Genomic DNA, 216,054 nt, shown 5'->3' on the forward strand with positions numbered 1-216,054 from the left:
TATCTTTCATGTGGGATAAATGTTTGGAAGAAGTCCAGAAATATGTGAGAGTAAAGGGAAAGCAGAATGACGGTCCCTTTGCTTTGGTCTCTGACTTTGAAGTGGCCTATAATCCGCCATTACCGGCCATAAAAATGACTTAATGTTGGATACAAATATTTGATGCAGTCTCATTATCAGCTTAAACTTAGGCGTGAATCGGCAAGAAAACTGTTTTGAAGAACTAATAAATTAGTGTAGCAGGTTGCTCAGATGTAAAACTGTCAAAGAGGAACTGGGCCTCTCTGACTCAGGGTCCCACTCAGATTTTATCAAGATGAGGGAAGATTGCTTCACTGTTTGTCTCCACAAAGAAGTTGTGTTGGTTTTCTTTGTGATTTCAGTATATGGGCTCTTAATGTTTGGGCTTTTAAACCGAATACTGTAGCAGAGGAAAACAGCACATTTCAAATTCTGTCTTCTTTAATGGAAAAGGGTTAAAATTCTGACACTGGAGTTTTACACCTGGTATAAAGTGATGTCCACTTAACATTTAATAAGTATGGTCTCCACGACACAACTTGTAATGTTGACATGACAAATTCGTTGGCTCGTTTGAGGACTGCATGTTGTTTCAGACCTCTTAGTCACAGGCCTATTAAAGACTAATGGCTTCAGAAAAAAATTCAGGGTTTATATTGACAGCAACTGGGCTTAATTCAAATGTTCCTCTCAGTAGTTCAGTCTCTGTGTTTCATTATCATGTTATCATTCATCATGATTTCCCTAACAATAGCCCATTCATGCAACAGTTTCTTCCTTCTCCTCTGTTATTTGTGAGACAGCTTTAAAGACAGATTTTAACTCCGTAGTAAAATATGTATTTTTATTGCCAAACTGACACGGAAAATCATAGATCAGGAAACATTCTCCTGTATTCTTTTCATATTTAATCTGAGTGTACACACTTCCTGAGAAGGAAGAGAGAAGAAAACAGCTGGTATGAAAAGTTAAAGCCCAGTTCTTCATGACACCTATTTAAAAAACAAAACAAAAACAAAAAAAAAAACAAACAGTCAAGTCATATTATCCAGACACCTCTGCACCTGTGGAATTCTGAAATAACAGGAGTGAGCCATGACCCATCTGTACAAATAATCAAGGTCCACCGCAGGTGTCTGCAGTTTTATATAACAGGAGGACAGCTTGCCATCATAAGCACAATTATTCCACGTTTCCAACCAAAAAAAGAAAAGAAAAATAGAACGGTGACGTTATAGACCCATTCAGATGATCAGCTTGTGCTTGTGCTAACCACATAACTTATCTAGTGCGTCATATTATGGGATGGACTAGACAGACAAGATTGCAAGACCTGCTGTTACATTTACCCGAGACGACAAACATGAAGATGACAACAGTGTCTCAACTCCAAAACTACACTGACAAAAACACTGTGCCATCCATTTTTAAGGATAACCATAAAAAAAATAAACATTAAGACTTATCTGAAATAAGGTGAACGTTACTAAGGTGTCTGTGAAGCCAACACAAACAATGCAAAGAAACACAAAGCAAAGCTGCAGTTTGCCTAATACATGGAGAGATTGTTCTGGAAGTCATAAAAAAAATGGAAGCACACATTGTAAACACACTTATAGAGTAAACGTGGGTGAACACACATTTTAACAACTTATAAGTACACTTGAAATACAAATAAATAAAGAAAAATTTCAACTCCGTATCAACATACATACAGTATACTGCTCCTTATTTCAGAAAACACAAAACCTGGGTCACCCACACACATACAGTAGATTCAAAACATGACAGCAAACCCCAGTTCTACACTACTGAACCCAATAACATCTCCAATTGTACAAATCACTTGTTTATGCATCATCCCTCTCACAGTCACTCACATATCAATATCGAGGATGCTGGATAGTTTCAATCTGGGACATGAACAACACTTTTATACAGGTTACTCTCAGTTTCCTGAACAGACTAGGCCTCATACAAAAACTACATCTAGGCACAGATCTTCAAAGTGCATAAGAGCAAATCCTATTCAAAGTTACATTATTTGAATTTTCAAATGCTGGCAACAAAAAGGTGTGCATGGTCACGTAAACAATACAGAAAATTTACTGAATGCCTTAACTTCGGCAAACTTAATTACATATTTATATATAAGGAAAGATCCTGCTTGAAATTAATCAAACACACTGAAGTCAAACTCACCGTTTCTCTTCTGGCTGCAAAAATAGCTTAGATAAATCATTTAATCACCTACTGAGGAAAAAAAAGGCCTTTTAATGATTTTTCTCCATCATAAATAAGCTTCTAATTTTAATTCAACCAACAATATGTAGATACCGTCAAAAAGACACTTAATGCATATTTGAAAGTGTGTTCATGCATGAGGCCCACTGTTCTTAATTCTCTGATACAATAAATTCACATCGACATAACAGAAATAAATACAGCACTGAATATAAAATGAAACATTCTCTTTGGAAAGAAAGGCTCAAAACTGATCATATCAGGGAAAAGGTGAACCAGTTGGTGGGTGAAAAGACAGTCTTCCTCTGGCAGAGTTCTGTGTTCTTGAGAAGTTGAGGAAATGAGCAGAGCTCCTCCTAAATTGTGACCTGCACCACCCTGTGAAGGAGCAGCCATTCTGAAGGATCCCCTGAAAAACTAAATGGCACCCCACCACCACCCGACTGGAACTCCTGGAGGAAACCCTGCTGCAGAGTCAGGGGACAGGTGCTGTGTTCTCCCACCATGTCAGCTCAAGGCTGGAAATGTTTCGCCTCACTCCAGCTTTGACATCTCGTACTTCGTCGTCATGATTTCCTGGTAAATAATAAGCAGATATAAACCATACATTTTATATTTTTGCTCAGGCCACCAAGTTTTAATTTTCACTTTCAGACAGAAATGTCACTATTTAGACTGTAGAGGATGCAATGTAACGTTGCTCAGCCTTGCCCCGCTAGATAAGTCTGGTTAAACTTTTCATTCTCGCACATTAAACATTGGATCCTTCATTCCACAAAGAGATGGACAATGTTACTCCCCTCCTCATATCTAGACTTTCTCTAGTTAAAGAAGTAACATGTTGTGTGTGAATCATGTTTTGTAGATTTACAAAATGATGTAACTCGTACCTCATCTGAGTCGAGCAGGACTGGAAGAGCTCTGCAGAGACAAACAGGACCAGAGACAGGCTCTGTTAGAATCACACATGCCTTGTGAAAACACCATGCTGGATTAATAAATACAACTGTGATAAGATGCTTACACATCAGTGAGAGAGCTAGGAATGTTATCCTCCACCCACTTCAAGTCTTCATCCTGGACAAGTAGAAATAAAGGGGATGGAAAAAAGTAAATACTGCCATCTGCTGAAATACAGGAAACTTTCACAATTACATTTCTCAAACTTGGACAGCTCCTCTTATCATATATGCTTAACATTTAATACACCACATCAAATTAAACATATTAATACAGAACGATTACATACCCGGAGTGCAGTTGTGTTACTTACTGGGTTTGTTTCTGCTGGCTTCACTGTGCCATTTGTCTCATTTTTAGTTGATCTCAACTTAATGCCATCAGCTGTGAAATAAAAAAATGAAGGAAAAACAGAGGGAAGATAAGAGTGAGACATATATAATAAGACACTGGGTAAAAGTAACATGTCTTCGATGTTAACATACCAAGGTTTGAAGAGGCGATGAACTCCTCGATCTCCTCATCGTCAGAGTCATCAATGAGAGGTGTGAAAGCATACCTGTGAATGAAGTTATTCGTAATAAATCAGTTTCCAAATGTCTGATTCAGTTCCTGTGGTTGAACTTATCAGTTCCAATGTCAATTCTTGCCTTTGGTTGTTTGCAGACGGTCTCCATAAAAACATTATGACGAGCAGAATGATGGAGAACAAGAACCTCCAGAAAGCATCTTCCACCCACAGCTCAATCCAATCCTTTACACAAAAACAGGTCCTATTATCAATAAAACAGAAACCTAAAAACCATATTATCTTTCATGATGAACATGCCAACCCATACTCACAGACTGACAATCCGCTAGCCGAAATTTCTTTGCTGTCCAACCCATGAAGATGATGGAAGCTGAGAGAAGAAAGGGCAGAGTTTGTACCATGACTTTCTTCAGGCTTTATATGGATGAAAACAAAAATAACTAGAAATCCTGACCTCTGTCACAGGGTGTAGTAAATTCTATTATAATCGCACCACTTACCAATCACAGCAAATATTAGTGTGTTTGTAAAGTGCCTGTAGAGAGACAACTTGACAGGGTTTTTCCTCAGCTTCAGAGTCTTGATAGTTTGTGCCAGGCTGACAAAGATGTTAGTGGCAGTCAAGGTAAACATGTGGCAGACATTACACAGAAACCATACGACCTTATAGCCTCCACAGGTGAATATATACCTTAGATTACATCCATGCGTTATATAATTTCTCTATAACCATACATCTTTAAAATAAATCTAACTTATGAGGGGCATCTGCCTGTTTATACAAACAACTTTTTCCTCCAGAAACTGACTCACATATAAATAAAACAAACATAAAATGGTAACTTCACTTACCCACAGTAGCAAAGCATCAGAATGAGTGTGACAACTTATGAGTTGGATTTTGAATTATTGTGGTTGAAATAGCCAATCCTGCAAAATGCGGCCCTCTGGTGACTCAGTTCTGCAACAGTCTTTATCTTTACAGTGGGCCACAACCAGACATTAACAGCATCCAGTCTACAATACCTAGGTGTACAAAACATATGTATACGCTTTATCTTACACGTGCTACATTTTGTTTCATTTTGTTGGCCAAGTCATAGTAACAATTTCCCAATCGTTTCAGAAAATGTACTGTATTAAAATCTTAAAATCATAATAGAGTATTTCATCCGTCCACCCTCTTGGCACCCATATTTATATCATCTTTAAACAGGACCACCTGTAAAAGGTGGTGGTTTGGGATGCAAATCAGTAGCTGCTGCCCATTCAGACCAAGACAGTTCATTAATGGTAACATAAGAATATACTGGAAATAAATGGTGAGTATGGAGAATTTCAAAAGCAGTTAAACCACCAACCAAAGAACATGAGTGGTTACAATTTTCGGTAGAAGATGTATGAATAATGCAAAACTGTTTCTTCAGAGATGCAGTACATCATTCTGCAAATTTGTACTTGGAGTGATCTTATCTAGGACAGGAAAAAAAAAAAAAACACAGCTGCTGATCAAACTATCTTGGTCTAATTTGGACTCATGTAAAGGAGGGGAGGAGCAGAGGGGAACCACACAGGGAAAAAGTGTAGGTGCACAAAAGGATATCCACCAGCATAGAGAGGAGTCAAGCAGAGCCAGGGGAATGTTGGCCAGCAGGGCCAAGTCAGAGTCTTTCGCCTAGAAGGGAGGATACAGCGAAGACGACACCAGAGGACACAAGGAAAAAGGTGAAAGATGAGGGAAAAAAATCACAAAGAGGATGGGAGATTTAAAAAAAAAAAAAAAAAGGAAGCACAGAAAGTAAAATAAAGAAACATTCGCCACAGTGCAAAGAGGAAAATGACCAATCATCCAACTGAAAAGACAAGAACACTTGAGATTACTTGAGCTCGATTAATTAACCAATATGTCCACCTCCTACACACTGGAAGGATATGAACCAGATGGCACAGGAGTCACACACAGCCAGAGCAATTGCTGTAATGAGAGCGGGGCCATTGTCTCGACCCTTGATTTTTGGCCCCCCAGCAAATAAAGACAATACACACATTGTGAAGTTAGTTTTAATTCAAAACACAACCTGACAACAAACCACAGAGATGTTATACTGCTCATCCTAATTCTTTTTTCAATCAGACAGCGCTGACACAATGAGTCAACTCACTGATCATCAATAACTTAATTAAGCTCAGTTCTGATCATCAAATAGTTGTTTGTAATTTGCCAACTAGCACAAGCTGGTTACAGCTTCTCTGATCTGAGGATGTGTTTGCTTTCCTTTGACTCAAACTATTGTAATATCTTTGGGTTTTCGGCTGTTGGTTAGATTAAATAAGCATTTTGAATTTTAACTTCTGAATCAGAATTTGTTATGGCTGATGTTTTGCACTGACTACTCACCCCAGTAATCCTCAGGACGCCTTCAATGCTAGCAAAGCCAAAGTAGAGGATACCGAGCCCCACAACTCTGTGCATCACTGTCCCCAGTCGAGGCCTAAAAGGATAGAGGAAAAAAAAAAATGTTTCCTCATTTTCAATACACAAACTGTATCTGTGTATCTTTGTGCACAGATGTATGCTGACATACTTTACAATGCCGTAGCCAAGACTGACGATGATTACAAGCAATCGAGCCAAAGTCCTCTTGAGGGCAGAGACCAGCTCGGCAAAGATCAACAAGCCTGAAGCTAAAGGCGACAGTAACAGTGGAAAAAAACATAAATGAATTTAAAAGTCAAACATCCTCTTATCTCACACAAAAATGGTAAAAATATTTTCATGACGATCTATAGATGCTCACAAGCAGAGCCGACAGCATTAGTGTTTTCATATTCGGCGCAGAAGACGGCCTTCTCCACCATCCCGAGGAATATGACCCCTGCAATCCAGAACTGGATCCGCAGCAGATCCTTCCAGTAGCAGGCTGCCCACACAAACCACAGCAGGGCGTACAGGATGTACATTATGCACATCACCATGTAGAACTACAAACACACAGTGAGGGGATTAGTCTCAAAGCACATGTGGGAGCAGTTGGTCTTCATTAGCTAAATTCCACAAAAATGTATAGTTCATCAAAAAACATCCTCAAAGTACTGTCTATTCATTCAGCTTCTGGGAGATGAGCTAAGGTTTGGCTCTGTCAGCTGTCGCTCACTTCAATATAGTGACACTCAAATGCTGTATGTATTACTGTGTTTTAGATGCACTGTCTCTTTAAAGCAGTGGAAACATCTTTTGACCCTGTATTGTTGAGTGTATTGTAAATAACCAATTCATTCATAACATGTACAAACCCTAAACAGAAAAACACAATCCTCTTTTAGAGCCAGGGGAGAATCACAGACATCTTATATCAATGCATATGTATTTTACAAATGGCTAACTAATGTTTTTGACATATATCATAAAAATTATCCACTTACAATCATGAGGGGCCATTCAGTGATAGAAATGAAGCCATGGCTGCCTTTCATCACCACACTAACTGGAAAAACAAAATCCAGACATTAAACAAATGAAGTATGACAGTGTTTGTTTGTGGTTGTGACAAGTTTTGAAATCTGACTCTTCACTGCAAAACAGTTTTGCATTTATGAGCCAGGTTCTGATTAGGGAATTTGTTTCTGCATTTTCAGTCAATCCATGCTTTCAACTGCATTTCCATGGGAAGTAAAATAATACAGGGTGATAATGTTCTTCTATGCCAGTTACACAGTATTTTAGTTGCTTACGATGTGGTTTCCTCTTTGAAAAAAATCTCACCTGTTAAATTCCAGTTGGCATCCGGTTTATTGGACACAATCTTAACAACCAGCAGGTAAGGCCCGTCCTTCCATGTGGTGGCTATGATGTGGTCTTTGATATTTACGCTGCCGTTCTTCACAGAGCTGCTGCTGTCATACTCCTCAGTAAGCCACCTGGTGTCATTTTCATCCTGCAGTGTTACAAAAATAACACAGTGTTAATACTACGTGTGAGGAAACAACACACTAAACAAAACACATTTCATTATGCCATAAAATCAAAGAGCATTTATGTTTTCTTACTGGCAATCTGCCCTCCACGGGTGGAAGGACTGGACGTGGATCTGCCTTGGCTTTCTGAAAAAATTAGGCTGTTACTGGATGCTATAATGAAGAAAATAAATAATAAGTAATAGATAATAAATGCATGTTGTAACAAACCTACTTTGAGCATTGGAAAAGAGTGCATTCCATTGATGCATGTCCTGGGACTGTGTTTGTGTTCGATGTACTCTCCTTGTCCGAGGGGATTTGGATCCAGGCTCTCCCCACGACTCAGAGGTGTTCTCTCATACATTTCCTACAGACAATGACAGTCATAAGTCAGCATTCAGAAACAATCAAGTCTAGACAGACAGAGCGTCCGACAGTGAGCATAAGTTTAAGCTTCAGCACTTACTTCAATGTTGTTGAATTCATTGTGACAGGGGTAGTATTTTAAATACCAGTGAATAGTGAAGGCCAACTCCTCAGGACAGCCAAAAGACAAAACTACAAGATGAAGATGCAAGTGATGATAAATACAAGGGGCAAGAGGAACAAAAAAATTATGTGAGGTCATAAGACAATTTTCTGTCTCTCACCTTTCAATTCAATGTCAGTGTCTTTATACATGGATTTCTTTAACAGCAGTGGTCTTGAGGTCTGTGAAATAGAAAACCAAGTTTGTGAGCTAGAGCGCAACCGATGGTGATTTTTTTTTTCTTATCAAACAAGATTTAATTAGGTCGGTGAATTGATTAGTCATTTAGGCAGGATGGGTGGTCAATGGTTAGCACTATTTTGGGTACAAACCGAACAAACCCAGACTGGGCTCTCTGTGTTTGTGGAGAGGGAAAAAAGACACGTAGCTCAGGTGAAGTGGAAACTTTAATACTGTGTTTGTCACTATGTATGAGTTTAGTGACAGACTAATGCTCTGTCCGGGTTGCACCCTGACGATCTGCACACCTAATACTGCAGCTAAATGGAAACTGAAACTTCTCATCATTTAAATTATTGAGCAAGGCTTTCTACTTCTCCTTGGACAAAGTCTGTGAACTGTGCCTTAGTACTGATAAACTAAGAGGAAGGTCACTACTGTACCGCAGTGTATAATCTGACTGTAGATCAACTTTGAGATTAAAAAATGGTCATGGGTTAGACATTAGGCATATATTAGGGTTTCTCTCGGGATGTCAGCTTAACAGTAAAAAACCCTTTTGGACAGCTGTTCCACGTAAACTGATGCCAGGTAGTTAGCCGACTGCTAACCTTATCCCCCTTTCTTCTTGAGGCTAACTGCTAATTAGCTAGCTTAGCAACATATTCTCCTGTTTCTGTTTGGCAGAGTTTATCAAAGTCTATGAAGGACATTAAGTCGCAGTCGAGAGTGGTTTACATACCATTACTGTAGTTTACACTGCCACCACTCTCACAGCTGCTAGCGAGATAGCATAACAAGGCTAATGTAGCTAACGTTAGCCACCCGGTGCTGTAGTTAACCAGTGAGATACTCACATTCACAACTGTGATTATCCAGAGTCCTGTCTCTGGGGCTGCAACGACCGCATTTACGGTACTGAGTAAAACTACAAATAGGATTCCCCATGGATAAAAAACTCCTCTGGCCGGACAGCTCCACGTCCTCATCCTGCCTGCAGCAGCCATGTTCGCTGTGGGATGTGACACTTCCCTGCAGGAGGCGCCGTGAACGCACCAGCTGGAGGAGGAGCGTCGGTCAGACTGTACCTGTGTGACCTGCTGAGCCGGCGGAGTGAGTTAAACTGCCCTCTGCTGAGCTGACAGGCCTGACAGATCTCCAGATGTGTTATCAGTGGACACAGATCTCCAGATGTGTTATCAGTGGACACACTGACTTGTTCAACAGTATACACTGAAGCGTGGTTTTACCTTGCAGACAGAATAGTGAACAGTGAAGCAGGCGATGCAGATATGTTCGTGCTTTTTATCGGCTGAACTTTAAGCCTGCTAAAGTGACTCCCTTCCCGCTACTTTAATTGACCGTTCATGAAAAATAAATGTTTTATTTTTTTAATAGTTTTGAGTTGCAGGCAATCACCTGGATATTTCTATTTTATGCAGATATGCAGATAATACTTGTGCTGCATTTGACTCCACAACATACTTTGCTGGGCTGTGTTTTTCAGAATTTATGCAACAACGCTGAAATAAGCTTTTTTAAGTTTGAGTAGCTTAAATGTCTGATTCTAGGCTATATTTATAGACCTATACTTGAATTATTTTTTTTTTAAATGCAGTTCTTTTGATAAACACTTGAGGAAATGTGAAGAAATACTGGTAAAAATGTATCCCAGTTTGTCAAGTCTCACGATTCAATAAAGCATTTATTTTTACAGTATATAACAGGATCACTTTATAAATGTTCTGTACATTTCTATATTTACAATGCGACACAGAATTCAATACAGTAAACACATTCACAGTTCAGTGTATCTTAAGCTTATGGGAACATGTGCATGAACATGTTTGATGCTGACACACACAGACAACACTCCTAACACTGACGTCTTGGCTGTCCATGTAAAGCATAAACTGCTTATATAACAAAACAGGAAACGTCAAGGTGCTCCCAGTGCAACGAGGCAAAATGTTTAGTACTGATGAATCAAGGTGACAGTTTAATTACGGTTTTAACCGGTTGGGTACCAATTGTTACAACAGGAAAGAAGTGTCACTTGAGCTGTGATCCATGCCTGTCACATCAGTAACCGTGCCTCCGTTTGCTTGACTGAAAGCATCCCTCGACAAAAGAGGAGTGTCCGCTGCAGGAGATCTCAGGGAAGGATCAGAGGAGATCACCACCACATAACGATCATCGCTCTCATCATCCTCATCCTCCAGGCTGCCGTGAATGTCTGCTGTGACTACTGAATTTTCTGCTGCCCGTTGGCTGCAGGAAGGAGAGGAGCTGAACACAGGAGGTTCTGCAGGAAGTGTTTCCCCATCTGGGTCCTCTTCAGGAAAGCTGGTGTTAATATAGATGATATCGTCCCTGCTGAAAGACTCTGGAAGCTTTTCCGTGAGCTTTTCCAACATTTCTCGGAGTTGGGGGAAGAAGGGTCGGTCCAGTGGATCGGCTCTCCAGCAGCTGTACATGATCTCATACCTAAATAAAGGAAATAAAGGAAATAACTAATTTATAAAATAAATCACAAGAGCCTTGTTTGGGACACAGCTAACACAACTGAAAGCATTCATTTCAATTAAATCTCAACTTTTGTAAGTTGTATATTAGGTTTTTCCTTTCACTGCAGATGGCAGTGGTGAGCAAAGCCATCCAGTTTTAAAAGGTGAAGTTTTTTGTTGGACTAGATGAAAGCCACAAGAAGCAGAACTGAAAAACAGAATGAACTATAAATCATAAGTTCAATATTCATATCTTCCAGCTCCTCAACTATATCATGTACATTGCTGTAACACAAAGGAAAAAAGAGAGCACTGCAGACCAGGGGGTTGTATAGGGGAACTTCAGCTCCAATACATGCAAACGACTTTTGCAATTTAACCACAAATATTTTTAAAAATGTTCATGAAAAGCTTGCATTATATTTTTTAAACTGTTAATATATTAAGTTCCATTTTTTTTCTTTCAAAATCACTTCCGTTCCTGCGTTTAGACAAACGTGGCTCCGCTCTGCTTTTATAGTCCATCTTGACTCTGTTACCTGCCAAAAAAATTCAACCCAAATTCAAGGTTTGTGTCCAGAAGAAACAACACTCACAGCTCATCCAAACAGTCTGTGGGTTGCTTCAGTCTGTGTCCTTCGACAAGGTAGTCGTAAATTTCATGGTTTGGGATGCCGGGGTAGGGCGTCATGCCTCGTGTAGCAATCTCCCACATGGTAATGCCAAATGCCCACTACAAGACACAGAACACGAACTTCAGATGTTATTTCATCATGTTAATAACTTACAGTGCATGTAGTGAACTGCCTGTTTCATTGTTATCTAGAAATGCAATTACTGTCTTAAATAAAAACCTTACCCTTTAAATATGCTGACCTGAAATAATAATAATAATAATAATAATAATAATAACAACAACAACGAGCACTTTTTAAAACAGCAACGTACTAAAACCGGTGAGAATTGGGAATTTTCTCAGCCTCTCTTTCAGATTTCATTTCCAGTTTTCATTTTTATGTTACAGAACTGAGAATAATCATATCAGCTGCATGAAGCCTTCTGTTTTGTAAACAACACAACAGATGGCTTCAGTGTTTTTTTCACCTGACACAAAACTGGATTTGAATCTACAATGTGCTCCATTTAGAGTCACTGATAAATGATGCGTGCAAGACTTTGAAAACAAAATCTTTATCACACCCTTCGAAGAAAAGTTGAGTGATTAGTGCTGAGTAAATCCTGACTGACTCCTCTGTGTAAATCTCGGAAAAAAAGGTCTTGAAATTCATTAAAGTACAACAGAAAGTAACAAGTGAAATGGAGAGTGAAGATGAGGAGTCAAGTTCTTCTTTCAGTTACTGCACATTGTTTCACAGTGACTATTGTTTCTGGAAGCGATGAAGTCCGCTTCACATATTTGCTAATCATGGCCAAAGACAGTAAAGAACAGACAGGAGCAAATAAAAGTGTTTACCACATCACTTTTCACGGTGAAAACTCTGTCTGCCAGACTCTCCACTGCAATCCATTTCACAGGCATTTTGGCTATTCTGCCCTGCCTGTAATAATCTCCGCTGTAGATCTTCTTAGATAACCCAAAGTCTGCTACACACACTGTCATGTCATCGCGCAGCCTGGAAGACAAACAAGGCACTGACTTTGTATAAAACAGGAAAATAAGATCACATAAATTGTCCCAGATAAGCTTTTGCCCTTCATCTAAAAGTGTAAATAAAAGTGTAATAACATTTTTTTGGGATTTGCAACCTACATGCAGTTGCGAGCCGCCAGGTCACGATGAAGAAAGTTGCGCCCACTGAGATACTCCATGCCCAACGCAATATCAACCATGAATTTGAGGAGTGTCTGGGTGGGCAAGAACTGTGTCAAAAACAAACAATTATAAGTTAATATTATTTGGTCTGATAACAATAATTATACATTATATAACATATGTATTTCAGTGTTTGGCTGAAATCTTGCCATTGGACTCTCTCCGAGGCGTGAGCGCAGCAGGAAGCTATGCAGATCTCCATATTTCATGAAGGGCAGAATGACCATGGGCTTGGGGAAATGTCCTGAGCCCACTTCCAAGCATACACCTAAAGAGGACATGACAGTAAACACAAATAAAGTAAGAATGTGCAAATGAAAATGGACGAGGATATAGAACAGATTCTACAGTAATAATGCATTACTCCTACCGAGCAGTCTGATGACATTAGGGTGGTTGAAATCTTTCATGCAGGCTGCCTCATTCAGGAACTCCTCAATCTCCCTTTGAGAGAAGCTCTCCACTGTTTGAAGAAAGAGAAGAAAGTTAAATATTTGCAAGTCTACTTGTCTTATAGTTTAGAGATGATCAAAGGATGTATTTCAGCTCACATTTCATTGTCTTCACAGCAACTTTTTCTGATGTTCCATCCGGTTGTCTTAAATGTCCCTCCACCACGGAGCCAAATTCCCCTGATGAATTAAACCAAATCATAAATACTTCATATTCTGCGCAGTATGTGTTATTATCTGTATCAGTCTACATATGATAATACTTGAATCTGTTCCCTCACCCTCTCCAAGGATCTTCCCTATCGAGAGCAAGTTCCTCATGACCATCACGTCTTGAAGTTTGGCCTGGAGTTCATCACTAACACCAAGGTTCCCAACTGCAGACAGGACCCACTCAAGTTATTGTGCATGATAAAAATGTGCCTTAAGACAAATGTCAACATGCATATCATTTACCCCACAGTAACATTCAAGAACGTACGGGTGACTCCTATGGCTGATCGATTGTAGGATCTCTGGGGTTTGTACTCCACGACAGGCTGCTGCTTTTCTCCACTTCTACACACCCGCCTGCAGACAAAAAAACCCCAAAAAAAACAACAATGAGCAGTGAACTAATCCTTTCACTGAAGTCTTAATAGCTCTGTAATCACACACACACACAGGCTGACATTCAAACTGAAGAGGTGGTCATAATGAGGCAGCCCTCTGAGTTGTTTCTTTCCTGGAGGGGATCAGATACTGTTTTTCTATCTGAGCAGCTGCCTGTGACACATTCCTGTCCGTATCCTGATTGGCAAGACTGAGTCACAGACTTCATAATAATGAATTCCAGTGAATTAACATGTGGTCGTTGTCGGTCTCTCCAGCTGCACAGTTATTACTGGTGACAACCGTGATTAAGAGGAAGCAAACGCAGTTTATTATCACTCTCCAAAGGAGTACTCAACACCACCAGGTGTCAATCCCAAATGAACAACAACATCAAGTCTCTTGTGCTTTTAAATCAGAGTAAAGACTGAATGAAAGATGAACCATGCAGAAAACTGGGTCACAAGTGTAGTAGCAACTTCAAAGATAAGACAATAAAACTGGTAATTAAAGTTAAACTTTTCCACATTCTAATGTCTACATGTGACCAGTTCTACGTCATATATTTTGTCGAGTTGTGTACTTTCATCATCCCAAATCTTTCAATCAATTTTCAAACCTATAGAAATCCGTCATCTTAATCAAGGTAATGTTTCGTTTCATTTGGTTGCCTGTCAATAACGTCATAAACCCTTTCCACTTGTGTCAGCATCGTGGCTCTCAGGCTGTGGTCAAATCTGACTTTTAACCTGTTTTAAGTCATACTTCCATGAGACATTTAACATCCTAACCAGGAGAATGGGGATGAAGACAACAACTCCCATGATCCCACGCTACTTCACGATGTCACCAAAATCTTTTGTTATGGTTTAGATTGTGAGACCCCTTGTAGCAGAAACGTACACATTGTGCATTTAAAATCAATACTGTATTTGCACAGAAGGAGAAAGATTGAAGTCAGCATACCCTAACCAAGAATCAGAAGTCCTGTTGTGTACACAGATACCCGCCCAGAGGACAATCAGCAGAAGACAGAAGCCACACACCACGCCCAGCACAACATTGACAGAGTCTGGAGCCCTGGTGTCAGGGCTGGATGATGGGGGCACGGTTGATTCTGTAACAAAGAGAAGAAATGATAAGCATGATTTAAATTTGGGAAAGCAATATTCAGGTAATTGAATATCCGAAATCCAACAATGAAGATTACATATCTGAACTATATTACAACAGAAAATATTTCATTGTAGTAATGTTTAGTAATTGCATTAAAGGGGCTGTATGTAGTTTTCTCTACTGAACATGGTAGCTGGGGCTAGCTACTTAGCATTAGCTAACTTCCATAGAAGAAAAGATGTGATAGAGTCAAGAGTTAACATTAGCGTTGCTTTCGACCCCTGGACACAGCTCTTGGCGAGTAAAGGAATGAAGTTTGATGCTGAACTCACGTTTCTTTGAGACTGGTAAGTAAACAGCTGTTGGTCCTAACTCTGGCTATGTAGCAATAGCAAAACTTACTAACAGCTCATTTAATATATTTTGTGTTAGCATGCTAACATTTGCAAATTAGCACCAGATACAAAGCGCACTGCCATCCTTACCGCATGCTGCTAGCAGTGTGGCTAAATTACTGTATAAAGTTTAATAGGCACTGTATCTGCTCATGGGACAGTCCAATAAACTATAGTAGAATAAGTCGGTTGAACTACGCTGGCGTGTTTATAAAGTTGACAGCTCCAAGATGAGGAGATGAAAAGATAAATCAACAGAGCAGCTTACTGTCCTCCGGCACAAACAGCCAGACTCGTGGGCTGACCATGCCGCTCCCTGCCTGCGTGCATGCAGCCACCTCCACACTGTAGGTTGTGTTGAATTCCTGCACAGGTACAATGGCATCGGTGGTATAACTGTGGGTCTGAAAATAACACACAACAACACAGATCATTTAAATGTGGATTGCGTCCAGTGTCAGACTTGATTTCTTTTAAAAACACATTTTACACTTAATGCATTTTAACACACAAGAAATGAAATTCAAAAGTTCCTTAAAGCTATTTTCATGTCGTCACTTACAGTATAAAACCTTTTTGGAAAATCCCAGTGACCTGTATTCTGGGTATTGCTGTATATAATGAAAAAGGGAAGGAGACTAAGTTTCTGGACAAGCTCATGTGCTGCAATGGGAGGGAGCATGTGACAGACAAAGTCATGTATTTCACAACACCACTCAGTAGCATCTGGGGTTCCTCTGCTTCCCAAATTTGCTGACAGTCTGACGGGGAATGCTGAACCCATGATTAACAGTCTGGCACGTTTGTGGCACCAAACAAAAGGCAACATGTGGTTGTATGTTCTTACAACAACAGATGCTCGACAAATTTGGGAATGAACCTCAAATTCAAAAGCAGATGATGGCACCATGACTTCTACCAGGAAACACACAAAATTATGACTAATAGTACTGATTTATTCCTCTATTTAATTTATTCCCCTAATGTATCTTATTTAGTTTATTACCATTTACTTTACCACTGACTTTTTCACTTAATGGATTTTTTTTTTTAGGAGGAGGCGAGTCTGAGGAATTGCCTTTGTGCACATTGTGTGTCATTAGCACTGTTACAAAGTCTTTTCTATGTAATGACATCACAGTCTGACTGGACGACACATATGGATTTTTGGGAATATTGTATGCATAACGTTGTATTCATATCCCATTCAGTCTGTGATGATTCATGGCCATGTGCCGAATGAAGACAAACACTGAATAACAGTTTTAAGACCATCAACTTCCTTTGACACACACAGGAAGGACAGAAAACACTCTATTGTACTAGAGAGCACTAATGAACTACAACTACGCACAAACAGCATCATGGAGTAATGCACCGGACGTTGATATAAACAGTATGGGCTGTTATTAAAACTGTGCTATTCTTTACAAAGTGTGTCTAAGAAAAGTACTTCTCGTTAATGGCTTTCCCTGCCCTCTTGATTCTTGAGCGCAGTGGAAAAACTGCTGTTCGCAGATAAAAGGGAAGCTGACCTTCTGCCTCAGTAGGCAGGACAAAGGGAGGGTCACATATTCCCAACATACGAGACTCATTCCTTTCATATTTGTCATGCATTAGTAATTGTTATTAGAGATTTTTTTTTTTTTAAATCTGCGCTCTCAAAAAAAGATACCTGTATATGAGAAATTGCGTATTTTACTTAATATACTGTATAACATACTGCATATGAGGGCAGATATACTAGATGGTTTTTGGTACTTAAAACCACAAATATATCAAAACTTCAAATAAAACACTAGGGAAGTGTAAAATATGGGACCTCTAAATTACTGACAACTCACCTTTTTCTCTTGAGCTCCATATCTGACAATAACATCATAACCACGCAGGATGCCATTTATCTTATCATCTGGTGGTGGCTTCCACCTGATCACCAGCGACGACCCGTTCAGCTGTACGGTGACGTTTCGGGGATAAACTGACGGCACTGAGAAAGTGACAAGAAATGATGGATTGAGATATCAAAATACTTCATAAAAATGCTGACCTATAAATACAAAAATGGAAAAGAGAAACTAAAACTGTCCCTCCGTTGAATTCTTTGAATACAGTTTGGAATGTGGTCACTTCCTGGCACAGTATATCAAGTTTTTTTTCCCTGTGAAGGCTTTAGGAAGGAAATTGAAAGCAGTTCCACCCAGTAAGAACTTTGTGTTTTCTCAGTGAGACCACTCCTATTTCCTATGTGACCCCTCAGGAAAACAACAGAGGTTTAGTGGACACAACTTTCTTCTGAAGGGGACTTGCCACAAGCAGAGATGGTAGTTGCGCAACTTCCGTAAATTCCAGTAATTACAAGCTGTGACTGTAGAGAGGTTTACATTAAGCACGTTTTGCACAGGAAAGTCGTCCTTCCTGAGACCTAAACAGGATTCTGCAATGATAAGAAGGGAACTTCTTAAAGGTAAATGCACAAAATGGTTTTTAAACCTCCTGAAATTAAATCGCCACAACCTGTATTTGCTGGGATGGGTTTTTATTAGCTTCTGGATTACTTTCCCCTGATTCAGCCATTTCACTCCATCTGCTGGTGCATCACCAACTGCCGACAAAATTGATCCATGATTCCTTCATTTCTCACACACCTCCCTCTGTGGTGTTGCTCTGGATCCACAAGGTGACAGGAGAGGCTCCCACCTCATTGCTGCAGGAAACACTCATGTTGTATGATGTCATGGCCTGCAGCCCGGGGACTTCATACTGGAAAGGCGGCACTGTTACATTGATGAACCTGGTGGTCATCACCTCCCCCTTCCGCCGACTCACCTCTTTCACCTTAGAGGCAACAGAGACCATGTGAGGATCAATCTAAGGACATTAAACAACAGCGCTGTGTGTGCAGATGTGCGGCTTACCCTGATGTGGCATTTGGTGATAGGAGAGAAGCCGTCGTGACCAGGGTTCCAGCTCAGCATCAACTTATTGGACCAACTTTCCAATACAGTAACATTAGACACAGGACTGGGAAGCACTGCAAAACAGCATAAAAACCCTTGTTAACTCCATAATATGCAGCTTAGCTTGCAGAGCATGGAAACCTGCTGGAATGTCTAACGTCCCCACAGGGACGCAGCTTTACCTTTAATGTTGATATTCGCTTCTCTGGAGGTGGCGACACCCTTCAAGTTGTAAGCTTCACAGCTGAACTGAGTGTACTTGTCCACACCTACAAATGACACATAGACGAGCACAATGTAGCACTGCAGTGTTGTATGAATTCAAAACAACCAATTCTCAAGGTCGTGAAAGCGCTAAATATTTCAGCAAATCAACCTCAACTGTTCATCAGGTGTTATTTTACTTTCATGCTGGGAAGAGAGAGAAAAAAAAAAAAGCAACTCAGCAAGACACATTCCCACCGTAAGGTTGGACATTTTGTACAGACTAACTGATTTCTCTCTGTGTCAGAGGTGAATCTGGGGGAAAAGTGCTATGTCAGCCTCAATGGAGAAGCAAGATTGACGTTAATACAAAAACAAATATAGGGATGATTCACTTCTTTATTACTACCTCTAAAGTTTACACAGCAGCGCCTCATGCACTAAGCTCAAATTGAGCCTCTCCACTGTGATGTACTGTGGTAACAAACCTTTTGCTTGGTCTCTTTCCCTGAACACACAGTTCCTGTCTTTCAGCAGCCACAGATCTGCTCAGTTAGAATAGGACTGGGACAGCTGCTAAATAATGTCCCTTTTGTGCTCTGTTTTCCAGTGTCTCTATCTCAGAAACCTTTCCACAAAGCCAATCACAGAGCAGCCAGTAAGAGATGACTGGAACCAACTTTGGATGTTTTGTTTACATTCTGCAGAATATCACGACCTCATGAGTTTGCCTTCCTCTGCTCCAGAGTACCAGGGTAAAGAGCGTTTCACTTTTCACTCAAATACTAACCACTGTCAGTTTGTTTGCCCAGAGATGAATCCTCACTTAAAAATAGGTCTGATTGAATCACTTGTGTAAGTCACGCTCACATCTAAAAGAAACATTTAAAATACATTTTTGGATCACATGGATCAATATGGCTCATTAAACCTGATGTTTAGGTTGTGGGAGAAAGGTGCAAACACATCTGCACATTTCCTGCCAAGCTGTGGAAACGTAATTACAACATGCCTCATTTGAAACTGCATGGCAAACAAAGGACTGGGGCATGGTGGGAACTGACCAGATTTGACTGATGCCCCAAATGAAACTGGTCACTCTTACATCATTTGCCCAAAAGAGCAAAGCAACAAGAGGAAAAAGTTAGTAAATGTCACAAACATCACTGGGAGCTTCACCTTAAAGTGAAACTCCTAAAATCTGTCTTTTTTTGAAAACTCAGCCCGTGTCGGATGGGGACATTGCTACATATAGTTTTTTGTTTCCTTTTTGTGGCTATGGTCATGTTAAAATGATGCCAGGCGCTATGGATTCCTGTGGTGACAAGTTTTTATGGTGGATAAAGTATGACAATGTCCACAAAACTTCTCCAACTGCCGTCCATACATACGATCAATAAGTTCAACCCGTATTCCTGTGATAACAGAGCTTCACGGAGGATGACAGAGCAACGTGTTTTGGCATGTACTCAGCAGTATTTTGTTAAAACAAATGTTTCCAAAATACTGTGTTAAATATGACAACAGAGAAGTGGTTTCATAAACTGATCCTCCACCCAACACCTCCAGTAAAGTATCAACCTAAGGTCAGAGACAGAATGTTTCCAGTGTGAGTCTCACGGCTCACATTCTTTTGAGGTTATATCATTTTTCAAAAAGGGAAGTGAACAAAAGTCAAGCACTACTATTTCTTCTTTCGCTGTGTTTGGCAAGTAAATTAAAAACAAAACGCAACAACAACAATGGAGGAAAAAAAAAAAAAACAGATGGGTTGGCCTCTCAGATGGAAACACGAGAAATGATGGAGGGATTCAGTAAATGCAGTGCAGATCCAGCAGCCTGTAATTATCAGGTTTGGGAGCCCTCCAGCTTACTGAGCTGCCTGAGATGTCTGTGTTATTTTTCCATTTTTATATGTCGCCAGAAAATAAAGCCACAAACTTCTGCTACAACTAAACCTACGACTTTTCACTTTGCACAGTTACTTTTGTATTTTTTTTTTTAGGGGTGACGTGCCAAACTTTTGTTCACATTAAACCTGATCTTCTGCTGCTGTCCTGAGACACAGTAAATAATGAGGTGCAGATAAGAGGGTTTTCCATAACCCAAATTAAATTCACCCATGTGAACTTCTGCATCTCTTTAATAAACAATCATGCATTGCCCAAAGCAATGTGAAGGATAAATACATGCCAGTGACGTTCCTAAAATAAAACCAACAATCATTTACCACTGCACTCTAATAATATCATGGTCCAGCCTTTGGTGAAAAAGGGGCCCTATACTCTTGGTATGCATGAGGTGAGTATGCAGCAGAGTGGGTTTACACTGTTTTATTGTGCCAATATTTGGTCCTGCACAGAGGCCTGTTAGCCTGCAGCCTGCCAGCCTCTGTGTCCAGCCCCTCCCCACCGGGTAGTGGGCCGTTCTGTGAATGCGGTCTTTGTCTCTGGGGTCAACCCCCGAACAGAGTCCCTGTGCAGCCCTCCATCCCCAGGCCAGGCCCCGGCCCTTGCACATGCTGGACCAAAGCACAGCTCTGAACCTTTAACCCCCTCAGCTTCAGGCCCTATCACCACTCACTGACTGCAGCAGGAGAGCTCAGCCTGCGGCGAGCTGGAGATGAAGGGTTAGAGCTTTCAGAGCAGAGAAGTTATGCTTCTAATAACAAATGTTTGCTTTCAAGAAGAGGGCAGTTCAGGCCATAAAGAGAGAGTCCACTTTAAAAGAAAATCATTTTGGCAGCAATTGTAGTTTCTTCTAGTTTCTTAAAAGCTAATGATACAGCTAACATGGAAATAAACTCAAACCTGAACTGATCCTCTTACAACTAACCTTTACTTTTACATACACTATTCACGAAAACTAATCACGGTTAGTTTGATGAGAACTTTAATGTAGAGCTATTAGTCAATCAACAGATGGATAACTGATTAATTGATAAATGTCTAAAATTCATTGGTTCCAGCTTTGAATATGTGAATATCTGTTAGTTTTCCTACCTGTCTGTGTTATTAAACTAAATATCTTCAGGTTTTGAGCGGCAAAAGCCAAAGATATTTGAGAGCCAACAAAGGCTAAAACAAAGGCTTTGGGAAATTGTGACAGGCATTTTTTAAATTATTGTCTGATATTTTATGGAACAAGCAACATAAATTATTGTTATTTGCAGCCCTATTTTAAATTTCGATAAGTGGCTTATTTGCTGTATTTAAGCTAACCAGCTGCTAGATATTTGCTGTACAGAAATGAGAGCGGTATCGATCTCCTCATCTGACTGTCGGAAAGAAAGTGAATTAAATGTGTTTCCCGCAATGTCAACCATATTACGTTGTCTTCAGTATACAGCAAGCAGAGCAGTGTTACAAAAACCACTGTCCATGCATGAATGACCGCTGTTAACCATTCAGCAGAGGAGCAGGAGGCCCCAGCAACACTGAGCGTGGTGGTAAATCTCATTGCAGTAAGGGAGGCACAGATGCTGAGGCAGCAGAGACGGGGCAGAATAGGAACCATGGACAAAGTGATGCAAGCTGAGTAAGACCACCTGCGTGCAAGAACAAAACGTCCCTTAATCTTTGATGACGAATGTTTCCTCATTTAATCAGTGAGGAAGTCAACTAAAGTGAAAGCAGGTAATTGGTTAATCCGCTACAGCACTCAGTTGTTTCCAGAACACTTCTTTTACAAGCCAGAAGTTCTTCTAGTAAAGAAGTTTCTCCTTACTCAAAAAAAAAAAAAACAACAACCCACAAATACAGAGTCTCCACAGATGGTTCCTCAGCTCCTCTAACACATTTCAGAAATGATAAAGGAACTAAGTGTAAAACTTATATGACCGTGACAAACCATGAAGCACATCATCTGCTTCTTCCTGTCTGATTCAGGGTTTCATTCAGACTTATACACAGTCACATTCTGACCATTTGTTGAACGATGTGTAAGGAGAACAATGAGAAATTACACTTCTCCTTAGAGGCTTTCACCAACTCAAGAGGAACAGGCAACAAGAGAGAAGGAATATAGCAAGTTATTAGGGAAATGAGTGTGAGATACATAACCTCTGTGTGTGTGTGTGTGTGTGTTTGTGTCTCACCTGACACTGTGTAGTTGCTGGGAGAGAATTGATAATCACTAATATGTAATCCATCACGGAGCCAGCGGATTTGAACAGGGTCCGGAGGTCCCACTGCCTCACATAACAGCATGAAAGGCGTGTCTCTTGTCACGTTCCTGTCCTCAGGTTGGTGGATAAATGTTGGTAGACCTACGGACAGATGAAAGAAGTGTGAAAGTATCAGGAAAAAAATAGGCAGACGAAGCAGCTCCCAGTGCTTGTATCATGATAAAACTCACCATCCACCTCGACAGTGATTGGCTGAGACTCTACTGTCGTGGTGCTGATGCTCAGTCTGCAGCGATACTCCCCAGCATCTGCTCTCTGCACATAGCTTATGCTGTAATACAGAACACGAGGACACATTCAGTGGATTCAGCCTGTCGGATTCACACCCTCTCACATCATATCGCCGTCATGTTTTACACACCTGACCGTGGAGAGGAGAGTGGTGACCCCGTCTGTGACGGTCTGGAGCTCGTTGATCAACACCTGAACGTTCGCTGCCACGTCCTGGCCGTTCTTCACCCAGACGATGGTGGGCTCCTCCCTGGCATCGGGGATGTCGATTGAGCAGTTGAACTTAGCCTCATGGCCCTCTGATAGGTGGATGGAGCCAATGGTGGGCTTGAAGTGCAGCTTTCTGAGCTGATCTGGAGTCAGATAAACCCTCTGAACACGGCCCGGTACCACAAGAGGCTCTGAGGCTGTTTATAAAGGGAGATGTTAGGATATGTTATACTGACACCAGCACACTGAGTGAAAAACAGGGGTTCTGCTTTATAAAGAATAACTAGATAATATAAAATATAATAAATACATGAGAATCAAAGACTTTATATCCAAAGTGACTAAACATGTGTTCACATCTAAACATTCACAAAACCATGTTTTCAAGGATCATGAGTATGTGTAAGATTCAGAGCTAAAACTAATCACTATTTTCATTTATCAGTTAATCAATCATTGTATTGAAAAAGGCCATCAAATTTAATCTATTTTCGTTATTATTTGCAGTGTAGTGATACAAATCAGAGAAAAGAAGCAAATCCTCACATTTAAGAATCTGGATCCAGGTCATTTCTGTTTATGTTTTTTTTAAAGAAATTCTGTATTATGCTTAAAAAAAACTTTAACGACTAATTCATTATGGAAACAGTTGGGGATTCTTTTTCTGTGATGGACTAATCAATAAATTAACTGAATGTTTCAGCACTTAGGCTATCAGTTTTAATGATTAAAAAAAAGAACATTTAGACTTAACTTTGTAAACTAAAATATGTTCCTAAAGAGGTCCGAGGTCTAAAGAGGTCCGTAAATGGTGCAAAATAAAAAAAAAACAAAGGCTGTCTTTCCACTGATGTTTTAAACTGCGGTTCAGTAGCCCATTTGTGACCTGTTTTTTTTTTACTGTCACTAGACTACTGCTGTCACGAATGCCACATTTTATTACTATCGTTAAAAAGAAGTTAGGCCTACTGTCGGATACACATTTAGAGCTATGAGACAAATTCAGGACTTATCTTGGAGGATATGTTCAGCTCTCTCTTTTAAGCTATGAAGAAACCCTTTGAGCTTTCCAGCCCACGTAAACATATCAGGCTATTTAAATAGGCTCCAGAGTCCAGTTGGTCCCTGCTGTGCTTTATCGAGTTGAGCCTTGGATTCCACATGAAGTTAGAAAAAAAAAAAAAAAAAAAAAAAACCCCCCCCCCAAAAAAAAAATAAACAACTCACCGCTGCCCGGACTCCCCACAAGAAGAATGGCTATGGTCGATGAGGAGAGAAAAAGTCCAAACCAGCCTGAAGTTGCCTTCTGTGCCATGGCCGGTGAGAGCGCTCCTCTGTGCCGCTCCGCGTCCCGCTCCAGCCTGAGAAACGTCCACGTCTGTGGTTCTGAACGGACTGAGCCTCGGCTCCGATGGCAGCCTACATCAGCCGCCGCAGTGGCCTCGACACAGCTTGAGTAAATGATTGTTGACCCTCGATCACGTTGAGCTGGAGAGAGAGAGAAAAAAAAAAAAAAAGTTTTACCTTTCCCGACGTCACAGGAGGGATCCCATGAAGGCGGGGCCGAAGTACAGCAAACAACCGAGTGGAGCCGTGAAACAACGGACCCGTGGACCCGCAGAAACTCAGCAACACTTTAGTTTAAGTATTTTTATTTTCTGACATTTTCCTATTTCTTTTCTTTTTTGTCTTTTTTTTCTTTTTGACACAGAAAAACATGGCCTTGCAGATATGATCTTATAATAATCATTGTGCACAAAAAGCATACCAACACATGCACCAGCACAGCAGGTGGTCTCTAGTATTTTCTATAACAAACCCCTTTAGAAGAAAACAACAAGCATGGAGGCGCAGTTACAGCGCCTGTGCAACTCCTCCACCACCTGGTCAGTTCTGGTTACTGAGCTTTCCAGATGTACCATGCCCACACACGCGTCAATGAAAACACATTTAACCAACCTCAGAATAAAACAAACATTTCATTAGACATAAATCAGAAACTAGGATTGAGATTGGATTTTGGTTTCCACTGTAATAACCACCTGGAAACAATCTCACCACAAGGTCCAGGTCCAGGCTGTTCTGATTACACTCAGTTACCATAGAATTGCAGATGCTCAAACTTACAACCTTTTGGAGCATTAAGGTCTTTCAAGGTCCATTTAGTAGCCGTTCTGGAGCTTTCTTCTGTAGATTTGTGTTTATTGATGTCTACATTGCCACGGGTGTTTCATATCACAACATGCATTTTGACATGTGATCAGCAGAAAAACTAAACCTGGGACTATAAGGCTGCATGCCATTCAGTTCACCAGTTTCAGGGCGCACTGGGGACATTTAACTGAACAGAGACATCATCAGTGTTATTATTTAGACTTTATTTTTTAGACCTGTGCTTTCCCTGTTAGACCTATTGAGTGAGTTGAACTTATGGCGGACTTGATAGGAAAATGCACCAGCTCCATGGCAGAGCTACCAGAAAGTTTACTAAATTTGCTAATACATTTTCTAATAAAAAAAAAAAAAAAAACACACAACGAAATCCAGCCTGAATCGTTTTTCTTCAGTTTTTTCTTGTCACTGTCCCGTTATCAGTCTCAAACAGTTGTACTTTAATGTACATTTCTTATATATTTCAGGAGAGCTCTCCCTCCTCTGTCATGTGATGGGCGTGCTGTGGTAGGGGGGACAGCCTCACTCCCATCTGGGATCCTTTATTGTTGGATCTCAGGTTGTTTTTGAGTGTATTTTCTGAGCAGTAGGTCTTCATGCCATGAACACTGGCCTTGCTTTTACAGCAGCCCATGGCACTCAGGAGCTGACGTGCGTCCTTTCTGAAAGCCTTGGTGAAGATAGCGTAAAGGAAAGGATTGGCACAGGAATTGATGGGGAAGAAGAGGACCAGCAGAATCTTGGAGTTCGTGACGGTGATGAGAGGAACTTTGAAGGCAGCAGAGATGGCAAAGAAGGAGATAGGTGCCATGCAGAGAAAGTCCGTGAAGATGAGCACAGCCATGCGCTTTGCGATCTTGGTGTCAGCACTTCTTCTAGGGAATTCAGAGTTCTTCACAGCCAAGTAGATCAGCACATAACAAACACACACAACAACGAAGGCACCCACGTTGAAGAGCAGGATAATTAAGATGAAGGCCTGAGCCAGTGGAGTCTCTATGTCCATGGGTAAGCACATGCTGACTTTGGTGTAACTGCTCACACCAACCAGGGGCAGCATCCCCATCCCCACACAGATGAACCAACCAACTGCCATTACACTCGCTGCTTGTGTAAGAACCAGACGGCGTTCTACATGCAGAGCATTGGTGATGGTGTGCCAGCGCTCCATTGTGATGGTGGAAAGTGTGTAGACTGACAGCTCCCCGCCAAACACAGACAGGAAGCCTGCGGCGCTACAGCCCGGCCCTGTCTGCCATTCAATAGCGTGTTGGCTGTAGTAACCACGTGTGCGCAGGTCTACAGTCGCTATCATGAGAAGGTAGATCCCAATGCAGAGGTCTGCAAAGGCCAGGTGGCACATGAGGAAGCGAGGCACTATCAGCTTGTTCCGGCTGGTAAAGAAGACCAGGAGCACAGTCAGGTTACCTGTGATAGCTAGTATGTTAATAAACCAAATGGCCACTCTGAGAAAACTGAACCCTGCGATGTCCTCGCAAGGATTGAAAGCATCCGCCTCAGGTGTGCAAAGCAAAGTTGGTCGGGTTGGACAGAAGTCCAGTTCTGGATAGTGGAAATGTACTTCTCCGAAACCTTCATCCTTGACAAAGAAGTCAACATCTGAGAAAAATGGCACCTTCATAGCCAGAGCTGTATCTGCTGAACCTCCGATCACGCGCTGAGCCCTGTTTTCAAAGGAGAAGACAAAAAAGAGGAAATTGTTCTTGTTAGTTCATCTCAAGCTGAAGGATTCAGAAAAAAGAGTGGAGAAGATGAGCAACACAGACCTCTGTCAAGTAAAGGTCAGGTTGCTTTTCATGCAGAAACATCTTTTTTGTGTCTCTTGTTTTGAAGCAGAGTTAAGACAGGAAAACATGACCACAACAATGTTTTTACCTTGCTGATGGATCACTCTCATCACAATAGGTAGAGCCATTAGTCCAAGCAGGATTAATTGGAAAGTCCCTGGAGAAGTGGAAAGAAATAATGCAAAGACTCACTGCAAAAATATGTCAGACACAAATACATTTTGTTGAATACTAGTACTTACATCATATATTTTTTATATCTGGCTTATATTCTAGTCCAGTATTGTTTGTTTTAAGGAATAAGCAAGTTTGTAAATTCTCCCTCTGCTTTTGGTGTACTTTTAAGTGTTCAACAAAAACTGAAACTGTGGGGCTTACTGAGATAATCCATGAGCAAATCTATCCTTGATTAACCTGTAAAATGCACAGTGTAAGTCACCTGTGTGTGTCCCAGGTCAGCAGCGCACAACAGTGGCTGTTGTAGGTGAGATGGGCCTCTCGCAGGCTCCACAGTCCCTGCAGTGGAGGCAGACTCTTCAAGGCGTACGCTGACTGAGCTAACAACACCTGAACTGACTCCAGCCCCTGTGGCGGTAACTTTGTGAGAGCTGTTGCAGATACGTCCCTGTGAAGTAGACAGAGTGAATGCTTGAGAATATAACTGCACGGGGGTGTAAATGCCTCTTTGTAAACATTGTGCTGCTTGTGCACTTCCTTAGAGCATAAAGTCTGTCAGCATCACCCTATCCACCCATCTAGCTTGATGACAAACATCCTTTTCCCTCTCCTAATTAAGTGGATCCCAAGAGGTTTCTGAATATCACTTACAAGACTCCAGGGCCAGTGGCTCCTTTGAAAGCGTCTCTGTGGATCGTTCTGAGGTTTCGGTTATTCTTTAACAGCCTAAAAATAACAGGATTGGGAACAAACTTTAATGTTGCAAGAAACTCAACTGAAATCATTTAATTACAAAAAAAATAAATGTGGGAAAGTACAGCTTATCTATCTTTGTCCCATTGAAGGCATGGTCATGTATTTCTCTGATGCCGTTGTTGAACAGGTTCCTGCAATCAGTCACAAGATTGTTATAATTAAAGGTGAGGAATGACCATCTCATTGACCAATATTTATTTCTAACTAACTGACAGTCTAAAACACTTTTCTTGCACCACTTACATTGTAACATATTCATTTGTCAGTCCAATGAAAGCGTTTGGAGGTATTTCCTGTAGATACAGGTTGTCACAGATATCCCTGCAATAGCATAACAATTCATAGCAATGCAATGCAAATGTGATCATGATGTACCATTTGTTTTTTATCTGTTATGAGTCTTGAAGGCTTTAGCAACAGCTGTACTCACAAGATAAACTCTGATTCAAGGGAATTGATAGATGTGATGTCAGGGAAAACTTTTATCCCAGTATTTGAGATGCTCCTGTTAGGCAAAGAGAAACACATGTCATTTTGTGATCTGTTTTTTGTTACTTTTAATGTAACTTGTCTGCTTCAGCAGTGTTTAATGCAGTGAGAAAGTTATTATTTGGGGTGATTGTGAGAAAAATGTAAGTTAGTGTGTGTCCAATATTGGATTTCCATTGAGATTTGGTCATTGCCCAAGTAAATGGGATTTGAAAACAAACTAATATTAAACTAAAAATATATATAAATTCAGATGGTATCTTTTCAGGTCTCTCACAGGTAATGTAGTTTGGGAAGGTTGTTAAATGTCCTTCTGCCAATGTGCATCAGATTCCTTGTGTTCTGGATTGAGCTGCAAAGCAAGGTCAAACATCAGTCAATACAGTGCTGCACTACATTATCATTATGATGTTAGTTATTTCATATAAGCACAGAATAGACTTACATTTCCGAGAGGTTGAGAAGGTTATTAAATGCTAATGTCTCAATGGTTTCCAGGGTTACACTCTGAGCAATCTCACTGAGTGTACAACAGAATCAAAGAAATCAAGTTCATACAAAGAACATTCACATTTAAACTGTAACACTGAAGGTGAAAGACAGATTGAGGACAGGGTCTTCAAACAACATGACTTATTTTTAAGTGGAAATGCACTGAAACCTAATCTTTGACTCTATTATGTGATATACACAGGGGGAATTGTCAATGCATCCATTTTTTTATATTTGCTCCAAAGCCATGATGTAGCACTGTAAGCAGTGAAACTGTCATGATAATCCAGGGTGAGTTGACTAATTCTGTAAATAATAAGGTAGGAAAAACAACATGAAAACTGGAAAAACGTTGAAATCACTAACTTCCATTGCAGTTATATGACAATGTCAGATTAAGTTAAGATTAAGTCAGAACTGAAAGAAGGCTGATACATACATCCTCTGGACTCCTCTCAAACCCTCAAAGGAATGGCTTGAAATAGTGCTCAAAGACAAATGATGGAGAAACCTAAAAAAGAAGAAATGAATTTACTTAAAATTCTGTTCATTTGAGAAATCACAATGGTCCTGGAGTGTGTGTGTGTGTGTGTGTGTGTGTGTGTGTGTGTAGTAGTTTCATACATGCACGAGGCTGTTAGCCTTGGGTGTTCATGGACACTTATCAGGAGAGACTCAAGGTTCTGTGATTTACCAGAGGAGAGGTCAAGATTCCCCACCTTCAAGGCGTGTGACAGTCCTGTGAACCCTATGGTCTGAGTGGATGCACTGTGTACTTGACTGTATGAGAGCAACTTGACATTTTCTTCACAGGTAATTAAACTGCACACATGCAGTGCCCTCAGGAGAGTGTGGTGTGCTGTGTTACTTTTGCTTAATGAAGAAATGAAAATAGGAAATATAAACATTACTCAGAAGCTGATGACTTCCAGTCTGTGCTATGAGTCTCTCCATCATTTTTTTTTTTATGTTAAAAGTATATCCTAATGAATTTAAATGGTGTAACTAAATCAGAACAGACAAATACTGTAATTTCTCAACACTGGTTCTAATTTATGGAAGGGCTTCGTAATTGTTTTTATGTCTAGAGACTCCAAAAAGATATGAACCTGACAAGATTTTTTGTTGACCTTTTGGTGCTTTAAAGGTGGCAGACCATAAATTAAGTTCTCATTACAGCGCCAACACAGTGCTGATATCTCAAGCAGACTTGACAAACCTTTTTATTTTCATTCTAAACTTGGAGGAAGCACATGAACACTGTTCCAACAATTTTATCAAGTACAATCAGTGCTTGTTAAAGCAGGCTGTTGTATGGAAGAGTGTTTTCACCCCAAAATCATTTGTGCTGTCGGTGCGCCAAAGCGAATGCATCCAGACACAGTCTCCTAATATGATCGAATCAAATATGACAAAAAAGTGATTTTTATTTATTCCAGCAGTTTTGTAATTTTGCATTTAAACGCATTTCAATGTGTAACCAAGTGAGTGCGTTTGAGATGGATCCTCGCTCCATGCGTAAATACGCACGGAGCAGTCTTGGTGACGGCTTTAACAGAGGTGTTAGCTGCATTAAGAAACAGACTGAAACGAATGCTATCTGTTATCTATAAGTATCACGCATTAACAAACACAGGTCGACTGATCAGTTGTCTGTCAAGACTGACCACTCATCAATTAACAGCTTCACTCATTGTAAATGTATCTTATCATATCATACACGCACCACCTCTCAGCCTTTTGCTGGACTGGTAAAACCATGACAGCGCTGTGAACTTACAGCCTTTTATCTCTGTGGCCCGTCATCAGAGCAGACCCCTCTGTCACATTGTTGCATCTGATGGTGTTGGAGAAACAGCGGCAGATCCTCGGGCACACAAAACCCGAAGCGTACTTGCATCCGAGGAGGAATAAAACAGACAGGAACACTGGCGGCGACGTCCTCATTGTTGTTTCTGTCAGGAAAACGTCCGACCTCACAGGAGCCGGGGAGTCCGCTGAATGCTGCGCATATAAATATTTTTGGCTCTTCCTAAACTCTCTTTTGTGGTAGCTGCAGCAGATCGTTGACGCGCAGAGGGGAACCTCAGCCACCTGATGCTCAGCTTCCTATTAAGGGGGTCGTAAGGAGTCGGGTGAGGTTTATGTCATATTCACTATGATGGGTTTGATCAGTTGAACACCCTCATTCCCACTTGAATGTGACATCTTGACTATGGTTAAATGTTCATATAGGCTACCTGACGTTGACTGACCATAAGGTGAAGGAAACTGTGGCAAAAGTGTGAAATAATGCCCCTCACTCCCCTTATCTGAGGAACAGTCACACACTTATAAAGTGGGGGACCATATAGACACTTAATGTAGATAGTCCTGTTAAAATGATTTAACTAGTGAGACACTGTTTTTGTTAGAGATGTCCATTCTCCTCTATTGGCTGATGGGGATGTAAAGGTTTAATAAAGGCAACTTCCTAGGGCATAATACTTGCGAGTTGCACTGTGCTGATGTCTTGCTTTCATTTCAGTATTGTGACTATGGGCCTTAATATGTTCCTTGATAACTTAAATATTTATAAGAAGGACGCATAAAAGCAACCTTAACATGGTGAACAACTCCAGCAAAGTGACAGATAAAATGATTGCAGTACCCATGATGTACCATGTACAACTGTATACACTGTTGTGTCTGTGTTCTGCCTCCTCTTTACTGTGAATGCAATTGTTCACTTTGATATTTATAGCTCAGTTCTGATAGTTTATGTCTAGATATACAAAGCAAAGTTTCAAGGGAGGATGTACAATACCTTTTGTGATTTTCAGATTTATCAGCATCCTCTCATTCTGGCAAGAACTTAGTTGTGATCGGGTGTGTTTTCGGTGCCACCCTTTCCTTTTGATTGTGTTTGCTCACTCTTGTGTCAGTAAAAGATGTGTATTTAAGGCTAATTGAAGTGAAAGTTTCTGCTGGCATAAACATAAAAAGCCAAGTCAATGACTATGTCCCTCAGGAGGACAGTGTGACCCAAAGTCAAAAAACTCCCATAGCTGTATCTTGGTTGGCGCCAGTTATATTGTTGATAAGGACAAGGCAACAATTTTATAGCCTTGACACACAGAATTTTTACCACATGTGATGCTGGAAGACTAAGGCTGTAACTATGAAATCATGACACTTAGATTTACAGGATGGATGAAAGCCCAAGGTAAAACAAGGCATGCATGAACTTTTATGGCAAAAAAAAAAAAAAAAATCATTAAAATAATTGTATACGACACCCAGTATCTTTTGCATTGGCTGGCTAAAGGTAAAGTTGTGTACGGAATCAGTCAAAACACAAGACTGCACAAGATAAGCAAGAGAAACTACCAAGCATGGTCATGTCAGGAGGTGCTCTACTGTACTGAGTGCCAAATGTTTCTTGCAATGTCGTCTTATCTCCATGGGGTGGCGACAAAGCGACAGAAAAGCAGGAGGCATAAACCAGCTTTAAAAATGCGAGCTGAACTATGTGAAACAGGCTTATAGGCTAAAACAAGCAAAAATAAATAAATTGGTTTTTGTTGTTGTTGTTGTTGTTTTTTAATTGAATTAAATAATGTAAGGCACCAAAAGTTAATTACGCCTAATGTCGTTAAATTATGAATTCAGTACAAGGTTGCACATTTTCCGTTTTTTCTTAGTTTCGTAATGCACGTATTTCCGACGGCACTGAAAGGCAGCAACAATTGCGAGGAAGTGGGGCTGGTGAAGTTGTCTTCATACGCTGATCTGAGGTCAGTGTTTGACACAGCTCCCCAGCAGCAGTGGGTGCCGACAAACCGATTCTGGGTCAGTACTGACAGGAAGTGTCGTTCAGGAAGTCAAAGTCGCTACTGAGACGATCAAAACTTGCAGACATAGTTAAATAGTAAACGGACAGTCAGAAATAAATATATATATAAATTGGACTACTCTGTTTTCTAAGCAGTTTGCCAGCTAGCCTCTAGCGATGGACAAGCTTCGTCGTGTGCTAAGCGGTCAGGAGGAAAATGAAGAGCTGGGTCTCACGGCACAGGTAGCTACTGTATGACAGTATACGCTGCTAATGCTAGCGTCGTGTCAATTGATGAAATGTAATGAAAAATAAAAATGTGTTGTTTGAGACTTTGCATCAGTGTTCAAACACCTGCTGCTAATGTTAATGCGGTTTTGTTTTCTCAGCGTACGTTAGTAGCTGGAATTGAAATGCTATCGGACGACAGTTTGACAGTTGGCTAACGTTAGCCAGAAAACAGTGCCGCTAGCATGTTTTGTTTTCTTTCCGCCTCGTTTAAAGCTGCCTATCATATTCTTCTGTCGGCATCTAACAAACTGTATTTGTTTGTTTATGTATACTTTTTACACGCGTTCATGGTGAAAAGGAAATGAGGTAAGGTGCTGATTTTACGTGATGCTATTTTTTTTTTACTTGTTAGAAAGTTAACGTTTCACTCAGGAACAGCAGAGTTTCCAGTGCTTGAACCTCTGCATTTCTTTTTAAATCATACTGTTTCCAATAAAAACGTTTTTCCTATAAAACCTTGATCTCATTGGTTCATTTGCCTTAGTTTAATGTGCTGAGTAATGTTGTGCGCCTGTGTTTAGACCTGTGCTGTGTGTGTTTGTGTTTTAAGATAATACTGTAGCTGGGTGTTATCTGCTAGGCTCCAGCCAACATAGTTAAACCATGAGGAGGAAGCCTGTGGGTCTTTGTGCAGGTCATTAGGGTTGTCTTGTGACATCCTGCTATTGTTCTCACCAGGTCCTTGATGCCACCACTCTCAGCTACAGCACCAGGGTGAAATGGTTCGTCATATGCTTTGCCGGAGGCATCCTGTGTTCAATACTTGTGAGTGTCTCGGCCTTTAACATTAAAAAGGCAGCTTTTATGTTCTTCCTGACTTTATGCTGACATTTGGAATACAGAGAATGCAGAGTGTATATAACACTGTAGACAAAGTCCAAGTTAGTTTTTCTTGCGTGCTGTTTGGTTTGTGGGCACTATAAAAACGCTCAAGTCGTTAACATGATTCAGCACCATTGCCATCAAAACACATCATTGATCTCTTTCGCTTGCAGATTAAAGTGATTGGCACATGTCACTTGTACTCAATTAGCACATAGAGGTTGCTTTATGTCACCAAAGGTTTCAGTTTGGGAAGTCTTGTCACAGATGGCACTTACTGATAACACTTTGAAGCCACCGCATAGTGATAATTTAAACTGACAAAGACCCAACACAACCTCTCTGTAGAGGCCTGGTGGTGAAATTCACAGTCAGGAAATTTCTGCACATTGATCAACTAAACAACATCTCTTAATGTGTCTTCCATTCATGTATTTTCAAACACGTTCCTTTCTCTCTGGATGCCCTCTCTCCTAACCACTTTCTATCACTATGCTGACTGCAGTAATTCTACACACATTCACAAAACCATGCATAGAGGGGTTCGATCGCCGCTAGTCAAATAAAATTGGAGCAAGAACTGTGGAGCATAAGAATCTACAGTGTCCATAAATTTACAGTAAACCTTAAAAGGATGGGTGTATAATAAAGCAAACTTTTTAAAAATATTTTGCGGCATTTCAAGCCCTGTTACAGTTAGAAAAGAGATGACAGGCAGTGAGGGGGAGAGAGATGCAACAAAGGTCTGTTGTACTCAAACCACATTTCTGGTGAAGAAATAAGCAACACTCACACAACAAATTATAATGCCTAAGTTAACTGATATTTGCTTTATCTCCATAACTATGCTCCTTAGATCCCATTCCCCACATGGTGAATACCGCTCTACCTCTTTGAAAGTGATCCAAACAAAGAAGATGTTTGTGGGTTTCAGTAAAGTTAAGGCAGTGATTCTTTCACAAAGCCTTTCAAAGCCTTGTGGTATTTTAGTATTAGGTAAACCCATTATGTCATTACGTTTCAGTAAAACCATAGAACAGCCCACATAATCCTCTGGTTTTTATTTATTTATTTATTTTGACAACAAAAAAATAACAAGATGTAAGCCTTCAGTCTTATTAAAATCCACAATTCATTTAGCTACTTGGTAAGAGTACTTTCTTTTGTCTTCCCCAAGGAAAGCATAGTGACATTATTCTGTGTTGCTGACAGCCTGTGTTTTTTAACAGGGCTCAGCACTGTTGTTCCTTCCAAATGGACTCAAGCTTTTCGCTGTCTTCTACACACTAGGAAATATCGCAGCTCTTGCCAGGTAAGTCCAGCCAAGGTTTGGCTGCTCTGAGTATTAATTTGATATAATATTTTCCTTCCAGTATTATACAACAAATAATGAGCAGCAGACTAATACACTCTGATATATCTCTTGATAACTGCCACACCCTGCAAGAGTCATCCTTGGCAAAGCAACGTATTTCTCTGCAGTTTGCTTTTAGGCTCTGTATAAAGAAGACACACCAAGTAGTCATACATGTAATTATACTCATCTTCCTGTGTGCCGTCAGCACTTGTTGTCCAATGTTTGGAGCACAGTGCCTGAGGAACCATGAGATTTATTGATAGACATAGATTGACAATCTAATATTGATGATAAGCAGTAGCGACTGCTGGCTCAGATCACGACTGAAGGATTATAACTGAAACGATAATCTCCATGCTTTAATCTGATTGCATTAGTATTAATTAGTATTATTAAGCCTGTATAGAAAATGCACTTGCTCTACACTAGACTGTTACCTGTGTAGTGAGAATGCATCAGCCTGCAGCTGCGCCTTTGTTTTAGAGGGAGACTGTTAATAACTGCATGAATAAGAGAAATTAGTTAGGCAGGCTTACCCTTGAATAGAGATTGCATAATTCTGATTTAACACAGCAGGCACTCCTCTTGCAAAAGATTATTATTGCACCTATGAGATTAATCCTGCTTAATTATATGTTTCTTGCACATCAGTAGATAATGATTAGGGATAAAGCGACAATGGTCAGTGGGAAAAGGATAGCTGTCTGTCTCCTAAATGTTTGTTCTGCCATCTGGCTCTGTGAGTAGAGAAGACTTTAGTGTTTGCTTGCTCTGTGGGAGTATACAAGTAAATGACAGCACCTCTTTATAGAAGCACAGGTACAGGTACAGCAGTACAGGTATGAACTTACCCAAGACGCATTGAGGACGCATGTGAGATCCGATCATTCACACCACATTTGGAGGTGGCCACATTCTTTTAGCAGCGTGAGCACAAATGCATCCTGAGACACATTGAAGGACAGCCTGCTCTGCAGACATCGTCTGCCACAGTCTAATTAGTCCCACCACAGATTCATATGCATTTTTGTTTATTTGTATATAAAGTAGGGAAGTTAGATCCAATCACAAGCAGTCACTCGAGATGCATGTGGAGACGCATTTTAAAGTCAGATGGGAACATGCCGACATGCTTAGAGCTGACCACTTGTGATTGGATCACTAATGCCAGGTCTGAACAGGGCCATATAGACACTTCTTTGTCCATTTTAATGTAATGGTTCAGTAAGATTAGAATTTTATCCTCACTAGATATCAGCGGCCTCTAGGACTCTGTGACATCATGGATGATTTAATCTAGATAATCCAAGGTCTAAACCCAATAATAATGTCTTTGACTTGTTTGACAGACAGTGAACCATTGATGAGGGGTTTGTTTTCAGACAGGACAGTCTCTATTTTCAGGTATCATATGTCCAGGAGGTTTAGATGCATCAATAAACTGGGTCACCTTCTGCTCTCATAGCCCAGGTTACTGATCCAAAGCAAGAGAGTGTCATATTTTAAAGATCTTAAACCACTTTTCACTCGTATGTGACTTTGAGAACACAGAGACAACAACAATAGGAATGTTGTAATAAAAAAACATTCTAAAATTAATAGTATTATATATAATTGTTTTTTGTTTGTTTGTTTGTTTTTAATGTCAGTATTGACTAGCAATGTTGAAGTGACTCTTCCAAAGTCACTTCAGTTTGATGCACTTTATTCTGTTAAAGGATTTCTTTCCTTGTTTTTATTTCCCCTTTTAACATCGCTGTCATCCATCCTCAGGTGTTGCTTTGTCTTTTGTATTCAGAGCCGCTCACTTTTTTTCAGTACTTAGTGAAAACACCTTTAGCAGTGATTACAGCCTCAATTCTTCTTGGGTATGATGCCAGAAGTTTTGTACACCTGGATTTGGGGTTTTTTGCCATTCTTTTCTGCAGATCCTCTCAAGCTCTGTCAGGTGGCATGGGGACTGTTGGTGGACAGCCACTTTCAGGTCTCTCCAGATATTGGTTTGATTTGATTCAAGTCAGGACTGTGGCTGGGCCACTCAAGGATTCACAGACTTGTCCCTAAGCCACTCTGGATGTCTTGGCTGTATGCTCAAGGTCATTGTCCTGTTGAAAGGTGAACCTTTGGCCCAGTCCAGGCCTGACTGCTCTGAACCAGGTTTTCATTGAGGATATCTCTGTACTTTGCTCCATTCAGCTTTCCCTCAACCATGGCCATTCTTCCTGCCCCTGCTGCTGACAAACACCCCTACAGCATGATGCTAATACCACCATGCTTCACCATTGGTATTGGGCAGGTGATGAGCAGTACCTGGTTTCCACCGGGCATGATGCTTAGAATTAAGGTCAAACAGTTCATTCTTGGTTTCATCAGATCAGAGAAACTTCTCACAGTCTGAGACTCTTTTAGCTGCTTTTTCTGCAAACTCAAAGCAGCTTTCACTGAGGAGAGGCTTCTATCTGGCCACTCTGCTATAAAGCCCAGATTGGTGTAGTGTTGCAGTGATGGTTGTTCCTCCCATCTCCACACAGGATCTGCGGAGCTCAGCCAGATGGGCCATCAGATTCTTCGTCACCTCTCTCACCAAGGCCCTTCTTCCACAATTGTTCAGTTTGGCCGAGCGGGTCAGTTGTAGGAAGAGTCCTGGTTGGTCCAAACCTCTTCCTTTAAGAATTATGGAGGTGTGCCTCGACACAATCCTGTCTCTGAGCTCTGCAGGCAGTTCTTCTGTTTTCATGGCTTGGTTTGTGCTTTGATATACATTGTCAGCTGTGAGACCTTATATAGACAGGTGTGTCTTTCCATATCATATCCAATCACATCAGTTAACCACAGGGGGATTCCAATCAAAGTGTAGAAACATCTCAAGGATGATCAAGAGAAATGGTAGACACCTGAGATAAATTTCAAGTGTCATAGCAAAGGGTCTGAATACTTATGTCAGTGTGACAAAACTTCTGAAGTTATGTTTTGCTTTGTCATGATGGGATATTGTGCAGAAAAAGCTAAAGGGTCTGAATACTTTCTGAATGCTATCGACAGATGACTGATTTCCTTCTCTAGTCAGCAGTAGCAGTGTGTGCATGGATATCATTATCGTGAGCGGTTGAAAAAAAGCATACATCCCTCTCAGCAGACCAGTAGAAAGAGCCTGCGTCAACACTGACTACTCTCGTGTCTCATCTAACAGATGTGACGCTCCACAGACTCCCTCTACCCACACAGCTCTGCTGAGCCCAGAGCTCCGTGCCTCGTCAGCAGGGAAAGCCTTTGTCTCGTTACATTTACTCACGTCACACATGCATCATGTAGGAGGTTTTAAATGTGTCATCGTGTGTTGGGCATGAAATATTTAACCCCCTAATGATTGCCACATGTGGTGTCAATTTGATTGTGGTCGCCAGACAGTTTGGTCTCTCAGAAGAGATTTGTTTGTGTGCATGTAAACATATATGCAGACTTCTGAAATTCTTATTCTGAAATCCACTTAGACGATGAAGTTAAGTTTGAGTGTTCAATTTCTGATGTTAAAATGGAGTAGACACGCGTTTTTTCACCCCAAACATTGAGTAAATAAAGGGGTTAGTGTACTATGTATGTTTTAGCCGACCATGGTGATGATATTTGTTCTGTCAAACCTCTGTAATTAGCACAGGCAAATTAGTGTGCTGTACAGACAAAGAAGAGAGTGGCACTCAGGAAAACTGAAAATTAATCAACACATATTCACAGTCTTGGCTGCACTGTTTAATGGGCAATCTCTGAAAAGCACAATAAAATTATACAACACTGAAGAAAGGTTAGCACCAGACATAAGGACAGATGATAAAATGATAATATTAATAATCTGCTGGATTTCTGTGAAGTGTCTAGGTCATGGTTTTCCAAGAAAAGTCACTTGTAAGTTGCTTTGGATAAAAGCATCTGCCAAATGAGTGAATGTAAATGTAATGTAAATGTAAGAAAAGCTGAATCGAGGGCAACTGGATTTGGTTATAGATACTTCAGGACGTTTCACCTCTCATCCAAGAGGCTTCTGTAGTTCCTGGATGAACATTTTCAACAACAGGACACTATACTTTTTACTGATGTTTAAAAAAATGTCACTTGCCTTTTTCTTTCTTTTTCTTCTAAAGCACCTGCTTCCTAATGGGACCATTAAAACAGCTGAAGCGCATGTTTGAACCAACAAGACTGATAGCCACCATTGTTATGCTGGTAAAAACTTTATATTTTACTGTTACTTTGAACTCTTATCATGGACATATCTTCCAGTTTATTTTTGGAAAGCATCTGAGGTCTTTATCTTATTACTGTGTTAGAAACTGTTTTCTTGATAAATCCTCCCTAACACCAGGCAAGATTTTATTTATAGTGTATCTGCTTTCACCTACCCATGAAAGGTCTTTCAGACTTTGGATTAGAAGGCCACGTTCAATTAAACATCCTGATGCTCTTCACCACGCAGTCTTAAACGGTTGAGAAGATAAAGTGACTGATCTTGACAACATATTTCAGCTTGTCACAGTTGTTTTTTTGTCAACGGATATAGTGATTTTATTTGCGTTAGAACTGTGCAATTCCTGTAAAATCACATAGCGGACATTATTCTGCAAGCATACAAAAAGATACTGTAATTGTTACTTTCTTCTCCCACCAGCTCTGCCTTATCTTAACACTTTGTGCAGTGTTTTGGGTAAGTAGATAATACATAGTTTCCAAGCCTGTTATATTTTAGTGCAGAGTTTCAACCTGTTGGAATAATCATTGTTTTATTTTACAGTGGCATAGAAAGGGACTGGCTATCATCTTCTGTATTCTGCAGTTTTTGGCAATGACATGGTAAGTGTGATTTCAGAGTCTGAGCCATCTCTCCTCTGTGCTACAGTTAACACATTAGTTTACTCATCACTCACACCTACGCAGATGAAGCCATCTTTCTGTGATAGAGAACTTTGCTCCAGCTGCTTCAGCTTGCATTAAATGTCCGTGAGTTGAGATAATCACTACGCTGAAGCTTTAAGCTGACTTACTGCTGGTGGCACGTGCACTAAATGTACACAATCATTGGCACACTGCACATTCAACCACACTATACCTGAATTTTTCCATTGTCCAAGTTTTTTTAACTCGGCCTATAAAGAGTAAATATCATACAATATAAGTCATGTAATGATAATAAGAAGCACATATAATGTAAGTTGAAAGGTTTGATTTAATGGATTTGCCCTAGTTTGCCTGAGCACTCAGTGATATCTGCTTGACATACAGGTTGAGTCAGTGGTGTTGTAATAAGACTGGTAGGTAGGTCATGCCAGGTGTTGTAGGAGGTCAGTATGTTTTTGGCCTGTAGGGGAAGAGGTAGAGCCAGAATCAGTGTGGACCTAGTTGTTTGGACTCATATCACCCCGGCAGGTAGCGATAGACTGGTATTTCCACACAAGACAAAGTCAGTGCCAGCTCTCTCTGGGGTCATTACTACTACTACTAAAATCTCATGTATGGTCCAATCAGAATATATACATATATACATAAATAAATATATATATATATATATATATATATATATATATATATATATATATATATATATATATATATATATATATAAATACCTGAACACTTATTATTATATTATTATTTTGATTATACTACTTACAAGGTTTTATTGCAGTATACAAAGGGTTTTTTGCCATTTTATCTGCTTTACAAAATCTGTTTCCTGTTTCTGTTTTTTACACAATCTGGTTTGAAAAAACACACACACATAGTCCTGCCATGACAATTGCGATCACTAGGGCTGGACCTTTTAGTTTTTTGATGAAGTGCTTGATTTACAGCAAACTGAAGTCAAGAATTTTCATTATTGATAAATTGACAAAAGTTATTTAATGCCAAACATTGTCTGTTTTCAGCTTCTCAAACTCTTTTTCGGTTTTATAACATTGCAAGTAGAATATCTTTAGGTTATGGCCTAGACTTCACCTTTGACTCTGGGAAATCATGATTGCCATTATAGTAAAAATGTGAGTAATTGTTAGGTGCAGTCCTACTTTTATTCTAGTTTTAAATTCAGCTTCAGTCTTCATTTTGGTGTTCCGCATCCTGCGGATAAATCAGACCAGCTGAGAAATGAGAACATCTAGTACTAAGGTCATTGGGGTTAAGTTACAGCATAGCAGTGAATAATACGAGGTGTCAGTGCTGTGTGTTGGCATGTCAGCACTTGAATGTTCATCAATTTGAGCATATTTGCACAGGGGCAGCAAGAGTTTCAGTGTGTGAATGTGCATGGAAACACAAACACCAGGAGTGGACAGTTTTAGTGCATCACTGAGCAAGACTGTGTCAGCCTCACGACTACACTGCTTTTGCACCTACATTTAGTAGATTCCACTTCCGCTCTGCCTGTGTTCTCAGAGGCATTGCCATGGCAACCACAAGTCACACATCCCAGACTCATTCATAACAGACTGGGGGGCATAGTGCACTCCCACACAGGCACTCAGAGGTCTGTGTGAAGGTGGCTCTATCATAAGACGTAGCCACCGACCCACACACGCAGGTGGGCAAAGTCCAGTCCTCAGGCTGAATTCTGTGAGGTGACCATATGACACTGAAGCTTTACTGGCTGACACCGACTCAGAAAAGAGCATGGCTGACAGATGGAAGTAATAATGAAAAAGTGCTGATTGCTTTCACTAAACTTACTCATTCAGTTCACTGATTTAGTTTGGATTTCAGACCATTCACTTGAAAAATGTTGACAGTCCTTAAAACAATTGTTATAACTCAGATGGGACAAATGAAGGTTTCCTGCTAACTGGTGGTCAAATAAGATGGCAGCCATGCTCAGGCTTGAGCTATGGTTAATAATCCAACTGCTGTACCAGATTCCTCACATATTTTACATATATTAGGTGTCTGATCAGGTTTTTTTTTTTTAGCTTAGGGGCACTTTGTGTTTTTTTTTTGGTTTTTTTTGGTTTAATCTTAAATCTCCTGGATGTTATGTTATCATTGCAAACTCATGGTGTGCTGATGAGATTATTAAAACGCACTGAAACAATAACTGGACTAAAGATCCTTGGATTTCTAATGTTACCAAATATGTCATGTTGAATTACAGTAAAATTAAGGTAGTACATAATGGCATCTTGGCAGTAAATATTTCACTAAAGTGGTTATACAGAATGAAAAATATATGTCAACTTCTGTGGCAAATCTAAAGGAGATGAGCATGAAATAAATACTAATGGCAGTGTATTTAAAAATATATTTCTTCAGGTTGTATTTGACACACTCAGCCTCATAATACAGTGTATTTATACTTTCTTTGATGTAATTAGTGTCTTGTCTTTAACATAAACATTGTCTCCACATCCTGATGTTTTACGTTTTTCTCTTTCAGGTATAGCATCTCTTACATTCCATTTGCCAGGTAAGACGAGATGATTATATGATTTATTTTTTGTCTGTATTAACCTTAAGGTGATGCATATGTCCTTTAATGTTCGGTTCAGTTGTATGTGTTGCTTGCTGAATTAACTATCTATATAAGTTTAGGCCTTTCACTTGAGCCACCTATGAGAACTTACTGTCAAAGGAGACCTTAAATACATTTTCATCTGCCATTTATATCTCAGTAATGCCCTGCACTGCCACACACAACAAACTGGAGGGAACCCTATGAGCGACAGTCAGTGAAAACATGTTTTTATTTACCTCTAAATACTGTTTGCCTCGACCATATGGCTGTAATCCCCCACTACGACGAGTGCAGACTCTCGGTGTCAAACAAATGGCAGCTTGTTGTTTCACACTGTGCTGCAGCCCTGTGACATTATTTACTTTATCCATAATATCTAAATGAAATCATTTCTTGTGGAATAATGCTCTTTCAGCCAGATTTACCAAAGGTATTTCTCCCCCCTTGTAGCTTTTACATTACTTGTTGATGAGCTTATGTTAAGCTCTATAGGATAGAAACACAGTACAAAATTTTAATTAGATCTAGACCAAAATCGGCTGCAAAAACAATAGAAGGATAAAAATATCAGTCATTCTAACTGGTTACCTGTTTTGTTTTTATTGTAGATCAAATACAATATTGAGCCCAATAGTCTTGAAATCTTACATCTGTTTGTTTTGTAATTTCAATAGATTATACCACAGTGCAAAAATTAAAAATGAAAGAAAATACTCCCATATACTCAGGTATTTACCTCTCAAATTGTCCCATATGGTGTACCCCCTCAGTGCCACGAGTCAGGAGGTGTGATGTTGTTTTGTCAGTCCAGCTGTAAGCAGGGTTATGTCTCATTTTGGCGAGAGGTCCAGAGCCCCCACATGCATCCCCCTCACTAAGTGCCTTGTGTATTTGGGCGACCCTATAATCCATTCTGACAGCTGAGAGACGTACTATAGCTTCCCTTCCCCCAACCCAAATGCTAACAACAACACAAAGCTGAGACAAAGACCTTTTTTTCTCGTGCCACCCTCCTGAAAACCAAATTCCAATGGAGAAATGCAAATTTGACTGCTAGTTTTGTGGCTGATGGCTGAAGTCCTAGTGATCACTTGTATATTTGTTTGTCCTTTGTTATAATTCTTCGATTTTTTTGTCAACATATCCTCCTCCCTCCTTAAGCTTCTTACAATAATCCATTTTCATTTAATTTAGATTTCATCATTTAGCGCTCTTTGTTTGCCATGTTGTTACAGATCAGCTGCATCTTTTTTAATCTCAGGCCTCTCTCACTCTGGGTGACACATAAAAAAGATTAGTCTTTGTCTTTCCCATTCCTGTCTGTGGTTGAAGAAACTGTGATACCTGGCTAGCCACAACACCACATGGCCAGTAGACTTGATCCTTTAATGTATTTTACCTTGTTGCCTATTTATAACCTCTCATGCCTGCAGACCGAGGTACTAAAACCTGCTGCATGTGCACTTCCCACAGTGCTTTGAGGCTACTGTTGCACTGATATTTAATCAGAAGTGAAGGAAAGTCGCTGAGACTGATCATTTATTCATGCAGTTTTAAATAGCATTAACCCTCCAGTGAATAAACAAAACAACCTGCATGCTGTATGGGAGGATAATATGAGCACTCTGGTTTTGAATGATTTTCATTTATACACTGGAGGGACTAACCAAAGCGTTTGAAGGCGCAAGTCTCCTGTCTGTCCACTGACCTCAGCTCCTCCTCCCTCTCATGCTGCTTATGATCCCCCCTTCTCCTTTTAACCTTGACGGGTTTCACACCTCCTCCACTGAAATTTGACTGTGGCTGCAGGCGAAGTCTGCATAGCAACACACTGATGGCAAGAGCAAACGGTGTGAAGGGAAACAGAGTAGGCAAGGGTCTGCGGTTACCATGGTGATCGCTCGCATTGCATCATCCTTCAACACAGACTACCTGGAGAGCGGGAGCCCCCATCACTCTGAACATGTGGTGCTTCCCCGCCAAAACACACTCACTTATTCATGACGAGCCCCACCCTAATCATCGTAACAAAGGGCGCAAGTTGCTTTTTTTGTCACTTTTAATTCTACACGCATGACAGAATTTTGACTCCACTGGATTTATTTATTCCTGAACAATTCACACTCAAGCAACACTCCATCACTCCTTTTTTCCTCTATTTTCTTTAGTCTATTGTTTTTTAATGCTAATTGTAATTTGTCTGGACATTTTCTCCCCATTTTTGTCTCACAGGGATGCTGTGATGAAATGCTTCACAACCTGTCTGAATTAGGACTCTGGAGTCCACAATTTCATGTGAAGACTGGTCCTAATATGCAAACTGCAAAAACAGTGGCTCTGTAAAATATGAATCTATGTTGTTTATACACTATATCTCCAAATTTTTACTGTGCCTTTTTCCTACTGTGAATTTTTGCTTTTTAGGTCTAGCTGAAGGTCTGTAACAATAATCAAATTGTAACACTCAGCAGTCTTTTGCTTTTGATGAAAAAGAAATGAGTGCCTTTAATGCTTAATATATTTAAGATATTCCTATATTTTCCAAGGATTTTATACAGTTTAAATGCAGGGAAAGTGTCTTAACATTGTGTATACAATACACACATATATATATATATATATAAAGAGATCTGTTGACACATACATACATATTTACAGCTTTAACAGTGTGAAATTCTATTTTCTTCTGGATTTTTATGTGGTCATTTGATTTCTTACACACAAACATTATTAAAACACATTGTCTGTCTGTTTTCAATCTGTGTATGAGGCACTGATGTATAAAGAGGTTCTCAGATGCTATTCCATGTTTATATATGATCATTTTCCCTGAGGCAGTTGAGGCACTGCTTCACTGATGATGCACTGGGATATATGATATCCACTTTTGAGGTTTTTCCAGCTATACTAAAGAGATTAAAAACAAAGAAAGCAGCTCCGGTGTAGTCTCTTAGTCTTCAATGTGCATTTGAACACCCCCTACCCACCCTGTCAGCTCAACAAATGACATTAAAATTGCTTCTGTTTTTTAAAATTTGATTCCCTGCCAGATGTAGAAATGACCCAGTTAATTACGCTTTTCTGAGCATTGTGATTTTGATGTGACCTAATAACCCAGTATAGCTTGCATTAGTTTCCCTATATTGCTTTGGCATCATGGCGTAGCCTCTGAGGATGTGGTTGTCATGACAACCCCCTCCAGGAAGATTCATAACCTCTGCCTACCCCCATCTGTGGTGCAGATGTGTACGTTCTCCTGATGAGAAGGTGTGTTTCATTTTATGGAGCACCTTGGTCTGGCACTCAGTCAGGAATATATGAACAGATGTTGGTGTATACTAGAAAAAAATGAAAACAGTTTGATACATTAGTCTCATACCAAAACCAAAACTCTTATTCCATCATATCACCCCATGTATGAGCTGCAGAATTTTCCCAGAAACATGCCTCAAGGTTTTCTCAGTACTTGATGTGACCAAATAACTGCATTTTACTTCCTGTTGCTCAGCCCCCACATAGTTTCTTTAGACGCTTGTATAATGTTGTGGTGGATTAACACGGGCAAAATCTCCCTTTAGTACTGCTTGTTCAACTAACTTGGTGGAGACCCTGTAAATCCCTCTCAAAGTAATCTTAGGGATAAAATAATTACGTCGAATGAAGGGACTGTGGTTGTGTTTGTGATCTGTTTTCTTACCCGCCATTTTTGGATTACGCCAAAGTTTAAGGATGAAGGGGAAGCACCCTGACCTCTGCAATCTGTTAGTGTCCCAACTGTTTCCTCTTCATTACATCTAATCCATTCTTATGTCAGAGAGAAGACGGCTCCCACGACACAACGGCCACTGATATTAAACAAGTCTGAGTCCCCTGTCCAGATTCATGATCCGGCTCATCTTGTACAGATGAATGAATAACTTGGCCTGTGTGGTTATGGGTAATTTCCATGCCATTTATTAACACAACCAAGTTGTATAGATGGCCTAAAGTAGAAAGGAGTGATTTTAAATAATCCCTACAGGAATATAATTCTGGTCAAAGGAAGTGTTTTGCTGGTTTTGCAGTGTAATGTCCCATTACCTTTTCTTCTTGTTCCAGAGGATTAGTACACTGTAGTATAGTAAATTAAATCTGAAGGTATGAAATTACACTTATTTCAGATTCATGATATGATAATCATAAGAGCAAACTAAATATCCATTGCATGACTCCATGGCAAAATGTTTAACAAATTGTGAAATATGAGCATCTTCAGGCAATATCAAATAAACAGTCTAAAAACTATACATTTGGAAGGAAGTATTGATTTCTTCTTATACCCTACACTGAGGGAAACAAAATCATGTGGAATCAATTATGAAACTGTCCGGGTGAAAGCACAGGCAACAGCAGAAAGGAAGGGAAATCAATATTGTAGGCTATGTATATTCCTCCAGATGTCTTTCATAGGCTGTGTGGCTGAAAGAACAACAATGAAACATCTATACGCATCAGTTTATAGACATTTGAGACTGTATTGACTGACTGAAAGGAAAAAAAGCAAACTGCATGTCATTGTGCCAGTGACATGTTTTGTTGGTTCAAGGACAGACAGAGTTATCTTTAAGCCCCACGGACCAACCGGTGTCTTAATGACCATAGCACAGGAACCCATGTCTGCTTCACTTCCAGTTAATTTGTACGTTTAAAGTTACAGTTCATTTTACAAAAATAAGCCAAAACTGAGTCACTCATAAGTTAATCAGATCAGTCACTGTACCACAATTATTTCAAGACAATTATGGGGTTTCAAAATGATCTTAAACAGATGTTGGAGTATGAATGTGTGACAGAGTCTAGTGCCTGGAAAACAGCAGAGCGGCGCTGTGAGAAAATATGAGGTGGATGTGGCTCATCGCTTGAGGAAGTTATTGGAAATTATGACATGACATCACCAGCTTTTTCATGGCTTTGTTCGGTGCGTCTCCTGACCACGCCTTCCTGCCACCGCCACCATAAAGCAGCCAGGCCGCGTGTGTGTGTGCACCAGTTGAACTCCGGTCGGCGTGGACAACAGGTGCACTACAGCCCCCCTCCACCTGGCTGTTGGATAATGCCCACAGAGCGCGTCTCGTCGCTTTGCGCAGGGCTTCCTCATCCGCACTTTGGACATTTGCACGCTTTTATATCCTGATCGCTTCCAGATACAAAAAAAAAAAATGCCTTTTCCGCCCATCAGCCTCCACCAGCGGATCTCCTCTCCCGGCAGGGAACTATTCGGGAAAAAGAAAGCCAACGGAGTGCCTACTCAGACTGAGCTCACCAGCAAATCCGGCGGAGAGAAAGCGGGGTCCGACAAGGAGAAGCAGTCCACTTCTTGGACCTCGGCGAATTTAAGGAATTTGGGGCGAAGGGCCCAGCAAGAGAAGAGCAAAAGCCAAGCTCAGAAGCCGGGGGCCGCTCAGGAGACTCAGGGAAAGTGCTCCTGGCTGACCGTGCCTAAACCTCAGGACTCATCGGAAGGAGTCAGGCGCTCCAGCTCCATGGACTCTACCAGACAGCTCCATGGCAAAGACGAAGGAAAGAAGGAGATTCAGTTTACCCTCAGCCTCACCCCTGAGGCCATTCTCGTCATCCAAAAGCGTAACCTAGAAAAACAGATGATGGCAAAGCAGCAGAAGTGTTGCGCCTCCGCGGACTTTCGCCACAGGCGAGTTTTTCCATCTAAAAAGACGCACGGAGGGTCCAAGGGCTGCGCTCCCGTCGCCAAGGCGGAGAGCGCCGAGCAGGACATCACCGCCATCGTTAAAATATCTCTGTTGAATGATCAGTACAAGTACGATGATGTGGAGTATGAAGAAGAGGATGGGGACGTGGATGAGACTGTTGTAAGGAAATGTAAAGAGTGGCTGAAAGGGGTCGAAAACGCCGCTGCTTTGGGGAAAGTCGACAAACTTTCTGCGCTCCCGCACCTTAAAAGCTGCTGACACCTGACATCCGATGTCTCATGTTTAAACTTCCAGCGAGGAGGCGACGGACCCGCACCCCTGTAGGCCTGCTGCAGTGGCATCCTAAACTTGAGTCTTGTAAACTGAACCTTTGTAAATGAGGGGAGAACACACTTGTCAATGTGTCTTAAAAAAAAAAAAAATTCCTAAAATACATGTCACTACCTTAAAAAAGAAGAAGAAAACAGAAATAGATGCGTAAATGGTATTGGAACAAGAGTAAATCTGACGTTCCCTTCTTAACAAAAATCTGATTTTAAAGCTTAGCTAATTGCAGCCTGACTCACCCAACAGTGCTTGTTATGGTACACAGGGACATTGCTTTGCGAGTTTAATGCCTATTCGATGTTTTGTTGAAGTTTGGATTTAATACCTTAATATTCTCGTCCTTTGCACATGGTTTTTGTTTTCAGCGGGGCGCCTGTGGATTGGCAGAGAGCTTTGCCTAAAGGGACGCGAAACCGTTCCTTTGTGCTGGAGAACAATAAGCTGTCAACAACAGGGCTTTATATGCGCCTGCTGCTGAAACCAAACTGGACTGTTTATTTTTTCCTCTAATGAGAGGGTTATATCCTTTGTAGGGATTTATCAGTGTTGTACAGTATTTAATATTTACTAAATATTTGTACTGTCAAACGTTTTCTCAGCTGATGATTTTATGCCATTTGAAGTAAAACGTTTTTTTTTTAATTACACAAGTGTCCCTGACCCTTTTAAATCTGCTGATTCGTGTTGTGGCTCTATAACACTGTTATATGATGCTGATTCACAGTCATTTACATTTCTTTCACACTTCTGGCCAGTTCCCAGACAGCATTTTTAAAGGCTCTTTGTTGCCACTGTTGCTACCTGAGGCCATTTGGGCATTAGTGTCCTAAGCTTCTTAGATTTCCTGTTAAGCAGGGTTGATCAGTGTACTGTAGGCCCCAGGTGCATGATCCCTACAGGAAATTACCCCCAGTCTCCTTTTCTTTTGTCACATCAAACAACACAATGCATGCAGCAGAGAGATACATGGTGTTGGTACAAAAATCTGGCTCATATTTTCACTCAAAGTGCCAGGAAGATGCTCCCCGCTATGAACTAAGAGTTTAATCCTGACATTTCCGTACTCATGTGGTTCTCACCGCGCTACAAAGCACTATATTTTTATTCTATAGGTAGCCATGAACTTCTTGCGCAACCCAGCGAAAGAGCAGGTCCAGTTGGGGGTTTAGACTCAAACCAGTAAAAAACCAGGCTACACCAAACCAAACACAGAGAAACTGAGCCATAAAGACACTTGTGGCTTGTTTGTTGCTTCACCTCAGCTGCCTTCATTTTATTGCACTGAACATTAAACCACTCAAAGGAAACTTTGCAATCACATGCAAACCTTGGACACAAATTAAATCTTCATGCAGAGTCACAAACATAGTTCAATGAGTGTATCGTGTGGAGTTTCCCTGCAATAAGCTTTAAACTCTTTTGTATTGTTCTCTGTAACTTGGTAACCAGAGTTTTACTCAGAGAGTGGTTCACTTTAAAAGCTCAATTACAGCTCGGACAGTAGAGTGCATTTGAAAAGCTCACACACCAATGACTGGTAAGCTGTTTTTTGAAAAATTACCTCTATTTGTATCCTCAGGTGACATTTTCCTTTCATATTATTTTGGAATTTGATGCGAAATCATTGTCACATCAGCAGTGTGGATTCGTACATAATTTTCTTTCAGACAAGCCTGATTTCTCTGAGGGCCTTAATAGTGGATTTGCTATGAGATCTGAGCACAAAGACCTTCATCAGTCAAGCACTCTATTATATGTTGGTGTCAGAAAGGTATTTTAAATAACCCACTTACCAGCACATGAGGGTTTTACATTTTCTTCTCCTGTTAAATGACGTTTCATTCAGGAACAGATTAGCACTGGACTAATAAATCTGTTGTCAAATGTGTCCTAGTACAACTCTGTAGGACAGTGCAGATCATTACCGGTTTTCTTGTCGTGTGAGTAAACAAACAAGGTGCTATACACAGCATCTCGTCCTGAATAGATGTTCCCATTCAGTGCCACAAAGTGGTTTTATTGTTGTATGTGGCAGACTGAGATCATGGCTGGGCCAGTACAGTTTGTACCAAGACCCGTTCGGTTCTCCATGGCTCCTGTGATGATATTATCTGCTGGCTCGGTGACTGAAAGTTGTGTAATCCTCGTCTATTGTGTCATTTCAATCGTGGCCTTGTTTATGTGCCTCCCTGTGGTATTCACTGCTGTCTGATTTAGGCCTGATGCCGAGCTATTCATGACTGTCCTGGGGGTGAGAACTGCATTATTATGTCTGCAGGAGCTCAAATACTAGTGTTCAATAGGAAAAGTAAAATTTAAAGAAGCAGAAGCTGGCAACAGTTGAGACGGTCGGCTTGGTTACAAAGTGGAAACACTTTCTCCAAAGCGCCCCTCAAGGTCTTTTTCATTTGGACTTAATAGATCCAACCCAGGCTGCAGGTCTCAGCTCTGTGTTTTCATCCTCTGCTTCAAACTGCTTCTGTTTACACCTACAGCATCTTTTCTGTCTGAGTCTCTAATCAGTCATTCCCATCTAATCTTCTCTTTTTGGATCAGGACTAAAAAGGGAATGACTGCAGGCTTCCGTCCACCTCACTGCAGTGTCATGATCACTGTCTGGAGGAGTGACGCGGCAGAGCAGGACAGCTGCATTATCCTCCACTGATTTGTAGTGGCAGGGAGCGCAGACGGATGCTGCCTTCAGCCCGTCACTTGCACTTTGCACACAGCAGCGAGAGCAAGGAGCTGCAGGTCCCTTTGCTCTGCCGCGACAGGATTACTGTGGCAACGGAACTGATAAATCCTTCGTCTCCAGCAGCTTTTGTGAGCAAAGACAAAGCAGACACTCCCTGAACCGTCTCGGCCCATAAACTTCAGTAATGCGGTCATTCAGTGGCGGCCTGTTATGAATGAGACATTTCCCAGGGACAGGGCGACCTCACAGAGAAGACTTAGATCAGAGAGTACAGTCCTCCCATAAAAGCTCAAGCAGGTTTTATTCTTCATTTGAGGGTTATAAAAGGAAGCATGGAGCTCCATGTTTTTCTACAAAGTCAATCTGCTTTGGCATGCATGCTGTTACTCCCATTAGCCTTGCATTTATTTTTTTTTTGTAACATGCTCCACATTTTGCATTCCTTTTCATCTTTTATTTCCTCTTTATACTCTCAGTAGTCTTTGCTGGGACAAGCCAACAAGATGTACAGTAGTAGTGCAATCTGTCCCTAATAAAAGTTTCCCCTGCAACATCTGTTGAGCATCATTCTTCATCATCATTAGATACACTAATTAAAGATTTAAGACACTGTTGCCCAATATAGACTTAGGGCAGAGCATAGCTTTACAAATTTGTTTTCAGGAAGATGAAAACAGAAAGGCGAGGGATTTGTAGGAGAGGAGGTGGGCATGTTCCTCCTGCATATCCCTTCTTTCTTTTGGCTGGGCATTGCAAGAACACAATGTCAGGCTGTTGTGTGGGAGGATGCTCTTGGCAGACGAGAGGGATTACCAAAAAATGCATTCTTTTTATAATCTTCAGGCAAGCTGACTGATTCACTCCCACAGCATCTAAGTATTTTTTTTTCTTTACTGGTGTTAGGCAGGGGATAAAGTCAAAGTGGAGCCCTGGAGGAGGAAAGCGATGCAAGACAGCGGCTCAGACCTAGACCGAGAGGCCGAGGCCCGGCGTCAGGCTCTGCTGGAGCAGGTTGACAAATATTGTACTCATGCTGTAAGGTTTTTATTCTGCAGCCAGTCGTCACAGAGAAGGCACAATAATCCAGTGAGAACAACGTCCTTTGATCAATGCCACACAGAAATCAATGATTTCATCATGTCTTTATCCGCAGTCACTCCTGACACATTGTTGTCTGTTTTCACACTCAGGTGATGCTTCCTCTAAGCTCACCTCCCCTCAGTCAGCATCCTTCATCTTCTTTGTTTATCCTCCAGCGCCATCTAGAGACCTACAGGAACATGCACCGTCTCAGAGACTCCCTCCACCGTCGCTATGCTGCTCTGCTCAGGGACAAGGTCCACTCACAGAGGTCCCTGCTGCAGCAGAGAGACGAGGCAGCCAGGGCAAAGTCCGACACTGAAGCTGAGCAGGTGAATCATTCAATCTTGGATCATGTCTTCTGCATCTTTTGTGGAGGTTGTAACCTGCCAGACATTCACATCTAATGGTTTCAAATGAGCAATAAACTATTTTCCTTGTAGTAATATTAGTTTTTCCAGTTTATTGTTTCTATTAGTTGCCAGCAGAGAGCTATCACACCATCACTATCAAAACCTGCTTTAGGACCACGTGTCATTTGAGATTATACCCGGCCCAGGATTCTGTGTCTAAAGTAGTTTTTGGTAATTTCATTAATATTCACTTTAATACTCACTATTCATACGTAACGGTTTTGGGTGCAGTATGGCTGAATGAAAATATTTGTGTGTGTGTGTGTGTGTGTGTGTGTGTGAAAAACAATGTTTCTTAGACAGCATAAAGCTTTGGAATTCATATCGCGTTTGTTTTCATTAAAATGAAGTCTGTTTTATTGTGTTACTCATCTGATAAGTTTATCAGCTCTGTTCAAATTGCCTCGCATTTGTGGTTTGATCAAGTACACAACCCTGTGTATCAAAGGTTTTCTGTTTTGACCACAACACCTTCACATTCATTTTCATGAAGTCACATGCATATCATCAACACGATCCCAGAACTGAATCCTGTGAGCCTTTATATTCTGCACAGTGTGGGCAGTATAGACAAACACTGTTGATGAACTTAGTGCTTCCAGTCACTCATCTGGACAGCTGCCTTGGATCATGTGACTGACAGAACCTGATCTGGTAGGACAGAGGTTTAATGTATTACATTCAGGCTTAATTGATCATCCCCAGCAACCCCTGAGGTTTTTTTAATCATCATGAATTTTGGTGTTTCACCAATTCACTTTGGGCTTGATCTGAATTTTAAAATCCAAAACTTTAATAAAGTTTTTTAAAATCTGTGAACAAAATACTTAAAGTATCAACAAAAGGTATTTAGTAATCGCGACAGTTAAGAATTAGGTATTCAGTTGCTTATAAGATTCAAAACCTTATGGCCTATCTCTGCTTCCATACATTTCTCCTCTTGCTGTGATTGACTTTGATTTTGACTGTCTTGTCTCTGTTGTGACTGGGTGTGAAAAGAGCAATAAGCTTCAGAGAGTGCCTGCATAGAGGGGGTCTAACAAGAGAGAGATCCTGTCTTATCTTCCCCTCCTGTAAAAGCAGAGCTTCTTCAGGAGGATGTAATTGCCCTCTCTAATGACTTGCACTTGGGGTGGGGGTGTGGGGGTAAAAAGAGCGCAATAAAGGATTTTAGAGGCCCTCTAGTAGGAATCCTTTGCTTCAAATTGCTGAGCAAATGAAACTACCCGTTGTTTCCTCAGCTCAGATCGAGAGCTTCTGTCACAGACGCGGAGGTGAGGCAGGACCAAAGCAGGCAAAGGCAAGAACACCTGCTGGGGCCTAATTGGTCCTTGCTGCAGTTGAATGGCTTCCTGTGGCTGTGTGTTTACTTCTCATTTGTTGTGTGTGCTCTGTTTCCCAGCCCCTGAAACAAGGGAGCCTCACTTTAAATCTCTATTCCCACATTTCCCGTCTCTGACTGTCTGTCTGCCTCCTTCTCTTTGTCTCTGTATTCAGAAACAAAAGAAGCTGGCTTCCTCCAAGCTGCTGCACAATGACTCATACCTGAAGTCCCTCCCCAAAACCAGTTATTACCTGGTAGGTCCCAACACACACAAAAAAAATGTGACACCTGACTTTTGATTTATGTTCTGTTATGTTTCATCTTCTATCACTGCATCTCTTCTCTGAGATCTTTGACCTCCAGAAGCAGTTAGCAGCGCGTGGACATATTAAAACCCACCATGACTTGGAGGACTTTCATAGGTGCATCAAGTATGGCGGTCACCCATCACAGCTACAGAGAAGTCTGCAGGAGATCAGGAAAAAGAGTTAAGTCTCAGATCCCTACACAGTACCTTTAGTTTTCTTCTTGGATGGACAGTATATGGAAAAACACTGCATGTGACTGTGTACGTATGTTGATATATTGTTAACAGTGCTGGAGAGCAGGTCTCAAGCTGAATTTCAGGACAAGACTCCAGAAGATCATCCCTGCACTGCTGAGGATGCAGGACACGAGGATGACGTTTGGCATTCCAGGTTGTGTATTAGTATTGACCACCATCAACATGCATCACTTTATCCTCCTGTAAAACATATTTCAGTGGATAGTTTCATGAAGTTGGTCTGTGGAATAATGTTAGCCAAAACTTCCATCAAACATATTTCAAATAATCATCATCGCTGCTCCTTTGATCATACAAAACCTGTAAGTTCATGGTTTAGATGTTCTTCTGGTGCCAACATGTTTTTCAAAGCTGAAAGCTCATATCTGAGAACCTACAGTCCATTTAGGTTTTTATGTCTTCAAAGATGGAGCCAGTATTGGTGGTGAGCTGGCAGTGAGATGGTGCTCAGCTGCAGAGGCCTCTGGTCTAACGCCGTGAGTCCTCTGAGTCTTTGTTTGCGCTGCCCTCAAGAACAAACACAGACTCCGCTGCAGGCTTGTTTAGCATGGACCCTCCTGCAGGAGAGAGCTGATTACTCACGTAGAAGTGAGATGACCAAACACAATCTGACCCTTCTGTTGTGGAGACTCACCTCCTCGGACGGCCGCTCTGACTCTTGCAAACATCATCCAGGGGTAAAATGTTGTAATTATGTCCACTACAAAAAGAGATATAGCAATTGGGCCGGTGGTGTCACTTCATGCCGGCACTGAGAGCAGATGTTGAAATGTTTGGAGAGTTTCTTCTCTTTTAAAGCTTTATGGGCTTCCAGGCAAACAGTGCTCCATTTACCAAAGGTGACAGAGATAATCTGAGAGCCGGTTAGACTTTGAGTTGTCATTAGTTATGTGAGTATTCTCCATGTTACAAAAAAAACAGTATAACTACATACAGTATTTTTCAGTGTTAGGGAAGTTTTATTAAAGATTTAGTTTCAGACAATTAAGCTGATGATTTAACTGCCATTGTCTTTTAGTTTATGCACCTGAACCACCACTCATTTCTTACTTCAACCAACACTTCTAGCTCAAGTTTTCATCTAAAAATCAACCAACATTTCGACTTCTCACAGCGATTGATCTTCAGTTTTCAGCTCCTTTACAGCACCTTCACATCGACTAACATTTTAGCTTCACTCAGTGCGAACGTTTAAACTGAAAAACGTCTTCGAGCACTTTCATTCAAACTGCAGTTTCAACTTCCAACTGTTTAAATGTCTTAAATGCTAAATTTCTGCAGCAAGTGCTAAAAAACTTTCTTTTCCAAATTTAACCTTTTCTAGTTGAAGACCTTGTGATACCTTGAAAGCACTGAGAACATTGATTTAAGTATGTTTTACTCATTTTTCCAAGTTGTGTTGGATGTTTTTATGTCCTCACACACAAAGTAAGACAATAAATAAATACAAATTACACAAATTATTATGTTCTTGCTTTTAATGACATTGAATGAAGACATTCATTTTCAAGGAATGTTTTTCAGATCTACTTTAAATGTGCGCATCTGTTCATATCACCCTCACTGTCCTTTGTGTTTACATGTTGTGAATGTGTAACAGAACAGTGTTATACTGTTGTTAATTAGGGCTGAACTCTGTTTAGTAGGAGCATGTATGTTGTTAGTACCAGGCTGCCACCGTGAAGCAGCACGTTGGCTTGGGGACGTTAGGAGCTTGGTAAGAAGACGAGTGAAGAGCCTGCGCTGACAAGTCTTCCATCAGTGTGAAATCTCACCGCTCCACAGACAAACATGGCGAGACAGGAGCCCCCACCCCCTCCCGCACACCCAGCCTGCCTGTGCCATGGGCACATTCCCCGCATCCATGAGAAATACCCAAAATAAAAGCAATTAGAACTGAAGCCAAAATAGGGAGTCGGCAAAGTCCTTGGTTATTTTTTTTTTAAGTAATGAGCCAATTTATCCAATCTGTCCCACTTTGTGGCTATTTATATGTTTATTATTAGCTGCTCTGATTTATTGGACAGTTGAGGCAGTAATTTCCTCTCTTTGTGGCCATCTGGTCATGGTCTCTTCAACACGTTGAATTTCACAAGTGTGCTGTACAGATCTGCAAAATTAGATTGACCAGAACATACCATGTCTATTACTATAAATTGTGCACTGGAAAATGTACATAAGACAGGGCTGGTCCAGCTGCCTCTTATTTTCCAGCATCCCGGCGACAGGCAGCATTTTAATCAGTTATTGGTGTTTATTATATTCAAGTTTCTACAGTTATCATGTCAGCACTAAATCTGTGCATATATGAGTGCACAGGTCCACATCCTCCTCCCTCCACCTGCGTCCTGTGCAGCTCGTGGGGTTTGTATAGATCTGTTACCTGCTGCACTGTCCTGTGAGTAAACGCTGCCTTGCTCAGGAGTCCTCCCCGGAGCCAGTTTGCACCCAGCAGACAAAGTGTGTTGTCACCCGAGTGCGCAGTGTTATCGGGTGTGAGCAGCACCGCACTATGGCTACTCTTGAGAAGTAGCACACCATTAGGAATATATTAACAACTCGACATTTTGTGCGCAGGTCACACATCACAGCAGCAAGCAGGCTGATAAAGATGTTTTTACACAATTGTAAAGGGGTGACGCAGCTTTTTTTCCCCATCATTATCTATTGGGTGAGGTTATGATTTCCTGCAGATGGCCTTTTGTTCTTCCAGCTTTAACACTGACTCATTTCAAATCTATGTGTGTAGGTTATTAGAGCTTGCGCCTGGTTCAGGGGAGAGTTCGGAGGAGCTGATCCTCAGAGGCAGCCAGGAAAAGGATGCAATTGAGCAAATGTTTCCCAAGGTTAGTATCAAAGCCACAGGGGCAGTAATCCCACTTAACAAGGGCAGTGAGAGACAAACGCACCTGGAGCAGTGATCGCCCAACAGACATAAACCCACCCTGATAGGATGCACTCAGCAGTGAGATGTATTACTGTGGGATGCTAATCTGTTTTCTTTGTGTCAAGCTTAGCCCTCCTTTCAGCTCTTCAGCTTTCTCCTATCATGTGTAAGTAACATAGTACACTCCACAACCACGATATTAAAGGTAAAATCAACATTTTGGGAAATATACTAATTTACTTTCTTGCTGTGAGCTAGATGAGAAGATTGGTGCCACCATCTCTGTGACACGAACTATGAAGCTTCCAGCACCTGGTTAGGTTAGCTTAGCTTATCTTAGGATAAAGACTGGAATATTAAGAGGTGACAGAGGCACACTGAGCAATACTCCCACTCTTGACAGCGATAGCAGAGATCAGGGGAGAGGCTGGTAAAGAGAAAAAGAGAAAAGCAAGAAGGTTGGAGATGAGGTTATGCTCAGATGCTGAGATGAGCATATACGGACAAGCACGCAGGACTCATTTTTCTCTCACCTCTGTGTCAAACTGGGCCCGAGCAAACAGAGGATGAGCCTGGATGGGGGGAGAGCAGGGGAAAGCAAACAGTGGTCAGACAAGACTGGTCAAAGCATTACTCACCGCAACTTTGTGTTGACATCTCAGATCCACCGCTGCCGGAGTGGCCTGTCACCCCTATTGACGTCCTCAGGGTGTCAATCCGAGGTTCAGGCTGTGAGTGTTTGTGAGGTGCATATAGTACAGACATATATAGGCATGGGATACTTTCATAATGTATGCCCTTAGCTGTTTATCTGATAACATTAGGTATTTTTGTTCTTCATAGGTTATAATTTGGATAGCGTTTGATTATGTGAGTGCCTCCTCACATCATCACTGAGTAAATTTAAAGTAGAAAGTGTTGTAAAGATCAAGATTATCAGTTCTTGTATTTATTAGGCCACATTTTGTGTCCATAATGTTAATATGGAGGGATACAATTCAGTTACTCTGCAATGTCCAGTTGATCCTTATAAAACTGCATCAGGCAGGTGTTAGCTCTACAATTTTTATTACAATACATCGTCATGTTTTCAGTTATTTAATACAAATGTGATAAGATAATGAAAACGAATCATGATACCAGTGTTTCTGCATCTTTTAGCCCATTTGTTACAAATTAAATCTAGTTTATATGGGTGCCAACTGTTATCCACAGTGATTTAGATATTTCTTGTTTTTCACAGTTTGAAGGTTGCCACATTGCTTCCATGTATTTCATTGTGAAATCAGCTAGTTTAGACTTTGAATATGTTTTTCTTAGATTTTTTTTAAGTGTTAGATAATGTTAAATAGACTGTTTAAGTTTTTCAAATGAGTCTACACTTATAAACTATGTTATAATGCAACAGTGTCAAACAACTACACATACAAACACAGAGGGCGTTGACAGAAACATCATAACTTCAGCAAAATTGTTTCTCTTAAAGTTGATTTTCAAAAATCCCATTATAAAAATGATTAGTAGGAAAGTAAAATTATTTGTAATAAATGCTGTTATGTTCCTTTAACTTATAAAAAGAAGCAAAGTGAATACATACTTAAAAGTGTTAATTTGACTCGCACCTGCATTTTATTGTTTGAGGGTAGGAGGAATGGGCTCAGAGCTCTATAGTACCATATAGAGCAGCAACATTAAGTTGCAGTGCTGCAGTCTCACATCAGGAAGTGGCCAAGTGTGACAGTTAGCGCTGGGTTGGGTGTTAGAGGAGGAGAGAAAGGCGCCAAATGGGACACTAGGACTGTGGGAAATAACACTGGCTATGACACGTCTGACTTTTACACCACGGTTACCCCAGCTCATACACAAGGCCGGGGATGTCTCTTTTTAAATTACGAAATGATTAATGGACAAGGAAATGATAAATGAACGTAATATGTGCCACCCATAGATGAAAGCCCCCACGTTTGCAACACTACAGCCTAACATTATGAGGAACTTCCAAAGCAAGATGCCTGATTTGGTAGGTCAGCCGTCAATGTTGCCTTTTTTTAGTTACCGTTTGTGGTAGCCCAGCAGGAGAGACAGCTCATATTTACTGTTTTCTCACACCAGATTATACCTGAGATTCCCGAGAAGAGCAGGAAAGCAGAGATTTACTTGAGACGCCTCAGACAAATGCATGAGCTTTGCTTAAGCAACATGGCTTTCTCCCAAAGGTCGGTAATTCAGCAGACAGAAACATTAGAAAAAGAAGAAAATGATGCACTGTCACTGAAAATTTAGTCTTTTTCTATGAGTTCAAATTTGGTAATATTCTGGCCCAGGAAGGAGACAGGAGATCAGAAGCGTATTCAAGAAGTCTTTTAACTTCTCTTTAAACTGAGAGGGGTTTGTTTTTCTCTGCTTGCTGTGAACTCTGGTCCAGACTGTTGGACAGAGAGACAGACTCGCTGTGCTGGCAGGAGGAACGAGGCGTCCAAGATTTGGTTAGTAACACAAACCAGCCACAACACAACACAACACAACATAACACCACAGAGCTCTATGGAAGCTAACACGTAGCTGTCACACACTATCTACCTTTAACGTTTGTCTTTTTTTTTTTCTTCTTCTTTTCTTTTTGGAAGCTTTAATGGCAACAGGTCACAGTGAATAGAGTTACAAGCAAACAGTGGTTATTTGTGAACATGACACTGTTACACGTCTGGATGTAAATCCGTTCACGTTATTCCATTCTTGCTCTTCCATAGGTGCTTCCAGGCCTTAACCTTAAACAAGGGAAGACAAACCAAACCAACCAGCCACCTCTCCGTTCTCTGAAACAGCCAAGTGTCCAGAATGACCGACCTTCATGTCCCCAACAGCTGAGCAGAATGACTTCAGCCAGGTGCACAAATATGCATAACCTTATTTTTTTTTTCATTTGTTTGATGGAGACAGAAGACAGATTGCCACTTGGCATGCTTCATGACTGGGTGTTTTCTTGGCAGCCACCGACGTTTTGAGACTCTGGTTTTGGACACAGCAGTGTGCTGCCGTAAAACACTGGATCCCTTATCCATTGAAGATGTGTGTCAACAAAAGCACATACAGGTAAAATGATTTCTCAGGATGAAGTCATTGTTGTTCAGATTGAATTGTCTTTTAAAATATTATTTTCTGTTCTCACTTTAGATAATTGACCGAGGGTTTAAACTATGGAGAACTTATACAGACCACTGAAGATACGACCTCCTCTTTATAGGGAATTTGTGTAGTGCTTTGTCCATCTCACATTGGTTAACTTTTATACTGTATACAGCAGTACATAACAACAATACTGTATTATAGTTAAATCCTGATTTCATGATTTCTGTATGACAGCTTTTTCATTTTTTTCCAACAACATTTAAACTATAATAAAAATTGATGATGATTTATAGCAGCAGTTTGTTCAATTTAGTGCCACTTAAATAGCTGTTTGTTTGTAATAAAAAGTATCAAATCATGAGGTTGAGTTTTCTTTCATGAAAAGAACAAAACCAACGATGTTATAAAAAGTGTTAGTGATTTCTTTAGACAGCTGGACACCAGTTTTGCAAACTTCACAATCGGGAGTAAATAGGTTATTTGTTGGTGACTATATTAAGCTGCGGATTAACATGTTAGTGAGTATTTACAGCAGCAGCAGCTCAGTGCAGGTGGATCATAATAAACAGTGCCCATGTTCATCTTAAGGAAGGCACATGTCACCTTGTGCCACCGTGTGGCTGACAGATGTGTTTTTATTAATTCAACAATGGAGCTGGATCGAAAAAAAGCGACGTGCAAGTTAAAGCTAAACTGGAAACAAACCTAAGCCTTGAGGCGCTGAGGACCAGCCACGGCCCGCCAGTCTACAGCGGTTTCATTTCTGCAGGTGTGGCTTTGATCTAAGTGTCAATATTTACAGGTTGATGTAATAAAGAAGGCTAAACTTCTTTATTCAAAACGCTGTCACCCTGTGGACCTCAATGATATGGCCGCTCCCAGCCAATCGGTGACAAGCCCGCAAAGATCAAAGAGGAGATGAACCAACCACCTCTGCTGCAGACACCCGTCCTGACATGGAGCGTCTCTTCAGGCTATATATTTGGTTCATGAAGTCCAGCGTCCTGGGATAAACGTTGCCTTTGTAGAGACAAGAAGAAGAAAGAGATTCTGGGACAGATTTATTTTTTTCAGTAAGCCCTGTGATTACAACTACTTAGCCCTGGAGCTGTTGGACAGGATGGCCGCAGGCGCTGGCGAGTGCCCCGGGAAGGCCAGTCAGTACCGGGTGGACCACCTCCTCAGTGCGGTGGAGAGCGAGCTGCAGGCCGGCAGCGAGAAGGGCGACCCTACGGAGAGGGAACTGAAGGTCTCCCTGGATGAGAGCGAGCTCTGGCAAAGGTTTAAGGATCTTACGAATGAAATGATAGTTACAAAGAATGGCAGGTGAGCTCAACTGTGCACAGGGCATTTAATATCTACATAGAAAAATTAAACACCGCACTTTTAAAGATAATAAATGCACTTTTTTTTTTTAACTTTTCTTTGAATCAAGGCGCATGTTTCCCGTGCTGAAAGTGAACGTGTCTGGATTGGACCCGAACGCCATGTATTCGTTTTTGCTAGACTTTGTATCTGCGGACAACCACAGGTGGAAATATGTGAACGGGGAGTGGGTCCCCGGAGGAAAGCCTGAGCCTCAAACTCCCAGCTGTGTGTACATCCATCCGGACTCTCCAAACTTCGGAGCGCACTGGATGAAAGCTCCAGTCTCCTTTAGTAAAGTCAAACTCACCAATAAACTCAACGGGGGAGGTCAGGTAAGGAGACGACAGGGTGTTCTATGTTGCACTTTTCTTTGTGTCTTTCCACGTATTTTTCCTGTTTTTCCCCACAAATCCACGCTTTATTGAAATTTAATTTGGAAATAAAGTTATAACCTTGACATATGAAATTAACATCTTTGTGCCGATGTGTTGTTTTTCAGATAATGTTAAATTCTTTACACAAGTACGAGCCACGCATCCATATAGTACGCGTAGGAGGCCCGAGGAGGATGATCACCAGCCACTCTTTCCCAGAGACACAGTTCATTGCAGTGACTGCATACCAAAACGAAGAGGTTGGCAATAAAACAATTCTAAGTAACACACTGATTACAAATTAATACTACAAAAAGTGTATATAACAATAATGTGTCTTGTATGTGCGTAAAGTGTATGCGTAATTTACGCACGGTATTTACGCACGCTTTGGTTTATCTTCTATGATTTACTGATACCAAAACACGATTCCTTATTATTTATTGTTGTTTATGTTTGGGTTTTAGATAACTTCTCTTAAAATAAAGTACAATCCTTTTGCCAAGGCCTTCCTAGATGCAAAGGAGAGGTAAGTGTCTTCATGAAGGGAAAAAGTTCAGTCCAATAATTTGTCTGGTAGAAATTAATGGATTTTTATTCTTGCAGAAGTGATAACAAAGATATCAGAGAAGATGCCAGTGAAAACCAACAGTCAGCCTACTCTCAATGTAATTATACACCAGTATTTATTTCTAATTTGTCCAGTTATATCTCAGACAAATATGGTTATATAGTGTCCAAACGGTCCCGTCATGTCTGTTCTCCTCTGTGGAGCCAGTAGGTGGCTGGTTTATTCCTGGCACAAGCTCCCTCTGCCCTCCTGCCAGTCCTCACAACCAGTTTGGGAGCCCCATCACCCTCTCTTCATCCCATGGCTGTGAACGGTACTCCACCCTGAGGAACCACCGCGCTGCCCCGTACACCAGCCCATACACCCATCGGTCCAACTCTCCCAGTGAGTGCCCTTCTCCACCTTTTACCTTCATACATCCAGGAATTACACCACTTCCTCCCCGGCTATTAACAAGAAACTCAAACAAATGTTGTTGAGTGAGGAATGTTTTGCATTCCTCTGGCTTTTGTGTGAGAGGTGCCACAGAGCTATAAATGGCTGGGTTTCAGACGGGGGAATGTATGGGCAGAAGATTCACACCTTTAACTGTCATACTGATATCAGAGGGACAAGTCCTGAATCATACTAAGCAACTAAACAACAGGTTTAGTAAGAAAACAACAGTTTTAGTGATAAAGGATTTGATTTCCTACAAAGTGTATCTGAAACCACCAGTGACCTGTGCACCTCCTAAACCCCAGCGCTTCTGTTTGTAGCGGGTTACTCTGATAACTCCTCAGCCTGTCTATCGATGCTGTCAAGCCACGATAACTGGTCCAGTCTACAGATGCCAACACACTCCAGCATGATGCCCATGGCCCACAATTCCACCTCTGGAACCAACTCCAGGTTTGTGTAGTTTCTCTTTGTTTATTTACATTGCATCTGCTCAGAAACAAAAAGAAAATAATGGAGAAAGAGAAAAGAACTAAATGACATTAATCTGACATGCAAGTAGTACCTCATTCTCAACAAATATTTCTGTTCTCAACTCGTTTTTGCAAACATTCTCTTAACATTCTCTATCTATAATGTATGATAATTCATAAATATATCTGACTGGGCTTAAAACACTTAAAAAACATTTATGGATACAATTTGATCTTTTCCCTGAGTAGCAACTCTAAAACATCCTAAGATGAGATGAATAAGACGTTTTTTTTTCTGTCCATCTCTCTGTACAGTCAGTACACTAACCTGTGGTCTGTGAGCAACTCGCCCCTGACTCCTGTGCCTCAGAATGGAGGGATAAACAACAGCCTGAGCTCCCAGTTCCTTCGAGGGTCCAACAGCCACTACCCAGGCCTGTCTCACTCTGTCACAGCGCCCTCCTCTGGCTCTCCCATGTATGAGAGCAGCACAGCCACAGAGGTGCATGATACATCTCACTATGACACCTCCCCACAGGGGCGACTACCCTCAGCCTGGACCCCTGTTACACCGCCGTCCCTCTGATGGAAGTGTCTCTGCAAGCTGAGGGACGGCCATGAAATGTTGTCTGCAGGATGTTTCATCTGATGTGACTTAAAGGAAGAATCAACCCCAAATTAAATAGGTTTTATTTGTTTACAAATCGAATTTCACAGACAAGCTCAGTTGTTGTTTTCAGGGAGGTTGAATTAATATTTACAATTCAAGAATTTTTCACTTTTTCAACCCTTGTATTTATGTAATGTTTCTATGAATTACATTTTCTATATGTTTTTTTTAAACTAAAAAAAAAACCCAACAAAATTAATGTTTATTTTTATTTTTGGTTGAATGTCCCTTCAGTTCATCAGATGCTTTTGTTCAGCATAACAGGAAACAGTATATTTTAATGTTTGTGACCATAAACCATTTTTAACCTGCTTATATTAAGCATAAGTCAATGATATTCACAGCAGAAAGCAGAGAACATACAGCTGCAAATTGTTAATAGTGTAAATGAGAAAGCAAACAAGGTTTTACATGTAAATAGATAAAAGAAGCTTTTTGCTCCACAGTGACGCTGTTTGAGCTGTTATGTTCCAGATGAAATGAAAAGGAGGAGTGAATGTCAATATTCTGCTATGCAGATGATACACAACTTTCCGTGTCATTAAAAAATTATGTCCAGGTCTCTCAGGTGGCTGTTTTTGAGGCCTTTAACATGACAATAAAAACTTGAATTTGCTTCACTTTCTGTTGCACATCACTTACTACACTTACATAAAACGCGTTGTTTTATCACGTAGAAGCAGTGCCACCTTGGGAATTCCTCAGTGGGCATGTTTGAAAATATCTACACAGGTGGTTCATAAAGTCAGGGCCAGGGACCACCAGGGTTGCTTCAAATTAAGGGAGGTCCCCGACAACATAAGGGGCAGTTTCATTTGAGTGTCCTCACAGTGTTGGGAGAAAAAATGGGTCAGTGGTCTAATTGGTCTTGATAGAATTTTCATCACTTCCACAGAAATCAGTGCATGTTAAATCCACCAGTTTTGTTGAATATTCAACCTACAACACCAAAAATTTAAAAGGTCTCATCTTAAATATCATCTAAGACTCATCCCAAAATCCCAATTCTGTCGTTTCTGTGCTTATTTGTTAGATTTGGCTCTTTGTTGTGCACTTTCAGTCAGAGGTTTGTGATAAAACAAACTGTACCGCTGATGCTTTTCTCCCCAGCAGCTGCTGAAACTATAACTTTAAAATGCATCTTATATTTTTTCACTGGAAATATGCAGTAAAAGTGTCAGCTACCTCAGTTCATCCTTCTGCTCCCCTTTTTGAGAGTAGAGCAGCAGGGAGGGAGTGTTTTGCTCACATGGGTGAGGAATTGCATCCGTGTACATCTGAAGGAGGGGGGTGGACTGCTGGGACTGTATGGACTGTGTGTGGATGTCAGGGTGAGAAACCCCAGAGATCAACACTAAACTTTAACCCTTTCACCCTGTTTCTATTCACATCTCCCTGACATGAGAGCAGTGTGCTCCTACAGGCTAGACTTTCATATAAAGTTAGTCAAACATTACTTGAAGGCTTTGGTCAAGGATAAATAAGATTTATGGTGTTTTCAAAACAAATGAATACTGATTGAAATTATTGAACTGCACTCTGTTCAATCCCCTTTAAGTATGCACAGTGCTTTTTAGCACCATCCCATCACAGTGCAAGCCAAGACAAGCAGTTTGTCAGTTAGGTGTCAAAAATGTATTAAGTCATGTCAGTGCAGGCATGACAAAAATAACCTTAGTATGTTATCTGTGTTCAACCTACTGTATTGAACTGAAACCTCTGACACATATTTAAAAGTTTTTCTGACTAAAAAGTGATCCATCATTTTTACATCATTTATAATCTAGAAATTTTAACTTGTAATAATTTAAAATCAACACCAAATCTTTTTTTTTTGTCTTCCTTCTACCACATATGTATTTGTATAGTAATTAAGTATAAGCAAGATAATTTCTGATTTAATCATATTTAAAACAAAACTGCCAAAACAAACTGGATATCAAGACATATCTGTGGCTTCAGAGGTTAGATGTCTCCAAAGGGTTTTATCTCAGTAGAAAAGAATCAGACTGTTTTGACCTTGTTTAACCACTTTATTTAACTTTTCACATATCAGTATGTGAGTGTGTGCATATATGAAAGCTCGTATTACTGCAGCCATGGACACTTATTCTTTGTTGTTTACAGGAATGTTTCATGAAACGTTCCTGTAAACAACAATAAGTGTATGTAAGTGCATATGCTGCCAAGTGTGGTTTCTTGCCAGGAGCTTTTCTTTTCCACCACCATGTGTGCTTTTGTTGGCAATGGGTGTTGCAGCCATGTTATCTTACAGGCAGGGACTACGGACTACCAGAACAATGTCATTTGTTTTGTTTGTGTTTTTGAACTCTCTTACATGCTTTAACTTTCACTGTCTTGGAGTTCTCTGGTGTATTCATAGTATATTGTCCTTCATGATTCCTGATGGATGACACAAATTATTTAGGAAAGCCTGCAGGGTGCCTGGTTAGTTTTGTAAGCTTCAATGTCAAGTCTTTAAGCTGGAATGTCAAGTCTTCTCTGAAACACAGAAAGGTACTCACACATCTTAATCATCTCTCTAATATTGCATTCCTCCATGAGATTAATCTCCGTAGTTCTGATCAATTAAGATTTTGAGGTTGATGGGTGGGACAAGCATAACATCTTGTTCCTGATATTGATTACACATCACCTCATTTTAGGTGTAAACTGTGTATTCTGTCTGAATTTTTCAGTAGCTCCTCTAAAACAGTGTCCGAATCAAAATTGGCACAAACAATCCAACTTCTTCTTCAGGCATGTGGCGTAACTGCTGTTCCTACATTTAGGGGCTATTTATTTATTTCCCCAATCCATAAAACTTTCTCATGATTTAATTATTCCTTTATTGACAAAAATTCTCCCAATGGTAGCTGCTTGTGAATATCTGTCTACAGTCATCTCTGACCACGGTCCTTTGACTATGGGGCTATGCATTCCGGGCGCAGTCCCCAGTCATCACCCATGGAGACTTAACCTCTCAGATGAGGCTTTTATCATTTTCATGAAATCTGTATTATAAAATGTTCTCACCCATAATCAGACCACGGGAATGTCATCCACAATGATATGGGAATTGTTGAAGGCATTCTTGAGGGGGCAATTTATCTCAATGCGTGAATGTGAAAGAAAACTGAATGCCGTAAGCAGCTGACAGATGATATTTTGAAATTAGATATAAGGTACAGTCATTCAGCCTTGGATGACATGCTCAAACAGCGTCTGACACTTCAAATGAAGTTTGATCTGCTCTCGCCACGCCGGGCAGAAAATCTTATTTTGAAGTTTAGACATGGCTACTATGAATATAGCAAGAAGCCTGGGAAAGTTTTAGTACACCAGCTACGTCAGAGGATAGATTATCAGTACATACCTGAAATTATTGATGAACAATGTCTAAAGAACCCCAACCATTTCAAAATAAATTCTTTCTTTCATCACTACTATTTCTGACTCTGCACTTCAGACCCACAAGAAAAATAAATCTGCCTTAGACAAGTTTTTTCACAATCTTGACATTCCCTGAGTACACCTGGAGCTGGCTGCTGAGCTAAAGGGTGATATTTCAGTTGAGGAAATCATGGCGGTGATTAGAATTACACAGGGTGGTAAATCTCCAGGGCCTAATGGCAACCCGAATTTTATAAGACATTCTTCCCTAAATAGCCTTTATAGTCCATCTCCATTCGACACACCAGAGATTTTACTATCACTTGATGCTGAGATTGGGTGGAGAGAAATTATCTTTTTTAAATTCTCCAAAAATTTGGTTTTGGCCCAAAGTTTCTATCCTGGACTAAAATTCTTCATTTCTCCCTAATGGCCAGTACGCACACCAACAATAATCTCTCCGCTTACTTAAATCTGCAAAGAGGTACTAGGCAAGGCTGTCCGATGTCTTGAGCTGCTAGCACAAGCAGCATCAGGACACTAATATTTGAGGTCAGGAGTGTAAAGTCACTTAACGCAGATGATTTGCTGTTATATGTTTCCAATCTTCTCTGAAGTCTCTCTAGACTTCTAGATATATTTACAAAATTTGAGAAAATATCTGGCTATTAAATGAAAAAGGTGAGTTAATGCCAAGCAACATAGCTGCAAAAAATCTCCTTTAATTTGACCCCTTTTAAAATCCACACAAAATGTCATATATCTGGCAATCTGGATTAAACATAAAGACTTCTAAAAGGTTAACTTCTTGCCCCTGATTAGAACCTTCTGTATCTGGCTTAAGAGTGAGATCCTTTTATTACAGGACCTCTTTGTAGATAATAATTTTGCATCTTTTGAGGCACTAGTGAACAGATTTGGTATCCCTGGGTCCCATTTTAAGAAACATTTTCTTATCTTAGTATCTACAGCTGCGTTAGGAAAGAATTAAAACAGATTATAGGTGGGATATATGACCTTAATCTATACAATTTTAGATCATCTGAAAAATAAGTGGGAAGAGGAATTCCTGATGCAATTTGCCAGAGAATTATCTGTAGGATCAACTCATCATCCATTTGTCAACTGTATGCTGTTGTACAGTTTAAGATAGGGGGGTACACCATCTTTACTGTTCAAACATCAGATTGTCAGGAATTAGACCAGACATACTTCAATATGTTACAGACCCAGACCCTTGCAAGCCTATTACACATGCTCTGGACATGTCCAAGACTACACCAGTTCTGTCAGTCAATTTTGAATGCTTTATCTAAAATACTAAAAGAACCATTGGATCCATTCCCTCCTATTGCATCTTATGGTGTTGCACCACAGGCTGTGCATCTAAACAATCATAAGTGCATCATGCTGGCCCTCCGCACTTTGTTGGCCAGGTGGCACATACTGTTCGAATGGGAGGAACCAAACTAGAGAAGATTAGATACTCTTTCCTAGGGTTTGCTCTGAAATTTTATGTGATTTGGCAGCCATTCTTGATAGGTAGGGAAAAAAATGGTGGGGGGCGGGGGGTTAATATATACACCCAAATATAACCATATGTTTAACAGACTTAAACGCGGCCTGTAGCCAGCTTGAGACAAATTGCTGCAATGAAGACTCAAGTTAGGGCAACCCATCAGGGCAGTTTCCCATCTTTGCATGAACTGAAACTCATTTCTTTCCGCCCTCATAAAACATGTGAATATTCTTCAGTATGAGCTCCATCCATCAAGCTTATGTTTCACAAGCATCTTTCACTGAGTCAGTAACTGCATCTTCTGTACTGTATGTCCAGTGTACCACAGAGCTATTTATAGTAAACAGGATGAAATGCACACAATAAAATAATTACTTATACTTTTTACTTATTGCAACAGTAAACTGCTGTGTTGTCTCATTTGCCACAGGAAGGACATTACGCCAGAGATATTCATGTATCAACCAATAGTGTTGCTGATGGTGGACCTTATGTGACCTCAAGGGACTCAGCATGATTGGGGGCAGTAAGTTTGCAGGTAAGTGAATGAACGATCCACGTTATTTATGGCTAATCCAGCTCCTTTGCTAATAGAACATCATGATATGACGTAGCCTATGTCTGACCTCTATGTGAGTTCCATTTATTAATGATGAAGCCCACAAGGATGGTAAGATATAGTTATTTCATAATAACTCTGATGTCTTCTCATCTAGCATCGTCATCACATAAAATTTTTAGTCTGTTCAGGACTTTGGTTTATGAGCAAATATCTGCAGAACTAATGACATTCCCATTAAGTTCAGCTACACTCACAGAGTAAGCAAAATTGGATTTTTTTTTCCCCCTCTGTGAAATTGTGACATTTGTCTCATCTTTTTTACTCTTTCAGTTTGTGTTTGCATGTTCATCAATCTGCATATACAGCAAGTTAAACTTTCTATTGCACAAAATAGTGCTACTTAAAGAGAAAACTCTACAGCATTAATATGTGTAGACTAGAGCATATGGTGTTTGAATATCCAGACAGTGTGACACAAAGTGCAGAGCAGCTGTGCTGAGAAAGTGTAAAGAAAGACATTATGGCTGAAGTGACGCGGGGTTGGTCAACAGCACAAGAGCCCATTCAGCCCAGAAGATCAAGGTCAGTGTATAAGGACATCATGACACCCTCCCCCTTATACAACCAGCAACCACACATATCTAATCCACTAAATCAAATACACAACTGACTGATTCACTCATGTTTCTGAGCATCTCACTGTCAACCCAACCCAGTGGATGAAAAGGTCTCTGTCTGTACAGTTCATTTGAGTATTACTGTGTGTGTGTGTGTGTGTGTGTGTCAAATAGCTGTTCGTCTGTGTGCAGAGATATTAAAAGTGAGTGATAAAATGCATCCGTTTCAAATAAGTCAACACAAAAAGGACAACTTTCTTTATTTTTGTGCAGATTTATGTCCATAAACACTTGTATTCGTGTTTTAATGAGTAAACAGGATTTAGGATATAGGATATAGGTTCTTTATAGGTTTATGTCAATTGCTTTATAATTTATTTAAAAAAATTTAAGGAAAAGGCATCATCATAATGTGGAATGATATACAGTCATTCAGTACTTGTTATGCACTAAGAGCCAATTATATGCCTCATGTCCTTTTATTCTTATAAGAAATAATATTTAAAGCAAGAAAAGAGGATGGGGCATCTATCAAAAAAAAAAAAAATCTAAAAAACCATGAAGGCAGGGTATTTCTCTAAGCCTAATAATCCCATTATGATCCCAATAAAAAAAAAAAAACGCTCTGTCAAAGCAGGGAGCATTGACGCAAGCAAGTCTTGACGTCAGTAGCTGCAGTGAATGAGGGATGGGAGGGGAAGGAGGGGAGAGAGAGAGAGAGAGAGAGAGAGAGAGAGAGAGAGAGAGAGAGAGACGTGTTTGCCTTCAGAAAATACCACGAAATACCAGCGTCACTGGCTTGAATGCAACTGTAGCTCTTTGCAAAGAAAGCCGCCGCGGATGTGCGCATGGGTGCACAAAAAAAAAAAAAAAATTTCATAACTATTCGCCCCGACATCCAAGTGACACGTTTTGAAGAAACCGTATAGGTGCTACATTGGAAATCTAATCCAGATGTAGTAAATGGAATATGATCCCCTGACCCGGGAGAGTTCATAAATAAATCAGCATATGAGAGAATGAAGAGAGGAGGAGGAGGAGGAGGAGAAGGGGGGGGGGGGGGGGGGGGGGGGTAGATGGGTGGTCGGTTGGGGGGAGCCTTTGCTCAACTGGTGTCAGGCACCCATCTGTGACTCTCTTGAAAGGAAAATGAACGTGTGAAAGTAGAAGTCACTCACAATCTGAGGAAGGTCTGTGCACTTTTATTCAGCCGGATATCTCTTAAAACTCCCCGAGCACACGCAGCCCTTTTGTTGCTGGAGTGAAAGAGGAGTGCTGATTTTTTTTTCCCCTCTTGCATTCAGAGCTGAGTCGTCCGGAGGGGAAAACTACCATCAAGCAATTTGTAAAAGCCAGACCGGTGGCGTCATTGCCTACTCTATAGTACGCGCAACAGCACGACTCTCCCGCTGCATTTATTCACAGCTTATTCTCAAATTGCTCTGTGGCCCCCGCACACTGGAGTGAAAGCAAACCTGTCCGTCCAAGACTGGTCCTCATAACACAATGCGCGTTTGTTCGATTTATGTCACCCTGGCACTTGGATCTGGAGGTTTTGCGCAAGAAGTGTCACAGACAAACAGAGTTTTTTCTACTCGTCGCTGGACTGATGGTGTTGTAAAAGAGAAGGTATTGTGCCGCGCACTCCCCTTACATCACATCTGTAGTATACTGTCTCCAGTTTCGAGCTGGGGAGAAATCCTCTCTTCCTTCACAGATGTTGCCGGAGAGCATTTTCTACCCGCAACTTAGTGTGCAGCTCAAATGTTGCCACACATGCTTTGGCTTACCAACAGCACGTCCAGATAATCTCCATTTACACTGGCCTATACTCTTCAAGATACCCAAGAGTTCCCGTTGTGTCGACTGTGCGTCATCCATGCCTGATTAGACTTGTAGTCTGACGTCGCCGAGCGCCATTCAAGCAAAACACCTCGCACAGCGTTGAAAATCTAAATTGAATGTCTTTTCTTCAAAAAACCATCCGGAGTGACGAAGACCACAGTTTTCATAAAGACGTGGATCAACAAGTTGCCTCCAGACCAGTGCGTAATTTCCATCTGAGCGGGGTTCAAGCATAATCCGCGACACACGTGATCGACAAATCACTTTAGCTGGAAATATTTTCTCATTTGTCAAAGGAAATAAGCCCCGGACTGTCCGCGGAGACACATCTTGTGCGATTACGGCGGGAATCAGGAGCTGCCCGGCTCCAGCTCCATGCCTCGCTGCGTCTCCAGATGCTCTGCTGGCCACCACATGGTAACTTTGCGCACACAGCACGCTGGAAAGATGACATATAGAGAAAGGATCTGAATGAATGGGACTGAGATTTATTCGCATTTCTCTTCTCGCCTCCCCCAGACTGTTGTATGTGTTGTATATCCTGCTGGTTGAAGGTGTCTCACGTTATCAGCAGATATCGATTCAGCGGTGGGTAGATCCATCACTCGAATAGGGAGCAGCAAATGTCGAAGAAACGCAAAAGTCCTGACGACCAGGGCTTTGAGGAATCTCCGCCTGCAGGATGCAGCGACCAAGGTAGGACTCATGGTCAGAGAAGACAGTCTGAAAGTTGAGTGCAGGTGTGTAACATCCTCATGTACTGTTTGAGGAAGTGCTTCATCTTCTGATATTTCTACAGAGCTTTTCTGAGTAGGAACCACAGTTTTGTTGCAAAGTCAGAGGCACCAAGACTTTGCCATAGTCTCGGGATGCACAGCCACTACAGCTGCTGTATTAACTCTTTGAATCCATACAGTATTAAATCTGTTCAGGGACAAGACTATGTTGCCATGCAATGAACTCTTCTTTAAAATAAGTATTTTATCCCTAGAAACCGATCTTGTGTGCTGCTGCGGATTACTTTTTATAATCTCTCATCAGTCCTCAGTGGAGTCACATTTGTGTGACTCCACTGCAGAGCAGACTTTCATTTTCAGCCACAGGAGGAAGTGTTGTGTAGTTCAATGCAAAGTGTGGCACCAGTAAAATAATCTGGGTGAACTCAGCTTTGTTGATAGTAGATCTGTCGTTATGTAACTGTAATGTAGCCTACATATACTGCGTAAGTTTGAGCTTAGTTGTCACTGTGTGGTCAATTTGTTGTTGCACTGTGTGAGTTCAGAGGAACAGTCACGGCCAGATCCACCATAAGGGTGTTCTTGGCGTGAACCCAGGGGCCCAGCATACTAAGAGGCCAGTTCGTGTGCATAGAGAAAATAAAAGTAAACTGTTATGAAATGCTGTGGGTACAAATGGCAACCCAGCAGCACAGAGCAACCACTCCATATACATTCCCTTAGGTAAATTCAACAAAATTTAAAAAAGCATAATTTCTTGAACTAAAAGACGAGCCATGATTGGCTCCCGGGACAGACTTTTGGGGGGGCACAATTGTAATAAACAATTGAAGAACAAATTTGAATATTCTGATATGAAACTACATTAGTAAATATCTACTATTTGCAACTCCAAATAGCCTACAGTCATGGAAAGATTGTGAGACAATGGATACAGACATTTAAAAGGTCTCCCACCCACTGAAAGAGACACAGAACTGTTTTGTGTTCTGCGTCTCTTTGTGGTCGCTTGATTGACTTTCCAACTGTTAACAGTCACTTCACAGAGACGTTCAGTCCAGTGTACGTGGGCCTGTACTGCGTGGGCCTGCTCAGTAATCCGTCCATGATCTGATACACCTCTGGCCTCCCCTCTGGCCCCGCGCCTGTTTGGGTCTTAGTGATTGATTAGAAGAGGTTTATGTTATACTGCTGCTTACTTACTTACTTACAGCTCTCTGCATCAGACACAAAACGAGACCACTATACACACTAACTGTAACAAACTGTGTTGTTACAGGTCATAACCCTTTGACACTGAACACCCTGAGGCATGTGGAATCATTAATCGGATGTTCACAGTGACTTAGTATAAAATATAAATGTGTTGCATGATCATTAGATGGTAAACAACGGCCACAAAAATTAGTCCTGCTCTTAGGAATGTTGCACTTTACTTTCCTCAAAGTGCCTGTGATCTCATGTGACTCACATCAGCCGGACACCACTCACTCTGATGCATAGGCTACCCTGACTTTGCATATTGATGATTTACGTGGCCAAACTGACCACAGCTGGGTTCGGTTTCTGCTGCGTCCCTGCTTGTTAGATGTCGTAGTTGAAAACACTGGTTCAGCTCATCCTTTCGTTTGAAATTCAAGCATTCCTCCTTTTCAAGAGGCAGCTTTTGAAATACCTCGATCAGCAGTGCTGCTGCTATTAAGCTGGCAAACACATGACAGCAGTTGTAAGTTCAAGGCCAAGAACAACATCACCTTCAAGCAGAGAGTCGTGCCTGCTTGCATGAATGGTGCTGCAGCAATGGAAACAGCTCAAGTGAAGGACTGGACATGTGTGGTGTTTCCTTTGCATCACATTATTCAAGTTTAAAATTCAGCATCACATATGAGCATTAGGCTGCATCAGTCATGTTTAGATTTGGAAAAACTCATTCAGAATTAAACTATACAACACATCCCTTCATCTCTGTTCGTCTATTACTTTTTATCAGTTCACCCAAATGTATCTTCTCACTTACCACTAGTTATATATATATATATATATATAGAGAGAGAGAGAGAGACATTTATGCTTCTTTTATTTTTATTTGATGTTTACATTTTATCAGTAACATGTCAGTAACAGTTTTCATTAGGGCTATTTCTGTTGTAAAAGTAGTTCCTACCAAACTACAGCCCTCTCTAGTTTAGCTGTGATTATCCTGAAAACATTTAACCTAGAAGGAGATATTTATATTATATTGTACACTGTGAGCACCACAAACAAAATTTCATCTTCCCACATTGTATTAGGGTGGAGGCAGAAATCTCACAAACAGACATGTCATAAGCTGAACAAATAAAATCGCATCAATCTGTATGGTTACCACCGGTTACAAGTTTTTTGTGACTGGGGTGAACTGATCTTTGAAGACCTCAATATAAACTTGTAGCTGCAGTGCAGGACTTACAGTAAACATTATGGCTTCCTCAGGCCTGCAGACTTGTTTGTTTGCACTGAAAATGTGACCTGTTTGCATCACAGTCTTTGGCTCCAAGTCTTTTTGGGCCCACGCCCAAATGAGAGTTTCCCTTGGCTAACACGGAAGGAGAGCCGGGCGCTTCCTTCTCCGGCTGTGCCTGGCATCTGTGTCTACTTAGGGGGTACACACCCACTGAACGCCTCCCACTCAAGACTTTGCCATCCTGCGCACTTTGGTGCAGGCTCGGTACACTCTAGTACACAAATACAGGTATGCTGTTGACGCAAAAGCAGATTTTAAACCAAATTTATTATTAACCAAATTTGTGAAGGAACCACACAAATCACTATATTTTAACTTCTTACAAAATCCTCTTTTTGTAAAAATTGGGCAGTACTGTTCAAATCTTATCTATGTTAAAGTACCCCAACCTACCCATCTGGTAGTTCTGGCTCTCAGCTGCATTCAGTCAGCTAATTAGTTTAAACTGAACTAAACATTTAAAATGAAGTTAAACAGTTTTGTTGTACAATCATTTGTCTAAACTAAGTGGCTGTGGTTAAAAAAAAAAAACAGACAAATACAATAAAATCATGATGCATTTGTGTGTTATGAACAGAATCTGAAAATTAGCACCAGTCTCTATGGTGCTGCCGTTGTCGCCGCTCCATTCACTGTCACCTCTGATTGTTCAAGCTCGTATTTTCTCATGGAGATCGTTTTTGTTCGCTCAGATATCCACGGTGAGGCCAGGAGAGGAGGTGTAGAAACAGGGGCATTGAGATTCATATCAGGACCACAAAGCGGTTTTTGTCTTGCCTCTTGGTGTGCAGCCTGAACCTGTCGATTACAGTGCCACTCCTGGGGCCCCCATCCGCCCAGCCACCCACCAACCACCACTGCAGCTGGTCAACAGCCTTCAGCTGTGTAAATGACCAGCTCTAGATACCAGTGGAAAGGTATCCGTGAAGCTTGACGTCCGGACGTGCTGCTAATCTGGAGCATTTTTCTTCCCATTGTTCCTGGTGAAGTGGCTGTTTTTTTAAGCTTCACCTTTTTGACTGTTTGTCTGTGCTTAACAGTCAGTGCAGAGAGACAAGAAACACAGGGAGGGAAAGGGTTTGATGTCACAACGGTCCACCAATCAGGGGTTTGCAGTTCAGTGGTATGCACCCAACTATAAGGCTACCTGTCCTAGCAATGTGAGAAAAGGGAGCTGTAACAACCATTAAGAGACTAATATACTGCAAATATGAAGAGATAAGGAGATTTCCAGTAGTAGTTATTCTAAAATAAAACCACCCTATAAGTAAGAATCAAAAGATGTATTAGGTAACTTATATATTTATTCTTAACTGAACTGCCTGGCTAATTTAATGCAGTATAAGTGGTTGGTGGCACAACCAGCACTGACCTTTGACATTCCAAGCAACTTTAGTGTTCATCTGGACTCATGTCACTGGCAGACCTGTATTCCCTCTCCTTTTTTGCTCCATTTTGGTCTCCACCATCCCCTGAGGGAAATATCTGTCTGTCTCTTGAGCTTCTAAATGCTCCACAGTGTTCAACAGCTAGTCTCTAAGTGTGCCTGCCTGTTGTTTTTTTGTTTTTTGTTTTTGTCTGCTGCAGATAAAACAACAAGTAAGTAATTTGAACCATTGTTAATATAAACATATAGATTAGTTCAGCTTCAAAGTTTTTTTTATGCATATTATCTATACTATAGAATAGTTCAACAGAGAACATAATAGGTTTATATAGCTTTCACTAAAAACAGACAAAAAGTGGAGTCCATTCCTCTTTTTAAATTAAGTTCATATGGTGGAGGCAGTTTGACTGTGTGAACTTGGTTTTCCAGCATCAGGGCCTTTAGAGCTAATGGTTGCCATATATCCCCTCTGCTATAACAATGACGGAGCTCCCACCTCATTAACAATACGTCAAGAAGAACATTACAAAATGGCCTCCACTCACAGGAACAAAAAGGCCCTGTTCCTGTGAGACAGGAGATCAGTGCAGCCAAGGCCAGTTAGAGTTTCTCGTTCATAGTGAGTTCAGACCGCTGAGAGCATAGTTCCACATCTTGTGGACGGGTTTGTCCTCATGGATTAAACCGAGGAGCAGCTCAGCGTCATACACTGGCATGGCTTTCCAGCGGTGCACCATGTGTGTCTCTTTAGCTTGGCTTTGTGCCCACGATGCTGAAACACTGAGGCTCGCAGGGCCATATGCCATTCTCATGACGCCACAGAGCCCTTGGTGTGTAAACCGCATGCAACCTCACACACATTCAAACACTCACATCATCCTCACACATGCTCTCATCCACGTCCCGCTCGCAGACAATGTTGCAGAGCAGCTCACAGCTTCAGTCTTTGAGGCCTGAGCTGCAGACTCTTTGGAACAAGCTGGACTTGTACAAGAATACCACTTAGTGGTCTTCCTGTGTATTGCAGGTCACAATAGTGCACACAAAGATTTGTGTAAGATAATAAAAATCCAAAATGTCGTCCTGTTGTCAAATTTGCCACATTTTTACAGTTTTACCAACTGTTGACCTTTGCCCTCTATTTAATTTGACAGCAGTAGTCAGATCTTCCACCAGTGTCTTCAGACAGACAGACAGAGACAGACAGAGACAGACACACAGACACTAGGTGGGGCTAAAGTATAAAGATGAAATGCAGGGGGCGGCATCAGGGAAATTTACCATAGTGCAGACAACCAGTGACTCTGAATGACCATATTTCTTTCTTTTCTTTTTTTTAATCACTTTATTATTTGTAGATTTGGTGATACCTGCTGAAAAGTTCCACAAAATTATAGATTTATATAATCCTTTAATGTCAATAGAGATTTCATCATCAGTTTTTTTCTGTCAATTAACAGAAGGCAGAAAAAAAGAAAAATAATTCAATTTCTTTGTTTAAGTGAAATCGTTGTTGTTACATTACACAGAGGTCATTGATTTTCAATTTCAGTTTGACTGCAGTGCTGAACAAGGTTCAGTCTTAACTGTACAATTGTGAATAGTACAATTAGATTATACAATACCATAAACCAGAAAAAAAAAATTTACAGCTGCTGAATTATCAGGCATGAATATTGTGTTACAGTTTGTGAGTGTGAGTAAGGGACGAGGTTAGACTGTGTCTGGTGTGTGTGTGTGTGTGTGTGTTCAGTTCATGAATGGATTGCGTCCATGTATTATCAGTAAACAGGCAGACCTGACATCTTGCTTGGCCGTCTTGGCCTGCTCTGATGTCTGCTGTGCAGAGAGATTGACAGGCCTGTACGTCAGCACCCATATTTCTCACCTATGATTCATACTGAATTTGTTTGGCTTCTGATGAGGGCTTCAGGCTGCCAGCTACCCCTCCCCCCCAACGCCCTTCTCCCCACCACTCCCCAAATTGTTTGACTTTCACTGTCTAAAACAGATGTAAAAGCATTCCTTTAATGAGGCGCAAAACCAACTCATAGAAATGAACCGTAAAATCATTTACAATGAATGTGTTTCATTCTCACAAAAGCCAACGTGTTTTTTCCCATGTAGCTTCTGCTAACTCTGAATGGAGCTGCACAAAAAAAATACTATTTAAGTATTTTTGTGTAGAAACACAGTGTCTGTACATTTTGGATAACAGTGCAGCTCAGTTGTGCCAGTTAGATATTTGTTAAAGATTTTAATCGCACTCTGTTTTACTCATATTGTTGAAATAACGTGAAAAAATCCAACATGGTGAAAACAAAAAGAAAGTAAAAATAAACAGTGTTCTTGTGTTGAAGATAATTTCCTGTTGGTGTGTCCACATGTAATGCTTGCACAAGGAGCAGAGTCAAACGGTCGGCCGGGAGCGCCTCACTGTATACACACTGTACACCGTCACCAGAAATACACTCTGACAGGCTGTGTGACATCACTCGGCTGTAAATACTGACGAGTGTTTGGCGGTTAAAAGAGCCGTTTGACCAGGGCTGTGTTAGCATGACCAGCACACGTGTGTTTAACAAGCAAAGTGTGGAGCACTGAGGGAGAGTGTTTGCCTTTTGTAAAGCCCGTAGTAGCTCATCTTTGTGTGTGTAGGTGTGTGTGTGTGTGTGTGTGTGTGTGTGTGTGTGTGTGTGAGGTAGAGAGCAGAGTGATGGTTTGATGGGGAGCTGATGAGGTCATGGCTCATGTCTCCTGCTTGCGTCATCACCTTTAGGATGTGACCCTTGCCAGCAGAGCTGCACTTACTGCTCTCGTTTGTGAAACAGTGTCAGAGCCGTAAAAACCACACGATATGAATCAAGAGAAAAGTCTTCACTGTGGCGGACCTGAGGTGCAAAGCAAAATTTCCCTGATGAAAAAAAAAAGGATCACAACTGAAAAAATACAACTCATATTTTTATATATATATATGATATTTGCAGCTGTGTTTGTGTTTGTTTGTTTTTTATAAATGTGTGTGCTCAACATGATGTATTCATTAGCACCTCTGAAGACACACGGTTAACCTCCTGTTTTGCCTGCAGTTTTTACGAGATTGCACAGTGAAGCATTTTACATGGTTAAGTGACGTCAGCAAAGCCAATGAGCACTGTTTGTTTTGTTTCCCCCCCTCCACCCCCCCACTCAACAGACCTCTGACCACATGCTCATCATCATAATCATCCTCTAGAATAACGGATGTGATAATCTAGGTCAGAAGTGGTGCCAACGGAAACACTGCCCGCTAATCTAAATAGCCAGGATTTGCATGTGTGAGAGATGCATGTGTGTGTGTGTGTGTCTGTGTGTGTGTGTGTGTAAACAATGGACTGTGTGTGTCAGGGAGGAGAAAATAAAAAATATATGTTTTTGTGAATTAGTTTCTGCATTTATGACAGAAATGAGGCTGTTTATGTGATCAGTGCTTTTTTTTTTATGACCAAACACTAAAATAAATCTGCATTTTTTGGGAGAAAATCCCCAATGAATCAGTTATGTTTAAGTAAACGTCAGAGCCAATCCTATAATATCTAATGCTGTAATAATATAGAATATAAAAAAATATAATTGTGGACCTGCTGCTTTATTAGTAATACATCCTTTGATAATGACAGAAGAAAGACATTTGGCCATCAGAATATATGCTGCAATTACTTAAATACATAACCATTAGCTTGATGTTGCGTAAGGTGTGCAACTGTTTCTTTATGAGAAAATGTACAAGTCTTTTTTCATTTTCAGGACTGTATTTATTTATTTTTTAGAAATGTGAATTCAGAGTTAAAATCGACTGGTTTTACTTTGAAGGGAATAAAATACAGGTCTGCTGGTGAGCTAATTTAAAAGTCACTGAATGCTGCAGTATGTGTGTGTAATGCACATAAATTACATTTTACCGCGTGTGTGCGTGCGTGTGTGTGCATGTGTGTGACAAACGTTCAGGCAGGCATAATTTGTGCCAGCTCTATGACGTAGAGGACATGAGGCTCAGGCGGGTGCTGTGAGTGGCAGTAACAGCATCTCCTGCTCGAGCCTGCCCCATCTCTGACTTCATTGGCTCCAGTTCTGACGCAGATACACCCACCACCCCCCTCCCTACCCCTGCACACTTCTTTCATCACATTTTTTTTCACCTATTTAAATGTTGTTGTTTTTTTTTGTGTTGGTTTTTTTTTTGTTTTGTTTTTTTGATTCATGTGCCTTCTGCAGTTCCCTCCACTGCAGCGCTCCACACACAGCTACACATCACATATCTGCACCACCTGTCCCTCTCTGTTCTGTCTCTTGTGCACTGATAGGAACCCTATCAACCTTATCCTTCATTTATTTCTCGCCATATTATCCATGTAAATCCTCTTTCCTTTTGAATTTAATTGTGCAGTTCGAGGTCTGAATCACAGTGAGCCACTGAGAGCATTAGAGGTGTTATTCGGCCACATTAAATTTGTCAGCATGTGGCTGACAAGCAGAGGACGGCTTCCACTGTTTCAGTCAACCGCTGCAGTACAGCTGTTGAAATGTACAATCAAATATGTTCATCAGGGATCATGTCATCACAGTTTCTCCACCAACTGCGCTGTGCAGTTTTGCTAAGCACAATCATGTCGTGGAAACACTTTAAATAAACAAACTATTGGAGAGAGATCATGTATTTTTTGTGGGAACTGTGTTAATGTAAGAGCTTTTTTGACCTTTGCCTTTTCACATTTGGCCAGAAAAAATAAATTCAATGTATGTCTATTGGTTAAATATATCTGATTTACAGATTTTCCGTTGAAAAATGAAATAATAAACAAAATAATAATTATTACAAGCATGTAATCCAACTAAAACCATATTCAAAAGTCTCAACTGTAATTAGAGAAAGGAAAGAGGAAAAACTGGCACATTTTTGGACAGTCTCTCCATGATGAGGAAACCCCGTAGTAGTGACTTAAAAGGCCATAGCAAGTTATGGTCTAAAGACTTGTATTTTTATACTGTTCAAGCCTTTTAACATGATGCCATTTGGCACAGTTGCAGCATAGTTGTACATTCGGGGCGTCTGCTCCACATTGTCTGTTAACAGTGTGTCTGATGCTCTGAATTTAGGCAGAGGAATTCTGGCAGTGCTCTAAATTTACAAATGCTTCATTTTGCAGTCAGAGTACGCTCTGCTGCTCCAAGTGCTGCCTTAAAAACCTACATCTATAATGTCTGGATGCTTTTTTATTATTATTTTGCTCTCTAGAGTGGCCCGCTTCAGGTTGCAGTATTACACAAGAATACCCATCATCTTCCAGGGGTGCTACAGTTTGCCCTGACCTCTGACCTCCATGTAGATAAATGGGAAATGATATGATGAAACATTCTCTGCAGGGATTAGATGGTTAATTATTATTCAGAATAACATCTACTAATAAAATGAAACATTCATCTTTATCAGAGATGTCATATTTCTGGTGTACAAAGTACAGTAATTACAGTAATAACATACTATTTATAATTTTATAAGGCATTGTTGAATTATCATGAGAAATGCAAGAAATGATGACAGTGATGTATTAAGTGTGTTACACTTGTGTCTGTGGTTGACTATGCTAATCTAAAATTTCTTGTTCTAACCAGTTTACTTCTCAAAATGCAAATAAACAAATTAACACGCCTAGTCCAAGCCATAAAATGTATTCAGTCCCACTCAGGTCCAGATTTTTGATTTGATTTTAACTACCAGGTCAAAATGTTTGACCTGACAAAGATCCAACTGGGATATAATTAATAATTTGTGGTTTGGAGTCAGTGTGCAGGCTTTACCGTTTTCACTGATGCTGCTTTTCAATGGCTTTTCACCTATACGAGATGTATGTATCGTGACACCACAATTAGACTTAAAGCACTTTATCCCTTTTCAATATGGCAGGGATAATGGCATGTAAACTTTTACTCAAGTAACAAAGAAGATCAGTATTATCTCAGGTAAAACGTTCTAAATTTGACAGCCTGAGTTTTCTGAATTGTAAGCAATATTACACACATATGATAATGAACGTATTTTTGAAACCTTGCAATGTACCTTTTTTTTTTTACACTTTTGCCATTTTCTTTACTATTAACGTCCCTCTTTTTTGACATTTCTCACAATGTGGAACTTTCTCAAAGAGGAGTGTTGTGACCTGTCGTCGCCCTGCTGCCCTTGTTACTATCTACGTCCCATTAAGTCCCACTGTTGGTGGCAGTTCACATGGAACGGCTTCTTTTCACCAAACCACAAGCTTCACAGCTTAAAGAAAAACTCTTGTTTATTTAAAAATTCTTTGAATATAATAATAATGTACTACCTAGTTAACTGCTGTGATCTAAGTAAAAATCACTTTAAGCAACAATCATGAGTAGTCAGATATGGGCTTTAAACAAACTCTGTTTTATCTTATATACAAGAGAAACAAAGGTGAGGTTCCTGTGTAATGAGGGATTATTACCAACATTGTAGCTGTGCTCACTTTTAATTTTACCCTCCTGGTTTGTGCAAAACCTGTTAATAATGTCTAACTATTTGTCTCTTACCCTGTCAGACTTTACTTCTTTATTGAAACCGTGTGTAGCCTGAATTGGACTCTGGTACTTGTAGAGAACCTGCACCAGCCTGGGTCGCATTATCCAGTTAGTCCGACTAGTCAGCTGACATGTTGCCCACTGACCAGTCATGAAATTTAATCCACCCCTGTCTTTAATGCACCACTGACAGATGGAGGGTAGAGATGGAGGGTATCCAGCTCTGCCATATTGAAGACCCTGACAGACACTTTTCATACCGCCATGCATTCTGTGCTGTTAGAGCTACACGGCTCTTAGCACGAAGCTCATCACACTGTAGATGCTGGATGTGCAGAGGCCTGCTCCATAGCAGTCTGCAAATGGGAGCGAGATTGTTAAGTGTCTAAGACAACTGCAGAGGACCTTTGCCTTTTCACATTTGGCCAGAAAAAATAAATTCAATGTATGTCTATTGGTTAAATATATCTGATTTACAGATTTTCCGTTGAAAAATGAAATAATAAACAAAATAATAATTATTACAAGCATGTAATCCAACTAAAACCATATTCAAAAGTCTCAACTGTAATTAGAGAAAGGAAAGAGGAAAAACTGGCACATTTTTGGACAGTCTCTCCATGATGAGGAAACCCCGTAGTAGTGACTTAAAAGGCCATAGCAAGTTATGGTCTAAAGACTTGTATTTTTATACTGTTCAAGCCTTTTAACATGATGCCATTTGGCACAGTTGCAGCATAGTTGTACATTCGGGGCGTCTGCTCCACATTGTCTGTTAACAGTGTGTCTGATGCTCTGAATTTAGGCAGAGGAATTCTGGCAGTGCTCTAAATTTACAAATGCTTCATTTTGCAGTCAGAGTACGCTCTGCTGCTCCAAGTGCTGCCTTAAAAACCTACATCTATAATGTCTGGATGCTTTTTTATTATTATTTTGCTCTCTAGAGTGGCCCGCTTCAGGTTGCAGTATTACACAAGAATACCCATCATCTTCCAGGGGTGCTACAGTTTGCCCTGACCTCTGACCTCCATGTAGATAAATGGGAAATGATATGATGAAACATTCTCTGCAGGGATTAGATGGTTAATTATTATTCAGAATAACATCTACTAATAAAATGAAACATTCATCTTTATCAGAGATGTCATATTTCTGGTGTACAAAGTACAGTAATTACAGTAATAACATACTATTTATAATTTTATAAGGCATTGTTGAATTATCATGAGAAATGCAAGAAATGATGACAGTGATGTATTAAGTGTGTTACACTTGTGTCTGTGGTTGACTATGCTAATCTAAAATTTCTTGTTCTAACCAGTTTACTTCTCAAAATGCAAATAAACAAATTAACACGCCTAGTCCAAGCCATAAAATGTATTCAGTCCCACTCAGGTCCAGATTTTTGATTTGATTTTAACTACCAGGTCAAAATGTTTGACCTGACAAAGATCCAACTGGGATATAATTAATAATTTGTGGTTTGGAGTCAGTGTGCAGGCTTTACCGTTTTCACTGATGCTGCTTTTCAATGGCTTTTCACCTATACGAGATGTATGTATCGTGACACCACAATTAGACTTAAAGCACTTTATCCCTTTTCAATATGGCAGGAATAATGGCATGTAAACTTTTACTCAAGTAACAAAGAAGATCAGTATTATCTCAGGTAAAACGTTCTAAATTTGACAGCCTGAGTTTTCTGAATTGTAAGCAATATTACACACATATGATAATGAACGTATTTTTGAAACCTTGCAATGTACCTTTTTTTTTTTACACTTTTGCCATTTTCTTTACTATTAACGTCCCTCTTTTTTGACATTTCTCACAATGTGGAACTTTCTCAAAGAGGAGTGTTGTGACCTGTCGTCGCCCTGCTGCCCTTGTTACTATCTACGTCCCATTAAGTCCCACTGTTGGTGGCAGTTCACATGGAACGGCTTCTTTTCACCAAACCACAAGCTTCACAGCTTAAAGAAAAACTCTTGTTTATTTAAAAATTCTTTGAATATAATAATAATGTACTACCTAGTTAACTGCTGTGATCTAAGTAAAAATCACTTTAAGCAACAATCATGAGTAGTCAGATATGGGCTTTAAACAAACTCTGTTTTATCTTACATACAAGAGAAACAAAGGTGAGGTTCCTGTGTAATGAGGGATTATTACCAACATTGTAGCTGTGCTCACTTTTAATTTTACCCTCCTGGTTTGTGCAAAACCTGTTAATAATGTCTAACTATTTGTCTCTTACCCTGTCAGACTTTACTTCTTTATTGAAACCGTGTGTAGCCTGAATTGGACTCTGGTACTTGTAGAGAACCTGCACCAGCCTGGGTCGCATTATCCAGTTAGTCCGACTAGTCAGCTGACATGTTGCCCACTGACCAGTCATGAAATTTAATCCACCCCTGTCTTTAATGCACCACTGACAGATGGAGGGTAGAGATGGAGGGTATCCAGCTCTGCCATATTGAAGACCCTGACAGACACTTTTCATACCGCCATGCATTCTGTGCTGTTAGAGCTACACGGCTCTTAGCACGAAGCTCATCACACTGTAGATGCTGGATGTGCAGAGGCCTGCTCCATAGCAGTCTGCAAATGGGAGCCAGATTGTTAAGTGTCTAAGACAACTGCAGAGGACCTTTGCCTTTTCACATTTGGCCAGAAAAAATAAATTCAATGTATGTCTATTGGTTAAATATATCTGATTTACAGATTTTCCGTTGAAAAATGAAATAATAAACAAAATAATAATTATTACAAGCATGTAATCCAACTAAAACCATATTCAAAAGTCTCAACTGTAATTAGAGAAAGGAAAGAGGAAAAACTGGCACATTTTTGGACAGTCTCTCCATGATGAGGAAACCCCGTAGTAGTGACTTAAAAGGCCATAGCAAGTTATGGTCTAAAGACTTGTATTTTTATACTGTTCAAGCCTTTTAACATGATGCCATTTGGCACAGTTGCAGCATAGTTGTACATTCGGGGCGTCTGCTCCACATTGTCTGTTAACAGTGTGTCTGATGCTCTGAATTTAGGCAGAGGAATTCTGGCAGTGCTCTAAATTTACAAATGCTTCATTTTGCAGTCAGAGTACGCTCTGCTGCTCCAAGTGCTGCCTTAAAAACCTACATCTATAATGTCTGGATGCTTTTTTATTATTATTTTGCTCTCTAGAGTGGCCCGCTTCAGGTTGCAGTATTACACAAGAATACCCATCATCTTCCAGGGGTGCTACAGTTTGCCCTGACCTCTGACCTCCATGTAGATAAATGGGAAATGATATGATGAAACATTCTCTGCAGGGATTAGATGGTTAATTATTATTCAGAATAACATCTACTAATAAAATGAAACATTCATCTTTATCAGAGATGTCATATTTCTGGTGTACAAAGTACAGTAATTACAGTAATAACATACTATTTATAATTTTATAAGGCATTGTTGAATTATCATGAGAAATGCAAGAAATGATGACAGTGATGTATTAAGTGTGTTACACTTGTGTCTGTGGTTGACTATGCTAATCTAAAATTTCTTGTTCTAACCAGTTTACTTCTCAAAATGCAAATAAACAAATTAACACGCCTAGTCCAAGCCATAAAATGTATTCAGTCCCACTCAGGTCCAGATTTTTGATTTGATTTTAACTACCAGGTCAAAATGTTTGACCTGACAAAGATCCAACTGGGATATAATTAATAATTTGTGGTTTGGAGTCAGTGTGCAGGCTTTACCGTTTTCACTGATGCTGCTTTTCAATGGCTTTTCACCTATACGAGATGTATGTATCGTGACACCACAATTAGACTTAAAGCACTTTATCCCTTTTCAATATGGCAGGAATAATGGCATGTAAACTTTTACTCAAGTAACAAAGAAGATCAGTATTATCTCAGGTAAAACGTTCTAAATTTGACAGCCTGAGTTTTCTGAATTGTAAGCAATATTACACACATATGATAATGAACGTATTTTTGAAACCTTGCAATGTACCTTTTTTTTTTTACACTTTTGCCATTTTCTTTACTATTAACGTCCCTCTTTTTTGACATTTCTCACAATGTGGAACTTTCTCAAAGAGGAGTGTTGTGACCTGTCGTCGCCCTGCTGCCCTTGTTACTATCTACGTCCCATTAAGTCCCACTGTTGGTGGCAGTTCACATGGAACGGCTTCTTTTCACCAAACCACAAGCTTCACAGCTTAAAGAAAAACTCTTGTTTATTTAAAAATTCTTTGAATATAATAATAATGTACTACCTAGTTAACTGCTGTGATCTAAGTAAAAATCACTTTAAGCAACAATCATGAGTAGTCAGATATGGGCTTTAAACAAACTCTGTTTTATCTTATATACAAGAGAAACAAAGGTGAGGTTCCTGTGTAATGAGGGATTATTACCAACATTGTAGCTGTGCTCACTTTTAATTTTACCCTCCTGGTTTGTGCAAAACCTGTTAATAATGTCTAACTATTTGTCTCTTACCCTGTCAGACTTTACTTCTTTATTGAAACCGTGTGTAGCCTGAATTGGACTCTGGTACTTGTAGAGAACCTGCACCAGCCTGGGTCGCATTATCCAGTTAGTCCGACTAGTCAACTGACATGTTGCCCACTGACCAGTCATGAAATTTAATCCACCCCTGTCTTTAATGCACCACTGACAGATGGAGGGTAGAGATGGAGGGTATCCAGCTCTGCCATATTGAAGACCCTGACAGACACTTTTCATACCGCCGTGCATTCTGTGCTGTTAGAGCTACACGGCTCTTAGCACGAAGCTCATCACACTGTAGATGCTGGATGTGCAGAGGCCTGCTCCATAGCAGTCTGCAAATGGGAGCCAGATTGTTAAGTGTCTAAGACAACTGCAGAGGAAGCAGAGCAGACAGCACAGGCCTATAGCACATAATGCACCATAATGGAAAGAACTAGGCTGTGTTTCATTTAATCAGCTCCACCCCAAATGAAAGTTAGGACCCTCATCCTCCTCAGGTTACTTGAGCATGCTGTTACTGTCAGTGAGTCCATAAAAGGCAACTTTCACCAGATCAGCCTGTTTCCTGTTGACAAGCCAGTACTGCGTCTCTTGCAGTAGGCAGCTGAGGAGCCAAGTTTTATTAGCGGACGCTTGCCCCTCGGGACGCCGACATGTAATCCCTGCTGTGTGATCTACACAGTGCTTTCACTGATGGCACAATACTGACAAAAGAAAAAAAAATCAGCCTGTCTTTAATGGTTCCATTGCGCTGGACTCTTAATTTCCTGTCACCACGTCTATCACACGGAAGGAAGTCCTCCAAGATACAGCCGAGTCACTACATGTGGCATCTGTGCAGGCCGCAAACTGCGGGTTTAGGACTACGTGGAGAAGATGCTCAGTTGGACTCCTAGAAGATGGCGCTTCAGAGATGCAGCTAAACCTCATGGTCCTCATAGGGCACTTCATCTGCAGCTGGACAAACCAGCTTCTACAGAATGGATTATTTTGGCTGCACTGAAGAGTGCTGGAGCATCACCTCTAAATTATTATAGTATTTAACATGTATTTTTGGATCTCATTGAAAACTTTGCTCCAGATTCAACTTTATTGCAACAAGGATGGAACCATCAAAGCTTCTGTTGGACAATCAAAAGAATCACCCATTCATATAGAAAATTACTTTGCTTCATCCCAAAAAGTGTTCCAGACTTTAGAGGGCCATGTATGGTTTAGAGGTTAATTTAAGTGAGGCCAACCTCTACTTGCTCTATTTGTGATGAAAATGCTAAACCTCTTAGATACACACTCACAGTTACAGTGGACCTAGATCAGATCCCTTTAACACCTTTTAAAGGACCTATCCAGGACTAGATCCACAAACCAGGACAGTGGCTGTCCAGGTAACCTGACTGATGCAATAAAGATCACGCCAAGCCAAGACTGTGATGCACTGAGGTGACATCCCATCAATTCATATGCACCCAGACAGTCAGAGTGAGGAATAATCTCAGCAGACATGTGATGCAGAGAAAAGCCTTCCCACCACTGCCTTCATTCCTGCTTGTATTGTCCCTTGTGGTTGCGGTCGCCATTTTATGTGAGAAACAACAGCAATAAAGGATTGATTTAGCTAACAGGCTACAAGCTAATGTTGGAAATACTTTAGAGCACTGGCAGCACAAAAACAGCGAGCATGTAGATCTGACAAGTGTGAATGAGTGAGCTGAGGCTCAAGCTGTACTTTTTCTGTCTATCCCTAACATATCACGCACATGAATACAACATATGCTTGTCATTAAGACCACAGCAACACATACTGTATTTGCAGCAGCTATGTTTCATAATTTGCCATTGAGAATGTCAGAAAAGGTTAGGGCAGGAGAACCAGAGAAAACAATGAGATTAATGGCCCTGATGTCCTAATGATGTCTTAGAAGAAGAAGAAAAAAAAAAACAACAACAGAAAGAGGTTCAGAACATTGAGCGATAAACAAAGATGTCATCTTTTCTCCTGGGAGCGTGAGGATGTCTGAGCGAGCAACAAACCTTTCCTCTGGGTATGTCTAATATACTACAATCTGACAACAATTATTCAAAATGGCAATTATTAAGACGACGGAGGGCAGGTAATGATGTGCTGTGATTTGTATTTCCATTAACTTAAATTATGCACCTATCTCACATTTGTCCTAATGGATCACAGTGCAATGACGTCCATTGACGTCACGTTTGAGATGATCCGCATTGCAGTCGCATGCAAATTTGTGCATGCCAGGCTTTGTGTAGATGTGACGCTCCTTTTTTTTTTTTTTTCATTGTTGCACTTTTGACAAATAAGGGTAAACAGAGGCAGTAATATGCTCACTGGTTGTTGAACTAGTTGCGAGCCAAGCTGTGAAGATGTGCATAACTCCCTCAGCCCCCCAGGGACCCTGTATTTTCATGGGCCTGCCTCTGACGTCAATGCTCCGGCTGTCCTGTGGATTGTCAGAACAGACTATTCAGTTGGGGGGAGGGGACTGGAAGTCTCTGTGGTGTGTGTCTGCCGCATGTGATGTGTGTGAGTGTGAGTGTGTGTGTGTGTGTGTGTGTGTGTGTGTGTGTGTGTGTGTGTGTGTTTGTACCCACATAGATGTAAGTATGCTCCTGTGTGTATATGTGTTCATGTTTGCGTGTGCTTGCATGTGATCTGTAAATGTTTCACTTACATCTGGGGCGTGTGTGTGTGTGTGTGTGTGTGTGTGTGTGTGTGTGTGTGTGTGTGTGTGCAGCTTGCAAAAAGCTTGTACAGTGCCTTGAATGAGAAATGTGCTTAAGTGAATGAGGTCTGTAATGTGGGGGTAGGGGGTAAAGCTGTGTGTGAACAAGCGCACACACGTCTGAAGATGTGCAGCTCTTACGTTGGGAGACAGAGGCCGTAGTCATCAGGAGGCTGTTTGCTAAAAACAGCCGAGAGGGGAGAACAGTTAAGCATGGCTGCCGACCACTCCACTCTTCAGTCAGCTGTTGATCCCCCGGCGGACAATAGTAAAGCTACTCTTTCACCAACAGCCATAGAAACCAACTGCATGTGACACACACACACACACACCTCATATTAAGACAGATGAGATTTCAGCGTCTTTCATCATCACTTTTTTGATTTCCATAAATTTCCCTGTAACACACATGTGATCCATTCACAGATGGATGTGGGATTTTGTGGCAGGATAATGTTGACAGAGAAAAGAGTGCACGCTGCCTGTCCAAATTGATACAGATCAAGCCAGAGAGAACCCTGGCGGACATTTTGAGGGTTTTTTTTGTTTGTTTGTTTTTTTTTTTGGGGGGGGGGGGGGGGGGGGGGGTTTTGTGGTGCTTAGTTCATTTATTCCAACTGTATCCAAACAAATAAAAAGATACTGTGACGCAGATAAATCACAAAATCCATCTGTTGCCCCGTCTGTCTGCCTATGATCTATCCATGTATTTGTTACATTATCCTCAGTCCAGCACAACAAACCAGGACGTACGCTTCAGTGCATTTACTCAAGTACCGCACTTAAGTACACATTTGAGGTACTTTACTTGAGTATAATTACACATTATACTTCTGTTAGAGGGAAAGATGTACATTTCACTCCAATTATTTGACAGCTACAGTTACTTTTTGTTTGGAAATTAAGGTTTAATAGAAGAAACATATGGTGAGTTTATAAAATATGATGCGTTCTTAAAAACTGAGTAACTGAACAGTAATTAAAATTCAACCTGCAATGATTCCAGCTTCTCAAGTGTGAGGATTGTGATGTTTTTCCCTTGTCTTAAACTAAACAATTTTGGGGATTGGGTGAAGCTAATCGGAGATGTCAGATGTACCATTAATGCATCAGTGTTCATAAAATGGTTAATACTTTATGTAGAATACCAACTACGCAGGAATGTTGCAGTATTGTATTCTTATATTCACTTAAATGAATGTTAATGTTAATACTTCTGCCACCACTGCCCAGGACTGGATCTTTATCAGAATTTTAATGTTAGGAGCAACAGACTAAACTGTGTCTGTTACTCATATAAATATATATATATATATGTTCAAATTAAAAACACAGTCTTGTCAGGGTCATAGTAGGGATCTGGTAAATTAGTCCTGTACTCATACTCACCAGAGATGCCAGGAAGCAACCAACAACCCGTCCCTCACAAGATGCAGCTCGCTTTGTGTACTTAAAATAGTACAGGAAACATCTGACAGCTCAAGATTTGCTGGTATCATTCTGTTGCATTTGTGTCTTTTTCCACCCATGTATGACTTCTGTGTCTCATATATATATATATACACACTTCAAAACAGAATACACATAAAATTTAATTAGCTCAAGGGCAAAAATAATTAGAGATCACTGTGTTGTAAAATAACCTTCATGTTCTTGGTACAATCCATGCCTGTCTTCATTTTTTTCTAATAGTTTGTGTCACTGTTGGGGTCGTATAATATAATAATGTCTTGAACCAAGTGGACTAATTTTAAACGCAGACATCGGTTTAATTTGACAGGTCAAGCTGGTCACCGACTTCCTGTTATGTAATAATTCTGCAACTGCTCTGCCACTTTGCAGAGCCGTGGATCAGAGGGGTTCACTGCTGGGTCACAGACAGTGTTGTGGCATCCCTTGTGATCTATCGCGTTTCTCTATATGTTCTTCATCCATGACCGTCTCGCATAAGCTCATAAACTTCAGGTCACGGTCTTTGCAGGAAACGTTTTCGAGCGTTTGTTTTCCGTCTAAATTTCTGTGCATGAGCTGCTTGAAGTGGAGGGAGGAAGCACAGAGGTGAGCTCTCTGAACTTCACCGACCCAGAGCTTCTTCTCATTTGTTTTCTCCTTTTCATTTGTGGTTGTGTCACTTTTACAGTCTCCTTTATTTATTCGCATCAGTTTCATAATTCAGAATAAAATCTCACCAATGTTCAGAGTATTAAAGGCATGAAGATTGTTAGCGTTATGTGTGTTTTTTCATATGAAAATGCTATCTAAAGATCACTTCCACCTAAATGGCTAAATTTATTTGTCTCTCGCTTCAGCAAATTCCTGGGCATCAGAGAATATTTTCAGCATTTCAAATGAACAGATGCATGTTTTATCGTAATATAACTTAAAAGAATTCAAGGCAGCATCATACGTATGGAATTAACTGTTTGATGTGTTACCTTAAGATGCAAGTGGTCTCTACATTGAAGGCTTATTCTCATGGGGCTAACACGGGAGGAAACGCGACAGAGTGTGTCAGACAGAATCCATTATGTTATACGTGACCTCTGAATGGACCAGCTGCTCGAGAGTGTAGGAATGCCAGTGATTGATAGTGCAAACGCTGACGTAACCTGCCACAGCTCCCACACCTCTCTCCCTCTCTCCCCCGATATGATCAGTATGTAATGCTGCGACCATGAGGGACTCTGGCACACTTTATGCTGTATCATGTTGCCGACTCAGAGCTGTTTAGGTGCTCTGTGAGCGCTGATAACACCAGCACACATCTACAAAGGTTGTGAAGCCAGGGAGCTCACTTCATTTGGGTCTTGATGTGGGTGATCTTCACTCAGACTGTTCACACAGACAGAAAAGAAACAGATCAGTTATTTAAACAGCGACAGTTTACATGCATGTGGGTAACTGTTGACATTTTGTACATGTAAGCTGAACTAAGATCTTTATGTGTGTTGTATATTATGTGAGTTTTGTCGGTTTATAGCACAGAATTTGTTTGATGTCAGGATTGTTTTGCTCTACCAGTGTCCTGTAAATGAATGATGTGTCTCTTACATGGATATTCTTAGTGGAAATATAAACATGAGTGGTGATGCATTCCTTGGCTGGTTTTAAGGCAGAAACTGTGCAGTGTGGCCTCGAAGACGTCAGAGAACTCAAACTGATACAGGAAATCCTTTGACATTTTAACACTTGAACTATCTAATCTGATACTGGGGTGATTCTGTGCTTATTAATTTTATATCTGTGCCATTTTCTAATTTGAACATTGTGGTAGCCAAATGATTGTTTATCACTCTTATAATTGTGCATCTCTGTGCTCAGCTTCCATTGTTTTTTCTCCAGATAGTCTTCACAGTGCAGAGTGCAAAATGTGTTTTCTGGTTGACCTGAATTTGAGGTTAATTTGATCATTGTTATTATTATCACTATGGGACTTGATATTATTATTAGGATTATAACCCCACTATTTTGGTGAGCAGGTCTAGTCTAAATATTTCAGCTGCACTGCAGCTGTGTAGTCCTAACAGTGATTTGCAGAGTAAGGGCCTTTGCTGAAGGAATGTACTACATTGATTTATTTTATCATGCCCATTCAAGGCGATATTTACAATTATAATTTATGTAAATGTACAACTGAGTTGGCCTGGTGAAATAAATCAATTGAATGCATTCCTTTTGTAAATGCAAGTCTCCGCAGATATTTCAAATCAGGAGCTGAAATATCAACAGTGATTCAGAAAAATAGCAGGAAGACAAATCTTATTTTACTTCACACAGTTGAACCTTACAATAAAATCTCGAGGTAAATAAGACACTGATAGTCCTTTGTGTGATCAGTGTTGAGACTGCCCCAGCTTGCTCGCTGTCTCTCTCTCTCTCTCTCTCTCTCTCACACACACACACACACACACTCACATTGTTTCAGTTTTCTGTTTGTTAAATAATCTTTTCTTATGCTGCAAAATAACAAAGTGTGTCTTTGAATGTTTTACATTTATTTTTACCAGATAGATTGTGTGCTTGGCACAAGTAGTTTGCCAAATGTTAATGAAAGGCTGATCTGAATGAAAGGTGCTTGTTGGGCACAAGCCATTCATTAAATGTACTTCAGGTAGATTCAGCCTAACGCTGCGTATTGATCCCTGTTTCTAACCTGAGTTAGAAACCTGAGTGTGGTCTGGGTCGGCTCTGGCACCTCAAGAGCAGGGACGACCACAGTGCCTTGCTAAAGGGCACAAGAGCATGATGCTTAAACCCGGGCGCTTTCAACGCCGTGGTGTTCATTATCAGTCGGTACACGCCAGAGTGGACGCTTCATTGCTTTGCCCCGCCATGCTGTAAATCTGGAGGTTGTCGCCGTCTCCTCCTTGACCACTGAGTCGTGGATCAGGAAACAGCAGCGTGTCTCTGGAGAGCGCTGGGCATATGGCTCGGCCCCTTTTACGCAGCCAAATTCAGGAACAGGAACAGCGCTTGAGCAGCGTCAAGAGTGCGCTGCCCAGACGCGTCAAGTGCGCAAAAACACCGGAAACAATCACAACGTACACTTCAAATTAAAATAAATGTCTTGCTACTGAATGAACGTAATGCTATTGGCAATTTTCATAATCTGTTCCTTTTTCTTTTAGGATGACACACATTTTAAGGGCTCAGTCACTGTTGTCGGTGTCTTTGTGAATGTAGGCTGATATCTAACATTAAAAATATGCCCAGGGCCCAAGCTAGTAAGCCACAAGCCTCAGGGCTGTACGAATGTGTCACCGAAGGAAATTCATACAAAAATGTTGTCTAACCTACTTTAGTTCTTAGTGAATTTGATTACGGTCTATTCAGTAATTCTTTCAAGGCACTTTGCACTGCATTCGCCATTTTGGGGGGGGGGGGCTTTTATTTTGAAAACCAGAGGGGAAGCCGTGCTTTCTTGTTGCGCCTCACTTGACACTGGCGCGCTGCTGTCTCTCCCTCTCTCCCCGTGTGTGTGTGTGTGTGTGTGTGTGTGTGTGTGTGTGTGTGTGTGTGTGTGTGTGTGTGTGTGTGTGTGTGTGTTTACTCCCATTTCTCTGTGTCTATGCGTCGTCGTCTCCGCTCCTCCAGTCTGCTGCTGCACATCCACAGCGGAGCCACCACGCCGAGGAGGCGGACCGACTGTAGCTACACCTCGGCCAGCGGTGCTGGGTTATAGCGCTGGTGGAGGGGGGGTGGGGGCAGCACACTGCTCTTCTTGCCCTTCCTAAAACCGTGCACAGCCTCAAGCACTGAGGATACCATCACCTCAGCGCGTCCTGGAATAGTTTTGCTTTTTTGCCCAGACGCACCAAGTTGCAGCTGCAGAGGCGCACTTTTCTCCGTGGCTCCTCTCTCCTCTTGCGCTCACAATCCGACATGGAAGATGGTCCGTCTTCAACAAGCTGTTTCAGAAGGTTAACGGACTGTTTCCTGGGTGCAAGTAGGTATTTTTGACTAACACTAACACAGTGTTAAAGAAAAATCAAAGCTGAAATTTAGGCTTAAACACAGACCGCGTTGACTTTCAGTAACAAGGGAGTAAAAAAACATGAGGATATTTTGGATGCATGAATTCTGCTGGTCCTGCAGGCGGACGCTGTTTGCCCGTGTGTCTGCTCAACTTTATGAATGACCGATTGATAGCTGATCTAGATGGGTGGGGACTTCATTGGAGGGAGACCTGGCAGGACAGCAATTCATAAAATGTAGTGTGCGTCTCTCCAGCCTCTTTCAGGATTTAATAAAATACAGATCGGGTTAGTGAAACTCGTCTCGGATCTGAGCTGGTCCGGTCTGACAGCAGTGCTGCAGCAAGACATGTTATCTGAGCGAAGCGAAGTCTGAACAGCAGGAGCCGGAGTGAGGATACAAAGTGTAAATACTGTTTACTCCTTAATAGAAATAAATCTTTAAAAAAATATATTGCAGAAGAAATGGGAGCTCGGTCTTAATATTCCCATTGAAATTAGCAAATCTTTATAATCTCCTATAAACTCCTATAAGTAATATTATTCATATAACAATCATAGTATTTCTTATGCCATAGCTGTGATAAATATTTAGTGTCCTACTAATACCTTATTCAATTTGGCTCTTATGTCAACTCTTCTGCTTATCCTCTACATTTTCACACCAGTGGCAGATACACAATTTAACATTATTCATATTAAAATAAAATGTAATATACTGAGAAATTGTTGCAAGTTTACTAAAAAAAAAAATGCAAAAAAAAAAAAAAACATTTGTAATTTTCTGTCACTACAGTAAATTTCTCCTCTATTAAGATACTTATTTTTCCATAGCATGTCTGTGCAAGTCGGTGGTGGATTTACAGTCCATATTTTGGTATTTTATCTGCTGTCATATCTTTGTAATGTTGCTGTGGGATCTTAATCATTTCTGTGCTTCCATAATTTACTCTGTGTGTGTGCCACATGAATAATTCCGTCCGTGGTTCCAGTTGTTTCAGTGGCACCTCAAGTGACCTTTAGTGGCAACCCTGTAATAACAAGTTAGTAGTTTGGGGCCTGGGATACTGAGTGATGCCAAAGTACGCACATAGCAGTAAACTGCAGTCATGGAATGTATTATTGAGGTACAGTATGTAGGTATCCTGCCCTCACGCTGACCAAAAAAGGACAAGAATTTCAGATTTCACAAAGCTTCCAAACTTTTTGAATTTACAAAACAGCAGTGGATGTGGGTGGCTGTCAGAGTCGAATGCCTTAAAGAAATATCCACTGTAGGATGAGCTAGTCATCTGTTTTATACTATTTTTTGATTATAAAGAAGTCATTCACAAATGCTGTATGTTGATGTGAGAGAAAAAGCTCATCATCTACTGTCACTTTCACTTCTGTCATAGTTTTGTGTTTATGTGAGTATCAGCTCATATTTATGCTGCTCAGTCAGTTTTTTTTTTTTTCAAATGCTGTACAGCTGTCAATTAATCTGGGTTAAATATAGGATTAACTTGACACGCTGTTTGCCTTCTCATTGCATGTTTCCCCCTGATTTGTGTGGGATCAGGGAATAATTTGATTATACTTTATCCAAGGCTTTGTGACAGTGATAAAGGCACACAAACACATTCATTTCCGAACTAGAATACAACTCATTATATGCTCTGTATGTTTTTACAGCACTGTTTACTGAGACTGCTCTCTACAAACAGTAGACATATGATAGATTACTTTAAATGTATCCAGCAGAGGGTAAAGGAGGGCTTTTATTGTGGTAAAAAGTGCGCTTTTGTTTTCTAGCAACTGATGGTATGTTTATCCTCCCATCATTGTTTGTCCTTTCTGAAACTGGACTGGTTGCTGGACTGTCCAGTTGACCCCTGGAGAGACAGACTCCAGTTTGTCAAGACAACATGCTGGCTCATTCACTCCCTGGTTGCTCATATAATTCTCAGCAGTGAGGTTAGTCCTGGGATACTATAGCTGTTTGTAGCCTCACGTTGCGGGAAAATAAATATGCATGCGCGTGTTTGTGTGCATTGTTGCTGGATAGTTCTGGTCCGTATCGGAGGTCAGTCTGGTTCACCCTTAATGTGATCTCTCAGGCATTTTCAAACCCAATTGGTTGTCGACGAATTGCTTAACTCAGTGAAGAAGGCTGCATTGTCAGGCAGGAAGTGCTCACGCTGGACATTTCCTGTCCCAGCACATGCCTTCTCTCTCACAGCAAGGATTTCTCTCAGCACTGTCACAGAATATGTAAATACATAAAGCACCTGATATGATTGCAATATGAAAATTAAAGCCTGATTGAAATTTGAATGGCTAAATAATTCCAGACTGGGCTGAGCACATGCCAAATAGTTTCTCTTTGTGATTTGTCTTCAGTGTTTATTTAAACTCTCAGGAAATTCAAGCCAAAGAAAATTAGCTTGTTTGAGGTTTGAACCCTTTTTTTTTTTTTTTTTATGTGAAGATCTGTGCAGGACTGGATCAGTGCCAGGGCACAGTGCACGATCTGAGTCGGGAAACAGATGACATTCTCCTCAAGGCGTCCGTTGACCCTCGTCAGCTTGTCGTGGGTTGGTATCTGAGGGGATGGGAAAAGGCCACATGCATGTAGATTTCTTTACAACTTGTCCTCGTGTCAGGGCTCATAAAAGAACGCGGCACTGGAGAAGACGCAAGGAATCTGTGGTTCTCATTACCAGGTCCCAACTGGCCCCTCTGCAGAACGGCTGCAGAGTTCAGCATCAGTCCAGATGTGGAGCGGGGAACATGACCCCTGATAACTGATGTGGCTCTGGGGAAGGGGGGGGGGGGGGGGGGGGGGGGGTGCAGATGCAGTGCTACATCAAATCACCGGTTCAGGCAAGATGCTGACTCTGAGGCAGCGACTCCAGCTTTACTGTTAGCAGTGTTGTAGGCTGCGTGATCTTCCACCTCTGGCTGTCGTTCAGTTTCCTCTCACCGAGGGAAAAGCACAAGGAAGTTTTTAGTTGAAGGTCGACCTGCTGTGTGTCTGTAACTGCAGTTTGAGTGCTGCTGCCCTGCCTGTGACCACACTGTTCGACTGTGGATCAAGGGACATGCCTTATCTACATCTCAGTTTGCCATTTATAGCCCTTACCCTTTACGTCTATGACCTGGACCATGGAGGTGGAAATAATGCAAATTACATTTCCATGGAAATCTCTCTCTCTCTCGCACTGTGTGTGTGTGTGTGAGAGAGGTGTGAGCTTGCATGTTTGTGCAGCGGTGTTTGTTTTTGCCATGTGGGGGCGTGTCTCTGGAAGTGATGGGACTGCAGTTAAAGCCCAGGGTGAAACAACGTTTTCTTAATTTGACACTTTTTCACTGAGTGGTGTATTGATTTAGCCGCACCGGTCACCTCACCCTCAGCTCCTGTGGAATGTGGGGGGTGTGTGCACATACATGTGTGTGTGGTGTTACCTGCATATGTACACACACACGGCAAGTTTCATGGGCACAGGCTCAATGAATAAATGAGGGGAGCAGTGGGAAAGGAGTCAAAGCATTTTCATCTTCAGCGTTCGCTCTTTTTTTCCCTCTTTGCCGCTCACTGAATGTCAGTCTTGGACGCTGTGCTCCGGCCCTCCCATAGATAAGATAAGAACCACATGCTCTTCCCACCTCCTGGCAAGGGAGTCCCAGGCGGACCTGCTGACGCACGCACCCTGCAGCAACCAACCCCCCCCCCCCACCCCCTTTCCTGCCTCAGCCTCATGTCAGGAGAGTGAAAAGTAGTACCTTGGCAGCTTGCCCTTGACTCTCTGCCAGAAGGAGTGCGCTTCTAGAGAAGTGGTCTTTTCCCTTTTTCTCTCATGTGCATTTTTCATCTATGTGTTACAGAGGAGGAACATCTTGCTCACTAAACACCGGCACTGCCGGGGTTGGCCTCTGCTGTTGACAGTGCTGCTCGACATCGTCTGACAGGAGCGCTGGAGACACACTCACCTCTGTTACAGCACTGTCACGCCGATAGCTAACTGCTTCATGGGAAATTGAAATGAATGATGGAGAGGGGTGGGCCAGTTGTTGTCTTTAACAGATATTTGATCTCTTTATTGGTGTATGGGAGCTTATTGTTTCAGATAAAGCAATACTTTCCTTTTGCAGTATCTCCAGGAATTTACAAACCTACATCACAAGAATGTCACAATTCAACCATGCCTTATATTATTTCATAGAGCTCACACTTATGTCTATTTCCTGCAGTATTTTTGAAAAAAAAAAATTTTTAAATAGTTTAAAAAAACAAAAACAAATGTGCAGTACTGGTCAAATGAAGTCACACCTCACCCTCAGCTAAAGTAACCACCTTCCTGCCAACTGAGTCAATGCCTCATCAACGTTCTCTCAGCTGAGCAGCCTTGTTAAACAGCCTGTACACCCATGTGGTGTAATGTCTGTTGCACCAAACAAGCTTCACCTGCCAAACCATTTCCAACCTCAAACTTGACCGTGTGTGCCTTCACACCTCAAACAAGCCAACTAGTATTTATGGAATGTCTTGGCACAGAGTTTTTACCTGAGTTAACCTGTCAGGCAAAATTCATGGGGAAAAGTGTCGCCAATGTGTTCAACTTTGTGGCCAGTTCATAAACTGCTCACATTTCCATATCAAATATGTTTCTGCATTAAAACTTTTGAAGATAACTTTTATTTCATATAATATTAAAAATAGGCTGACCACACCCAGCATCACTAATGTGCGCTCTGTTCCACCTATAACCACGCTGCAACAGCTATGATGTCACGGTGTCCTGGTGTACACCTGTACATCACCGCCAGACAAGATGATTATTCAGTGAATCAAAAAAAAAAAATTTACAGATTGATTGATGATAAAAAGGATCATTTTCCCAAAATAACAGTGAGGCACTGATTTCACCGCTTTGAGTAAGAAGCTTGTGATATGTGGGTGAGGTTACTCTCATCACCGACGCTCATGTTTAGAAATTCAGATTTTAAAATAGAAACCTTGGAGGTGAAGAGAAGTAACAGAGGAAGCCGATCAGCGGTTGAAGATGTCTACTACAATCACCATCTCTGTGCCTCGGCTATCAGATGAAGACTGAAGGGATGACGTGAAGTGTGGTGTTGCTGTGCTTACAGTGACAGAGGTTGTGCAAGCGTACATCAAACAAAATGTTAATGGCGAAATGAGAACAGATTTGTGGATACAGAGAGAGAAATGAGGCCTTGCTTCACGGTGGTTTCTTTTCCTATTCTCTGAAGGAGCTTCTCATAAAGAGAAATACAGAGTAGTGTCAGAAATACTCTGGGGTTTTTCCTCTTGTGTGCCATTGATAAATGTTGACCTGCAAAGTGTCTTATTATGGCTTTTGACTCATAATGTGATATCTTACCACAACTGACTCAGTGTCAAGTTTCAATTCTGATGCTTGTTTCAACACTTTAAAGTTGCTATAACAGCGAATACAAAGCATGAAAAAAATATTTATTCAAAGCACATTATTTTATTATACGATGGAGTGAATTACTTAACAGTTTACAGCATCTCTACAAGCCATTTACTTTTCCGTATAAAATCAGAGCATGCCTAATTGATTTCCTTAATAAAAAAAAATGGTCATAAACTTGAATTGTAACTCCAGAGAATTTACTATTTTGAGGCTTTTTCAGGATGTTTTGTTGCCTGAATTTCAATGTTAAGGTGGAGAGCACAAACTGGTGGCCCATGCTGACTGTAAAAGCATTCCCCGTCAAACAGGAGCATGTTCATATTGAGAGACCCAGACAGACTGAGAATGGTTTGGCCTTCCCTTCCCAGTCCCAGGGTGTGGTGTACTATAGTCAAGATAAGTGTTATGCAACAATACCTCACTGCATGAACTCAGGCTTCAGTTTTTACACAGGAAGCCCAAGTCTGAGTCAGGCACCAAAATCTCTGCCAACTGAGCTTCAGCCACTCATAAACATGCTGCACAACAAACTGCTTTGTGCCTATACGTTTGTCTGAACCAGTGACTTCATTTGACTGAAACTCATTTAAGCACAGAGGAGAGAAGTATCTAAGTACATTTACTGAAGCGCTGTGTGTAAGCACACTGTCAAGGTAATTGAGTATTTCTAGTTTGCACTATATTTCTACCCCACTGCATCTAGATAAGAATAAGAATAAAAATAAGAATAAGATTTTACATAAAAAGAGGACATGATAAATGTATAAAATACATGTACAAAACATTGTTAAAGACTGAACCTCTAGTTTCCAACCATTCTGATTTGTGACCCCTCACAAAAAAGCAGTGTCTAGTCATGATTCAGATGTCTAAAGAGGTGCTTTCCCTTATAACACTCCCAGATGGTTCCATGTAAAAAAAAAATTAAAAAAAGGTGCAATATTTTACTAAAAAGAGCAAAGATTAGAGATTTTTTTTTTTCCTCATTCCTACCCCATTAATCCTCTCATGACCCCCCTGATTTATCTTCTGACCCTGTGAAGGGGGCCTGACCCTGAGGTTGGGACCCACTTGACTAAACCAGCTCCAACAACAACAACAGTAAAATCCAACTCATGCATGGATGCATCGGTGCTAACAGTCTTAACAGTTTCACATATAGTAACTTATCAGTCACAGGGGACAATTTACTGCAGCATGAGCACTTTTATTTTTGATGCTTTAAGTAGAGGGTTTTTTTTTCTTTCACTTCAGTAGGATTTGAGACTTTCACTTTTCAGTAAAGAGTATTTTTACATTAAGGCACTAGCACCTTTACTTAGCGCAGGATGTGAATAGCTCCTTTACCACTGTTTAAGCGTAATCATAAACATGATAAGTAAATGGCAATAATCCCCTGCCACAGCCATTGCACAGCCTACAATACCGACTGCTCTGGTAGAAAGTTCATGGACTGGATCATGATTAAAATTTTTTGATTACAAATCTAAAAAAACTGTAAGACTTTGGTTTGTGTTTGACATGTCAAACATGCTTATCTATCATTATATCTGTTAGAAACAAATGAAAAAAATATTTTATCTAATCTTGATGACGCCATTGTCTTCAGCAGAGTTGGCCCCAGTGGGAAGGAAAATATCACAGAGGTTTTACAAAATAAAAGCAAAAAAGCTCTGGTCAAACCAGTGACCAAGCCGTTTCTTGTACCACAGCAGTCTCTGTCCTGATTGAGTGAGCACATGTGGTTCCCAACGGGGTTAACCATTCTGGACCACAGCATGTGGGACAGATCTGGCTGCACCTTTGATTGGCCGCCGTAGTCGCCAGCTCGGGACACTGACGCATATCCCACAGCTCTGAGTGTCACTGCGGTCACATTAGGTTGAGCTGCGGCTCTAAAGACTTCAGAGGAAATCAGAGGGAAAGCCTGTAAGGTCGGCAGAAAGTAGCAGGAATGTTCAGGAAAAAAAAGTGCCATCAATCACCATCATGCCGTAATATAATGTCTGTCAGATCAGACCAATCATTCCTCTGGCTTGTTTTTCCAGGGCACTTTAATCGAGATTTACACTATTTACTTTTTCTTTTTTTTTTTTTACTTTTTCCAATAAACACTGATTTCTTAACTGATAAAGATAAACAGATTTAATGTGACAGGATGCCAGCACCTAGCTGACTGTGATACTTAGAGCAGATTCATTAGTCATTCACCGAAAAAAATGTTTAAATTATTTCAACAAAATGTCAAAATGATGTAACTTTGACCTGACATTTTCAAACATCTTTGCTCTCACATTTAGAGGAAGTCGACCCTTGAAGGCTTTCCTGTCATGTGCACTGCCTTCCGTTAATACATCATATTATTGTATTACATTGTCATATGTCTTCCCTGTAAGCATTCAATTAATACATCAACATAACATAGCTTTGAAGAATAAGTCTGCTGATAGTCATACATACCATGAAAAGACCAGAACAATGGTTTAATCCTAGTAACAAGTAGTGTGTGTTTACAGGTTATTGCTCTGTGCAATAGAGCTCCTCCAAAAACTAATAAATACACATCCTTCATTATGATGAACATGGGCACTGTAGTTTATTTTGAATCAATCCCACAAAAACCATCTTGCTCACTGAAATAATCACCGGAGCACCAAATGTGCATTAATCCACAGCTGAAAATAGTCCCCAACAAATGCACTATCTACCTTTTTTTTTTTCTTTTTTTTTTTTTTTAATGATAATAAAAGCATATATTCATAACCTGTCCTCAGTAGGAACAAATGAGCTGACAGGCATAGACAGGTTGAGGAAGTTGGACATTACTGAGAGACAAACGAACACATTTGGTCTTTTATTGTGACTTGTTCACAAGTAAATATAGCATATGGCCATCCTTCTGCTTTAAGAAATTATTGGCTTGATACTGATTAGTTGACAGATATACTATATTGTGCTCCCCACTTTTTATGGTGTTAGTAAAAACAATGAATTTAATTGTAAGGCCTCACAAACTCCCCTTTTTCACAGTTTTTCAGGATGTACTCAGAACACCGTTTTATGAACTATTACATGCCCCCTACAAAATTCTTATCACTGCTTTTTGTTTTTGCCCCATGGAAATAGGACATTTGACTATTTTTGTTCATGTGCACACATATGATTGCTAAATAATCATCGACACAAAACTTTCATTCATAAATTCACACAGCCTCCTTGTGTTTCCTTTTTTTTGTGGTGTCACTAATCACAGTGCCTTCTTTGTGTGTCAGATAGGACAAAGTCGTAAGGTTCTTTTGCAGTGCTCCCATTTTACTCTTCTCTGTGTGTCTTTCTGTCCCCTGCAGCTCCCTTCAACCCCCCTTAACTTTCTCTCATTTATTAAGCCGTATTCTGCCGATGTGCGTCAGAGCTGGCCAGGAGTCTCGTGAGGCGTTCCGCTCCTGAAGAGCTGTGTCTCGTGTCTGGACAGCGTCAGACCACAGCGTCCTCCACCCCCCAAACTTACCCCCACCTCTGTTTGCCTTATTTGCCTGCAACCACAAGCCTGCTCGACCCACACACACACACACACACACACACACACACACACACACACACACACACACTCACACTCACACACACACTGAGCAGATGATCCATCGTAAATGAAGATCAAATTATTTGTTCTGGGGGAATAAATCAAAGGTCGTAGGTAGCTGCTGACTGTTTACCAGAATCAGGAGCACTTTGATTCTAAAATTAAATTCAAATAAGTATAAGTTCTTCCTTAAAAAAATACAGGTTTTAGACACTTTTTATGGACGTACATCAGGTTACCTGCAGCTGAAGTGGATACTTGTATTTCTTGCAGCTGGTTTTATTTTGTCATCTGGCACAACACTCCAGCCTGTGCCACCCTTCGCGTACTTGCTTTGTTGTCCACAATCGTCTGCAGCCATTCTCTCCCCTGATATAGAGGATTTCAGACAGACGCCCCACTTAGTAATATTTTCAACCGTGTGTGTGTCTGAAAGCAGAACACATGCCTTCCAGCTGCATGTCCTCCTGTGATTCATAGTTGAAGGGAGTCTACACAGATGCTGCTGATAACCAGACGTTTCGTGAGAAAGCAGTAAAATGATCGGGGCTGTCTGAATACAGCGGCCCTCTTTTCCCCTATTATCTGATAACAGATATCAATCCTGTGTTGTATATCATAAAATTTAAATTCAGCACTGCCATAGGATTTGTTTTTCCTTTTTTATTACTTTCGGTTGTGTTGTAGGCCAACGTGAGCGTTGAGTTCACGGTCCCATGATGAGATGATGTCTCATGGCTGAATTTAGACAGTTACAAGTCTTTGTTTTAGACACACACACCATTTTGCGTGAGTGACCTAAACATGATGGTTTCCTAGTGCATCATGACGGCCTCTCAGACGCCAGCGGGTATATTAAAAACAACTTTACCTCAACGATGGTCTGGCAAATGGCTTTTTTCCCTGACAACAAAGACAGTAAACAGCAGCACTTAGCGAGCTCTCAAGAACCTAATTGCCTATTAAGCACAATCGAGTCCTCCTTTATCCTGCTGCCTCTGTTGGGGGCTCCTATCCCTGGAGACACAGCTTTACAGTAAACATAAGTGAGCTAGCCCAGCTATCTGAGAGCCTTAGCTGGAAACTAGGCGCTGCTGCCGCTCTCACCTCACAGTAAAGCGAAAGAGAGATGACCTTCTGCTGCTTCTAGCCTGTGGATTTGTTTGGGTGGCTGTCGGGAATACTGTGGGCCAGAGTGAGACATTATTTCCATCCATCTTTATATCTTACATTTCTCTCCTCCACACTTTTCTACTATTTCCATGATTTTGTGCAGCGTCTCTCAGCGTCCTTTTTTTTATAAATACACTTTGCTTAGTCATGGATAAAGTTGTGCTGTGCATGAACTAAAAAGCATTTTTGTTTCTGCTCTCTTCAGGCTTGACAGATGAGAAAGTGAAGGCCTACCTCTCACTGCACCCGCAGATGCTGGACGACTTTGTGTTGGAGAGTGTGAGTGCAGAGACGTTGGACAGATGGCTGAAGAGGAAGACCAGCAGCAGGCCTGCAGGTATACCCACTCCCGCACACACACACACACACACACACACACACACACACACACGCTGCAGCTCTCTGGATCACTGTGACATAATGATTGGATCAGCGGATTTCAGTATATTGACGCACAGTTGTAATTTCTGTAATATTTTACTTTGGTTAAATGTTTGTACTTTTTAGCTCACATAATCCCGTACCAGTTCCTGAGGAGTCGACCACAAATACAGGCTGCCATGAATATCTGCAGCCACGTCAGTCGTTTGCTTTTATTGCACTGAAAAACTAAAACCTTTTCTCTTAAAGACCAAAGGATAACTGGAGCCCAGACAGAGTGTAACTCTGCGGGTTCCATTTATTATCCTGGCCATTTGCAGTACAAATCACTCATCTTCACGTGTTTCCTTTAATCGTCAGTGTGTGTGTGTGTGTGTGTGTGAGATAGACAGACGAAAGGGAGAGGGAACGGGCTTGTCGGGTGTTTACGGGTCATTAGATGTGTTTGAGCGGGCCGAGTTGAGTCTGTGCCGTGCGCTCCACACACAGCGGACTGTTTCTCAGACCAACCGCATCCATCAAGGGCCCACAGAGCTGGCACTCTGCCCAGTCGAGCTGCTGACGTCAGAGGCGACCTCCAGAGACATGCAGCCGGCTGAAGGGGGCCCAGGGGAGGGGTGGGGATGGTGGTGGTGGTGAGGGGTTGTGCTGGCTCAGGCTGCGGGTGTGTTGAAGTGAAGGGGGAAGCTGGCGGAGGATGGATTTGTCACATTTGGGAGCTGCTTTCTACATGAGGTTTACAGACAGCAGTGTTTATTGCTGCCATGCAGAGACGATGGTCTCTCAGGTCTCATCCTGCATTTAAAAACAGTTTCCCGTTTGCGTGTGTGTGTGTGTGTGCGTGCTTGTGCATGTGTGTGTGTGTGTGTGTGTGTGTGTGTGTGTGTGTGTGTGTGTGTGTGTGTGTGTGTTCACTCCGACAGGTAGAAATAGAGGCCTAGATGATTTTTGCTGGCGCCAAGTGGGAATAACTAATTTCACCCATGTAGTTCAGGTCAGAGCAGATGAAACCTGTGCAAAGCAGAACGCTGATTCACAAAACTTAATGGCAGAGCACAAAGATTTTAAGCTGATGTGTTTTTAGTTTTCAGTTATCATTTGAGTCATGAAACTAAATTCCCCTGGTGCAAAGGTCGTGTTGTTCCCATCCTTTCCAAAAACTCAAAAAACATTAAGAACTATTTTGTTCACCACACATTTTTCAAAGCCTATTTAGTGTTTCAAATCTGTGTCTACCTCACTTTCTATTTATTTCAGTGTGGTGTGAAATTAACTTGCAGAAAACTGGAACCCGCTGGAGTCAGGCAGTCAATCAGAGTGAACAAAATCACAGTTATCACTGAAACGTCTGTGCTGCATTAGTGCACAGGCTTAACATAGCTTTGACATGATGTTCATTGTGATGGATCACATGTCTCAAGCAAGTTTCAGGTTTCCGTCGATTCTCATATTGTGCAGAGGAAACATGCTCAGCACTGACAGCCTGGAAGCTGGAAAAAAAAGTGCTACTAATTGCTTTCCGAAGTGGTCAACAGTAATGCAAACAATATTACTGATCCCCTACTATGTGTTAAGCTACTGGTGAAACAGTTACCTGCATCAATTTGTTGGATGAGGAAACACAGTGGAGGACATGAGGTTTGTGTTAGCAGTGAAAGTTAGCCCACCTGCATACCTTTAGCTCTCACCGAGTACCAGCACTTACTGATTAATGTAGGTCATGTGCAGGGAGGTATGCAGAGGGCTGCTCTGCTACATGTGTCTAGACTTTTTCCCTCCAAAAATTCCTCTCAGTAAATCACTGATGGAGAGATGATAGAGGGGCGAGAGATGAGTGGACCACCAGGGCGTTCCTATTTATCGGAATCTAATTGTGTTAGAGTTGTCTTTTTGTTTCTTTCTGTCGTCCAAGTTGCCTAACAACATAGTCAACTTTTATTTGCAAATAGATTTTGCAATGCACATTGTTGAAAATGTGTGTAGCGCCAACTTCAAGGGGAACTCCGCTGATTTTACACATTGAAGTGTGGTCACAGGTCTTGGAATAACAAAAAGTCGTATGAAGTGTTTTGTGGCACGGATTATGATAAATCAGTCGAAGCGATGTCACTGGTTCTGCTGTATCGATTTTGATCCATTTTTGGTGGGGTGGGTTAAACTGTATGTTGAGTCCGACACTGTTGTGAGAGTTACCCCTTAATAAACAAGGTTATGTTTATATTCAGTTTATAAAAACGTAGAAAAAAGTAATTGTTGTCATGTTGAATACATGTCCATCCTTGGTCCTATGTTGAGTGTCGTAAGGTTATGAATATATTGAAAATACAGTAGCCATATTTTCACCATGCCGTTTTGACCGTCATGTAAAATATAATGAGAATGACTTTGTATATTTATTCTGTGCGGCCCACTGGAGACTCACACTAGGCTCGCTGAGTTAACCAAGTTGTTAGCATACGTTACAAAGTGCAGGTGTTGAACAATATTCAACCACTTGCCCAGAGCAGTTGGGCCCTTGAGCTGCGCGAGAGGCAACCAGACTCAGAGCGAAAACATCAGTAATCAGCCTGACAGCTCTCCCATTATGCCTCATGTCTCTCTCGGGGTTGATCTTTATATCACATCAGTAGTATCACTCTGAGTCCACTTCCTCTGTTAGACACTGTGAGCAGACACTTGGGCACCACTCTGAAGCCTCTCTGCGTCTCCCTCTCAGTGGCTGTATCCACTCAGATGACAAGCACTGTCTAATTTCTGGTTCATCACACAGGCTGAATGGTCACTGTGATGGGATGATGGCTGGAATTTGACTTGTAGATGTATTTCTCCAGCTGCATTTATTTGTATTGATCAAAGTAGCCAGTTTATTCTAAAAATGGATTTCTATGCTCATTTTCGCAGTGACACTCTTTTTTAGAGAACAGATTGATCCTATATTTTTTATGAGCGCAGCAGCAGCAGCAGCAGCAGGACCTGTCATCATGTGATCGTCACTGAGATAACCACAGCTTCCTGGAAGCCGTCCCTGCAGCCAGTCCCGTTCTCACTTATCATGTGACGGACAACATTGGATTACATAAATCAGTTGCTCTGTACACATGCACGCAAGTGTGTGTGTATGTGTGTGAGTGTGTGTGTGTGGTTTTTTTTTTTTTTGCAAAGGTTGTGTTACAGCCCATAATTCCAGAAAAAGCTGCCACATTTGCACACTTACATTAAAAGACTGCCTTTTCATGCCTTTTCATCATAACTGAATTATTGCTTTTTTTTACAGTTTATTTATTTTTTTGTTTATTTTTATTACTTCACGAGTTGTATTTATGTATGAAGTTGAGGTTTCTTGTTTGTCATCAGCCACAGAGCAGATCAACATTGCAGCAGCGAGCAGAACACGATTTCCCAGAATCCTCACTGATGTCATTTGACCATCACACCTCTGTTGAGGTGTGACAGGCAATGATTACTTCACACCACACACTGCCCATCCAGAGGCCCCTTGCTACTCATTTGGGCCTTATGCATTGAATACCACACACACACACACACACACACACACACACACACACACACACACACACATTATATATGTAACATCTATGTCTCAAGTCAAGATTTCTGCTTGTAAAGTTGTGGATGAAGGCTGGATAAAGTCTTCAGGTTTTTAACAAACATGAGTAGTTCAGATACAGTATAATCTGTCAAAGTTCGATGAACTAGGACTGCAACTTTTTTTTTTCTGATTAATCACTTAATCAATAAAATGTTAGGAAATAGTGAAAAAAGCAATTCATCAATCATCAAATATTTTTGAGTACACATTTCAATAACCAATGTGAGCAACATCTGTCAGTACTCACGACGAGAACATCACTCACAAAGCTGAATATCCTGAAGTTTGACTGCCTGTCTGATTAAAGATGGAGAACTTTGTGGAAAACTTCTGAGCGAGTCTTGGGCCGAGCTGTTGAGCAGCTGATACTGTTTGTCAGATGTGTTTGGACGGTAGTCACAAGAAAACAAAGATGTGCTTGTGTAGCAGAAACTCATAACCAGCCACTGTGATAAGAGCTGTCTCACCTGCAGGGCTTTTCATCAGAGGGGAGGAGGAGGCCCGCTCTGCAGCGCTCAGTGGGTGCAGCTTCAGATGAATCAGCTTGTTTAGTCTGAAATGCAATTAATATGACTGTTAAAACAAAACATTTGTGTTCTTGAAGTAAAAAAAAACAAAGTCCTTGCTAAACCAGACGTATCTTCTAAATACCAGAAAAATATCTTTCTCAAAGTTGTTGATATTGTTCTAAATTTACAACAACCCTACAGTTAGTAATCCTGCTTTTAAACAGGAATATCATTGAGATCTCAGTCTATATTTAAAGAGAGACCTGATCAACATTAACAGTAAAAGAGCCTGTGGAGGGCGAGTGTGTAGGTGAAGAGAAGAAGAAGACTGCTGCTTTTGGCAGCTGCACGTCCTCCATGGAGCAGGTCGATGCAGGACGACCACTAGGTCGACACATATTGACCGCTGAGTCACTGCTAGCTGACCGTCCTGTGGGAGACTGTGTATCTGTGGCGGCAGATCAATAAAGCACCCATGAAGTATCATGCACATTAGACCCAGCTGACTCGGTGAAAGGCCTCAGCTCAGGGGCTGCTGATATCTTCTGGGCACTCCTTCAAATCATTTATGAGCACATCTCATCAAACAGTTCACCAGAGACCTTTGTGCTTGTATGTGACCTGCAGGCTTTGTGTGCTGGTGTGTATGTACTTGGATAAAGGTGCAGGGTTAAGTGAGATGAGTCTCTTCTTTGGTTTCCGGTTTCCGGAAATCATAGTCTATTATATCGTAGTCTATTATAAATCCATGATATTTGGTATAATCAAAATCCAACTATAAATGTTCTCCACCATTTTCTTATCAAAATGATCAAGTATTTCTCAGACTAACAGCAACAGATCTAGATTTCTTTCTTACAACCATATCTCACCGCTGCAGTGTGAGTATGCAAAAGATACACAATTTTTACACCAATTTTCTCATGCATATTTTTCACACTTGCTCCAGAGCAAACAAATGTTTCATTTGACTTTCAAAGGTGCCGATAACACCACACACCTCAGGAAGCAGTGTAATAAGCACTGACACCAACCGTGAACAGCATTCATCTAATCTTGTATCACCCAGTTGAATTTTGATGAATACTGTAGACCTGCAGCCTGTGTAGAGTTTGCTTTGTTTAGATTATGAAATGTTGCTTTAATGTACGAAGCAGTGAAAATGTGCCAGACTGAGAGCTGATCAGTCCATTTCATAACAGATGACAAGGTATCAATATGTGCAAAAGGTAGGTTAATGGTTCCCATCAGTAAAAAAAAATACTCTGTTTCAGTTTGAATCTGCAGCTGAATTCATTTTGAAGAGTCTTTTGCACGTTATCATAGTGATATAGTGCATAGACTTTGTCTGATGATTTTATTGGTTGAATCCATGCAGAAAACTAATGGGGGCAAAAATGTCTGGCACCAACATGAAACACACCATGAAATCAATATATGCAATAATTCACACAGATATTCTTGTGTGGTGTGAAAAGGCTTTTTGCCATCTTGTTGATAATGTGGTGATGGAACTAGGATAAAATTTTAAATCCAGACTCTGGAGAGGGTTTCTCTCCTGTCTGACGTCATGCTGATCCATTTATTTTAACTTTGCTGTTTGTTCTGCTTTTCCAAAAATGGTCTGTGAGAGGGTTTTTCTCTTTCCAGCTTCAGCTGTCTGCTCCTCAGCATTACAGTGGTGAAAGATTCACATTCAAATTCTTGGTCTTGAGCAATGAGAACAAATAATATACCACAACAGGACTTAGACCAAAGAACTTAACATTTAAAATATGCATACTAATAGTTTGCATAAAAACATTGCATTGTGATTAATTATTATCTACAGTAACCATGCAGCCTGTTCAGTCTGTAAACAAAACATTAGTTATAATAACACGTTATATAGGATTGTAGAGAATAAACAGGATCAGGATGTGCCGTATTGTATCTGTTGACCTCTATAAGCACAGAGGAGTCTTGCTCACTGGGCACTGGTTTAAAGGCAGAGAAACATGTATCCAGAACTGATACCTGCAAGCGTCTGACTGAGGTTGTTCAGGTTCAGGAAAAGTATGAATGGCATTATGGAGTTACTCGAACAGGTCTGCTCAGCCTCTGCCAGGTGTAGGAGTTGCTCGACAGTTGTGTTTAGTGTTAAGTGTGTAGTGAGCTGGCAGTGCATTTTCTAAGAACATGTCAGCCCTCTCCTCCGGTGTTTACTGAAAGCACAGCAGGTGTCCCTGAAAATACGGGATGGCATTAGATCAGGCTGCTGGTCTCTGTCCCTGTGCTGGTGGCTGACCACATCCTATGGTGATAAAATACACACACACACACATGCACTCACACACACACACACACACACTCACACACATGTGCACATTCCGTCCCTCTCGGCCTCAGGGGTAGGTGTATCGTTAGGGTTAATCCCCTGACACATACCTGATGAAACAAAGATGTTATTGTTGCAAAATGGGACAGGCAAAGAGTCAGTTTTATGTATTTTGAGGCCCATTTCATGTTTAAGGTGCTGGCCGTACAAAAGGGAGCGGTACACACTGGCTTACATACTTCCCTCAGGAGGAGCCTGACCAAACAACATCAGCACGTTTTTTTCTTTTTTCTTTTTTCTTTTTTTGTCGTCTTTTTTTTTTTTCTGGTTTCAAGGAAAACTAGGAAGATGAGAGTCATGCTGGACCTCCACCTGCTGAATGTGTGTATGCTTACTTTAAATAAACTACTGGAACTAGTCCAACCAGGTGCCTGGCTGAGCACAGCAGATTTAAATGGCACTTGCTTTTGTATCTCTGACACGGGAAGTCTCTTCATTTAGAGATTTACCTTACAGGGTATAGCCTGCAAGTACAACCGTTTCGTGTTGCCTTTTGGCTCCCTAGACATTTTCAGTGTGGGGATACGTTGCTCAGTGCTCACCCTGTGGTTCCAGAGGGACTGCTGAACTCAAGATGCCGGCAGAGATGGTTTGCAAGGCTGTAATTGGGACCTGCAACGCTACAAACACTGCCTGGTGACCATTTCCACCAGGAGGGACTTTGAGTATTGTTGGGACCCACAATACCTCTGGGAATAGGAAGGCTCTAATGTAGTGCTGCGGGATACAGTTGAAATATTAATAATAATATTTGTGGAATATATGATTTATAGGAAATGTAAGCAAAATCCCATATAAAACAATCAAACTGATGGATTGTATTCCACTGTTATGCATTACATCAGATGCTTTTTATGTGTGACACAAAAACTTAAATGACCAGATTGGTTTTAGTCTCATTCCTTTACACAAAAGAATTTTAATACCAAGATAACATTGTGTGATCATATCATCCTCATACTTTTTCACTGATATGATTTATTGCCCAGGCCTGCTCTTACATATCAGTGTTTCTGGAGCCACTGGCACTGCGGCACCTTACAATAATGTTAAGTGGCAATGATGTGTTGTTGAGAACCAGCAACCACACCATGGCAGCCCACATCAACAGACGAGGCATTAAAAAACCTCCGCCCTCTGTTATTTAGAAAAGACACTATAGTAATAGCATGTCATGTTTATGTAGTTCTGTACCTGTTGACCTGAGTGTTTGTTTTTTGTGTGCTTGTGTTTGGTTTTGAACTGTCAGGCTTTACCCATCCTCCCCCCTCCTCCTTAGGGAGCAAAAGTGAGAGGTGGGACAGCGCTGCCTGTCCTATGACAGCCAAGTGGGTGAGGGGGGCCTTAGAGCTGAGAGTTCAGGTCATGGAGGAAAAAAAAAATCTTTCAGTGCCACTTGGAGCTCGCAGATACCCAGGCATCTGCTGTCAAACACCACAGACACTGAGGCACTGTACATACACTATAAATAAAATATTTTCTGGAGTAAGTAACAATCCAAATATGGAATGAGGATTAGATTTCCTGGAATGTTTTTGCATGGTTTTGTCTTCATACTATAGTTAAATTAGGTTTATTTACACAGCCCTCTGTCTCCAGCATCTTTCTTAGAGCTCACATATCATTCACTACACTTCACCATGTTCACATCATAAACCACGTTACATCACACTATGTGTGTTTTCAACTGATACATCGAAGAAAAGCAAATCAAAATTTCAGTGATGCAATAAGTGTAATTTGTCTGTCATTCATATTCACTGTAAATGGTAGATATGGAAACATAGACTGTATGTAAGGATTGATAAAACTTTATTGATACCAATGTCTGATTCTTTATCGATTCCCTTAACGATTCCTGATCAGTTCCTGTCATTCTGTCCACACAGAATAGCATTAACTGATTGATTAACTGATTAATTAATAACATACCTGTGTGGCACTGATGTTATTATAACACAGGACAGTGACGGACATGCTGCTCGGCCGAGAAGCTGTGCCACTCCTGCATAGAGTGTCAAATACATGGCGCTCCTGGCATTTAGGCCTGTGTCGCTTAGACAGATGTTCCAGCGTGTCTCTGGTGTTTCGACCCTTGAAATGACCATTTTACAGACACTACCACCAGCATTGTCACCTTTGGACCATTTCTTCTTCTCTGCCATGGCTCCTCCTTGTTGCAAGTTTCCAGCTCCGTAGATGCTTGAGTTTAACATAATTGTTTTGCAATGTGCAACTCTCAGAAATACCTTAAAGCATTAATAAAACAAAATGATAAGACAAATGATCCCAATGGTTCAGACAATTTGGAACCAGTTCTCCACTAGAACTGGGTCTCAGTTCCCACCCCTGATAAATTGTATTTCCTGTTCATTCAGTGTTTTCTTGCCTTTCTTTCTTTCTTTTTTCTTTCTTTCTTTCTTTCGTTCTTTCAATAAAATAATCAATGGATACATCACTGTGTTAAATGCGAGGTACTGAACCGCTCTGACAAAAGCAGACCACTTCCTAACAGGTAATACTGTAAAATTTGTCCTTCAAAGGGCTCCGTGTCCACATATTCTCTGCCTTGTGAAGTTATTATAAAAAAATATTCTCTCTGATAAAAGTTGTATTTTTCCTTTTTTTCAGGAGGGTTTGAAGTCTTTTTCAAGCGCAGCTCTCTGTCCTCTGATTGACGTCACTCCTGGCCAGGGGTTCACTCTAAAATAGCTCTCATGGCTAAGTTAGGAAACTCATAGCATACTGGAGGAATGTTTAAAACAACAAACATTGTCGCTGGCTGTAATTTCTATCTTCACATGTACAAAGAGGTTTGTCTCAAAGGAGCGCCAGCTCAAGTCAGCACTTCAGTAGCTGTTTCTAAAATCTGCCCTGCTTTTCGCATGGTTTGATCACATGAAAAGTTATCAAAGGGATCTGAGCCGTTACTGTTCTCGTGTGCTGGTGACTCGTGTGTAATGAAGAGCTGCTTGAGCTGTGTGAATGGTTTTATTTTCAACCCAAGTAGCACTCCCAGACCCACTCCCAGACTATAAGTCCAGAAACTGTTTTGATTGGCTGAGGCTTTCATTATTATCACATACTTCAGTGTCGACATCCAACCACAATAGTCATATGTCTACTGTCTCTCCAACAGCCTGAAATCACACCAAGAATTTGCACATGGGGCCACAAAATTTTACACTTGTCAAGTTAAATTAATACCTCTCTTAATTCTGTTTTAAAAGGAACATAATTTGAGCAAACGTCTCCCTGAAATCAAAAACATTTGATATATTCATCCATAATTTATGCATAATGTGTATTAATGCATGAAATACTGCATATTTTTTGCATGGACTCATTTGCCACTTACCTGTCTGCTGCTGGGAGGACAACATTCGGTTGTGCTTACTTGCTGCTTTCAGTGCTGTGTCTAATATTCCACTGGTGCACAAATCCAGTGCAGTGCGTTGTGTTCAGTGGTGCACTGGCAGGGCCTGGTTCTCGGACATTAATATCAACTCGTTTCTTTCACTAATTTTTACACCAGGTTATTAACACAAACAAAGCTTATGTCAAATCCTATTCATTGACGGTTAATTAAGGAAAGACGACAGTATGTAACTTTTGCCAAACAAAAGCCACTGTGGCTGCAAGTAAGAATTAATTGTAAATACAAAAACATAGTGTAACAGTAGGAAGTCCTCAACTGTGCAAACTGACTCAGTAATGTCAGTTACTGCTGCTGGTCAGACCAGACCAAGTAAACAAGTGTCAGAAATACTGACTATTTTGAATGTTGCAGGTCTGTATTTCATTGTTTATGAATAAAATTTTCCGTTTGTAAAAGGATTTTTTAAAATTTTGTCTTTAAAACATTTTATTGTCTTGCTTTATCTACTTGTTCTGAGGATTCCTGCAGAGCTAGCCAACCAGCTAAAAAAAAATAAAATCTAACTTTTTTTTTAACATTGTGATTTCTTCCTCTTTACAGATGACACATCAGCTAAAGAAGTCAGCAGGGTAGGTTTTTGCTTAATTCTATGTGTAGATATTTTTTGTGTCAAGCTTCACACATTCTAGATATTTTATTACTTCCTTCCCCTAATTCCCAAAGCTCACCTTTGTGTCTAATTGAGTTCATACTCAGGAGTGGACACTACGTCTATGAACTATTTCAAGGACAGAACAGAACTCAATACTGTCCTTCAATAACTGCAGAAATGTCCTGGTGTGCTTAATTAATTAATATATTGCAGATTAACTAGACATTTAGTTTTGTTTGTCCTCGTTCTTTGTTTCTTTAGAACGGCACCATTGTGACTTTGTGCCATTGGCTTGAAAAATATAAAAGGCATGAAATACTTTACACATTCATACCTGTGCAGTCTTTGGTGAGATGTAGCACAGTAGTGATGCTTGTGATGTTAACAAAAAAAAAAAAAGGCTCTGGGGGTTTTCAGGTCAGCATCAAAAATAGTTAATGAGAAACAACATGAATCTTTTTGTATGTGTGAGACAGCTGACAGGAAAGTTACGGGAACAAGTAGATCTCCCTGTGCTCCACATCTGTGTGTTCACACCTTTGTCAACCTGCCACCATCATGCCCCGAGGAGGCCAGGTGTCAGCACCCAGAGGGGATTTCACACACATACGCACAGGAGAAAAAAAACGAGGGCCACTCGACCCCTCAGTGCGTCATCCATACGTCTGTGCAAACAGGATGTGGGAGGATAGAAGGCGTCCCGTGGGGGAGGCTTTCTAGTACGCCACTCTCCCTGCCGTCCTGTCCTCACCCTCTCTGCAGGCGCAGAAATAGACAGTTCTCTGGCCCCATACAAGGCAGGAGGTCTGCCTCTTACGTAACCACACTTTTAAACTGAGACTGAGCATCAGAGCTTGCCAGGGCTCCAATCAGAGCTGTGGGGCTCCGGTGGCCCCCTCTCGGGACCGCGTGGGGATCCCTGGGCTAGAATGCAGCAGTGAAGGGGAGTATAAGGGTGGGCTGAAGGATAATGTTGTGATGAATGGCTCTGTCTTTGTGAATGGCAGGAAGATAATCTCCTTTCATTCAAAAAAAAAAAAAAATTAAAATCTTTCTGTTTGAGCTATCTGCAGCAGTAGCATTAGACTGGATGCATGCAGAATGCAGGTTGTGACTGAAATTTAATCTCAGTGTGTATGTGAGACTGTGGAGTTGCAACTGTCTGTGTGTCTTGTGTCCAGCAGTACCAGGACACAAATATGCAGGGTGTGGTGTACGAACTCAACAGCTACATGGAGCAGCGCCTGGACACTGGAGGAGACAACAAACTCCTGCTCTATGAGTTGTGCAACATCATCAAAACAGGTAAAAGTAGAAATCATCGATCCTCTCAGCTTCACTTCACATCACACTGGTGCCGCAACCCGCCCGACCCATATGCTGCTCTAATTGAAAAAATAAAATGAAAACAAAAACAGATGAACGATCATTTGATTTTATCAATTGTTTTGTCCATGTGATTTTCTAGTATTAAATGCCATATCACACCCAGGATTTTGTCATGTCCGATATGAATGCCTGTCTCCATCTTAATAATCAGTAGATTGACAATGAAAATACCAGAAACAATGATGGAAATAAGTCCAGTCCGAGCCTTTAATGTCTAGCCAAACCACAAAAGGATCAGTTCACCAAAATCACACTACTCATTAATTTCTTGATCATCTGTGTATTCACCGATGCTCCACCAGTCTCCCTGTTGTCACATTGTATGATAACATGACCCATATAACAGTCTGAAATGGGACTGGAGTGGAGGACTGGGAATGAGATTAACTGGATGGCAGTCAAAGCCCTCGGTCAGAGTGCCCTTGTTATGTGGGACATTGTTAATAGATTGTTATTAGATTGTTATTGGACTGTTGTCTCCTTGTCACACTTTCCCTCTCAGGTATACCTGCCATTTGCTGTTGGACATACAGTGTCTGTGTGAGATAATATAACATTGACGTACACTGACGGCCAATGTCAGTTGTCACCGGCCTGTCTAACTGTATTTAAAGCACTTGCACTGCACACCTGTGACCTGTGTGTCTCGTGTTTCTGCAGCAACAAAAGCTGATGGATTTGCACTTTACTTCTTGGGAGAATGCAACAATGTAAGTACAGAAAACATTTGCTGAAGACATTTTATACAAGAATGCAGTCGAGTACATATGTTTGACATTTGTTTCTCCATTTCTGTTTCCCTGTTCCCTGTTCTTGTCTATGCTTCTCAATAGAGTTTATGTTTGTTCACTCCAACGGGGGCCAAGGACGGCCCTCCAAGCCTCATCCCCTCAGGCCCCATCGCATTTGGGACAACCATTGCCGCTCATGTTGCCAAGACTCGCAAAACACTGCTAGTAGAGGACATCATGGGGGTAAGCCTGTTTTCTTGCATCCAGCACAGATTCAGCCATCACAGGAACATTTCACTGCATAGCTGTGATGTTCTATTACAGATCTCTTTATGGCCACCATATATGTTTCACTACATCATCCTTGTTCCTCACCACCTGGTTTAGATAGATAAAACTACAAAAATAAAAACATAATTTGCATTTCAATTTGAATTTATGGAGGACTTCCCTGTTTGGTTTAGCTCTGCTGCAGTTATTATACAGTACAGATAATAAATGATGGGGAACATTTGCTACTAGAAGACAGTGTCCTTATTTACGCTTCTGCACACACACAAACTCTGAACAAGAGATGTCCAAGAAGAAGGTGAAAAAAAGCTCTGGAGTGCTTTGAAATTCAAGAAAAGGGTAGCAAAGGTGTTCTGTGGTGAGAAAACACCATGGACAAATGGGCAAAAAAAAATCAAAGCACAAAAGTTACAACTCTTTATCAAGGTGAAATTCTTGCACATGGTACAGCTTCAAAGATGTTGCCCTGCTGAGGGGCAAATGTTAGGATTTGTCATCTTTGTCATCTATATCAGTTGCTGTACCAGCTACACTGACCTCCTTTGTGCAGTTCAGGTGATAATGATCTTCACTGACCTCTGTGTTGCAGGACGAGCGCTTCCCCGACGGCACAGGGCAGGACTCAGGGATCCATGTTCACTCTGTCCTGTGCCTCCCCATCCTCACTGCCATCGGGGACCTCATTGCCATCCTGGAGCTGCATCGGCACTGGGGCAAGGAGCCCTTCAACCTCAGCCACCAGGAGGTCAGTCTGACCCAGACAAAACACACCAAGAGTGGGAGGCTGGAGCAAGGCTCACAGAACGACAGTTAGCCTGGTATTCACCTTAATCTGGGTCTGTTCAAGATCTGTATTAGTTTTGTGGGGCTCGTCTGGTAAATACTTGATAATGATGTTATGGTCTCTGAGGACTTTCTAATAGGTGCTAATGAAATACATACTGTAAAATGAGCTAGAAAATTACTTAACATACAGGTTGATCAAGCAAGTGTAGTCAGGCTCTGTAATTCAGCAGAATACAGTAGGTAAAGTAGGTCGTTTTTTTTTTTGTTTCTGACAACCTGACAAGTCTTACAGTCCAATATTCATGCTACTGTCAGCTCTGGGTTGGTCCACACTCACTTGTGAAAGAAATAGGCTCTATAGATTGTAAATGCTCCACAGTGGTCACCAGCTAGTCGCTAACTCTGTATTTGTTGCTGGGTAGGTAGTATCCAGCATGTTTCTCAAATCATTTCCACATAAAACTGCTGCAGGAAAAAAGGTGGATGAGAGCAGTGAGAGTGAACCAAAACATTAAAGTTGCAGGCGGTAAAACCAAAACAATCATCCAAAAGATGCCAAATTGCTTTGTAGAGCTGTGGGGAACTGTAGATAATTATCTGTGGCCTCACCCCACTTGATCCATTTTTATACTTTATGAAAATATCTCATAGTGCAGCTTCAATTTTACATTGCTTCATTTTTAATCCATGATACTCAACATTTCAATGCAGCAGTGTTACAGGTGTGGTGTCGTGTCCCTATCATGACTCTGAATCAGCGGAACAGATAATTATGTTGAGTTATACAAAAGAGGAAATGTGATAACAACAGATCAAACCTGTCTGATAACTTGTGCTATTTTATTTCCTGCAGTTCCTTGGAACTAAAGTTCACTTTCTATTCCAGGTTGCAACAGCTAATTTAGCGTGGGCGTCAGTTGCCATTCATCAAGTACAGGTGAGCGAACTTCCACAGAGGACTGGTGTGAATTTAACATTGCACATTGTAGCAGGTAGCTATACCGCACTGTAACACTTCACTAAAGACTGGTCTGGGATCAAGGTGGAGCCCGCCCGTCCCACTTATTATGATCTTGGGTGACTTTGTTTGTTCTGGTTCTGCGCTGGTGTTTTTAATGGGGAAATCCACTGTGTACAGGAACTGGGTTGTCACTCGGCCCAGTCCAATCAACTAAGCCATAGATTCAACAAACAGCTCCCCGAGGACGTCATTACGCCCCAGTGGTGTTTTTATATGAACAGATAGCATAACACCTCAGAGAAGCAGTGTCCCACTGCAGCACTGTTAGCTGCTCGCTGCAAAACACACTGTTGTTACTGAAACTCATGAAGGCAGCCCACAGCTAAGTGTGTAGACAGCAAGTCAGTTTGTTTACAGTACACGCAGGATGCTTTATGTTCTCTGTGGGAAATGTTTGAATCGCTTGTGCGCTGGGTCATGACCTATTTTTCTTGGTTTCTAGGTGTGCAGAGGCCTCGCCAAACAGACTGAGCTCAACGACTTCCTACTAGATGTGTCAAAGTAAGAGCTGATGGTGGGACAGTTTAGCTAACACTAAATCAATGCTGATGAAAACCTTTGAAACCTGTATTTACACCATGTTCCTATTTTAGTCTTAAGTATAACAAAAAAAGTCAGTTAGTATTTAATCTTTTCTCTTGTCAGGTCCAAGGTTAAATAAAACTTTTTTTCTTTGCTCAGAAAATAAAAAAGAATTACTGCATTTTAGGCAACTTAGCTTTCATGTCTTGAATGTGAACGTCATCAGAGCTTCCCATTTGTCAAACATCTCAATGCGTCATTTCTTCTTTTCGCACAGAACATACTTTGATAACATTGTGGCAATAGATTCTCTACTTGAACATATTATGGTGAGTGTGATTTCTGCAAGTATGTGTTCATTCACATTGTCTTCAAGGCTGCACATCCTGGGAGTGTGTGTTAGATTATGTGTGTTAAAGAGAGTAGTAATCTTGCTGTTGTGCAGATACACACTGGCCATCCCGATACCTGTGGGGCACTGCTAAGATTTTCTTACAGTACAAGCTTGTTGGCATTAATGATATATAATAGTAATACTAATACTACTTTTTTGGGATTATTCATACATAGTAAATACAATTTCAAACTTGGCTCAGCCTAAAATAAGCAGGTTTTTCAGCTACTTTGTAAATCTAAAGCAGATGTGATCTGGATGCGTGTTTCTTTTACTAAAACCCACCTCTGTGTTTGTCTGTATTTTGTTGCCTCGTGCTTGTGGTGTCATCTCAGGTCATTCAAGTCATCTGTTTCAAACGCTGAAATGAACTGGGATGACCTGTAGTTTTAGTGTGTGTGTGTGTGTGTGTTTTAGATTATCTGTCTTTAACAGTTCTATCCAAAAGAAACAATTCAAACTGCAGCTACGTATATGATTTCATTAAGTTGCAGGTGCCAGATGTAATTTTCCATGTTTTTTTTTTTTGTTCTGTTTTTTTAAGTCCTTTCAAATCCTTAGTGTTGCTAATTAGCATGTGTCACTGATGATGTTTTGCAGATATATGCAAAAAACCTGGTGAATGCGGACAGGTGCGCACTCTTCCAGGTAGATCACAACAACAAAGAACTGTACTCCGACCTGTTCGACATTGGGGAGGAGAAAGAAGGCAAACCTGTCTTTAGGAAAACCAAAGAAATTAGGTGTGTAACATTTACCTTTTTTCTGGTACAGCATGCTAAAAACTACACTTGTTGAATTTCATGTCTGTGTTCTTCTTTGATATACAAGTCATTTCATTGAAAAATACAAGTTTGTATATACAAGTGTAAACAAATTTAAAAATTTTTGTTTTTGTATTTTTTTGTCTCTTCGTTGAGTTCCCTGCACCTAAAGGAGCTTGTTCACCATATTGTGCAGTAAACAAGATCTTCTCATGACATAGACAGTTCAGAAAAATGCTTCAGAAAAATGCAAATGACCTGCAGATGTACCATTTTTACTCTGAGTTTCATTGGAGCATAATTGTGTTAACGCTTGTTAATCTACACCCTGCTGCATTTTTAAAATCAGATTCTCACATGGATTTTCATGTGATTCATTTATGATTGATTTTTTTAAAGTAGATTTTCATCCATACACCCAGCACAGACAGACTGAGAAGCCTTGTCATCAAGTTAAACTGCTTTCCTCTCCTCTCACTTTTCCCTGTAGGTTTTCTATAGACAAGGGAATAGCTGGCCAAGTGGCTCGGACAGGGGAGGTCTTAAATATCCCAGATGCCTATGCAGACCCACGGTTCAACCGGTAAACTCCAGCAGACGCTGCGATAAGCCATTTTTACTTACATTTTGCATTATATATGATTATTAATCTAATTAGCTTCCTTGAAGTTGCCCTGAACACATCTTCTGTGTGCTTTTATGCCGTCACTGTTCTACTGTATGGTTCAAATTAATATAAACTGACTTAATCAAGATGATGATGAATGTTGAGATAATGTCTCATTTTTTTCAATTGTCTTCCTTAACAGAGAGGTGGACCTGAAAACCGGCTACACCACGCGGAACATCCTGTGCATGCCCATCGTGAGCAGGGGGACCGTTATAGGTGTGGTGCAGATGGTGAACAAGCTAAGCGGAAGTGCCTTCACTAAAACAGATGAGAACAACTTTAAGATGTTTGCTGTCTTTTGTGCTCTGGCCTTACACTGTGCAAATGTGAGTACACTGAATTAGTCCTAAAATATTCAAACAACTGAACAGCAAAAAGTATTATCTGTTCCCTTTATGTCTGTCTGCACAGGTCTGCTCTTTATTTTATTCAGTGTAGGTAGATTATGTGACGTTTGCACAGCAATGAGTACTCGATCCTGGCTTGTTTTCAGATAACTGCACCTTTGACGTAGCAGCCTCGTCATCATCCTAAATTCATTCTCATTGCTGTGAGGCTTATTTCCACTCTTCCCCTATTTCTCAGAGTAGTAATGTCATTTTTTCTGCAAGGCTGACAAAAGTGGTGCCAACAGCTTCTATTTAAAGTGTGCATTGCCCCAAAATCTGAACAAAAGTGTCTTATTTGATGGTTGACAGTGATGATTATCCCTTACATGGAACACACAGACATTTCATGAATCATGCTAACTCTGGAAAGCTTGCCTTGTGTGGTCTGTCTGTCAAAAACCTCTCCTCTCTGTGGGGCCTGACTCACCATCATCTCGTGCGACAAACTTACGCAGGAGCAGCGTCACAAAGTTAGTTTTAAAATTGATGAGGCGCGTTAATATTTTAAGACAAGCAGTCTGCATCCGTCCACTGACAGGATTTATGTTTAGCTGTAATTTATGCCTCACGTCTCTAGGAAACTGACTCTGGCCAGCTCCTGATTTATGGTGATTTATGGTGGAAGGTGTAAGGCCTGGCGCCTGTACCTGACTGTCTTATTCCTGCCTGTCTGGGAAGGGGGACAGGGATACAAACCAGATGTGGAGACACTTTTTGGAGACACACAGATAAAATATGATACAGGACTGTTGTGGATAACTTAACTCTATTTGACCCTTTTGGAAATTCCAGCAGCGATACTTAAAGAATTCAACAGCGATATAAGATATTTTCATTTTCATGGTATTTATTCCACTGGAGTGTTCAGCTTTTCTCCTGACTAATCCCTGTCGTGTGATTCCCATAGATGTACCACAGGATCCGGCACTCTGAATGCATTTACAGAGTGACGATGGAAAAACTGTCTTATCACAGCATCTGCACATCAGAAGAATGGAAGACCCTGACCCAGCTCAACCTCCCTGCACCCATTTATAAAGAGATCGAAATGTGAGTGCCCTCTCAGGTTCAGATTCAGAGCAGGTTTTGGTCACTATCTCTTCTGATACACGAAACCCGTGACCCTGAGTGTGGCTGGCTTACAGCCACATGTCTGTGAAAGAGTCCAGGCCTGGATGAGGGGGGTGGCGGGTTGGGTGCATACACAGTGCAGGAAGGGGCGTGCCTTCTAGATGTAAGCTTGTCAGTTCAACACACACAGACCTCAGATGTCCCCTCATCTGTCTCTCCTCTCCTCCTCCCAGGTGTGCTGTTCATGCTAATTTAAGACTCTCCTCCCATCTCTCCCTCCTTCCTCCAGGTTCCACTTTGACATCAGTCCCTTTGAGGAGATCTGGCCTGCTGTCTTTATCTACATGGTTCATAACTCCTGTGGAAAGACCAGGTAAAGAGTCACCGGGCCATGATGATGTCACTGTCAGTTCTTCCTCGAGACAATCGTTCATTGGTTTGTTTCTTCCTCGCTGCTTTTAGCTTTGAGCTGGAGAAGCTGTGTCGGTTCACCATGTCTGTGCGGAAGAACTACCGACGTGTGCCCTACCACAACTGGAAGCACGCAGTGACGGTGGCACACTGTATGTACGCCATCCTACAGAAAACCACTGGGATCTTCACAGAGCTAGAGGTTTGCTCCTTGTTGATTCTGGTTTTTTTACCTCTGCTTGACAAATATAATGAAACTGAAAAAAAAACATCTACCCAATCTACCCACTCTGATTTACAGAAGAAAGGTCTGTTGATAGCCTGTCTGTGCCATGATCTGGACCATCGGGGGTACAGCAACACGTACCTGCAGAAGTTTGACCATCCGCTGGCTGCTCTGTACTCCACCTCCACCATGGAGCAGCACCACTTCTCTCAGACTGTCTCCATCCTGCAGGTAGAGCTCCACTATGCAGAACCTAGTGTGCAGTTAAAGTCCACATTTTCTATGTATTTATTCTCTTTACATGCTAATATCTAGTATAAAATGATGTCCTTTATATAACGTGCTTTCTATGATTTAATTGTCTTGCTTAAAGACTTGCAGATGGTGGGCGAAAGAATGGGAACACCACATGCAAAAGAATCACAGGAATTGCAAAGTAATTGAACAAAGCAAGGGGAGGATGTCAGAAATGATGCCATGTGTGGAAAGCAAATCACAATGTGAAGCCCACTAGTAAAACATATTGTAGATGTCACTCTCAAATTTAGCAGAAACACCAAGTAAGCTTCAAAAACAAACTTTTAGAGACTTAAACCACTGAGATAAAAATCAAACTGAATTTAATTTAAATTTTAGGTTTTAATTTGTTCAGTCAATTTTTTTTTTTCTGTGCAAGAGGTGCAGATATTCTTCTTGTTTTTATTTGCACACATGCATCCTCCGACGGTAGAAGTATTTCAGTTACCATATAATTTCCAGAAAATTAATGATACATGTTCACACCCACACACACACACAGTTACACATCTGTTGAAAAAAATCACACCATTCCTGTTAGTACAATTCTGCTGTGATGTTCGGGATCTGTTGGGATGGCGCGAACCTGCGATGAATCTGAGATTACAACCTGTTGTAGTCTAGCTGAGCTGAACGCCTCATAAGTGGAGCTTTTGCTTTTTTATTGATCTCTTTGTTTCTCATAGCTGGAAGGGCACAATATTTTCTCCAACCTGAATTCCATCGAGTACGAGCAGGTGCTGGAGATCATCCGGAAGGCCATCATCGCCACGGACCTCGCCCTGTACTTCAACAACCACCAGCAGCTGTCGGAGCTGCTGACCAAGGGTGGGCTGGACTTTAACAACCACTCACACAGGTGAGTGGCAGCGACTCGCGCTGGGGCACAGGATCATACTGGGCCTCACAGAGAAATGTTGACCTGGTGCACATTGAGTATCTCCACATGGCTATAATAAGGCTTTGCTCCCCTCCAGGGACCGTGTGATTGGTCTGATGATGACAGCATGTGACCTGTGTTCTGTTACCAAGCAATGGCAAATCACACGACTCACAGCCAACGACATCTATGCTGAGTTCTGGGCTGAGGTACAGTGGGATACTGTTGGAGTTTGAACAGTTTTAGTGTCATGATCATGCCTCGGGTGAAACAGCAAGAGCTCTGTTTTTACTTGTAAATGCTGCTACACCTAGCCGTCCTTCCATTTATGAGGCACAAAGTAGTGTTGTCTAATGGTCAGGAGATTCGCCGCAGTAGGCAAAAATAAAAGGAAAATTCTCCCCGTATTTACTTCCTCCGCAGGGAGATGAGATGAAGAAGATTGGGATCCAGCCGATACCCATGATGGACAGAGACAAGAAGGCCGAGGTTCCACAGGGCCAAGTGAGACCGGCACTTTTACTCACGCGTCTCTGACTTTACTTACTCCCTACTTCACACACACACTCACACACTTAATGAGATTAAAATTTCTGCTCTCCGATGGTGCTGATGGTGTGGAATAACCACAAGAGGAAAGCTGGTGATACTTCTAAAAGTTTTCAGAGGAAGAAAATTAGAAGTAACCACAAATGCGAGTAGTGGAAAGAGCACCAGAATATCCTGCTCATGTAGGATCACCAGCATCTGACTTCAAGTGGACATGATAACAACAAAGATAGTTAAATAAATAACCAGTATCACTCCAAACAGAGATTTAAAAAAAATACAATAAGATACAGTGTAAGAAGTCCCTACAGAATACTATGGGCATGTTTAGTTTAATAAACTTTGCATATTGATAAATTAAACTATTCAACAGAGCTGTGTTTGATCCTGTGATCCCATATACATTTAAATACTGTGCCCACCAGGAAATCAGATCAGTTAGCTACTATAGTAATAACAGTAATTTTAAACAATTACTGCCTGGAAAATGTATAACTAATAATGTAATAATAGAATAATATGACGTTCATGTTTTTATTAATCAGAATGACCTAATGAACATGTTTTAAATAGTAATATAGATAAAATATCAAAAAACTACATTAAAGGAAACTTCTCCCTAAACATCACTTGTGTTATCTCTTCTCAAGACTGTGTGGACGTGACTCGAATTAATTCTTCACTCGGAAATTCAGAATTTTTGGTTCAGGTTTTAGATCATTCTTGTGTCAGGTTATATGTTTTTGAGTATGTGTAGCATTTCTTTATGTTTGTATCCTTAATTTATTTCATTAATTTATGTGTCTGTTTCTAAATCTTTTTTTAAGGTGGGCTTCTACAATGCTGTTGCAATTCCATGTTACACGACACTAGCTGAGCTTTTCCCTCCATCCGGTCCTCTTCTAAAAGCTTGCAAGTAAGTATTCAAAGCTGCAGTTTTCAAAGTGTAAGGGAAAATCTCATCATTCGCAGTGTGCTTTTGACAAAAAGCTGAGTTTTGCCACGTTTTAATTTACACATTTTGGAAATAGGTCAAAAACACAAAACAGTCAGAGTTCCTTTACACAGTATTGTCTGATGTGGTCAACTGACAGCCGCATGTGTGTCTGACAAGCAGCAGTTGGCCAGGCAAATGAGATTAGAAGTTGATTAGGTGTGTGTGTGTGTGCGTGTGTGTGTGTGTGTGTGTGTGTGTAGGTGCACACTGAAAATGCAAACAAAATGCATTGACACTGGACTAAGCAAACTTGTGCTATAGCTTTCTGAAATCACATTCAGATTTTCAACTACATAATATCAACCAACAGGAAACAGTTGCTCTGCCAGTGTGTGTGACGGGACATGGTGTGTCATTCGATAAGAGAGTAAGAATGTATTTACATGTGTGATTTTCTGGTTGTTGGGCAGGATCATATTGCACATTTGCCTGCCCTTCCGATGTAATCTGCTGGTTTTTAAAATGCCGTGACCTTGATCTGTGGGGAATGCAAACAAAGTGAGCAGTGTAATATTTAAGCCCCGGCAGTACGTCAGCACCGGGGCCTTCGGTGGGCAGCAGGCCTAGACCCTGCGGAGCCCGGCTGCTTGTTGTGGGATCTGCCACAGACGTGTAAACTGCATCAGGCGGGCTAATTGAATGGAGTGGCAGCAAAGGGCAGCACTTTTTGCGCTCGTATGTCAGGCTTGATTATAGCGCAGGGAGCAGAGGTTACCTTCATGACAACAAGAAGTGATGGGACCGCTACGGCAGGTGACTAATGAATTACACAGCTGCTCCCTGGCTGTGGTGACATGTGTTCTACCATTGTTCATTTTAGTATAATGTTTGTCTTGAATAAATTGCCAGTGTAAATGAATTACATGGAGTTGTTTTTTAGGCTTAATGCAGCATTTTGCTTCGTTGATTGTTGTAAGGTTTCGAGATTTCATCTGAATCTCTTCATATTCTTATATTTTTGGCTTAACATCATTGCTACAGTTGCATCATTTCAGCTTCTCTAACTTATTCTTTTTCTCACAATTTATAAGTTGTGTCTGTCTCTGACAACATTATGTTCAGACCATAGTCAGAATCAGATGCACACCCTTGTGGCAGTAAAGTGTTATACTAGCTATCCCCTTTAAAAAGTGCAAGTTGTGCATTTCATTTTCATTCAAACAAGAAAACTGAAAACTGGTTGCAGTGGATAAGTGACAAATATACATCTGATAATAGCTTCATCAAATCAAAAAAACATAATTAGCCTTATATCATTTGAATTGGTAGCAAAAAACAAACAATTTCATTCACAGTATATTTGTTTGAATTAACTGAAATATTTTTGCCTTGTTATTGATTATGTTTATGTCTGATTCTTACTGACATGAGTTTATCCTCTTATTTTACATTATAAACCACGTCTTTGCAGTAAGAAATCAAAACATCTTTACTGCCATGATTGCAAACCCGTGACACGCGGAGTCTGAATCTGATCTGAGGTGATGTGTGTTTGCAGGGAGAACCTGGGCCAGTGGGAGAAGATAGTACGAGGAGAGGTGGAGGACGTAGTGCCCAGTCGACCTTGTGATTCAGGCCCTGTCAAGGTGGACAACTGACTACCAAAGGGGTTGCTGGCCCACCAAAGGAGTACAACCTGAATCCTGCCACGGACCTGGAACCTTTGTAGGAGGAAGAGCCCACATCCTGTGTTAGCAGGAGACAGATCAGCTAAAGGCGACTTGACTTTGAAAACACACAGTTACCTCATTGGGTGACGGAGGTGTCAACACTGGCGGTTTCACCGATCCCAGAGACTGACAGACAGCTGATGGGGCTGAGGGACTTCAACCCATCACCCTGCGTCCACTCAGCATGGGAATTCATTTGGTAGAATGGACTTGTGCCATTTTGGTTGTTTTAGTTTGGCTGTTTTATGTTTTTTTTTGTTGTTGTTTTTTTTGGTTTTTTTTTCTTTTATGGTCTTGTATTTGCGGAGGCCTTACTCTGAACCTTTCACAGGCTAGGTTATGTGAAATCTTGTTGTCGGTTCAGGCTTTTTTGAAACGGTACTGTTTGCCTTCTGTGGTAGGTTTATCGTACGCGCACTACTTCAGCAAGGTGTTCCCAGAGACAGAAGGAATGTGTAGAACAGATGTATGGTGAAATGCCACCTTATTGAGAAGGTGGGTGTCAGAATGTTTTTTTTATTACTTTTTGAGCAAAAATCCTTTGCAGTACTTGAATAAAGAGATACAGCCTATTCTACATGGAAATAGCAGAAACCCCCCACCCCCAGAGCATATTCTACAAAATGTGGATGAACTGCGCTGAGAGAGAGAGAGAGAGAGTTAGATAATGTCGACACTTGTGAACACAAGTCACAAGAGAGTCACAATGTTTCTCCCTGAAGTGGACCCCCCACAGCACTGCCCCCGGCTCCCCCTGCCATTTAGGAACCTGCTGCATAGTACATCAACTTTTCCTTTGATCAACATGATCTGACCCCAGGCCAGCAGTCATAATGTTTGTAGGACGGAGTTCACGGGACAGAAAAAGAAGAAGATGCACAAATAGCATCACTTCGAATCATTTATAGTAAGCCAAGACTGCATATGATTGAATTTGCACTCTCGTAACATTTCTCACACCACTATCACGTCATGAAATATTTTACGCACCAGTCTGGCTCCTATTAATCAGTAATCACTTCTACAGCCATGACTAAAACACAGTTAAAAGGAGGGTACATGGATTATAAAGATGAGTTTGTTTGCAGAGACACAACAAACTTCTTACATGTGGACTACCAGGTGTAACGTCCAGACACCACCCTGATCTATAACACATGGTGAAGGTGTGCTGCATTTTAAAGATGTAAATTAAATTAAGAGTGAAGGGTGGAATGAGTAGTAGCCTGCACAGTCTCAGATGTTTTCTCCTTTTGACATAAACGGGTTCAAAGCCGTAGTATGAAACATCCGTGACACTGAACACTTTGTCATTTTGCTGTTGATGCAGGGCACAGCAGCTCAGTGTCGTATTTTCCCATATCGTCAAACCTGTTAAGCTAAAGTGCATCATATGTCTATGTCTGGGACTGTAATGCAAGAATGTTGGTTGACTTTTTTGCAGGTTGTGTGACAGAAGCTCCCCCTCATGTCCACAACCTGCCGAAGGAAATAAATCATCTTCCCTCACACTCAGCCTCCAGCATTGTGCGAGGGGCTGCATTTGGACTTTGGGTTCCCAAGATCTTCCAAAAGACAAATTATTTTGTCTGAAACTGTCATTCCAGTGGACATTGTCCCTACAATACTACAGACTTGCCGCTCAAATCATTTGTTTCACGACTGGTACTGTGCCCCCCCACCCCCCACCCCCCCAGCCCTCCAGCCCGCCTTCCCCCACCCCAATGGTGTGAATGTACATTTTGATGAATGTTTCGTTGATTGCAGATCCTCGGTGGTGGCATGTGGGTCATAGTGCACCATCAGTTTCCATGATGTCCTCTGTCTTACTCTTTTCAGAATTGCTTCCAGTAAGCTTCAACCAAGAGCAACAATTAGCATGCACCTGAACTGAAGTTTATATATAGTTTTGCATATACGGTAATAGGTGTGTACTGTGTACAAGCTAGGAATTAGTTTGTACAGACTGAGACGTTCGCTCTGATGGTGCTAAACTGAATGGCAGTCGTGTGCTTTCTGACCGGATGTGTAGACTGTGTGTGCACGTGAAAGAGTGTGTGTGCATGCGTGTGTGTGTGTGTGTGTGTGAGTGTGTGTGAGAGAGAGAGAGAGAGAGAAAGCCTTTGACTGTCTCTATCCCCACTCCAACCCCACATGAGAACATGGTTAAGTCCATAACACTGCACTGTCCCTTCTACTTTTCAGCACCAGTTATATCCCATTGTCTGCACTATGTTTAGCTTATGATCTTTATCATTGTTATTATTGATGATTATTATTATTGCTCTTATTACTATTGTTATTTTCTTAATTAGAGTTAAATTTAAATTAACTTATATTTTTTATACACAGAAAAATAATGTTGGCCTTTTTGTTTTGTACAAAGTAAACATCAAGATAAACAAAACGGTCTAGACATGTTACTGTTACCCAGAATAATTGAGGAATGTCTCAACTGTAAATGTAAGAGCAGTAGCCCAAATGACTTTTATTAAATACCTGAAAAAAATCTGTGTTCCAGATCATTTCTTTATTTCATTTTTTAACTGCCTATTTATTTGCATTTATTTAACTCTTAATTCCTAGTTGTATTGATAGAGCTGCAGAGTCAGTGTTGGGTGGTGATGCATCACTTCTGATTGGTCAACATGTTATTGCACCAAATCAGGTCCATCTGTTTTATTATCCCAGAGATATGTCAATGTCAATTCTTTCTGCTTTTTTTTTTTTTTTTTTTTTTTTTTTGATAGTCAAAATATGAATAAAAATTGGGATTTTCAAAATGACTGGTAATGGTGAGAATATCTTATCTTCATTTGGTTTTGGACAAACTGCGAGGACTCAGACTGTGTGCGCAAAATCAGCACCAACCATTTGGAAAACTATACAATGATGTAAAATCATTCAATAAATTTATAATATGACTCTGGGCTAATTTCAACCTGCATTATTAGTTAATTTTAAACATTAGATTTCACATTAGTAGTCATGCATGTCACCCCTCTTACCTTATCTTAAAATCAGTTTATAGTCTGTTAACTCTTTTCATTCATCAACTTATTATTGACATATGCTAATCCTCATCTTGACTCCACTGTCATGTTCCATCCTTGCAAATATAGTGAAAAGAAGACTTTTATTTATTTGAATCTCTGATACATTTTATGTCTGAATATTATTAATATAATATTAATAATATATTATTATAGTGTTAATAGTGGAATATTTGGCTCTGTTGGTTGAAAGATATGAAGGCATATTTAAGAAAAATACCTTAAAATTTTGCATTGGTGTATAAATAGAGGTGTACTGTGAACTAATTTGTTGAACAAGCTGCAGATGGTCCTGTCAGAAAGTTTTATCTTTCTCAGTTGGTATCTCTCAGACAAATGATGGCACCTACCCATTTCCACACTATGGCTGCCCACCACTACAGATCCACTTCACTGGTAAACAGCTGGCGACTGACACTGAGGTTGGAAGATATTCTTTGGGTTTTTCCAAATTTAAACTCATTTGAAATTAGTAAAAAGGGATGAAAGATGACTCAACACATTTCTTTTTTTTTCTTTGCTTACGGTTCCCTGGTGTTGATTTTCTTAAAAATTGCAACTATGCATTTTTTTATAGTGCTTATGAATACAGACACTTTCCAAACAGAAATTGTTGAGGGCACATTTTTAATTTCACCCAAGCCACAGAGATGGTTATTTTATATTTACATTATTAGTAGTAAATAGGAGAGAGAGACTGAGTAATCTATTACTTTTGTCTTTTTTTAATGTAATTTGTGCAATTTTGTGTAATTGTACATTGTCATCAGCAATACGAGTTCAGTTGACAAGTAAACACTCCAAATCTTCAGGCGGCCTTCACAGCATTCCTTTTTTTAACATCATTACATGAAACATTAAGGGACAACACAAGACTGTAAATGTATGCAGACTCTGAATACTGAATACTTGTTTCAATGAAGCATAACATGTTACACTGTATCTTCCCTCATGCTCATCTTTGCCATCTGGGTGCTTTCCTATTCTGGCCATTCCAGCCCTAAGGCCTGAGCTTCACTCCCCTTCTCTTCTTCCCTCTCTTTTGCAGTATAGGCTACACTCACAACTGTGTGTTTACTTGCACACAATAACCTATTTATTGTGACTAACCCGATTAAGATAATAGCTTGATTGAAACATTTACAGGAGTTTTTGCAGTAACCAGATTTCCCCAACATCCAATGTTCACACGATTTATTCTGTAATTTGGTTACTGTGTGCAAGGATTTGTGGTAGCCGTCGGGAAACGTTTGACTATCACAAAATAAGAAAACATGGGGAAATAGGGAGAATTTAGTCCTTTGTTTTCCATGCTAAATAATTTACGCAGCACAGTTGCAGTGTTAGAAAACATTTTTCAAACACGTCACACTGTGTTGTTTCTGGAGGCTGGCTAAATTCAGAAGACCCATGCCCAGAACACATCATGTTATACAATGATGTGTTCATTGTATAACATGAGAATTCGGATAATGAGCTTAAGCCTTGCATTTAGGTTGTTCAAGGACTCCCCAGAGGAGAAGGAGAGACAAAAGCTGGAGTTACCCTGATCAGATGAACTCTGATGGTATTGACATAATCAGCAGCAACAATGATGAGTGTGCAGACTTGCAGATTGGTTCTGCAATCCCGGTGAAAGAAGAATCAAGAAGTAGCAGTAATGATGACATGGATGACTAATATGAAACCTTGTGAGAGATTTGTCATGTTTTAGTCTCTCAGTAAGTAAGATTGTGAGATCAGCTTCATGTATTTTCTTTTTCTTTTCCAGAACATATCCTTTTGTATGAGACACCAGTCCATCAATGCATATGCTACTGCTCAAAATAGGGCAGCAGCAAAATACTGTGAAATGGGACGGTGGAAGGAATCAGCTGAAATGAGCTGGGAATTGGCATGAGATTTGCAAGAAAAAGGAAGTAAAACAGGGAACTGAAACCACTAGTTTATCAGCTAGTGACACTACACCCTACTAAAATTTAGATTTCAAAACTCCAAACTCGACCTTCTCTGATTTGTTGAATTCTACCACTTGTTTAATCAATGGTCAGTGGACGGAATCAGTCATTTTAACTGATTAAACCACAAAAAACACAAATAATTTTCATCATGTAAATCATTTTATGAACTGTCCACGACTGTTGCACATGTGAATGAGCTGGGAGTTTAGCAAGCCAATCCCTGATGCGTTGCTTTCTGTAAACCTCAACCTGCTTATTTAACATGACTTTAACATCACTTACTCACCTCCTAAGGCACAAATGAGACTTTGCACCTCAAAGCTCATGGGTACGATTATTAACAAGACGCTGAACGCAACGCAAGCATTACGCGTTTCGGTCTCCTGGCAACCGACACTGTTGTGGACCATATACAGCCTGTGACGTGGACACGAAGAAAGTTTGTTTTCTGCCGTGAAACCGCAGAAAAGTACAATTATCAAACAGGTGAGGGTAATATTTATGGTTTCCTTGTCTTATGACTCCATGTTCACATGCTTCACATGTTTATTAACATCATATTATAGTCACGTAAAAGCAAACATACTTCGCTTGGTGCCTCACGACTGTGGGAGCCCTCTGATTTGTTTGAGCACTGGCTGGATTTACTATAGTTAAAAATGTTTTATGTGTATTGCCCTGTTTTTTGTTGTTTGTTTCACAAATTTGTGTCTTTAGGGCAGAAAAATCTTCAGCAGTGTTATTCACCTGTTTCCATGCCATGTAATTGCTTTGGATAAAAGCTGGATATCAGTAAATGCAGTTTAGGTCTGTCCCGTAGGCTAACATGAGAAATGTGTTGTATTTAGGTCAGTATATTTGATATTATTACTCAATTAATACAATGCTTTGTGCCTTCATAGCCATGTCCAGCAGCTCTAAGCCAAAGCCTGTGTGCTTTGGGAGCGACATCCGCAGACTGCTGCTGGCTGCTGAAGCTGGTCACAAGGCCGATATCCTGACCTACTCCTCAGGTCATCTGGGGCCCCACAGTCTGGACCAGGGTCAGCCTCATATGGCCACAAAGCAGTCTTTCTGGAAGATGTCTCAGAGCCAAGAAGCAACCCCAAAACCTCTGACACTCCAGCAGAGACGAGCAAAGGCACTGACCTGTGTAAAGAAGAAAGCAATAAAAGAGTCTCCCCCTGAGTTCACCGCGAGCGCTGCTTTAGTAGAGTCTGAAGTCTCTGAGTCAAGAGAAGACCAGGCTACTGATAATTCATCACATGCAGATACAAAAGAAGACATAAGTCCACCTAAGATAGTTCATTGTTCATCAAACTCTTTGCCGTTCCAACCAAGAGCTTTTTCCCAGAAGAGAAACCCTTCATCTGAACTGGAGGGGAATCAATTTTTCTCAAGCCATTCTGACCAGGAAGGAGTGAATACCGAAGACCAGCTGAAGAGAAATCAGTGGTTAGGTAGGCAATTCACAGCCAAGCAAGACCTCTGGGCAGGAATAAATGTTGCTGAAAAGCATGAGAGGAAACTACAAAAGGTGAGACTGGTCACACAAACCATGACATCACACAACTACTTTTGTGATTGCACTTGTTTTGTTTTTTTTAATTTTATTTTCAGGTTTTCTAATATGTCAATTTTTTAAAGAGATGGTAATTCTGAATTGCCTCCTCAACACTCTTGCAGAAGGTGCATGAATAAAGACACACACAGACTCTCACACATCTTCACTTGCTAACGTTGTGTGTGTGTTCCTGTCACATCCAGGAGCTGAGGAAGCTGTCAGTGCAGAGCTGGCCTAGCAGAGACCGCCTTGCGGTGTTCAGTGACGTCTTTGATGATGTATGTGAAAGCTCGCCAGTATTTGGACGCATCCTGAGGGAAATTAAGGTTTTTCCATTTCCTCTGTACCCACTAGCACATTTTTAGCATATGCCGTCAGACGTATTAGAGCCAAGAGAGAGTGAATCCCTCGTGTAGCAAGCGGAAGTAGAGCAACCACTGGACCCTGGTCACGATACGTCAGGAAGCAGGTCATCAGAGGGCAACGGTTCCATTACTGCTCATTCATAAGAAATGTCTTAGGGTCATGCAAGTTTCGTTTGTGCATTTTGCACATGACCAAAACTGAAATTAAATTAACCTTATCATCGCTTGGCATTCGTTTGTTGTAATGAGTTGGCAGCAAGGTTGACTTAATCATGCCCTCAAAATGTTGTTATTATTTGACAGGATAAAACTACTGGAATGAGCACTCATGATTATCCTTCATGAGGACACAGACATACAAAGTACACATAATTTAACAGTGGCTGAAATATTGTAGTAACTTGTAAAAACTGTATTATTTGTTAATAGTTTATTAACAATATCTGTATCCTGCAGTCATGTTGGTGATAAATGTCTTTTGTGTCTTTCAGACAGATTATGATTTGTATGTCAACCACATGATGGCTTCCCACTCACCTCTACATGACATGGTAAAGCACACTGCCCGTAATGTATTCAATATAGATTTAGGTAATAATAAGCAGAAGAAGACTTGAGACATGGATGCAACTTTCTGGCCGCCAGAGTCATTGATTCCCTTCTGTAAGTGTCAGGTGATTGACTGCAAGCATAACATTATGGCTCATTATTTACTGTGGTTTATCAAACTTGGGTAGTTTCAAAGTCTGTGGAAATTGTTTTCCATAGTGTATAAGCTAAAATAGCATCTTCTAAAAGGACAATATTAGCTCTGATATCATTGGGTTTTTTTAATACAAAATCACTGTAAGATAACAAAGCTACACCTTAGGTTCAGTCACAGTTCAAATGGTTAAATGTCACACTTATCACAGGGCCTGTTATTCATTTCATGGCAATTTTAGGCAATGTGTCCATTAGGACCTGACCTCAGGACACATAGTAATAATATCTTTTCAAGCATTTCTCTTTTGCATGTTTTGAATTCGTGACAAACAATAAAAGTCTTAATATGTTGTTGTTGTTGTCTTTGTTGTTGTGTTACAGTCACTGAATCCTTCACTTGAAGATCTCAGCAGTGGCAAAATGAGGGAAATGGTGCAAGATGCTGAAGAAGAGGTTTGCAGACTGGAGGTGGAGGCCAGAAGAGCTCTAAAGGAGAATGAACGGTACTGCAAGCATCCCTCTACCAAAAACACTATATAATTATATACTGTGTTCTTAGTAGACATATTTGTTCTTTCCCAACCTTAGAGTCCGAAATGAATTACAGAATGTTCCAGCTATCACAGGCCCAGAGGACAGTGACATGAAGAGTAAGTCTCAAGACTACATTGGTATATCTGATCATTGGTAAACCACATCTAAGCATTTGCTGTTCTATCCTGCAGGGCAACAGCACATTTGTTTATTTGTTCAGTCTGTGGACAGACTGAACAAATAATCACTTTGTCGTGCCAACAGGCATAAAGAGAGTTTTGTAGTATTGGTGAGTCAGCTGTGACTTTATGATGCCTGCAGGGGTGTGAATGTACAAGTGCAGAATAGAAGAAGCCTCTTGGTTAAGAGGTGAAACGTCTTCATGTATCTACAACCAAGTCCAGTTGCCCTTGACTCCACTTTTCTTGAATCTACAGATACATCATTAGTCAATACGGTGCGTTCATGCTTGTCTCCCTGCTGTTTGGTCAGATATATCTCTGTCAGGGCTGCAGGACACAGGCCACGCTGACAGTGTCCAGTTCAAGAGGCTTCAGGTGTTGAACATGTGGCAGGAGATCCAACAGCTGGAGGAGGAGATTAAGGAGAAGCTGGTGTCCACTGTTACAACCACCGCCACAGAAAGACGCATCAAAGACCTGAAGGTGCTGGGAGATTAAGTGCTTATCCTCCAATATTTCTAACCACTTAGTCCTGTTCCACTCAAGTTTATGAACAGCACAGTGTGACACTTATATCACACTGAGCTTTTGCCCTCTTTCAGAAATAAAGTTAAAGCAGGATGTGTGATTGGTGATTGTTAAAACCGCATATGGCTGCAGTTTTTATTTAGCCTCATATTTCTGTTTGCTCTCAGGGAGAGACGGTGAGACTGATAGCCTTAAATGAGCGCCTGAAGACCACCAACAAGGCAAGGGAGTTTGACCTTTTTCCTGCCATATCATCATTTTTGTGAAAGTATTACAGATTTTAAATGCGTGTCCTGTTGCATGATAGTGGGTCATGTTTTTTACTCTGTACATTTTTTTCCCTCAAGAATCTGGAAAACAAAATCAACATGGTGCTGAACAGAGAGAAATTAAGCAAGACAGTGAGACGGTACATGTAATATTGCACTTTTAGTATGTCACAACTGACCGTTGGACTTTGCTATAGTTTATAGGAACCAAGTGACTCTTTCTTACTCACTGCTGCTCTCCTCTGTTTTTACCACTAGGAAATTGTGGGATGAAATACACTGCAATCTGCAGACAGAGAATGAATAGCTTCATCAACAAGTAAACCAGAGACTCATTTCTTGAGATGGCTGTTTTTAAAGTCAGACAGTATGCACTAGATAATGTGCAATAAGATGAGGGAACAAGTATTTAAAAGAGTCACATCTATGACAACCAGCCTCTGTCTGACATCCCAGTCATAGCCCCTAAGTTTAGTATACAGAAAATGTCTTTACTGGAAATAACAGTGTAGATCATATGTTGAAACTGCTACTAATATCAATAAGACAGTGTAAAAATACTCTATTACAAGTCCTGCATCAGTAACAGTTGCTACTAATTTAACATTTTAGCAGTGTTTTGATGTTTTATTTAGTTGATATTTAGCTAATATTAGCTACTTTATATAATGTTGAATAATCTGCAACAATGTATTCCAGTTTAAAAGATGATCATGTGTTTTGTTGCCTAGTATTAAACTAGTGTTAAACTACTAGGACCACAGCTGTCAAATTAAAGTAGTGAAGTAAAAAGTTTGCCCCTGAGTGGTAAAGTATCACAAAATGAAAATATTCAATTACAACTCAAACAAATCCCTTAAAATTGAACTTAAATACAGCTGTGATTAATTTCATTTAGTTAGTTTGTTCTGCTGTTAGCGGTGAACATTTCCATTTACTTTTGTTGTGTACCCATCAACATTCTCAGGCCTTGAATTATGAAAGTGCTTCAAGCACAGAGATCACATGCATCTGTGGATATTCATATTACAGGATGTCAAATTTCACAGTTTCCAGTCCCCCCCGCAGCTAAAGAACAGCAGTGAATTTGACGCTTCACATATGTTGTTTTAGTGACCCAGGGCAGTCCGATTACTATTTGTTAATATGAAGAAGATCATGAGGATAGCGAGCCCTTCTCTCATTTATATCTCAGTAGACAACAGTAAGTATTCATTAGTACAGACAGTATAACTTAATTCTAATACTGGTATCATTAAAACAAACCCTAGTTGTTTGACAGGAACACTAAAATCAATTTCTGGTCCACTGCAAGCACATTACTCTTAAACCACAAGAGGGCAGCAGATACATACAAGAAAAGTGTTGCCTGCATCAGAACAAGTTACTTTGAAAAATCTACCCCACAACTTCATGCCAAATGATTAAGATAATCTCTGTTTGTCTCTGTACGTGTTGGGTGCTGAAGTGTCAGTGTGTGACCTTTATCAAAACACAGTGAAGTTTGTGATATCTTGATAAAGGTCACAGGCTGAAATGTCGGCATTCAATGTGGTGAGTGTTATAGTGAATAGGAAGAGGGATTTCCTCTAGGCTCAAGTTCCGTGTGACTTTTGAGTCATAAAAATCCAGTTATAGCTTTGTAGATAAAACTGTATTGAAATTACTCATTTACTGTGCTCAAAAATCACAGAGAATGAGAAGATTAGAGGAATTAAATTACATTTCTTTGAATTGATATGGGGTGACTTTTGCCCCCATCATGAGAGAGTGCCTTGCTGTCTGCTAGAACCTAATCAGAGGTCAAAGTCTGCTTTCTGGCTGATAGAGCCAGTAGGAGCACAGTGTGTTTTTGTCCGTCACTGTCTAAACCCTTCTCACCCTGTTAACAACACCTCGCCTTGTGGAGAGCTTCCTCTGCTTGGATTGTCGCCAGTTCAACACCATGCTGCTTCGGACTGTGGTCCTGCTCCTCCTCTGTGTGTCCCTGGGCATGTGTGCCACTTTAGGCCACTACCAGGCTCAAGCAAAGGAGGAGGAGGAGGAGGAGGCCCTTGCTGTGAACTCAGCTGCCGTTAATGATGGTGTTGTTGCAGCTGCCTCTGTAGATGTGGCTAAAGACGGTCTAGCTGCAGATGCCCATGTGGATGATTCACCTGCAGCTGAGGAATCTGTAGCTAATACCCTTCTCGGTGACAAACTACTAGCTACAATCCTTGCAGTGGATAACACAACAGCTGACAAACATGAGGTGGATGTAGCAAATGGTGCTACACCTGAGGAGCCAGGGACAGACAGTGAGAGGCCTGCCAGAGACATTCCTGCCATGGAAGCTCTTGCTGAGGAGGCTGTCACCCAGGAGCAACCTTCTTCTGAGGAGGAGGATGAGGAGGGGAATGAGATCAGACCAGTCGAGACAACCCGTTCCCTGGACAGACCCTTGACTAATGAAGATAATAACAGCTGGAGCCTTAACTCAATTAGAAATAGTTTTCAGACTATGCACGGATACTTTGACTCCCTGGTGGAGCTGGTTGGGGGTCACAATGGTGTGTGTCAGTACCGCTGCAGATATGGTAAGAGTGAATCTCTCGAATGAACTTACTGTTCAGTTACAGAGAACATCAAATCTTTAGTTTCCTAGAGGTGTGAATGACCCACAGATAGCTAGATAATCAGACTTTTTGCCTGGGTGTTTTCAAATCATTATTATGCTGTTCACATCCAATATTACTTCTGTTACTGTGTGTTTGTTTGCGAAGCACACTTTAACTTTCAGATTTAATACATTCTACTGCTTTTTATTTGTTTATCAGCCACCTATGTCTTGATCCAAGATTACGCACATAGCCCTAGGGCTGCTGATACTAAAACCTGAATACAATCTGTTTATCAGTCTGTCAGGTAGATGTAATGTAAGTACAGTTACACAATCAATACAGATGTTCTCAAACAGCAGTTACATGTTATCTGTGACATGACAAACACAAGAACAGAGATATAATTCCTTGACTGTGAGCAGGTGATGACGTTACTTTGTTAATATACCTTCATGTTCAAGACTTAAACGGAACTTCTTTGTTTCCTGCAGGAGAAGCTCCTCAGCCTCGCCCCGGCTACCAGCTCCCTGAGCCCAATGGCTGCGCCTCCTCTCTGGTGGGATTCCAGGTGAATGCCGCTGTAGGTGGCCTGTTCAGAGCACCAACAGCCAGGAGCTACATCACTAAGGCTCATATAATGAAACTAACCACAACGATAATGCTAGCTTCTGTGTAAGTCAACTGCACTGACACAATAGTTCCTTCTTTTGACAGCTTGACCTGGGGGTCCCTGCTATGACAGAGTGCTGTAACCAGCTTGACGTGTGCTACGACACTTGTGGCACAAGCAAGTACGACTGTGACTCCAAGTTTCGCTCCTGTCTCCATGGCATCTGCTCCGACCTCAAGACGAGCCTGGGCTTTGGGGCGAAGGTACAAGGTGAGATATTTGCAAATAGATACTTCACTTTTCTTGGCTGTGGACTGTGAATATGACCACCAGCAGGAACATCTCACACACTCTGGAGTTATCAAAAATGAATAGATAAATAAGTCTGCCTCCCTCCTCTCTCTCTGTCTTTTCTTCTTAGCCTGTGAGTCGATGGCAGATGCTCTCTACAACACAGTGTGGACTCTGGGTTGCAGGCCTTACATGAACAGCCAGAGGGCAGCGTGTATCTGCGAGGGAGAGGAGAGGGATGAACTGTGACACACAGCACAGTGGACAACTCCTGGACGCTTTCACAGACAAATAGCAGGGTCATTGGAATTTTTTGCAGATTATACTGTATATTTATAGGCTTTTTGTCAAAGAAGAGATACTTCACAAGAGCGCTCTCAAGATTCAGAGCCTTGGAGTTAAAAAAGACATAAAGGGAGAATGCAAATGAACAGTTTCTTTGCTTTTATTCAAAGGCATTTCTAACAAATATTAGATATCTGAAAATCGTCCTCATGCATGTTATACTCTCCATAGTTCGTTTCATTTTTAGGCCATTTTTAGGCCTCTATAACTCCATTACCATAAATTACTTTGATGACTCCAAACAAAGAGCCTGATGGGAAGGATACTGTAGTTGGATTAATTTTCTCTAGATAGAAAGACACAAGATAATTACTGTGTCGCACGCTGTTCATTGTGTTCTAGTATTTAACATTTATCAAACTAGTCTGTTCAAACCTTAAGTCAGTGTAATATAAAATGTAATGCCTATTACATCTACTGTGTTAATGTTTGATATAAGTTATTTGTCGGTTATTTGTTGTTATTTTTTTTATGAATAAATGCATGACTAATTGCAGTTTAACTGACATGATTAATGCTAGTTTAATTGTCAGAGTGATGAAGCGTGTGCATAATTTCCGTGCACGGCACACTGATATCTCCGTCCCACCACACTGTAATGTGTGATATGCTCCCCAGCCATTGATTATACTGAGCAAATGAGTCAGAATACATCTATGAATGTTGCACATGTATTTTTCAAGTCAGTGATGGCGTGAAATATTAACCACTTCTATAAATCCACTAAATCTTTAAGCTGTAATCAAGCCTGAGAAATGCCTCAAAGTGTGACCTAGAAAAACATCCCTCATGCTGTAGTTGTTACAAATGAAGTGTGGCCCATTTGAGTGATTTCTAATAGAAATGTCATTTCACTTTAATGTCAGTAAATTGTGCTGCCAGGCAAAGTGGCAGAGACAAACAAACATGGATACATATCTATTAAAGCAATTGACATTGGAACTGGCAAATAGAGGAGTGTGTTTACTGTGCATCTGCATGAATATGTGTATATGTTCGACTTTAAAAGGGACAGCACAATGGACTACTCTGTGTGTGTATACCTATATTTGTTTGGTATTTTGAATACCAAATAAACTGAAATGTAAATGTCATTTTTAAGATGCCGACCTGATCTCATGGTGTTTTATTCTGGCTGCATGTTAGTATCATGACTAAGGCAGGATGAAGATGGGGCCTCCGCTCAGTGTGTGTCGCTTCTGAGGTTCACTTGACCGAGCCTCCCGCCGGACACGTCCTCGACAACGCTGAGCACAGCGGGAGTCTCCCGCCCCGCATACTAACACCTGGCAGTGGAGGAACACTTGCTGTAAACAGAGGAAACAAACTTATTTTAAGCAGAGATACAGAAGAACACCATCAGTGTGAGGATACTGCTAATTCAGATGAATACAGTCTTTACATTACAGTGCTACACAGACACACACTCGACAGCTGGCTCCCAGCATGCTTCTTTTACTCACTTGATTGTCTTTGCCAATGAACTTGAACACAGGGACCTGGTAGTGCTTAGAGAGCTGGTCCTTTGATGAGTACTGTGTCACTGCTTCATCAGAGATGCACCTGAATAGGAAGCCAAAGAGCAGAAATAGAGTCATAAGTGCAGGCAATATCTTAACACAGTACTCAGTGATCCATATATATTTCTAACAAGCAATTTCGTCAAGTTTAGCTGCCCTAAGGCCAGGAAACATGGCTGTATTTTTAATAGGAAATTGTGAAAATAGATTATGGCCCCTGCTCTGTTGGTGTCCACAGGGCAGCAAGAAGGACTCTTACTCCAGATTCAATGAAGAAATGGTTTGCCAAAAGGGAGTGTTCCCCAGAAAATAAGGCTGCTCTGTGTTTCGATTTTTCTACCCAAAACATTCTTGTTTTCTTTCCACATTAATCAGAGTGCAAGGCCAGTGGCATTTTTCATTTGACATTTCTCTGAAGGAGTGGAGATTTCCTGTCCTATAACTGTCAAGCAGCTGATGCTGTGGAAACCCAGCAGCTGGGTCTGATCCAGCTGACATTCATTGTAAGAATTATTAATGTTGCGGGTCAAAATGAAATTCTGCTATTAATGAGAGAATATTAGAAAGACAGATTTTAGTTCTTAGTGTATGAGCATGAGATTTTAAAGGGTAAGTTCACCCAAATTACAAAAAAAGCACTTTCTTCCTACTTCCTTCTAGTAGCACAGATTTGCTTTTTTTTGCTGAGTGTTAAATATCCGTATCCACTCTTTCATCTGTGGAGCTCACAGCACTAAAAATTACATTTGAAAAATGTATTAACCAGGTGTCTCCAGAAATAATTTCCATGCATCATGTTTGTGTCTGTGATACGACCTCACTGTGGAAGACTTTTATTGAAACGACTTTCAATGAAAAGAAAATGTCACTATGAAAACTGATGATATTGTGTTCTGTGAATAGTCCAGACTAACAGGGAAAACACATTACTAGTGATTTTATTTTTCAATAAAAATGACAGCGCTGTGAGCACCAAAACAAAATTCCTGCTGAGCCACTTTAATGGAGTGAAGACAGAAATACCAGAGACAGGTACCTTAAAACCTGGGCAAATAAAACTAAATCTATTTGCTTGACTAGATACTTCTATAGCATTTTCTTCTTTTTTTTCAACCTGTGTAGCAGATCTTTTTTTTTCTAGGAAGACCAGCACATATAGATGTTATCATGAACTGGGTGTAGCTTTAATTTCTATTGTATTACATATGGTAGCAAAATAGAAACCTATTCAATAAAAAAAAAAAATGCATAGACTAGATATGCTTGTTGTCTGGTTCCCATGTGGTATGTAAAGTAACACAAGATGTGGCTTTAAAACTGAGCAAACTACTCACCCGTCTTGGATGAGGTAATATTTGAGAGCCTGGTCAGCTTTGGGGCCTGGTGTGGCGAAGCAGCTCTCTACCAGTGCAGAGAGGCCCTCCACTCTCTCCTTGGGCTCCACCCCGAAGAACAGGGAGTCGTGCAGGCGGAGCTGGGGTGGGGTGCGATAGGGCTCTGAGAACTCTGCGTTCTTGAAGAGCTCCAGGGAGAAAGGGAAGACTCCCTCACTGTGGCCTGCCAGCTCCAGGGCTGAGCTGCGCAGACTTGCCTGGTACCCGTCTGACACGTGGTATTCCCTGGGGAACTCACAGGTGACTGGGAGCACTAGCTTGCTGGTGCGGACTATCAAGTCTCTGCTGCTACCTGGGCTGCTCCTGGGGAGGCCGGTCACCAGGTTGGTTCCCACAATCTTGTCATCTGTTACCTGAGCGGTCAACATTTACTTTAATAGCTTTTTCAGTGAAAACCTCACACAACTCTGCTCTTTAATATAGTGATATTATTTCCCCAATCCCCCACCATAGAGACTAAACCCTGTGCACATTCAGTCGGAATATTTTCAACTCAGTAACTCTGACCTCCACCACTGTGCCGCAGGTCTTGAGGCTGAAGTTGAGGTTGATGTGTGTGCCATTGGAGACACCTCGACAAGACGAGTTGGACAGGAAGAGCTCCAGTCCTCCTACAAGGTCCTTAGGAACTGACACTGTAATAGAGCTGGAATCACACTGGACTGGCACTGCAGGAAAGAAAAATGGCTGTAATCATACAATAACAAAAAGCAGCATAAAATCATCCCACAGTTGTGCGATTAGATATAAACACACAATCTGTATGATGAGTGTATGAAAAATAACAGTAAAAGCAAGGTGCAGAGGCAGTAAAGAAAGATCTGGGTTGTATTCTTTGACATGATTTCTTTACAGAAATCAATATAAAACCAATAGCAGTTTAACGTGCACCATCAGCCTGACACTCGGCTAAGTGATCTAAGAATCTGAGTTTGCCAATATTTTCCTTTTTTCAAAGTTGTTGCTTTGTTGCTGATTTTCTCAGTATTCCATGACTGCAATTTGAAAAGAGCTGAAATAATTTAAATTAATTTAATTCAAAATAAAACTAATTGGCAACAGTGTTTATAATTGTAAAAAATAAAAAGAATAAAAACAGCTTTTTCGAGCAAAATATGCCAAATATTTGCTGGTTCCAGCTTCTCTATTGTGATTATTAGCTGCTTTCTTTGTTTTATGTGATAGTACGATGAACATCTTTGAGTTTTCAATTGTTGGCAGAAGTAAATGGACTGAGAGTAACACATTGTTTTCACCAGGGCTGTCTCATTTCCCAGCCAAAAGGTCTGCAGGAAAGTATTGGCCAGTCCTGTTATCCACTGCTAATATGCTTCCATGAGAAATAAATAATCCTGCTCAGTGTTACAAAATATCAGTTATGACCTGAAGAAATTCATTTTGCTCAGATCTCTACGATCTAGAACATCTTTTCATCTGAGTGTCATCTGGACTTGCTGTCTGATTGATTATCTATCAGCAGTATCTACCCTTATCTCACACACACACATACACATACACATACACATACACATACACATACACATACACACCCTGACATGTTCGTTTATCCTCTCCCAGCTCCAGCCCTCTTGGGCAGTGGCACTGATAGGAGTCCAGCAGCAAGGAGCAGCCATGGCTGCAGCCTCCATTGTTAACGTGACAGCCCGCTATCTCTGCATGAGGCAACACAGAGAAGAGGAAGAGATGGAGAACACCACTTGGTTCATGGTTTAATTATCTCAGTACAACACTGGCTGGTGTGTCATATAAATATTGATGTACCTCTGCAGTTGTGTCCATCGTCATCCAGCATGCGGCCCGGCCCACACTCACAGCGCCTGGAGCCTTTGGTGTTCACACACACCTCTGCACAGCCACCGTTGGCTTTCTCACACTCATTCACATCTGAGCATAGGACACACCACACCTGGGTCAGATATTATTATCAGCTGAGTCTTGTTTTAATTGACTGAGTAGCAGAAGGGTGGAGTTATTACATCAAGGCAATTCACTTAGTGCTTCACGGAAGAGGATGATAAATCAACTCTGAATGACTTTAAATCTAAGTTTATAATACTGAGGGGACTGGTAAAGGAATGATGAGGGATGAAATAAAAGGAGAGACAAAAGTGAACATGCAAGACAGTGAGGAAATAGAGGGACTGAGGACAGAGATATGACAAAGTCATTCCTGAGACAGAGAAATGCAGATTTTGTTGATGGGTGAATAATGAGATAATGGCAGTGTTCAAGCTGGCTAGGTTCCTCCTGCATACCTGTCACCCATCATTAGGTGTACCAGTTAGTGTACCACACACACACACACACACACATACACACACACACACACACACACATATCCATCTTGTTTGAAGTCAGCAAATACAAAAGACAATTTTGTTTCCTCCTGTTAACAGCACTCAGAATATGAAAAACATGAGATCAAATGGCCGGAGCAGCAGGCGTACGGTCATCGTTGTGTACTAGAGCAACGTTTCTGCAGTTGTAGGGCCACATGTAAAGATCCTAAAGTAGCTAATCTAATAAAATAGAATGTATGATTTGATTTTAATTTTAATATCCACATTTTTAGTCATCTGTAAAACCACAAAGTGGTGCGATTAAGATTGTGTGAAAACTAATGAGTGAGCAGGAAGTTGAAACAAAAGTGATAGATAAACAGTGGAAATACTGTTAAGTGATGTAAAAATGATTATAATAGTTATGGATAGGTGGTTGAAGGGGTATGAAATGTCACCAACCTAAACACTGACAGTTCAAATGTATGAAATGAACTGTTGTAACAGCCACTATTACATCCACTTCATTATCATCATTAATAGTTCAATAATAGTCATTTAAAAATCTTTTCAAATGAACACATTTGGATCATGATGGATGGCTTTGATTATATTTGAGTCCATCTGACAGGCCTGTGATTGTAAGTCAGTGTCAAGAAGTAGTAGTTTGAATCCCTGACAATAGATGGAGTAGTGCTGATGAAGACTATAAGATGCAGTTGAAAGCTACAGAAAAGGGACAGTAGAAGCACTTTCTGGTTAAATGGTCAAATACATTTCATCATACTGATAGTCAGTGACAAAAAAGTGATATCTGATCTAATCTAAACTAATCTCATCTCATCTCATCTCATCTCATCTCATCTAATCTAAATTGACCTTCAGTAAAAATTCATTTTTGTCAAACGTACTGTTTTGAATTTTTGCACTTCAGAGAATAAACCTTCACATGAATTATTGTGAAGCAAGCTAACTAAATCTACAAAGATAAAAAATGTACTATTAAAATTATCTGAAAATCCCAGTGTGTTAACAAGGATGTTTGACTAAGAATAAAATAAAAACATGCGCCAAGAAATAAGAAAAACATGTCAAGTCTGTCTGAGTTGGCTTGTTATTGTTCAGAAACCATTTCCAGCCTATCCGGCTTCCATGTTCTCTTGCTTATCTCTGCATGTTGCACAACTTATCTGTCCCCTCTCTTCCTCCCTCTGTGTCCGCCTCACCCAGGCATGTTTGTCCATCTGGTCCCAGCAGAGTTCCTGGTCCACAGCGACAGTCAGACTGAGGACATCTGGGACCTGCACAGTCCACCTCATCACAGATGTCATAGAAATCTGTGCAACATATTAACACAACAACAAACAAACAAATGAAAAGTAACTCAGTTATAGGATTTTACATTTTACATTACATTTCACTTTTACACGTCAGACATGCTCACTCACGGCCACAGTAAACATGGAAGCAGACTGAGGGTCTGGGCAGGCGGTAGACAAAGTATCCCCCAGTGCAGGCCTTCACATCTATGCTGGAGTTCCAGTGGCAGCAGTTGTCATTGAAGCTGGCACACACAGGCAGGCTGACAATGCCGTCATGGGGTTGAGGGTGGCTGCCATTGAGCCAGATAGGAGCATGGGTGCCACAGTGGTTCTCAGAGATGCAGAAGGTGGGCATGGCATCTCCAGCCATGCCAGTGAAGCGGTACCATTCTCCAGCCATGTGGCTGTCACACAGGGGCACACCAGATGTCTGGTTGATGTGGTAGTCTGTGTTCCTCCAGGGTTCATTCAGGCTGATGTAGGCAGAGCATGGGTCCAGAGCTGGGGCATGTGGGTGGGATGGCAAAAATGAACAAGATTTTGTATAGGGTGTATAGGAGCAGTTGAAGTCAGTAACACTCAAGTACTTTTCAGGTTAAGACTGTACTTTTACGGAAGCAATTGTGAAAGGGTAGCTTCACCCAATGTATGAGAAAATAAAACATCAATCAATGTAATACAGCTCCAACACAAGCACACCTCATTCTACTTAATGAGGTACTGATTAGGTGATCACCTGAACCAAACCTTATTTAACGAGGAAAAGTATAAAAACCACTGCTGTGGTCGTCACTATCATCTTGCAATAGGACCAGCTGGATGGTAAAAATAGTGCTAGTAGTACCTCAAAAGTAATTGGAATCAAAAAATAACTATTGACCATGCCAAAAGAGTTGAAAAGAAAAGTTTTGAGTGAGGAAAAGAAGGATTCAATTCTGGCTTTACTGGCAGAGGGAAACAGTGAGCGTCAGGTTGCTTCCATCCTTAAAATTTCTAAGATGGCGGTTCATAAGAACAAGGTCAAGCAGCAGACATTGGGGACAACAAAGCTACAGACCGGCAGAGGGCAAAAATGACTCTCCACTGACCGGGATGACAGTCAACTCATTCGAATGTCACTCAGCAACCGTAGGATAACATCAAGTGACCTACAAAAAGAATGGCAAATGGCAGCTGGGGTGAAGTGCACGGCAAGAACGGTTTGAAACAGGTTCCTATGGGCAGGGGTCAAGTTGTGTAAAGCTAGAAAAAAAGCCCTTCATCAATGAGAAGTAAATAAGAGCCAGGCTGAGGTTTGCAAAAGATCATAAGGATTGGACCATAGAGGACTGGAGTAAGGTAATCTTCTCTGATGAGTCCAATTTTCAGCTTTGCCCAACACCTGGTCGTCTAATGGTTAGACGGAGACCTGGAGAGGCCTGCAAGCCACAGTGTCTCGCACCCCCCCGTGAAATTTGGTGGAGGATCGGTGATGATCTGGGGGTGCTTCAGTAAGGCTGGAATCGGGCAAATTCGTCTTTGCGAAGGACGCATGAATCAAGCCACGTACAAGGTTATCCTGGAAGAAAACTTTCTTCCTTCTGCTCTGACAATGTTCCCCAACTCTGAGGATTGGTTTTTACAGCAGGAAAATGCTCCATGCCACACAGCTAGGTCAATCAAGGTGTGGATGACCTGGCCAGCCCAATCTCCAGATCTGAACCCCACTGAAAACCTCTGGAATGTGATCAAGAGGAAGATAGATGGTCACAAGCCATCAAACATAGCTGAGCTGCATGAATTTTTGTGCTAGGAGTGGCATACAGTCACCCCACAGCAATGTGAAAGGCTGGTGGAAAGCATGCCAAGATGCATGAAAGCTGTGATTGAAAATCAGGGTTATTCCACCAAATATTGATTTCTGAACTCTTCCTAATTTAAAACATTAGTATTGTGTTAGTATTAAAAATGAATATGAACTTGTTTTCTTTGCGTTGTTTGAGGTCTGAAAACACTGCATCTTTTTTATTATTTTGACCATTTGTAATTTTCTGCAAATAAATGCTCTTAATGACAATGTATATTCGGAATATGGGAGAAATGTTGTCAGTAGTTTATAGAATAAAACAAAAATATTCATTTTACTCAAACACATACCTATAAATAGTAAAATCAGAGAAACTGATCATTTTGCAGTGGTCTCTAAATTTTTTCCAGAGCTGTATATTATATTATATATATCAATATGATATAGGTGAAGTTATATTATCAATTAATAAAATAAAAAATCCAGACCTCACCTCTTCAGAAATCTCTGAAACCAAAATTATCTGCATACCCCAATACCACTAGATGTGAGAAAATGTTTTTGTCATTTTAATAAAATGCCCTGTGGCAGTTGATGTTATTCGAAGTGATACCGATTATTACTTTGTGAAAGGTTTAAATTTGTGCTCAGTCCATAAACAAACACTAAATCCTTAAGCCTATTCAGTGGATTGTATCCATACCGGTCAGTGGAGCAAATGTGTTACCATGAACCAAAGCTTCAAGATAAACTGTAACACAGAGTCAATTTTAATTGAACTAAAAGTCAACAAGCCATGCACAAAGGGCTCTTTCTCCAACGAGGTTTGTCAGTGGTGGCTCTTTTCACTGCAGCCAGTTGTGCCGAATCAGGAGAACAACTGAACGAGCAGAGTAAACAAAGTGCAGCAACACAATCAATAGTCTCTCCCCTCATCATGCCCTCTCAACAGTGTAATTAAGAGGCAGATGTAAAACAAATAGAAGAGAAGAAGACATGAGGGATGATGGGGGTGGGCAAAGTGGGCAAGAGTGACAGTAAGTGTTAATCACTAAGAATCAGCAGGGATGAAGACACAGCAGGAGTTTGATCAGCTCAGCAGTAAAACATCCTCTGTAACAGGCCAGAGCCAGGAAACATGACAGCAGACAACCAACATGTAACACTTTACTGGAGCAGTAAACACCACTATAACCAGTGCTCCAGGCTTTCCATTTAGCTGGATTGCTCAACATAAAATATCCATGTTTACGCTTTCCCACCCATATCTGGAATGAAAACAACTTTCTGTGTGACATTTAACAGAGGCCAAGGTTGACAATAACTCTTTGTCCTCTTATATCTGATAAGACAAGTAAACATGACAACAAACCACAAACATGCACTTGAGTTATGGTAAGAAATATTAACTGACTGCACCTTGGTTCTTGGAAGTTGTGAAAATGTGAGATGGGACTAATTTTGTGACCATGACATACATCATTTTTTTCCCTCCCTCCACTAATGGACAGTCCATCTTGTCACAACCTGCTGCTAAAGGAGGAGGATCAATCCAAGGCCTGGGCCTGGGCCTGAGACTTACAACTGACCAACTGTGTTCCAGCTCGAGCAGCACAGAGGACATAGATGACTCATGCAGTTGTATGTTAATGGAAGCATTAAATCTTCCCAATGGGGCTTAAATAACTTAATATGGCTATTAGGAGGAACACGACAGAGCCACAGCTGACCTGAGTCAAACTCCTGCATCTTATCTAGGCAGATGATGATGAAGACCCACACTTAACAACGTCCAACCTTATTTTTTTTCATAATTAATATCTTTATGTTACAGTCTGCAATATTGTTCTTATCTTTAATGAATCCTATGAAAACAACAGAACCAACAATGAACTGATTCTACAAACAAGTACTCCCTGTTTATCTAGAGTCTGATATATCTTAAAATTCGGTGCCACAGACCTCCATTATTGTCCAGACAGTATCAAAAACACATCAGTGAGCCACACCATTGCACTGGCTAATATGTTACTTCATTAAGATGAACATGGGCACTGTTGTTTATTGTCAATTCCACATACTCAATATGCTGCTGTAAATACTGCACCAAACATTTATTAATCCTCAGCAGAAAATAGTCCCTAAGAAATGGATTATTTACTTGAGTTTGAGTGACATTTGCAAAAAATTACAGTGCTCAGCTGTTTTAGGAAATTATTTAGCCTTTTTTAGGAATGGAAGTAATCTATATTTGCAATCTGTTTTTTAAAAGATTATAAATTTAGAAGAAGTTAATTACCTCGGTGCTGAGTGTCATAAACTGGTTAGGGAAGTGCAAAAGTACTGAAAAATTAAACAACCACACCAATGGCTTTGGTCTTTTCATGGGATTTGTTGACAGCAAGAAAAATATGGCAACTTTATCCTCTTAGCATAACACAGATGAGACATAAACTCATTGCTGTACAATAATGCAAATATAATCTTGTTCTGAGTGTAAACAATATGAGAAATGTTAAACTCACCTTCACTTGCAACTGCAAGTAACTCCCGCAACAGACTGGTCATCACCAAAAAAATCATGATGTGCTTTCTCAGAGTTGGATGAAATATGTGTGTGTATGTGTGTGGGTGTGTGTGTGTGTGTAGCCCCTCTGGTTCATCTTCAGGAGAAGTCTGTCTTTAATAGGCACCTCTTATCTGTACACGTCATATTATCATGTCACTTTCTCACCTTTCTCCCCTGACCCTTCTTCTCCCTAAATCCAGTAACAGGACCATCCTCCCATTGTTTCAGACTGAACAGTCATCTCATTCTCCTCCCTCCATCCCCCAAACATGACCTTAAACTATTCCAAACTATCCCAAACATACAAACATCCTGAGAAAAAGTGTGGTTGGAGCTTATGATACTTTTAAATATCCATCTAGTCTTTCTCATCCTCCCTGATTTAAAGGGCAGGGAAATGCGAGCAATGATGTAATCTCCAGCAGCATTAAACCTGTCTGATTAAGCTGCCAGAGCATCCTTCACTTCAAGGCGACGGCAGGGTTTGCACACTCAGGATTAACCGCAGACAGAGACCCTCAGTGACACTGTGCTAGTAGAGTGAATATGTTCTCATCTTGCTCATTACTTGCCCACTAGTACAGGCCAGAAAATGTCTAAAACTTGGCCCTTTTCATTTAGAAGCTGCCCAAACTAACCTGGTGCTTGCAGTTTTTATTGCTTATATGTAATTGGAGCAATGGAAGCATTAATCCTCAAGGCTGTTAGAATAAATGAGGTGGAACATGCCATTCTTCTTTTGTGATTACCTCTGGAAATAAGACACTGTTAGGCCTCCTGGCTTCATGTCTCTACGGCACAGGCAGATTCAATCAGCACTTTATTACACTACTGCATAACCACACTGTGAGGAGGGAAGTCGTACAGTGAGTACAGTACTACATTTTTAATAGTACCCTCACTTTTCCCTTTTGTTTAACTTTCCTCTAAATCTCATGTTAATTGAGTTTTCAGAGTTTGAGTAAACTTTCCAATTACACAGTGTTTGGTTTTATTAATTTCACTGCAGTGAAATGTGTTCAGGTTAGATTCAGGTTGAAGGATAACGGTAGGTTTGTTTTTCTTTTGACATGCTGGCGCCTCAACATATGGATGCCAGTGTGGTCCACTTTGGTCCAGACTGAAATAGCTCAAAGATTTTATTAAAATTTTGACTATCACTGTTGGTGATTTCTGTACTTTTCCTCTAGCGCCGCCACGAGGCTTGTAGTGAAATGTCTCAACAACTACTGGAGTGATTGAAATTTGGAACAGATGAATGAACTGTGATAACTTTGGTGATTCCTTAATTTTTCATCAAGGGCCATCATTAGGTCAACATTTTCATTTGTCCAATACTTTACTGTAGGACCAAATATTTAAAAAAGTAATGATTGAAGTAAGATAAAGATCAATCCCTTCTTTTTCCAGTGCTGTTACATTTTCAGACTCATATCCAGTTTCAACAGACCAACATAACCATGTGTTGTTCATGTACCTATTGTATACGCACGATTTATCCTGGCAGGTCTATCTCATAGGATGTCCTGTGCAGGGAGAGCTGGAGGCCAAGGAGAGGAGAGGATGTGGTCAAGACCTTGAAAAGCTGCTTCTTGTAAATATCTGTAATATGCCCATTAATCACCAAGTTGTCACTTGGACATAATAAAAATAAAAAATAAAAAAAATGCAACTGGACCACTGGCTCCAAAAACTGGATAAGGATTTTATTGATAATTGAATTACATTTCTCTTTTATACATATTTCATAAATGATACAGGATTTTACATTTTCTTTTTTGCCAACATTACAGCATCATATGTCAACAGAAGAAAAGAAAAAAAGAAAAAGACCAGAAAAATAAAAATAAAATAAGAGGTCAGAATGGAGTTCAAGATCATTTCAATCCTATATTCTGCTTCACTCTTTAGGCATTTTGAACATGTCTTATTTTAAGTGCACACAAACGAGATATTCAAAACATAACACACATTCAAAACATAGAATAATAATGCGACTTTAGAGAAAAAAGGGTGAGAGTGGATGAAAATGACAGGTGGGGGGTGGGGGGGAGGGGGTGGGAGGTGTTCCCCAATAAATTGACAGAGTGCGCCTGACACTTTTCCTTTGGACTCAGGACTTTCCTTTGGACTCAGGACTTTCCTTTGGATCCAGGACGATAGTAACTGAGGTCAAGAGGTCATAAAGCCTCTTTTATAGGTGCACCGAGGATGGAGGGTGTTTTTCCATTTGCTGGGGAGTATAAATGGTGGTTTATGGGAGTAAATAAGGTGAAGATGGGACTGGGGTTTGATGGGGTTTGAGCCGTTGGTTGGCTGGGATTAAGTCAGATTTGACAGGGCAGGTTGTAAAGGCGCAGCCCTGTCCACTGTCCTTTATAACTAGGAATCTCTACAAACAACGTTCTTAAATTATCTTTGCAGGTTGTTGTTTTTTTGTGTTTTTTTTTTTGATAAATCATCTTTTTTATTTTTACATAATTTCCCATGTAAACATACATTCATGCAACACCCTCTTTATAATAAAGTTTCCCTATATTTGATATATTTTGTTTTTAAAAAATAAAAGCGAGAGAGAAATAAAGGCAATAAACGGTGGATGGTGTGATAAAAAAAAGGAGGAGGTGATGATGGAGAGAAGTGTCATGTAGAAACAGCAGAGGGGAGGATTGGACTGCAGACAGAGGCCTCCACTCTCTCACCTCCCACAGTACATCTCCAAGGAAACGTCGTTGTCACTTTGTGTGTGTGTGTGTGTATGTTGGTGTGCAAGGAGAGGAAAAATGAATTTAAAGCTAATGACAGCTATGAAGGAGGATGACAGCGGGATTGATTTTTACCACTATTGACAGGCAGGGATTAGAGGCAAAGTATTCATGAATATGGTGAACTTTGCCCCCAGTGCCCTCACCACACGTCAACACATGGATTCATTAAAAACACACACACACACACACACACACACACACACACACACAGCAAGATTGATTTCCAATTTAAAATATTCAAATGTAACCCTCCTTGATATGAAGGTGTCATTCAGAGCTTACCTTACTTGATGGCCCGATCATTGCGGTTTACCAAACTGATATATCGTCTATGCCATTTAAATCATTAATCATCCAAAAGGCACCATTTCCCTTGGAGATAACGCACACACCAACACACACAGTAACAGATCAGACCAAATCCTGCTTTGAGATCTGCATGGCTAACTTCTGATTTGACATAAAATCATGCATTTTAATAAAAAATCTGCAGTTAAACACAAGGATCTCCTCAGTAGGTCTCAGCCAACTGTTCACACACGAGCAGGAGATGATCCTGAGTCTGGAGTCTGTGTGCAGGCACATCACGTCATTGTGCTTCCCCTCTACAGAGGTGATCTACAGCAGTTCAGAGCGAAAATATCTGCCTCTGAGGCCTTTTTGTTCGAGATATACATGGGAGTGGAGAGAGGGCCATCAATCCTCACCCTGAACAGAAAACCAAGTGAACCTGACAAAGGTTTATTCTAGACCATCCTAAAAAAAACATGGACAACATAAACATATGGCTTCTATAACCTTTGATTTAACTGATCAGGGGGATGAGACTTCAGCTAGATGTGGCAAAGAAAAGTGTCCAATTAAGTACAAAATTGCAATAATGCTCCTACACATTCACAAATTTCTACTGAGGGCATACCACAGCATGCAGTCTACCCTGCCTTGCCATCAAGGGAGCAGGGGGGCATTACAGCAACAGTGGGAGGAGAAAACTCTGGCTTTATTTCAAGCTTGAAAAAAGCCTCTGTGAGACAATGCCATGATGCTTTTTTAGGTGTTATCCTTTTGATATTTTGTCTATAAGCTCAGAGGAATATGTTGAATTGGAAAAAGGTAAAATATATGATACAGGGAGGAGTGAGGTTGGGGGGGGGGGTGTATTCAGATTCTGCTCCTCCTGTGAACTGTGGGTCGATGTCTTTAAAGCCATTCAATTCATCAGATATATTAACCTATAACCTGCCTGTAGGTTTGTCTGAGGCAACGGTCTCTGATCATTTCAACCCCTTCATTATATGAAGCATTAAGCAGCTGTATTAAGATCGAGCATGGCATTGCTCAAAAACAATCAATTCCAATTAAAGCCACTTTCAGCCTGATTTGGCTTCAACATTGTTTTTCCCCCCCTTTAGCGGCCATGCACAGGAGCCGTACATCCTACCTGGACGTAGCTGCTATCAAATATACTGTGTGTGTTTGTAATGAAAAGATATGAAGTAGCATACAGTATAATGCTCCACGTCTGTGCGCGTTAGCAGGGGTCGTTCAGGGCAGGAGATCTTCACAGGATGTAGATGAGTTTCTCATGGGATGATGTTTGTAAGAGAGCTCCTCCCCCCACTGAAAAAACTAGCCTCTGGTCATCTGTTTATTTGATTGTATACATATATATATTTATATTCTTTTCATAACAAATATACTATGGCTTTCAAAATAAAAAGTGCCAAAATATTTTTTTTGGAATAAAAGAACACACAGTGATGTTGTTGTCGGTAGTACTCTCATACTTGCGCAGACGAGGCCGCTACAGGGCGTCAACAGGAAGAGGAAACGAGGCGTCGTCATGCCTACATCCTGCGAGTCGAGACAAGCTCCTGACAAAGGTCACACTGGGAAGGACACCTGTCCGTCACCTGGAGGAGGCGTGGCCCAGGGAGGGAGAGGCAGCAGAGTTCAGCTACAGGAAGACGACGGTCTCCCTGATGGTGCAACTGCAGTCAGGACTTCCTTGTAAACTTTAACATGTGGGATAAAGAGTATCCCCGGAGCCTGCCCCAACCAAGAGTAGGTGTGTGTGTTGACAGTTTGACTGCACAAGGAAGCGGGACTGTACCACTGTGTCGACCCGCAGTGTGGCCAGGGTCGGTGTCCCAGAGTACCCTGAAAGTCCCATACACACACACACACACAGACTCAACAATGCCCCTCTGCATGTCCTCTGTCCTGGAGCGTCTAGAGGTGTGATAATTTCCATTTTCCCCCTGGAGTTTCCCTGCAGGCTGTCCCTCTGGAGATTTGAGGCATATCCATAGAGCCCAGTTGTATTCCTTCATCATCATCATCATTATCATCGTCCTTTTCATCATCCTCACCAACCTTCGGCTGTAGTTTTTCAGTTCCTGGTATTCTCACCATCCTTCTTCGTCTTTAAGCAGTTTTCATTTGCAATTCCAACTGGAGTTTTCATTTAGGAAAGTAAAAAGAAAAAAAGGAAAAAACAAAAACAAAACAAAACAAAACAAAAAACCTAACTCCCACAGTCAAGAAAGGGATGGGATTATTGGGTGTGGGAGGGGAGGGGCATGGGGGGGGTCTGAGAAATAGCTGGGGGTAAAAGGGGAGGGAGAAGGGTGTTGGACGACAGGAGGGTAGAGGGAAAGGGGCTTGTAGGAGCTGAGAGAGGAGGGAGTCACTCTTTCCATCAATTTTCACTGGCGGTGAGCTGCTGAACTGGGAGCTGGAGCTGGAGCGGGTCCCGAAGACGCTTCAGATCCAACTCCACCTGGAAAGGGTGGATGGGGAGAGAGAGAGGGAGGGTGGAGTGAGAAAACATAAGACAAAAGTGTGTGTGTGTGTGTGTGTGTGTGTGTGTGTGTGTGTGTTGGGAATGGTTTGAAAGTAGGTCTAGGCACAGCCGTTACAAATCCAAGTACTGAAGTGTAAAATGTGCGAATCCCCCGTGTGACTTCAGTGCTCATTTTACAATCACAAAACATCCAGCTTTCGGCTGTACCTCAGCGATATCATCCTTCAGCTTGTTGTACTTCTCAATGTCGAAGCGTGTCCTTTTCACCCCCTTGTGGAAGAACAGCAGATACTGTCTGTCTCTGGCGTCGGGGTAAATGTATTCCTGCAGGTTATAGAGGGACACGGACAGAGCACAAGTTTATCAGACAGCCTAGTCCTTGGCTGACGACATATTAAACATCAAATGTTAATTCATGGATGCTGAATTCAATTTCGAAGGGTGTCGCAAGTTCAGGCTTTTGAGCAGATAAAAATATTTCTATTTAATGCAGGATGTTGCAAAGAGAGGATAACTGTTAGATATCATTCCTGTAATGCTTTGTTCTCTGGGTGCTAAAATAGTTTCTGCATAATTTTGGTGTCAGAATCAGTATGCTGTAAATTTATTACTAAGATTAATCCGATTATAACTTTTATAATTACTTGTCTAATCCTCTGGTCGGAATAATATCAGAAAATAGTTCAATAATGTACATCAGAATTTCCCAAAGTCAAAGGTGACTTCTTCCAAAGATTTTTTTTTTTGCCTGACAGACAGAAAAACAAAAGAAGAAAAGAAATCAAATTTAAGAAGCTGGAATCAGAGAATGTTTGGGGCTTTTATTTTGATTTAAATGGTTATTGGCTTGTCAAGGTTTTTGTTTTCTGTCAGTTTGTCTAATTGTTTATTCCACTAATCGTTAGCACAAACAGCAGCAGAAGATGCTTTTTACACTCAGACTTTACCACCAACATGAAGACATTAATAACACATGTATCATACGCTGAGATGTGTATGATTTCACTGTGTTTTGCTGCGGCCTACCTGGCGTGTAAGCACGAAATAGGCGTACATGGCCATGGCTGTGCCATAAGTGATGAAGTAGGTGACGGGCTCCATGATATCCCAGGAGTACTCCCACCAGGTGAGCCGGGCCAGGATGCCGAACTGGGTGGCCATATACGCCATGCCGCCCCACAGCACCCAGGTGGTACGCCGCTCTGCCTTCTTACTCAACTCCTCCCTCACCTGTGCAGACGTGAGGAAGAAAGCACAGTCAGCCAAATCGAAAAGAGCAAAAGAAGCTTATTTGCATTAAAAATCCAGGGCATCATGAATTTTCAGCACAAGACAAACTAACAACAGCTTTAGTAAGTCTTTCAGACCCTTGTTTCCAGATTAAGACTTAATTATCATGAGATCAACGGTTTTGTTGTGATCACAAACTGATTATCTCATTACAGAGATAACAAATTCATTGTTTTGCCGAGTTCCCAACTTGATGGCCCCTTAACATACCCCTGGTGGCTGGTCAGGCCTTTTTTAACCACAAATTTGTTGTGGCTCAATGGAAACAAATGCCTGATATGCTGAGATAATGATATTTTAAAATAATTATCTGCAGATAAGAGGATTATAAACAGGCCTACAAAATTCTCAGCAACAACAACTCCTCTTGGTTTTCATGGAAAAATGTGCAAAAGCATGCAAATGATTTCTTTTTTCAAGGTCACATGTTCTACTGTTGGCTCAGTCAGCAATGACCTTGTACAACCAACAACAGAAAAATGTCAGTGCAAAGACCTTCTCTAGGGGACGGAGTTGGGAGTTGAGGTCCTCCAGTCGTCCAATCAGCTCACGCTCTTTGCTAAGTTGGTGCTCCTCGATGCGCAGGGTGGTGTAGAGCTGCTGCACCAGAAACTTGACGTCATTCAGCCTTTCTGCCTCCTCGTGGGGCAGCAGCTCTGAGGCACACACACACACACACACACACACACACACACACACACACACACACAAATGCAAACAAATACAGGCTTTGATGTGACCCACTTGTTGGTAATAAAACAACTTCTTCCTCTTATTATTAATGAGTCTAACTGAGGGAAAGACTCATTAATAGCACAGGCTCTGGCTCTGCTGTGCCCGTCCTCACCTCTCCTCGGTGGCCGCACTACGTGTGTGGTGTCATTAATGACGAGCTTGAAATCATCCAGCAGCAGGATGTCTATGCCTGTGGAGGAGGCAACCCTCGCTCCATCTGGACAGAGAGACAAATGGGAAGCGAGGCAGTAAGAGAGATGGAGCACTGATGGGTAGCCACTTCAAACACCTGATAATCAGGCTTTGTTGCTGTCAGATTATTGTGAGAGGTAAAAGCACATGCACTTACACACTAAGAGAAAGATTTCAAGTACCAGTTGTTCGTGTATAATGAGCCCTCTGAGCAGAGAGAGGGCTGAAAAATCATTTCATGGCGCATGCAGTGGTATTAAATTCTGATGCAAAGCCACAGCTGCAGGAACACTTAACAGCCTCAAAATACAAGAACACTTGAAAGCATGTAAGGACACGTATACGTATAACCTGCTGGAGTAAATGGACATAGTGGCGGGGGTGTGTGTGTGTGTATTGTTGTGTTTGTGTGCATACCCATGGAGTAGATGGCTACCCGGTCGATGCCTCTGTCCTCTGCCTGGAGCTGTTGCAGGAAAACTCCCACACAGTCGCTGAGAGGCTTGAGGGTGAACTGACAGCGCTCTCGCCTGGACGGCAAACTGACTGAGATCACCGGCAGCCCGTTCTGATACACCACTGTCACCTCTGTGAGGGCGGTTGCAGGCGAGAAAATCAGAGTCAGACTAATGGCACAAAAGCAGAGAATGTAAAACTACACCCTAAGGTCCTGACTGAACCATGGAAATGAGCTTCCATGTACTCGGCTCCCTCTGATTGAAGTAACTGAGCATTTAATATGAACGCACAAGGAGCAGTTTATTGTTTAGTTAGTACTAGTTAGTCTTGGCATTTTCAGGATTTCCTGCTTTTGAACATAAACAGAATCATGAATTACTTACTCATACTGACATATCAACTGTCTGTTTGGAGCCTCTAACTGCTGTCTACAACAACATCACAAAACATTTTAGGCTCTGATATTCTGACGGTGTTACGCTAAATTGAAGCTAATTTGATGGCCCACAGAGAGGAGTGTGGTTTGAGACCCAGCAGGGGGCAGCACAGCAGCAGCTCCACCTGTCGGAGGAGCTTAACAATTGAACTGTCGGACTCAGAGAACTGAGGGTGGCGGCAGCCCTGAACTCAAACCCATCATAACAGCAACACTCTCTATTGTCTCACTATCAAACACTATAATCAACACTTAAGTTAGAACAAGTTATTCAAGTCAGTTAATTCTTCTGTGACTGATGTTTTCCGATCTCGTCGTTTCAAACACCACATATAGTAACTACAGCACGGCAGGTTAACACAGAAGCTAATTCAACAGTTAATATTAGATCCTATATGAATTCTATACCTGCTGACCGCTGCTTTGCCAACATAATCCCTCGTTAGGCTGAGTCTATACAGCATAATATTGCTAACCTCCTCCTCACAGAACAGTTATGTCGATTCATTGATGCCAACTGCTGATATTTCTTATAGCTTTGGAAAGGCTTAAAAAAACCTCCAAGGGATGCCTGTGCGGTGGGACTGACAATCAAAAAGACTTTGAGGTAGACATCACTATTTATTCATTCCCTGGAAGGTTTTGGGTTTTCATAGCAGCGAAAAAAGAAGGTGTACCAAGGACTAACAAGATGCACCCCCAACATTATTGTGAAGTTACAGGTCAGTAACCAAACTGGTTATAATGATCCCACGCAGCTTATGCCATTATCACGCTGAGTGGCCCCTAATGACGGAGCCATGAATCAACGCAGACACCTGCGAGTCCACAGAGGAGGGAGATCCAAGCTGCTGCCTTGTTGCTGCTGCTGCTGCACCCAACAACCTCTCCCTCCTGCTCAGGACCACTGCAGTGAATCAGCACATCTCTGCTTGGGCTCGCACCAAGAAGTGAAGGATCATCGGCGGCACGGGCAGCACAAGCCGGGCTCGTGTTTTTGACCATGTTCAAACACGGACACCTGCAGACATTTCATTTTGCGCCCACTTCTTCCTTCATTAGTGACAATTTGAAGCTTTGCCCCAAGTATCTGAGCTTGTCCTCCTCCTGCACCTGTTCCCTTTGTCCTCCTTCGTCCTGGCATCACAGGCACATTGCTGAAGACGTGAGGATCCTGTGGCTATCTCTGCTCCAAAGATACAGCTATTAAAGCTCGCTTTAAAATCAAATCAACTTGCTCAGTCTGCCTTTCTCTTCCACCCTCTGTTCACGCTCTCCTTCCCTCCTGCCTCTCACACAGACGAGCAGACGCTTCCCCAAGACAGATTCCATATTAACGACCACTAGCTTTTAACTCCGAATGAGCCTCTCCTGTCTGATCGATGCAGAATTCCTCCCCGGTGCAGAACTCATTTGTCTTGAACGGGGGCAGAGGCTGCATGTGGGGTTTTCTTTAAAAAGGGGAAACCCTTGATACAGCTCTTATGGTCAGAAATAAACTACTACGTATTCTTACCTTCTGGAGCAGCAGAGGAACACAACAGTCTCTGGCCATGCCATGAGGGGCCGCCCCTCCAAACCTGCACACAGGAAGAGAAAGGGCAACAACCTGGTTATTCCAGCGCTCTTTTATGAGCCAGTGTGTGACACTCAGCAACATGACACTGCCCTAATGTATGCCTCTCATTGTGTGTTTGTGAGACTGGCCACTTATTGCGTTCCGAAATGGCATCCTCTGTTCCAGTTTCTAGAAAATGTTACCATGTACAGACTGGAGCCACACCCAATCAGTCATAGAAATACTCTACAACAGGCTGACGCATAGACACACACACACACACACACACACACACACAAAGCCTCTCATATCCTATCTAAACACATCAGCATCCAGACACAGAAACCACCACTTGGAGGAAAACGCCACAGTGGGAGACACAGAAGAGAAGGCAGCCACATGCAGCTTGAATAACAACAGTGTGGTTCAGTATGAATTCCCTACTTGTGTCACAGACTAGTGGGAGGAGGGGAGGGCGACGAACGGAGGAGCAGAGCTTGGGGAAACCCTCATTTTTTTTCTGTTCAGGGAAGTAGGAGTGTTCATATGCTCTGCCCATGTTTCAAATTACAGAGCTCGTCCTGTTTTCTGGCGAGCGACGGGCTCTAAGATCTCCTCACACTTCCGCAGAGCCAACCCGGGTGAGGATGAGACATCAAGCAGGGGAAGAGCGCCAGGGGGCAAAAACACAACTTTTCCGATTAAAGTTTTAGTTGTGTGTGCACGCACAAACAAAATCTGTCTCTACTGCACCGCAAAAAAAAACACAAGAAAGAGCTCTGTTCCTCTGTTCCTCTGCCGACTGGTCCTAATATTTAATAAGTGGTGCCTGGAGCCATGCGATTTGTGCTGTGTATAAATCTCTTCACTGGGTATGCAGACACATTATGTTCTCCGACGAGTGCACAGCATCACCAGTGAATCATACGCACATTCGGTAACCCTTCGCTTTCTGGAGGCACGGGTCAGCTTTCACGCTGTCAACAGAGCTGGTACTCGGCATCCGGCAGGCCTCAGTCTGATGCGCTCGCCCTGTGTACAACTGCTGTAACATCAGATTTTTACGACACACACACACACTCGCTGACCTGCACTGAGCTGAATCACTACAGCGGAGATCCAAAGCTCTCACAGCTTCTCTTTTATGACTGGACCGACAGTTATGGACCGAAAAGATGTCTTAGTGGGGAGTGGGTGCTGTCAAGGCAACCAGATGCTCTCTGAAGCACTGAGCTAAGCACAAACACTGTGGATACCCATCTACCAATCAAAGCATTTCTATGCTGGACTTCAGAGAAGCAAGATCAAGCCTAGGCTGCTCGCACTACAGTCAGTGGTCTGAATGCTGAGGCCAGAGTTCATCATTACTCAGCAGGACAGATATCCTGCCCAACACTCATTTCTTTCCACTGTATGCCTCATGAGAGGGCCCAGTAACACAGCTCAAGAGTGGGGAATATAGTGGCTCATGTTTCATAGTAAGATTTTTCTCTTATGTACTTATCTTGTTTGTTTGTTTTGGCTTACACCGGTGAGGTTCACTGCAGCCGGTCATGGTCAAAAACTTGACAAGATCATAACTGACAGCTGTCTGAATTTAACTGCCTGTCATACTCCATGCTAATAAAACAAAAACCGAAAAAAAATGCTTTTTTTTTTTTTTGTGAGAGGACAGAACCAGCAGTGGGACAACCTGTAATCCCATCATCAACCTGACAAACACTGCAGACAATCATCTGCTGCTGATTAAATGTCTCAGCTGTCACTCGAGGAATTTGACTGCCGATCACATCTCCAAATCTAATCCCGCTTTCAGTTAGGCGGTCTGGCCCAGGCGCACCACTGCAGCCACGTGAAGAGATGATGTGGAAGGGCTGAATGTCTAGATTAACACAAACTGCGACAGTTAACCACCACCAAGACTTGTGACCCTGGAAATTGTTCATTGCTACATTAATTAGCAATGAGCCCCTTGTCAGCTCTGGATCTCTACTGCTGTCTCCATGTTTGTTCTCAGCTGATATATACAATGCAACACTGACTACCCACCATTAGAGGCTCAGCGAGGGTCCGCAGATGGAGTCCCCGCTGAGCGTTAGCTCTTTTGGTGTTGCCTACTTGTTAGAGAAAATAAAAACTTCTTGAAAACTCTTTTTCCTTTCATATTTTTCAACATCTGCAAATACAGGGGATGTTGAGGAACAAGAGACAGAGGTCTGTCATCATTTATGAAAAGTAACTGCGACCACTGCAGCACTGATGCAGGACTTCTCCAATGACTTCTGCTGTAAACTGAGCACCACCACAGGGATCACAGGGGGGTGTGCATGTGTGTGTCCACACATCAGGACTGTAAAGATCTTGTTTTGGCACCAGCTGGTCCAAGATGACTGAATGTTGCAGTAACCCCATAGTGAAATATGTATGTGCATGTGTGTGTGCGCGTCCTAAATGAGAATACCGATTACCGTCCCGTGGTACCAAGAAGAGCCCAAACAGTGATTAGGCTGCTGATCAGATGAGATGCTGAGGAAGGCGTTTTGGCTGGTCTAGAATAACTGCACAGTCTGCAGAGAGTGGTCCAGCACTGCTTTGCTCATTCATTAACTTCAGCAGCTTGAAGCCAGGAGCAAAGATTTCATCCAGATACCCACAACATCACCGGCACGGACACACACACACACACACACACACACACACACACACACACACACACACACACACACCCCAACACCCAGTGCACCTTCGCAAACATATGCAAATATGGCCCTGGCGTTTGTGTACATCCATCTGTGGAGTGGCATGTACGTGCGAATGTACCTCTGTGTGTTTGCAGGTGGCGGGTGTGTATGTGTGTGTGCGTCCAGCCGTCTGTTCACCAGCCTGTTTGTCAGCGGTAGTTGCAGAACGACTGAGCGAAGCCCCCCTCTGCCCCCCACCCCTCAGGCACACGGCCACTGAAACGCTGCCTGAAATATTTAACAGCGTAGCAGCAGTCAATAGCACAGCAACCTTGGAATCAATGTCATACGGCTAAGAGAGGGAGAAAAGGGAAGAAACGGGCATCGACGATGGCTGCGGAGATGGACAGATAAATTGGCGGAGAGACAGAGGTGTGGAGGGACGGAGGAGGAGGAAGGCGGCGAGGATAAATGGAGGAGCAGCAGGGGAGCGATAGAGATAAATGAAGGCTGGAGTAAAAGGGTGTGAGTCCCCAGTGCGCTTGCGTTTCTAACCATGTGCTGCATATACTGTACCCTGCTGCAGACAATCCCTCCCCACTGAAACGTGACTGGTGGCGTGTGTGTTTGTAGTGGAAAGAAAAAAAGAGAGAGAGAGAGGAGGAGAGGATGAAGGGAAACAGAGGGAAGAGCAGAGAGAGAAGGAGGGAGATATAAAAAGAAAGAGAAAGCCGTGAGAATGAGGGAAAGCAGAAGGAGGGAGGAGAGGAGCAGTAGAGAAGGGGCAGGAGAAGGGGAGTGGGGGGACGACTGCTGATCACTGCAGTAAAGGAATCCCTCGCCTAGAATGGGGGGTTGCCCCTCGACTTCACCCTCCCTCCCCCTCCCCTCCCTCCTCCACCTCTGTCTTACTCACACTGAATCCTGATGTGCTCGTTTTGATCTTCTCTTAATTCTCATCTGCACTGCGCTTTAATTTCCACTGCATTTTATCATACCCCCCTGTGTGCATGTGTGCATTTTCCTTCAATTAAAAAAAAACAAAAAAAAAAAACACTCCACAATTTAAAATCTCGCTCTCAGTGGAGTAAATGCACTTCCAGCAGGGGCCCAATAGATTATAGAGGATATACTGCGGGAGATGAAAATAAATTTGATGCACTAGAGAAAATATGAGGCTTCTTGGTGGCAGCTCTTCTCTGCTCTCACATAACGTAATAACTCGTGCACAAGATATGATACTGATCTGTAGTAAAGATTAATCATCCTAATACAGTACGACTGGAACTATCTCACACAGACATGCCAGGTTTCAGGAAAAAGGAAGAAAAGAAAAAAAACATCCTTCATTCATACAGTAAAGCCAGGGAAGGGAATCGACACACAACCTTTGAGAGTGAAGCTGCAGCAGCTCTGCCAGCTATCAATATCTCCCCTACGTGCAGCCGTTTCACTTTGCTGTGTTGAATTCCAGCAACATAATGACATTCTTGTTCTCATTTCAGGCCAGATTATGTATGTGGAGAAATTTGCAAGATTTATGAGCCTCCTCCTTTTTCCTCCAGCTCAACCACACAGATTCATAAAACTTGTTAGCACAGCTGCTTTGAGGGTGGATTAAAACTACTGCCACTGTTGTTCAGCCAAAGAAAATTAAAAATAAAGAAACTGAGTTGTTTTAGGAGATTTTTGCAAGTGTCAAAATGTATGAGGTCTTATGTTAATTTGAATTTTACCCACTGTGCATGAAGTACATCAGTGGTTCCCAACCTTCTTCATCAGAAGCACACACCCGCAGCCCTGTGAGAGGATCTTCATCAGCACCACCTGTGATCTTCACAATGTGCTGATTTACACTGATCTTATACTGGTTGTTACTTAAAACTCAATATAAAAGTGAATATATTGTTTTAGTGTTTTCATACATACAATATAAGCTGTGAGTGTTTGGGTGCTCAATCTATTGATCTATGTTTTTTAAAGTGAACCGTAATTTATATTTTTTTCAAATTAGTTGAGCTATTCCACCATTTTTCCACATGTATGGGCCATACAGGCTAAAAGCTGCTTCTTTTAGCTTTGTGGTTATGGCTGGATCTGATCTGAACACACAATGACACAGCAGTTTAAAAATCTCCTCTTCCTCAGAACACATCCTTTTATCTTCTGCACACCGCAGGGAAATTCAGGGTGCCAAGCATAAATTGCGTCTGCGTATGTGTGCGTGAGTGTGTGTGTGAGTGTGTGTGGGTGTGTGTTACAGACACCAGCACTGAGGAATAATGTCTCTGATATAATTCCCATTTCATGGTGCCCTTCTGAGGGAGTGGGAACCTTTGTCATTTATCTACACAATGACTGCATCCATCTAGGTGGTAATGTGCTGTCCTGGGCTGCGGCTGCTGACCGGATAGCGCCGGTAGTCCCACAAAGTCATTCATAAAATCCTTCACGGATAAACAAACTCATATACACCTCATGCATGTCAATAGAGGTGATACTATACACTCATTATAGGCATGACCGCACACATGCGGCTTAATTATCTTTTAATGTTACTACTTGTCATACTACTTGTCAGTTATGCTTAAAATCTTTCTTTTTTCCAATTCCTTTTACTGGCAGAACTCATAATGTGTGGCTAGATTTACAATCAAAGGAGCTGGGATCAATTCCTCAGTGGCTCAGTCTTTTGATAAAGGCTATAGGGTCAAGGAGAGGTGGGGTGCTCCATCAAGCTACCATGACAGACAAAGCAGAGAGGAGCATGTGGTCAGGGTGGGGTCAGCGGGAGGTCACTTTGTATAGAACGGCAGTATGGTGGGATATATGAATATGAAGCCATTCGAGAGGACCGGACAGTCAGGGGCCGGGGACCCAGTACCCAAGACCAAATGTATCAAGCGAGAGTCGAAGCGTAGCAGAGGGACGGACATGTTACCCATTATCCACCTACTAGTTATGACTGCCAGGGAGCTGGTGTAAACAAGACACTTAGTGCACTACATAACTTAGCCCATAAGAGCAGAGTTTAAAGCATATGCCCAACAATTAGCTGTGACATCCTGCTGACTCAACTTTGAGGCCTGTTTCCTTGTGGATTGTTGAAGTAGGTGACTGAGGTTTATGAGCTATAAAATTGGAAATACACTGCGACTTCTATCTCATCAACTAACTGCTGAAGGGGAATGTGTGTGGACAATGCTCTCATTCATTAACCCAGTAAAATGTCTGATCTTTGTTTTTTTCTATCCTTCTGTTTCTATCTTTATTACTCTGTAAAGCACATTAAGAGGCTGCTGACAGTGACAGTTTAAAAACTCTGTCTTGTTCTCATTCACAGCGAAGTGCAGTATTTTCTTTTTTTTCTCAAAGTATTTCCTGAAAGAAATCATTAAATATCAACTCAATTATATGAAAGCACCATTTTGTAGGATTTTTATGGTTTACTTCAGATATCAGCTTATTTTTTATTATCTCACAAACAAAGGAAGCAAACTGCACAGTCTGACATTTTCTAAAATATCTGTTTGGGTCGTTGTCTTGACAAATGAACGGGGGTTTTGAGTTTATGAATAACAGCTGAACACAAAATCTTAGCTGGGACACTCCTGACTCATCTCTGCCAAGACGTTAGAGGGGATACTCGGAAGTTTACTCTGCTGCCGAACGTGGTTTCTTGCCAGGAGCGGGTGGTGGTAATTGTAGTTTGACAGGACCTTTGGCCACAATGCGTTTACCATAGGTTATAATACGCCCTGTAAGCAGCGCTACATCTTCAGGGCAGATGGGAGGTTACAGTGACTCGGTATCAGAAAGTGACAAGTCGGGCCGGGGCTAGCTGGTTAGCACGCTAACTTCCATAAAAGAAAAGACGTGAGAGAGACAAGAGTTAACATTTGCGTTGCTTTCCACTGCTGGAGACACTTCTTGGTGAGTAAAGGAATGAAGTTTGATGCTTGAGTCACAACATTTCTTCTAGACCGGTAAGTATGAGATGTTTATTTTAAAGCTGGCTATGTAGCGATAGCAACACTTACAAATTGCTCCTTTAATAATTATTTATCATAACCAGTTAATCTTCACATTTTGTTTTGTTTTGTTTGCTTAACTGCTTCACAGTGTGAAATGTCAGTAAATGTTAATGTTAGTAAATGTCCATCATAATTTCCCAGAACAAGAACAAGAGCAAATTCTCACACTTGACCAGTTCAAACCAGAAAATGTTTGGCCTTTTGTCTTGATAAATGACGAGTAATTGATTATCAATTTGTTGTTGATTTATTTTCTGTTGACTGACAAATTGATTTATAGACTTAGATGCAATCTTTGGCCTGAATTTCCTCACACCGAGGGACAAGCATATTAAACAGGACCAAAAAAAAAAAAAACTTGCTGGCTCACATTTAAAGGGCATATTGTGTCAGTGCAGTATAGCTGATGGGTCCAGTTTTCTATCTCACTGCTGTGCTTCATGTCACCTCCTCTCTCTCTCTCTCTCTCTCTCTCTCTCTACTCCAGGGGCGAGGTCCTGTACACTCAGCCCCTTACAGCCCCCTCCTCCCCACTGCGGGGTTAACAAGTCGAAAAGCACAGCTGCAACCGTTCCAAAGCACTCACAATCCCCTGCACGCGCACACCAACACTCTCTGTCCTCTCATAACTACAGACAAAAGCACACATTCACCTAGATAAGGCGGGCCACTCAGCAATTGCTACAGAAGAAAGTGGATTTAAGTACAATGTGACAGTAATCACTCTGTCATTTCTTCTTCCTCAGAGCCGGCGAGCTTATGTAACCAAAGGAAATGCTGCTTTTTCTCTTGGCTGTGTTCCTCGCCTGGTAAAAGCCATTAACAGATATGAAATCTGCAGTAGCATTCTTGAACGCCACAGTATTAAGTAATCACCGTTCACACACTGAGAGGGAAGCCGTGACAAAGCACAGTGCACCCCACGAAAGCCCATACCAATCTGATCTCTCCACTGCAATGCAGAGTTGAAAACAACCTTCTCCCTGATTAGGCAATTTCAAACATCAAAACCCCACACCAGTTACAGCACGATATAAATAATTCCAGCTTAATCCGTCATTCCATTTCAATAAATTGCCTTTCATACTATGGACATGCTTTGATTAATTAATCCTGGCTCATGGCATACTTAATCCATGGGATAAGATCTCAGCTGTGAATGAATCCGTTTCTATGACACGTGGGCTACTTCAGAAGGGCCAGCTTGAGCCCTCATACCCACACCACCCTTAACCCCCCCCGCACCTCCTTGAAACCAGCAACACTGGAACCTGATGCATTATTAAACAGCAGTGCAGGCTTTCACGCCTTGGAGTTTAGACGACAGCCATCGCTCGGCCGTGGTGCTTCTCAGCTCCGCTCCTTGAAGGATTCAGTCTGGCTGAGGAGCAGCCCCTGCATTTTCTGACTTCCTTGAGATCAGGACGGTGCACAGTTTGAAAACGGTGTGCACAATGAAAATATATACCCTATGTGTGCATAGGTGCAGTCAGTCTGCAGGCACAGTAAGACCCTCTTTGATTTGCTCATACACCAGATGGCACTAGCTGCTTGTGTCAGGGTTAATTTCAGTGCAGGTCACGCAATACTCTGCCCCTCACCTGCTGTGGCAGATTGGAAGAAGGAACTTCTCTTTGCTTCTCCTTTTCTCTTCTTCACTTTAACCTCTGGCTTTAGCAGTTTCCCCCTTTCTCTTAAAAGTCAATGAGATCCTACTGACATTCATGGAAATACATCTAAGGAATGTATGCAAATCCAGCCTTGCACATGTACACTGCACAAGCACACACACTAGCCTATCTGATCCCACTGGTGGGCCTGATGTATGAAAAGATGGAGGCCTGGAGCTCCTTCACATCACACATATAACACACTGATCAATGCTGCTGAATAAGCGCTGTTCAGTTCTTATTATCCTCCCTTTCTTTCTCTTCCCACCACCAGCAGCACAGTGAAAGCCCTGCTGTCCATCTAGACTTCCCACCATTATAGTTATCCTCTTTGCAAGAGAGGAGAGCTACATTTTGCACCAATACTTCACACTGTTTTTGGATGCATTAATTATGGTGGAGGGCAAAGCGCTTGTTTTGAATTGAGAAATGAAGTACCTCCCATTCGTTCTGTCTCAGACAGCTCAGTGGTCCTCTGTGACCACTTGTCCCTGTTGAAGCTGCTTCAGGCAACAGAGGAACAGCAATATTCTCCCAAGGTTTAAAGTGAAATCGCAATGATTTCTCTAATGTGACATAAAATTGGTCCATTAAAGAGGCACAAAACACAACTTTTATGAAGGACTCCTTTGGCAAAAATGTTCCCTTCAGTATTCAAAGTTCGTGATCACTTTTATCAAAACCCACACTAAATAAAATATCGTGTTCAGAGCACATGCATTAGTACTAGGTCATCACCAATTTATCTTTCATCTGTGATGCTGAGGGGCACAAGATGCTCTACTTTCTCCCTTCCCTGCTTCGTCTCTTGCCTCGCTTCCGTAATCTGACCCCCAAGTTATGTTCAGGCAAAGAGCCAAGTACACAAACTTTGTACCTTGTAACTCATCTAACCGTGGTAAATGAACATATTTATTCTGTTTGCAAAACAAGTTTCAACATCTTGGGATGTCGCCCTTAGATTAAATAAAAAAAACAAAAAAATTTAAAAACGGTTAAACGATTTGATAAGTAATCAATAGATTAATCTAAAATGAAAAACACACATCCTTCCCAGCTCACTTTACAAACAGAGTCAGCAGAGTTCACCTTCCAATTAAACAAAAGATTTACTTATCTGAAAAGGTACAAGAGGCACAAAGCTTTTCACTGGGCTTTTTCGGTTGAGAGACTGACTAATTAAATGTTAGCTGAGATAAAACATGCAGGAAAACTCAACAATGAAATGTCGAATATGAATATCAAGGCAGCCAAGCTGCTATTAATCTCGACTGGGGGCTGCTGTTTTTTGGGGGGCTTCTTAGTAAAAGATGAGGTGAAGTGAAATTTGTTAGACCACTAGGGCCAAAACTCTTTTTTAACCTACAAGCGTTAAAACTATCAGCCTGGGCAGACTACAGGATAGGTCTGTGTTCACAGCTCAAGCAATGTCATAACTTCATCATTTGTCAGAGTCTCCTTTCACAGAAGAACAGTTAATACATGCCGTCCCTGCAGACTGGGAACCATGAGAGGAGCTGACGTTGTAATAACCTGCATCTTGTTAGGTAATATGACAGCTGCTACCATAAATGGTCAAGAAGCAGCTGGTAAAGCGCATGTTTTTTTTCCCTGATGCAGAGCTGACCCTGGATGCTTGTGGCTCTGCTCTCTGGGAGCATGTGAGTTGACATTGAGAGCAGCGTGAAGTATCTCACACACTACTATGAATTCCTCCTGAAACAGCAGCTGTTATTTATGGAGCAAAGCCTGAGAAAGCTCTTAGGGAACACTGACAGTGTTCCTCCATCAAGACGTCTTTCCTCTTGCCTCCAACGCTTTGAATATGAGACTTGGACTGTGAAACCAACAACTGCCCAGAATATTAATGCTTCATCCTATGGAGCTCAGTGTTCAGCTTTTAATCTGCAGCACAGCCTCATGTGTGGATGGTCCATGGGGTGCACTGGAAAGTATGAAAATTCAAAGCATTGTAACTCTCTACCCTCGTGGCTGTGTCAGCGAGTCTGTCTGAGTTTTCCTTTGCTGTGGTCCTCGTGGACATATGGCAAGCACACATGCCAGAGCATGAACTGTGCTAATGAATGCAGGCAGGACCAGAAACTGCTGAAGGAGCTGAGGGGAGGCTGCAGCACAACAACTGACTCATACAGAGCATAGTGACACACAGCTCACTGCATGTGACCTTTTTTGGCCTGAATTTTTTCTAAGTATGATGACAATTTTTCTAGTTTAGAGATAAAAGAAGTCGTCAACATGACAACATGGCAGTCACTTTCACTACCTGACCCACTGCGAGGCCTGGAGAGAGTGTGGACCACCATGTGCGTCCTCTGCACAGAGGTCGGCTGTGCCTTTGACCTGACATGAGTTCCAGTGGGAGAGCATAACGTACATGGAGACTAACACTATCTGCCAGGCTGGAGGTATCACTGCTAACTGCTAAACCCTGATTTCTGACCACACCACATGCTTCTTCTAAGTGCATAACTGATGAAGGGAAAGAAAAATGTTTCCCCTTACATAGAGTACAACTGAACCAGCGCCTGCTTGTTGGAAAAGAAGTGGAAACTAAGTGGAGGAACGTTTTACATTTCAAGCCAAGACTACAACAGTATAAATGCTCTTCCACAGCAACATTAAATCAATACTTACGGATCTGTGTCACACAGTAATAGTAAGAAGTATATATTTATGGTGCCTGACAGTGAAACCTTAAGATCTCAACTGCAGACACTGATTGATCACTGACTGATCTCCATACATAACTCCAGACAAAGCCATCCATCCATAAACTATGATCTAATTTGTAAATTTGATTTGATCCTTCAGAACATGTGCAGCATAAATAGAGTTTGAGACAAATCACAGCGTGCACATGTAATAAAAACAATAAATGATCATGAGGAAATCAAATACTCCAGTATACTGGTTATACTCACAAATGATGATAGAAGAAGGTTGCACTCAATGACTTTACAGAGGACCAGAAGAGTATTATAAATATTTAAAATAAAATTAAAAAAGTAATATCACAAAGGCTTTTATGCACCAGGAAGTCTTAGTTATGGGTGTGTGTAGGATCAAAAACTCTGCTTGCTCTCTATCAACCAATTTCCATCTCACTTTATATTTATAAATTAACAGCCCTTCTTTTCTCTATGTCTCTATGAATTTTGCCTGAAGACAAATAAGTCATGTTAATAAAACAAGTGTGCAGAATTCTTTAAAAAAATACTAAAATAAATAAATAAATAAAAATATGTAAGAAAATATAAAATATTTCTTTTAGAAAATCAGCATGGAATATTATATTGTATTCATTGTAATGAATCCTTTTCTTTTTACCATTTCCAGCAAAAAAAAAAGGGTGTATGGCCAACTTGAAGGTCCCATAAGTGAGATTTCCATGTGTTTTTGATTATAAAGCAGGCCTAGGTTCTATATTAATACTGTGAAAGTATCAAAGCATTCAGTCCCCAGAGAAATGCAAACAGCTTGTTTTCAGAAACTTTTTTATTCCATCACCTCGAAAACAGTCAGAAGAGGCGAAGAGCTTTTCTTCTGACTGGCTCATTGACCTGTTGTTACGAGAGCTCCAGAGAGAAGCCTGAGGGAGGGGATGTAAAACTACACTGAGAAACCACAAATACATCTTCCTATGGATATCAAAACGTCAAACAAAAACACTGTAAAAGTGTGAAAGTTAAATATGGGACCTATAAGGCCCAGTCACACCAGCACTGAAGTGAATCTTTTACATTAAGTTAAACTGACTGGACAGATGTCAGAGCTGCCAGAGCTGAAAAACAGAGGAAGCTAACATGTAACTTATTAGCTGTGCTGAACACCCACCGTTACTTAACGTACCTCTGTTAGAGTACAAGCAGCCCTAATAAAAGAGGCATCACTTCCTCACAGTCATGAGACAGAAGTAAAAGGTCGAATAAACTGTGTGAGCCATACTGACTGACTTATGGCATGTTCCCAGATAGGCTATTGTTTGCTACAGTAGTTCGAGTACTCACTACGTCACCTATTTGTGAGTACGGAAAATGAGCTGAGATGGCATTTTTTTCTGTTGGGCCCCGTTTGCCGGGTTGTTAATAACAACAAAAGCTTCACTCCAGGCCATTCACAACAGGCATCAAAAATTCACAAGTCCTGTGCCGTGGGGCCGTGTGGTGAGCAGCTCATTCTCTCACAGACTTTAGATAGTTTGCAGAAAGTGGGCCAGAGTCTATGAACCGTCTTTCATTCTGCCCACCTGCAGGGCCGGGGAAATGGAGAAAGTCACAGCAGTCAAAGAAGCAGACAGCCTCGCTTTCAGATCTCAAAGGGTCTCGTACACCCCCCTGCCTCCATATGATGTGACGGTCCCTGCTCCATGAGCTCTGGGAGCCGTGACAAACCATCGTCCCGACTCACAGACCACACAAGGCTGATTATGCCGAACAGTTTCGAGTAAAGTCAGCTGACATTAATGGTGGATCAGGCTGCACAGGTGTCAGCGACTTTGTTAAAGATCGTCCCCATCCTCTCATTTGGCCTCCAGCTCTCCCTCCCATCTCTGCCCTTTCATCTCCCCTAAGTGACATTATGACCTGAAATCAAAGTGAGCCAGTCAGCCATCCTAATGCTCAGACAATGCAACGCGTCTCCATATCTCTCTGTCCTCGTCCTCCCATTCACAATATCTTAATCCTCATCATCACTGTGCCGCCTTTCCTCCACAATTCCGGCTCGAATGTGATTTGACTCTCCACTTTTTCCTGCCTATTCTCCTCTCCCCTTCACCGCAGGATTCAGTCTAGCTTGGATGTTGGCGAATGAGCTCAGGCAAGGGCACCTAAGTCTCCCCATCATATTACTTCCCATAGTGGACTAACCTACCCTCTCCTTCCAGAATGATTCAAGTACGGTAGTTCAGCTCGTTTGAAGCAAAAACACCTTCCTTTTTCTGTAACAGATGTTAATAATGTGTATCTCAAAGGGCTACAATTACTACAAATTAGTGCTTTAACAGCTTCAGTGTAATTGCTGTCTTTCTGAGAGCCGTACCTGTCGGCATCACTTCTGGCAAGATGCCACACACAGCAAGGCCCCAGTTTGATCGCGGGTGTTGACTGGAAGATGAATGATTACAGCTATTGTTGTTACTGTTATGTGTATTATTCTTCTTATGTTTGCATATTACTACCCCACCACACATGATAGAGTATGAAACATCAACTGTAAATGTCATCTTTTTTCCTAATTCAAAGGCTCCAAAGGCTTTTCTGCAGACTCATCATCCTGCATCATGTCTCATTCATACACACATAAATAATCTTGTCACAATGGGATTACGGCAGTAATGCAGGTAGGGTGGAGCCCCCATAGATATCATACTCTCACTATGTGATTATGCTTATAGGGTCATTTCCGACATATGTCAAAACATGCCAAAGGCAAGTTATTCATGTTCAGCTTCCTGCTACACACAGTGGCTGCTTACATCAGTACAGCATGCCTGGGTGGCACATTTACATTACAGGAATTACCTGCTCCCATTTCACACCCCTGAGGTTGCCTGGAAATTCATTCATGTTTCTTCAACAATGTAACAAGACTTTTAATCCTGGAGAATGCAGGAAAAGGACAAAGCTGATTGAAAACACAGCTGTGTGTGGAATATGAAGTTTATTACAATATAAAGATCCTTCTTGGTGTGAGGCTACAGTGCTAATCACTGCACCATTGTGCTGCCGGCCGGCTGGGGCCTTTCTGTGTGGAGTTTGCATGTTCACCTCATGCCAGCGGGGGTTTCCTCCAGGTGCTCCGGCTTCCTCCCACAATCCAAAAACATGCAGGTTAAGAACTGCATTAAGACCATCCATCCACATTCTGTCTCTCACTCCTTCACTTGACCCCCCCCTTGCACCACATGGTTTCTTTTGTTTGGTTGAGTGGGGTTATACTTTTTATTTTGCACCATGCAACATCACATCCACTCACTAACACTGCTGAGTGCCCATTTCATACATTTAGTTGTTGTATTTGGCTTTCTTTTATGTGAATAAATGTAAAAGCCAGGTGACAAACTGGGGGCTCGTCCGCCTTTCCTCCTCATTTCCTCCAGCCCCCCCACAACCTTAAAAGAATAAGCGGTATGGCTTATGAATGAATGAATATAATACTTTGTAGATTGAAAAAAAAAAGAAAAAAGTAAAAGAAAAAGAAAAACTAAACATTACAAGAAGTTATGATGCAAATAAACATCTAATAGTAGCCTGTAATGCCTTGATGCTATCGTGCTATGTGTGTATTTTTAGTAATTAGGTGCAGCAGTGTCAAATCATACTCCTACATATGCTATAGCCTTTCATGTCATCCTTGTGTTTCAGTGACTAAAAAAGGTGCCAAAACAGTTGGACAGAAAACTGACTTCAATCAATAACCGACTTTGTCAAAAACTCAAATCTGTAAAAGCTTTTGATATTCTTGAGCCTTCATCTCGATTAAGTGCATAAAAGCTTACATCAGACCAATAAATGTTGATTAATACGACAGTACTGATACTGTTAATGCTCTATTTAATAAGGTTTCATTAGATGTTTGATGACAGGCACAGTTTTATCTGCAAGGCTGTGAATTTGTGAACATCAGCACAAAATTTACAGGCACGTTTCCAGCACCGCTTTTCAGCCGAAGCATTGGGTTTCATCAACTCCACATGACGTCGACCAAGATTCACCCACATGCTGTTTATATTGCCACAATACATGACTCAATCATGACAAAAATACCTTTTACAGTCATAGATTCAAACTGAGAATGTGGTGCTAGAAGGTAAATCTTCATAATATCATCATCATCATCATCATCATCCTTCCAAAAAATTCAAAAATCACATTTCTTACCCAAATTGTTTTTTTCCCCCATCCCTGCTGAACATCACACATTGATGACCTGAGTGAAGACTAAGTCAGTCCACCAGGTAGCAGTTTATCATGAACTCCTGCTTGTTCTTTTAAGACTGGCATTAACTCTTACACTGCAGTGAAGAGTTGCTGGATTCAGAGCAGGTTACAATCAATGAAGGTTTAAAGTGTGAACATCGATTGGTTTGTTCAAACTGAGGCTTCTGCAGAAAATCTCCTGAAAGAAAATCAGCTTTTTTCATATTGACTCTGTGAACAATCAGATATTCAATGAGAACTTGTTTCATAGAGGACTGTGGTGACTGAACATGATGCAGAAGTCAGTAGAGACCGTCTTTACACAACTTTTAATCATAAAACCTAACTTTGAGAGCGGTGGGACCCACAAAACAGACGTCTTTACGCCCTCATTCTTTATATCCCAGCTTCACTGGTTTGTTTATCCATATTTAGTAATATCAGGGATGCAAAACGAAACAAAAATACATCTCAAGATCTCCTCATACAAACACCGTGCACAGACATGCACAAAGATCAATAATGTAATTAGGCACAGTGATGGTATCTCAGTCTTACAGGTAGTCTTAAGCTTTACTAAGCTGACTGATATCTGCGTGTCAGGAAGGAATAATCAATTTGATTCGAAGGCAACAATCTCAAGAATTTCTCCAGTGCACTTCCTTCACTCGGCGTCGCCTCACTGACATGGAGTTGAATTGTTTTTCTCATATCAGCTCTCAGATGACACTTGAAATCTGATAACAGCTGTGATGACTCCTCTGAACTCCTCTAATCTGAATTAGCTCTCAAACCAGACAATTACTGTATATACACAGACAATTCTATCAGGATGGACTCGGTAACGTCCTAATAAACTGCTGAGTTTATCAAACCTTTCAAGATCTTTAGGTAGAAAAGGATTATTTATGCTGTAGTGGGTGATGAGTTAACAGCACTAGTGCATTTTTGTAGTCTGAGAGATGCACAATAAGCACCACAGTATAAAACCCAGGTAGCAGAAGTGTACACACCCTCCCACAGAGGCTTTTTGTTTTTTACACAACACTGCCAGTGAGGAGCAAATCAAATAGAGAGGGTTGCATAACTTTGAATTGTTAATGGAGGTGTTTCACAACTCAGACGTCAGATGTGAGGGTGTGTTTGTGTGTGATAGGGCATGGTTATAATGACAGCCACTCAGGTTTAGGTTTGGTTGGGTTAGCTTAGGTTTAAAAAGTAGAACTGAGAAAAGGACGGTCTAAATTAGTCTAAATTAGTCTAAACTAGGTGTTTTCAAAGTCACTGTCTCCGCGGGCACCGCCCTCGCACAAAATCTAAGAGGAATATAAGAACAATGTTGATGCAACACTGCTGAAAAAGTTCATCTTAATGAGTTTTGTCACACCTGTTGTCTGACATCTATTTGGGGAATAACAATGCTCTAAGTTCTGGAGCTACATTTCAGAAAATTGTCACCGAATTATCTATTAGCATTTCCTCTTTGCAATGTGCCCGTGGATACACAGATAATTATCACTGCATTTCTGTGATACTGAAGAAATCTTAAAATGTGATGGTTCATAGGGAAGTTCTGGGGTTGCAAAGAGTTTATTTGTAAGCAGAGTCATAGATGTTTATTCGCAACTGGCATCAGAGATAACGATATCCTCAAGAGGTGTAAGTGACGCTATGTCTAAAAATATGTGTAACATGTCTGTGTGTTCAGTTATGACTCAGAGAAGAAGTGTGTGATTTTTTTGACTCAAATTGTGGCAATTCATCTCAAGCAGTATCTTCGCCTCCCCTTCCACTCTCCTGTGCCCACCTCAGGTGGGCGGGCCTCACAGTTTGGAAACCTCTTTTAAAGCCTTAGCCTTGAAAACATGGTTGAAGTGAAGGAAAACTGTGAAAAGGCAGGGTGTTATGTTGCCCTATAAAAGAAGAATAGCTGTTGAATTGTTCAGAGTGGATATATGACACACAAAGACACACAAACAACTTGACTAAAACCTTTATGACTTTTGATAGGAGCATCTCCAAACTTTTAAAAATGAATGGTGACTACAAATACTTTGTGACAACATTCAAATAAAATCCCTTTCTGACCCAGACTGTGTGGGTGATGAGCTACAAGGTTGGACAAGCCGCCCCACGCAGTTTATGGTCAATCAGTGTAAATGGACGCTATGGCACAAACTCTTGCTGACTTGGTGCCATAAAAGGAGAGAAAGCGATGGAAACATGCACCCGCACAGAAAGGGAAATGCACTCAGAACAAACCTGCTTGTCTGAGGAGGAACGGGTGTTTGCTTCTTCTTTTGACACTTCAGTTTATCTTTTAAATAAAGAAACCAACTGTTTTCATGGCTCTCTTCATAACACACCTGCCTCCCGCAGAAAAGAGCAGCCATTGTTTTCAGTGACTGGCCATTTCCCAACTCCTCGCCACACTGCCTGTACATTGAGCTTTCTGCATAAAGCCGCTGATTCCGCTCTTGAACTATACCCGCCTGACAGAGACTGGACAATGTGCGATTGCCCAAGTGAGTGTTAAGTTACCGACAAAATCACCTGACGAAAGATGGATGAAAGAACAATAAACACCCGACCTGACTTTAATGATCCATGTCTGCTCTGCCTTCAAGAGGAACAGTACAAGGCAGGGAAGATGCTTTTTTCGGGACAAGGAGAGGTCCTTCTGACATAGACCAGCTTGTTGGAGACATGAGTCAAGGAACGGGTTCAAAGTGCCTGTCAAGTGCGACTTGCTCAAGAGCTCTGCAGACTGCAGTTGCATCACTGCCTCTGCTGCCCTTCCTTTAAATCTTTACCAGCTCCCATGGCGATTCTCCCTCATTTCATCGAACATCTTCTTTTTCCGTCTATCTTATCTCCACTCCATCCACCAATTCATTGCAATATATTCCTGCATGCATGGAGTAGCATGAACTGTAATGAACTGGGTAGTTTCTAGTCTTGTTTCCTCCTCATTTAGATTTCTCTCTTCATGTGTCGGTGTGATATTTGACAACTTCTCCAAATTGCCACAGCTCCCATCTGTATGAGCTGAGTCGCAGATGGGTCGAAGAGGTCGATGCCTGAATAGTGCTGCCGAGAATGGCTGTGTGTATGTGTGTATGTGTGCATGTGCGTGTGTAAGAGTGTGCAGCCGTGACCCATCAGGCCTTATGGGAGGCTGCAGCTAAACTGACGGATGCCAAGGAACGACAGAGGGAGGAGGGAAGGGGAGGGAGGGAGGGAGTGCCGGCTTTGCCAAGTGGGAGACAAGTGCCTGTACTGCAGCAATGCAGGAGGGAGGGATATGGATGTCAATGAAATGAAAAAAGAAAAGAAAAAAAAAAGAGAAGAAGAATTGAAGTGTTGAATGAAAACAATGCAGCAGCCATGTTTAGAGTCTGTTTGCAAGGCTGACAAGTTTATGCAACCTGATTTTCATTCTCTCAGAGTTTCTGTTCGGTGTCACTGCTCTGCTGATGCTCCCTCCTTCCACTGCGGTTATGACAATATCACCCTCAGCCTACCTAGCAGAGACAACAAGCCCCGGCAAAGCAAACACTCCCTGTTGAGCTTCCTATGTCTCCTCCCTCCCTCGCCCTCTGAACAAACAGCTCTCCCTCTGGAGGCTGCATGGCAGGGAGAGGGACACTCGGGACTATCGACTGACTCTCAGCTCTGTTGTTTCACCCCGGTGTAAACAAGGCCTCAGTAGGGCCGCCCATGGCTGATGTTTTTACTTCCCGGCAGCAAAGGTAATGTATGCATTTCCGCTGCTGTCATTCGCCAACCTTCCCCCAACTCCTGTCTGAGTGACCCTCTGCAGTAAAATGTAAACACAGTCCGAGGGAAGCCTCTGCTCATTTTTCACTGTACAACCACCCCCACCCTGTGCAAACCCATGCCCGGCCTTCTCGGCTTCACACAGCCCAATGACACATAGATACGCATGCACCAACACAAACTAAAGCACACCACACATACACCCGCTCCCATGCACGCGAACAGAAAGACGAGGAGATGAGCTAATGCACTGCCATGCACAGCAGAGGGATTGCAAGCACTCAAGGAACAAATATCCTGTTCTCGTCATAAAAATTTCATCCAGCGCAAGCTTGTTGGTGGGCCGAGCGCATTTCCTGGTGACAAATATACACACTTAACCTTGAGCTGATCTTTTTAACATAATGCATCTCCTCCATCGGAGATGAATTTCTGGACCTTACTCACAGGAATACCAAGTGCAAAGACTTGTGGTCTGACCAAAGCCAAGTTGGAGACGAGACAAAGGACAAAGTGGCAGCGCTGAGGAGTCAGATCTTATGACTGGTCGTCATGTTCTGCTGGAAGGACACTGATGTGACACCTTGTGCCGAGAACATTGCCACAGTCTTGTACTAATCCTCAAGAGCTATCATGTAAGAACAGACTAAATTCACACGTACGCGTAAAGACATGTACACCCATGTGTACATATGCATAGCCACTTTAATCATGATCTAAATTAGGTGCAACATCATCTGAGGTTCTTTTAGTAGACACTCAATCATATCACGTGATCATCTTCAGCAGATTGTAGATGATGAAACTAGCAAAAGTCATTATCTGCTGATGTGGTTTGATCAAAAGCACCTGAATATCTACTAAATGGACCAACTGCAGCTTCAAAGGCCAGAAATGAGCTTTGAAACTCGATTCAGAATCAAATCTGAAGTTTGTTAACGAAAAATATATTGTACTGTAGATTCCAGCTGAGCCCTATTACGACATGTATGATGTGTCAATATTACCTTGTTCTTCTGCACCTGCCATGTACCACACAAACGGTCAAACTACAGTGACATGTGGAAATCAACAGGAATGACTTTCAAGAATTTGTTGCAACTCTGTGTTAACGCAACACAACTATGCCGAAAAAGCCCATCAAATGGATTAAACTCTTACTCCACAAACAGATGGCGACAGTCAATCCAATCTATAACTGAGGAAGAAATTAATACGGCATTAATGTCACGCAACCAGGCCCGGCAACAGACACGAACACAATAACGCGCAGTCATCCATTATTTTGTCAGATTAAAAATTTCAGCCTGAAAGCCCCACGAGGACCGGACAGTTTGGCAAGTGTATCAAACATCTGCAAGTCAATTGAGTATATCATGATAGCTTACAGGGCTCTAACTCCACTGTGCCGATGTGAACTCTCCCCATGTGACACTCACACATTATTTGCAATACTTTGTTGCATCCTCACTCAGCTATTGGGTTTCTGTTTAACACACACACACACACACACACACACACACACACACACACACACACACACACACACACACACACACACACAGGGCAGCGTGGTGGTGAAATGCTTTTGGTAAATTTGCATTCACACCAAAGCAACACATCACAGAAACTGCTTGTTCGCCATGGCCACACAGCACATCGCATTATTTAGATTCATAGTGGCACATACATGGTGTCAGAGTGTTGGTTTCGCAGGCTGTGTTAAGGTTCAACGGGGAACTGGCTTCGTATGGCAGCACACACAGCCTCGTGTACGCTGAACACTGAACCAAGGCAACGACGCACCGGGGGAGAGGGCGCCTTTGAACAGTGGGCTTTTTGAATACATTTGAATAGATTTCTCCTGGAAATGGCTTTTTCAAAGGGCTGCTGTCCGGTGACCTCATCAACCTTCAAAAGACTCTCTGCTAAACAGGGCCTCGCATGTTAATCACTGGTAAACTGAAAATAATAGAAAACAACAACAGGTTACTCCTAATCCTAATCAAAAGAGGAACAAGTGGCGAGGGATCATTGGGATTTGGATGACAGGAGTTTGTTAGATAAAGACATCTAAGCTGAAGCTGCCAACAGAAAATGTTTTGTGACGAATGTGGGCTTTAGCGCAGTTTTATTCTTTCAGCATTGAGAAGATCACGAGGGAATAAACTAAAACTGAAATTCTTAGGGTAGTTGGCAGCTTCTTAAGATGGAATGACGCAGATTACACTGACTGCCAATATTCAATTGGCCGATACCGATCTGATATCTTAAACAATCTGAAATCTCGGCTTTATAATGACACAACAATTTCCTGATCGACTTTTCCAAATGACTTTAAAAAAACTGCACTGAGTGATGAAGGCGTCACAAAGCGCTGATGATGCTGAAGCTCCATATATAAAGAAGCTCTGGAGTCATGAGCCGTCCACATCAATGAGCCAGACATACACACACACACACAACAGACCTAATAAATATGGATTTGGTTTAGAGGCTGAATGGCACAGAAATCAATTATGTACAAAACGAGACAATCTATTATTCTGAGTTCCTTTCAGATACACATGCACATGCGTGACACACTAACCTGTGGAGACAGGGCAGTGGGAGGCTGGGTGAACAGTGTGGAGTGGGCTGCTGACCGTAGGCCATGTGCTCTCCTGACAGTCTGACGGGTGAAAGGAGCAGACAGTACATCCTGCTGGAGAAAAGACACAAACAGACAGAAAGTGTCAACTTGGGGAGCATCATCATTGCCTCAAAGTGGAAACATAATGTTTGGGATAATCACAGTACAAAATGGAAAATGGCAAACCTCATGCTATTTTCAAAACAGCCATCATCAGGACCTAAAGTACATTGCTATGAGCTAAAAAAGAGGCTTAAAATAATGAGGCGTGAAAGTGGTAGCTGTGGGGTTTTTTTCTGTTCTCATCACAGGCCAGTTTCCTTTGCGCAGCGATTCAAACACACCATGTAGACAGTAAAGATATCACATGAAACTTCCTGTGTGCACTGAGTAAAGTGTGTGAGGCAGCCTGTGCCGCTGCGGCTGTCAATCAGATTAAAGAGGTGACCAGCCCGCACCCAAACCAGGATTAGCTGAGGGCTATTTTTCTGCTATCTACGAATTAGGTTTCTCACAAACCGACTGTTATCACGGGGGAGAAAAGGCGAAAGATACGTTTGCTTTGATGTGTTTGGATGTGAGAATTTGTGTTGCTTGTTTTGGGTGGAGAGAGAGACAGAGAGAGAGAGGGAGGTTTTCAATTGTGTGTGTGTGTGTGTGTGTGTGTGTGTGTGTGTGTGTGTGTGTGTGTGTGTGTGTGTGTGTGTGTGTGTGTGTGTGTGTGTGTAGGCAGGTGTATGGCACAGGGTCACGGTAGACTGGAATGACTAAAATACTTTCACCTTCAAAGTTAGTGTACGCACTCAGATGTTCCCTGCCTCCCAGCGCTGAGGAAAGATTAGATGGAGATAAAGTGGGACACTCTTCCATTACAAACACTGAGAGCACCTTGATTGTACACACTGAACAGCAACCAGTGCACCCTGGAAACTTCTCTTATTAGACCCAACCTTGTGGGTTTGTTTAGCCACTTGTGGGAGGGAGGGGCCACTTCAACAACACAAAGTGCTTGGTACTTTAACAGTCCACAAACCTGCTGTCGGCCTCCTACGATACGCAATTACGACCAGAAAGGTCAGGTGTAAAGATTGCATTTTCAAAACCATCCACCTTCACCGGCAGCTTTAAGAGGCAATGCTGAAAAATGGACCAGTCAGAACCCGATTTACTGAGATCTCAAACAAGACGTGCTTAACTGAGTTTGAAAACGCGTGGGAGGCAGCAGGTGCGTATACAATAAAACGTGCAATCGTCTTTCGCTGCTGCATGTAAACAACAATTGTTGCAAGAAGCGCTCTTTTAACCTCTTTGTTTTTTTTTTTTTTTGAGCCCATCGTTGAGCTAAGATCACATTCATAATTAATGAGTTTCATTTAGAGTTCAACGAGGCCGCATGTTTTTCAACCCACACACACGCACACACGAGGCGAACGTGAACAGAGACTCCGTGTGGATGGTCGGATTCCAGCTGTGACCTGACAGAGTTAACCACTAAGCCACCATGCTGCCAGTACATGTAGGCTTTAGGTTAATGAATCAGTAGTAATCACTGAAACAGCCTATAATAAGAAGGGTGGCATGAGAAGCCTTGGCACAGCAGTAATTCTCTAATGACATATCTGCTGTGTCCTCTCTGCTATCGGAGCTCCAATCTATGAATGGTTGTCTGCTTAATAACCCCCCACCCCCCTTACATGTTATTATACACACAATTACCTTTCCTTTAACGACTTTCAGCCTTGGTAAATTACATTGAACAAGCAAGGACATGGCTTGGATTACGCCTATTCGAGTTTTTGGCTGGTGGTTATGAATATATCTTTACACAAGGAACACTTTGGTAAATTAGGTCTGTAGTTTCTCTCAGATAAATATAGTCGGGGAATGATATGTGATTTTAATTGGTGGGAAATCTTCTCCTCTCAGCATGCAGACCTGCAGAGGTTCAGGGCCAGTCAAGCTCAAACATTAGCTGCGATGCAGAGGTGCTGTGATAACCAGCACTGATGATATTTTTTTTTTTCCCCCTCCAGCTCTCAGCTTCTACAACGGCAAACAGCAAACAAGCAGTAAAGGACTGCCGAGGACATTTAGTGAAGCAGACTTTCCATTGTTCATACTTGTGCTAGACATAGTCTTTTCAGCACAAACAGGAGCAGAGAATTAGCCCCTTAAAGAGCCCAGTTTCAACGGACCACACTCATAGTCCTACAAAAGAATGAGCATGAAGCTTCGGGAAAGTGTATAAGACTTCCAACAGTGTCGTCAACACTAAGATAGGCGATGGACCTTGGTCCTCGGATAGCATGTTTCAACAGGATTATTCCTTTTTCTTTATCTATGACAAGTCAGGCATCAACTCGTAGGAGGGGCATGTGTTCAAGACTCCAACCACTATAAAGAGTCTGTGAGGTGCCAAGAGAAAGTCCGTCCTCTGGTTTGTTGCTGTGGAGGAGGAACAGCATTTGTCAAATTGTTGACATGATGTGGGATATTTACTGAATCTAGGTCTCTGCCAAGCAACCGGACTGACTCATTTTCCATTCTGGCAGTGAATTCAAGCTGCAGCAGTACACTTACAGAATAATATGCCCGTGTGGGTCAATGAGCTCCCGTTCAAAAAAAAAAAAAAAAAGACTACTACATGGAAGTTATTGCGAAATGAATGTGAGTCTAAGCTGTACAAAATAAACACCACAACAAGAAATCACATAATGATATCTACTTATAGGGTTTAATGCTAGACCACTGACCAAAATAACAATACCCCCAGCACATACAAACTATTGTTCTGAACAATGAAGCCCCCTCTGTCTGAAGGGGGACAGGTGAGACCAGCCTGTGTTCTCATTGCCCTGCAGACACACACACAGTCAGTTACCTTATTGTGCAACAGAACTGAAAAGTGTGTTGCTATAAAAAGAGTTATATAACACAGCAAACATTTAATGCCAAAGCTGGAAGTTGAAAATGTTGCTTTACATGGAGAACAGACATTAGTGTGATTTCAAGTGCGACTAATTGTTCCCCTGAACACACACAACCACGCACACCAGCCCATCTGAGAAGTAGCTGTGACCTCTCCCCACCACCAGGTCTGCAGCCCACGGAGGGGAGGCCCCTGTCTATTTCTGTTGATTAGATTGCCACAGAGGACGACAGCTGCTCTCTCTAGATACCAGCAGAGTAGGATCATACAGAATGAATACACGCTCACAACACACCACTTTATTCTCCTGACACAAAAAGGCCCCAGTCGGTTAAGTCCCTTCTCACTGCATCTTTTCCATTAGATAAAACACAAAAGGCAACAAACAGGCGAGGAGACCGATTTATTCTCTGCTTTATACAAACCAGCGACATAAACACAACAAAAAGGAAAACATCCCATATTATTACCCAGCCAACTTTCACTGAGACGTGTAGTTCTGAATAACTCGAAGCAGAGCTGGGGAATAAAGCAGTAACAATTATAAGCACTATATTTTTTTTCTCAATTACAAGATGTAATCAGCTTGATTTTTTTTAGTAAAGTATACAGTGATATTGTATACTTTACTAAATAGATACTCTGAACAAAGGGAGTATAAAAAGACTACAAACTGGGGGCGACCCAGTAGCCAAGTGGTTAGGGTGATACCACATGAGCGCATGTGCTCTGAGCAGGTGAGTCACTGGTTTTTCACTCTACACGGTCTAATGAAGGCACAGAAATGCCCAAAGAATAACAAAAAAAAAAGACCCAAAAGTCCCAAAGTCTAGGATGAAGGTCAATTCAGCCTGATAATTGCATTGAACTGCCAATGCCAATTCTCTTTTTTTAAAAGAGGCAGATTTTTCTGTAGAAAGTTGTGTCTTTTTCAAATGCATGAGTTAGACTTTGTGACAAATATTGTTACTGTGTTATAAAAAAACAGAGATCCACTTACATTTAAGACATCTATGAGTAAAGTTACTGCACAAAAGGGCAGAAGCAGCCTGTTCCCAATGATGGTTTTAAGCTGAAGGTATCACTCTACTCTAATCGGGACGACACTCTGGCCCAGCACCATCCGGAGGAGAGCGTGCTGAGGGCATTGCAAGGATTTAGGGAACCGTCGGGTCATGAAAGGCGCCAGTTGTACAAAAACATGTATGTATTCAGAAAAAAGTAGCACACATGAAAACAGAGGCTGAGCGGCATGTATTTGATTTTAGATGATTGGGCAAAAGTTCAGGCCCATCATGCATGACACATTCAGGACTCAGACAGAAAAGTGCTTCATACTCCTCACAGTGAGAAAATAAGCGACCTCCAGCTGTCATGTATTGATTTACTGATTGACTTATGGCACGGTGTGTTATGAGCTTGCTGCTGCTGTGGGACCAATCTCCACCGATCACAGACACATCAAAGCCAGACTCTGCCTGGGAGGCGGCTCGCAGTGTTCTCAGGTATCTCCAGTCACACCTACTCTTTATCCATCATGCTTCACATGTCGTCAGACTGACACCTGAGCACCACCTGATGCACAGCACATATTGGGATGTTTACATGAGCCCTTAGCCAGGGAACACATTCCAGCATTTTGTCACCTCTGCACATTACCCATGCCTGAACTGACATGATCCACAGCATCTTTAATTACTGGAAACGACTCATCAGCAAGCAGCCAGAGGACTCAGATGTCTCCTTATGCAAGATATCTCAAAGCTCAGATTGGCTAATGCTTAATGGTAGATGTCACAGATGCTAAGTTAAGTGGGCCTCAGTGTAAGATTGAGCAATCAAATGGGCCTCAGGGTGTGCTGTGTGGAGATGGCATCAGACTGTTTTCAGCACCCAACTGGCCTCAACTATTTAATTTTGAAAGTAATTCCCTCTCTGGAAATGGCTGGTGATGTCTTGTATACTCTTGACAACTGATCAAGTCACAGCAAGGTGAAAAGTCCAACAAATAAAAAGCACAGACTCAAGTCTTAATGTATGATAGAGCAGGAGAGTGGGTATTTCAAGCGCCTCATAACCTACTTTACACATGACTAAATGATCCAAAAGTCTAAAAATAAAACCTACCACAGCAGAAGCTAAGTAAAGTCCAATGGGAGACTGTGTATAAGCCAAGAAAACAAATGAAATCCACATTTCTTCCTCACATTTTAAACCTGATGATTGAGTCGTCTTGTATTTGATTTTAGTTTTTAAGGGTAAACAACAAACACTGTTTCCTCAGTGTGGCTTCAACACGCTGCTTAGTAACAGAAATGGCATGAAAGAGGGGTTAGACAGGTGTCACATGGCAGATGTGTGTGTGTGTGTGGGTGGGTGGGTGTGTTTTCATGCAGCAGATGATATCAGCTCATGTAGATGAGGAAGGTACTGAGAGATAACTGCGGACAAATTAATGGGAACACTGTCTGCTCCCAGTTAAGTGAGTTAACTGCTCCACAACAGGGTAAATAGAAGGCATCCTACCTGTCACATCCTGTTGTCCTCACATCTGTTCAAACCTACACGACTATTTAATAATGCATGTTGAGTACATACAGAGAATGATATGTAGAGCCTGTTGTCTTTATGCTTTATCTTTGCACTGTTTGTGAAGTCCTGTTGTCAGCAGGCACTGCAGAGCTGCTGCAACTTTTGAGATTCTGCACCCAACTGACCAACATATATTGCAAAATTTAAGTGATTCACAGCCTGATCTGGCCCATCTCTCCCCATCCCCTTATCTTCCACTCTCAGTTCTTCTTCCTGACTTGCTCATTCACCCTCTCTGCGTCTTCCTCATTCGAGAAAGGCCGTCAGCCGCAGGGAGATAGGGGAGAGCGAGCAGGACGGGTAAGTGGGAGAGAAAAGTGGGGAGGCTGCAGGCAATCACTGGTCACCAAGAGAAGGGATGAAGAGAGTGAGATAGGAGAGGAGAAGAGGAGAGTTAAATGAAATTTCCAACACATTAAGCACACCCTGGTACCCACTGACTGCACATGCAGGGTATAGAGGAGTGAGGGGGCTGTTGAGAGGCCACTGGCCAATGAAAGTCTTTTATAGCTGAGGAGAATTGATCCAGTTGCAGGGGTTCCCCGGATGTTCCCACATGACATGTAAAGATGAGAGTTCAAGGATAAACAGAAAATGACCTGCCCGGGTAAACTGAGAGGATGAGGACTCAAACTAAACACATCATAGACTGTCGCATTCCCAACTGTGAACCCAACTGTCAGCCTCTTCTCACAAGGACTCGTAGGCATGGTGTGTGTGTGTGTGTGTGTGTGTGTGTGTGGATGTACAAATGTGAGGTTGTCGGAGATTTGCTGCAGGGGTGAACAGAGAAATTACCGGAGCCAAGCCGCGAGGTTCCAACAACCAATATAAACCAGACAGAGAGAGAGAGAAAGGGAGGGAGGGCTGCACGGTCAGTATCTGCCTTTAACATTTCTCACCTGGGAAATGTGGACACTCACCTGCGCACATACGTGATGCAAACACTCACTACCCCTCTGCCATTTATTCACTGCTTATATGGGATGCACACGTATACACAAGCAGGGTCACAAGGGCGGGGGAGTGCAGGGAGTGAGGTTGACAGCCTGGCGTCGCCCGCTGCAGCACAGATGAATGGGCGGGCTGAAAACTGCCTTCATTCATAATGGAATACGGCAACAAAGCAGCTTCATCCCCAGGTGTCTCGAGGACTGGAGGAGCCGGACAACAGACAATGAAAGGAAAGCAGGCGGAGACTGTAGAACAGAATGTGAGGCCTGTGCAGGCAGAACAATGGCTGATACATCCTAGAAAAAAGTCTTACATCTACCATAAAAATATTGTTCTGATTTACTGCCCCGGGTGTTACCCAAATAAAGCTTAGAAGGGCAGAGAGACCAACGCCATAACATTGCTGGTATTGTCAGGAAGCTGGAATGGCCTGGAAATGTCCGAACAAACACTGTTGAGTTTGTCACACTTAGAAAGCCCTTGCCGTTCCATGTATCTTGTAAAGGGTGGAATTAAGGTCCTGTAAACAAGAATGACTTGAATATGAGGAAGTGAGGAAGGACAAAAGGGCTCTGGATACAGACAAGGTAAGAGCCAACGGATAGAGGGGAAACCAGCAATGTCGTATGGAACATGCTGTTAGCTTTCCGTCATCCAAGAGACACACAGACATCCTCCAAGCCGTGGAGATATAGCTAATGATCAGCAGCACAGGGAGTAGAAGCGTGGGCGTGAGGGGGAGGAAACACAGGCACGAGAGAGAGAGAGAGAGAGAGAGATGGAGTGAACGAGCACCAGAAAGGAGAGGAAGGAGTGTGCAGGAGAAAATTCTGTCTGAGTGTGTGTCCCTGCATGTCTGTTGGCCTCTGCGTGTGTGTGTGTAATCATTACAAAGCGCTCATTCTTCGCATCACTGAAATCCACAAATAGCAAGTACCACCTACTGGCACAAAGCTATATGAATAGCTGTGTTAAGTTACAATATTAGAACAGAAAAGAGCACATTTTCAATTTTAAAATGTAGCGATCGCTACCAGCATTCACTGTTTAAACAATCACATGTAAAATTGAGTACATTATCATATATATAGATGTTGTATATATATATATATAGAGAGAGTATATTATTCAGTATTATAGGGTTTCCACACTTTATTGTACAAAGCCAGCAGTTGCATTTGTGGGTCTAGGAAGTAGCTGCTTACAGCAGCCTGCAGCTGCATGAGCAACATAGACCAATGGGTGTCAGCACACCGTGTCTCTGCAGGTGGAGTCTCATACAGGCAAAACAACTATGTGGGAAGATTGCTTTTCGAGTAACCCTACAAGTGTGGAGAGTGTCATCGCAGCACTGCAGCTCAGCTCTGATGACAGTTTGAGCCTGTTCTGTAACTCTATCCAGCCACACCAGTCAAAGCTTTATGGGCCTGTCATTTGTCTCTGCAGAACCTGGTTCCCCTCACGACAAGTTTCTATGTGCAAGACACTGCCATATAACAGGCACATGGAATGGTCAGTAGTATGAAAGGAGGCAGGGATTTTTTTTTTTTTTTTTACCCCTTTTTTCCCTACGTATCTCTTTTACTAAGAACAATACATCATGCAAACACACAGAAAGATAATCAGTCAAATTCAAATACAGACAGATTGTTCTGTCTGTGTTTCGTACCTGAGCTGCCCATGTAAAACTACAGGAGATGCAAGGAATGATTTTTATTCCAGCGGCACTGACTCCCGTCTGTGAAATACATTAAACCGACTCTACTCCATGCTACTCAGGCTGTGAAACTCAAAACGCAGTATCAGAAATATAGCGTCAGGGCCACATGAGTGATATCCCTACCAATGCTCTGACTGCTAACACCATGTGTTAAACTGCTTCTGCCAACCTTTTTTAATCAGGTATTAGAATATTTATAGGCTGATTGAGCAGATCATTTACATTTTAAAGATTCATGTTGAGTGATTTTGTAGGCTAAAGGGCTAAAGGAATACCCGCCACTCCCACCCACACCACTTGACTGAAGCGCTTGCCCTCTCACCTGCAGAATATCCCTAGATCATTACAGCACATTACAGGCGTTGTGATGTGAGCTTGTATATAATTTCCACTGCACCAACATATCAGGAAGTAACTGCGCTGACCCGCAGTATTATGGCGCTGCTTAAGAGCTACTGTATTTTAGACACCACGAATGCAAACTCAACACTTTGTGCTGCTCCTTCCAACCAAAACATTTCAATAAGCAAACCACTGCAGCTACATGAAGCTATCTTCTAGCCACAAAGGATGCTGAGTTTTAAATGTTGCAATGGGGACATGGTATAGAAAAAAGATGCAGCCACAGGCGTAGGCAACAGGTGCTCAGACTAGTTTGGGTGAACCTCAGACCTCAGTGTGCTCGCGTCACAAGTCCTGATCACTGGTGCCAGTACAGATATCGCAGGCACAGCTTCTCACTACAGCAGCAGCCTTGCCATGTTTGCTCCACCAGAATCGTCAATGGACAAATGTCTGTTTCCATGTGAGGAAACCTGCTCCCGCTGTACACACACTAAATATATTTTGGTGTGTGGGAAGACGTCAGATGAGCACAGGATTAAAACAGAGTTACGAACCAAAAATGGCAACAAAGAGACAGACTGCAGAAATTAGACTTCATGCATTTTCCCTGTGGGTTTTTGTCACAAATGTGAAGTGAGAGAAAAGATGAAACTCAAGCAGGAGCAATTCTCTTTAAATTACATTTGACAAAATAATAATTTAGATTTAATTTAGCGTCAAAGTAGGTATAAATTTGAAGGAAAGCCTTGTAGGCAAATCAATAATTCAAGGCTGGATTGAAAACTGCCTGCCACTGCCTGTGCATCGTAGCGTTACATTTATTCCGAGCAGCAGATTGAATGGAAGGTAGTGAAGAGTGCAGGGCAGAGCAGTGGCCCAGTGGCTGAATTGTGAAGAAGGCTTTTTATAAAGTACATGTCAGCACAGAGAAATGTGTCTCCTGCTACATGGAGACTGCCCTATTATTAAAAAAAATAAAATAAATCAGCATAGGTCATTTGTGGAAGCAGCTTATTACGACTCACTGTTGCATTTTATTGTTAGGTGACCTCTAGCAACCGTAGTAATTATGACGAGTGGAAACGAGGAAGTCGGGGAATGTAGATTAAAGATTTTTCTAAACCAAACCAAGCAGTTGTTTGTGCCTGCTGCTCAGAGGAGACGCTCCTATGGGTCCTATCAGAAGGTAGCAACAAACGTGATTGGTTAGATGAGATGATACCAAGAATGGAGAAGCCATTTTTGCATAAGAAGAAGAGAACAGGTGAGAGTGTAATGGATAATCTGACTCTCTGCTGGAAAAAGGACATCTTCAGTGTGTGAAGTGTTACCCAGGCAACAGCAGCACCAGGACTTTGAAAAGCTCCAGGAACCTGTATATTTACTTCTCACCTCAGAATCTGCCTCATTTAGTCGCATACACTTTGTGGCCTTGGTTTGTGCCAAGTAGAATTTCTCACGTCCTCCTAACGTCGGTGTTAAATACCTGGATTTACAAGACAACTCCGTCCATTGTAACTTTAAAAAGGCTGGTGACAAAAAAAAAAAAAACTAAACAAAAAAAAAAACCCACTGCAATTGTGTTGCCATCACATGTTGCAAACGGAAATATTTCTAACCTCCCTTTCTACATCCTTCTTCTCAACCCCCACCTTCCTGCATCTCTTTGCCTTCCCATGCAGTTCATGTCCAGGTTGGGATTTCCCCAGGGTTCCCCTTAGGACCCAGGTCGGTAAAGGCTCTAGCAGTGCGAGTTTAAAGCTCAGCTGGTGGTACATCAATGATCCGCTCTGATGCTAAGCTCAGCTCTTCCGCATCTTTCTGCCTAACTTTTTTTTTTTTTCCCAGGGAAAACAACAGCCAGGCTAAATACCTGGTAACAGTCTGCCTGGATGACAAGCATTTGATCTCTGTGCTGCAGCTGATCGTTTTCTCCCTGCATATATAAGGGGGTTAGTTATGGGGTTCCATTGCAGATGTCCTACACAGCAGGTAAAACACCAGTGAAGATGCAAAAATAGAGGGGTCAGAGAGATGTATATCAGAGTTTTTCCATATGCACAGTGGAAACACAGCACTTTTAGTTTTACTTCCATGCCACAGAAACAGCGAAACAGCCGTGACCACTCTTACATCACATACCCTCAGGGAACAGTCCTGTCACCCACATTAGCAGAACAAGAAAACAGCTGAAGCAAAAACATTCAGATAATTTAATATAGCTGCCACAAGCATGGTCATGTGGCCACTTTTAAATACCTTAAGAGCAACATAATGGAGCACATTTGTACTGACACAATCAAATGCCAGTGTGTCATGGGATTCCAGTGCAATGCAAAAAGCCTGAGACGCTCCTACTCTCAGAGATTGACCTATGAAAATGTGTTTTTCAATCTGCATTTCATTCTTTGTTTGGCCTCACAGGATATTTTGCATGCAAGGGAGGGAGCGGTGCTGTATTTGCTTTGTATACAGTCTGTGTATGTGTGTAGTATGAAGCAACGCTGAATAAACTTTACAATCCACAGTGATTTGCATGAGCCTATTACACGTTACTTCCGAAGCAAAATGTAGATGCTGCTACTCTGTAACCAGCAGGGAGGGTTGTTTTCATTTGGTTTTCCCAGTCTGCCATGGAAACACTGTCCTGACAACTACATAGGGAATGTAAATACATACCTAAACCAGACCAGAATCCTGTCCTGCACAATTTGCTCACAAAGCCAAAGCCCAATGAAGACTGTCTCCATGGAAATGCATTCTCCAACAAAGTCTCCTCTCCACCATCTCCACCATCCTATTTATAGAATGGTTGAGTGCTAGCTAGCTGACAAAGGATGAGTAACAGTATAGTGAGAATGGAAATGTCTAGTATCTCAACCTCTCCATGCTGCCTTTCTTTTTGCTCATAGCTTCATTTCAAATCAAAGGCTTTGAACAAGCATTCACACAAACAGCTGACTAACTATCCCCCGTCTCGCAGGAGAAAGAAGGTTTTATGTGTGTGAAACTGTGTGAAGCGTGTCTGTGTGTGTGTGTGTTTCAAGCTGATGCAAGGCCTGCCAGACATCAGAGTGAAGACAGGAGGCAGCAGGGTCACCGCTAACCTTCTCTGACGGAAGGTTGTGGGACTCTGCGGTTCGGTGCTCTTTCACCTTCACGTGTGGAATGAGGATGAGAAAACCACAGGCATGTCTGAGGCCAGCAGCTTCTTCCTCAATGTAAAGCAAGGAAAGGATGTGAAGCAAGTGCGTGTACGCCAGGCACATGAACAAAAATGAATAGAGATAGGTATTTCTCATTTCCCTCACAGGTCAGTCATAGAACAAAGAGCTGGACTAGCGTAGCTACAGCACACCTGCAGCAAAGCCCCTGCCTATTATGTGAGCGGCAAAAAAGACCTCCACCTCAAGTGCCTTTAAAGTAACAGTAACGGTCTGAATACACTGTCAGAGGTGAAGGGAAAAGCCCTCCCCAGTCATGCTGACCATGCTAATTCGCATTTGCCCTACATGAATTAATGATACCAGATTATTGCAGTTGCACCATAAAGATGATCCCCAACAAACAACATGGCGTTAACTCAATGACCGAGAACAACAATTATGGCTGTCAGCTTTCGTTAGCAAACACACTCACTCTCAATGACCGCTAATGAGACCAACGAGTCGCCATCTTTTCATTCAAACATATCTGCTAGAGGCGCTGCTGTTCTTACTGAATATCCCTCCTCAGATTGATGACCTGATGATACGGCTGTGAGCCAAGAGTTAAGTGCTCTTTTAATCCCAAGAACAAAAGAATTTCAAAATCTTTTGCATGGCACTGTCACGTCAGAGACCTAATCAACAATGGATTATAGCAGCGGAGCTATTTACATAAGCAATTTACTTACTGCCCTGCTTCCCGGAGGTGCCTTTGAGCAGAGATGAGATTGTATCTCTCACACGTCGTCGCTTCTAAGTCCTCACTGACTTTCACTTACAAGAAGAGAGAACATCACTTTATAGGGAACAGTGTTTTAGAATAGAGCGTGATGTTATAAGGCTGGGTCAAATACATACAGCCTCTATGTATTTGTCAGACATTTTTCTATACAGTTTATAATGAGGTAGCAACTTCTTTCATTCAGTATCTGTGGTTGTGATAAGTCATTGTGGTCAGTGGTAAAAGCAATGGGCGGGACTGATTTATGCAAACATTAGATTCACAGGCTTTTTTTGCAGCACCTTGATTTTTCAACTACATTTTTTCAATTGACTTAACAGGAAATTTACATTATATCAGAATATACAGTACGTATCTAAAACTTTCCATATAATGATTTTATCCATGTTGCCCAGTGAGATGAAGACATCTACTTTTTTGCTACTCAAACAAGTCATTCCTCTGTTCTCAGTTTAGCAACAGTCTAGTAGATTAAGTATTGGTTTAATTTGAACCTGCAGTGAGGAAATGAAAATCAGATGTGCTAAACTTTGAAGTCACGTCACAGCAATTATAGTAGAAATAGTAAATGAATGAGTCCACAGATCATTTTGCTCTCATGATGTTCAGCTGTTAAGATTGAGTCACACAATGCATGTGAATGGAAGAGATAAATCAAATACACTGCAGTACAGTCAGTCAAAAGTAATTCTACTTTAACACTGTCCTGCTCCCTATATTGTCAAAACTGTGATGTGATAATTCTGAAATACTTCCCAGGCTGTGCGACATTTGCACAATGCCCCTCTAATAGGATTATCTGGTCACAACCTCCAGTCCACAAAGAAATATAGAATACCATTAAAATGACTGGATGGTTGGAATGAGGCTCCAAAGTGCTGATGCAGCAAAAGAAAAGCCTTAACCACCACCACCACCACCACCACCACTGCAATTCCTCATATCTGACCCTTCCCCGCCTCTTCTCATGCCGGGAAAACCTCAGCTCAGCTCTCTGCAACAGGCATGCGTAGTCCACATGTGTCTCCAGCCATTGATCCACTTGTGCTGATACAGGAGTTAATTAAAAGCAACCAAGACTCGAAGCTCAGACCCCTGGTTCATTTAAAACTAGCAGTTAAGCAGTCGGATGGACGAGGCTTCCCATCAACAGGAAAACTATTAGAATCAGACCTTTGAGAGCAGATACTACATTAACAAATACTATAAAGCAAAAACACAATAAAAAAACATGTGACTTGGGGGCTTAGAGTCCATTGTTGGACAAAGGTGTGCATTTTTGCTTGATTTTTGGCCATGGTGAATCCCCCATGTGTGCTTGCGTCTACCATGGCACTGCTACAATCTGGGTAATTACATTGCAAACAAACTGGGCGCCAGGCCGAACAGAGGCTCTCGCTTTCTGGGGCTCATTGACTCCCTGGATGTGCTCAGAGTGTGATCAATCTCAGTTAAAGCTCAGTTCTTGACTTCTGGTTGTGTAATGAGCTTGTCACAAGCATCTTTCAGAAAATACGGACAGCTCATTTCAGGCAGAGAGGAGTCTGGTGTTGGGAAAGCAGAGAGGAACAACACAGAAATAGTGAAGTTTTGTGAGTCAGCATAAATGGACCTTGAAGCTTCTGATATAAGAGCAACGCTAATGTGCAGCGCTGTTTGCAGGTGGCAGATATCCCGTTCTCCATCATGAACAAGGCAAACGCTTGTGTCTGTGTGCCCTCTGAGATACCTAGTTATTTATGTTTCAAGGACCCCTTCACCTTACAACTAGACAGCTTCCTCAACCTCGCCAAGATGATGAAGGGTTTGCTAACCCAAGGCATCATCAAAGAACAAAGTCACCTTTTTTTTTCTTTTTTTTTTTTATTTACCATGTTGAACTGTGACACAGCATGAAACCACAGCTGAAATGGTTATCATGTGCCTCAGAAGTTCTACAAAGTAGAAGTCTAGAAAATAATAAATAATTATACAATTGTATCTGGATCAACAAATATATTTCTTGATCATAATTCTTCTTTTGCATTTTGGATTTGTTTTTATCATGAGAATATGTGATGACAAATTTAATTTTAGCTTAAATACCCTTTAAAGGGATGACACATGCCAAACGTGCGCACTTCTTTAGTTTGCTCCTGGCGCAGAGCGTGGAGTAGTAAGGGAGGTATGCAAGTTTAAACAAGCTCTATTGTGATGGCTGTAACTACTGCGTGCCAACCACTGAGGGTAAAAGCAGCAATATAAGATGATGCTAAAAAAGAAAACAACAAACGGCAGTCTGGCCGGCACCACGCCTCCCTAAGCCAAACATGGAGAGATAATTCCTCTCAAGTCAACACACACTCCCACGAGCCACAATGACCTCAACAGAAGTATGATGTCACACTTCTCCATACATCCTGTTTAACCGTGACCAGCAGAGCCCTCATTTCCCTGGTAACTCAACACCACTATGTTTCACCATGCAGATTTCCATCCAGCAGAGCAGCCTCAGTCTGTCCTCCTCAACACCTCAGAGATCAGCTGCCTTTATCAGAGGCGACACCGGCCCATTCTCTCAAATCACCGGGACAAAAAAGGTGTAACGAACTTGAAAATGTCAAGCTCTCTTGCCATTAACCCAGTCCATCGATCCAGCAGGAACAAAAGGGCTACTTATGAGCCTGTGTGCATGTGTTTGTGTGTGTGTGGGTGGGGAAGGGAGGGGCATCCACACTATTAAAGAGCTGTTATCCAAGTTTTAGTTTTCAGGGGTCCCCCTTTTGAAACTGATCAGTTAAATAATTTTGTACGCTTCATTTGCCTTTCAATGTTTGTCTGTGTCATCTGTATCTGTTGTATCTGTTTTGGTTAAACTATAACCAAATGGAGCAGAATTGTGTCCTTCAATACCCAGTAATGTTTTACTTATTCCTCCAACAGAGTTTCTCAGTGACTTGCATGAATGCTTAAATAATCAGTTGTCAGCAATCTTAAATGCTCCTGCTTCACCAACATAGGTGCTTAAGTATAAACATAAAGTATAAATATAGTAAATATGCAAACTATCTCGAGTTGATACCAAGCAAAAAAAAAAAGTTAGTTTAACACTTGACTGAGCAGTTTTACTGATTTATATTTATTTATATCTACTAATTTTGCCAGAAACAGGGGAAATGGTCTTCTGAGTAAAACTCCAATTTCGAAACTAACTGTGTCATGTGGCTAGACATTTGAAATGATCCTTTCAGTTCTGCTGGCATTGACATGGGAACGCTGCAATGAGAGGCAGCTTTGCTCACCCAGTTTCTCTTCAATAAAATGAGGTGAGCCTGAGGCCGAAGGAAGCCTCACATCACACAATCTCAACGTTCCTCTGAACATCCTCCCAGCCATTACTCCAGTAATCAGTCAGACGGGACTCATTCATACAGAGGAGGCAAGACCAATTAAGAGCTGCCTCACTGTTGACGGCTAAGCCAGCTTCTTCCCTCCTGCTGCCTGTCTTACAGGGACAACTCTCCTCTTCCTGCCCTGATATGATTGATTTCTGCTGTTTCACTGCACAATTGTAATTCATGGATCTGTCCTATGCCATATTGTTTTCAATTTGATAAACAGCACAATGTAGATAAGTGGGAGCTTGGTCGGAACACTGGGCAGTTTGTGTTTGGAGGATACAGCTCTGTCACACAATAATCTGATAATGGTTTTTAACTTTCATTTGGATACAAACTCCATCTAATGTTGACTGAGTGTGTCTGCTTTCCCCACAGGTGTGCAGCTCAGAAGTGTTTAAATAGGAAGGTTACATCCACATCGGTGGGTCTAACCTCTGAGAGGGAGGCCCTACCTCTGAGTGAAGGTGAGGACACACCTGAATTGTCAAGGTGAGATTAGGAAAATAAGTAGATAGTGTGGAAAAGCGGTAAGCGCTCACAAGTCCAAAGTTATACACCTATTTATCAAAAGACTAGCTGTCACTACCCACTGTCAATGTCCCTGGACTCTCCTACTCTGCCGCTTGTATTAATTCACTGTAAACTTGTATAAACAACAAACAATCAATCAATACTTCCTGAAGGAGAGGTCAACCCCACCCCGCCCTCACGCTAATAAGCTGCATATTGGAGAGTCTTGATATTTTGCAGGGCATCTTTCTATCACTCTGTGAAACGCAAACAAGACAGGATCGATAAGCGACAGGAAGAAAATGCATCTCGTTCCATTTCTGAGGGGGGAATTTTGGTGACACGGCACCTTGAGAGCAGCCAGTGGGTGGACACCTCCAACAAAAGAAAGGTAGGCAACCACACATGAGCAGACTCAGGTTACACAATTGCATGTTCATTACTATTTGCAATTAAGGCTGCCCTATTTTTAAGGTTCTCTGGCCTGCAGATACAACTGACTCCCTCCCTCTCGCATCATTCTTCCATTGTGCTGTTGTTGCTCCTGTGTAATTTTGAACTTGTCAAGACCAAAGAAGCCCACAGCAAAACAGGTAGCACATAATTTCCAACTACGTTATGCAGAGTTATGCAGAGTTATACAGAGGATGAAATATGTGAAAATGTTGGCAGCAGAGTTGCAGTACTTCCACAACAGCAGTGACACTGAAGTACGTGTGTGTGTATGTTAACAAAAATGACAGCAGAAAACCTCAATCTAAAAATGCTCTCACATAACTGTCGCACATTCTTTCACCGAGTTGGACACAGCTGACCTTCGTACAAGCCAAGCCTGCCCAGTCTAATTTCCAGCGCTCATTTGGACCGAGCCTTGCCACACATTTGTTTTGCCGTCACAATAATGAGCCCAATCCCATTTCTAATGGCATGAAAGGCTGGGCTGCTGATGACCTTCAGGTTCTAGCAGCAGCCTCACCTGCACTCCTGGCAGAGGACGCCACCATCCCGACGTCCCAGAGATGAGACGGGTTAACCAAGCGTTGCTGCCATCCATCATCGCATTACACACGTTGGCCTAGTTTAATGTCCTTTTCAGACTTGACTGGAGACACGCTGGGCCACACAGAAACACGGGAAGCAGCTAATTAGTCGATGCCAACAGCAGAGGTTCACCAGTCATTTAGCATTTCAAGGGTGAAATCCCTTCCAGAGTATTAATGAGGACTTTGTCCATCACAGTAGTCTCATCCATTACAATGCTGCAGCATCTCCATAATGAACAGCTGATTACAGAAGCATGTGGGCCCTTAGTCTAGTAAGGAGTCGACTCAAAGCTTTAAAATAATAACTTTATATTCAAACGGGGAGACAGATGGAGGGTTACTGCAGCAGCAACCACGCTTGCTAAATACAGAGCACTAGCTTCAGTATAAGTGTCTAAGACTAAACCTCTTCACCTTCCAGGACAGTTCTTTCAACTGCAGGGCAAACAGCTGGTGAGCGTGAGAAAGGTTACCGTGCTGAGCAGGTGCTGACTCAGAGAGCTCAGGGAAATTAGAAAAGAAGAGCACAGGAACAAGACACACACTGGCATATGTTGGGAGATATAGGAGAGCCCAGGAGGGAGAAGAAAGGGGAGTGTTTTCTCTCTATGCCAATGGATTGGCTGGAAAGACCTTGTTAAGAAAAATTATGCAATCAAATAGCTGCAAAATTCACAGCTGTTTAGGGGGAATGTGTCAAAAATACCTGCAGTAGGAGCTGCTGGGCACGTTGTTCAAACTGGACAACCTTCAATTGCAGCAATGCTTGGGGCATTTGGGGCTTTATCAGAATGTTAAAAACATTAGAGAGAACCACAAGATGTTGTAATGTGTTTATCACTATATAATATCCAACAACTGCAGCATAATGACCCACTTCAGTCAATGGGATGCTGAAACACCGTAGGGAATATTATCTCTTCTACTGCTTCTTTCACATGTAACTATGCTAACACTGAATGCTGCTTTAGCTCAAACATTTCATAGACCTAATGGAAACAGTGAGAAGGATGATAGAAACTCACTGGAAAAGTGTCAAAAAAATGAATAAATAAAACAAACAAATGCCCCACTCCCAGTTCCAGTGCAGGGCACCATTCAACTCCTGACCCGCAGCAGAGCTTGGATATGGCTCTGGCTACTGCTCACCAGGTTGATCGCCACCTGAGCTGACAGGAGCTCCGTCAGAAACACAGCCGCTAAGGCCATCGGCATTTCATCACTGCACTAAGATGACAACACACACTTTTGATGGTAAGACATCAGCAGTGAAGGTCACGAGGGCACTGGATACACATGTGGCATCTAGGTTGTTTCGACTCAGCAGTCTTTGTGTTTTTAGTGGGGATGATTATCCATTAACAAACTGCATCACTGAGCAGAGCTGGGTGATAAGACATGACCTTCTCATATTCGGCAAAGTGATTGTTTTCCGAGTGATTGAATAAATTGATGGTGCTACCATTAGTTGCTTATATTATTTTTCTGCAATGTGAGCATTTCACTTCATTTTGTTCTGTGGCGTCTCCTGCTCAGGTTGAGGCTCAGTGTTTGCACTCATGTCATCCATATCACCAGCTTCGCTTTGAGTGAACACAGACTCTTAGATGGACATGGCAGACTCAAGTTACTGAGCACTATTTTTTAAGGGGACAGTTCGTGAATGCACACATTAACCAAATTAACTGACATGAGCAAGATTAAGTCTGTGAGAGGTTCTAAATGTCTGATTTGATAGGTTTTCCTAATTGTCCAGCTCCACCCTGGAGTAAAAGCACTGCTTTGATGTCAAGATGACTAATGGTAGATGTCCTCTAACAAAACGAAATGCTGCAGCAGGAGCTTGGCCAAAGTTCATCTAGGTTTCTAAAGAACTAATTATCCTGGATAAATTTGTTTTAATAAAGACACTGATCATGGTATCTGTACGATCTACTGCAATCCAGTATAACCGTGCCATAAAGTCTCCTTTTATGGTGCCTATGATGTGTATGTGGAGTAAACTGAAAAGGGTAAGGTGTTAAATTGGCTAAAGCCTTTTCTGACACCGTTGCATATGTTTGCAATGCTACTTCTCACCTGTTTTTTTTTAAGTGAGGAATGTGAGGAATGTGAGGAATGGTGGATTACTCAACTTCAAACTGCTATGGTATTATCCAGTGCGGCATATCTTTCAATATTTTATCCCTCAATTTGTGTTACTCGTTTTGATGATCAAATGATGGACTGCTGTATGTGTTCCTGGAAGTCCACCTTTCACACTGATCCCCTGCTCACACACAAACAAATGAGAGCAAACAGCAGTATTAAAGGGACACTCCGCTTTACTAACAACACGATAGCGACACAGCCTCAGCTCTGGGGAACCAATTCCAACACAAACAACATAAACACACAGGGGTCACAGCTTGCGACAAAGTCTAGATTTTTACCGGGCGCTGATGTCCTCTAGCACGGAAAATGTAGTCATTTTGTATCTGGGCATTGGTCTATCTAAGATAGGCAGGCTGCCACTCAAGCAGAATGCCTGGCAATCCAAGATTAGCTGTTTCTCCTCTACTTCCCATTCAGTGCTCTGGAAGCCACTATCTAAAACTAATTCCAAGAGTGAAAGGGTGGCCAGTCAGTGGTGGACTGAACTACTCGGTTATAAACATTGGTCCGACCCAAAGCTGAGATACACTGTAACTCTTCTGAACGGATTTCTGAATAATAGACAGAAATGTCTATTAGTAATGTTTCATTCAACCTTTTAGTACTAGCATTGATTAACTATATGATATTATATTGCTGATGTGATTTTGTCCCATTGCTGAAAGAGAGTCCTCTTTTGTGTGATCCCTCCCAAAGTCCCCTTGGCTTGACAGCACTTCACTGTATTAGTTCTACGTGTCATTTACGATAAAGCACCTCATAAAGCAGTTTGCTCATATAGCTGCTCTGGTCTACTTTGACTGCACACAAACCAGCTGATGCTGTATGCTAATGTGGAAAGTGGAAGCATGCAAAGAGCAGTATCGGGAACATGGCATGGTATATGGACTGAATGGAATATCTAGTCAACAAATCAATCTTTTCTGTAACTTTACCTTTGACTGACTGAAATTGTATCATATCACTTTGCCTCATATAGCCTTGCATGATTGTGTGAAACCCTGTAGGAAAACTCAAATCAATTTTCTCACCCTCTAAAGAAAATCCTCTAGATTGCACTTCGTGTCCATTAAAATTGCGTCTGTGTGCAGTTAGTAATTCAATCAGTGAAAAGATGGAGCAGCACTGTGCTGACCAATGATTATTAAGATTATTCTCCAGCAGTGGACACCAAATGATAAAATCTAAGGACATAAACCTCTAATGTCATAAACAGCCAATCCTGCTATAGCACTGAATTATTTTCCACACAGGACAGGGCTGCACACCTGTCAATCAACAGACTCCAAACTGAAGACAGATAGTGTTCATTTCCCTTCACCACAGCTAATACGAGGTTCCATTCATCATTTCAGGCCAAAATGTTTCGTCCTCCACACAAAACACCTGTTTCCCCTCTCAGTCATGCATGTAACTGTGAGATCATAAATGGAGCCAGAAACCAATATGTCCATAAAGGGCAGGACTACATTAATGAAACTGCCTATGTGGACAGGTTTATCAATCATTCAACTGTCTTATCACCTTTAGCAGACAACAGCCACTAGCCGGCAGTCACTCTCTTATCACACTAATCCGGATAACTTCAGCAGGGAGCCCGTGAATGCAGAAGGGATAAATTAGTTTACTCCTACACTGATTGGATTAAAGGCCAGGAGTGGGCTTTGACCCCCTGGCCCCAAAGACTTCAGCCACTAACTGCTCAGCTCTAATAACCGTGTCAGCTTAAATGGAAATAAATAACTAAAGAAAGCATGATTTGATCTGTTTTACGCCAAGGTTCACCATGAAATCACATTTATTGGATGCAACATAGGGAAATATAGACTCTGTTTATTCATACTATAGAAAAGGCCACTTCAACTTTCAATTATAACCCTTTTACAACAAGTATTTATTCGTAATGACTCAACTCTTCTGCCAAACTTGACAAGAGAGCAGCGTTTTATGTGACAGCTGACTCAATAGTAATCCAGTGCAGGTTAAATGTAAGCCTCTGGAGCCCAGAGTCTGCCTCGCATCCCCGGGGAGTTGACCTATCATGACTGTACCGCGTCATAGAGGCAGCAGTTGGCCTGCTCACTGCTTCAAATTGGGCTTTAGATAGCAAATTTGGGGTCTTTGGAGGAACATGTCCCGCCAACAGACACTACATGTTTAACGGCATTTCATTAGCGTGTGTCTCACTGCAGCTTTAAAGACAAAAGTCTAGAAACAGAGAGTTCCCACACTGCAGCGAAGGGCTCATAACTGAGTACAGAGGCTCGGCTGTCACACAGTGACAGACCCACTTTAGGAGCTGCAGCAGCAACGCTCCGATGGATGAAGACACACTATGACAGGCAAACAAAACTACAACCTGAGCAGGCTGAAATAAAATGAAAACCTATTAGGACCAACTCTGCCGAGACACAGCTCATCCTGTTAAATATCTCAAGGTTTAAATAGACCCACTTATTTTAGAAGAGGGGAGAATGCTTCCTCTCCACGGGGGCAAATGTGTTCTATAAAGATTGTTCACAGTAGGTGACAGCACCAGGGGCCGGTGTGGAGATGTGGACCAAGTGTGTCTATTTTGACAGCTACTTAACCCCCAGACTGGCCTGTTTTCACAGGAAGGAGAGGCTCATTTGATTTCACAAGGCCCGTGGCAAGTTGTGCGCGTGTTTGTATAAGGGAGGGGTAAGAAAAGAAAAAACACAAGAAAGAGAGGGAGATGGTGATCACAAGCCAAATAGACAGCAAGAAAAAGACAGGCATGAAGGGAGTGAGCTGTGTGGCAAAGGAAGACTCACAAAATAACACAGCAGTATTCACAGCTACAGAGAAGGGGCCATTCTGCAATGACTTCCTCATTCTTTCGCATTCAGGTCCATCCTGTGTTTCACCTCCCTCCTCGGGCAGCTGCTGTAAAGGCTGAGAGTTTTAGCGAAGGGAGTGGGTCAGGGGAGGCAGGCACACCATGTGCCACTATTGCACTATAGTGACAGCCTTGTAAACATAATTACATTCCTGTTATTGTAAGCAATGTTGAGGTCGCGCCTATCGCTACAGTGGCTGTGTACAGGACCTGAATCGGCTTGCAGGAAAACCCAGGATCTCCCAGCTGAATGGGGAAACACCCGCAGGGAGGGGAGGAAACAGCAGGCTGGCTGGAGAGTCTGACATCATAAGTGTGGGCTCTCCATGTCTCTGTGAAGTCTCATATACGGGCGTGTGTGTGTGTGTGTGTATACGCCTCTCTCTCTCTCTCACACAAGCACAACTGAGGTGTTCCTCTCCAGCTCTGTGCAGACATTCATTATTCTGAGTTTCTGCTGCTGCACCAACACGCTGCAGTTCACAGACCATGTAGAAGCAGAGAGATGATCGGCAAACTGCAGCCCCCCCCCCCCCCCAAAAAAAAAACCCCATAAAGCCCGATCACACCAAACATCCTTACTGCAACGGCACAGATATAAGACAGCCATCCTCGGCCGTCGGTCATCAAACCAACCCCAACATCTCCTGCAGGAAAAAAAAAAAAATCCAGCACCTTCAGCGGGCTCGTATTCAGATGCACACACAGCGATCAGAGCAGCAGGGTTGGGGGGGGGGGGGGGGATATGTCTGCAAAGTTGAAGACCGCGGGAGGAGAGATGAGATATGAGATGTTATGTGGAAGCAGAGCAGAGTGTCTGAAGGCTGGTTACAGTAAACGGCGGGGCAGCGCCAGAGGGGGTGTTGATGGGCTTCAGCTCCAAAAAAAAAAAAAAACTGCATTGCCTCTGTCAAAGCTCCACGTCCCACTGTGGATTCAAATAAGCGCACGACACCGGGCTGGGACACATCATGACTCATCTTGTGCCTCACCTCTCCCTGCAGCGCAATCTCAAGAAAAGACGCGGACGGAAAATCTTGAGGCTAGTTAGCTTTACTTCCTTAGCCAGCCCAGCCGCCGCTCTCCCTCCTGGTCCAGCCTGCCTTGCCTGCCTGCCTGCCCGGTCCCACACCTCTGCCTGTGCGCTACAAACGTCCTGGGACTTACCGGTCTTATGTGCTGATGATGTCGCTGTGAAGAGACAACAAGTGCGGGGAGGCTGCCGGCCACCGCTCCGCTGCTCCGGGACAACAGGAGTACTGATCTGCACACTTTAGCAGCCATCTCTGTAGTGAAACCTAGACGAGAAGGAGACTGCTGCGGGCGGACCGAGACGCACCGAAGGGAAGAGGGAGGGTGGTGGGCGGGTTGCGGGGCTGGACTACGGCTTCGCACACATGCCCAGTGTTGCACCAGTGTGCATAGATAAAACACTCCTGCGCTGGCTAATTCAAAACAAACACATGCACACACTGCGTTTGAGTTGTCGCACCTAATAACGCAGCTTTACTCTATTGAAGGTCACACATATGTCATAAATTTAATACAGATGTGTAGAGACGTGATAGTAAACAAAGTGTTGTGATCTGACAGTGCAGTCTCCAAGTGCTGCATGTGCATGTTCCATTTCCATTTTAGTTCACTAGAAATAAGAGAAAGAAAAAATATGATCACAGCTTCCTCCCTGAGCTTTATCTCTCTCACTGGAAAAATACTGCAAGATAACAAATGTATAGTTTGTGTGTTATGTGGTGAACTGTGGAAGTCCATACTCACAGCTGTCATTCCCAATAGTGAAATAAACAACACTATGAACTCATTAGTTCATCTAAAATTAGATACACAGGGATTCATTGGCAACAGAACTATAGTCAAATGTGAATGATTTCCTGATCTCTTTTGTTTTATTTTATTTTATTTTATTTCATTTTATTTTATTTTACAAATAGAATAAAACAAGTTATGATTGGTATACATTGTAAACGTGGTGTCTCTACCTGTCTGTAGCTGTATATACAGCATATAGCGACTTAGCACTTCGTCTAGAGGTGACTTCACTTCAAAAATTTCCACTGTCAAGAACAAGACAGACACAATATAACTTGCCTCACTGTTAGGCAACATCTTGCCAGACTTGCTGTCACTGGCCACGCCATCCATTCCTCTACAACTGTGTCTAATATTAGCTTGTCCTTCAGTCACTCTTGTGACTATGTCCCCAAAGAGAAACCTACAGGATCAAATCTAATTGAACTGATCTTCAATGACTTTTAGACAGCATTGGCCACTTCCTAATGTACAAGCATTTGAATGCATTTCAGAGCTCCTGTCCCTAAATGGTAGGACATAAGGGCAAGCGGTCAAGTATGAGGTGCTTTGTTTTCCGTAGAATCACCCAACCACTGCAAATGCAGGTAATAGGAGTGGTAATGGGTCTGTTTGGTCAATGAATGTCAAGGAGACTCCCCTCAGTGGAATGTAGCGTGTTCTCCTTAACCTTTGACCAAGCCTGTCATATAATACCATTTGCCACACCTGTACTGGTCAAGGGTTAAACCTGATAACATACAGTAATGCTTGAATTATTAATATACAAGAGTAAACACATTTTGTAACTTTCATTGTAGTAATTCATATGATAAAATGGCTCAAAGAACAAGAAATAGATCATTAACAAAAAAGCAAATAGATTAGTTTTTTTGTTTTTGTAGACAGTGCTTGTCTTCTGCTTGTTTCTGAACTATAATAGTAAGATCTCATTGCTCCAGAATTCATCCCAGTTCCTTCTGTACTTCTTCAGGTGCGGTGCATCAGGCTGTGTGGGCGATGCAATTTAAATGCAAATTCTCAGCTATGGACAAGGACCTGCTCAAGGCCTCGAGGCTGCATCGATTCACAAAGCGAATCTTTGTGTGATGGTAAACACTACTAAGCACGGGCTCCCACAAACCTTTACACTACCACTGTAACTGTACCACGACAGTATCCATTTGCACATGGTGTGTCAGCAGTTTAAACAAGTAATCAGTCAGTCAATCATTGTAATCAGTTTGTAAACGGAGGCTATACAAAAGATAATTACCAATACTTTTACCAACACTTATTTACATATATCAGACCTCAGTATCTGAGTTTGTTGGACCATAATGTTACCTACAGTATATGCAAGATGAATGAATGAATGAATGAAGGCTTTATTTCAACATGTGAAACTAATCCATTAAAGTGCAAAAGAAAAGAAAACGGAAAAGAAAGAAAGAAAAAACAAAAAAAGAAAAGAAAAATAATAACATGCTCGAAAAGGAGTAGAAAGAAGCAGAAGCTTATTTAATCCTATCCCTTCTCCACTACTCAGAATTTAATAATCATCAGTTGACCTCCATTATGAATATAGTAAATGCATTTATCTGCTCATCATACTGCTTTTCATGAGTATATTCAAAAGGATACACACTTATATAAGTATTAGAACAAAAGTAATTGTATAAATATTATTATACAAATGACAAAATATTAAGTTAGCCAGTTCCCACCATAAACATGGTGAGCAACAGTGCAGATACAAGACAACAAGATCAAGCACTAGTGACACCATGGCTCCTAAATGCTGTTCAGTCTTTAAATATATGTAAATATATTTGCATACTCACAGAGGGGTCTGGGTATTCATATTTATAGTCCTATGGAAATTTTGGGCAGAGCCTGGTTTTCATTTCAAATTGTGCCTCCTAAATTCCAGTTTCAAAAGCATTAGTGTTCTGAATTCAGGGATTCAATATGAGCATGACAAATTCAGGCGAAATTAAGATTTATGCAATTCAAATATAATCTGTGCTGACAGTAATCTTTTTTCTTTTTTCAGTTGTGCACCAACTGTAAAAAAAAAAAAAAAAAAAAAAAAAAACTCTGTAAGAGCAGCAGAACTGCTTTTAAAAACTCACTGTAATCATATCTCAAGGTCAGAGATGAATGAGTGGAGCTGAATACAAAATGAGCTGTGTATCCATGCCTTTGTGTCAAATGTGTGTGTGTGCCTGCATGTCTGTGCATGACTGAAATGTCTCCTAGCAGCATTGGAAATCCCTGCCCAAAAAGGTTATGTCGAGAGCAAGCATACCTGGGTGTGTAACTCCTCACTGTCACACCACCAATCAGGAATAATATAATGCAAACACACACCTAATTAGGCAGTGTATGCTGCCTTTCTTTTCTTGCTTACTCTTCACATGAAGGCTCCCAGCAACCACAAAGCAATATGACTGCTGTAACTGGATCCTGCTTTTGTCTGCAGGTCTACACCTGAGCCACCTTTCACCCTTATATTTAGGTACAACTTGTGGATCAAGTTTCACCGTAGTTTTCATTCTACAAAGCAGCTCAACTGGGACTAGGGTGCACAAAAGCTGCTGTTGCTGCTGTAAAGTCAACTCTCCCCAATAGATTCACTCTTGTGATCTTAATGTGGCACTCAGGAGTAACACAGCCGCCTAAACAAAACACAAGTCACAGCAGTAGCAACACTTTTTCTATGCACCAAGAACACTTGAGCTGAAGAGGTTCTTCTGCAGGCTTGTCTTATCTCCTGCTCCACCTTTGCACTGCCACAACAGCAAGTGGGCTTTAGCGTGCAGTGCTGCTGTGACATTCCAACACAAAGTCTACACGGTAACAGTTACCTTGCATGCTTAACCTTAACCACGAATTAAGTCAAACTAATGGGAAGCGCTCAAGTCAGAAAGTGGAAACCTGAGTAGGAACAAGACATGTGGTGTGTTTTACGGTTTACATGACTGTGAGGTGATCCTTAAGGGCGTATGTTAGATGGTCCAGGACACTGAACCCTACACCATGACCAGATGCCTAAGACATGGTTACAGATCTAAAAACAGCTATTTAGCATTGATTCCTTTCCTACTAGTCCAGACTGAGTATTTGTGTATGTCTTTTGTATGACATTTGAATGTGTCATGTGCAAATTGTGTGTATTTAGGGGTGCAGTTAGAGGAGTCTGGCTTTTGGGAAGCTTATTAGTTCCAGTGTTTAAACTTGCATATCTGCTGGACAATTTTAAAGAAAATGCTGTATGTTACACATGTTTATGCAAAGAATAAAAGGCTGACATGGGGTTTGGGAATCAGATGAGTGTCTTTGAATTTGCACTAGCATTGTGGACTCCCAGCCCATGCTGATGTTAAAATTGTTGTGAAGCTATTCAAATTCAATATGAAGTTTCAATAGGCGACAGTTGCATATTGTGGATGTTCTTGCAATAAATTGCTTACATTAATGAACCCTGCACTGGAGGGCTGCAGGCAGAGTTGAGTAGCCGCCTTTATTAAAAAGAGAGCAAGGGAGAAGGGAGGGGGTTGGGGTATTGAAAATCGCTTGGTGGGAAAAGACAAAGAGATTAGTATAGATAGCAATTTGTAATAGAGAGGGTAACTTGCACCGTGTGTACTTGATATTAATGCTCTGTTAAGGCAATCATTACCTCAACATCAATGAAACTTTACTGAATCAGTAACTCCTGTGTACTAGCTACACGACGCAATGATAAAATATTAAACAAGCTCACAGAAAACAGACACAGAGAACTGCTGACTCCTGACCTTTTTGACCACAGGTCCATTTGTTATTGTAATAGTTATATTGATTAAGCAATATATTGACAGAATGCTCAGATTCTGGCCCCAGTTGTCAGGACAGCGTTCCATTTATAAATGCATTAAATCATATTCTCCTGAAAGGTCATGAATCCGCAAAGGAAAAACATTCGGCTTCATTTTCACCAATTTTTTGGCTTAAGAATCAGCTGAAGTCATTATACATCCTCACAATATGCCTCAGAGTTAACAGAGTTTCAAGAGAATTTGATGATCTGACACAGCAGTATACCATTGGATTGGTGTATTCACATTCTGTAGCTTAACACAAGTTAATCTACCAAAGCAGGATGACAATAAATAGAATATGTTTTTATAAACAACATGCTCAGGAGTATGCAGTGCTCAGAACAGGAGTAATGTGAGCAAAGACACAAATGTGCCTCATCCTGCTTTTACGACCACACATTTACTGGTCTGATTGCAGGCATGATTTAATTTATAATCTAGATTTCTTAGTGTTTCCAAGTGTATGGAGTTATGTCACATTCACCTAAGAGCTGAGAGGTAAATATTATCAGGTTGGGTCAGACCACAGTGGCAACTGAGCGTTCTCAGAATGGTTCTTGTCAGTGGCACTTAATGAAAAATCAATGAACCAAATATTTATCTGAGAGGTTTTGCCCTTTGTAGTTGCCACTACAAAGAGCATTTCTGTTTAGCTGTTTTTAAGTTTAAGAATGTGTATGGCTATAAAATAATAAAAAAGATGTATGAAACATAAATCTACAAGTTGATTACACTGTGTTCCTGTGTGGAGGGGGAGATGAACTATTCTGATATTCCTGGCATTTCTTAAAGGTCCCAAACTGGTGTTTGGCCTCAACTTAATAATCACTGCTGTGCAGCATCGTCTAGCAGTCTATCCTCAGTTTATTCATAATCTCATTAACATTGATGTACGGTCACATCAAGCAGAAATCTGACCTGAACTTTGATTGGATGTGACAAGTCCCTGCAACCTGCAGTCATCTATGACACATCGTCAGTCGGCTGAGCAGCTCCCCAGCTTCTCCTCTCACATTATGCATTCAGTCCAGCAAATATGTATTCAAGGCAACAATTATAATGGCCACACTGCAAAGAGGCAAGTCATTTAGTTCTGATACATTTTTATGCTGGCTCTCTGTCAAGGCATGCATGACTGACAGCTGACTCCCTATTCCCCAGTTCAATTCAGTTATGTTATTAAAATGAGTGTTGAAACAGAATTGCCAAGACTGCATTCATTGTGTATATATATT

At 41.5% G+C, this 216,054-nt stretch overlaps 11 protein-coding genes across 24 annotated transcripts; 6 read left to right on the forward strand and 5 right to left on the reverse strand.

The window, feature by feature from the left end:
• Positions 1–851: 851 nt before the first annotated feature.
• On the reverse strand, positions 852–9,482 carry tmem87b (transmembrane protein 87B). Of its 3 annotated transcripts, none has more exons than XM_071480980.1 (19): positions 9,281–9,482; positions 8,365–8,425; positions 8,181–8,272; positions 7,947–8,081; positions 7,805–7,858; positions 7,521–7,692; positions 7,181–7,242; positions 6,556–6,739; positions 6,343–6,442; positions 6,156–6,249; positions 5,692–5,763; positions 4,258–4,366; positions 4,069–4,127; positions 3,876–3,979; positions 3,711–3,784; positions 3,539–3,609; positions 3,290–3,342; positions 3,156–3,186; positions 852–2,841 (listed from the first exon to the last, which is right to left on the reverse strand). In XM_071480980.1, exons 1-19 carry the CDS (start codon positions 9,428–9,430, stop codon positions 2,800–2,802), a joined length of 1,719 nt encoding a protein of 572 aa, XP_071337081.1. In that variant the 5' UTR covers positions 9,431–9,482; the 3' UTR covers positions 852–2,799. The 3 variants fall into 3 exon arrangements, with proteins under 3 accessions (XP_071337081.1, XP_071337082.1, XP_071337080.1); XM_071480981.1 differs by having other exon boundaries at positions 4,258–4,355; positions 5,681–5,763; XM_071480979.1 differs by lacking the exon at positions 5,692–5,763 and adding an exon at positions 5,359–5,432 and having other exon boundaries at positions 4,258–4,364; positions 9,281–9,479.
• Positions 9,483–10,109: 627 nt separating this feature from the next.
• On the reverse strand, positions 10,110–24,600 carry mertka (c-mer proto-oncogene tyrosine kinase a). The gene is made up of 19 exons (XM_071480977.1): positions 24,337–24,600; positions 23,030–23,306; positions 22,839–22,939; positions 22,579–22,749; positions 18,461–18,547; positions 18,237–18,352; positions 17,967–18,156; positions 17,163–17,308; positions 15,587–15,722; positions 14,774–14,924; positions 13,698–13,786; positions 13,498–13,593; positions 13,316–13,396; positions 13,135–13,227; positions 12,914–13,032; positions 12,702–12,811; positions 12,405–12,564; positions 11,527–11,663; positions 10,110–10,910 (listed from the first exon to the last, which is right to left on the reverse strand). Exons 1-19 carry the CDS (start codon positions 24,422–24,424, stop codon positions 10,457–10,459), a joined length of 2,802 nt encoding a protein of 933 aa, XP_071337078.1. The 5' UTR covers positions 24,425–24,600; the 3' UTR covers positions 10,110–10,456.
• A 197-nt stretch (positions 24,601–24,797) lies between these two features.
• lhcgr (luteinizing hormone/choriogonadotropin receptor) lies at positions 24,798–32,560 on the reverse strand. The gene is made up of 12 exons (XM_071480978.1): positions 31,810–32,560; positions 30,784–31,112; positions 29,443–29,514; positions 28,957–29,031; positions 28,789–28,863; positions 28,453–28,527; positions 28,266–28,343; positions 28,085–28,153; positions 27,918–27,992; positions 27,529–27,714; positions 27,178–27,246; positions 24,798–26,966 (listed from the first exon to the last, which is right to left on the reverse strand). The coding sequence occupies exons 2-12, from the start codon at positions 30,948–30,950 to the stop codon at positions 25,745–25,747; spliced, it is 2,163 nt and encodes a 720-aa protein (XP_071337079.1). The 5' UTR covers positions 30,951–31,112; positions 31,810–32,560; the 3' UTR covers positions 24,798–25,744.
• Positions 32,561–32,699: 139 nt separating this feature from the next.
• On the forward strand, positions 32,700–45,711 carry sft2d1 (SFT2 domain containing 1). 2 transcript variants are annotated; one of them, XM_071480985.1, is made up of 9 exons: positions 32,700–32,834; positions 32,974–33,060; positions 33,787–33,873; positions 35,160–35,242; positions 39,424–39,505; positions 39,948–39,983; positions 40,071–40,129; positions 42,699–42,728; positions 45,009–45,711. In XM_071480985.1, the coding sequence occupies exons 2-9, from the start codon at positions 32,995–32,997 to the stop codon at positions 45,046–45,048; spliced, it is 483 nt and encodes a 160-aa protein (XP_071337086.1). In that variant the 5' UTR covers positions 32,700–32,834; positions 32,974–32,994; the 3' UTR covers positions 45,049–45,711. The 2 variants fall into 2 exon arrangements, with proteins under 2 accessions (XP_071337086.1, XP_071337085.1); XM_071480984.1 differs by lacking the exon at positions 32,700–32,834 and having other exon boundaries at positions 32,841–33,060.
• Positions 45,712–47,697: 1,986 nt separating this feature from the next.
• On the forward strand, positions 47,698–52,061 carry prr18 (proline rich 18). Its single transcript, XM_071480982.1, has one exon. It carries the CDS (start codon positions 47,975–47,977, stop codon positions 48,740–48,742), a length of 768 nt encoding a protein of 255 aa, XP_071337083.1. The 5' UTR covers positions 47,698–47,974; the 3' UTR covers positions 48,743–52,061.
• A 2,290-nt stretch (positions 52,062–54,351) lies between these two features.
• Positions 54,352–61,217, forward strand: LOC139622447 (uncharacterized). 2 transcript variants are annotated; one of them, XM_071479756.1, is made up of 9 exons: positions 54,352–54,577; positions 54,672–55,021; positions 57,638–57,734; positions 59,724–59,795; positions 59,888–59,991; positions 60,201–60,261; positions 60,526–60,662; positions 60,766–60,868; positions 60,950–61,217. In XM_071479756.1, the coding sequence occupies exons 3-9, from the start codon at positions 57,723–57,725 to the stop codon at positions 60,995–60,997; spliced, it is 537 nt and encodes a 178-aa protein (XP_071335857.1). In that variant the 5' UTR covers positions 54,352–54,577; positions 54,672–55,021; positions 57,638–57,722; the 3' UTR covers positions 60,998–61,217. The 2 variants fall into 2 exon arrangements, with proteins under 2 accessions (XP_071335857.1, XP_071335856.1); XM_071479755.1 differs by lacking the exons at positions 54,352–54,577; positions 54,672–55,021 and having other exon boundaries at positions 57,202–57,734.
• Positions 61,218–61,904: 687 nt separating this feature from the next.
• On the forward strand, positions 61,905–65,418 carry tbxtb (T-box transcription factor Tb). The gene is made up of 8 exons (XM_071479757.1): positions 61,905–62,230; positions 62,340–62,604; positions 62,772–62,906; positions 63,114–63,175; positions 63,253–63,314; positions 63,425–63,601; positions 63,976–64,108; positions 64,444–65,418. The coding sequence occupies exons 1-8, from the start codon at positions 62,025–62,027 to the stop codon at positions 64,712–64,714; spliced, it is 1,311 nt and encodes a 436-aa protein (XP_071335858.1). The 5' UTR covers positions 61,905–62,024; the 3' UTR covers positions 64,715–65,418.
• A 6,747-nt stretch (positions 65,419–72,165) lies between these two features.
• On the forward strand, positions 72,166–133,564 carry pde10a (phosphodiesterase 10A). Of its 4 annotated transcripts, XM_071480987.1 has the most exons (23): positions 72,166–73,151; positions 73,254–73,430; positions 107,072–107,203; positions 117,723–117,751; positions 118,956–119,079; positions 119,824–119,873; positions 119,997–120,137; positions 120,775–120,930; positions 121,858–121,908; positions 122,435–122,493; positions 122,792–122,843; positions 123,509–123,651; positions 124,163–124,255; positions 124,482–124,668; positions 125,639–125,781; positions 126,092–126,175; positions 126,265–126,415; positions 126,515–126,670; positions 127,423–127,595; positions 127,714–127,825; positions 128,040–128,120; positions 128,993–129,081; positions 130,661–133,564. In XM_071480987.1, exons 2-23 carry the CDS (start codon positions 73,358–73,360, stop codon positions 130,758–130,760), a joined length of 2,379 nt encoding a protein of 792 aa, XP_071337088.1. In that variant the 5' UTR covers positions 72,166–73,151; positions 73,254–73,357; the 3' UTR covers positions 130,761–133,564. The 4 variants fall into 4 exon arrangements, with proteins under 4 accessions (XP_071337088.1, XP_071337087.1, XP_071337089.1 ...); XM_071480986.1 differs by having other exon boundaries at positions 72,166–73,430; XM_071480988.1 differs by lacking the exons at positions 72,166–73,151; positions 73,254–73,430 and adding an exon at positions 96,221–96,641 and having other exon boundaries at positions 130,661–133,563.
• A 2,623-nt stretch (positions 133,565–136,187) lies between these two features.
• pla2g12b (phospholipase A2, group XIIB) lies at positions 136,188–144,933 on the forward strand. 6 transcript variants are annotated; one of them, XM_071480995.1, is made up of 11 exons: positions 136,188–136,332; positions 136,749–137,383; positions 137,614–137,736; positions 138,267–138,326; positions 138,862–138,983; positions 139,069–139,130; positions 139,507–139,679; positions 139,892–139,945; positions 140,072–140,133; positions 143,085–143,173; positions 143,308–143,448. In XM_071480995.1, exons 2-10 carry the CDS (start codon positions 136,751–136,753, stop codon positions 143,122–143,124), a joined length of 1,329 nt encoding a protein of 442 aa, XP_071337096.1. In that variant the 5' UTR covers positions 136,188–136,332; positions 136,749–136,750; the 3' UTR covers positions 143,125–143,173; positions 143,308–143,448. The 6 variants fall into 6 exon arrangements, with proteins under 6 accessions (XP_071337096.1, XP_071337095.1, XP_071337093.1 ...); XM_071480994.1 differs by having other exon boundaries at positions 143,085–143,161; positions 143,308–143,445; XM_071480992.1 differs by lacking the exon at positions 143,308–143,448 and adding an exon at positions 140,252–140,312 and having other exon boundaries at positions 143,085–143,163.
• On the reverse strand, positions 143,924–154,894 carry oit3 (oncoprotein induced transcript 3). Its single transcript, XM_071480990.1, has 9 exons — positions 154,687–154,894; positions 150,502–150,876; positions 150,280–150,390; positions 148,536–148,658; positions 148,304–148,426; positions 147,261–147,421; positions 146,694–147,106; positions 145,303–145,402; positions 143,924–145,146 (listed from the first exon to the last, which is right to left on the reverse strand). The coding sequence occupies exons 1-9, from the start codon at positions 154,742–154,744 to the stop codon at positions 144,994–144,996; spliced, it is 1,617 nt and encodes a 538-aa protein (XP_071337091.1). The 5' UTR covers positions 154,745–154,894; the 3' UTR covers positions 143,924–144,993.
• Positions 154,895–156,415: 1,521 nt separating this feature from the next.
• On the reverse strand, positions 156,416–210,499 carry mcu (mitochondrial calcium uniporter). 2 transcript variants are annotated; one of them, XM_071480998.1, is made up of 9 exons: positions 210,315–210,498; positions 186,671–186,784; positions 164,933–164,996; positions 162,939–163,109; positions 162,442–162,546; positions 162,090–162,250; positions 161,331–161,534; positions 160,512–160,628; positions 156,416–160,280 (listed from the first exon to the last, which is right to left on the reverse strand). In XM_071480998.1, exons 1-9 carry the CDS (start codon positions 210,429–210,431, stop codon positions 160,200–160,202), a joined length of 1,134 nt encoding a protein of 377 aa, XP_071337099.1. In that variant the 5' UTR covers positions 210,432–210,498; the 3' UTR covers positions 156,416–160,199. The 2 variants fall into 2 exon arrangements, with proteins under 2 accessions (XP_071337099.1, XP_071337100.1); XM_071480999.1 differs by having other exon boundaries at positions 157,172–160,280; positions 186,671–186,781; positions 210,315–210,499.
• Between the last annotated feature and the right edge of the window lie 5,555 nt (positions 210,500–216,054).

The sequence above is a fragment of the Trachinotus anak genome, unplaced genomic scaffold (genome assembly GCF_046630095.1).
Source record: "Trachinotus anak isolate AG129_WGS33_773 ecotype Australia unplaced genomic scaffold, CSIRO_AGI_Tana_v1 ptg000007l, whole genome shotgun sequence".
NCBI classification, from domain to species: Eukaryota; Metazoa; Chordata; class Actinopteri; order Carangiformes; family Carangidae; genus Trachinotus; species Trachinotus anak.

Excerpts from the sequence above, each read along its gene's own strand:
- pde10a (XM_071480986.1), top strand. The coding sequence starts at position 73,358 with ATGTCGAAGAAACGCAAAAGTCCTGACGACCAGGGCTTTGAGGAATCT. Across the intron at positions 121,909-122,434 it reads TTGCCATTCATCAAGTACAG|GTGTGCAGAGGCCTCGCCAA; the intron begins GTGAGCGAACTT and ends CTTGGTTTCTAG. Across the intron at positions 126,671-127,422 it reads AGACTGTCTCCATCCTGCAG|CTGGAAGGGCACAATATTTT; the intron begins GTAGAGCTCCAC and ends TGTTTCTCATAG.
- tmem87b (XM_071480980.1), bottom strand. The coding sequence starts at position 9,430 with ATGGCTGCTGCAGGCAGGATGAGGACGTGGAGCTGTCCGGCCAGAGGA. Across the intron at positions 6,740-7,180 it reads CTGAATGGCCCCTCATGATT|TTCTACATGGTGATGTGCAT; the intron begins GTAAGTGGATAA and ends GTGTGTTTGTAG. Across the intron at positions 2,842-3,155 it reads TCCTGCTCGACTCAGATGAG|GAAATCATGACGACGAAGTA; the intron begins GTACGAGTTACA and ends ATTATTTACCAG.
- pla2g12b (XM_071480992.1), top strand. The coding sequence starts at position 136,751 with ATGTCCAGCAGCTCTAAGCCAAAGCCTGTGTGCTTTGGGAGCGACATC. Across the intron at positions 139,680-139,891 it reads GACGCATCAAAGACCTGAAG|GGAGAGACGGTGAGACTGAT; the intron begins GTGCTGGGAGAT and ends GTTTGCTCTCAG. Across the intron at positions 140,134-140,251 it reads TTAAGCAAGACAGTGAGACG|GAAATTGTGGGATGAAATAC; the intron begins GTACATGTAATA and ends TTTTACCACTAG.
- sft2d1 (XM_071480985.1), top strand. The coding sequence starts at position 32,995 with ATGGACAAGCTTCGTCGTGTGCTAAGCGGTCAGGAGGAAAATGAAGAG. Across the intron at positions 40,130-42,698 it reads CAGTTTTTGGCAATGACATG|GTATAGCATCTCTTACATTC; the intron begins GTAAGTGTGATT and ends TTTCTCTTTCAG. Across the intron at positions 42,729-45,008 it reads TCTTACATTCCATTTGCCAG|GGATGCTGTGATGAAATGCT; the intron begins GTAAGACGAGAT and ends TTTGTCTCACAG.
- oit3 (XM_071480990.1), bottom strand. The coding sequence starts at position 154,744 with ATGATTTTTTTGGTGATGACCAGTCTGTTGCGGGAGTTACTTGCAGTT. Across the intron at positions 148,427-148,535 it reads CGATGGACACAACTGCAGAG|AGATAGCGGGCTGTCACGTT; the intron begins GTACATCAATAT and ends TGCCTCATGCAG. Across the intron at positions 145,403-146,693 it reads TATTACCTCATCCAAGACGG|GTGCATCTCTGATGAAGCAG; the intron begins GTGAGTAGTTTG and ends CTTCCTATTCAG.
- LOC139622447 (XM_071479755.1), top strand. The coding sequence starts at position 57,582 with ATGGCCTTTTGTTCTTCCAGCTTTAACACTGACTCATTTCAAATCTAT. Across the intron at positions 59,796-59,887 it reads AAAGCAAGATGCCTGATTTG|ATTATACCTGAGATTCCCGA; the intron begins GTAGGTCAGCCG and ends TTCTCACACCAG. Across the intron at positions 59,992-60,200 it reads AACATGGCTTTCTCCCAAAG|ACTGTTGGACAGAGAGACAG; the intron begins GTCGGTAATTCA and ends ACTCTGGTCCAG.
- mertka (XM_071480977.1), bottom strand. The coding sequence starts at position 24,424 with ATGGCACAGAAGGCAACTTCAGGCTGGTTTGGACTTTTTCTCTCCTCA. Across the intron at positions 13,787-14,773 it reads ACTTCTGATTCTTGGTTAGG|GCGGGTGTGTAGAAGTGGAG; the intron begins GTATGCTGACTT and ends TTTTGTCTGCAG. Across the intron at positions 13,397-13,497 it reads AGGGAAGATCCTTGGAGAGG|GGGAATTTGGCTCCGTGGTG; the intron begins GTGAGGGAACAG and ends TTAATTCATCAG.
- lhcgr (XM_071480978.1), bottom strand. The coding sequence starts at position 30,950 with ATGAGGACGTCGCCGCCAGTGTTCCTGTCTGTTTTATTCCTCCTCGGA. Across the intron at positions 29,032-29,442 it reads TTGAGAGGAGTCCAGAGGAT|TGAGATTGCTCAGAGTGTAA; the intron begins GTATGTATCAGC and ends TTGTACACTCAG. Across the intron at positions 28,344-28,452 it reads CTTGAATCAGAGTTTATCTT|GGATATCTGTGACAACCTGT; the intron begins GTGAGTACAGCT and ends ATGCTATTGCAG.
- mcu (XM_071480998.1), bottom strand. The coding sequence starts at position 210,431 with ATGGCTGCTAAAGTGTGCAGATCAGTACTCCTGTTGTCCCGGAGCAGC. Across the intron at positions 164,997-186,670 it reads CCACTGCCCTGTCTCCACAG|GTTTGGAGGGGCGGCCCCTC; the intron begins GTTAGTGTGTCA and ends TCCTGTGTGCAG. Across the intron at positions 163,110-164,932 it reads TTCCTCTGCTGCTCCAGAAG|AGGTGACAGTGGTGTATCAG; the intron begins GTAAGAATACGT and ends CCGCCCTCACAG.
- prr18 (XM_071480982.1), top strand. The coding sequence starts at position 47,975 with ATGCCTTTTCCGCCCATCAGCCTCCACCAGCGGATCTCCTCTCCCGGC.
- tbxtb (XM_071479757.1), top strand. The coding sequence starts at position 62,025 with ATGGCCGCAGGCGCTGGCGAGTGCCCCGGGAAGGCCAGTCAGTACCGG. Across the intron at positions 63,315-63,424 it reads ACAGTCAGCCTACTCTCAAT|TAGGTGGCTGGTTTATTCCT; the intron begins GTAATTATACAC and ends CTGTGGAGCCAG. Across the intron at positions 64,109-64,443 it reads ACCTCTGGAACCAACTCCAG|TCAGTACACTAACCTGTGGT; the intron begins GTTTGTGTAGTT and ends CTCTCTGTACAG.